At 45.1% G+C, this 272,884-nt stretch overlaps 3 protein-coding genes across 8 annotated transcripts in view; 2 read left to right on the plus strand and 1 right to left on the minus strand.

Annotated features, from left to right (window-relative positions):
* The window catches only part of HSCB (HscB mitochondrial iron-sulfur cluster cochaperone), an 11,509-nt gene extending 1,432 nt beyond the window's left edge, over positions 1–10,077 (plus strand). The window contains exons 3-5 of the mRNA XM_073676173.1: positions 1–48; positions 3,230–3,277; positions 9,598–10,077. The exon at positions 1–48 is cut by the window's left edge and continues 88 nt beyond it. Of these exons, the coding sequence (XP_073532274.1) occupies positions 1–48; positions 3,230–3,277; positions 9,598–9,686 (185 nt within the window). The 3' untranslated portion in view covers positions 9,687–10,077. The remainder of the gene's footprint in view (positions 49–3,229; positions 3,278–9,597) is intronic.
* A 14,966-nt stretch (positions 10,078–25,043) lies between these two features.
* Positions 25,044–162,237, plus strand: LRRC74B (leucine rich repeat containing 74B). 6 transcript variants are annotated; one of them, XM_073673247.1, is made up of 14 exons: positions 25,044–25,433; positions 27,082–27,262; positions 38,487–38,629; positions 38,753–38,885; positions 91,513–91,719; positions 97,469–97,578; positions 97,823–97,938; positions 113,134–113,212; positions 113,628–113,723; positions 117,514–117,630; positions 122,382–122,510; positions 125,206–125,291; positions 159,775–159,863; positions 161,414–162,237. In XM_073673247.1, exons 1-14 carry the CDS (start codon positions 25,266–25,268, stop codon positions 161,485–161,487), a joined length of 1,728 nt encoding a protein of 575 aa, XP_073529348.1. In that variant the 5' UTR covers positions 25,044–25,265; the 3' UTR covers positions 161,488–162,237. The 6 variants fall into 6 exon arrangements, with proteins under 6 accessions (XP_073529348.1, XP_073529361.1, XP_073529368.1 ...); XM_073673260.1 differs by lacking the exon at positions 159,775–159,863 and adding an exon at positions 160,701–160,758; XM_073673267.1 differs by lacking the exon at positions 159,775–159,863.
* SLC7A4 (solute carrier family 7 member 4) lies at positions 155,594–195,143 on the minus strand. Its single transcript, XM_073673239.1, has 5 exons — positions 194,923–195,143; positions 180,382–181,428; positions 167,086–167,780; positions 160,885–160,993; positions 155,594–157,366 (listed from the first exon to the last, which is right to left on the minus strand). The coding sequence occupies exons 2-5, from the start codon at positions 181,361–181,363 to the stop codon at positions 157,170–157,172; spliced, it is 1,983 nt and encodes a 660-aa protein (XP_073529340.1). The 5' UTR covers positions 181,364–181,428; positions 194,923–195,143; the 3' UTR covers positions 155,594–157,169.
* Positions 195,144–272,884: the final 77,741 nt, after the last annotated feature.

Below are 272,884 nucleotides of genomic sequence, written 5' to 3' on the forward strand. Positions count from 1 at the left end.
ACATCAAAAATGAAGCAGAAATTGAAGAAATTGGGACTTTTGTACAAGGTATTCCGTGTAGGTTTTAGGCTGTGGCAACACGACGACTTTGGCAGATAATTGAGCTCTGTTGCTGCTACATCGCAGTGTAATGTCACATTCCGATCAACACAAACACATTGGTCCTATGATATACTGCATTGTAGCCACGTTGGTGCAATCTCTGGCTGCCTGAGACCTGTTGTGCCCAAACGTGCTGTGAAGTTAGACTTCTAGTTGTAGATTACATCCGTTGTCTACTTTTCCATGTATCAGTCCTGCTGTGGGTGCTTGGTCGTTTGATATACAGTCCCACAATAAAGGTTCCATATACCAATCAGATTCCTCCTCTCCCAGAGACCCTATGAAATCTCCAAACTTAAATCTGATTGGTTGCACTTTTTCTTTAAGCCACCCCAATGTGCTTTTTTTTTGTTTGTTTGTTTTTTTCACACTTTTGGTGCATTTTGGTTTTGTTTGTTTTTTTAGCTTTTTTGTTTGTTTGGTTTTTTTACTCAAACGCATAGATCTAGGTTTGACTTTTATCATGTGCTTCTCTATAGAGTAAAAAATGTGTGGGGAAAAAACAAAGCACATCTGAATAAAAATCTAAAAGGCTACAAAGTGTGTGTGAAGGAAGCCCTAAGGAGCATATTTATAATGGAGATGGAAGAAATGTCTGTCAGCTGAGTAAGCAATCAGCTTTATGATTTATGTCTCCAGCCCATCATATGCTTTGGAACATTCTAGGATTAGAAGCTGTCATGTTATGAGTTAACCCTCCATTAGTCCCCTGCTGTCACCATCGTGGATCCAGCGCTGGCTGTGCCGTGGTCTTTTACCACATCGCAGGTCGCAGTTTTTACTGGACTGCTGCAGCCTGTCATTGGTGGTCAGATAACTTGAACAGTGCGTCATCAGAGAAACTTCCAATGAAGCGCTGTTGAAGTCGCGTGACTCCTGCAGTCTATAATGGCCCACTGCAATCCAGTGACAGGTAAATGGTGATGGCATCACTGGGTGCATGGAGGCGACAGCATGTGAGTGTGCCTCTGTTTGATACTTCAGGTAATCCAAGACCTCAGGCTACATTGTACTTACCGCTGACAACCCTTTTTTTACTTTTTGGCCACGTTCACGCATTCGGTATTTGGTCACTATTTTTAAGACATAACCAGTAGTGGGTTATAAATCCAGAAGTGGTGACGTGTTTCTATTATACTTTCCCTCTGATTGTCCCATTCCTGATTTTGACTTACAAATACTGATGTACAATACTGAACCTGTAAACATGGCCTTAGGGTTCGCTCACACTAGCGTAGAACACTGCTTAGTGCTATCTGATGTTTTATTGGATAGCACTTGGACCAACGTTATACTATGGAGTAGTGCAGATTAACATTTTTTTTTTTTTTTCTCATGCTGATTCGGCATTAGAAAAAAATGCAGTATGCGGAGAGTGGCTCCGGAAATCAAACCACACTTAACCATTCAAGTCTATGCATGCAAAAGGTCGGCTGCATTCGGACGTCATCAGAGTGCAGTCCAACATCAGCGGAATCCGACAATGGAGAAATTAAGTGTTCCGTCTCCGCACCTGTGCTCCGGTTCTGAGTTGTGAGAGAATTGGATCACCGTAAACTGACACTCTGATCAAACTCGGTTCAGAATTTGAGTCGTGTGTACTTGGCATAATCGGATCTGATTCTCTCGCATAGATAATATACACTCGTGGGACCCCGGCCTCATGCCAATTCTCCCACCCCCCCAATGAGAAAGTCGTATACTAAACAAATTAGATAAAATTGTAGTCTCATATAGGCCTTTTTGCATACAACAATCTTAAAGGGAACCTGTCACGTCCTAGCTACCCTCTACACTGCCCCCATAGCGTAGTTAGTGATGCAATGTGCATCACTCGCAAGCTTTTTCCATTAAAATTGGTGCAGCTATAATGATTTTATGATCTTTAATATACTTCGATCCTACCTGCGTTTTCAGTCATAGGGGTGTGCTTGTCATACTCAGTCATGGCCGGGCGCAGCATTCACTCACTGCTGGCGCCGTCCATGTATTTGAATCCTGCTCCTGGCACACGCTGATATTGTGGGGTGCAGGCTCACTTGTAGATGTCCGGCCGCCTGCGCAGTGAGGCTGTATGATTACCAGCTTCACTGCACATGCGCTATAACGCGCTATATTCCCTGCATGTGCGCAGTGAAGCTGGTAATCACACAGTCTCACTGCGCAGGCAGCCGGACATATACAAGTGCGCCTGCACCCCACAATATCAGCGTGTGCCGGGAGCAGGATTCAAATACATGGACGGCGCCAGCAGTGAGTGAATGCTGCGCCCGGCCATGACTGAGTATGACAAGCACACCCCTATGACTGAAAACGCAGGTAGGATCGAAGTATATTAAAGATCATAAAATCATTATAGCTGCACCAATTTTAATGGAAAAAGCTTGTTAGTGATGCACATTGCATCACTAACAATGCTATCGGGGCAGTGAAGAGGGCAGCTAGGACATGACAGGTTCCCTTTAAGGCTTTAGCTGGACAAAGTCTCTGAGAATAACTTAGAATTAGGTTGCTGTATGGCCATTGTAGTACCGTAGAGTAGAATTATGATATAATCAGAGTTTTTTTTAATGTAGATTTTGGAGCAGATTCTGCTCTAAAATTCCCATAACAAAGCCTTTCAATACTCTGAATTAAGGTATGTCCACATGGAGTTTTTCATGCATTCAAAAACCAGAAATTGCTTCAGAAAACACTCCTTTGGGGAGTTTTTCATTTCCTGAAGCAGTTTTGGAATAGTTGTGTTTTGCATTTTTCAAAACAAAGTTTTGAAAAATGTGTGGAGTTTTGCATGAAGGATAAGTGGTGTGAATTTTAACAAATGTTTTTCAGTCCCGTCTGCCGTACTTTTTTTTTTTTTTTGTGGCACTTGGCAGATAAAAGATGCACCAATTTTATAAATTTTCTTTTTAATTTAGCATGTTACTCCAGTGCACCCTTCATCAAGACTTTATCAGCTTCAACAAAGTTTCTATAACACAAATAAAAAATGAGCTAGTTCTTTTCACATTTTTGCATGTACCATTTTTTTTTTTAAGCTTTCTGGCTAAATAACTTCACTTTCATATAGTGTGTGTATATACATTATTGCGGTTTTGCTCTTAACTTCTGATTGCTGTTTTCACAGATAAATGCCAGTCATTGATTGAAAATGTTAGAAATGCCTTTGAGAAAGGTACATCTTTTCTCTTTAGGATTGTTTTTCCTGTTTCTACTATTGTAATTTTTACCAAGGGTATGAGAATATTGTAATATATACTGTACTATATGTTCAGTTGACTAGTGACATCAAGTGGCCAATTGTAAAAGTGCAACGTTTTCTGCTGTACATTGCAATTTTACTTTACCCAATAGTTTACAATCATGCTGAATGGTGTACCATATGGTGAACATGCTTATTTATGGGAATGTTTTTAATAATGTATGCATATTCTACCTTTTGAGAACTAGCCCTAATTTCGCCTTAACATCCATTTGAAAAAACGCACCGCAAGTGAGTATATGCAGTATTAAAAGGAAGCACAGTGGGCATGAGATCTCTATTAGTCCCATCCACTTTGCTAGAACTGTAAGACACTACTTTTTTTCAAGTGTCAAAAAGTGCACCAAAAGCTCATCAACTAAGGTACTAATAAGGGCTTTATTTTTGCATAACAATATGTAATTTTCATTGGTTCCATTTTTTGGGATAAATATGACTTCTTAACCGGTTCCCGACCGCCCACTGTACATAAACGTCGGCGCTGCCTGGGCTCTGTGCAGCGCCGACGTTTAAAAACGGTGGGTGGTCCTGCAGTGCTCAGGACCCCCAGGGTCCTGCAAGCACTGCGATTCCGGTGCAGAGCGTTAGCTCTGACAGGGGACATCATCGGGACCGGATTGGATCAGGTCCCAATGATGTTAACCCTTTGCTATATTCTATATGCCGCGATCTATAGTGATTGCGGCATATAGAAGATAGACAGAGGAGAGGGGGTCGTCTTGCTTACCTTTCCGGCGACCCCTGATACCTTCCAGGACCTGCCGTTGCTATGGCAGCTGGAGGTCACATGACCGCCTCCAGATCTGCCATATATGGTGTCCTGCCAGGCTCAGCCTGCAGCTGAAGCCTGGCAGGACACACTGACTGTGAAACAGTCAGCAAAGATCTCATGTAATGTAATACATGTCTATTACATTACATGAGATCAGTGATCAGAAAAATAAAAATTAATGTCCCATACAGGGACTAAGTAAAAATGTAAAAAAAAAAAAAAAAAAAAAATGTTTTTAAACTGTTAAAAAAAAATAAAAATAAATAAATAAAATATTAAACCAATAAATCCGTATATTTATGCAAAACCAAAAAAAAGTACACACATTTGGTATCGCCGCGTCCTAAACAACCCGATCTATAAAACTGTCACACTAATTAACTCCTTCTGTGCACACCGTAATAAAAATAAATAAAAAACGGAGCAAAAAAAATGCTTTTTCATCATATCGCCAAACAAAAAGTGGAAAAAAAATGCGATCAAAAAGCAAAATGGAAATAAAAATGGTACCGCTGAAAACGTCATCTTGTTCCGCAAAAAAAAAGGCCGCCATACAGCTCCATCAGCCGAAAAATAAAAAAGTTATAGTGCTCAGAATAAAGCAATGCAAAAAAAAACCATTTTTTCTATAAAATTGTTTTATTGTGTAAAAGCGCCAAAACATAAAAAAATATACAGTAAGTGTAGTATCGCTGTAAATGTACTGACCCGAAGAATAACGCTGCCTGATCACTTTTACCACACGCAGAACGGCATAAAAAAAAACCTCAAACAATTCCTGAATTGTTGGTTTTTGTTAATTTTACCTCCCAAAAAAAAGGAATAGAAAGCGATCAAAAAATGTCACGTACCCAAAAATGGTACCAATAAAAATGTCAACTCGTCCCGCATAAAACAAGCCGTCACATGACTGTCGGCCGAAATATGGAAAAATTATAGCTCTCAAAATATGGCGATGCAAAAACTAGATTTTGCAAAAAAAAAAGCATCTTAGTGTGTGACAGCTGTCAATCATAAAAACCCAATATAAATCTGGTATCTCTGTAATCGCACCGACCCGAAGAATAAAGTAATCTAATCAGTTATATCACACGAGGAACGGCGTAAAAAAATAAATAAAACCAATTCTTCACCTGCTACTCATTTGTTTATTATGTCTCCCAAAGATATCAGTAAGGCTCTGCCCACATTTATCCTGCGCTGAGCACTTACCCCAGAGTTTCCGTGTAAATCTCTGAAATACGTGATTCAGACGGAACCCATGACGGAAGATTCCCTGTAATGAGGCAGATATAGGCCACTGTGGACGCCGTCTGGCCTGTGATCCCACGGTGTCAGTTTTTTTAGGCGTGCATAAAAGTGCGGTTGGCCACAGTTTTGTGCACTTCTGGAAAAAAAGGACACCGCTAAACAGAGGCCAGACGGAGTCCAGAGTAACTCTGCTGCCTCATTACAGTGAATGGATCCCGCAGGGGTTTCATCTGAATTACATCACTTGGAAATTTAGATGGAAACCCCGATGTAAGTGCTCAGCCTAGAGCGCCGGATAAATGTTACGTAAAATGTTGCCAATAAAAGCTTCAACTCGGTCCTCAAAAAAAGCTAGTCCCCCTCAGGTCCGTTATCTGTTAAAAATATAAGGGACTTCCAAGTTACTGGTAGCAGAAAGGCTCTGGAAAAGCGAAATGGCCCTTGCCCCCCAAAAGAAATTCAGAAAATGTTGTGCTCCCAAATCCAAATGCCTATTCTACAATAATTTGTTCTCCAATTGTCAAATAGCGCTCCGTCCCCCCCAGATCTTGCCGTATGGCTGAGCGGCACGATACAGCCACATATGGGGTATTGCCACTTTTAGAAGAAATTGTGTGACACATTTCGGCACCATTTTTACCCATTGCCCTGTGTGAAAATGTAAAATCTGAGGGTAAAACATTTTTTTTTTTGTGGTAAAAATATAATTATGCTTTTTTCACTGCCCGATAGTATAAATTAAATTAAAAAATACTCACTACTTCCCTAGATGAATTCCTTGAGAGGTGTAGTTTACAAAATGGGGTCACTTGTGGGGGCTTCTGCTGTTTCGGCATGTCAGCGACTCTTCAAATGTGACATGGTGTCTGCAACCTATCCCAGCCAACATAGCGCTCCTTTCTCTTCCGAACCCTGCCGTACACCAAAGCAGTGGTTTTCCCCCACATATGGGGTATCTGCGTACTCAGGAGAAATTGCACAACAAATTTCATGGTGCAATTTCTCCTGTTATCCTTATGATAATGCAAAATTAGGGGATGAAAACATTTTTTGTGGGAAAAATGTGAAAATTTTATTTTTATGGCTCAATATTATAAACTTCTGTGAAGCAGCTGGGGGTGCAAGGTGCTCACCACACATCTAGATAAGTTCCCTAAGGGGTCTAGTTTCCAAAATGGTGTCACTTGTGGGGGGTTTCCACTGTTTAGGCACATCAGGGGCTCCCCAAATGCGACATGGCGTCCGCTAATTATTCAAACAAATTTTTCATTCAAAAAGTCTAATGGCTCCTTCCCTTCCAAACCCTGCAGTGCGCCCAAGCAGTGGTTTTCCCTCACATATGGGGTATCAGCGCGCTCAAGAGAAATTGCACAAAAAATTTTGGGGTCCATTTTTTTCCTGTTACCCCTGTGAAAATAAAAATAATTGGGTCTAAAGTAACATTTTTGTGAAAAAAGTTAATGTTAATTTTTTTCTTCCACATTCCAAAAATTCCTATGAAGCACCTGAAGGGTTAATAAAGTTATTGAATGCGGTTTTGAGCACCTTGAGGGGTGCAGTTTTTAGAATGGTGTTACTTTTGGGTATTTTCTGTCATAAAAGACCCCTCAAAGTGACTTCAAATATGATGTGGTCCCTAAAAAAAAATGGTTTTTGTAAATTTTGTTGGAAAAATTAGAAATCTCTGGTCAACTTTTAACCCTTATAGCTCCCTAACAAAAAAAAAATTTGGTTCCAAAATTGTGCTGATGTAAAGTAGACACGTGGGAAATGTTATTTATTAACTATTTTGTGTGACATATCTCTCTGATTTAAGGGCATGAAAATTCAAAGTTTGAAAATTGCAAAATTTTCGCCAAATTTCCAATTTTTTTCGCAAATAAACGCAAGTGATATCGAAGAAATTTTACCACTATCATGAAGTACAATATGTCCCGAAAAAAAACATCTCAGATTCAGGGGCATCCGTTGAAGCGTTCCAGAGTAATTACTTCATAAAGTGACAGTGGTCAGAATTGTAAAAATTGGCCCAGTCACGAAGGCAAAAACAGGCTCTGGTGCAAAGTGGTTAATAAACTTTTTGGGAGGTGGAATGAACAAAAAAAAAACAGTAATTCTGGGTTTATTTATTTTCCTAATCACTATTCAGCATAATTGCCATGCTAATTTTTTTTATACAAGTTGATAATAAAGGCAGTACCAAATTTATTTAGCCTTTTTGTGTTTTTTAAAACTTTTGTTAAAAAAAAAATCACTAAATAAGGGCTTTTTTTTTTTCTATAACAAGCTGTAGTATTGACTGGCTTTGTAGTTCATTACTTTTATTTTGCCTACACTGTGCAGGATTAATAAAGGTATAGTTTTGAAGTACAGGTCGGTACAATTTCAATGCATAGCTTTTCTTTTCATTTAATCCCAGACTGACTCGCTGATAGTGAGATTTCGGCATTGTGGAGGCCATATCATCACTTCTTGGACTCCATGTTCTTTTTTATGCTGAAGATAGCTCTTAATGAAATTGGCTGTATGTTTAGAGCTGTTGTCTTGTTGCAGAATACATTTGGAGCCCATCAGACTCCTCCCTGATGGGTATTACATGATGGATAAGTATCTGCCTGTATTTCTCAGCATTGAGGACACCATTAATCCTCACCAAATCCCCAAATGAGATGCAGCCCCAAACGTGGAAGGAATCTCCAGCATGCTTTACTGTTGTCTGCAGACCCTCATTGTACTTCTCTCCAACCACTCGATGACAAACTGCCTTTTATTCCGGCCAAATTTTTCACATTTTGACTCATTAGTCCAGAAGCTGCTGTCATTTTTTTTGCACCCCAGTTCCTATGTTTTTATATATAGTTGAGTCCCTTGGCCTTGTGCCTGTTGAATTTATGGTGTATGGCCCCAGTTCTTCCATGAAGACCTCTTCTGGCCAGACTTCTCTGAAGAGTAGATGGGTGTAGCTGGGTCTCACTGGTTGCTGCCAGTTCTGAGCTGATGACACAGCAAGATATCTTCCAATTTTGAAGAGAAGTAAGCATGATGTGACTTTCATCTGCTGTACTAAGTTTCCTTGGCTAACCACCGCGTCTATGGTCCTCAACATTGCCCATTTCTTGGTGCTCTAATGCAAAGAAATACATGTTTTACATGTTGTTTTCCTAAAGGAGTCAGATGGACTCTGAAACACGTTGACAAACCAATTTATCCTGAGATCTTGATTTTTTGATTGCATTGAAAATCAGCAGTGCAGAGGAAAAAAAATCCACCTTCCCTAGTATTCTGTCAAGAAATACAAGTAGATACTTGCCCATGATGCAATACCATCAGGGAGGTGTCTGACTCCAAATTTATTATATAGCAGGACCATGACCCCAAAACATACAGCTAATGTCACTAAAGAGTTTTCCTATGAACACAGTGCATTTTAATGAATAGATCTTCATATAAAAAGAAGTTCTACAATTGCATATGTTTTACAAAGTAAAAAAAAAAGTTCCTGTGCTGAGTTATTCTTATAAATGTGCTCCTGCTGTGTCTGACCGTGTAGGGAACATGGTCTGATCATACCACAGCTCCTGGACAGGGGAGGACGCAAAAGAGTATACAGACATTACAGTAGGGGATCACAGCTGATTCTTTCTGTCTGGGTAAAACATTTCCCTGTCTGTTTTTACACATTGTGAAACTTAATTTTATTCCAAGATCTATTGATTTTAAAATGTACTTGTTTTTTTCCATGAACAATCTTCAGAGTAAAGAAGGACAAGGAGTCCTTGAAGTGATGATATGGCATGATTTCAACATCATTGAGTCTGTCTGTAAGTGCACGAAGTGACAGAAGGATTTGCACAATCCTACATCCACAGAAGATCTGTGGTTAGTTCTACAAGATGTTTGGAACAACCTCTGTGCTTAGTTCATTCAAAAACTGTACCTAGAAGAATTTATGCTGTTTTGAAGGCCACTGGTGGTCCTACCAAGCATCTGCCCCACACCTGCCTAAAACTTTTGTACAGTACTGTATATCTATTAGCCTTCCATCATATATGTAAATGTGTTTTAGGTCCATTTTAGACTACTCTCTAGCAGTGAGTTCTATGTACATACATGTATGTCTTCTGACCTAAGACTGGGAGGAGAGAAGGTACTGTTTTGTGTGCCAAGGCTGATATTCCAAGAATGCTCATTGTGACTGCTCTTTCTCTAGGTGATCTTGAGGATGCTAAAATGCTGTTAACCAAGATGAAGTACTATTCAAACATACTGGATCAAGTGAAGAAGAAAATGGTTCCATGATCTCTGCACTCCTGCTTTTATACAGTGCCTTTGTGTAGTAAGATGTCATGCTGTGAGCGATCTCTATGGTAGGATCCCCACAGTTCACCATCAAGACAGCCTCTCCGCTTTCAAGCACCCTTACACTTGCACTCCTCCTCAATAATTGAAGGCTTTGTATGGAAGGACTGTTGCTCCCTTATTTAATACAACTTTCCAGAACCAAGTCTTTGTTTGCTGCTCAAGGCTAGATGACTTTATTTGATTGATTCAAGTGTTGATAAACTGTTTTTGCCTAGTTTTAGTTTACTTTTAATATATTGATGTAGTTTTTTCTGCTACATAACTGGTTCCATTAGTGTTTGGGTTTGACAACTTATATAGTGCATTATAATAAAGCTATATAATGTCAGTATACTAGTAATATCTGTTTAATTTCCAAAAACTTATACATCCTTGTGATAGTATTCACCCCTTTGGTGGACTTCCTTTTTTTTGCTGAATTACAAATTAATTTTTGTGGGTTTGTAGCATTTGATTTACTGTGACACACAGAATATTTTAGAGAAAAAAACAGATGCCTTTAATGAGCAGGGAATTTTGCATTTTAGATTTTACCTCCGAGTCATAACTTTTTATTAACTTTTTTTTGTCAACATAGACGTACAAGGATTTGTTCTTTGTGAGACAAGCTGTGAAATTTTGCATGACCCCATTCATTTTGCCATACAATGTACTCGAAAGATGGGGGGGGGGGGGATTCCAAGTGGCATGTGAAATGGTGAAGAAAATGTAATTTTACCAATGTTTTTTAGGTTTAGCTTTTACATTTATTGTGCTGTAAAAATTACCTGAAAACCTGATTTGCCAGGTCATTGTGATTACGGCAATACCAAACTTACATCGTGGCGTTTTTTGTTTTTTTTTTGTTTGGACATTTGTAACAAACTAAAAATGTTGCTTTGACATTTTTGGAGAGTATTTTTATTTTTCCAGTGATAGAGCAGAGTGAGGGCTTGTTTTTTGTTTTGTTTTTTAACTTGATGACCTTTTTAGTAATACCAATTTGAGGTACATACAATGATTTGATCACTTTTCATTACATATTTGTTTTTGGTTTTTTTTAGGGAGGTGACCAAAGATGCACACTTCTGGCTTTTCGTGAGACTGTCCAATGTCCCTTTTTGTATGCCAATTTGTGTAATGCCAGCTGATAACAAATTGCATCAGCCCCTTGCGGTATACTAGTCTGCATCATTTGGAGGACAATTATGCAGTTTATTTGAGCTGGCTAACAATGAAGGATCAACGTCCTGTAGGGCTCAATGTTCTGAAATGGGAGCTGTGGGATACAAATGGGGCCTGCTCCTGTCATTTGTTTGATTCTACAGGATGTGAGCCTAGGGACTATGGTTCCAGCTGGTGGAATACAGATCTGCTCCACTGCCCAACACTGAACCCACAAATTTGTTTGCACCAATCTGGGTTATCCAATCAGGTCACCTGGCCACATGCCTCGCTGTGCTCGGTCAGCTTCCTAAGCTTGTCGCCATCTCCTCAGTAGGTGCCCGCCAAAAGTGAGGTGTTGGGGTAGTTGGCCCTGCATGCCCCAAAGTCACGGAGGTTTTAATCCCTGGTGAGCCAGTGGAAGGGTGAGACTTTGTTACTTGCATCATCTTCCTGGGAATGTACTATATGCTGATGACTGTTGGTGATCCAATAAAGTCTTACCATAGTGTGGTACCCTCACCCTGTGTTGTCCGAGTAGTGATCTGCTCACGGAGAAGGAGTATGGGCGTTCAGTGGGATGAGCCCTGGCCCATGCAGTCTTTGTAAAGACAGGCCAGTGGACGAGAGCACCCACTGACCCTCGTGTCTCCACGCTGCTGTCAGAAATTGACATCTAAATAGTTAACTCAACTCCAGCCATGGCTATTAGACACAGATGTTGGCTATATAATTAAACCAGGAAATTTAAAGATACTGTTGAAAAAACACCTGTAGGCACGGTCACCTCTTCATATGGAAATCATCTATCTTCAAGATTTCCATATGAAAAGGTGAGTGCGCACAATGGGGGTATTTTAGCTGTATACTCACCATAGGCTAAAAAGGGATGTATTCTATTTGCAAAAAATAAAAATAGAACTGGTCTGTGAATTGTCCGCTTAGGTGGGGCCTAAAGCTGTGTCAGTCAGTCCTGTAGCATTTCAGTGGAGCAGGAGGGCACAAGACATCTGTTGTCCATAGTACAACTAATACATTAGGAGGGCACCATCAGATAACTGGGATCTACCTGCTACATGTCCTAAACAAACTATGCAAATTCAAAAGAGGAGAAGACATGCACTGAAGCAGTGATCACCTAAACCAGTGTTTCCCAAACCCCATCCTCACGGCCCCCCACAGGTCATGTTTTCAGGATCTCCTTAGTATTACACAGGTGAGAGAATTCCTGATGCTTTGATGATACTTCAGTCACCTGTGTAATACTAAGGAGATCCTGAAAACATGACCTGTGGGGGGCTGTGAGGATGGGGTTTGGGAAACACTGACCTAAACAAATGATGAAGAACATATAAGAAGATGAATACAAAATACATCAATTTATTTCAATATCTCTAGACACATGTACAAAATAATAGACATACCAAAACAGTAGATTAAAACACCATTAAAAATCCAGTGGATAAATCCACTGCTTGAGGACCCCACTACTTTAGAAACCTTTCATTATTGTAATGACAGTAAATGCATAGGTATACGAACAAACCCACACAAGTCATATGGAATGTCTATGGTGGTCAATATTGCACAAACCAAAATGTTCTGAATCAATAGATGCAAAAATACATACCGTATAATACAGCAGCAGTTGCCTATATAGATCTATGTCCTGTAGAAAAGATGTGTGTCTGTCTGTATCCATCCAGTTTGGGCAAGCACTGCTGTCCCAACAAAATAAAGACCAAACTTGCAATAAGACCAGTAAATCCTAAATCAAATCAGCCTGTTGGTAGAAAGGTGTAAATGGGACCTCAGTGCCCAACGCGTGTCGCCACACACGGTGGCTTCATCGGGGGCATTTAACCGCTTCCCGACCGCCCACTGTACTGTACATAAACGTCGGCGCTGCCTGGGCTCTGCAGCGCCGACGTTTATAGACGGTCGGTGGTCCCGCAGCCCTCAGGACCCCCAGGGTCCTGCAAGTGCTGCGGTTGTGGTTCAGAGCGACATCATTGGGACCTGATTGGATCAGGTCCCAATGATGTTAACCCCTTGCTATCTTCTATATGCCGCTATCTATAGTGATCGCGGCATATAGAAGATGGTGAGAGGAGAGGGGGTCGTCCACTTACCTCTCCTACGGCCCCCTGATGTCTTCCAGGACCTGCCGTTGTTATGGCAGCTGGAGGTCACATGACTGCCTCCAGATCTGCCATATATGGTGTCCTGCTGAGCTCAGCCTGCAGCTGAGTCCAGCAGGAGACAGTGTGAAACTGTCAGCAAAGTTCTCATTCAATGCAATACATGTGTATTGCATTGCATGAGAACAGTGATTAGAAAAGTAAAAATGAATGTCCCATACAGGACTAAGTAAAAATGTAAAAAAAGTCTAAAAAATGTTTTCAAACTGCTAAAAAAAAAAATCACAAAATAAATAAAATATGAAACCAATAAATCCGTATATTTATGCAAAAACAAAAAAAGTACACACATTTGGTATCGCCGCGTCTGAAACAACCCGATCTATAAAACTGTCACACTAACTCCTTCTGTGCACACCGTAATAAAAATAAATAAAAAACATAGCAAAAAACGATGGTTTTTTTTCATCATGTCTCCAAACAAAAAGTGGAAAAAAATGCGATCAAAAAGCAAAATGGAAATAAAAATGGTACTGCTGGAAATGTCATCTTGTTCTGCAAAAAAAAACCGCCATACAGCTCCATCAGCAGAAAAATAAAAGTTATAGCTCTCAGAATAAAGCGATGCAAAAAAAATATTTTTTCTATAAAATTGTTTTATTGTGTAAAAGCGCTAAAATATACAGTAAGTGTAGTCTCGCTGTAAACGTACTGACCCGAAGAATAATTCTGCCTTATCACTTTTACCACACGCAGAACGGCATAAAAAAAAACCTCAAACAATTCCTGAATTGTTGGTTTTTGTTAATTTTACCTCCCAAAAAACGGAATAGAAAGCGATCAAAAAATGTCACGTACCCAAAAATGGTACCAATAAAAATGTCAACTCGTCCAGCAAAAAACAAGTCGTCACATGATTGTCGGCCGAAATATGGAAAAATTATAGCTCTCAAAATATGGCGATGCAAAAACTAGATTTTGCAAAAAAAGTGTGTCCTAGTGTGTGACAACTGTCAGTCTTAAAAACCCGATATAAATCTGGTATCTCTGTAGTTGCACCGACCCGAAGAATAAAGTAATCTCATCACTTATACCGCACGAGGAACGGCGTAAAAAATAAATAAAACCAATTCTTCACCTGCTACTGATTTGTTTATTATGTCTCCCAAAGATCGCAGTAAGGCTCTGCTCATATTTATCCTGCGCTCTGCGCTGAGCACTTACACCAGAGTTTCCGTGTAAGGCTGCGTGCCCACGATGCGTTTTTCATGCGTTTCCGCTGCGGAATTTCCGCAGCGGAAACGCATCAAAAACGCTTGGTAATCCGCACCCCATGGTCCCCAATGGCATTCCGCAATGTCAATGTACATGCTGCGGATTTTTCCGCAGCGTTTCTGCAGCGCTCATAAATCCGCAGCATGTTCATTAACTTTGCGGAAGCGCAGCGGAATTGCCGCCATTGACTTGCATTGAGACGCATCTAATCCGTGTCTGTACATTTGTACACGCGGATTATATGCGTTTCAATGTGCGGATGGTACCCAGTTGTGGAGGAGAGAAGACTCTCATCCAGACCTGGGTACCATTGTACCTGTAAAAAAAAGAATAAAATAATAAAGTTCATATTCACCTGTCCGGCGGCTTCTCTCTGCTTGCCGGCAGCGCTTATCTTCCAGGACCTGAGAAGACGTTGCAGTCATGTGACCGCAGGCTGTCTTGCGAGAGCCCGGCAACCAGGAAGAAGCCAGGACGAGCGCGACAGCACACGCGGCGGGGCATCGGAGGTAAGTATAGCTTTATTTTTTTTATTTTTACGGTCACACTATATAAATCCATGCTGTTTGCATGGATTTATACAGTGTGACCTAGTTGTCAAGCACTTTCCAAGTGATGCTATCGCCTGGAAAGTGCTTGTCAGTCCGTATGCGGAAACACATGCGTTAACGCATGTGGATACGCATGTGAATCCGCATGTATTCTGCAGGAAAAACGCATGCACAATCTGCATGCGTTTTTTCTGCCAGGGAGATGCAGAAATGCTGCAGAAATTTTCTGCATCGTAGGCACATAGCCTAAATCTCTGAAATATGTGATTCAGACGGAAACCATGATGGAAGATTCCCTGTAATGAGGCAGATATAGGCCACTGTGGACGCCGTCTGGCCTGTGATCCCACGGTGTCATTTCTTTTAGGCGTGCATAAAAGTGCGGTTGGCCACAGTTTTGTGCACTTCTGGAAAAAAAAGGACACCACTAAACAGAGGCCAGATGGAGTCCAGAGTAACTCTGTTGCCTCATTATAGTGAATGGATCCTGCAGGGGTTTCATCTGAATTACATCACTTGAAAATTTAGATGGAAACCCCGATGTAAGTGCTCAGCCTCGAGCGCCGGATAAATGTTGGAAAAGCGAAATGGCCCTTGCCCCCCAAAAGAAATTCAGAAAATTTTGTGCTCCCAAATCCAAATGCCTAATCTACAATAATTTTTTCTCCAATTGTCAAATAGCGCTCCGTCCCTCCCAGATCTCGCCGTACAGCCACATATGGGGTATTGCCACTTTTAGAAGAAATTGTGACACATTTCGGCATTATTTTTACCCGTTGCCCTGTGTGAAAATGTAAAATCTGAGGGTAAAACATTTTTTTTTGTGGTAAAAATATAATTGTTTTCTTCACTGCCCAATGGTATAAATTTAAAAATACTCACTACTTCCCTAGATGAATTCCTTGAGAGGTGTAGTTTACAAAATGGGGTCACTTGTGGGGGTTTCTGCTGTTTCGGCATGTCAGCGACTTCAAATGTGACATGGTGTCTGCAACCTATCCCAGCCAACATAGCGCTCATTTCTCTTCCGAACCCTGCCGTACACCAAAGTGGTGGTTTTCCCCCACATATGGGGTATCGGCGTACTCAGGAGAAATTGCACAACAAATTTCATGGTGCAATTTCTCCTGTTACCCTTATGACAATGCAAAATTAGGGGATGAAAACATTTTTTGTGGGAAAAATGTGAAAATTTTATTTTTATGGCTCAAATAAACTTCTGTGAAGCACCTGGGGGTGCAAGGTGCTCACCACACATCTAGATAAGTTCCCTAAGGGGTCTAGTTTTCAAAATGGTGTCACTTGTGGGGGGTTTCCACTGTTTAGGCACATCAGGGGCTCCCCAAATGCAACATGGCGTCTGCTAATTATTCAAACAAATTTTTCATTCAAAAAGTCTAATGGCGCTCCTTCCCTTCCGAACCCTGCAGTGCGCCCAAACAGTGGTTTTCCCTCACATATGGGGTATCAGCGCGCTAATGAGAAATTGCACTACAAATTGTGTATTCCATTTTTTCCTGTTACCCTTGTGAAAATAAAAAAATTGGGTCTAAAGTAACATTTTTGTGAAAAAAAGTTAAATGTTCATTGTTTTCTTCCACATTCCAAAAATTCCTGTGAAACACCTGAAGGGTTAATAAACTTCTTGAATGTGGTTTTGAGCACCTTGAGGGGTGCAGTTTTTAGAATGGTGTCACTTTTGGGTATTTTCTGTCACAAAGGCCCCTCAAAGTCACTTCAAATAAGATAAGATGTGGTCCCTAAAAAAATATTTTTGTAAATTTTGTTGGAAAAATTAGAAATTGCTGGTCAACTTTTAACCCTTATAGCTTCCTAACAAAAAAAAATTTTGGTTACAAAATTGTGCTGATGTAAAGTAGACATGTGGGAAATGTTATTTATTAACTATTTTGTGTGACCTATCTCTCTGATTTAAGGGCATGAAAATTCAAAGTTTGAAAATTGCTAAATTTTCGCCACATTTCCGATTTTTTCACAAATACACGCGTGATATCGAAGAAATTTTACCACTGTCATGAAGTACAATATGTCACGAAAAAACAGTCTCAGAATCAGGGGAATCCTTTGAAGCGTTCCAGAGTAATTACTTCATAAAGTAACAGTGGTCAGAATTGAAAAAAATTGGCCTAGTCACGAAGGCAAAAACAGGTTCTGGCGCGAAGTGGTTAAGGTACATATCCCCGTGTCACTAATAGATAGATATATATATATCTATCTATCTCAAAAAAAATAAAGGGTAACACTTAAACAATAGAATATAACTCCAAGTAAATCAAACTTCTGTGAAATCAAACTGTCCAATTAGGAAGCAACACTGATTGACAATCAATTTCACACGCTGTTGTGCAAATGGAATAGACAATAGATGGAAATTATTGGCAATTATCAAGACACACTCAATAAAGGAGTGTTTCTGCAGGTGGGGACCACAGACCACATCTCAGTACCAATGCTTTCTGGCTGATGTTTTGGTCACGTTTTAATGTTGGTTGTGCTTTCACACTCGTGGTAGCATGAGACGGACTCTACAACCCACAGAAGTTGCTCAGGTAGGCACATCAATGCGAGCTGGGGTAAGAAGGTTTGCTGTGTTTGTCAGCGTAGTGTCCAGAGGCTTTACCAGGAGACGTGGAGGGGACCGTAGGAGGGCAACAGCCCAGCAGCAGGACCCCTACCTCCGCCTTTGTGCAAGGAGGAACAGGAGAAGCACTGCCAGAGCCCTGCAAAATGATCTCCAGCAGGCCATAAATGTGCATGTGCCTGCACAAACGGTTAGAAACTTACTCCATGAGGGTGGTATGAGGGCCCGATGTCCACAGATGGGGATTGTGCTTACAGCCCAACACCGTGCAGGACGCTTAGCATTTGCCACAGAACACCAGGATTGGCAAAGTCACCACTGGCGCCCTGTGCTCTCCACAGATGAAAGCAGGTTCACACTGAGCACATGTGACAGACGTGACAGAGTATGGAGACGCCGTGGAGAGCGATCTGCTGCCTGCAACACCCTTCAGCATGACCAGTTTGGCAGTGGGTCAGTAATGGTGTGGGGTAGCCCTCCATGTGCTCGCCAGAGGTAGTCTGATTGCCATTAGGTACCGAGGTGAGATGCTCAGACCCCTTGTGAGACCATATGCTGGTGCGGTTGGCCCTGGGTTCCTCCTAATGCAGGACAATGCCAGACCTCATGTGGTTGGAGTGTGTCAGCAGTTCCTGCAAGATAAAGGCATTGAAGCTATGGACTGGCCCGCCTGTTCCCCAGACCTGAATCCGAGTGAGCACATCTGGGACATCATGTCTCGCTCCATACACCAACGTCAAGTTGCACCCCAGACTGTCCAGGAGTTGGCGGATGCTTTAGTCCAGGTCTGGGAGGAGATCCCACAGGAGACCATCCGCAACCTCATCAAGAGCATGCCCAGGCATTGTAGGGAGGTCATACAGGCACATGGAGGCCACACACAATACTGAGCCTCATTTTGACTTGTTTTAAGGACATTACATCAAAGTTGGATCAGCCTGTAGTGTGTTTTTCCACTTTAATTTTGGGGGCGACTCCAAATCCAGGTCTCCCTTGGTTAATAAATTTGATTTCCATTGATGATTTTTGTGTGATTTTGTTGTCAGCACATTCAACTTTGTACAGAACAAAGTATTCAATGAGAATATTTCATTCATTCAGATCTAGGATGTGTTATTTGAGTGTTCCCTTTATTTTTTTGAGCCGTGTATATAGTGACACGGGGATATGTACCTTAAATGCCTCTGATGAAGCCACCGAGTGTGGCGACACGCGTTGGGCACTGAGGTCCCATCTACACCTTTCTACCAACAGGCTGATTTTATTTAGGATTTGCTGGTCTTATTGCAAGTTTGGTCTTTATTTTGTTGGGGCAGCAGTGTTTGCCCAAACTGGATGAATTCAATGGAGTTGTCATCTCTTGTTTGAGGTGAAAGCGTTCATTTTAAATAATTAAGGTCATATGAGTTGGGAATACCATATCGATAAATTGACCTATCACCTTGTATATATACAACCCCTGGCAAAAATTATGGAATCACCGGGCTCGGAGGATGTTCATTCAGTTGTTTAATGTTGTTGAAAAAAAGCAGATCATAGACATGGCACAAAACTAAAGTAATTTCAAATGGCAACTTTATGGCTTTAAGAAACACTAAAAGAAATCAAGATAAAAAATGTGGTACTTAGTAAGGGTAATTTTTTTCAGACCACGCAGACGGAAAAAATTATGGAATCACTCAATTCTGAGGAAAAAATTACGGAATCTTGAAAAACAAACACACAAAAGAACACTCCAATACATCACTAGTATTTTGTTGCACCACCTCTGGCTTTAATAACAGCTTGCAGTCTCTGTGTCATGGACTTAATGAGTGACAAACAGTACTCTTCATCAATCTGGCTCCAACTTTCTCTGATTGCTGTTGCCACATCAGCTTTGCAGGTTGGAGCTTTGTCATGGACCATTTTCTTCAACTTCCACCAAAGATTTTCAATTAGATTGAGATCCGGACTATTTGCAGGCCATGACATTGACCTTATGTGTCTTCTTTCAAGGAATGTTTTCACAGTTTTTGCTCTATGGCAGGATGTATTATCATCTTGAAAAATGATGTCATCATCCCCAAATATCCTTTCAATTGATGGGATAAGAAAACTGTCCAAAATATCAATGTAAACTTGGGCATTTATTGAAGATGTAATGACAGCCGTCTCCCCAGTGCCTTTACCTGACATGCAGCCCCATATCATCAATGACTGTGGAAATTTGCATGTTCTCTTCATGCAGTCATCTTTATAAATCTCATTGGAACGGCACCAAACAAAAGTTCCAGCATCATCACCTTGCCCAATGCAGATTCGCGATTCATCACTGAATATGACTTTCATCCAGTCATCCACAGTCCACGATTGCTTTGTAACCTTGTTTTTTTCTGTTCAGGTGTTAATGATAGCTTTTGTTTAGCTTTTCTGTATGTAAATCCCATTTCCTTTAGGGGGTTTCTTACAGTTCGGTCACAGACATTGACTCCAGTTTCCTTCCATTTGTTCCTCATTAGTTTTGTTGTGCATTTCCTGTTTTGGAGATATATTGCTTTAAGTTTCCGGTCTTGACGCTTTGATGTCTTCCTTGGTCTACCAGTATGTTTGCCTTTAACAACCTTCCCATGTTGTTTGTATTTGGTCCAGATTTTAGACACAGCTGACTGTGAACAACCAACATCTTTTCCAACATTGTGTGATGATTTACCTTCTTTTAAGAGTTTGATAATCCTCTCCTTTGTTTCAATTGACATCTCTCCTGTTGGAGCCATGATTCATGTCAGTCAACTTGGTGCAACAGCTCTCCAAGGTGTGATCACTCCTTTTTAGATGCAGACTAACGAGCAGATCTAATTTGATGCAGGTGTTAGTTTTGGAAATGAAAATTTACAGGGTGATTCCATAATTTTTTTCTCAGAATTGAGTGATTCCATATTTTTTTTCCCCCTGCTTGGTCTGAAAAAAATTACCCTTACTGAGTACCACACTTTTAATCTTGATTTATTTTAGTGTTTCTTAAAGCCCCAAAGTTGCAGTAGCATCGGCGTCCCTGCCCTCTGCCAGGCAGGGACGCCGTCCCTCTCACCTCCGTGCTCCTCACGTGGGCCCCTCCAGCGCTCCTGTCTCTGTCGGCGCAGTGGCGTCCCTGCCCCAAGTCAGACAGGGACACCGTCTCTCTCGCCCCCCGGCTCCTGGCGCGGCTTCTCCCTGCGCTCCGTTCCCTGCTGTGGCCGGCGCGCGTTCTTCCTCCAGCAGAGTGCTTAGGGCGCGCGCGCTCCCCCCCCCTCTTAAAGGGACAGCGCGCGTCTTCCTAAAGAGTCCCCGGCCAATGGCCAGAGGACTTCCCACATTGAAGGCACCTCCTCCAAAATGGAGGTGCCCGAGCAAAGTTGTTTGCACTGTGTCTGATCTGTGCTTCAGCCCTCAGGTCCCGCTGCTAGCCTGACTTCTCGTCCTGCCTGCCAGCCTGTTATCTGCCCGTTACCCGCCGAGCCTGCCAGCCTGCTCACCTGGTGCGCTCACCTGTTACCTGCCTGTTACCGGCCTTGGCTATCCGTCCGCTCACCTGGGAGCATCCGCCTGCCCTGGCTGCCAGACCGCTCACCTGGGAGCGTCCACCAGTTACTTGCCTGTTACCTGTCTCGTCTGTCTACCTGCTCACCTGGGAGCGTCCACCAGTTACCTGCCTGTTACCTGCTGTGTCCGTCAGCCCGCTCACCTGGGAGCGCCCACCAGTTACCTGTCAGTTACCCACCTCGTCTGTCAGACCGCTCACCTGGGAGCGTCCACCAGTTACCTGCTTGTTACCTGCCTCGTCTGTCAGACCGCTCACCTGGGAGCGTCCACCAGTTACCTGCATGTTACCTGTCTCGTCTGTCTGCCTGCTCACCTGGGAGCGTCCACCAGTTACCTGCCTGTTACCTGCTGTGTCCGTCAGCCCGCTCACCTGGGAGCGCCCACAAGTTACCTGTCAGTTACCCGCCTCGTCTGTCTGCCCGCTCACCTGGGAGCACCTGCCTGTTTCCTGCCAGCCTGCCTGGAGACCCTGCCGTCACTTGCTGTGACCACCTTCCTGGTAAACCTAAAGACTGCTACTTGCCCTGCTTTCTCGAACTGTGACCACCTGTCGGCTACCAGAGACTTCCGCCTGCTTGCCGTGTCCATCCGCCATACCGGTCAGTCCCAGCCATCTGACCCGTGGGAGCCACCTGCTCTCTTACAAGGTCGTCCCCAGAGTAGCACCTGGTCCCTCAGCCCGGATCCTCCCTGGTCACGGTGTCGTTAGCTGCTGTACGACCAGGGTCGGTTCGGGTGGATACTTAGTCACCCCCCTCTGGGTCCCTCCTTGCACCTTGGCTCAGTGGTTCCACCACCCGGACCCGTAACAGTTGCCATTTGAAATTACTTTAGTTTTGTGCCATGTCTGTGATCTGCTTTTTTTCAACAACATTAAACAACTGAATGAACATCCTCCGAGCCCGGTGATTCCATAATTTTTGCTAGGGGTTGTATATACATATTTTCTACAGGACATAGATCTATATAGGCAACTGCTGCTGTATTATATGTATTTTTGCATCTATTGATTCAGAACATTTTGGTTTGTGCAATATTGACCACCATAGACATTCCATATGACCTGTGTGGGATTATTTATTCGTATACCTATGCATTTACTGTCATTACAATAATGAAAGGTTTCTAAAGTAGTGGGGTCCTCAAGCAGTGGATTTATCCACTGGATTTTTAATGGTGTTTTAATCTACTTTTTTGGTATGTCCATTATTTTGTACATGTGTCTAGAGATATTGAAATAAATTGATGTATTTTGTATTCATCTTCTTATATGTTCTCGTTGATTTGTTTAGGTGATCACTGCTTAGGTGCATGTCTTCTCCTCTTTTGAATTTGCATCTGTTGTCCATAGTGGGCAAGGTCGTTAGAAGAGGAAATGGCAGGGGCAGCCACCCATAAAACACAATTGGCGTATGTACACTTTTGTAGCTAATCAGTATTTTGCTTTTATTTTTTAAGACAAAAAGTAGAAATGATTCCATTGTACTTTGTGTTTATGATGTCTACTTTTAGACTGCTTAAATACTAAAGTGTTTAAAGAGGCTTTAGGTTATCTGCCATGGAGAGCGCTTTATGGCCATGGCTGTCAGCTGGGGTATAACTATAGTGAGTGCAGGTTTTGCAGTCACACCTGGACCTTAGGGGGCCCAAAAGATCTCTTTGACCCACATGAGAAGACAAATACTATTAAAGACCCATGATGGTTTGATGAAGACAAACTGACATTGGATAGCAATATGTTTCATTGTTTCATAGGTTTAAGGTACATATGTCAATCAAGTACAACCTATAACCTAACATGTTGAACCAGAAGAAGGCAAAAACCTCATGAGGTAGATAATTGCCCCATATTAGAGGAAAATTCCTTCCCAATGCAATATATTGCAATCCGACTAGTTCCCTGGATCAATGTCTAAACACATAATCTAGTGCTCATAGCCTGTAATATTATATGCACTTTTGTAGTGAATCAACCACTACAACATCATATGGCTTTGAGTTCTATAATCTCACTGCTATTACAGTAAAGAATCTGCATTTATGATTATCATTATTAAACCATGCATGTCAAACTCTGTCCCGTGGGCCAAATCTGGCCTGCAGCATGATTATATTTGGCCTATGACACCAAAACCGCCACCCCTATGTGGGGCCCATTATTCTGTATGGAGGACTATGTCGGGACTATTATACTGTATACTGGTTGGCCCGCAGCTTTGTCCATATTTTTCATTTTGACCCTCTTTGTTTGAGTTTGACATCCCTGCTCTAGATGTAGAGGATGCCCCCTTGTTACCATTGCCAGGCCTAGGTGTTTAGTTACAAGAATAAGAGGGGATGCTATTATGGAAATGCAGTGAAAAATTTTCCTAAATTCCCTTGACAAATTGGTTCTGATCCAGTTACTTTTGGGCTGCACACACAATATCTGCTATATATCTATAGATTTATTATAAAGTGGATTTCACCACTTCTAATGGCGCAAGTGAAATCATTGTCAGGGTGGAGTATTAGATTTAAAGGATTTGTCCTATGCTCAGGAGTACTCGGCTTCCTGCTTTCCAGCACACGGTGCGCTCCTGATGATTGACAGTTTGGTCTAGTGCATACATGTCAAACTGTGGCCCGAAGGGTGGTAACGGTATATTTGGTCCGCGACACGAGAACTATCAACCCTATGTGGGTCACATTATTCTGTTTGGAGGACTGTGTGGGTCACATTATTCTGTTTGGAGGACTGTGTGGGGCCCATTATACTGTATGGAGGACTGTGTGGGGCCCATTTTACTGTATGGAGGACTGTGCGGGGCCAATTATACTGTATGGAGGACTGTGTGGGGCCAATTATACTGTATGGAGGACTGTGTGGGGCCAATTATACTGTATGGAGGACTGTGTGGGGCCCATTATACTGTATGGAGGACTGTGTGGGGGCCATTATACTGTATGAAGGACTGTGTGGGGGGCCCATTATACTGTATGGAGGACTGTGGGGGGCCCATTATACTGTATGGGGGACCCATTATACTGTATGGAGGACTGTGTGGGGCCAATTTTACTGTATGGAGGACTGTGTGGGGCCAATTATACTGTATGGAGGACTGTGTTGGGCCCATTATACTGTATGAAGGACTGTGTGGGCCCATTATACTGTATGGAGGACTGTGTGGGGCCCATTATACTGTATGGAGGACTATGTGGGGCCCATTATACTGTATGGAGGACTGTGGGGGGCCCATTATACTGTATGGAGGACTAGGGGGGCCCATTATACTGTATACTGGTTGGCCCACGACTTTATCCAAGTTTTTCATTTTGGCCCACTGTTTGAGTTTGACATTCCCTGCTCTAGTGGCATCATCGTGCTGCTGGTCTGAACTGTGTGATATCCTATGGTGTAAGCCGCAGCATCATCACGTACCTTTAGTGCATGGGGCACTAAAGGTAGCCAGGTCAGCATTCTGGCCTGTTTCAGAACGATGATTATAAGCTGTACAGCAAAGTGCTTTTAAGTGCAAGCTCCTGACCACTGCTTATAAATTTGCAGAGGTGGCTGGTACCTGGGCAATGAGCAGTAAACTATAAAATTAAAAATCGCTCCCTTTTTGAGAACAAAGAAGATTTTTAATAAAAAGTAAATCAGTTGCATGTTTTTATAATCACTCTGCAATTTTACTGATTTAAGACTTTCACCTCCTCAGCGATAGCAGTTTTCTATATTACATTTTCAAGCATAGGATGAGGATTTTGAAGCTGATTTTCAGTGTGGATAAATCTGCAAACAAATATGCCGCATATGATCATGACTTATAGTGATTATTTATGTTTTCTGTATATTGTGCTGTTGTGGATGAGGAAAGCAGAGAGAAGCTGTTCAGTGTGAGAAGCTGTGGATCAAGCACTGCTCAGCAATCACCATCTCTATGGTAACAGTACAACAAAGCCAGAGTCTAGCAGTCCCGCCTGTAACCTCTGATTGGCTGAGTCCTCTATTCTCCTGCTCTAATTGGTCATCGGGATTGTCAGCCTGAAAAAAAGTAACCTAGCAAGTTTATGTATAGTGACAGTCAACAGAAATCTGAGCAGACCCTGCCTGCCAGACGTTTTATTCAGCATTTAGCTGCACATTCTTATTTTTGGGGAAATATGTCAAGGAGTCAAGATTTAATCCTTTTTGGATAAACATTTAAAGGCATAATAATAAGACTAATATTGTGACTTATAAACCAGTGCTTGTAGTAACATGGTGCTAGGCAAGAGGTTTTCTAAGGACATGAGTCCAATGCTTCCTTCTGTGGAAGAAGCAAAGGATGCCGAAGAGGAAGAAGTCAGCCATTCTTTAGGAGGAATTCCCAGCAGACCACCCAGCAGACCTCTGTCACACCTGAGCCGAGGAAGCGTCAGCAATAAAGTAAGTTATTTATATGTGTATAGAAGACGGTATATAGAGCTGAAGATCTGTCATAATACACGATGAAACCTCGCCATATGTATGTTTGTATGTTCAATGGGTTGCCATGGTAAGGCCCTTAATGCTGCCATATTGGTGCTCCTAGTCCATGGCTGGATTTCATGGGAGATCGGTAATTTATTATATAGTACAAGCGATCAAAAAGAAAAAGTTTATAAAAAATAAAAGGGTAAATCACCCTCCCTTTTTCCAGTTTAAAAATTGAAGTAAAGAATAAGCATATTTGGTATCAGAGTCCGTAAAAAGTCCAATCTATGAAAATCAGGAAAAAGCAAGGAGAGATCCAGCATATACAATGATTAAGGACCATAAGGTCTGAAACGCGTCGGTATATCATATCCCATCATGGGGTTTGTGACTTTTTGTGCATATGTTTTTTTTAAAAATATTTTTTCAATAAAGGATTATTGATTTTAAAGAAGACTTCTGGATGCTGGATCTCTCCTTGCTTTTTCCTGACTATTTCCCGGAGCACTGCCGGCTGTTCCGTGCACCTGATGTCTGAGTACAACGGAAAAAAAATGTGCTAAAACGATTGCTAGCTATGTGAAAAACAAGTCCTTACCCAGGTCAATGAGCAGGCACATGAAAGTAAAATTCTGAAAATTGTAAAGTTTTTCAGAGAAAGTTCTCGGGGATTTTTTGTTTGTTTTTTGTTTTTTTGCATTGCTGTGTTCGTACTGACTTGGACAGTAATGTTGCCAGTCCATTTTTGCGGCAAACTGAACACCATAAAACAAAAACAAATAACAAACTGCTGAGATGATCTTTCACCATATTATTGCATGATATTAATGGGAACCTGTCACCAGGAAAACACTATTAACCTGTAGGTATGGGGCTAATCTGCAGGTTAATGGCGTTACTAACCTGCCCAGCACCTGCACTTACCTGAACACTGCGAGGAGAAAATGAACTTTATTCCCCCCGACAGTGTTCGGATTTCAGTCAGCGCTTTGTGTATAGAGAGCAGCAGCACTGGCTCAGCTTTGGGGCCGGCTGGCAGTCAGTGCTGGGGGGTGCAGTTACAGCAGTCGTTCTGTATACTCAGAGCGGTGACTCAACCCGCGCCGCCCCCGTGACTGAAACCGGAACGCTGCAAGGGTAATAAAGTCCCCCCCCCCCCCCCCCCCCAGCAGTGCTAAGATAAGTGTGGGCGCCAGGCAGGTTAATCACGCCATTAACCTGCAGATTAACCCCACATACACAGGTTAATGTTGTTTTTTCTGGTGACGGGTTCTCTTTAAAGATTATATAGCCTCCTTGTGCCGCAGCGTAGGCTCTGTGCACATAGTTATCCAATAAAAGGTATCATTTTAATATCATAGCTAAGTTAGGAGTGAAAAGATTCAAAAGCTACTAGGTTTCTGGCAGGCTTGTTACAAACCAGGTTTATATAAAAGTAAAAAGTCCCTGCTTTCCCATATCTAGGTAAGGATGAGTGCCATGCACATGAGATGTTCCATTAACCTGTTTGGTAGCAGCACTGTCCTATCCGCTGGGATTGAGCAGGGCTCATCAGCCGTGGCCATTGCTGTACTATACACTCCTTTCATGTTATAAACCAGAACTATTGGGTCTTTTTTAGATTGTACCAAGATCAGAGAGAGCAAGGTTCATGACTGAAGAAGATGTGAAGCAGGAAACTAATAAGGATATACCCACAGAAGAAGACCAAGAACAGACAGTACCAGCTAAACTCCAAGAAGACACTAGCAAAGCTGAAGATACTAGACCTGAAGACTGGGACACAGATTTAGAAATTAAAGGTTTGTTCCTAGACCTGGATATCTGAATTAAAATAGTAATCACATTCCAGCACACGTTATCTGTAAGAGCTGGGTGGCACATGAAACATCTGACCTTTTGTTAGATCTGGTCAAAGCTTCAAAAGAGATGGGAGATTCCAAAGAATTCTGGCTCAGTTTTTGTTGTAAACTGATATTTACTGTATACCTTGCATCAGATATTTTTAGGTTTTTCAGACTACTTTTGCACCTCACTAGACAGTTTTAAAAAAAATCTCTAGAAAATGAACATTACTAAAACCACACCAACCCGAAGATTTGAGTCAGACTGGTTGCTAGGGATAAGTTGCCTGATAATTTATTTCAATAGCCTGTGGTTGTTGGGCAGTTTATAGAGGATAAAAAGTCTACACACCCCTGTTAAATTGCCAGGTTTTATGTAAAAAAAATAATAATTTCAAGACTTGTTTTACCTTTAATGTCACCCATAATTTGTACAAATCCATTGAGAAATAAACTGAAATAATTTTAAGAGTTAAAATAAAAATAACAATACTAAAATAATGTGGTTGCATAAGTGTGAGCACCCTCTTATAATTGGGGATGTGATTGTGTTCAGAATTAGCCAATCACATTTAAGTTTATTATGAATAGCAGTCAGTACAAAACTGCCATCATTTACAGTACTACTAATTAACCCCTTTTCCTGACATTTTCTTAGATGCATTTACAGCAAAGGCCATGGTCCGTAAACTGCTTACAACACAGCAAAGGGATCTCATTGTTGAAAGTAATCAGTCAGGAGAAGGGTAACATTTTTTCCAATGCATTAGATATACCATGTAACACTGTGAAGATGGTCATCAAGAAGTGGCTTAACTTTGGCACAATAGTGACATTACCTAGAACTGGACGGACAAAAAATTGATGAAAAGACTAGAAGAAAATTGGTCCAGGAGGCTGCGAAGAGGCCTACAGCAACATTAAACTTTTTTTTTTTTTTTTACAAAAATCTGGCATTTTAACACGGGCATGTAGACTTTTATATCACCTGTATACCTAAAAACTATATTGTCAGACATGAGTCAATCAGATCAAAACTGGATTGTCAATGTGTTGATAGCAGAGATGGAAATAAGTAGCTTGTCAGCCATTACACTGTTCCATTATAGATCTCAGTTTGCAGTAATTACCCTTTCCCAATGTAGGACGTAAGTACATCCTCAATTAGGGTCTCTCATGGTTCTAATACCCTGATTGCTCCCATAAAGTAATAATGCCCTTTAATTGCCCACTTAAAAATTACATTATTCCTCAAGTTCTCCTGAAAAGTAATAATGTTCCCTGAATGTTCTCTTAACAATAGTTCCCTACATAGATTAAATATCCTATTATGCAGTACCTCAGTCATTTCCGCTATACAGAACCCCATCCTGAGCTGGGGCTTAATGATCGCATTTGCAGGGGATGCGATTGGTCATGGCGTGCTGAAGGGCTCAATGGTGGCCAACTCTGTTTTCAGCTGGATGTGCATTTGACAAAAACACTTCCAGTTGAAAACTATTCCAGAGCAGAGTGTCACTGGCTTCCCACGCCACAATACCTGTTCATTCCAGTGGCCTGTTAGAGGCCAGCAGCAGCAGATGATGTCAGGCCATCGCAAGCGGTGCAATGATGCCACAGCATTGCGCCACTTGCATCGGACGATGGAGAAGGTAGAAGCAGCTGCTCATTGTCGGAGAAGGGACAGGTGAGATAAATCTTTTTACTATTCAACCCCGGTAGATAATGGCTGTGACTCACAGCCAGCACCTGCCTCTAACAGCTGCGGCATTAACAGTGCACCAGCATTGGGGAGCGTCGTTGCATACACCCATCAGCACCCCCATGACGCGATCGTAGGGCGCTTATGGCTTACTATGACACCTGAGGGTGTGTCGAAGAACTAGGTGCCTGTCATCGCAGAGCGGCTTTGAAACCCAGCCTGTGAATGGGCTTCAAAGGAGACCTTGATTTTAATATATGCAGCAATACTGTGGAATTGCTGTATATAGCACACGCAATCAGTCGATCGCAGGTTCAAGTCCACAAAGGGGAATAATAAATAGAGCAAATAGTAAAAAAAAAAAAAAAAAAAAAAAAAAAAATTAAAGATAAAAAATACACATGTGGTATTTTCTCATCCAGAAAATTCCGATCTAGCAAAATATAAAAATAATTAACCCAACTGGTAACCACATTAACCCCTTTACCACCGTGGGTTTTTGGGCTTTCATTTTTTGCTCCCCTTCTTCCCAGAGCCATAACTTTTTTACTTTTCCGTCAATATGGCCATGTGAGGGCTTCTTTTTTGCAGGACGAGTTGTACTTTTAACCGTCACCATTGGTTTTACCCTATTGTGTACTGTAAAACGGGAAAAAAATTCCAAGTGCGGTGAAATTGCAAAAAAGTGCAATTCCACAATTTTTTTTTTTTTACCATGTTCACTAAATGCAAAAACTGACCTGCCATTATGATTCTCCATATCCTTATGATTTCGTAGATACCAAACATGTAAAGGTTCTTTTTTATTTAAGTGGTAAAAAAAAAAAGAATTGCGCCATTTTTCGTGATCTGGGGCTGGGTGAGGGCTTATTTTTTGCGCGATGGCTGACGTTTTTATTGATACCATTTTGGTGTAGATACGATGTTTTGATCGCCCGTTATTGCATTTTTATGCCAAAAAAAGTAATTCTCTGGCGTTCTGTTTTTTTTCTCGTTACGCTGTTTACCAGATTAACTATTTTTTTATATTGATCCTGCAATTCTGAATTCGGCGATACCAAGCGTGTATTTTTGATTGGTTTTTAATTTTTTTATTTTGAATGGGGCGAAAGAAGGGTGATTTGAACTTTTTTTTTTGTAAAATTTTTTAAAAACACTGTTTTTTTACTTTTCACATTCTCCATGGGAGACTAGACGCTGCGATCTTCTGATCGCTGTTGTTACACATAGCAGGGCTTCAGCCTTGCTATGTGTAGCAGAAATGCTCACCTGCTATGAACGTCGGCCACTGGACGGCGCTCATAGCAGATCGACTATAACAACCACAGGGGTCTCCTGCAGACCCTGGCATGCCAACTCATCGGCGACCCGCGATCATGTCACGGGCACGCTGATGGGCGGGTCTTATGATGCGCGTCATGCGTTGCCATGTCGATTGCCGCTGTTGGAGTTTGACAGTGGCATTCAACATGTTAACAGCCGCGAGTGGATCGCGATTCCAACAATGGCTGTTAGGAGCACATGTCAGCTGATCAGATCAGCTGTCATGTGCCCGAAAAGGTGCTGGCTCATAGCCAGAGCCCGCATCAAACAGGGGTAGGCAACCTTGGACGTACCTATACGTCCAAAGTCATAAAAGGGTTAAACAGAAAAAAATTAAAAATGCCAATATTGCATTATTTTTGGTCACAGCAATACCGCAAAAAAAATGCAGTAAGAAGCGATCAAAATGGCATATCCCAAAATGGTAGCAATAAAAACGTCTCACCCCCCAAAAAATTAAGACTTCACGCACTTCCAGGGACCGAAAGATGGCAACACAATCAAAATAATTTTTTTATTTTACACATTTCTGATTTTTTATTTCAACAAAAAAATAATATAAATAACAAGTCAAGTTTGGTATCGCCATAATCGTACTGATCCAGGTCATTCTTACCACATAAGGTAGGCTGTAAAAGCAGTTTCCAAAAAATAATGTCAGAATTGCAAGTTTTTTTTCTCAATTTCACCGCGCTTTGAATTTTTTTCCCATTTTCCAGTACACAATGTGGTAAAATGAATTGAAATTCAAAAGTACAAGTCGTCCTGCAAAAAACATGACCTCATGTGGAGAGAAAAATAAAAAAGTTACAGCTCTTGGACAAAGTGGAGAAAAAAAAACAAAGCCCAAAGATGGAAACTGGTCTTGTCGGGAAGAGGTTGATCGGCATGTAAAGAGCACCAGAAAGGGGAATGTTATGCTATAAAGGGGAAACTGGGGGGAGGGGGGAAGGGGGCATTAGATTGTATGGTAACCAGAATGTTGGACATTAGTACTGTACGCGGACCAAAGTGGGGGACATTATACTGTATGGGAGCCACAGAGGGAGACATTATACTTTATGGTAGACATTACACTTTATGGGAGTCATTATACTGTATAGGGGCCACAGAGGGGAACATTACACTGTATCGGGACCAAGATGGGATATCCTACTTTATGGGGGCCATCGAGGTAGAAAGTATAGTGTATCGGGGACATTATTATTATTATATTAGGGCCAGAATGGGGGACATTATACTGTGTAGGAACCAGAATGCGGGATATAATTACTATATTTGGGCAGGAATGGGCGATATATTATTATATTAGGGTTAGAATGAGGAACATTATACTATATGGTGGTCAATATTACTGTATGGGGTGAAAAAAGGGTGATATTACTGCATGGGGACACAAGGTGGAATTTATTTAATATTCCTCATTGTGATTCCATAAACTGACAATACCCCCTCGAGGCCTAATACATTATTAATTTTTGGGGCCAAAATTGTTGACATTTCCACTGTATCGAAACCGAAAAGGTGGACGTTATAACTTTTAAGGGGTCAGAAAAGGTGTACATGACTACTTAATGGGTGCAATTGAGTATGGGCACATAACTAATGTATTTCTGTATTTCAGCACAAAGACATTACTACTGTATGTGGGTACAATGGGGTACTTTACTATTTTACGGAGGTCACAAAAGAAAACATGTGCATTAATATTGTATGAGGACCATAGAGAGAGACATTTCTCTATTGTAATATATTTATTTTTGGGAAATATTGTGTGGAAAACAAAAGGGAGGTATTGTTACTGTGCAGGGCACCACGATGGCACTATAGAACTTTTCTTCTTCCTCTGCAGTGCATAAGTGGGGGAGGAGGTGGGAGTGGTGGGATGCTGTAGAACCATTAGCCATAGATGTCATGTATTACATTCTGCTGACACAAGTCCTTACTTGAAAAAGCCATAGCGATCTGTGCTGTCTAAAGACGAAAAGCGAAAATAAATTACTTCAATTGGAGACATCACTGGTAAGTCATTGAATTTACCTATACTCTGCCACTACACTATATATTATCTACAGATCTCCTGTGTAGAACTGTCACTGGTGATAATATTATTAGTACTATGGTTTTTGTTAATATTCAGTATAGTGCCATTACTATCTGGTGCTAATATGTGATCTGGTCATGGGGTGGCACTAGTTGTCTCCTGTATGTATTACTGGTATATTGGTCGTGCTATAATGAATTGTGCCGGGTATAGTGATAATTTGTTCTCTCTGCTGTCAATAACATTATTTACATTAAAGATTAAATACTTGAAAGTTTAAGCCCTCTCTGTCCTGTGACATACCATTATGGCAGAGATATAGTAAAGATGGTTCTCCAGTGAAATAAAGTTATCACCTATCTACAAGATAGATGCTAACTTATTGATTGGCGAGGGTCCTACTATTGGGACTTATATCGATTCACAGAGCAATGAACTTTCATCCCCCTTAGATTGCTCGACTGCTGCTCCATTCATTCCTTGTGTGACTGCCAAGTGCTGCTCTTCATCCTGGATAAAAGTTTCCCGTTCTTCCAATCCAGTGGAGTGGTAATAACTTGTTTTTACCATTGAACCACTTTAATGCAATCCACCGTACTTGTACATCCCAGTGTGGGCACAGTAGATGTGCAGGAGCCATCTTATAGTCAACACTCCACTCTAACAAGGATAACGCCTATCAGGTGTAGCTGTAGATTGAACCCTTAGAGTCAATTCTACCTATATGCCCCAGGCACCCCAGTCTGACACTGTCTTCGTGTACAGCTTATCCACAGTCTCTCACCTGTCCTCGTCTCATTGGTCTCTGCACAAGCTTTTCTTCCCACAGTAATAATCCCTGTTCTGCACTTCAGCAACCCCACTCTTCTGCATCATCAACAAGGTACATGTCACAATTCCACCTCTCATGGTGTCCATGGATGCTGTGAGTGACAGCTCAGTTGCCCTATAGAATTAGGGGCATGCTAGGCTGTCATTATTGGGAGTGACGGCTCAGCTGCCCAATATGGCCGGGCCTGTGGAATTTCCTCCAAGTGTCACCCGTTCATGGTGATTACTTGGCTATTTAGCTGGCTGGCAATGGACAGACCATTGTCAGGCGTAACCTTGCTCAGTCGTGTGTTGCTCTGTGCTCTGATATTCTGATCTTTGTTGCCAGACCGCAGATTTGCCTTTTTGACTACTCTCTCGTATCACCTCTTTTGTCTTTGATGTACTCTGACCTTCGTTGCCTGACCCCGGACTTTGCGTTTGACTATTTGTCTTTGACGTACTTTCCTGGCATTCGACCTCAGACACCTTGACTTCCCCACCTCACAGCTTGTCCTTGAGAAGTGACTCAGCGTCACATTACAACTGGCTATTACATTTTTTCTTTTTTGCCAGTATGGATCCAGTTCACATGTTTTGTGATCAGTTGACGAATCTGACACAAATGATTCAGGATCTGGCTAAAGAATACTGGAATCTTGAATCGTTGCAGTTGCAGAGTCCGGTATCTAGTTTGAAAACTTCCTTTACCTCTCCGCTGCCGGCTGTGACTGTGATGTACAGTATGTACCCTCAGACGTGCAGTTGGTCTCTCCCAAACCTTTTTGTGGCCCTTCCTGAAAAAAATTCTTGAAAGAAAAAACAGTTTAGGGTTTTCAGGGGGATCTTTAAGTTATTTTTACTCTGTGACCTCAGTCTTCAGGGGATGAGTCCCAGTAGATAGGAATAATTATGTCCCTCTTGCAAAAAGCCCCTCAGACTTGGGTGTTTTCTTCTCTCCCCCCAAGCCCACGAACGGGTTTCTTTCAACGCCTTCTTTGACATTTTAGGTGTAATTTATGATGAACCTGACAGAATCCAGGTCACGGAGGCTAAGGTCATGAATTTGACACAGGCTCTTCATGCTCCCTCTTGTTCTTTGGTGGAGGCCATGACCCATGCCATATCAATGGACTGCAGAATTTGTGAGAAGCAGGGTGCTTTTTATATTCCCCCCCCCCAGCATGTCCATTTACCTGAGGTGAAGCCGATGGAGGGTGGAGCCACCAGTTCTGCTGTGGAAAGGAAATGTTGGCACCATCTAGGACTCTCTCTACTGTGGTGTCGCTGCACATTTGCTAAAGAACTGCCCAGCTCGTCCTCAAGCAAGCAAATCGTCGGGAAATGCATAGGTATGGGTGATTGATGAGGAGGTCACCCAGACTTCCAGGTACCTTTTTATCTCCTCTGAAAAAGTACTGCTATCCTTCAAGAATCAGATGTTATCAGCATTTGCTTTCATTGACTGACTGAGGGTCTGCCGCTAATTTTATTGATTCTGGGCTGGTTTTGGAATTAGGATTAGGGACAGTTAGTTTGGACAGACCCATTCAAATTTTTGCCATTGACAAGACACCGTTACTTCAGAATTGGGACAAAGGGGGAACTCTTTCACGTACCAAGTGGGAGCACTTTACTCTAAATCCATCTTCTGTTTTATTTTGGATAATTTGAATGCTGGGTTGGTACTGGGACTTCCATGGCTCCTTATTCACAATCCTGTTATTGATTGGTGTCAGAAGAAAATTAAGTGAAGCCCTAATTTTCATAAGAAATGTTTAAGTTGGTACAAATATGCTCTGCTCGTCTGGAGGGTCTGCCGGGGTACCTGAAAGACTTTGGAGATGTGTTTTAGGAAAAAGAGGCAGACATGGTACCTACTGTATGTGCGATAAATCTGGTCCCTAATGCCAAATTACCTAAAGCTCGCCTTTACCATTTGTCTGGGCCTGAACATACCACCATGAAAAACTATGTGAACGAAACAAACTATGATATTGGGAACCGTGAGTTACTCGCCGTTAAGTTAGCTATTGAGGAATGGAGATGTTTTTTGTAGGGAGCAGTTCATCAAGTCACTGTGGTCACTGATCATAAGAATTTAGCTTACATTGAATCAGCTAACCGGTTCAATTTCTCTATCACGTTCCGGCCGGGGTCCAAGATTGTGAAGACTGATACATTATCATGCAGTCTTGATTCAGTTTCTCCTCCAGAACCTCTATCCTCTATTGTTCCTCAGGGTATTGTAGTTTCTATGATATTCTCAGAGTTGGAAACGGAGATTTGTAAAGTCCAGTCATTGGCTCCTTCTGCTACTCCAGGGTCCAAATTATTTGTACCTGTGTACCTAAGATTGCGTCTGTTGCAGGAGTTTCATAATTCCGTCTTGAGTGGTCATCCTGGGATCACATACATGGTGGCCATGTATAAGATTTTGTTTCCACTTGGGAAGTTTTTGCACCTGCTAATGTGTGGCCGGGGAATTGGCTCTATTGCAATTCCAGAAAGACTGTGGACTCATCTGTCCATGGATTTCATCATGGATTTGCCTCTCTCTGGTGGGAAAACTGTTATTTGGGGGGTGGTTGACTGATTCAGTAAACGGGCTCATTTTGTTCCTTTGTCAGGGTTACGTAATGCTGAGACACTCTCCAGGTTGATTATTTTTCATGTTGTGAGATTGCATGGAATTCCTCTTAACGTGTCTGATAGGGGAGTGCAATTTATCTCCAAATTCTGGAGTGCCTTTTGTAGTAAACTGGGGATTGACTTCTCATTTTTCTCTGCCTACCACCCTGAAACCAACGGTCAAGCAGAAAAGACAAATCAATAATCATATATAGTCCTGGCAGACTGCTTAGGTCATGTAATCTCCCACCGAAACGGAGTGAATGATTTCTAAAGGCCACATAGACATTTATTAATTTATTTTACTTGATTATATAGCGCCATTCCACAGCATTTTACATATGTCATCACTGTCACCATTGAGGTTCACAATCTAAATTCCCTATCAGTATGTCTTTGAGGTGTGGGAGGAAACCGGAGAACCCCAAGGAAACTTGTGCAGACACGGGGAGAACATACAAACTATTCGCAGCTGAGTGGGATTTGAAAGGCGTATGCTGCCATTAGGCCAACGTTGGGTGAAACTGCCAATATTCTCAGGCTCAACCAACAGTCTCATGTGTGGGGGACCCCCGACTTTCTCTTGATAGATGATTTCAGGGAGATAATGATGCTGCATGTCCAATTTCAGACTGCCAATTCTTTTGTTCTCTAAGATATCTGGCAGCTGCTTTCTCACAGAGAACACAGGAGTTCTTGTGTATTGAGAAGTCAGGAGAGATAGCTGTCAGCCAACAGCTATTTAATGTGTGTGGGGGGCTTAACTGTGCAACAGCTTAGGGGCTCTCTGCATGAAAATAAAGCAGGTGCAGGTGTGTGCTCCAAATCCAGTCGGGACACAATAAGGAACATCAAAGCTACAAACCTATGCATTCATTTCATATTGGAATGAAATGATAGGTACTTTTTATTTCAGGTACGTATCTCATGTACATTCATAGACAAAACACAAGTTATTAATAGCAGTGATGATAAGACCGCATCAAGCTTACTTACCACGTGGATGCACAAATGCCAAAACGTGGGATGATCTCTTTTCCCAAGCAAATCCAAGTAAAAGCAGGTGGTGTTAGCATCCAATAATAACAAGTGTTTCAGTCCAATTCTACATCTGGGTCAGTAATCATTGTCTGATCTGTAGTAAGGGATGGAATTATAATGGAGACTATAGGAAATTAGAGCATGCATCCTATTGTTTAGTTGTGCCATGTATAATTATGTAGTTCCATGAACTTCGCGACTCAAATTTACTGAATTATTGACACAGCGTTTTAAAAGATTAAAGTAATGCATTTTTGGGGTTAGATCTGCAATTGGGTCATCAAAGTAACGAAAGCATCTGCATTTTGTGAAGTAAAATACTATTATGTACTACACCTCATCATTCATGTACAAGAGAAGGAACATTAAGGGGCCCATTCATTACAGTGTTTAAACCAGAATTTTGACATAAAACACCATAATAAGTCTCAATATTTTTGCTCAACTCAGAACTTTTGATGTTTTCTCACCAGTTCCAGACAGCTATGCCAATATGGCGAAGCATGAGAGGGTAGGGGGTACGCTCGCCCATCAAAAACTTGAAAATTTACACCACCTTTGTGGTGTAACTTTCATCAGAAATATACTCCAGTCCCTGACTCAAGTACATCTCCAAAGGAGGCACATGGCACTTGTAAGATGCACCTAATTCATTAAGTGGTGTGCTCATCTTAATGTATTATGCACATCTCACTAATTCAGCCCCATTCATTAGGACTTGCGTGTAGAATGCCAGTCATAATGAATCAGGACCTATGTTCCCAGACTGAAAACCACAGAGACCTGTTGTATTCTCACTTTAAGGGTACGCTCACACTGCTCTATATTCTCTTATGCGAGAGAATCAGGCCGATTATGCTAATGACACTCAGCTCAAACTCTGTCAGAGTTTGAGCTGAGTGTCCTCTTACTGTTATCCGATTCTCTCATGCGAGCACAGGTGCAGAGAAGATGGAGCACAAGATTTCTCCATCTTCTCCATTGTGTGCGTTTACATTGGAGTGCATTCGGTTATCATCCGAGTGCAGTCTGATGTTTCACACGCACCTATAGACTTGTATGGATGCGTGTGATCTGATTATGGCATGAGAAAAAAATTGCAGATTTGCACTTACCCATAGTAAAACATTGGGCCGAGTGCGATCTGATAAAACATCGCATAGCACTTGGCCATGTTATACACAAGTGTGAGTGAGCCCTAAGCATCTTTTATTTTTGTTACAAATTTTTTTAGAATGATAGATTTATCTTGTTTCATTTGTGTATTTACATTTAAGATCCTCAAAAACTGCAGACAGAATAACTGCAGACAAGTGCACAGCACAGCAGACAGGAGCGCTAGGCTCAGCAGACAGGAGCGCACAGCGTACAGACAGATTGGAGTTTGGATTCAATAGAAAGCGTTGGCTTTGTAGCCTATTGAAACTCCACTGCACTCTGCGTTTGTGCTCAGACAGGAGTTGTGTACTTTTCAGGGGTCTTCTCAGAGATTTGTGGGGTTCTCAGGATCTGGATCTCCATTGATTTGCAGTTCCTGCCAAATATGAAAAATCATAATCAGAGTTTAGTTACTCTTTAATAATGAATCATCATTATATACCCATTTAAATTAACATAATTTACATCTGCAGAAGTCAAACATTCGTATGATCCCTCTGGTAAAGCAAGATATCTATCAGCCTGCCAGCTATTTGGTGTAGTTCCAGTTTCATTCTTCATACGTCATATGGGGGACTCAGAGCTGATAATGAGACATCACGGGCTCGGTGCACAGGTATGAACTATTAATGAAAATGCTAAGTTGTAAGGCTAGTGCGCGGGCATCAAATACTATTGTTTTAGTTTGTTAGTTTAATGTGAAAAGATAACAATAAAATAATCTGCTGTGTTATTCCAGGGTTCTAAAGCAATTGCCCTTTCTTTGGTGACCAACACTTCAATTGTGAATTTAAACCTCAGTGATAACTGTCTCGAAGGAGAAGGGGGAGCTGCAATTGCAGATATGTTAAAGGAAAACTGTTATATTTCAGGTTTGTATGAAAGTATTATCATTTAATATAGTCATTTCATATAATGAAGGTTATATGTGTGTATTTACATATATACACATTGAGGAAAAAACAGGCTTATACAGTATGTTTGAATGATATTGATATATATATACAGTACAGACCAAAAGTTTGGACACACCTTCTCATTTAAAGATTTTTCTGTATTTTCATGACTATGAAAATTGTACATTCACACTGAAGGCATCAAAACTATGAATTAACACATGTGGAATTATATACTTAACAAAAAAGTGTGAAACAACTGAAAATAGGTCTTATATTCTAGGTTCTTCAAAGTAGCCACCTTTTACTTTGATGACTGCTGTGCACACTCTTGGCATTCTCTTGATGAGCTTCAAGAGGTAGTCACCGGAAATGGACTTCCAACAATCTTGAAGGAGTTCCCAGAGATGCTTAGTACTTGTTGGCCCTTTTGCCTTCACTCTGCGGTCCAGCTCACCCCAAACCATCTTGATTGGGTTCAGGTCTGGTGACTGTGGAGGCCAGGTCATCTGGCGTAGCACCCCATCACTCTCCTCCTGGAGGTGTGTTTGGAGTCATTGTCCTGTTGAAAAATAAATGATGGTCCAACTAAACACAAACCGGATGGAATAGCATGCCGCTGCAAGATGCTGTGGTAGCCATGCTGGTTCAGTATGCCTTAAATTTTGAATAAATCCCCAACAGTGTCACCAGCAAAGCACCCCCACACCATCACACCTCCTCCTCCATGCTTCACGGTGGGAACCAGGCATGTAGAGTCCATCCGTTCACCTTTTCTGCGTCGCACAAAGACACGGTGGTTGGAACCAAAGATCTCAAATTTCTACTCATCAGACCAAAGCACAGATTTCCACTGATGTAATGTCCATTCCTTGTGTTCTTTAGCCCAAACAAGTCTCTTCTGCTTGTTGCCTGTCCTTAGCAGTGGTTTCCTAGCAGCTATTTTACCATGAAGGCCTGCTGCACAAAGTCTCCTCTTAACAGTTGTTGAAGAGATGTGTCTGCTGCTAGAACTCTGTGTGGCATTGACCTGGTCTCTAATCTGAGCTGCTGTTAACCTGAGATTTCTGAGGCTGGTGACTCGGATAAACTTATCCTCAGAAGCAGAGGTGACTCTTGGTCTTCCTTTCCTAGGGCGGTCCTCATGTGAGCCAGTTTCTTTGTAGCGCTTGATGGTTTTTGCAACTGTACATGGGGACACTTTCAAAGTTTGCCCAATTTTTCGGACTGACTGACCTTCATTTCTTAAAGTAATGATGGCCACTCGTTTTTCTTTGCTTAGCTGCTTTTTTCTTGCCATAATGCAAATTCTAAGTCTATTCAGTAGGACTATCAGCTGTGTATCCACCTGACTTCTGCACAACACAACTGATGGTCCCAACCCCATTTATAAGGCAAGAAATCCCACTTATTAAACCTGACAGGGCACACCTGTGAAGTGAAAACCATTTCCGGTGACTAGAGATGAGCGTTGTTCTACTCGAACTGTTCGCCAATCTCAAATTCGAGCTGTTTTGGGCGGTGTTCGAGCCGGTCGGCGAACACGAACAATTTGAGAAAAATTCGGCTGTTCGAGGTTATGTTCGATAACTGTTCGTGCACCAAAATCATAACTGGATTTTTTCTCAGTAATGATGAAAATTAATGTTAATACGCAGTTTGAGTGTACAGCGGGGCGGGGGGAGGGGCAGGGGATGGATCTCTGCAGGAACAATGAAGATCTCCATTTTTTTTTCTCTTTCCCGCATTTGCAGTGGGGAGGTGCAATCTGTCAGCCTATCAGCAGCGCACACACGGAGCGAAGTGCTTTTTTTCACACAAGCAAGGGCATGTGTGATTGGCAGTGTATGTCACATGTCCTTGCTCTATAAGACCAAGCCATTTTCCCCGTCGCCACCATTTTCTCACTGCTGCAGCTGCGTGTTAGACGGCACCGCTGTTGCTGTGTGCGCTATACCTTGTTAATTTCAAGCCAATTTTCGCACAAATATACAGATAGCTTGGGAGTAGGGAATAGTTGTGATTGCAGTCCTTTTAAGGACTAGGTTACAGCATTTCCTACGACTTTTATCAGGCGGGTCTGTGCTCTTAAATAGATAGATTGTGGGAGTAAAGACTAATTGTAATTGGAGTCCTTTTCAGGACTAGGTTACATCAGTTCCTATCAGTTTTTGCCAGGCAGGTCTGTGCCAGTGCTGTGCAAGTTTTTTTCACAGCATTTGGCTGAATCTAGCAAAGCTAATCCTTTTTGGCCTATTGCAGAGTGTGTTAGTCAGTGGAGTAGCCTATCTGTGTTGCAAGATATACCACCTGTGTATAGAATACCAATTTTTTTACTGCACCTAGTGAAGTAAAATCTTTTGGGCATAGCATCATTCTATTAGTCCATCTATACTGACCTCCATCAGGTTGCAAACTGAATATAATTTTTTTCTGCATCTAGCTCTGAAAAAATATTTGGGCTTCTAGCAGTGTGTGGGACTTGGTCTATTAGTCCATCTATACTGACCTCCATCAGGTTGCAAATTAAAAATAATTTTTTTCTTCATTTAGCTCTGAAAAAATATTTGGGCTTCTAGCAGTGTGTGGGACTTGTTCTATTAGTCCTTCTATACTGACCTCCAGCAGGTTGCAAATTGAATATAATTTTTTTCTGCATCTAGCTCTGAAAAAATATTTGGGCTTCTAGCGGTGTGTGGGACTTGGTCTATTAGTCCATCTATACTGACCTCCATCAGGTTGCAAATTAAAAATAATTTTTTTCTGCATCTAGCTCTGAAAAAATATTTGGGCTTCTAGCGGTGTGTGGGACTTGGTCTATTAGTCCATCTATACTGACCTCCATCAGGTTGCAAATTAAAAATAATTTTTTTCTGCATCTAGCTCTGAAAAAATATTTGGGCTTCTAGCAGTGTGTGGGACTTGGTCTATTAGTCCATCTATACTGACCTCCATCAGGTTGCAAATTAAAAATAATTTTTTTCTTCATTTAGCTCTGAAAAAATATTTGGGCTTCTAGCAGTGTGTGGGACTTGTTCTATTAGTCCTTCTATACTGACCTCCAGCAGGTTGCAAATTGAATATAATTTTTTTCTGCATCTAGCTCTGAAAAAATATTTGGGCTTCTAGCGGTGTGTGGGACTTGGTCTATTAGTCCATCTATACTGACCTCCATCAGGTTGCAAATTAAAAATAATTTTTTTCTGCATCTAGCTCTGAAAAAATATTTGGGCTTCTAGCGGTGTGTGGGACTTGGTCTATTAGTCCATCTATACTGACCTCCATCAGGTTGCAAATTAAAAATAATTTTTTTCTGCATCTAGCTCTGAAAAAATATTTGGGCTTCTAGCAGTGTGTGGGACTTGGTCTATTAGTCCATCTATACTGACCTCCATCAGGTTGCAAATTGAATAAAAAAAATTTCTGCATCTAGCTCTGAAAAAATATTTGGGCTTCTAGCGGTGTGTGGGACTTGGTCTATTAGTCCATCTATACTGACCTCCATCAGGTTGCAAATTAAAAATAATTTTTTTCTGCATCTAACCCAGCCAATAGTTTTGGCCTAATACCACAGTTTGGCCACTCAGCTCTGCTCGGTTACCATCCATTGTTTTTTTGTGCAAACAACTCCAGAGTTGTGAATTAGTTAACCACCAAAATTAGTGGAAAAAGGCCTGCTGCTGGTGGAAAGGGGAATAGGCGTGTTGGGAAGGGGAAAAAAGGTTGTGTCCGTGGGGTAGGTGCAGAAGAAAGACCATCTTCCAGCCAAACTAAAATGTCTACTTCTTTTAGCGGACAATGTGATAAGATCCCTTTCTTACGGCCACGCCAATCGCTACAAATTCCAGATGAGGCACAAAAACAGCAGGTGCTTCAACGGATATCAAGTGCTCCTTTAAGTGGGCTCTCCTCCACATCAACTTCAACATCACAAATACTCCAGTCCTCAAAGGTGTCACCCAAATCGCACTTGCTTCCTCACAGCTCCCAAATCTCCAGCTGCCCGTCTGAGTATGAGGTAGAACAGATGGTTGAGTCTGCAGAGCTGTTTACTCATACTATAGCCTGGGAATCAGAGGTCGACTCCAGCGCTTCTGTGAATCCAGACGAGGAAATGATCTGCACTGATGCCCAGAATCTTTATGAGTCGGATCCAGGACCAGACGCAGAAGGTTCTGACCATAATGTAGACCCTCATTCCCAAACTGTAACCCCTGTTGGTGGAGACAATGAGGAAGACGATGATAAGACTCAAATACCTGATTGGAGCGACAACTTTAGTTTTTTGTCAGGGCAGGAACAGGTTGGCTCTGAGGACGACGGGTGTGATAATGCACAGGGTGATGATGATGAGGTCGGAGATCCCACTTACTGTCAACCCACAGTCAGCCAAGAGATGAGGTCAGCAGAGGAGGTGGAGGAAGATGCTAGTGACGACGAGGTCAGGTTGCGCCTTCCTGGACAGAGACGTAGTACTGGAAGCACGTCAACAACTGCATCCTCAAACACAACTCTGCCTCTCACCACAAGTCGTGGTGGCTCTTCAGGTCGCATGGGTGCTAAGCCTTGCATAGCCTGGGCATTTTTTCAGATCGATAAAGATGACCCAACTCGTGTTATCTGTAACATTTGTCAGCAAAAGCTAAGTAGAGGCCAAAAAATACATAGTTTGAGTACTTCATGCATGAACCGGCACATGGACATGAAGCATAAGTTGCAGTGGGAAGCTCAGTGTGCTACAATGCGGTCTAGCCGGCCGGGCCAACCACTGTCTGCCATATCTTGTGCATCCGCGGCCTCTTCATCCTCTGTGACTGGGGGGACAGCAGTCACACCTGTTTTGGGGCGCAGACCTGCTACCTCTTTACCCGCAACAGCCAGCGTGATTGGCAGGTCATCATTTTCTTTGGAGGTGGTAACACCAGCTGGTCTTGAGCGCTGTCCGACATCGATAGCACCACCTTTGGATCAAGGCAACCTAACATGTCCGCCTGCATCTTCCTCACAGACCGGCAGTTTGCCGGGGACACCCTTATCAACCCCGTCTAAGCACAATAGCCAGCCCTCGGTCCCTCAGATGTGGACAAGTAAAAGACCATTTCCTCCTAGCCATGAGAAAGCTAAGAGGTTGAATTTCACCATCTGCAAGCTCTTGGCTACAGAAATGCTGCCTTTCCGCCTGGTGGACACAGAGGATTTTCGAGACCTTATGTCCGTCGCAGTGCCCCAGTACCAGATGCCCAGTCGGCACTACTTCTCAAAGAAAGGTGTGCCTGCGCTCCACCAGCATGTCGCACACAACATCACCGCTTCTTTGAGAAACTCTGTGTGTGACGGTGCATTTCACCACAGACACTTGGACGAGTAGGCATGGACAGGGGCGTTACATGTCGCTGACTGGGCACTGGGTAACTATGGTGACAGCAGGACAAGGGGCTGCTGTCCAAGTCTTGCCGTCCCCACGAGTTGTGCGTCAATCCTCTTTGTCATTTTTCCTCCACTGCTTCTGCCTCCTCAACCTCCTCTCGGTCTTCCACCTGCACCCAAAGCCTGTCTGGTCATGCCACAAGCTTTCTAACTGCGCAGAAGGGATCCTGCACACCTCCTTACTATGCTGGCAGTAGGGCTCAACGTCATCAGGCGGTTTTTACATTGAAATGTCTGGGAAATGTGAGTCACACAGCTGAGGAGTTGTGGTCAGCTCTGGAGAACCAATTTCATGAATGGTTGTCTCCACTGGACCTGAAACCAGGGAAGGCCGTGTGCGACAATGCTGCAAACCTGGGTGCGGCCCTTCGCCGGGGCAATGTCACACACGTGCCTTGTATGGCTCACGTGTTGAACCTGGTTGTCCAGCAATTTTTAGCCCACTATCCCAGACTAGATGGCCTTCTGCAGAGGGCACGGTCGCTGTGTGCTCACTTCCGCCGTTCGCATCCCGCAGCTCAGCGACTTACATCTCTACAGAAGTCGTTGGGCCTGCCACTTCACCGGCTAAAATGCGATGTGCCTACCCGGTGGAATTCAACTCTGCACATGTTGCAGCGACTGTGGCAGCACCGACAAGCCCTGGTGCAATACGTTCTGACGTATAGCCTGGGCCAACGAGATTCAGAGGTGGGGCAAATCACGCTGGAGGAGTGGTCTCAGATCAGGGACCTGTGCACCCTTCTGCACAGTTTTGAAATGGCGACGAAGATGTTTAGTGCTGACGATGCCATTATCAGCATGACTATTCCGGTGATTTACATGCTGGAGCACATGTTAAACAGAATTCGGAGTCAGGTGGTGGCACAAGAGGAGGTGGAGGAAGTAGAGGAGGAGGAGTTGTATGCGGAAGGGCTAACATCTGCAAGGTCCAGACGGTCGGCAGCACCAGGGCGGCAGGCATGTGAGGGTGGGGGAGATGATTTTACCAGGGCGCATGGTAGCAGCCAAACTAGTGAGGAAGGTGCAGGAGCCCAGGAAGAAGTGGAGGACGAACTGATGGAAGACTCATCAGATGAGGGAGACCTTGATCACATTTCTGTTGTGCGAGGTTGGGGGGAGAGGACAGAGGAAGGAAGCATGATTGTTACCTCGCCACCAACACAACAGGGACTTGGTGCTCCTGGATGCGCAACACACATGAGTGCCTTCTTGCTGCACTACCTGCAACATGACCCTCGAATTGTGAGAATTAGAAATAATCCTGACTACTGGGTTGCCACACTGTTAGATCCCCGGTACAAAAGTAAATTTGCAGAAATTATTCCTGCCATAGAAAGGGATGCACGCATGCAGGAGTATCAGCAGAGACTGTTGCAGAATCTTACATGTGCTTTTCCACAAAATACCAGTGGTGCACGTAGTGAATCTCACAGTTCCAACTTGCCAACCGTGGTCTGTATGGAATTGTTCAATAAAGGGCCCAAAATTAAGATAACATAGATGGGAGAGGTCTCTATGAATAGTAATTCCTAAGTATTTGATACCCTGTGAGGGCCAGGCAAAGGGAAAGTTGGACTGGATGGAATCCTATATGGATTTAGGGAGGGAGACATCGAGGGCCTCAGACTTCGCTGCATTGATTTTAAAATTTTACCATGTAACAAAGTGATCTATTTCAGCCATAACAGCAGGGATGGATATATGTGATTGAGTGATATATACTAGGACATCATCAGCAAATAGAGAGCACTTGTACTCGGTGCCTCCCACCTCAATCCACCTAATATTGGGGTTATGGCGAATTGATGAGAGCAGGTGCTCCGTCACTAGGATGTATAAGAGAGGGGACAGAGGACATCCCTGCCTTGTCCCATTGGTGATTGTGAAAGGTGATGAAAATGTTCTGACGCACCCCCTGGGCCTTGGGACACCCGGAGCCGGACCCTTTTTGGTGGATGCTGGTGGTTGTAGTCTTCGTGGCGGCGATCCGGTTCCGTGGCTCAGGGCGGTCAAACCAGTGGCGGAACTATTTATGTGGTTTTGATGTTTAAATGTCCGACTACGCCACCCGTGGATTGCGGTCAGAGTGAACCGCCGCTACAGGGCAGACCGCTAAGGCTGGTGTTGTGGGTGCAGCAGAGCGTAGCATAACTCCCCACGGGAGGAGTATAGCCTCAGGGCAGTGTATGCGGAGGATGGGGGTGATGGTGCAGGGCAGCAGCAGTAACGACACGGAGTCAGTGATGCAGTTCAGGGCCTTTACTCACAGTTCTTATTATCCAGACCACGTCTGCAGGTAACGGCTGCCCACGTCGTACTGTGCTCACCAGGTGAGGGGCTCAGACAACTCCCAGATAACTTTGGAGCGCTTCACAGGACCCCCTTTGTGTGTCCTTTGTCTGGCCTTTCTTACCAACACTTCTGTCCGGCTGCCTCGGGCCTCCTCTTGGTAAACTTGGCGCCAGTTTCCCTGACCCTATGTGGTGCCTTCCTAGCGGGTGGAGCAAGGGGCTGCGCCACATAAAATGTCAGAGCCTCCGGTTTCTAGCTGAGGGTCGTTTCCTGCCTCCACTAGTTCGGGGACCGGTCTCCCCCTTTGGCCTGACCCCTCCACGCAGGTGGATTCGGGCGTGCGGTGGCGACTCGCCCGTCCGCACCCCTGGGATCCCTTCATTCCTCGTTCCTGGAGCCTTCTCCGCTCCTCTTCCTTCCTTCTCCCTCTTGCAGGCCTGGGCCTCTGTTACTAGGCCCGCCTCCGGAGCAGAGCTCATGCAGAGCCCCTGCTCCCTGCCACTTCTGCTCAGACTTCTCTGCACTGAACTAAGATGGTGCCCACCTTTTATACTCCCTTCTCAATGCACCCAGGAACTGCTTCCTCCCTGCTCCTGCACTGCAGGGTTCCCCTTCCTCAGTGTTCCCTCCCCCCACTCCAGCCAGGGACAGGGACTGTCGTGCCCATCTCAGGGGCATATTGGTCGCCCTGCCCCACGGCAATGTGGTGTAATGCATGCAGGTGTCGGGTCCTGATCCACACTCCATCCTTATCTGAGAGTGAGATATCACACCTCTGGGTGAGGTGCAATACGTCTGTAGCAACCGAGCCCTCGGTGCTACAGTTCCATTTATCTTCAGCCTAGGTGACGTATTGTGATACAGGGCCGTGATTTTGGCTATAAAAGGGTCCCCTAGACCCCTACCCCAAGCTTTTTAAGAGAATCATATATGGCGTGCCAGGAGACTCTATGGAATGCTTTCTCAGCATCCAACGAGAGTATCTACTTACAAATTTTTAACTGCATCTAGCCCAGGAAATACTTTGTGCCTAGTAGCAGTGTCTGCTAGTCAGCGGATTATCCCGGCTGTTAAGCAAGCTACACCACCTGTAGTTTGGACACTTAATTTTTTCAAAGGAAATGCTTCGGGACCACGGGATACTTAGTGAAGAGCATCAGGAGGCACCCCAAGGCATAGGGGCTGGGACTGGCACTAGGATGCCTTGCGGTGGACAGCCGAGCTCGATCCTTATAAAAGCTTTTTAACTGCAGCAGCTTTAGTGGACGCTACTGGAGCTGGAATTACGCGGCTGCTGGCATGAGACTTGCCCTCCAATAGATCCTTGTAAATGGATTTAAAGTGTATTCATTCAAATTAGAGGGACAATTTAAATTAAAAAGCTTAGAGCTGCCTCCACCACAGGGGGGCTCTCTCGACCCACCAGCGGACAGGCACCAGTATTGGGAGAGGGGGGCTGGCCGTCAGGGTTCACTGCGGCTCTGGCACAAACCCGGCGACACGGAGGTGGCACGGGCAGGAGCGGACTGGCCGTCTCGGCTTCTCACTTTTTGGATTTTAGAAGGGCATGACATGCCTATATCTGTGTCTCCCCCTCCTTTTACTCCTCCACCTCTTTTCTTTTCGCATGACTATATGTACTTGTCACTTTTCCATGTGTTAGTTGTGTCTTCTGAGCAGTTTGTCAGCTTTTGGACACCTTTGAAGGTGTTTTCTATGTGTTTCTGTTTGCCTGCCATTGGTTTTAACGGTGTTCGAAGGTGTTCGACGAACAGTTCGACGAACAGTTCGGCGAACACACGGGTGTTCGACGAACCGAACCGAACTCGAACACTACGGGGGTGGCTCAACACTACCGGTGACTACCTCTTGAAGCTCATCAAGAGAATGCCAAGAGTGTGCAAAGCAGTCATCAAAGCAAAAGGTGGCTACTTTGAAGAACCTAGAATATAAGACATATTTTCAGTTGTTTCACACTTTTCTGTTAAGTATATAATTCCACATGTGTTAATTCATAGTTTTGATGCCTTCAGTGTGAATGTACAATTTTCAAAGTCATGAAAATACAGAAAAATCTTTAAATGAGAAGGTGTGCCCAAACTTTTGGTTTGTACTGTATATACACTGCTCAAAAAAATAAAGGGAACACTTAAACAACAGAATATAACTCCAAGTAAATCAAACTAATGTGAAATCAAACTGTCCACTTAGGAAGCAACACTGATTGACAATCAATTTTGCATGCTGTTGTGCAAATGGAATAGACAATAGATGGAAATTATTGGCAATTATCAAGACACCCTCAATAAAGGAGTGGTTCTGCAGGTGGGGACCACAGACCACATCTCAGTACCAATGCTTTCTGGCTGATGTTTTGGTCACTTTTGAATGTTGGTTGTGCTTTCACACTCGTGGTAGCATGAGACGGACTCTACAACCCACAGAAGTTGCTCAGGTAGCTCATCAAGGATGGCACATCAATGCGAGCTGTGGCAAGAAGGGTTGCTGTGTCTGTCAGCGTAGTGTCCATAGGCTGGAGGCGCTACCAGGAGACAGGCCAGTACACCAGGAGACGTAGCAGGGGCCGTAGGAGGGTAACAACCCAGCAGCAGGACTGCTACCTCCGCCTTTGTGCAAGGAGGAACAGGAGGAGCACTGCCAGAGCCCTGCAAAATGACCTCCAGCAGGCCACAAATGTGCATGTGGCTGCACAAATGGTTAGAAACCGACTCCATGAGGGTGGTATGAGGGTACGACGTCGACAGATGGGGGTTGTGCTCACAGCCCAATACTGTGCAAGACGCTTGGCATTTGCCACAGAACACCAGGATTGGCAAAGTCGCCACTGGTGCCCTGTGCTCTTCACAGATGAAAGCAGGTTCACACTGAGCACATGTGACAGACGTGACAGAGTCTGGAGACGCCGTGGAAAGCGATCTGCTGCCTGCAACATCGTTCAGCATGACCGGTTTGGCAGTGGGTCAGTAATGGTGTGGAGTGGCATTTCTTTGGAGGGCCGCACAGCCCTCCATGTGCTCGCCAGAGGTAGCTTGACTGCCATTAGGTACCGAGATGAGATCCTCAGACCCCTTGTGAGACCATATGCTGGTGCGGTTGGCCCTGGGTTCCTCCTAATGCAGGACAATGCCAGACCTCATGTGGCTGGAGTGTGTCAGCAGTTCCTGCAAGATGAAGGCATTGAAGCTATGGACTGGCCCGCCCGTTCCCCAGACCTGAATCCGATTGAGCACATCTGGGACATCATGTCTCGCTCCATCCACCAACGTCACGTTGCACCACAGACTGTCCAGGAGTTGGCGGATGCTTTAGTCTGGGTCTGGGAGGAGATCCCACACGAGACCATCCGCAACCCCATCAGGAGCATGCCAAGGCGTTGTAGGGAGGTCATACAGGCACGTGGAGGCCACACACAATACTGAGCCTCATTTTGACTTGTTTTAAGGACATTACATCAAAGTTGGATCAGCCTGTAGTGTGTTTTTCCACTTTAATTTTGGGGGTGACTCCAAATCCAGGCCTCCATTGGTTAATAAATTTGATTTCCATTGATGATTTTTGTGTGATTTTGTTGTCAGCACATTCAACTTTATACAGAACAAAGTTTTCAATGAGAATATTTCATTCATTCAGATCTAGGAAGTGTTATTTGAGTGTTCCCTTTATTTTTTTGAGCAGTGTATATATATAATCTCTCAATGAGTAAAATAAGTATTGCACAACAATAACAACAAGTTATTGACATGAAATTCTCACCGGATGTCGATAAGAACCCATTCAATCTACACAGGCAAACAAATCAAACCATATGTGTCCATAAATTATGTGTAATAATGAGAAATGACACAGGAAAAAAGTATTGCACACCTGAGGAAAGAGAGGTTCAAAAAGCCATGGAAAGTCATGACACCAGCTGAAATCAGTAATTAGAAAGCAGTCCTGCCACTTAGTGAAAAATATCAGCTAGTTCAACTGATGGCCTATAAAAGGTGCCACACAAGAAATAGCTCACTGGTTTTATCCATCATGAGATATCTCAAGACCTTCGCAACCTTATTGTTGCAAAACATTCTGATGGCATTTGATGGAAAGTCATGACACCAGCTGAAATCAGTAATTAGAAAGCAGTCCTGCCACTTAGTGAAAAATATCAGCTAGTTCAACTGATGGCCTATAAAAGGTGCCACACAAGAAATAGCTCACTGGTTTTATCCATCATGATATATCTCAAGACCTTCGCAACCTTATTGTTGCAAAACATTCTGATGGCATTTGTTACAGAAGAATTTCTAAACTACTGGAGGCTCTAGTGAGCACTGTTGGAGCCTTAGGCTGTGTGCCCACGATGCGTTTTTGGTGTGGATTTGCAGCATGGAAACGCTCCACAAACGCATTGCATACCTTATCCCATGACTTCCTATGACATTCTGCAAGTTCTGTGCACATGGTCAGGATTTTTTCTGCACGGATTTTACTCGCAGGAAAACCAGGACATGACCAAATCTTGTGCGTTTCTGCATGCATATTTGCCTATACAATGCATTGGAAAAACATATAGCAAATACACATAAAAAACGCATCAAAAACGCATGTAAAAACCGCATGCGTTTTTCTGCCAAGGAGATGCAGAAATGCTCAGGAAAATTTCTGCTTCATTTCTGCATCGTGGGCACTAAGCCTAAATCCGGAAGTGGAAAGAACATAGTTTCACCATAAACTTGCCATGACCAGGTGCCCTTCACAAGATTTCAGACAGAGGAGTGAAAAGTACTATCAGAAGAGTTGTCCAAGATCCCAGGACCACATGTGGAGAGCTACAAAAAGACCTGGAATCAACAGGTGCAGTTGTTTCGAAGAAAACAATGAGTAATGCACTCAACTTCTTTGGCTGGTATGCACACTCACTACACAAGACTTCATTGCTGATCAAAAAACATGATCAAGCATGTTTAAAGTTTGCTCAACAACATTTAGACAAGCCTATGAAATACTGGAAGAATATAGACTGGTCAGGTGATACCAAAATTTAACTCTTTGGATGCCATAATACACACCATGTTTGGAGGCCAAAAGGCACCGCATATCACCCCAAAACATCATACCAACAATGAAGTTTGGAGGTAGGAACATCATCATGGTGTGGGGCTGTTTTTCAGCATACAGCACTGGCAAACTTGAAGGATTAAAGGATGAATTGAAGGATGAATGGACAAATGTACCAAGACATTCTTTTAAACTTCTTCTTTTTATTAAGGTATGTGCCCATGATGAGGAGCCGCTGCAGCCCCAACACTACAGAATATCCGCACCACTTGCACCCTCTTTATGCAAATGAGCGACCGCAATTTTTTATTTATTTTTTTCACGTGTGGACATTCCTCATTGATGGGAAAAGTCCACATGCGGACCCGCAAGAGAAATTGACAGCCCGCGGTCCTGAAAGACACGCCACATGTCAGTTTCTGCGGGTGATCCGCAGCCTCAGATGTATGCATAGTGGACATGGCATTTCTAGAAATCCCATCCACTATGCTGTAACGTCTGGACGCTGCGGGTTTGCCACTGCATAAACACTCAGCTTCAAAGCTGCAGCATTTCCTGATCGTGGGCACATATGCTTAAGAGTTTTGTAAAGGATGCAACAGAAGTTCTAAACAGGTGAATGCAGGTTATTAGGCATCAAGACAATAGAACGTGCCAATAAGTAAGTTAAGAACTGAAAACCTGAAGACATCACCGGACAGGGTGAGAGAGGCACATGAAAGGATGGAAAAGGAAGGAAGTAATTCAGGGAGGAGGGGGGCAATTATATTGAGAATCAGGTACAAGGTATACAGAATAAGATCTGGAGAACAAAAGGATATCCAGTGTAGTTCTTTATCATTAGTCCAATACTAGAAATGTCAAAAGGTTAGGTTTGTGCAAGCCGCCAGGGGGAAGAAATTTCTGTGAAGCGCAGATGTTTCCTCAACTCCCAGCTTGAAAGTTCTTCAAGCCTAGAAATTTGTTCCACCTTTAACTTCCAGAGAGAGATAGTAGTGGGGTTTTGGATTTCCACAGAGTAGGAATCGAGATTCTGGCAGAGGCTAAAAGGTGTCTAGGAAGAATTAGCCTATTTTTTTTATAATTTGGTTTGGAAAAAGATATAAAAAGGCAAATTTCTGGAGTCGCGGTTAATTGTATTTTAAAGATTTGGTTTATGATGCGTATTACCTCCAGTATGGCTTGATGTTTTGGCAAGTCCACCACATATAATAGATATCAACATTTGAGGAACATCTCCAGCAATCAGAGCTGAATTCTTTGTTAAAGTTATGAAGTCTAACAGGCGTAACATGCCACCTTGAAAGAATCTTATAACCATTTTCTTCCATTCGTATACATTTTGAGGAAAATTTCAGGGCAAGGAGGATTTTGTCTATTTGAGAGGGTGAGAAAGAGTTATTTAGGTCTAACTCCCATCTGGACTGGAAAGGCAGTTTATTTGGCATGTGTAAAAAATATATATATATATATTTATATAATGTTGCCACAATTTTCTTCTGTGGCTTTCTCAGGACTAATCGGGTTTCAAAATGTGTTAAATGTATTTTTGAGTCAGGGTCGTTAGCTAAGGATTTGAAAAGAAAAGTGAATTTATGAATATGAAGTGAATTTAGTGAAGTAATATTTAGCAATTTTCTCAACTCTTCCTTGGAGGGAATGAAACCTTTTTCCAATAAATCATGTAGCAGTACTGTAGAGTTACTTAAAGAGCTATGGTGGGTGGCATTTTGTATGTGTAAAGGGGAGAGGGAAAAGGGAAGCAGCATCCCCTAATATGAGGTTGAGACCAGATTTTGTAAGTGGTAGTGGTAAACGGATTTTTAATGTGCGATGGGTTATTGCTAGAGATGAGCGTTGTTCTACTCGAACTGTTCGCCAATCTCAAATTCGAGCTGTTTTGGGCGGTGTTCGAGCCGGTCGGCGAACACGAACAATTTGAGAAAAATTCGGCTGTTCGAGGTTATGTTCGATAACTGTTCGTGCACCAAAATCATAACTGGATTTTTTCTCAGTAATGATGAAAATTAATGTTAATACGCAGTTTGAGTGTACAGCGGGGTGGGGGGAGGGGCAGGGGATGGATCTCTGCAGGAACAATGAAGATCTCCATTTTTTTTTCTCTTTCCCGCATTTGCAGTGGGGAGGTGCAATCTGTCAGCCTATCAGCAGTGCACACACGGAGCGAAGTGCTTTTTTTCACACAAGCAAGGGCATGTGTCATTGGCAGTGTATGTCACATGTCCTTGCCCTATAAGACCCAGCCATTTTCCCTGTCGCCACCATTTTCTCACTGCTGCAGCTGCGTGTTAGACGGCACCGCTGTTGCTGTGTGCGCTATACCTTGTTAATTTCAAGCCAATTTTCGCACAAATATACAGATAGCTTGGGAGTAGGGAATAGTTGTGATTGCAGTCCTTTTAAGGACTAGGTTACAGCATTTCCTACGACTTTTATCAGGCAGGTCTGTGCTCTTAAATAGATAGATTGTGGGAGTAAAGACTAATTGTAATTGGAGTCCTTTTCAGGACTAGTTTACATCAGTTCCTATCAGTTTTTGCCAGGCAGGTCTGTGCCAGTGCTGTGCAAGTTTTTTTCACAGCATTTGGCTGAATCTAGCAAAGCTAATCCTTTTTGGCCTATTGCAGAGTGTGTTAGTCAGTGGAGTAGCCTATCTGTGTTGCAAGATATACCACCTGTGTATAGAATACCAATTTTTTTACTGCACCTAGTGAAGTAAAATCTTTTGGGCATAGCATCATTCTATTAGTCCATCTATACTGACCTCCATCAGGTTGCAAACTGAATATAATTTTTTTCTGCATCTAGCTCTGAAAAAATATTTGGGCTTCTAGCAGTGTGTGGGACTTGGTCTATTAGTCCATCTATACTGACCTCCATCAGGTTGCAAATTAAAAATAATTTTTTTCTTCATTTAGCTCTGAAAAATATTTGGGCTTCTAGCAGTGTGTGGGACTTGTTCTATTAGTCCTTCTATACTGACCTCCAGCAGGTTGCAAATTGAATATAATTTTTTTCTGCATCTAGCTCTGAAAAAATATTTGGGCTTCTAGCAGTGTGTGGGACTTGGTCTATTAGTCCATCTATACTGACCTCCATCAGGTTGCAAATTAAAAATAATTTTTTTCTGCATCTAGCTCTGAAAAAATATTTGGGCTTCTAGCAGTGTGTGGGACTTGGTCTATTAGTCCATCTATACTGACCTCCATCAGGTTGCAAATTAAAAATAATTTTTTTCTTCATTTATCTCTGAAAAAATATTTGGGCTTCTAGCAGCGTGTGGGACTTGTTCTATTAGTCCATCTATACTGACCTCCATCAGGTTGCAAATTAAAAATAATTTTTTTCTGCATCTAGCTCTGAAAAAATATTTGGGCTTCTAGCAGTGTGTGGGACTTGGTCTATTAGTCCATCTATACTGACCTCCATCAGGTTGCAAATTAAAAATATTTTTTTTCTGCATCTAGCTCTGAAAAAATATTTGGGCTTCTAGCAGTGTGTGGGACTTGGTCTATTAGTCCATCTATACTGACCTCCATCAGGTTGCAAATTGAATAAAAAAAATTTCTGCATCTAGCTCTGAAAAAATATTTGGGCTTCTAGCGGTGTGTGGGACTTGGTCTATTAGTCCATCTATACTGACCTCCATCAGGTTGCAAATTAAAAATAATTTTTTTCTGCATCTAGCTCTGAAAAAATATTTGGGCTTCTAGCAGTGTGTGGGACTTGGTCTATTAGTCCATCTATACTGACCTCCATCAGGTTGCAAATTAAAAATAATTTTTTTCTTCATTTAGCTCTGAAAAAATATTTGGGCTTCTAGCAGTGTGTGGGACTTGTTCTATTAGTCCTTCTATACTGACCTCCAGCAGGTTGCAAATTGAATATAATTTTTTTCTGCATCTAGCTCTGAAAAAATATTTGGGCTTCTAGCGGTGTGTGGGACTTGGTCTATTAGTCCATCTATACTGACCTCCATCAGGTTGCAAATTAAAAATAATTTTTTTCTGCATCTAGCTCTGAAAAAATATTTGGGCTTCTAGCGGTGTGTGGGACTTGGTCTATTAGTCCATCTATACTGACCTCCATCAGGTTGCAAATTAAAAATAATTTTTTTCTGCATCTAGCTCTGAAAAAATATTTGGGCTTCTAGCAGTGTGTGGGACTTGGTCTATTAGTCCATCTATACTGACCTCCATCAGGTTGCAAATTAAAAATAATTTTTTTCTTCATTTAGCTCTGAAAAAATATTTGGGCTTCTAGCAGTGTGTGGGACTTGTTCTATTAGTCCTTCTATACTGACCTCCAGCAGGTTGCAAATTGAATATAATTTTTTTCTGCATCTAGCTCTGAAAAAATATTTGGGCTTCTAGCGGTGTGTGGGACTTGGTCTATTAGTCCATCTATACTGACCTCCATCAGGTTGCAAATTAAAAATAATTTTTTTCTGCATCTAGCTCTGAAAAAATATTTGGGCTTCTAGCGGTGTGTGGGACTTGGTCTATTAGTCCATCTATACTGACCTCCATCAGGTTGCAAATTAAAAATAATTTTTTTCTGCATCTAGCTCTGAAAAAATATTTGGGCTTCTAGCAGTGTGTGGGACTTGGTCTATTAGTCCATCTATACTGACCTCCATCAGGTTGCAAATTAAAAATAATTTTTTTCTTCATTTAGCTCTGAAAAAATATTTGGGCTTCTAGCAGTGTGTGGGACTTGTTCTATTAGTCCTTCTATACTGACCTCCAGCAGGTTGCAAATTGAATATAATTTTTTTCTGCATCTAGCTCTGAAAAAATATTTGGGCTTCTAGCGGTGTGTGGGACTTGGTCTATTAGTCCATCTATACTGACCTCCATCAGGTTGCAAATTAAAAATAATTTTTTTCTGCATCTAGCTCTGAAAAAATATTTGGGCTTCTAGCGGTGTGTGGGACTTGGTCTATTAGTCCATCTATACTGACCTCCATCAGGTTGCAAATTCAAAATAATTTTTTTCTGCATCTAGCTCTGAAAAAATATTTGGGCTTCTAGCAGTCTGTGGGACTTGGTCTATTAGTCCATCTATACTGACCTACATCAGGTTGCAAATTGAATAAAAAAATTTTCTGCATCTAGCTCTGAAAAAATATTTGGGCTTCTAGCGGTGTGTGGGACTTGGTCTATTAGTCCATCTATACTGACCTCCATCAGGTTGCAAATTAAAAATAATTTTTTTCTGCATCTAACCCAGCCAATAGTTTTGGCCTAATACCACAGTTTGGCCACTCAGCTCTGCTCGGTTACCATCCATTGTTTTTTTGTGCAAACAACTCCAGAGTTGTGAATTAGTTAACCACCAAAATGAGTGGAAAAAGGCCTGCTGCTGGCGGAAAGGGGAATAGGCGTGTTGGGAAGGGGAAAAAAGGTTGTGTCCGTGGGGTAGGTGCAGAAGAAAGACCATCTTCCAGCCAAACTAAAATGTCTACTTCTTTTAGCGGACAATGTGATAAGATCCCTTTCTTACGGCCACGCCAATCGCTACAAATTCCAGATGAGGCACAAAAACAGCAGGTGCTTCAACGGATATCAAGTGCTCCTTTAAGTGGGCTCTCCTCCACATCAACTTCAACATCACAAATACTCCAGTCCTCAAAGGTGTCACCCAAATCGCACTTGCTTCCTCACAGCTCCCAAATCTCCAGCTGCCCGTCTGAGTATGAGGTAGAACAGATGGTTGAGTCTGCAGAGCTGTTTACTCATACTATAGCCTGGGAATCAGAGGTCGACTCCAGCGCTTCTGTGAATCCAGACGAGGAAATGATCTGCACTGATGCCCAGAATCTTTATGAGTCGGATCCAGGACCAGACGCAGAAGGTTCTGACCATAATGTAGACCCTCATTCCCAAACTGTAACTCCTGTTGGTGGAGACAATGAGGAAGACGATGATAAGACTCAAATACCTGATTGGAGCGACAACTTTAGTTTTTTGTCAGGGCAGGAACAGGTTGGCTCTGAGGACGACGGGTGTGATAACGCACAGGGTGATGATGATGAGGTCGGAGATCCCACTTACTGTCAACCCACAGTCAGCCAAGAGATGAGGTCAGCAGAGGAGGTGGAGGAAGATGCTAGTGACGACGAGGTCAGGTTGCGCCTTCCTGGACAGAGACGTAGTACTGGAAGCACGTCAACAACTGCATCCTCAAACACAACTCTGCCTCTCACCACAAGTCGTGGTGGCTCTTCAGGTCGCATGGGTGCTAAGCCTTGCATAGTCTGGGCATTTTTTCAGATCGATAAAGATGACCCAACTCGTGTTATCTGTAACATTTGTCAGCAAAAGCTAAGTAGAGGCCAAAAAATACATAGTTTGAGTACTTCATGCATGAACCGGCACATGGACATGAAGCATAAGTTGCAGTGGGAAGCTCAGTGTGCTACAATGCGGTCTAGCCGGCCGGGCCAACCACCGTCTGCCATATCTTGTGCATCCGCGGCCTCTTCATCCTCTGTGACTGGGGGGACAGCAGTCACACCTGTTTTGGGGCGCAGACCTGCCACCTCTTTACCCGCAACAGCCAGCGTGATTGGCAGGTCATCATTTTCTTTGGAGGTGGTAACACCAGCTGGTCTTGAGCGCTGTCCGACATCGATAGCACCACCTTTGGATCAAGGCAACCTAACATGTCCGCCTGCATCTTCCTCACAGACCGGCAGTTTGCCGGGGACACCCTTATCAACCCCGTCTAAGCACAATAGCCAGCCCTCGGTCCCTCAGATGTGGACAAGTAAAAGACCATTTCCTCCTAGCCATGAGAAAGCTAAGAGGTTGAATTTCACCATCTGCAAGCTCTTGGCTACAGAAATGCTGCCTTTCCGCCTGGTGGACACAGAGGATTTTCGAGACCTTATGTCCGTCGCAGTGCCCCAGTACCAGATGCCCAGTCGGCACTACTTCTCAAAGAAAGGTGTGCCTGCGCTCCACCAGCATGTCGCACACAACATCACCGCTTCTTTGAGAAACTCTGTGTGTGACAGGGTGCATTTCACCACAGACACTTGGACGAGTAGGCATGGACAGGGGCGTTACATGTCGCTGACTGGGCACTGGGTAACTATGGTGACAGCAGGACAAGGGGCTGCTGTCCAAGTCTTGCCGTCCCCACGAGTTGTGCGTCAATCCTCTTTATGTCATTTTTCCTCCACTGCTTCTGCCTCCTCAACCTCCTCTCGGTCTTCCACCTGCACCCAAAGCCTGTCTGGTCATGCCACAAGCTTTCTAACTGCGCAGAAGGGATCCTGCACACCTCCTTACTATGCTGGCAGTAGGGCTCAACGTCATCAGGCGGTTTTTACATTGAAATGTCTGGGAAATGTGAGTCACACAGCTGAGGAGTTGTGGTCAGCTCTGGAGAACCAATTTCATGAATGGTTGTCTCCACTGGACCTGAAACCAGGGAAGGCCGTGTGCGACAATGCTGCAAACCTGGGTGCGGCCCTTCGCCGGGGCAATGTCACACACGTGCCTTGTATGGCTCACGTGTTGAACCTGGTTGTCCAGCAATTTTTAGCCCACTATCCCAGACTAGATGGCCTTCTGCAGAGGGCACGGTCGCTGTGTGCTCACTTCCGCCGTTCGCATCCCGCAGCTCAGCGACTTACATCTCTACAGAAGTCGTTGGGCCTGCCACTTCACCGGCTAAAATGCGATGTGCCTACCCGGTGGAATTCAACTCTGCACATGTTGCAGCGACTGTGGCAGCACCGACAAGCCCTGGTGCAATACGTTCTGACGTATAGCCTGGGCCAACGAGATTCAGAGGTGGGGCAAATCACGCTGGAGGAGTGGTCTCAGATCAGGGACCTATGCACCCTTCTGCACAGTTTTGAAATGGCGACGAAGATGTTTAGTGCTGACGATGCCATTATCAGCATGACTATTCCGGTGATTTACATGCTGGAGCACATGTTAAACAGAATTCGGAGTCAGGTGGTGGCACAAGAGGAGGTGGAGGAAGTAGAGGAGGAGGAGTTGTATGCGGAAGGGCTAACATCTGCAAGGTCCAGACGGTCGGCAGCACCAGGGCGGCAGGCATGTGAGGGTGGGGGAGATGATTTTACCAGGGCGCATGGTAGCAGCCAAACTAGTGAGGAAGGTGCAGGAGCCCAGGAAGAAGTGGAGGACGAACTGATGGAAGACTCATCAGATGAGGGAGACCTTGATCACATTTCTGTTGTGCGAGGTTGGGGGGAGAGGACAGAGGAAGGAAGCATGATTGTTACCTCGCCACCAACACAACAGGGACTTGGTGCTCCTGGATGCGCAACACACATGAGTGCCTTCTTGCTGCACTACCTGCAACATGACCCTCGAATTGTGAGAATTAGAAATAATCCTGACTACTGGGTTGCCACACTGTTAGATCCCCGGTACAAAAGTAAATTTGCAGAAATTATTCCTGCCATAGAAAGGGATGCACGCATGCAGGAGTATCAGCAGAGACTGTTGCAGAATCTTACATGTGCTTTTCCACAAAATACCAGTGGTGCACGTAGTGAATCTCACAGTTCCAACTTGCCAACCGTGGTCTGTATGGAATTGTTCAATAAAGGGCCCAAAATTAAGATAACATAGATGGGAGAGGTCTCTATGAATAGGAATTCCTAAGTATTTGATACCCTGTGAGGGCCAGGCAAAGGGAAAGTTGGACTGGATGGAATCCTATATGGATTTAGGGAGGGAGACATCGAGGGCCTCAGACTTCGCTGCATTGATTTTAAAATTTTACCATGTAACAAAGTGATCTATTTCAGCCATAACAGCAGGGATGGATATATGTGATTGAGTGATATATACTAGGACATCATCAGCAAATAGAGAGCACTTGTACTCGGTGCCTCCCACCTCAATCCACCTAATATTGGGGTTATGGCGAATTGATGAGAGCAGGTGCTCCGTCACTAGGATGTATAAGAGAGGGGACAGAGGACATCCCTGCCTTGTCCCATTGGTGATTGTGAAAGGTGATGAAAATGTTCTGACGCACCCCCTGGGCCTTGGGACACCCGGAGCCGGACCCTTTTTGGTGGATGCTGGTGGTTGTAGTCTTCGTGGCGGCGATCCGGTTCCGTGGCTCAGGGCGGTCAAACCAGTGGCGGAACTATTTATGTGGTTTTGATGTTTAAATGTCCGACTACGCCACCCGTGGATTGCGGTCAGAGTGAACCGCCGCTACAGGGCAGACCGCTAAGGCTGGTGTTGTGGGTGCAGCAGAGCGTAGCATAACTCCCCACGGGAGGAGTATAGCCTCAGGGCAGTGTATGCGGAGGATGGGGGTGATGGTGCAGGGCAGCAGCAGTAACGACACGGAGTCAGTGATGCAGTTCAGGGCCTTTACTCACAGTTCTTATTATCCAGACCACGTCTGCAGGTAACGGCTGCCCACGTCGTACTGTGCTCACCAGGTGAGGGGCTCAGACAACTCCCAGATAACTTTGGAGCGCTTCACAGGACCCCCTTTGTGTGTCCTTTGTCTGGCCTTTCTTACCAACACTTCTGTCCGGCTGCCTCGGGCCTCCTCTTGGTAAACTTGGCGCCAGTTTCCCTGACCCTATGTGGTGCCTTCCTAGCGGGTGGAGCAAGGGGCTGCGCCACATAAAATGTCAGAGCCTCCGGTTTCTAGCTGAGGGTCGTTTCCTGCCTCCACTAGTTCGGGGACCGGTCTCCCCCTTTGGCCTGACCCCTCCACGCAGGTGGATTCGGGCGTGCGGTGGCGACTCGCCCGTCCGCACCCCTGGGATCCCTTCATTCCTCGTTCCTGGAGCCTTCTCCGCTCCTCTTCCTTCCTTCTCCCTCTTGCAGGCCTGGGCCTCTGTTACTAGGCCCGCCTCCGGAGCAGAGCTCATGCAGAGCCCCTGCTCCCTGCCACTTCTGCTCAGACTTCTCTGCACTGAACTAAGATGGTGCCCACCTTTTATACTCCCTTCTCAATGCACCCAGGAACTGCTTCCTCCCTGCTCCTGCACTGCAGGGTTCCCCTTCCTCAGTGTTCCCTCCCCCCACTCCAGCCAGGGACAGGGACTGTCGTGCCCATCTCAGGGGCATATTGGTCGCCCTGCCCCACGGCAATGTGGTGTAATGCATGCAGGTGTCGGGTCCTGATCCACACTCCATCCTTATCTGAGAGTGAGATATCACACCTCTGGGTGAGGTGCAATACGTCTGTAGCAACCGAGCCCTCGGTGTTACAGTTCCATTTATCTTCAGCCTAGGTGACGTATTGTGATACAGGGCCGTGATTTTGGCTATAAAAGGGTCCCCTAGACCCCTACCCCAAGCTTTTTAAGAGAATCATATATGGCGTGCCAGGAGACTCTATGGAATGCTTTCTCAGCATCCAACGAGAGTATCTACTTACAAATTTTTAACTGCATCTAGCCCAGGAAATACTTTGTGCCTAGTAGCAGTGTCTGCTAGTCAGCGGATTATCCCGGCTGTTAAGCAAGCTACACCACCTGTAGTTTGGACACTTAATTTTTTCAAAGGAAATGCTTCGGGACCACGGGATACTTAGTGAAGAGCATCAGGAGGCACCCCAAGGCATAGGGGCTGGGACTGGCACTAGGATGCCTTGCGGTGGACAGCCGAGCTCGATCCTTATAAAAGCTTTTTAACTGCAGCAGCTTTAGTGGACGCTACTGGAGCTGGAATTACGCGGCTGCTGGCATGAGACTTGCCCTCCAATAGATCCTTGTAAATGGATTTAAAGTGTATTCATTCAAATTAGAGGGACAATTTAAATTAAAAAGCTTAGAGCTGCCTCCACCACAGGGGGGCTCTCTCGACCCACCAGCGGACAGGCACCAGTATTGGGAGAGGGGGGCTGGCCGTCAGGGTTCACCGCGGCTCTGGCACAAACCCGGCGACACGGAGGTGGCACGGGCAGGAGCGGACTGGCCGTCTCGGCTTCTCACTTTTTGGATTTTAGAAGGGCATGACATGCCTATATCTGTGTCTCCCCCTCCTTTTACTCCTCCACCTCTTTTCTTTTCGCATGACTATATGTACTTGTCACTTTTCCATGTGTTAGTTGTGTCTTCTGAGCAGTTTGTCAGCTTTTGGACACCTTTGAAGGTGTTTTCTATGTGTTTCTATGTGTTTTTGTTTGCCTGCCATTGGTTTTAACGGTGTTCGAAGGTGTTCGACGAACAGTTCGACGAACAGTTCGGCGAACACACGGGTGTTCGACGAACCGAACCGAACTCGAACACTACGGGGGTGGCTCAACACTAGTTATTGCCATTGGCAGGAGGGAAAATGAGCTGACTGAAAGGGAATTTTAGGTTCTCTTCTTTAATTTAAGTCCAAGTTTTATGTGAGGGGCATTTAATCCAATCTAACATTCTCTGTGGGTGTACGACTTGCTGAAATATGCGTGAGGCAAAAAGATCAATTGCCACCTTTGCTGTGAGGGAGAATTAGGATATGTTGAGCGATTCTAGGTTTCTTATTGACCTGAAGAAATTGTGCGAACAGTTTGCGTATCAATAAAAAGGGTTTTAGGGAAATGGACGGTGAGTGCCTGCAAGAGAAGTTATTTTGGACCAGACAATACTTTTCAATAAATGTTTCCGAGCCATGAGACATACAGTGGTGGCCAAAAGTATTGGCACCCCTGCAATTCTGTCAGATAATACTCAGTTTCTTCCTGAAAATGATTGCAATCACAAATTCTTTGGTATTATTATTTTCATTTAATTTGCTTGCAAGGAAAAAACACAAAAGAGAATGAAGCAAAAATCAAATCATTGATCATTTCACACAAAACTCCAAAAATGGGCCAGACAAAAGTATTGGCACCCTCAGCCAAATACTTGGTTGCACAACCTTTAGCCAAAATAACTGCAAACAACCGCTTCCGGTAACCATCAATGAGTTTCTTACAATGCTCTGCTGGAATTGTAGACCATTCTTCTTTGGCAAACTGCTCCAGGTCCCTGATATTTGAAGGGTGCCTTCTCCAAACTGCCATTTTGAGATCTCTCCACAGGTGTTCTATGGGATTCAGGTCTGGACTCATTGCTGGCCACCTTAGAAGTCTCCAGTGCTTTCTCTCAAACCATTTTATAGTGCTTTTGGAAGTGTGTTTTGGGTCATTGTCCTGCTGGAAGACCCATGACCTCTGAGGGAAACCCAGCTTTCTCACACTGGGCCCTACTTTATGCTGCAAAATTTGGTGGTAGTCTTCAGACTTCATAATGCCATGCACACGGTCAAGCAGTCCAGTGCCAGAGGCAGCAAAGCAACCCCAAAACATCAGGGAACCTCCGCCATGTTTGACTGTAGGGACCGTGTTCTTTTCTTTGAATGCCTCTTTTTTTTTCCTGTACACTCTATGTTGATGCTTTTTCCCAAAAAGCTCTACTTTTGTCTCATCTGACCAGAGAACATTCTTCCAAAACGTTTTAGGCTTTCTCAGGTAAGTTTTGGCAAACTCCAGCCTGGCTTTTTTATGTCTCGGGGTAAGAAGTGAGGTCTTCCTGGGTATCCTACCATACAGTCCCTTTTCATTCAGACGCCGATGGATAGTACGGGTTGACACTTGTAGCATCGGCATCTCTGTCCCCTGCCAGGCAGAGACGCGTCCCTCTCACCTCCCCGCTCCCCGCGCGGCGTCCTCCCGCGCTCCTCTTTCTGCTGCTGTCGGCGCGCGCAGCTTCCCGGGCACTGTGCTTAGGGCGCGCGCTCCCTCTCTCTTAAAGGGGCCGTGCACGCCGTCCTAAGGAGTCCCCGGCCAATTGCCGGAGGACCTTCCATACATAAAGCACCTCCTCTAAAATGGAGGTGCCTGAGCAAAAGTTGTTGCACAAGTATACTTACCTCTGCTTCAGCCCTCAGGTCCCGTTGCCAGCCTGACTACCAGTCTACTCTCCAGCCCGACAGTCTGTCTCCGGTCATCCGCCAGTCTGTCTATGGGCAAGTCCACCTGCTTACCAGGAAGCACCTACCAGTCTCCTGCCTGCTACCTGCCGTGCTTGCTAACCCGCTCACCTGGGAGCGCTCGCCTGTTACCCGTCTGTTACCTGCTGGCCTACCTAGAGGCTCTGCCGTCACTTGCCGTGACCACCTGTGTGCTAGCCTAGAGACTTCACCCTGCTTGGCCGTCACTTGCCGTGACCACCTGATAGCCTACCTGGAGGCTCTTGCCGTCACTTGCCGTGACCACCCGCCTGGTAAACCTAGAGACTACTACTTACTCTGCTGTCACGTACCGTGACCACCTGTCAGCTAAACCAGAGACTTCTGCCTGCTTGCTGTGTCCATCCGTCATACCGGTCAGTCCCAGCCATCTGACCCGTGGGAGCCACCTGCTCTCTTACAAGGTCGTCCCCAGAGTAGCACCTGGTCCCTCTGCCCGGATCCTCCCTGGTCACGGAGTCGTTAGCCGCCGTCCGACCAGGGTCGGTTCAGGTTGATACTTAGTTACGCCCCTCTGGGTCCCTCCTTGCACCGCGGCACAGAGGTTACACCACCCGGACCCGTAACAGTTTGCTCGGGCCATGGAACCCGGTGGCCCCCAGATCTCCGATCTGCACCAAGAGGTCTTTTGTCAGAGAACTCAGCAGGAAGTGGTGCTGTCCTATCTACGGTCCGTTAACTCTCGTCTAGGCGCATTGTTTGACTCGTCTATGTCTATCTCTGGCCCAGCCGTGCCTGTTCCTGCGGCACCGCAATCCAGTCCCATTATGGCACCCAGCTATGGACCTCGGCTCCTGGCACCTCCACGCTTTGCCGGCGACCCCGCTTTAGCTCAGGGTTTCATAAACCAGTGCACCCTGCACTTGGAGCTCTTGGCATACCAGTTCATCTCCGACCGGGCCAAGGTGGCCTTCATCATGTCCCATCTCACTGGGGAGGCACTGGCATGGGTAAATCCCCAGTGGGAGAGAGGGGATCCCCTGGTGTCCGACCTGTCGTCTTTCCTCGCTGCTTTCCGGAAAGTCTTCGATGAACCTGGACGGAAAACCTCTTCTGCCTCCTCTCTGCTACGTCTCCGCCAAGAGAGTCTCACCGTGGGCCAATATGCCATATGGTTCCGTACCCTCGCTTCTGAGCTTGCCTGGGAAAATGAGGCTCTGGTGTCCGTCTTCTGGGAGGGTCTTTCCGGTCGGATTAAGGATGAGTTAGCTGGTCGGGACATTCCTACCACCCTGGATGACCTGGTGTCACTAGCTTCCCGGATTGACATCCGGTTCCAAGAACGTGCCAAAGAGACTACCCGGGAAAGAGAGACTTTTCTCGCCTTGCTCCTACTTTCCTGAGACCTGCCTCTCAACCAGTCACTCCCCAGGCGCACTCGCCTGAACCTATGCAAATCGACCAGACCAAGATGGTCAAATCTCGCCAAGAGTCACGCCGAGCCGAGGGAAGCTGTTTCTATTGTGGCAGAAAGGAGTACTTCATCCGTTCCTGCCCGGAGAAGCCGGGAAACGCCAGTGTCTAGGACCTCTCGGAGAGGTCGTCCTAGGCAAAAGTAAGCTCTCTCCATCCCTGACTCTGTCAGTCTCTACCTCCTGGGGAGAGAACCGTCACTTTGAACTCGCCCACCTGGATTCTGGAGCTGCTGGAAACCTCATTTCCCAGTCCCTGGTAGAGAAATACTGTATTCCCACCAAATCTCTGGCTGAACCATTGTCAGTCGCCTCCGTGGATGGAAGACTCCTTCCGGTGACCATCCTGCTCGTCACGGAACCCATAACCCTGCAGGTGGGAATGCTGGACTCTGAGAAAATCTCCTTCCATGTGCTACCCGGACTCTCTCACTCCCTATTGCTAGGCCTACCTTGGCTCCAGACACATGAACCCGTGTTGAACTGGCAATCCGGTGAAGTACTCCGGTGAGGGCCGGACTGCCATAAGACCTGCCTGGTTCCGGTTCGCCCGGTTCGTCCACCACCTACCCCAGCTAATTTACGCGGTCTTCCGGCTCCTTACTGGCCCTATGCAGACGTCTTCGGTAAAAAGGAAAAGAGACATTGCCACCTCATAGGCCATATGGTTGCCCGATCGACCTAGTACCTGGCGCCACTCCTCCCCTGGGCGTATTTACCCGTTGTCTGCGGCCGAAACCCGGGCCATGTCTGAGTACATTGAAGAGAATCTGGCTAGGGGATTCATCCGGAAGTCTACCTCCCCGGCTGGAGCCGGATTCTTCTTTGTCAAAAAAAGGACGGATCGCTATGCCCCTGTATTGACTATAGAGGACTCAATCAGATCACGTTAAAAAATAAATACCCCCTACCACTTATCTCCGAGTTGTTTGACCGTCTTAAAGGCGCCAGGATCTTTTCCAAGCTGGATCTACGTGGAGCATATAACCTGGTCCGTATCCATCAAGGAGACGAGTGGAAGACGGCATTCAATAACCGGGATGGTCACTATGAGTACCGTGTGATGCCCTTCGGTCTCTGCAATGCTCCCGCCGTCTTCCAGGAACTGGTCAACGACATCTTCCGTGATCTTCTTTACTCCTGCATGGTGGTATACCTGGAAGATATCTTGGTCTTCTCTCCGGATCTTCCCACACACCGGAGGGATGTTCGTCAGGTCCTGCTTAGGCTCAGGCAGAACCACCTCCATGCTAAATACGAGAAGTGCCTCTTCGAGCAGACCTCTCTTCCATTTCTGGGCTATGTTATCTCCCAGACAGGCTTGCGGATGGACCCCGAGAAACTCTCTGCTGTCCTAAAGTGGCCCCGTCCGGAGGGGTTGAAGGCAATACAGCGATTCCTGGGCTTCGCCAATTACTATCGTCTCTTCATTCCACACTTCTCGTCCCGGACTGCTCCCATATCTGCGCTCACCCGTAAGGGGGCATATCCCAAGGTATGGTCGCCCGAAGCCGAGGAGGCCTTCCTTTCCTTAATGCAAGCCTTCTCCTCTGCCCCAGTACTGCACCGTCCGGACCGCAATAAACAATTCTACCTGGAGGTTGATGCTTCCTCCTCCGGAGCCGGAGCGGTGCTCACCCAAAAATCTTCTTCTGGGACAATGGTAACCTGCAGCTTCTTCTCTAAAATCTTCTCCTCATCTGAGCGCAACTACTCCATAGGAGACCGAGAATTGCTAGCCGTCAAATTGGCACTGGAGGAGTGGCGTTACCTGCTTGAAGGGGCTCTATACCCGGTGATCATCTATACAGATCATAAAAATCTGGCATATCTCCAGAACGCCCAAAGACTCAATCCGCGTCAGGCCCGGTGGTCTTTGTTCTTTGCCCGCTTCGACTTCATCCTACATTTCCGGCCGGCGGACAAGAATGTCAAAGCCAATGCCTTGTCACGATCCTTCCTGTCCTCCGATCAAGAGGAGGAGCCTATGCACATCATCGACCCCTCCAAGGTGATGAATGTGGCCCCCTTGGATGTGACTCGTCTTCCACCCGGTAAGACGTTTGTAGTGGTGCCCGACCGTGAGAAGGTTCTTCGCTGGGGCCATTCTTCTAAACTAGCTGGTCATGCTGGCCAAAAGAAGACCTTCCAGCTCATTACCCGGCATTACTGGTGGCCTACCCTGCGTAAGGATGTGGTAGACTTCGTCTCAGCCTGTTCATCTTGTGCCCGCAACAAAGTTCCCAGACATTTACCAGCCGGTCATCTCCTGCCTCTTCCCGTACCTGCGGCCCCGTGGCAACACATTGCTATGGACTTTATTACCGATCTCCCTGTTTCTGCTGGTTGTATAGTCATTTGGGTGGTCGCAGACCTCTTTTCTAAAATGGCCCACTTCATTCCTCTGCCTGGTCTCCCGACTGCATCAGAGCTAGCTAAGGACTTCTTTCATCATATCTTTCGTCTCCATGGCCTACCCCTCCACATCGTGTCGGATCGAGGGGTTCAGTTCACCTCACGCTTCTGGAGATCTACCTGTAAACTGCTGAATGTTACCCTGGGTTTCTCCTCCGCTTACCATCCACAGTCCAATGGTCAAGTAGAGCTGATCAATCAGATCCTTACCAGCTACCTCCGGCACTTTGTCAATGCCCACCATACTGATTGGGTGGACCTCCTACCATGGGCCGAGTTCTCTTACAACAATCATGAGAGCGAATCCACTTCCAAGTCCCTGTTCTTTATAGTCTATGGCCAACACCCCCGGATTCCGTTTCCCGTCTCCGCTTCTGTGGACAACCCTGCTGCGGAGTCCCTGGTCAGTGATTTTTCCACCATTTGGGAGAATACTAGGTCCGCACTTCTTCAGTCTTCCGAGCGGATGAAGAGATTTGCTGACAAAAGACGTCTGGATCCGCCTCAATTTCGTCCGGGAGACAAGGTTTGGCTCTCCTCCAAACATGTGCGGCTCAAGATACCCTCCTACAAGCTGGGTCCTCGGTTCATCGGTCCATTTGAGGTCCTTAAACAGATCAATCCAGTAGCCTACAAGTTGAAGCTTCCACCCACCCTACGCATTCCCAACTCCTTCCACGTATCTCTCCTCAAACCTGCTGTCTTTAACTCTTTCTCCAATAATTCAGGTACTCATCCTGCTCTGGTTTCTGCTGAGGACGTTTTTGAGCTAGAGAATATTCTGGCCACCAAGAGGGTAAGAGGGAGAACCTTTTTTCTGGTGGATTGGAAGGGGTTTGGCCCAGAGGAGAGAACTTGGGAACCCAGGGAGAACATCCATGCCCCTCTTCTCCTAGAAAATTTTTTGTCTGGCCTAAAAAAGAGGGGGCGTAAAGGGGGGGTACTGTAGCATTGGCGTCTCTGCCCCCTGCCAGGCAGAGACGCCATCCCTCTTACCTCCCAGCTCCCCGCGCGGCGTCCTCCCGCGCTCCTCTTCCTGCTGCTGTCAGCGCGCGCAGCTTCCCGGGCACTGTGCTTAGGGCGCGCGCGCGCTCCCTCTCTCTTGAAGGGGCTGCGCGCGCCGTCCTAAGGAGTCCCCGGCCAATTGCCAGAGGACCTCCCATACATAAGGCACCTCCTCCAAAATGGAGGTGCCCGAGCAAAAGTTGTTGCACAAGTATACTTACCTCTGCTTCAGCCCTCTGGTCCAGTTGCCAGCCTGACTACCAGTCCTGTCTGCCAGCTTGTCTACTCTCCAGCCCGACAGTCTGTCTCCGGTCATCCGCCAGTCTGTCTATGGGCAAGTCCACCTGCTTACCAGGAAGCACCTGCCAGTCTCCTGCCTGCTACCTGCCGTGCTTGCTAACCCGCTCACCTGGGGAGCGCTCGCCTGTTACTCGTCTGTTACCTGCTAGCCTACCTGGAGGCTCTGCCGTCACTTGCCGTGACCACCTGCCTGCTAGCCTAGAGACTTCACCCTGCTTGGCCGTCACTTGCCGTGACCACCTGATAGCCTACCTGGAGGCTCTTGCCGTCACTTGCCGTGACCACCCGCCTTGTAAACCTAGAGACTGCTACCTGCTCTGCTGTCACGTACCGTGACCACCTGTCAGCTAAACCAGAGACTTCTGCCTGCTTGCTGTGTCCATCCGTCATACCGGTCAGTCCCAGCCATCTGACCCGTGGGAGCCACCTGCTCTCTTACAAGGTCGTCCCCAGAGTAGCACCTGGTCCCTCTGCCCGGATCCTCCCTGGTCACGGAGTCGTCAGCCGCCGTCCGACCAGGGTCGGTTCGGGTTGATACTTAGTTACGCCCCTCTGGGTCCCTCCTTGCACCGTGGCACAGAGGTTACACCACCTGGACCCGTAACAACACTGTTGAACCCTCGAACTGCAGGGCAGCTTGAACTTGTTTGGATGTTAGTCGAGGTTCTTTATCCACCATCCGCACAATCTTGCGTTAAAATCTCTCGTCAATTTTTCTTTTCCGTCCACATCTAGGGAGGTTAGCCACAGTGCCATGGGCTTTAAACTTCTTGATGACACTGCGCACGGAAAACACAGGAACATTCAGGTCTTTGGAGATGGACTTGTAGCCTTGAGATTGCTCATGCTTCCTCACAATTTGGTTTCTCAAGTCCTCAGACAGTTCTTTGGTCTTCTTTCTTTTCTCCATGCTCAATGTGGTACACACAAGGACACAGGACAGAGGTTGAGTCAACTTTAATCCATGTTAACTGGCTGCAAGTGTGATTTAGTTATTGCCAACACCTGTTAGGTGCCACAGGTAAGTTACAGGTGCTGTTAATTACACGAATTAGAGAAGCATCACATGATTTTTCAAACAGTGCCAATACTTTTGTCCACCCCCTTTTTTAGGTTTGGTGTGTAATTTTATCCAATTTGGCTTTAGGACAATTCTTTTTGTGTTTTTTCATTGAAGACAAATTAAATGAAGATAATAATACCAAAGAATTTGTGATTGCAATCATTTTCAGGAAGAAACTGAGTATTATCTGACAGAATTGCAGGGGTGCCAATACTTTTGGCCACCACTGTATGGGATAGTCCATGTGGATTTCAGCTTGGTAATATTGGAAAGTAGAGGGGGGAAGTTGAGTTTGTATAGTTCTCCTAAGTTAGGGTAAATGTTCACTCCTAAGAACCGGATAAAAGGCGGTGACCAATTGAAAGGGCAATTTTCTGTCAATTATGTGTTAAGGTTATTAGGAAGGTTAATGTTAATGTGATTTCTTCATGTTAAGTTTGAAGTTGGGCAGAGCCCTGAATTCCTCCAAAACCTCTAGAATTGCCGGAAAGGCACTCGAGGGGTTTGATATAAGGACCAGCAGATCATCAGCATATGCAGCAACTTTGTGCTCTCTTCCTCCGCATCTGATACCCTCTATCCTCCCATCCAATCTAAGTTTCTGTAAAAAGGTTTCCATTGTTAAAACAAAGAGGAGAGGAGAGAGGTGGCATCCTTGTCTTGTGCCGTTAGTGATGCTAAAGGAGGGAGATAAGTAGTCATTCACCAAAACACTTGCAGTAGGGTTGATGTACATGGAAAAGACCACAAATATGAATTTATTTGGGATGTGAAACACTTCCATTGTTTCCCTCATGTACAACCAGTCCACGCGGTTGAAGGCGTTCTCTGCGTCAGTTCCCAGCAACACTAGAGGCATGGAAGAACTCCAGGCGTGATGGATGATTTGTATGACTCTATATATGTTATCCCTTCCCTCTCTATATGGAATGAAACTGACTCCTCAGTCTAGTGGTGAGATTTTTAGCAAATAACTTAAGATCTGTATTAAGGAGCGAAATTTGTCCGTAACTACTACACAAGGTGTGATCCTTGCCTTCTTTAGGGATTATTGAGAATCTAGCAGACAGTGTCTGAGTGTTAGAACCTTCCTGTTTGTTTTTTCCATCTTGTGTTTTGCGGTCACGTGACCATCTGCCTTTATATTCCTGCTCCGCCCTTTTGGCTGTGCTTGACTTCAGTGTTTGACTGTTTCTCTAGCCGGTGCTTCTGTGCCTTTCTCTGTCAGTTCGCTTGGTCCTTCTGTGACCTCTAGTACCTTTTTGTCAGTTTGTCTTTTTGTGTTCTGCAACAACTTCTCTGTTTAGGAGGTGTCCCATTTTTGTCCCAGTCCTTTTAGGGACCCCTCCCTTTATGCTATAGGTCTTCGTTCAGACTAGTCGAGGACTAAGGCGAGTCTGTTCGTTAGGAACAGTCAGCCCGCTACATCATAGGGATTCAGCTTAGCCTTACTGTAGGGACAGCTTTCCCCTATCTTTCCTTAGTACTTGTTGCAGATCATAACAGTAAGTCCAGCCCAAAAAACTAAAAGGAAAGAAATTTGGGGATCAGTATGGTTTCCGTCCAGGATTTGGCTCAACGCTTGCAGGGATTGTCTCTGTAGGTGGCCGAGGTACAGCAACACGTGAGTAGCTGTTCTGGAGTGCATTTTGTGGAACCCAAGGTAGGACTGCCTGATGTTTTTTATGGTAAACAGCAAGATTTTTTTTTCTTTAAAAATGCTTGTTTGTTATATTTTCGTTTGAGACCAAGGTCCTCTGGGAATGAATCACAGTGCAATAGTTTGATTATGTCACTTTTGCAAAATGAACCACAGGGGTGGGCCTTTTCTCTCCAACCTAATGATCCGTGTTCAAGGTCTGTAGAAGAATTTTTTTCTGCTATGGGGCTATTATATGACGATCCTGATAGAATCTCATCTGCTGAGGCAGAACTCAGGCGTTTGAATCAGGGGTCAGGAGATGGGCTTCAGAAGTCAAATGGAATGATCCTGCGCTGAAATGTTTATTTCTTGCTGGTCTAAGTGAAAGGGTTAAGGATCTGCTAATTGCATTCCCCGCACCTGAGACTCTGCAGGATGCCATGCAGTTAGCTGTTCGTGTGGACAGGAGACTGAGGTCCAGGGTAAATGAGGTAAAGACTCCTGTAATGTCAGGTCATAGTCCCCAGAAAATCTGCTCTGACGGCAGAGAACCGATGGAGGTTGGGGCGATGTCACTCCGCTCTCAGGAAAGAGACCGGAGGTTTGCCGAGGGATTGTGTCTTTATTGTGGTAAAGCTGACCATTTGATTAAGTATTGTGAGCTTCGTTTAAGTAAAGAAAAAAAAAAGGTCAGGTACGCCCGTATAGCTTGTTTACGCTCTGCAGGAGTATTTCTTTCTGGGAGTACTACTTTGCAGGAAAATTTGATTGAATTTCAGGTATTTGTGGATTGTGGTTCAACACTTAATGTGATTGATAAAGGGTTTTTGGAAAACCTTAAATTGAAATCTAAACCTTTGTCATCACCTATTTCTGTGATTGCAATTGATAACACTCCCTTGAAATGTATTACTCACAAGGTTGCTGCATTTCACCTCACTATCAATGGAGTTCACCAAGAAATTTTGGACTTGGTTGTATTAGATAATTTACCCTCTCCGGTCGTTTTAGGTTTGCCTTGGTTAAAGCTGCACAATCCTTTGCTGGACTGGTCTACTAATGTGATTAAGTCTTGGAGTCTGAAGGGCTATGATAAATGTTGTAATGGTCACATTGTGGCTGTGAAAAAAGGAGAATTACCTGTACCTATTCAAGATTTTTGGAGGGTTTTTTCAGAGGAGGAGTCGCAAGTTTTACCTCCTGATAGGGATTATGATTGCGCCATTGAGTTTGTTCCTGGAGCTACTCTTCCCAAGAGTTGTTTGTTTAATCTGACTATTCCTGAAAGAAAGGCCTTGGAGGAGTACATACAGACTAGCCTGGCTGCTGGTCACATTAGACCTTCTAAGTCGCCTGTGGCAGTTGGATTTTTCTTTGTTAAAAAAAAAGGACGGGGGTTTACGTCCATGTCTGGATTTTCGTGAAATTAATAAGATTACCGTACGCAATTCCTACCTATTGCCATTAATTCCTGACTTGTTTAACCATTTGGTGGGGGCCAAGTGGTTCTCTAAAATTGATCTCCAGGGGGCATACAATTTGTTACGAGTGAAGGAGGGTGATGAATGGAAAACTGCTTTTAACACTGCGGTAGGTCATTTTGAGAATCTGGTGATGCCTTTTGGTCTTACCAATGCACCTGCATTTTTTCAGAACCTTATTAATGACATCCTGAGACCTTTGATTGGTAAGAATATGGTTGTGGATTGGGATGACATTTTGATTTATTCACCAGATTTAGAGTCCCAATGGCAGGGTGTACGTAAAGTTTTGCAGTTATTGAGTGATAATTCACTCTTTGCTAAGCTGGAGAAATGTGAGCTCACTGTGCAGAAAATTAGTTTTTTGGGCTACATTGTCTCCAGCGAGGGCTTTGAGATGGACCCGGTGAAGGTTCAGGCTGTGCAGGAATGGCCTAAGCCTATTGGTTTGATATCTATACAGAGATTTTTGGGTTTTGCCAATTATTACAGGAAATTCATTAAGAATTTTTCTATAATTGTTAAGCCTCTGACCGATCTCACCAGGAAAGGTGCGAATATGGTCCAGTGGACTACTGAGGCCATTGAAGCGTTTGAGTATCTCAAAGAGAGGTTCAGTTCTGCCCCTATCCTTATGCAGCCTGATGAGACCAAGCCTTTTTTGGTTGAGGTCGATGCTTCATCGGTGGGGGTCGGAGCAGTTTTGTCTCAGGAGAACAAGGATGGAGTACATCCTTGTGCCTTCTTTTCGAAAAAATTTTCGGAAACCGAACTGAATTATGATGTTGGAAATCGGGAGTTGCTGGCTATTAAACTCGCGTTTGAACATTGGCGTCATTTTTTGGAAGCCGCTAGATTTCCTATTCAGGTTTTCACAGATCATAAGAATTTGATCTATCTGGATGCTGCCAAGCGCTTGAATGCCCGTCAAGCTAGGTGGGCACTTTTTTTTTCTCAGTTTCATTTTTCGGTTACCTATATCCCTGGTACTAAGAATGTTAAAGCCGATGCTTTATCTTGCAGCTTCTCTCCTACGGTCGGTGCCGAGGAGGAGGAGAGCATTTTACAGAAAGAAGTTGTGGTGGCGGCATTGGACTCCGTTTTGGAGAATGGGATTCTGAAAGCTCAAGATGATGCTCCATCTAACACTCCCCATGGGAGGTTGTTTGTGCCTAGAGCCTTTAGGAGAGATTTGTTTGTGGAGTGTCATGAGTTGGTAGGTCATCCAGGAATTTCTGAGACTAAGAGACTTATCAGTCGCAGTTTTTGGTGGCCTGGATGGCAGAAGGAAGTCATCAAGTGGGTGCGTCAATGTACTGTGTGTGCTAGGTCAAAGGCTACATATACTCCTGCTGCGGGGTTGCTTTGCCCTCTGGAGGTTCCTAGTGCGCCTTGGACACATCTCACAATGGATTTTATTACTGATCTTCCTGTGTCCGAGGGTTTTACTGTCATCTGGGTGGTCGTGGACCGTTTTTGTAAGATGTGTAATTTGGTTCCATTCATTAAGTTGCCCTGCGCCAAGACACTCGCTAAGGCGTTTGTTAAGGAGATTGTCAAGCTCCATGGCATTCCCACGGATATTGTTTCTGATAGAGGACCTCGGTTTGTGGCTCGCTTTTGGCGTGCTTTTTGTGACAGGTTGGGAGTCCATTTGTCATTTTCGTCTGGTTATCATCCTCAGTCTAATGGACAGACTGAAAGAAAGAACCAGGATGTTGAACAGTTTTTGCTTTGTTTTGTGGCGGACAATCAAGAGGTGTGGTCTGAGTTTCTGCCTTTCGCAGAATTTGCTCTTAACAATCATACATCCTCCTCTGCTGGGTGTTCTCTTTTTTTTTGTTGTACTGGGAGACATCCGTCTTTTGGTTCGTTCTCCAAATTGGGGTCGGCGGTGCCGGAGGAGGAGAATTTTTCCGGTGATTTGGAGAGTTTGGACTAATGTATGTTGCAGCCTTCAAGAGGCTAACAAGAAGTCCAAGAAGTATTTTGACAGGAAACGTATGGAGGTTTTGTTTACTGTGGGTGACATGGTTTGGTTGTCCTCAAAGAACCTGCGGTTGAGGATTCCCTCTAAAAAACTGGGTCCTAAGTTTGTGGGTCCATTTAAAGTGCTTCAGGTTGTTAACCCGTCTACTGTTAGGTTGGATGTTCCTACTTCCTGGAAGATTAATCCTGTGTTTCATGTTTCCTTGTTGAAAAAGGCTGATGTATCTGATAGGGACGCCACTGTCACAGTTCCTCCTGTGGTGGAAGACGGCGAATATGAGATTTCTCGTATCTTCAATTGTAGATGGCATAGAGGGAGATTACAGTATCTCGTCTCCTGGAAGGGTTTCGGTCCCAAAGACAACTCCTGGGTAAGGACGGATGATGTCTCTGCTCCTAGGCTTGTTAAAGCTTTCCACAAGAGGTTTCCGGATAGAACTGGGCTTGGAGGATCCGGAGGATCCTCATAAAAGGGGGGGTACTGTTAGAACCCTCCTGTTTGTTTTTTCCATCTTGTGTTTTGCGGTCATGTGACCATCTGCCTTTATATTACAGCTCCGCCCTTTTGGCTGTGCTGGACTTCAGTGTTTGACTGTTTGTCTAGCCAGGTGCTTCTGTGCCTTTCTATGTCAGTTCTCTTGGTCCTTCTGTGACCTCTAGTACCTTTTTGTCAGTTTGTCTTTTTGTGTTCTGCAACAACTTCTCTGTTTAGGAGGTGTCCCATTTTAGTCCCAGTCCTTAGTTCTTTTAGGGACCCCTCCCCTTATGCTATAGGTCTTCGTTCAGACTAGTCGAGGACTAAGGCGGGTCTGTTCGCTAGGAACAGGCAGCCCGCTACATCGTAGGGATTCAGCTTAGTCTTACTGTAGGGACAGCTTTCCCCTATCTTTCCTTAGTACTTGTTGCAGATTATAACACTGAGTATATAAGGGCTTTCCATTTAGGGCATCATTAAAAAGTTTGGTTAGGTAAGGGAGAAGAGCAGAGCTACACACCTCATAATAGTAAATGAAAAACCCAACTGGCCCTGGGCATTTGTTTTTTGGGGAAGACAAGATTGCGTCTAACATCTCCTTCACTGAGATCGGCGAACATAGAAAAGATACCTGATCCTAATAAATCGTGAGCAGGGGGATATTCTTTAAAAAGGCCTTTATTTTGTCCTTTTTGTCTTTAAAAGTTTAGGAAAAGCTTAGCATCAAGATTATAGAGTTTTTCATAGAATTTTTTAAATTCTAATGCAATTTCTTCTGTTTTGAACATCGTGGTATCATTATCATTTTTGAGGCGGGAAATAAATGTTTATATTTAGAGAGGAGATAGCTTTTTGCTGATTGTAAATTTAGAAGGTTGTACCTTATTTGACCAGTTTAAAAATTAACTTTTCATGTGTATACTCTAAAATGCTATGATAAAACAACAAACCACATTATCAGTGCGCAAAAAAGAATTAAAACGAAGAGGAAGTGCCTCTCCCTGTTATGGCACTTGCTTACCCTACCTTGCTGCAAAGGTTGGCACCCTATATCCTGCGCAATGGCGCCCCTGCTCACCGACGACTCGCCCTCCTCACCCTATATCACCCTATAGTGAAACACAAATACAACAAATAGGGTTCATAAAAGTGCAATGTGCAAAAATATGAGGTAGCGATATAAAAATCAGTAGCAAACGGTAGGAAAAATATATCAACATCTCTGATCAATTCAATATAGCAGTAGATATAATATGACAGCAGCAAAAAGGGATTCAAGTTGGTCTATGCTAAGGGTCTCAGTATAGTCTCAAAGGGAGTACAGAGACATAATGATATAGTGTATATATGTATAGATTTCATAACATTAAATATGATCAAGATGATGTATTATCATAAGTAAGATCAAAATGATGTATTATATACACAAAAATTTCATAAATATAACTCCATCAAATATAATCAAATCAGCCCCCACATGAACTCATTAAATATAGCCTAATTAACCCAGAAAGCAACTCGATGCGTTTCTCCTTTTACAAGGTTCATCAGGAGTAGTTCATTAGGCATGGATTTCAATAGATTACATATATCAAAGGCTACTTATCTGGCTCAATAGATTTGTCCAGACAGACTTTCAAGAGGACCAAACCACACAATAGGACGTTTCAAAGATGGTCTGAGGAAAATTCCCCACATTCCCAGGGTTCGATGAGGGATTGTGTTCTTAGGCTTCCAAGCTTCTTTTTTTTCTCCAAAAGGTTCAATTTTAGTTTCATCAGACCACAGGACATGTCTCAAAAAATGAAGGTGTTTGTTCCTGTGTGCATTTGCAAACATTAATCTGGCTTTTTTATGTTTCTTTTGGAGTAATTTCTTCTTCCTGGCAGAGTGGCCTTTCAGCCCATGTTGATACAGTACTCGTTTCACGGTGGATATTGACAAAATCTTACCAGCTTCCGCCATCATCTTCACAAGGTCTTTTGCTTTTGTCCTTGGGATGATATGCACATGTCGGACCAAAGCACGTTTATCTCTGGGACACAGAATCCGTCTCCTTCCTGAGCGGTGTGATGGCTGGACATTCCCATCTTGTTTGTACTTGCGTATAATTGTTTGTACAGATGAACGAGGCACCTTCAGGTATCTTGAAATTGTACCCAAGGATGGGCCAGACTTGTGCAAGTCCACAATTCTCTTCCTGATATCTTGGCTGATTTCTTTAGACTTTCCCATGATGCTGCACAAAGAAGCAGTGTGTTTCAGGTGTGCATTAAAAAACATCCACAGGTGTGTCTGTAATTAACTCAGATGTTGCCAAAAAACCTATCAGAAGCTTCCAAACACATGACATATGGGCAGTTCAGAATTGTTTAAAGGCATAGTAATCTTATTGTATGTAAACTTTTGACTTTGCAGTAAGTAATAAAAATGCCTTAAAACATTCTCTCTCTCCCATTATTCTGGCATTTGGCAAATATTAAACATTATGGTATCCTAACTGACCTAAAATGGGAAAGGTTTACTCTCATTTCATGTCAGATATTGAGAAAAACATGCATATGTGTCTTTTTATATAGTGTATGTAAACTTCTCGTTTCAACTGTATGTCAATTCAAGCGATACGTTGAACATATCAGCATGTACTAGTTCACAAAGGCACAGGGACAGTTAATATCCCCAGAAAGTTGAAAACCAGTAATGTATAAGAACAAGACCATTAACAATGGCACTCTGCTTAATAACCGTAAAGTACAACAACAGCAAATAAATGAACTCTAGGACAGGACAAATGGACACAGGTAAGTATATAAGGACCTATGTAAAGGTTGCAGTCAGTGTCCTGGTCCTTTCAGTTTGTGGGAATGAATAACCAGAGAGGCAACGGTTGATAAACACAACTGAGAGCTCAAAAGTCAGTCTGGTATCAGGCATTTGGGTGTAAGTTTTCCCTTTTTTTTTGTTTGCCTGGACGACCAACAGGGGCAGTTTCCCACACTGAGGGTGGAAGAACTGGGAGGAGTGTTGAAAGGTCTTGGACTGTGCTCCAGTCGTCAATGTGGAGGTCGGAGAGGTCCATAAGAACTGCTTCATTAAGGTTTTCTTTGGAGAGTATGATCAGTCTTTTCATGTAATATGAAAAATCTCTCTACACAAAGGTCTCCGGTTCTCTGCACAGCAATACCAGTGGCAGCCGCCGGCCTATCAGAGGCCAGCAGCTGACATCTGCGCGTGTCGGTGACGTCATACGCTGCTGCGCTGGGACACAGATGTCAGCTGCTGGCCTCTGATAGGCTGGCGGCTGGCACTGGTATTGCTGTGCAGAGAACCGGTCTCTGCGCGGCAATACACTGAACTGAAGCGCAGCTGCTGGCAGCTCCTGGACCCGGCCGCGATCGGGGTCTATGGTGCCTGCGGGCCGCATGAAGCAGCCTGAAGGTCCGCATTCGGCCTGCGGGCTGCGTGTTTGAGACCCCTGTTCTAGGGTTTCAAACGCAGAGTTCAGGTATTGTTGACATGCCTGAAGCCCTTCCGTTGCTGGTACCGAGAAGCTGTAGAGGGATTCTTGGCTTGCTTCTGGAAATTCTACTCTTGTTCCTATTTGGTTGATTTTTTGTTTGACATCCCGAATTTCTTTAATGCGTCGGTCTAGTGCATTAGAAAGTGCTTTTTTAATTAAAGAGCGAGAGACTGGTAATTAATCTTGTGTGGTGTCGTCATTATAACTGTCTTGATCATTCGTTGAGGATCCCTTTAAATTAGTATTGATTTCTTTGGGGAGGGGCAGGTTTTTGTTAGACATCGAAGGGTGTAATAAGCTTGCTTTGTTGACGAATTTCTCCATCTCTCCTTTCGTGCTCTTTAAGTTTGTGTTAGCTTCTCTGGTAGGGCTACCCCCAATTTTAACCAGCATGAAGGGAAATCTATTTGTTGAAGTATCGCATTAGAGAGAGTTCTGTTTTGCTCACATGATGGTAACTAACTAACTTAGTTCAGAGAACTGAGAGTAGTAGGAGAGCAGTGTATAAAGTCCTGATAAACTACAGAATATTATTCCTCTCTTAGCCACTAGGTGTCTCTGAAATTACAGTAATTAGATTATGTGCATATTTTCCAGATTCTGAGAGGTGTTATTTCTTCATCATATACTCCCTTTATGTACTTTGATTAAAATGTCTTATTATGAGCGTATAGAGTACTGGCATCAGACAGGATTTGAACTTGTATATAAAGAAAGGTGGCTGTTGTGGCACAGGAGAAAGGGAGGAAAGGGGGGAGGGGAGCGCCCAATGCTGTACTTTCCCTTGATATTGATCCCTCTTTTGTTCTTATCTGGACCGGGGGATAGAAGTACTCTCTTGACTGAGAGAAGTTTGGAAGCAAGGGAGCAGTTGTCTGGGTGAGACCACTCGAGAACTCCTCTAAGCGCTTCACCGCCGGTCCAAGATGATGGTGAGCCAATCACGAATGGTGCAAAAACCGCCGTTTGCGACACTCACCAGGTGAGTATGTGGCACCCCAGGGGTCTGGTCTCCACAGTAATAGCAATGTTATGTCTGAGAGCAGGTGGGAGGTCTCTTGGTCAGGAATCCTATTCATGCCACACCTCCTGCCCGGTCCTGGGAGGGGAAGGACTTCCCCTATATAAAACTGGGGCTGAGGCAGGGTTAGGGAGAAGAAGAGGAGCAGCTTAGGAAAGAAAGATCAGGAGCTCAGTGGGAGCAGTGCTAAAAGGAATCAGGGGCTGGCAGCTGAAGAGCTCGCCCTGATTGAAGAGTTACCACCGGACCCGGAGTCCGAGGCTGTGGGGATTAACCCTGACCCAGCAGCAGAAACCGACCGGCAGGGGATTTCAGGTCCTCTGGCCAAGAAACCCGAAGGCACGGTCACACGCGTGGGTCCAGCACCGCCGTCGTGGAGCGGAAGCCACTAGAAGGCCCCGAGTCACCGGCCATACGGGTGAGCACCACACGGTACACTCAGGGACGTGGGCTACCTTTATCCGCCTCTAGAAAGGAAGCCAGAAGAGTACAATTAGTTGGGGAGGCCTACAACTCTGCCTGGTCAAGGGGGATCCCATCTGCTCAAGGACTGACCAGGCCCCGACCGCTAGCCAGTACTCCGGGAGGGTCTATCTTTGTCACCAGTAAAGACCCTGAACTACACCGCATCGTCTCTGAGTGGTTCCTGCTACCCCCATTATCCACGTCGGCTGCCCTGAGGCCATACCCCTCCCGTTGGGGGTTACACCATCCACGCTGCACCATCCTTCCACCGGCCTCAGCGGTCTGCCCTGCAGTGGCAGCTCCATAGCTGCATTCAACGGGTGGCGTAGTCGTCCTACATCTACTGCTAATATACCACCACTTAGTCTGACTCCCTGGGCACGGACCGGGTCACCGCCACGAGACTACTACCCCTATCAGATCCGGCTCCGGGTAGGCTCCCGCGTGCGCAACGCTGCGCGACTCAGGCCCAGGGGCGCGTCAGCTTTTGGCGTAGTCGGCAGGATTTCGTGCCCGCAACCACCGGGTACTGCGTGCCTGAAAAAAGAGACTTTTAAACTTACCTGTGGCGAAGATTCCCGCCATCCGGCGCCATCTTCAGCCTTCTTCCCGCCATCGGTGAAGATTCCCGCCATCCGGCGCCATTTTCAGCCTTCTTCCCGCCTTCCGTGGAGTTTTCCCGCCGTTAGACGCCATCTTGAAGACGCCGCGCGGGAAGAAGAGGGGCGTGGATTCCAAAAGCGCGCGAGAACTGAAGCCCCGCCTCACGTCCAGACGTCGCGTAAGGTCCTGGAAGGAGCCCAGCAGACGCCGACGTCACAGGAGCGCGACGGAAGGTCCTCGACCCTGACGATCCACTGCGGAGCCGCGGCCTACGGAAGAGGATCATCGCAAGGTAGGCCACGGTCCACTAGGGGGGAGGAAGATGTCGGATACGGAGGAGAGCTTCACTGCCTCAACCCCCGCCAGCGCCAGCGCTGCTGCAGTCATGCCTTTTACCATGCCCTATATCCCGGGAGCAGCCTGGCTACCCCAATACTCAGGGGAGTCACATACCCTGAATGACTTTAGAGAAAAGCTGGATAGCCTCTTCCAGGTGTACCCCCTCACAGAAGAGCAAAAAGTGAGCATCCTGGTGGCCCAACTAACCGGGGCAGCCCAAAGGGAGGTAAAGTCCTGGCCACCTGGGAGGAGGACTGTCGCGGGGATACTAACCCGGCTGAGGGACACCTTTGATACCCGCACCTCAGCCGAGATTAAGCTTAAATTCTATGGGTGCAAGCAGCGAGCACATGAGAGTATAAGGGACTATGCACTAAACCTACAAGAGGCCCTGAGAGCCATTAAGCAGACTGACCCCGACAGCGTGGGAAACGAGGACAGGCTGTTGACCGAACAATTTATAGAAGGACTATATTGCAATGTCCACCGAACCCAGTTGCGGGCCATAGCCTTACAGGATCCTCATCTGGACTTTGCACAGTTCAAGGACAGAGCCATCCGGGTGCTCCGAGAACCGGCACCGGGTGGCGTTGTGACCCACAGGCGCCCAGCTATCACTTACCACCAGGAGGCGGCGCCCTTGTCGGCAGGGCCTGTGGGGGCTGATGCGCAGGCTTTGAACAATGACCCGGCTCCAGACCTGCACCATCAGGTCCAAGATCTAGCTAAAAGCGTTGCTGCGCTAACCCGAACTGTGCAGTCTTTACAGGTTTCCACTCCAGGGAAGATCCAGCTGGCATCCGGACCGGAGGACATCCCGTGGCGTCGACCAAGGAGGACCCCACCGGCCAGAGGAAGACCCAGCGACCGATACAACGAGGACGGACAACCCATCTGCCGCCGCTGCAATCAACCCGGACATATGGCAAGGTACTGTCCTTTAAACTGGCACAACCTGGGGTAGAGGGCCAACCCCCAGGAAAAAGATCACCAGGCCCATCGAACTGGCGCGACAAATATGTGGGAGGACGTCCAGTCTTGCCTGTGGTACTGGATGGCATTCCCATGAGTGCCCTACTGGACACCGGGTCACAGGTCACCACCATCCCGTATGTGCTCTTCAAGCAGTACTGGAATGACTCGGATATAACCCGCTACCCTGACGACGACTTGAGTATCATTGCCAGCAATAGTCAACCCATGCCGCAGATCGGATTTAAAGAGATGACCATTAAAATCGGTAGAGTCGAACTGGCAGCACAGGGACTGATCATTGTGGACATTGACAAGCGCGAGAGTCACCCAAAGATAACTCTAGGAACTAATGTGATTGAAAATTGTCTTGCAGAGGTGATTTTCATTTTACAGCAGGTTGCCAAGAACGCCAGCTCCGGCCAGCAGCGAGTGCTCCAGAAAGAGATCCGGGCACTGATGCAACGGCAACAAGTGGAACTCTCCGGCGGTGAGATTGGTAGCGTAAGAATGTGTGACCCTTTCCCTATTGCCATACCCCCGAAAAGTGAAATGATGATTTGGTGCCGGGCAGCTATTGGTCTAAGAGGTAGAGACTACCAAGCAATGGTAGAACCCGTCTACTCAGACAGTAGGCCCACCATTTTGACAGCACGGGGGGTGGTTGATGTACGCCATGGGAGGGTGCCCGTTCGCATAATAAATATTGGGAAAAGGGAAGTATACCTGCCCCGGTATGCTACGCTAGCCAAATTATATACTATCAACCAAAATTCTATACAGTCTGTGGAACCCTTGCCTCCATCTCATCCGGAGGAAGGTAACGGCTCTGAGAAAATAATGGAGGATTGGTGTCAGCAACTACATTTGGGTACTGACTCCACTCCCTCCCACCAGAAACAGGGAGTCTACCGGGTGGTTCAAGAGTACGAGAGAGTGTTTAGTAAACACCCGTTAGACTTCGGGCGAGTCAAGGGGGTAGAACACCACATCCCCACGGGAGACCATCCTCCCATAAAAGAGAGGTATCGGCCCGTACCCCCTGCACACTACCAACACGCCAAGGGGATGCTTAGAGACATGAAGGAGGCTGGGGTAATCAGGGATAGCTGTAGCCCCTGGGCAGCTCCACTAGTCTTGGTCAAAAAGAAAGACAACACCATGAGAATGTGTGTAGATTACCGGAAAATTAACCGTATCACACACAAAGATGCATACCCCTTACCAAGAATAGAGGAGTCTTTGGCTGCTTTAAAATCTGCTAACTTCTTCTCCACCTTGGATCTCACTAGCGGGTACTGGCAGGTTCCTGTAGCAGAGGCGGATCGGGAGAAGACCGCATTCACCACCCCGATGGGACTTAGCGAGTTTACCTGCATGCCGTTTGGACTCTGCAACGCACCAGGAACCTTCCAGCGATTGATGGAGTGCTGTCTGGGACACCGGAACTTTGAGACGGTCCTGTTATACCTGGACGATGTCATCGTCTACTCCAAGACCTACGAGGACCACCTGAAGCACCTGGCGGAAGTGTTTGAAGCTCTGGCAAGTTACGGCCTAAAGGTGAAACCTTCTAAGTGTCACCTCCTGAAGCCAAAGGTGCAGTACCTGGGACACGTGGTGAGTGCTGACGGAGTGGCTCCCGACCCTGATAAGATCACCGCAATTAAGGAATGGCCAAACCCCTCCAGCGTAAAGGAAGTGAGGCAGTTCCTCGGGTTGGTAGGCTACTACCGAAGGTTCATTCCCGGTTTCACCAAAAAGGCAGCTCCTATGCAGGACCTCCTGATAGGCCAGTCCAGGAAGGCCAAGAACCAGAAGCCGCCCTTCAGATGGGAGAAGTTGGAAGAAGAGTCCTTCCGCCAGCTGAAGATGGCCCTCACGGGGGATGAAATCCTGGCGTACCCTGATTACAGCCAGCCCTTTATCCTCTACACCGACGCAAGTAACATCGGGCTAGGAGCCGTACTGTCCCAGATCCAGCAGGGGAAAGAACGGGTAATTGCTTACGCCAGCCGAAAACTGCGACCCACCGAAAGAAACCCTGAGAATTACAGCTCATTTAAGCTAGAGTTCCTGGCAGTGGTGTGGGCAGTCACCGAACGCTTTAAGCACTACCTCGCCTCTTCCCGGTTCACCGTGTACACGGATAACAACCCGTTGACACACCTGGACACTGCAAGACTCGGTGCCCTAGAGCAGAGATGGATGGCCCGCTTGTCCAACTATGAGTTTACAATCAAATACCGGGCAGGACGCTCCAATACCAACGCAGACGCCCTGTCCAGGAAGCCAAACCTACCGGACGTAGGGGAAGATTCAGAGGAGCTGGAAGAAGTTGAGCTCCCCGCGTTCCACCGTCATGGGACTATCCAGTATTCCCACCGTGTAAGAAGTAAGCAAACCGCTACGTTCAACCCCTTACCTCATTACAACTGGGTGGAGACGCAAGACAGTGACCCTGCCGTCCGTCTGGTAAAGGAGATGCTGACTCGGCCAGATGCACGCCTTGACCCAGACGCTCCGGAGGAAGCCAAGCAACTGTGGGCTGAGAAGAGTCGACTGTTCCTTTACAAGGGAAAGCTGTGCCGCAGAATGGTTAACTCCCGGACGCATGAACTAATCTGGCAAGTAGTGGTGCCAAGAAGAGACGCAGCTATGGTGATGGAGGCATACCACGACGGAGCTGGGCATTTCGGATGGAAGAAGCTGGAGTTCCTGCTGCGCGGGCGGTTCCATTGGGTAGGCATGAGAGGAACCATCGAGAGGTGGTGCAGAGACTGTGGCCCATGCAACTTAAGAAGGAGGGACCGTGCCAGCCAGAAGACTCCCCTGCGGTCCATCATCACCAGACAGCCGTTGGAACTGGTAGCCTTGGATCATGTAAAACTGACCCCAAGCAGAAGTGGCTACGTCTACGCGTTAACCATCGTGGATCACTACTCCCGGTTCTTGGTTGTCGTCCCCGTCAAGGACTTAACGGCTCACACAGCAGCTAGAGCCTTCCAGCAGCACTTCTGCCGTCCACATGGATACCCGGAGCAGGTGCTGACAGACCAGGGGCCTGCCTTTGAAGCGGAGGTCTTCCAGGAGTTCTGCACCCTGTATGGATGCCAGAAGATAAGAACAACACCCTATCACCCGCAAACTAATGGACTTTGTGAGAAAATGAACCAGGTGGTGATAGAGCTCCTGAAAACATTGCCCCTGGAGGAACGCAGTCTGTGGCCTGAGAAGCTGCCCGACCTGGTGGACCTATACAACCACATCCCTGTAGGTTCCACCAACTGTACCCCGGCTTACCTAATGAGGGCAAGACCTGGTAAGCTTCCTGTTGATCTGGAGATGGGAGTCCTAACACCCGAGGACACTTCACCAGAAGCCAACTGGGACACAGAGAGGCAGCAGCAATACCGAAAAGTACAGGAGAGCGTGGAGCGTAGTCTCTGTCAAGCTAGGGAAAGACTAGAGAAAACTTACAACCAGTATGCTCCCGCTGTTCCCCTGGTGCCTGGAGAGCAGGTCTTGAAGAGGAAAAGACGGCTCCACAAGTTGGACGACCAATGGGAGAAGGACCCGTACACCGTACTGCCCTCAAGCCACGACAACCCAAAGATCTGTACAATCAGTAAAGACGGAGGGGAAACCACAGCCATTGTATCCCGGGATCACCTAAAGAAGTGTCCCGAACAGCTACGGAACCCTGAAGAGGAACAAGAGGACCCTCGACCCGTAGAGGAAGGGGAAGATATGGTTAGTACTGTGCTCGGAGACTTCCCTCGGTCTTGGACTCAAGTCAATGGTGCTGTTGTGGTACCCGTCCTCACGTTCCTCCAACCAGCATCCCAAGTGCCTACGGAGACACAGGTAGAACTGGAAGAACAGCCGGTCCAGGAGGCAGAAGGCCCCACACAAGCAGACCAGGAAAATCAACCCTCTGCTTATAGTGAGCCTGCCATACCCCTAGTGAGCCAAAGAGTCCGTAGACGGCTGCCCAGTTTACCCTTGACAGCTCCTATACCCTGTAGCTCAGGACCAATCAACCAGCTCCGTAGGTCCACTAGGGTCACTAGAGGCCAGCTGCCCATACGGTGGAGGATCTAAATGTTCAAGCTATTTTATTAATGTTTACCTGTTTATTGTTGCTTGTGTATAACTATGTGTTTCTAGTTATTTATAGGAGTCTTTGGTGGATTTACCGGGAATCCTTTGTGCATATAGTTGGAGCGTAACCCAGGACGGACTGAAAGACTGTTAAGGACTCGGGGCAGGACAGACCCCTACCTGGTTACGTCTCCCTGTGTTGGTGAAATGGACACCCTTGTTTTCCTCAAAAGTTACACCCGGTTGCGGACACGCCGTGACCACCTTATGTGTTGTCTCTATCAGAATGTTATTGTTTGCACCTTGTTATGTTTACAAAAGTATGTTTAGTCCCGGAGTACTGACTTTCACTAGGGGGGAATGTGGCACCCCAGGGGTCTGGTCTCCACAGTAATAGCAATGTTATGTCTGAGAGCAGGTGGGAGGTCTCTTGGTCAGGAATCCTATTCATGCCACACCTCCTGCCCGGTCCTGGGAGGGGAAGGACTTCCCCTATATAAAACTGGGGCTGAGGCAGGGTTAGGGAGAAGAAGAGGAGCAGCTTAGGAAAGAAAGATCAGGAGCTCAGTGGGAGCAGTGCTAAAAGGAATCAGGGGCTGGCAGCTGAAGAGCTCGCCCTGATTGAAGAGTTACCACCGGACCCGGAGTCCGAGGCTGTGGGGATTAACCCTGACCCAGCAGCAGAAACCGACCGGCAGGGGATTTCAGGTCCTCTGGCCAAGAAACCCGAAGGCACGGTCACACGCGTGGGTCCAGCACCGCCGTCGTGGAGCGGAAGCCACTAGAAGGCCCCGAGTCACCGGCCATACGGGTGAGCACCACACGGTACACTCAGGGACGTGGGCTACCTTTATCCGCCTCTAGCAAGGAAGCCAGAAGAGTACAATTAGTTGGGGAGGCCTACAACTCCGCCTGGTCAAGGGGGATCCCATCTGCTCAAGGACTGACCAGGCCCCGACCGCTAGCCAGTACTCCGGGAGGGTCTATCTTTGTCACCAGTAAAGACCCTGAACTACACCGCATCGTCTCTGAGTGGTTCCTGCTACCCCCATCATCCACGTCGGCTGCCCTGAGGCCATACCCCTCCCGTTGGGGGTTACACCATCCACGCTGCACCATCCTTCCACCGGCCTCAGCGGTCTGCCCTGCAGTGGCAGCTCCATAGCTGCATTCAACGGGTGGCGTAGTCGTCCTACATCTACTGCTAATATACCGCCACTTAGTCTGACTCCCTGGGCACGGACCGGGTCACCGCCACGAGACTACTACCCCTATCAGATCCGGGTCCGGGTAGGCTCCCGCGTGCGCAACGCTGCGCGACTCAGGCCCAGGGGCGCGTCAAGTACACTCCCGGGCCGTGTGTCGGACTCCCCACACCTTCTTAGACCGTAGCGGTAATAGTCAGACAGGATCCACTGTAGCTCTGAACACGGGTCCATGCAGCAGGATATAAGGCAGGTGAGTACGCGATGTAGCGCTGAACTTGGCGCTTCAGACACACTATGTCTCTGTGTCTACTGACCTCGGGTCCGTGCTTTGGGGTATATAAGTTCCTTCAGCAAGTCCCGTGGCATTGGTTGCTGAGGTGTGTGGCGCCCCACAGGAAAGGCTGCGAATTCGGGCCCTCGTGTAGGCCTCAACCAGAATTGGTGGTGTGGCGTTGCTGGGTACGGTTCAAAAGAATCTCCCTCTTATATAAACACCAGCGGAGATGGTTTTGGAGATGGATGGCTTATAAAACCTCCTGGATTGAGAGGATTTAATTTCTTGGGCCCAGAGGTCTTTCAGACACATCCAGCTCCCCGACATATCCCTCCTGTGTCAAGACATTCTTGACAAATATCTGCTGCTATCTACCAGGATGATGGAGATGAAATGAAATTGGTTTCAGAGAAAGAAAATTGTCTGGGTCATTCTAGCAGCTCTATCACCTGACCTGAATCCAAGAGATAATTTATGGAAGAAACTAAAGCTCAGAGTTCATAGAAGGAACCTTAAAATTTGAAAAGTGTTTCTGTGGAAGAATTGGCCAAAATCACACCTGAGCAATGTGACTAGTTTCTCCATAAAGGAGAAGTTGCAGGAGCAATGAAACACGCGTTGAGGTGTCACACAGAAGGCTGCATTAACATATCACTGGGTAAGTGCAATAGATATGGATTGTGATGTAAATACACAATAGATATTGTTTGTATAGCTGCAGAACCTTAGGATATTATTATTTTCCCTTATGGCCATATGTTATTGAACTATTCAATTGACGATATTTTGGGCCTCGTGGGGGGGGGGGTATCTATGTCTCATTTTTTTTTATCATTTAAAGATACTATTCTTGATGATAATTCAATCCTAATATAGGATTTTTTTCTGCCATCTGCGCTATATAATGAAGCTCATACCTATATAATGTAACCTGCTGCATAGATTCCATTAGTGGTGGGGCATATTTTATGTCGGTGTTTTTTTTTTTTTTTTTCACCAAATCTTATATTACTGGCTTTGTATTATGTTTATTGTTGTAATTAATAAATTGTTATTTCCAGTGAACCTTTTTGCCTCTGGGATTATTTTATATAGATTTAAGATTTGAAGAGTGTTTGTGTGAAAGAACGGGCCAGAATCACACCTGAGCAATGCATGTGACTAGCTTCTCCATACAGGAGGCATCTTGAAGCTGTCATCACCAACCAAGGGTTTTGTACAAAGTATTAAAGAAAATCTGTCAGTAGGTTTTTGCTACCTCATCTGAGAGCAGCATAATGTAGGGAAAGAGACCCTGAATCCACCGATGTATCATTTAGTTTGAGTGCAGAAGTTCTGACACAATCAGAGCTTTTAGATTTAGAATTAAGCAGAGCTGAGAAAGCTAACCCCACCCACACCAGGCTCTCCATATGCATAAACAGTGAGGTGCTTATCACAGGAGGAGGAGTTGTCGGACTAGTCAACAATAAATCCTTCAGTTAGTAAACAGCACCACTTTAACAAGTGACACATCCCTGAATTCTGTGTTTCAGCCTCTATTTCCTGCTGTCTTCAGATTACATAGCAAAAATCTGCTGACAGATTCCCTTTAATTAAATTTCAGTAAGCGTGTTCAATACTTTTCCCCTGTGTCATTTCTTATTATTACATACAACTTAATCTATGGACATTTATGGATTGATTTCTTTGCCTGTGTGAGAAAATTGGTGACATCGCCACCTGCTATATACATATGATTTTTTTTCCCTTGATCACCGGGGGGCCTGATTGAATCAGAATTGTGCCTCATATAACCATCCTTATGCACCGTGATTTTTTGATCTCTATTGAGAGGTGCAGTGCAAACCTATTAGGTTTCCAATGAACATCTGTAATTAGTAACGATTACGTCTCACCTGATTTGTGGCATGTTTAATACTGGTGTCGTCTTATCTGACTGAAGGACCTTTGGGCCCCTTCAAGTGACAGGTGGGACTACTATCACTACTCCCCCTATAGCAACCTTTTCTGGGTCAAAGGCCACTTTTTCATGTTGAATCATTCCCATAGGCCACAGTAAAAGGGGTCTTACCATCTGAGACGTTTCTAGCATATCAAATCTGCCATAAATGACTGATAGATAGGTGCAAGTTCCACTTTCTTGTTTACTATGGAAAGAATGTGGGTTCTCTTCACTCTCAGCAATTAGGAGAGAAGAAGGCCACATGTACTTGTGGTTCTCCCCTTTGTAAACTTAAATGCCATTAACTACAATATAGAGAGCCACAGGCATAGATGGACACCTGTAACCCATACAAATCTTTTTGGAGTGACCCTTTTCTCCTGATACTTATGGAGGACACAGGGATTACTGTGTGCCGCCCTTCATTTCTTTGATATGGATACTAAATGCAAAAAGCCACACACAAGCAAGCATTTCTGTGAGCAGATGGTTGGGGGCCGCACACAACGGCATAGCGGTACGCAGGTTTTGCATCCCTACCCTACAGTTGTATCCGTAATTTCTGTCTAACAAATCTTTATTTCCGTCTTTTATGTGTTTTCAGAGCTGCACTTGTGTGATAATAAACTAGCACTAAAAGGTGCCAAAGCACTATCCCTGATGCTGACGGAGAACATAACCCTTCAGAGGGTGAACCTGTCAGGGAATGAGTTTGATGAACAGGCCGCTTCCTATTTTTCTGAAGCACTAATGAACAATCAGAAGTTGGAATTCATGGATCTCAGCCATAACATGTTTGGAGATAGATCAGGTACCGCATATATTTAAATGTTAGAGACTATATAACCTTTTTCTTCATTTGGTTCCATTTTCATAACTATGGAAAAACAAATTTACTAATAGGGGGCTGTGACAGGACAGAAAACTGAAGGCAGTTAATGTACACAGGACATCACAACTAAATCTGCAGCAAATTTCATTGCGGTTGTGATGCAGATAAGTCATACATTTCAGTCCATAAATTGTATCGTAAATTTACCTTTTATAGATTTCAAGTTACTATGGATATTTAATGCAATATATACACAAGATTTATTAAAGTCTCATATACTTTACTGCTATTATAATATACAGCAGGTTATCTATTTTCGGACTGAAAATCTGCTGCATATCTGTGCACATAACCTGAAGGAAAGCTTCTGTTTCAGTGTCTTGGTAATTTGTAGTATATGAATAAAATATAGATTTTTTTAAAGGGAATGTGTCATCAGAAAATGACCTACTATTTAAACAGGTTTTCGACTTTTAACAAAGTGAACCTTTAATGGCGTGATCCGAAGCTAGCAATGATTTAATTCTGTCTATTTAATGTAATAATCTAATTGCTTTTCTAATCAACATCGATTAAAAATTCACTACCTTTCCTTCTCTACTCTAGCTAACTGCTTTATTTTCTTTTACCAACTTCCTGTTTGATGACATTTTGTTTGAAAATCCCCAGTGAATACTGAGATATTGAAATGAGACATCATCAGGGGGCAGAGATTGCAGTCACTGGCACAGCTTCTGTCTCCACCCTGAAGCAAAGTGTCATCAGCTGGGGTAATTCCTGCTCTACTGAGCATGCATTGGTTGTCAATTCCAATGTATGCTCAGTGAGATCTTGTCACACTGCAATATTCTTTTTAATGCACAGTGACAGTGCGCTCCCTTGCCGACTATGATGAGAAGTGACGAGCTGGCAACAGAGCGCACTGTCAGTGCGAATTGTAAGGTGATAACCCGGCAAACAGGAAAAGCAGTGACCAGCCCCATCCCGGAAACAGACTTCTGTGTCTGGCCACACACAGCGATGTTGTGCTGACCAGCGGGAGGACAAAGACCAAAAAATGGTCCAGAACATTTTGCAGCGATCAGCGACCTCACAGCAGGGGCCTGATCGCTGAAAAGTGTCACACATAGCGATATCGCTGGTGAGGTCGCTGTTGCGTCACCAAAACCGTGACTCAGCAGCGATCTTGCTAGTGATCTCGCTATGTGAGACTAGGGCTTAAGGGTATGTGCACACACGTTGTGTTTTGCTGCGTATTTGCTGCAGATTTTTATGTAAATTTTCAGCTGTGTTTTGCAGTACCAGCAAAGTCTATGAGAAACCATAATTCATTGTTCTCACATGTTGCCTTTTGTTTGCTGCGTATTTTCAGTGATTAGAAAAACGCTGAAAGGAGTGACATGTCACCCATAGGAAGTAATGGGGGGATGAAAAAACGCTACAAATACGCAGCAAAAACGCACCTGCATATTTTGCTGCATATTTGCAGCGTTTTTGATAGCAAAATAGAATGGGAGTCTTTTTTTTTCCACAGAACTTTTTGTGCATTACTAAATAGAGACAGAAGGACAGTGAAAAAAACGCTGCAAATACGCAGCAAAAACGCAACAAAAAAAAACACAGCTAATCTCCTGCCAGAGAAAAGTTATCAGCAGATTTCATGCAGATTTTGGTGCAGAAAACGTGCAGAAAAAACACGTGTGTGCGCACATACCCTAAAATGGACCTAGTGACCAATGTGAAAACTGCAAAGATACATTTTTTTACTACAGATTGTGATATGAAAAAAATTGGCACAATTTTTTTTTAAAATACAGTTAACAAAAAAAGCCTGATTTAAACTATAGGTAACTTTCTCATGATACATTCCTTTTAATCCTTACTCTACTAATACATTAAAGCATGTTTTTTTTTTTAGACCAGTCACTACCATTCAAATGAAGTGGTAATAGTTTCCTACATATGTCACCAGGTTTTTGCTACCCTATCTGAGAGCAGCGTAATGTAGGGGCAGAGACCATGATTCCAACGATATGTCATTTACTTTACTGGTTGCTGCAGTTTTGAAAAAAATCACTGTTTTCTCTGACTGCTGAGTTCTGTATAGCTCCACCCACACCACTAATTGGCAGCTTTCTTTGTACACTGTGCGTAGGCAGAAAGCTGCTAGTCAGTGCTGGGGGCGTGGTCTTGCTTCTGGCAGCAGGCCAATTAGTCCTCTAGAAACATCACAGTAAAATTTTTGAAATGATGTCCAATGTTAGCCAATTAGTCCTCTAGAGATGATAATCTGCAGATAAAACATTGATTTTATAAAAACTAGATCAATCAGCCCAGTAAGTGATAAATCGCTGGAATCATGGTTTTTGTCTCTACATTATGCTACTATTAGATTTGGTACCCAATCTGAGGACAGATTCCCTTTAACCCGTTCACGACATTTGACGTACCTATACCTAATGGTCGGGTAGTGGCTCCCGACCAATGATGCATAGGTGTGTCATGGCGATCATGCAGGGCACAGGAGCTATGCTGGAGTGACCCGGCTGTCACAACCAGCACCGCCCTCGGCTGTTTAAAGCCCTAAAAGCTGCGATCAATATCGATCGCAACATTTAGAAGCCTAAGAGAGGGAGGTGTAATGCATTACAGTGCTGGTGCATTGCAATGCATTATACCAGCGATCAAAGTAATGAAAGTTAAAGTCCCATAGAGGGACTAAATAAAAAAAAAAAGTCAAACAAAATAATAAAAAAAAAGAATTTACAAAAATATTATTCCCATGAATATATATCTTTATGTAAAAACAAAAAAAGCATGCATATTTGGTATCGCCGTATCCAGAACTATAAATCTGTCAAACTAGTTAACCCCTTCAGTGACCACCGTAAAAAATAAAAATTAAAAACGTGGCAGGAAACTATGCTTTTTTATCATACTACCAAAAAATGAGGAATAAAATGTGATCAAAAAGTCAAATGCAAATAAAAATGTTATCACTAAAAACGTCATCTCGGCTCACATTTATCCTGTGCTCTACGATGAGCGCTTACACTGGGATTTCCGTGCAAAGCTCTGAAATACATGATTCAAATGGAACCCACAGCAGGAGATTCCCTATAATGAAGTAGATGAAGACATGGTGGACACCGTCTGGCCTGTGATCCGGCCTTATCTGTCTTTTTAGGTATGCATAAAAGCGTGGTCAACCACAGTTTTGTGCACTTCTGAAAAGAAGGACACCGCTGAACTGATGTCAGACAGAGTCCAGAGTAACGCTGCTTCCTCATTATAGTGAATGGACTTGTTGGGGGTTTCATCTGAATCACGTCATTGAGAGATTTAGATGGAAAGCCTGATGTAAGTGCTCAGCGTAGAGTGCAGGATAAATGTGATCCAAAATGTTATGTAAATTGTTCCCCAATAAAAGCTTTAACTCAACCCACAAAAAAAGCAAGTCTCCCACTCAGGTCCGTCATCTGTCAATTGAAATATAAGGGCTTCCACGTTACTGGTAGCACACAGGCTCTGGAAAAGCACTATGGCTCCTCACCCCCCAAAAGAAAATCCAAATGCCCCACTCCCTTCTGAGCCCCAGAGTGTGCCTAAACTCCATTTAGCGTGCATATGTTTGACATTTCTCCAGAAGCACGAGCTGGGCATAATGTACTGGGCAATGTACAGTCACTACAATGTACGGGCACTACAATGGCAGATATTCCAATTGTCTCTTAGCAACATCCATTGCTGCTCATTTCTGGAAAACACCCGTGGAGTCAAAATAATCACTTCACCTGAAGATAAATTCCCAGGGGTGTCATTTCCAAAATGCAGTCACTTGAGGGGGAATTCTGCTCTTCTGGCACTTAGGGGCTCCGTATATGGAGTCTCCAAGATATTCTAAGAAAATCTGTGCTCCAAGAGTCAAATAGCGCTCCGCCCCTCCCAAGTCTCTCTGTGTGGCTAAGCAGTACTGTACAGAGACATATGGGGTATTTTCCACGTTCAGCACAAATTGTGTGTCAAATTTTGGTGCCATTTTTACCCATTTCCCCTGTAAAAATGTAAAATCTGGAGCTAAAACAAAATGTTTGTGGTAAAAATGTAATTTATTTTTGTGTTCATTGCCCGATGGTATAAAATTCTGTGACACACTCGTGGTGTCAATATAATCACTGCACCCTTAGATGAATTCATTGAGAGATGTAGTTTGTAAAATAGGGTCATTTATGGGGAGGGTTCTGCGGCTCTGGCACCTCAGGGACTCTTCCAGTGGGTCATGGCACCTGCAAACCATAACAGCAAAATCTGCACTACAATATGGCGCTGCTTCCCTTCTGAGCTTTGCACTGTGCCTGAAAAGTATTTTCTGACTACATGTAGGGTATTGGCGTACACACGAGAAATTGCATAACAAACTGTAAGGTCCATTTTTTCCTATTAGCCTTTATAAAAATTAAAAATTTGGGACTAAAACAACATGTTGGTGGTAAAAATTTAATTATTCTTTCTTTTCCGCCCAATAGTATAAAATTCAGTGAGGCACATGTGGTGTCAACCTGCTCACTGCACCCCTACATGAATTCATTGAGAGGTGCAGTTTGTAAAATGACGTCACTTATGGGGGTTTCTGCTGTTCTGGCACCTCAGGGGCTCTGCCAATGTGACATGGCATCTTCAAATCATTCCAGCAAAATCTGAACTCCAATATGGTGCTTCTTCCCTTCTGAGCTTTGCACTGTGCCTCAAAAGTAGTTTTGACCACATATGGGGTATTGGCGTACTCAGGAGAAATTGCGTAACAAATTGTACCCTTCATTTTCTCCTAATATTCTATTTGAAAATTAAAAACTTGGGGCCAAACCAACATTTTAGTGGAAAAAGTGGTTGTTTACCATTGACTCGGCCCAATGTTACAATTCTGTGAATTGTTTGAGGGTTAAAAAGGATCACTACACCCCTAGTTAAATTCCTTAAGACGTGTAGTTTCCAAAATGGGGTCAGTTGTGGGGGTTTCTGCTGTTTTGGCATGTCGGGGGCTCTTCAAATGTGACATGTCATCCGCAATCTATCCCAGCCAAAATTGTGCTCCAGAATTCAATTGAAGCTCCTTCCCTTCCTAGCCCAGCCATGTGTCCAAACAGTAATTTTTCACCACATATGGTGTACCGGTGTACTCAAAAGAAATTTCACAACCAAGTCTACTGTCCATTTTCTTCTATTACCCTTGGGAAATTGAAAAATTTGTGGCTGAAGCAAAATTTTTGGCTGGAAAAATGTATTTCATTTTCATGGCTCAACGTTATAAAATTCTGTGAAGCACCTGTGGGTTCAAGATGCTTACCACACCTCTAGAAAAGTTCCTTGAGGGGTGTAGCTTCCAAAATGGGTTGACTTGGGGGGGGTGGGGTTTCCACTGTTTAGGCACATCAAAGGCTCTGCAAGCGCGATATAGTGTTGCTATCTATTCCAGTCAATTTTGCACTCCAAAAGTCAAAAGTGCTCCTTTCCTCCAGAGACCTACCGTGCGCCCAAACATTAGTTTTCCACCACATATGGGGCATCTTTTATAAATATACAAAACAATCAACATAGGAAAAATCTTCCCCTGCAATTTGCGTGGTCTTGTGCATATTTTTTCATTTCAGATTATTAAATATATGATTCAGTAGACAGAAATCTAAAATGGAAAAATCCAGTATATAAAGCAATATCATTTTCCTTTTAGGTGAAATTTTAGGGGCAGCCATTGCTGAAAACACAGGAATGCTGGAACTAAATCTCAGCTGGAACCATTTTCGGAAAAAAGGAGCTATAGCCATTGCTAAGGGATTAGGGGTAGGTATTTAATTTTCTGCTCTGAAAATCAGTAATGGCATTCATAAAATCCGGTAAATCATTATTCACATTATCTCATAGAGTGTGTAACACTAAAATAAATTGCACGTGCAATATGTTTATCTGTCTTTGTCCTGTCTATATACAGGGCTCACTATTACTAGTGGCTCAGTGACGTTTGTCGGGGGGAGTGCTTTGCTTTCGATATATGCTGTTACAAATGCTATTGTCATTCATCTTGTAGGCCAATATTTTTCTGAGAGTGCTAGACCTATCATACAATGGATTTGGAAATGAGGGAGCAGCCACATTAGGAGAGGCTCTGAAGGTTAATAATGTATTAGAAGAAATAAACATAAGGTAACGGCTTGTCTGTGATCAAATATAAATATTGTGCAGTTAAAATTAGTATCTGGTTGCTGTGAACCATGAGTAAAGTCATGGCGGTGTAGCAAGGAAGGGAGCTTTCCACAAAGGGCAATGTGTCCATGGCACATACAGTATCATCCATTAAAAGCCATGAAAACTGAAAGCATCACTTCCAGTCTATCAGATAACGATTTTATTACTTTTATGTAATATATTTTATTTTTTTATCCAATATATTATGTAATGTATGGAATAAATATTTTTACATACTGTATTTATAAATCTTAACATCTATAAGGTTAGATCTATAATTTTTTGCCAATAGATAGGCGCAAGTGAGTTTATGCACAGCATTTAGGTTTTAGGTCATTTTTTTCAACCAGATTATTTGACGCTATAAATGCAAAGGGCAGATTTTTGCTAGTAATCAGATATGAAGTTATGGCACTGATGTTTTTTTATTGTTTTTATTATTTAGCCCCTTTACCCTCCCCCCGGCCTGTTTTCACCTTCATGACCAGGCCAAATTTTACAATTCTGACCAGTGTCACTTTGAGTTAATAGCTCTGGAACGCTTCAATAGATCCCACTAATTCTGCGATTTTTTTTTGGGGACATATTGTACTTCATGATAGTGGTAAAATTTGTTAGATATGACTTACGTTTATTTGTGAAAAATGGAAATTTGGCGAAAGTTTTGAAAATTTTGCAATGTTCAAAATTTAATTTTGATGCCCTTAGATCAGAGTTATGTCACACAAAATAGTTAATAAATAACATTTCTCATATATCTACTTTACATCAGCACAATTTTTGAAACATAATTTGTTTTTGTTAGGAAGTTATAAGGGTTAAAAGTTGACCAGTGATTTCTCTTTTTTCCAACAAAATTTACAAAACGATTTTTTTAGGGACCACATCACATTTGAAGTAACTTTAGGGGCCTATATGACATAAAATACCCAAAAGTGACACCATTCTAAAAGCTGCACCCCTCAAGGTGCTCAAAACCACATTCAAGAAGTTTATTACCCCTTCAGGTGCTTCACAGGAATTAACAGAATGTGGAAGAAAAAAATAAACTTCACAAAAATTTTACTTTAGACCCAATTTTTATTTTCACAAGGGTAACAGGAGAAAATGGACCCCAAAATATGTTGAGCAATTCCTCCCGAGCACGCTGATACCCCATATGTGGGAGAAAACTACTGTTTGGGCACACGGCAGGGCTGGAAAGGGAAGGAGCGCCATTTAACTTTTTGAATACAAAATTTGCTGGAATAATTAGCGGATGCCATGTCATGTTTGGAGAGCCCCTGAAGTGCCTAAACAGTGCAAATACCCCACAAATGACACCATTCTGGAAAATAGACCCCTCAAGGAATGTATATAGATGTTGTGAAGACCTGGGGTCTTCTGTGGGCGTAACGCTACTCAGACAACACAGGGTGAGGGTAAAACAGCGTGGCAATGTTTTATTGAACCACAAAGTGGACAATAAACACATAGAATAGTCCCAGCAAATACCCAAGATGGTACAACATTACACAGTCTCACCCTTCCTTCTCCGCCCGCATGGGATAGAACAGCTGCGACTTTGGAGACTTCCAGGGCCGACTACCTCGATTAGTGGCCCCCCGCTTCTGGTGGGCCCCCACAGAGAGGAGGTAGCAGCAAACTTAGGAAGCTAGCAATCCATCGAGGTACAAGGTCAGGAGACCTGAGGGTCCCAACCTCGCCTCTCCGAGAATTTCCCTGGAGCCAGATGACGGCTTCTCCGAATGTCTCCGTGGGCTGCAGGGGACCCTCCTGGCAACCCCAAACAACATATCCATGGTTTCTCTGATGGTCAAATGGAGCAAATCCGTATCTTTCCAGTCAGGGCCGATACTCTTAGACTAGAATCATGTGGAATGCAAATCTGTGTCTCTTTGGGTAATGCCATGCAATCCATCTGCTTTCCTGAAGGATGTCGCTCATTCTCCTTGTAAAGTCTTTCTGACTCTCCTTGATTCTCCTTAAGTCTGACTGCTACAGAAGCACATGTCCTTTTTAAGTACACATCCACAGGTCAAGGGTCATTAGTCACATGTCAGAGGTAAAGGTGAAGGGCTCAGCCCCCTGGATGGCAGAACTGCTCTCACCCTTCCCACCCTCAAAGCTAAGTGTGCATTAGTGGAGGTATCTTTCTCAGGTCGACTGCATCACCTGGGTCTACATGTGAGACTCCCTGTGGTGAAGGCTCCTCCGGATCTTCTTTCAACACTTACACAATGGGCCTAGACGATTTTTGAACAATGGTTAGAGGCTGCTGAGATACTAATGAGATTAGTGTGGAATGCTGGACACTTTACAAGTTAAATTAGTGTACATACTGACGAGCAAGCAGAACATTAATAAAACACAGCCAGCGATCTCTAATAAAACACAATAATGTATTTCTCTTGGATTAACAAATCTAATCGTTTGGCTTATTAAGATTTTAAGCTGTATCGTCACAGATGTGTGGTGAGCACCTCCAACCCCCACGTGCTTTACAGAAGTTTATAGAGCCGTGAAAATAAAATAAAAAATCACATTTTTCCCACAAAAATGTTATTTTTGCCCCCAATTTTTCCTTTTCACAAAGGTAACAGGAGAAAATGGAACCCAAAATTTGTTGTACAAGGGTAACAGGAGAAATTGCACCATACAATTTGTTGTGCAATTTCTCCTGAGTACACAGATACTCCATATGTGGAAGAAAATTACTGTTTGGCTGCACGGCAGGGCTCAGAAAGGAAAGCGTGACGTTTTGGAACGCCGACTTTGATGGAATGATCTGCGGGTGTCATGTCGCGTTTGGAGAGCCCCTAATGTGCCTAAAGAGTGGAAACCGGCACAAGTGACCCCATTTTGGAAACTAGACCCCTCAAGGAATTTGTGTGGTGAGCACCTTGAACCTACAGGTGCTTCACAGAATTTTACAACATTGAATTGTACAAAATGAAAAAAAAATTCCCACAAAAAATGTTGTTTTAGCCCCCAATTTTTAAATTTTCACAAGGATAGCAGGAGAAAATTGACCCCAAAATTTGTTGCGCAAATTTTCCTGAGAACATCGATACCCCATATGTGGTCAAAAACTACTTTTGAGACACAGTGCAAAGCTCAGAAGGGAAGAAGCGCCATATTGGAGCTCAGATTTTGCTGGACTGGTTTGAGGGTGCCATGTCACATTCGCAGAGCCCCTGAAGTGCCAGAACAGCAGAACCCCCCCATAAGTGACCCCATTTTACAAACTAGATCTGTCAATGAATTCATCTAGGGGTACAATGATCATATTGACACCACAGGTGTGTCACAGAATTTTATACCATTGGACAGTGAAGAAAAAATTAAATTTTTACAACCAACATTTTGTTTTAGTCACAGATTTTACATTTTCACAAGGGGAAATGGGTAAAAATTGCACTAAAATTTGTCCCACAATTGCTGCTGAATGTAGACATACCCCATATATGTCTGTACAGTACTGTTTAGTCATATGTCGAGACTCCGGAGGGACGGAGCGCTATTTGCCTCCTGGAGCGCAGGAGTTTCCAAGAATAGTTTGCAGACTCCATTTACAGAGCCCGTAAGTGCTAGAAGAGCAGAATCCCCCCTCAACTGACCCCATTTTGGAAATTATACCCCTTTGGGAATTATCTACAAGTGTAGTGACGATTTTGACTCTATCGGTGTTTTCCAGAAACAAGCAGCAGTGGATGTTGCTGAGTGAAAATTGAAAACTGTCATTGTAGTGCCCAGCTCATGCTGCTTCTGGAGACATGCACCTGTAAATTAGGCGAGCTCTCATCGCTATAGAAATGCCAAACATGTGGACTCTAACTGCGGTTTAGGCACACTGGGGCTCAGAAGGAAGGGGGGCATTTGGATTTGGGATCGCAGAATTCACTGTTTTTCTTTTTGGGGTTGAGGAGCCATAGTGCTTTTCCAAAGCCTTTGTACTACCAGCCCCCTATAATTCCGTTAACAGATGACGAACCTGAGTAGGGACTTGATTTTCTTTTTGTAGATTGAGTTGAAGCTTTTATTGGGAACATGTTCCATAACGTTTGGGATCACAATTATCCGGCGCTCTACACTGAGCACTTACTTTGGGGTTTCCAGCTAAATCTCCAAGTGACGTGATTCAGATGAAACCCCCGATCCATTCACTATGAGGCAGCAGAGTTACTCTAGACTGTCTGGCCTCTGTTCAGGGGTGTCCTTCTTTTCAGAAGTGCACAAAACTGTGGCGGACCTAGCTTTTATGCATGCCTAAAAAGACGATCATATTCATGAAAATACAGAAAAATCTTTAAATGAGAAGGTGTGTCCAAACTTTTGGTCTGTACTGCATATACATATAATATATATGTGTGTGTATATACAGTATATGTATGTATGTGTGTGTGTGTATATGTATGTATGTGTGTGTGTGTATATATGTATGTATGTGTATATATATATGTATGTATGTATGTGTGCATATATATGTATGTATGTATGTGTGTGTGTGTGTATGTATATATATATATATACAGTACAGACCAAAAGTTTGGACACACCTTCTCATTTAAAGATTTTTCTGTATTTTCATGACTATGAAAATTGTACATTCACACTGAAGGCATCAAAACTATGAATTAACACATGTGGAATTATATACTTAACAAAAAAGTGTGAAACAACTGAAAATATGTCTTATATTCTAGGTTCTTCAAAGTAGCCACCTTTTGCTTTGATGACTGCTTTGCACACTCTTGGCATTCTCTTGATGAGCTTCAAGAGGTAGTCACCAGAAATGGTTTTCACTTCACAGGTGTGCCCTGTCTGTTTTAATAAGTGGGATTTCTTGCCTTATAAATGGGGTTGGGACCATCAGTTGTGTTGTGCAGAAGTCTAGTGGATATGACGCGCCCCCTGGGCCTGTGTTGCTGCTGCTGTGCAGGGGGAATACCCGGAGCCGGATCGCTGGGGGTTGTAGTTCTCCGTGGCGGTGACCCGGTCCGTGCCCAGGGTGGTTTAACCAGTGGCAGTCTATTTGTATGGTAATAAGTGTCCGACTACGCCACCCGTGGATTGCGGTCAGTGGGGACCGCCGCTCCGCTGAGGCTGATGTTGTTTGCGCAGCCGAGTATGGGATGACTCCCCACGGGAGAAGTATTGCCTCAGGGCAGCTAAGGTGGAAGATGATGGGAGTGATGGTGTGAGGGTCCCAGTACTAATGGTGCTGGTGCGGCAAGGAATCACAGAGACGTGTGGTGCAGTTCAGGGTCTTTACTGATGGTACAAGGCAGACCCTCCCGGGAGTACTGGCTAGTATAAGGGGCCTGGTCAGTCTGCGAGCAAGCAGGAGTTCCCCTGGCCAGGTGGAGTTGTAGGCCTCCCCGTTTATCTGCACTCTTCCTGGCTACCTTGCTGTCAGCGGTTACAAGTAGCCCATGTCCCTGAGTATACCGTGTGGTGCTCACCCGTATGGCTGGTGACTTGGAGCCTTCTGTTAGCCTCCGCTCCTGGATGGCGGCGCTGGTCCCTTCTTTGTGACTGAGCCTCCGGGCTTCTATGGCCAGGGGACCTGGAATCCCCTGCCGGCTGGTTTCTGCTGCTGGGTGTATATCAGTCCCCACAGCCTCGGACTCCTGTGTCCGGGTTTAGTATCTTCGTCCAGGGCGAACTCTGCTCAGCTCCAGCCCCTGGACTTCTGCTACTGCTCCTACAGAGCTCCTGTTCTTGCTTTCCCTGTGTCTGGAACTGAACTGTCTAATCCCGCCCCAGACCCAGTTTATAAGGGCAGATTCCTCCCCTCCCAGGTCTGGGTGGGCCGTGTTGCATGTTTAGGGATCCTGACCAGAGAAACCTCCCACTTGCTCTCAGACATAATATCTCTATTACTGTGGCAACCAGACCCCTGGGGTGTCACATTCCCCCCTAGTAAATTTTAGTACTCCGGGACTAAACACATTTTTAAAGAAACATAAATACAAGGTATAACAATAACAAGACAACATATTTACAAGAAGCTTTAGTCTGTAGAGGTCACGGCGTTTCCGTGACCGGGTGTCCATATCACCCAAGGTGAAGTCTTGGCACAGAATAGGGGACCTGTCCAAAGCAAACCCCTTGCGTTGTCCTTGGGCGTGGCTGCAAGGCTGGAGCTAGCTACTTTGGGCCGCAAGTAGGCCACGCCAGACAGGTTTTCTCTTCCGCGGCCGTCTTCACAAGAGGCACCAAGGTGCAACTATCTACAAAACTGTTCCGGTTATCCAGCGTCCATAACCTGTTAGTCCAAATAAATCTGCAGGGTAACTGAGAAACATAATTAGTAACAGGCAACAAACATAAACCATAAACATTTTTCAATAAACAGTCAACTTTACAGTGCACTGGTTTAGATTCTCCAGCGAGCGGGCATCTGACCTCTAGTGACTCTAGTGGACCTACGGAGCTCACTAACTGGTTCTGCACTACAGGGTGTAGGAGGTGTTATGGGCAAGCTGGGCAGCTTTCTGCGCACTCTTTGGCTCACTAGGGGCACAGCAGGCTCACTACTAGCAGAGGGTTGATCCTCCTGGACTGCTGGTGTGGACTCTTCTGCCTCTTGGGCCGGCTGCTCTTCCAGCTCTACCGGTTCCTCTGTAGGCACTTGCGGGGCTGGCTGGAGAAAGGTGAGGACGGGTACCACGACAGCGCCGTTTACTTGTGTCCAAGACCGGGGGAAGTCTCCGAGTACGGTACTGATCATTTCTTCCCTTTCCTCTGCGGGTTGAGGGTTTTCTTGATCTTCTTCAGGGCTTTGCAGCTGCTCGGGACACTTCTTCAGGTGGTCTCTGGAGATAATGGCTGTGGTTTCTCCTCCATCCTTACTGATTACGCAGATTTTTGGGTTCTCATGGCTTGATGGCAGTACGGTGTATGGGTCCTTCTCCCACTGGTCGTCCAACTTGTGGAGCCGCCTCTTCCTCTTCAAGACCTGCTCTCCAGGTACCAGGGGAACAGCGGGAGCATGCTGGTTATAAGCCTTCTCTTGCCTTTCTCTAGCTTGAGACAGACTTCGCTCGACGCTCTCCTGTACTTTCCGATACTGCTGCTGCCGTTCTGTATCCCAGTCTGTCTCTGGCGAGGTGTCCTCAGGTGTCAGGACTCCCATATCCAGGTCAATAGGCAGCTTACCAGGTCTTGCTCTCATTAGGTAAGCCGGGGTACAGTTGGTGGAACCTACAGGGATGTGGTTATACAGGTCCACCAGATCGGGCAGTTTCTCAGGCCACAGACTGCGTTCTTCCAGGGGCAGTGTTTTTAGCAGATCTATCACCACCTGGTTCATCTTCTCGCAGAGTCCATTGGTTTGAGGGTGATAGGGCGTTGTTCTTATCTTCTTGCAGCCATACAGGTTGCAGAACTGCTGGAAGACCTCCGCTTCAAAGGCTGGTCCTTGGTCTGTCAGCACTTGGTCCGGGTACCCGTGTGGACGGCAGAAGTGCTGCTGGAAGGCTCTAGCTGCTGTTTGAGCCGTTAAGTCCTTGACCGGGACCACCACCAGGAATCGGGAGTAATGATCTACGATTGTGAGGGCGTAGACATACCCAGATCTGCTTGGAGCCAGTTTCACATGGTCCAGTGCTACCAGTTCCAGTGGCTGTCTGGTGATGATGGGCTGCAAGGGAGTCTTCTGGCTGGCACGGTCCTTTCTTCTCAGGTGGCATTGGCCACAGTCTCTGCACCACCTCTCGATGGCTCCTCTCATGCCTACCCAGTAGAACCGTTCACGCAACAAGAACTCCAGCTTCTTCCATCCGAAATGCCCTGCTCCGTTGTGGTATGCCTCCAGAACCATAGCCGCGTCTCGTCTTGGGACCCCTACCTGCCAGGTCAACTCATGTGTTCGAGAGTTAACCATTCTCCGGCACAGCTTCTCCCTGTAGAGGAACAGCTTACTTTTCTCCTTCCACAGTTGCTTGGTCTCCTCCAGAGCATCTGGGTCAAGACGGGCATCGGCCTGGGTCAGCATTTCCTTCACCAAATGGACTGCGGGATCACTGTCTTGCGTCTCCGCCCAGTTGTAGTGGGGCAAGGGATTGAACGTCACGGAGCGCCTGTCCTTCACACGGTGGGAATACAGGGTAATCCCATGACGGTGGAACGCAGGGAGCTCAACTTCTTCCAGATCTTCTGGATCTTCCCCTACGTCCGGTAAGTTCGGCATTCTAGACAGGGCATCCGCGTTGGCATGTGATCGTCCTGCCCGGTATTTGATGGTGAATTCAAAGTTGGACAGGCGGGCCATCCATCTCTGTTCCAGGGCACCGAGCCTTGCAGTGTCCAGGTGTGTCAACGGGTTGTTATCCGTGTACACGGTGAATTTGGAGGAGGCAAGGTAATGCTTGAAACGTTCGGTCACTGCCCACACTACTGCCAGGAACTCCAGCTTGAATAATTCTCAGGGTTCCTCTCCGTGGGCCGTAGCTTTCGGCTGGCGTAAGCGATTACCCGTTCTTTCCCTTGCTGGATCTGGGACAGTACGGCTCCTAGCCCGATGTTGCTTGCGTCCGTGTGGAGGATAAAGGGCTGGCTGTAGTCTGGATATGCCAGGATTTCATCCCCCGTGAGGGCCATCTTCAGCTGGCAGAAGGACTCCTCTTCCAGCTTTTCCCACCTAAAGGGCGGCTTCTGGTTTTTGGCTTTCCGAGATTGACCTATCAGGAGGTCCTGCATAGGGGCTGCCATTTTGGTGAAACCGGGAATGAATCTTCGGTAGTAGCCTACCAACCCGAGGAACTGCCGCACTTCCTTTATGCTGGAGGGTCTTGGCCAGTCCTTAATCACGGTGATCTTATCAGGGTCAGGAGCCACTCCGTCAGCACTCACCACGTGTCCCAGGTATTGCACCTTTGGTTTCAGGAGGTGACACTTGGAGGGTTTTACCTTTAGGCCGTAGTTTGCCAGAGCTTCGAACACTTCTGCCAGGTGTTTCAGGTGGTTCTCGTAGGTCTTGGAATAGACGATTACATCGTCCAGGTATAACAGGACCGTCTCGAAGTTCCGGTGTCCCAGACAGCATTCCATCAACCGTTGGAAGGTTCCTGGTGCGTTGCAGAGCCCGAACGGCATGCAGTTAAATTCACTGAGACCCATCGGGGTGGTGAATGCGGTCTTATCCCAGTCCGCCTCTGCTACAGGAACCTGCCAGTACCCGCTAGTGAGATCCAAAGTAGAGAAGAAGTTAGCAGATTTTAATGCAGCTAAGGACTCTTCTATCCTTGGTAACAGGTACGCATCTTTGTGTGTGATACGGTTGACCTTCCTGTAGTCTACACACATTCTCATGGTGTTGTCTTTCTTTTTCACTAAGACTAGTGGAGCTGCCCAGGGGCTACAGCTGTCCCTGATTACCCCAGCCTCCTTCATGTCTCTAAGCATCCCCTTGGCGTGTTGGTAGTGTGCCGGGGGTACGGGTCGGTATCTCTCCTTTATGGGAGGATGGTCTCCCGTGGGGATGTGGTGTTCTACCCCCTTTACTCGCCCGAAGTCTAGCGGGTGTTTGCTAAACACTCTCTCGTACTCTCGAACCACCCGATAGACTCCCTGTTTCTGGTGTGAGGGAGTGGAGTCAGTACCCAAATGCAGTTGCTGACACCAGTCCTCCATTGGTTTCTTAGAGCCGTTACCTTCCTCTGGATGAGATGGAGGCAAGGGTTCCACGGCCTGTACAGAGTTCTGGTTGATGGTGAACAATTTGGCTAGTGTGGCATACCGGGGCAGGTGTACTTCTCTCTCCCCGATATTTATGATGCGAACGGGCACCCTCCCATGGCGTACATCGACCACCCCCCGTGCTGTCAAAATGGTGGACCTACTGTCTGAGTAGACAGGTTCTACCATTGCCTGGTAGTCTCTACCTCTTAGACCAATAGCTGCCCGGCACCAAATTATAATCTCACTTTTTGGGGGCATGGCAATAGGGAACGGGTCACACATTCTCACGCTACCTATCTCACCACCAGATAGTTCCACCTGTTGCCGCTTCATCAGTGCCCGGATCTCTTTTTGGAGCACACGCTGCTGGCCGGAACTGGCGTTCTTGGCAACCTGCTGTAAAATGAGAATCACCTCTGCAAGACAATTTTCAATCACATTAGTTCCCAAGGTTATTCTAGGGTGACTCTCATGACGGTCTATGTCCACTATAATCAGTCCTTGTGCCGCCAGTTCGACTTTACCGATCTTAATGGTCACCTCTTTGAATCCCACCTGCGGCACGGGCTGACCATTGCTGGCGATGATACTCAGGTCGTCATCTGGGTAGCGGGTTATGTCCGAGTCATTCCAGTACTGTTTAAAGAGCACGTACGGGATGGTGGTCACCTGTGACCCAGTGTCTAGTAGGGCACTCATAGGAATCCCATCCAGTACCACAGGCAAGATTGGACGTCCCCCTACGTATTTATCACGCCAGTTTGATGGGCCTGATGGTCTTATGCCTGGGGGTTGGCCCTCTACCCCAGGTTGTGCCCGTTTAAATGACCGTACCTTGCTACATGTCCGGGTTGATTGCAGCGGCGGCAGATGGGTCGTCCGTCCTCGTTATATCTGTCGCTGGGTCTTCCTCTGGCCGGTGGGGTCCTCCTCAGTTGGTGCCACGGGACGTCCTCCGGTCCGGATGCCAGCTGGATCTTTCCTGGAGAAGAGACCTGTAAAGACTGCACAGTTCTGGTTAGCGCGGCAACGCTCTTAGTCAGCTCTTGGACCTGATGGTGCAGGTCTGTAGCCGGGTCACTGTTTAAAGCCTGCGCATCGGCTCCCACAGGCCCTGCAGACAAGGGCGCCGTCTCCTAGTGGTAAGTGATAGCAGGGCGCCTGTGGGTCACAGCGCCACCTGGTGCCGGTTCTCGGAGCACCTGGATGGCTCTGTCCTTGAACTGTGCAAAGTCCAGGTCAGGGTCCTGTAAGGCCATTGCCCGCAACTGGGTTCGGTGGGCATTGCACAGTAGACCCTCAATAAATTGTTCAGTCAACAGCTTATCTTCATTTCCCACGCTGTCAGGGTCTGCCTGCTTAATGGCTCTCAGGGCCTCTTGTAGGTTTAGAGCATAGTCTCTTATACTTTCATGTGCCCGCTGTTTGCACCCATAAAATCTTAGTTTTATCTCAGCTGAGGTGCGGGTGTCAAACGTGTCTTTCAGCCGGGCTAGTATCTCTCTGACAGTCCTCTTCCTCCCAGGTGGCCAGGACTTTACCTCCCTTTGGGCTGCCCCGATTAATTGGGCCACCAGGATGCTCACTTTTTGCTCTTCTGTGAGGGGGTACACCTGGAAGAGGCTATCCAGTCTTTCTCTAAAGTCATTTAGAGTATGTGACTCCCCTGAGTACTGGGGTAGCCAGGTTGCCCCGGGGATATAGGGCATGGTGAATGGCATGACTGCTGCAGCGGTTGCGCTGGCGGTGGCTGTGGCAGTGGAGCTCCCCTCGGTATCCGGCATCCTCCTCCCCCCTAGTGGACCGTGGCCTACCTTGCGATGCTCTTCTTCCGTAGGCTGCGACTCCGCAGTCGATCGTCGGGGTTGAGGACCTGGTGTCGCGCTCCGATGACGTCAGCGTCGCTCTTCCTCCCTTCCAGGACCTTGCGCAGCGTCAGAGCGTGGGGCAGAGCGTGGGGCGGAGCTTCGGATCTCGCGCGCTTTCGGCGTCCACGCCCCTCTTCTTCCCGTGCGGCGTCCCGAAGATGGCGTCCGAAGGCGGGAAGCAGCTGCGGATGGCGGGAAGAAGGCAGAAGACGGCGGGAAACGGTCCAAGATGGCGTCTGATGGCGGGAATCGGCTCCGGATGGCGGGAAACGACTCCGGACGGCGGGAAACTTCACCACAGGTAAGTATAAAAGTCTCTTTTTCAGGCACCCAGTACCCGGTGGTTGCGGGCACGAAATCCTGCCGACTACGCCAAAGTTGACGCGCCCCCTGGGCCTGTGTTGCTGCTGCTGTGCAGGGGGAATACCCGGAGCCGGATCGCTGGGGGTTGTAGTTCTCCGTGGCGGTGACCGTGCGCAGCCGAGTATGGGATGACTCCCCACGGGAGAAGTATTGCCTCAGGGCAGCTAAGGTGGAAGATGATGGGAGTGATGGTGTGAGGGTCCCAGTACTAATGGTGCTGGTGCGGCAAGGAATCACAGAGACGTGTGGTGCAGTTCAGGGTCTTTACTGATGGTACAAGGCAGACCCTCCCGGGAGTACTGGCTAGTATAAGGGGCCTGGTCAGTCTGCGAGCAAGCAGGAGTTCCCCTGGCCAGGTGGAGTTGTAGGCCTCCCCGTTTATCTGCACTCTTCCTGGCTACCTTGCTGTCAGCGGTTACAAGTAGCCCACGTCCCTGAGTATACCGTGTGGTGCTCACCCATATGGCTGGTGACTTGGGACCTTCTGTTAGCCTCCGCTCCTGGATGGCGGCGCTGGTCCCTTCTTTGTGACTGAGCCTCCGGGCTTCTATGGCCAGAGGACCTGGAATCCCCTGCCGGCTGGTTTCTGCTGCTGGGTGTATATCAGTCCCCACAGCCTCGGACTCCTGTGTCCGGCTTTAGTATCTTCGTCCAGGGCGAACTCTGCTCAGCTCCAGCCCCTGGACTTCTGCTACTGCTCCTACAGAGCTCCTGTTCTTGCTTTCCCTGTGTCTGGAACTGAACTGTCTAATCCCGCCCCAGACCCAGTTTATAAGGGCAGATTCCTCCCCTCCCAGGTCTGGGTGGGCCATGTTGCATGTTTAGGGATCCTGACCAGAGAAACCTCCCACTTGCTCTCAGACATAATATCTCTATTACTGTGGCAACCAGACCCCTGGGGTGTCACATTGATACACAGCTGATAGTCCTACTGAATAGACTGTTAGAATTTGTATTATGGCAAGAAAAAAGCAGCTAAGTAAGGAAAAACGAGTGGCCATCATTACTTTGAGAAATGAAGGTCAGTCAGTGCAAAAAATTGGGAAAACTTTGAAAGTATCCCCAAGTGCAGTTGCAAAAACCATCAAGCGCTACAAAGAAAGTGGCTCACATGAGGACCGCCCCAGGAAAGGAAGACCAAGTGTCACCTCTGCTTCTGAGGATAAATTTATCCGAGTCACCAGCCTCAGAAATCACAGGTTAACAGCAGGTCAGATTAGAGACCAGGTCAATGTCACACAGAGTTCTAGCAGCAGACACATCTCTTCAACAACTTTTAAGAGGAGACTTTGTGCAGCAGGCCTTCATGGTAAAATAGCTGCTAGGAAACCACTGCTAAGGACAAGCAACAAGCAGAAGAGACTTGTTTGGGCTAAAGAACACAAGGAATGGACATTAGACCAGTGGAAATCTGTGCTTTGGTCTGATGAATCCAAATTTGAGATCTTTGGTTCCAACCACCGTGTCTTTGTGCGAAGCAGAAAAGGTGAACGGATGGACTCTACATGCCTGGTTCCCACTGTGAAGCATGGAGGAGGAGGTGTGCTGGTGTGGGGGTGCTTTGCTGGTGACACTGTTGGGGATTTATTCAAAATTGAAGGCATACTGAACCAGCATGGCTACCACAGCATCTTGCAGCGGCATGCTATTCCGTCCGGTTTGCGTTTAGTTGGCCTATCATTTATTTTTCAACAGGACAATGACCCCAAACACACCTCCAGGCTGTGTAAGGGCTATTTGACCAAGAGGGAGAGTGATGGGGTGCTACGCCAGATGACCTGGCCTCCACAGTCACTAGACCTGAACCCAATCGAGATGGTTTGGGGTGAGCTGGACCGCAGAGTGAAGGCAAAAGGGCCAACAAGTGCTAAGCATCTCTGGGAACTCCTTCAAGATTGTTGGAAGACCATTTCAGGTGACTACCTCTTGAAGCTCATCAAGAGAATGCCAAGAGTGTGCAAAGCAGTCATCAAAGCAAAAGGTGGCTACTTTGAAGAACCTAGAATATAAGACATATTTTCAGTTGTTTCACACTTTTTTGTTAAGTATATAATTCCACATGTGTTAATTCATAGTTTTGATGCATTCTGTGTGAATGTACAATTTTCATAGTCATGAAAATACAGAAAAATCTTTAAATGAGGTGTGTCCAAACTTTTGGTCTGTACTGTATATATATATATATGTATGCATGTGTGTATATATATATATATATATATATGTATGCATGCGTATATATATATATATATATATATATATATATACACATTTATTTATATATTTTTTTCATTATTTCGTGATTGTTTTTTTTTTTTTTAACAATTTTACAGCATTGCTTTGCTTTATAAACTGTCAGTGCTGCACTGACACACAAACTTGTTACACCATGCTCTGAGCATAGTCTAACAAGTTTGCTAGCTCTGGTGACCCGGATGTCGTCATGACGACATCAGGTCACCATGGCAACGATCGGGGTCCCGCAATGACGCATATCAGAAGGCAGAGGTGGCTCCCTCCCTCTGCCTGCCTTCTAAATGCTGAGATCGCTATTGATCACAGCATTTAGTGGGTTAAACTGCCGGGAGCGGTGCTGGCAGTGAGCGCTGTCATTTCACCTGAATACCCTGCAGGGATCACATGTGCACAGCCCTTGTGCATGTAAAATTGCCTGGGCATATCTATACGTCCAAGGTCGGTAAGTACTTACCAACCTGGATGTATAAATACGTCCAAGGTTGTGAAGGGGTTAATATGATCTAGGTATGGCATTTTTGGTGATATTTTACTTTAATAGACATTATTTGTAACAACAGCAACTGCATTTTTAAAGGGAATCTGTCAGTAAGATTAACGCTCCCAAGCCATCTAAACGTGCATGCAGGTCATAGGAAGTTAAATGAAATGGTATCTTGATATCTGCGATCCAATGTTTTATTCCAGAGAAATCCATATTTTTTTCATATGCAAATGAACTGTTAATATCTATGGGCGCTGCTCCCAGAGAATCTGCCTCCAGAGTTCATTATAAATAAAAGGGGGCGTTACCAGAGTGAGACATGTAGATCAGGAGAGCAGACTGTCAGTCATTACATGTCTCACACTGGTAATGCCCCCTTTCTTTTAAAATACGCTCTGGAGGTTTTTTTTCAATACTTTTTTTTTGTGCATTTTTCATTTGAAGGAGGTGTCAGAAAAAAAGTTTTAATAAAAACCTTTTGTATGTTTGATTTTTAAGCAATAACCGCATTGCCCTACAAGGAGCTGTACGTTTTGCATTGAGCCTTAAAGAAAATAAAACGCTGAGAGTGTTAAAGGTAAGTAATATTTATAGACAGATACTTTAGGAATCATTTTACTAAAAGTGCACCGGACGTGTTTAAATCCACCATAATGTAGATCTACAGCTGCCATGTAATTAGTATCTGGACTACATAATGGTACATAATGGGAGTTTTCACTTCCGGAGTATTTTGTATCGCAAGCATTGTGTTAGTGTTTGAGTCAATGGGTCTAATACAAAGCATTTTTATTGGAGGCAATATTTATTGGAGTAGCGACAGTCTATGCCATTGTGTAGTGAGAGATACCACGTAGCCTCATTTCTCATACAGTTTTTGGAATCCATATTCCATAAAAATATTGCACTTTTATACATAATTTTTCTGTTTACTTTATATGTTGTTATTCTTGTATTATAATTTATTGTGTTTTTTTTTCTATCATTTTTAGATGGCCAGAAATCCAATACAGAGCGATGGATGCTTAGCCATTTTAAAGTCAATTCAAGCAAACTCCGAGTCATCTATAGAATCACTTGATTTTTCTGTAAGCAGAATATATAAATAATCATTATCAATTAAAAGGAGGATTTCATTTGTATAACTTGTTCATAAAACAAGACATAGTGGATGCTATGGGAAATACATTTTTCTTTTTATCCTTTTTATATCAATTCTTATAGTATGCAAAATATCTTTAGGATAAAGTGCTTTATGACATTACTACATGATGTAGCAGTTGACTGTCCACTTTAAAAAAAAAATCTTGATTTGGTACTGCCCCTCGTAAGTGCAAAGTGTGAGTTCTGGTTTGTCTCTCTGAAGAGACAATTTGCATATTTCCCAGAGGAGCATTGTGGCTTTAAAAGTCTCCTCACCTTGACATGATTAACATGTCTCTCTCTGCAAGGAGAAATGTTACCCCTTAGATACCGGTCTGACGCCTCTCACCCAGCCAAACCAGAACTCACACTTTACACTGACGAGGGGTCTGTACCCCAAAACACAGTGTCTGCAAATTGAGTTTCTGGTTCTGGCTTATATCCTAAGTCATGTGATAAGGCTCATTAAAGGGTCACTATTGACTTTTAGGATTGCTACTTCCTGTAGGTGGCACTAGAGTTCTAGTCCTCTTCCTCTCTGAAGAGACAATTTGCATTTTTGTGAAGTAAAACATTTCCCTGCCTTTTTTTAAACAATGTTTTACTTCAAAGAAACAATCAGCTGTGATCCCGTGCTGTAATGTCTGTATACTCTTTTGCTTCCTCCCCTGCCCAGGAGATGTGGTATGATCAGACCATGTTCCTGTATGGTCAGACACAGCCATTACACAGTACACAGCAGGGGCACATGTATAAGATTATCTCAGCACAGGAACATTTTATTTAAATATATTTTGGAACTTATTATCATTCCAAGATCTATTGATTAAAATGAACTTTTGTTCGTGGGAAAACCCCTTTAATCTTAATATTTTTTTTCTTTTCTTGCTTAGACTTAGCGGTTGCTTCTAAGTCAGATAGCTTAGATAGATAGGATCCTGTGTGGCTGTGAAATCGACCTTCCAGCAGATCAATAGTTTTTGCTATTGGTGTTGTCCAGACAGACAGCAGGCCACATTTCAGCATAGAACTCTGATGTGCACTGCGGATATTGTGCTCCATGCAGGAGGTCACCTTTGAAACTCTATTTTTTTCTGTTCCTACCGTGATACATAAAGCAGGCCACCTCTCTGCTTGTAATTCTCTTGCGGTGAAATTCAGCTGTATCCATGGCTCCACAGTAAAAAATCTATTTTTTTTCTGTTACTACCGTGATACGACAGCAGGGCACATCTCAGCTTGTAATTTTTTGCGCTGAGATTCAGCTGTTTACGGGGCTCGTCCACAGTAAAAAAAAAATCGAATTTCTTCTGTTACTACCGTGATACATACAGCAGGTCACATCTCGGCTTGTAATTTTTTTGGTGCTGATATTCTTCTCCATACAGGGGTTCACGTGATAAAATATAAATTTGTTGTCTTACTACTGTGCTACAGAAACCATGACATATTTGATCTTTTAATTCTTTGGTGCTGATATTCTGCTCCATACAGGTGTTGACATGATAAAATATAAATTAGTTCTGTTACTGCCATGCTACAGAAACTAGGCCACATCTGAGCTTGTAATTGTTTTGCGCTGAGATTCTGCTGTATCTAAGGCTCCACAGTAAAAAAAAAAAAATTTCTGTTAATACCGTGATGCCACTTTGTTGGTGTCTGCCCCTAATTTTTGGAAATGTGGAGACTCCTGATTGGCTCTCCATCTGCTGGCTTGGCTCTAGTGGAAGGGGTGTGTGGGGTTTCTACTCACTTGAGTGCATCGGGAGGCAAAACAGGAAGCGTTTCCGTTTAAATGTCCACGTCGGTTTATTGCTCCTTAAACCGGCCACAAGCAAAAGGGAAAATAAACTTTCTTCCGTGCAGGCAAAACAAAGAAAACAGTTCTTTAGACAAAGTCTTTGGTTAGCCAGTCCTGTGGTCACACAGGTTGAAGAGCATCCAGTCCACTGGCTCAGTTTGGATATCACACAGGAGGCCTTTTCCTTCCACACACACAGCCCATGTGTCAAACACACTCCATTTTTAACCTCTTAACCACACCCAGAGGTGAGGTATGTGGGCAGCCAGGCCCACCCATCTCTCAGGCTGCCCGGTAAAACCTGGGCCCGGATGCACCAAACAATCCTCTTGGTGCTATGTGCACTACAGAAACTTTCCAGGATTACATCACAGATGACAAACCTCTCTGTGACACATACCTCCCATCAACTATATGTCCGGTAGCTGCCTCACGGGGTGTCAGTGCCCCATTATACTAATTTTTGCAAATGTGGAGACTTGTGATTGGGTCTCCATCTGCTGGGTTGGCTGTAGTGGAAGGGGTGTCAGTGTCCCATTATACTAGTTCTACTCTGGTGAAATTGATGACACTTTGCTGGTGTCTGCTCTTAATTTGTTTTAAATATGGAGACTCCTGGTTGGGTCTCCATCTGCTGGGTTTCCTGTAGCGGAAGGGGTGTCAGTCCCCATTATACTATTTCTACTCTGGTGAAATTGATACCACTTTGGTGGTGTCTGCCCCTAATTTTTTAAAATGTGGAGACTCGTGGTTGGGTCTCCTTCATGTGTGTTACCTGTAGCAATAGGGCTCCCAGACCGGCAGGCCTGCACTTACTTTCAGTCAACTACCTGTGTTACTATCTTAAATTTTTCTAGCAATAGTAGTCTACAAAGCAGATATTTGTGCCACCTGAGTGTGGCTGAGCAGAAAATCAGCTTGAGTTGTTGCATGTGCTATCAGGACTCCCAGCACAGCAGGCGTACACCGATCCCTCACCCACCTCATCTTAATGTGAAGTTAAATTCAAAACTGTAAATGCTGGCCCAGGCCCTGATACCTCATGCATGGCTCATGGCTGATTGCTGCTGTGCAGTATAACATTTGTTCTGTGGGTCAATTGATGCCACTTTTCCTGGTGTCTGCCCCTAATTTGAGCTGTTTGGGCAGCTTTTGAGACCCTTTGAAGGTGTTATCTATGCATTTGGTTTTGCCTCCCAATGAATGCAATGGGGTTCGGATATGTTCAACGAACTGTTCGACGATCTGAAATTAATCTAACCTTTAAAGGTTCGCTCATCTCTAGAGTTGATATTGCGTCGACATCACAGCAGCCAATTGGTGAGCTCATTGGCACTGCCTGTGTAGACGGAACACGCCGCTCAGAGCAGCTGAGCTCATTGATAGGCTGCCTCACTGTTGATGTTACGCCTGTGGCGCACCCAATACCGGACACTGGAATCAGTGGCAGAGACTCAGTGCTGGACCCGGGGAGAGTGAATAAAACCCAGATTGTTTATTTTTTCTATAACAAACTGTCTCCAGGGACCAAGATTTTCTAAAACGTGACATCCCCTTTTTTAGTTTTATGCTTTTTAAGCTTATTTTTAAACCAGACCAACAACTTCACATATAACGAATTACACATTTTAGCTAATTGTCACAATTGCTAAGCTGATCCATACGGCCTTATTGACTTGACATGCCAAGGGTGATTTTTTTTCTTTATGTCAGGGCAGTATGTGATGCTGTTATTTGTACAATAAGATTCTATGGGCAATGTCACTTTATGCAACTAAAGATTATGAAATACTCAAATGCAGTATACACACTGTCAGGATTCCCTTCTATGTAACTGTAAATGAGGAAGTGATATTGCATCCAGTTTTCAGCTGAATTAAATCAGGCATTTATGAATGTGTGTAACATTTTTTTATTTATTTTTATTATTTTAGGATATCGTTGTAAATAAACAGTTTGATGATCTGTGCGCTATAGTGAAGACAAATATGCCAAATTTATCTATCAAGCTTGGTGGAAATTCTCAGATGTTTAAAAGAACTACTATGAAGGTACGATCAGACACATATAGTATTATGGTAAGATTAGACACCGGGTTTAGTTATTAGTAAGATATATACTTTAAGTAATTTAATAAACGTTTTCTAAAGTAATTTATTGAATCTGCTCAGTATTATGTTGCAACAAATAAATATTTTTGGTACTCATCGAAAAATCAATTTCTCGCAGATTTCATTGGAGGACACAGGAGCCATGGGTTAAATATACTTCTGTAAGGGACCTCTTGTGGCGAGGTTTGCTTCGCAGTCCCAAAATATCCAGTTACGATACCACTGAGTGTGTGTGAGCGATCTGGGGGTTTGCTGTTGACCCTTATTTAGGCAACAAGTGGTTTAATGGTACTGGGACCTTGACAACATGCAACAAATCAGGGAGACTAGCGTCCAATGTAAAAAGATAAAAACATTTTTACTGGAATTCCTTAAATAGAACTGCAACAATCGACATGATATCAACACCAACTTCGTGTCCTGTCCTGGTCAGAATAGAAATTCCTATCTTCCAGGACCAGCTAACACGGTGCCCTTTTGTAGCCCACTCCTTCTAGCTACCTTGGGGAATGACACCTCCACAGCTCTGTTATACTACGGCTGTACTCACTGCAGGTGGAAAGAAACCTTCTTATTACTCTTTCCGCACTCTGGCCATATTATAGATGTTGCTGGTAGAAACTTATTCTCGAACTTGCTATTTTTAATTCGTCTGGACTAAACACACTCTCCAACTTATGGCCTTTTCCTTATCTGCAATACTTTTTACTCCTTCAGTAACTCTCTCCTAACTAACAGGAACTAGTTTCCCAAGTGCCCATTTAACTCCTACCACCATAGGCTGGCCTCAAATAGTTAACACTGTCCACAGCTGTACACTAACTAACTGTTCCAACACAGAATATATTAAACCATATATAAAAGAGGTCTAAGCAATACATTCAAACAAATGTTTTCAGAAGGGTTCCAGACTGGTCTTCCATTCCTTTAGACTGTCACCTGAAGGCTGACACTAAGAATACATCTTAGAAAAAAATCTAGAAATGGGGAAAAAGGGTTTTTCTCTGCGCAGCCAAGTGTGCCAATGATAATTACAGAGAAAGGTGCAGGAACCAGGGTAAAGGAATGCGGTTTATTGAAGACGCATTTCCAGGTAAAACAAACTTCTTCCTCAGGACAAGCCACAAGTTTGTCCTAAGGAAGAAGTTTGTTTTACTTTGAAACCCGTCAACAATAAACCGCATTCAATTACCCTGGTTTCTGCTCCTTTCTCTGAAATTATCATCTGTGCACTTGGCAGGGCAGAAAAAAACCCTTTTCCCCACTTCTTGATTCATTGACTATTTGCGAGTCTGCAGCCGCCTCATCCAGCACATTGTGTGTTGTGGTTCACAACCTGACCATCCAGGTGAGCAATTCCCTGTATTGTAGCCTTCTTGTCACTTGGATAAAACACTATTGCCATTTGTTTTCTCCAGCTCTTCTACATTATTAGAAAAAAGTCTGACTCCTCCCCACTAGGCTACACCGGGGCAGCTGACACCCAGTTATTCAGTTAGTGAAAACACAGTAGGAAGAACAAAACCAAGACCCCCTCACCCCAATGAAGGTAAAGAGAAAGATTTTACAGTGAGGTGGCACTAGAGTTCTAGTCCTCTTCCTCTCTGAAGAGACAATTTGCATATTTCCCAGAGGAGCATTGCAGCTTTAAAAGTCTCCTCACCTGACATGCTTAACACATCACTCTCCGCAAGGAGAAATATTACCCCTAGATACCTGACGCCTCTCATCCAGCCAAATCAGAACTCACAGTTTGCACTGACGAGGGGCAGTACCCCGAAACAGTGTCTGCAAATTGAGTTTCTGGTATTGGCTTTTATCCTAAGTCATGTGATAAGGCTTGTTAAAGGGTCACCATTGACTTTTAGGATTGCCACTGCCTGTAGGTGGCACTAGAGTTCTAGTCCTTTTCCTCTCTGAAGAGACAATTTGCACAGTGACTACCAAAAATCTTTATTTCTCTGTCGCTTTATTGGAGGACACAGGAACCATGGGCTTGTCGGCTGCCACATCTAAGCTGATACTAACAATACATCCTAACAAAAAAGTCGACTCCTCCCCAGCAGACTATATCCTCTTCATCAGGCTACACTAAGGCAGCCAACACCTGGTTATGCAGAAGAAGGTGGAGCAACACCAAGATCCCCCCTCAAACAAGGGAGGGTGCTGTGTCCCACAATGAAAACTGCGAGAAAGAGATTTAACAGTGAGTACGAAAAATCTTTATTTCTTGGTTGCTTTTTTGGGGGACACAGGAACCATGGCTTAGTCTGCTGCCACCTGGAGACTGACGCTAACAATACATCCTAACAAAAATGTTTACGCCTCCCCAGCAGACTATATCTCCTCAGTTTAGCTTAGTACTCACCATAAAATCTCTTTTTCGTAGCCTTCATTGGGGGACGTGGCACCCTCCTTTGATTGCCCATTAGCATTATTAATAGGCTATGAATTTATTTATTTCTATTTTGCATTTTCTAGTATGTAGGTGCATTATTAGGAATAATAAGGCTTAGCCTATGTTGAGCTGGGGCACCATTATGAAATTTTAGGTTGCAAACCTCTGTGGCTCAGATAGGTACGACTAATTATTATTTTCTTACTGGGATACTGTAGGTGTCTTGTCCCCTTCCTACCCTATTGTTTTTTGAGGAGACCCTTTTGATAGCCCTCTTTATACATATACTTTCGTGGTGTTATTTGGGTGTTTTTAATGAGTCTATCTAATGAAGATTTACTAATTTTTTATTCCAAAATTTTTCTGTTGCTATATATATATATATATATATATATATATATATATATATATATATGTATATATTTTGTTATATATAATTTATTTATTACAGATGCATCTCAAAAAATTTGAATATCATCAACAAGTTACTTTATTTCAGTTCTTCAATACAAAAAGTGAAACTCCTATATTATATAGAGTCATTACAAACAGAGTGATCTATTTCAAGTGTTTATTTCTGTTAATGTTGGTGATTATGGCTTACAGCCAGTGAAAACACAAAAGTCATTATCTCAGTAAATTAGAATACTTTATAACAACAGCTTGAAAAATGTTTTTAAAATCTGAAGTGTTGGCCTACTGAAATGTATGTTCAGTAAATGCCCTCAATACTTGGTCAGGGCTCCTTTTGCATCAATTACTGCATCAATGCGGCGTGGCATGGAGGCGATCAGCCTGTGGCACTGCTGAGGTGTTATGGAAGCCCAGGCTGCTTTGATAGCAGCCTTCAGCTCGTCTGCATTGTTGGGTCTGGTGTCTCTCATCTTCCTCTTGACAATATCCCATAGATTCTCTATGGGGTTAAGGTCAGGCGAGTTTGCTGGTCAATCAAGCACAGTGATACTGTTGTTTTTACACCAGGTATTGGTACTTTTGGCAGTGTGGACAGGTGCCAAGTCCTGCTGGAGAATTAAATTTCCATCTCCAAAAAGCTTGTCGGCAGAGGGAAGCATGAAGTGCTCTAAAATTTCCTGGTAGACGGCTGCGCTGACTTTGATAAAACACAGTGGACCTACACCAGCAGATGACATGGCTCCCCAAACCATCACTGATTTTGGAAACTTCACACTAGACCTCAAGCAGCTTGGATTGTGGCCTCTCCACTCTTCCTCCAGACTCTGGGACCTTGATTTCCAAATGAAAATTGGAACTCTGGGACCTTGTGGAGTGTGTCAATGACTGCCTTCTGGACATCTGTCAAGTCAGCAGTCTTCCCCATGATTGTGGAGCCTACTGAAACAGACTAATGGACCTTTTTAAATGCTTAGGAAGCCTTTGCGGGTTTTTTTGTTAATTATTCTACTTTACTGAGATAATGACTTTTGTGTTTTCATTGGCTGTAAGCCATAATCATCAACATTAAAAGAAATATACGAGTTTCACTTTTTGTATTGAAGAACTGAAATAAATTAACTTTTTGATGATATTCTAATTTAGTGAGATGCACCTGTATATATCTTCTGCAGGAAAGCAATATTTACAAAACTGAATATTAAGTTTGTAATTTTGAATAATTTTGTATAAGCCCTGATTTTTTTTTATTGCTTTTTTTTTAATATTGAAGCAGATTGCCAACCAAAATGTTACATTGTCTGTAGTAACAAATCAAGGGTTAGTGCCACAGACAAAGTTTGGTATTTATGTTTCTTGTACTTTCAAAAATGTTTATATTACTTTTATTTAGTTGTAGAAAAGTGACAATAGTGAACGTGGCCATATTGTCAGCTTGGAAATAGACTCTCTTCTAATTTTCTAAGGGCCCTTTTAGAGGCTGATCTTGACTCATGTACTTCTCACACGCTGATAAAAACATCATGGGGAATGATCATTAATACAATTGCTCTGTTACCATAAAGCCTTATGTTGTCAGCAGCTTTGGGCGATGGGCTGCAGACAAAGATGGACTTTTATGGATTTGATCAGCCAAAAAACAAGTGTTTTGCTTGTTCTTCGGGTGATAAGCAGTACTATTACACCATCCAGTATTCAGGAATGAGTATTGTGAACGCGCGACGGTCCGTTGATATGGACCTTAACATATAGTCATGATTATCTTTTGGGTAGAACTATGTGAAAAGATTTTAATATATGAAACATCTTTTGGTTAATGATCAGTAAAGCCATATGTTAAGTTTGAAACTATCTGTATTTGACAATTGGTTGTTTTGTTCAGGCAGATCCAATGATCAAAATGAAAGAATATATAAAGAAAAACAACCTGCAGGCAACTGAATTGTTTGGAAAAATAGATGAGGAAAAGAGCAGCCTGGTGACTTATGAAGACTTTGAACGCAACTTAATGGCAAGTTCCCTGTTCAGTGTCCCCAAGGCAGAAAATAATTGAAAGGCTCAAAGTGACAATAGAAGCAGGTCTGGCAGGTGACAGGCTGAGCCACAAACTGTATTATACTGTTACATCGCATAGACTACTGGGTAGTCATGCCCCATTGCCCCTATAAACCAATTAGCTAATCTTCTAAAGTATCATAAAAGTACTTGTGGGCTAGTTGTTATAGATTCCCCTGTAAGAAAAGCTGCTAGGCCCCTTTTACTTGTTTGTCTATGATATGAAAAAATACACTGAGGATTACAGATGGCAGATTTGTGGCAAACATTTCTGCAACTGAAAAACGTGTATCAGGAGCTTCTTGAAGTAGGTCTGCATGGTCTATGTGTATATCAAACTGGAAAGACAAAAAGCGCAAATAGTGTCTTATCTGATAACCAACTAGTGTAAAATGTTATAGGTCCGCTCACCTGATAGGGTTGTGACAGTCACAACTCCTAAAGAGGCATGTAAAGGCTGCTGCAGGACCACCAAGGAGATGCGTTGCAATAAATGATGAATACGGTGGTTCAGAGTCTGCGCTGCCCAATGGTTCAAAGATACGATCACACACGAAGGTGAAGCATGAATGCGGTTTATTTTGTCAACACGTTTCAGGGTTTTCAAACTTCTTCATCAGGACCAAACCACAATGATCTATGGATTGGTGTGAATAACTTGAATGGCCTGCGCAGGACCCTGAAATCACCCCCAAAGAAAACATTTGGGATGAATTAGAGCCCTGATTGCGAGCCAGACCCTCCTGTTCATCATCAATGCCTTTCCTCACGTATGCTTTTCTAGATGAGTGGGCAAAAATTCTCATAGACACACTCAAAAATCATCTACAAAGTCTTCCCAAAACAGTGGAGCAGCAAAAAGGGGCTAACTCTGAATCAAAACCCAAGCTTATATACAGCACTCTTTACTCCCCACTGCCCGCAACAGACAGCCTTCTGCATCCCTCGGCAGTAGTGCCACATTTCTGGCAACTGATGTGTGCTTGTGATGTTGCTACCAGCCATGAATGATAGCCATGCACCATTTGATCACAGCAAGCTGTTTTTCAGTCATGACCCTTCAGACCATTGCCTGGGTGCCAGCATAGCGCAGCCTTGTCATTCTTTCTCTGTTGTATGACCACAGCTTCCTGCTGCAGCAAATTAAGACCCAGACATTTATCCCACGCCTTGCCTGAGGGTCAGCACACAGATGGCACAACACAATCCGTTTCTTCAATCCACTGTTCTGTGGAACCTACTTCAATCCTTTCCTGGTTCTTTGTGCCTTAAAAAAACAAAACCAGAAAAAAGGCAGCAGTGTTTACCTGCCCAGATCTTCAAAACCAAATGCACTACCAGGGTGCAGCAAACCCACATAAAGATGGCTGCTACACAGGTGCAAAATACTGATGGGACAATCACTCACAACCTACCATTTCATGAAGGGGGTGACTGCTTAGTAATTGCACACAAAAAGGCTTCTATAGGGTGCTGTTCACACTAGGGTATTGCACAGTATCCGGCTTACAGCCTATTAGTTACGCCCATACTATTAAACTAGGCCGGCTGCCCGGTACCATCCAAGTGCACCCCATGGGAACAGACACCCCAGTTTACAATGTCCGTACTGAAAATTGCAAAAATACCTATATACAGTATATAATATATGAGGTATTAGTTGATATTTTGGCCAAAATACGTAAGCTCATAACCCATAAAAAGTGTCCTCATGCTTCCGAGTCCCTACTCTAAACACAAACAGCAAAGCCACACTAAGAAGAATTGAAATTTCCCCAAAAATTCAAGAAAAAACACAGCAAAAAAGGGCAAATGTGTATTTTCGCACTTTTTTATTCCTGGGTGCAGCCAGGCCCATTGTGTACATTCCGTACACAGACAATTTTTAAAACAAACTTTTGTTCATGGGAAAACCCATTTAAAGTACCGAACAATTAGCAAATGTGTATTCATAAGAATGCTCGCCTCTATTATAGCCGCTTGGAAACATGTCAGTGATCACCCTATATACAAGCAAAACACTTTTTCATCAGATAATTAGATTGTTTGTCAGGATAAAAATCATCATTGGCAGCACTTCAACCTGTGTAAAAGGGATATGTGATGCCAATAGCATGATGGGACAAAATAATCATGTTCTGTCCTCAGAAGAGCACCACATTCCTGCCTCCTGGCTTATTGCTTGTCAGAGTGCATTGTGCTCCTGATGACTGACATTGTGGGCCAGCGGCTTGGCTGATCCACTGGCCTAAACTGTGCCCACTGAGCTGGCTAGATCCAGCGATTCGTCCTGCTTCAAAGCAGAGCTTGCATGCTCTATAGCGAATAGCTTGCAAGTGTGCGCTCTTTGCCTAGGAAACCAGACACTCCTGATTTATTGCAGGGGTGGCTGGTAACCTGGGAAATGAGTAGTACACAATAGAATTAGAATTTCCTCTGTTCTTGAGAATAGAAAGAATTTTAATAGGAGGTAAATTGTAAATTTGCTTGTTTTTAAAAGCACTTTTATAGAGTCGATGGTCATTCTTTACCAGGCCAAAACTAAGCCGTCTAAAAGCACCCTAACATATATTTAGTAGATTGTCAAGAATAGGAGTCAGATGGATGAGTGCAGGATCAGGTCTATGTAGTAATGTTTTTATTTTCTACAGAACACAGGGATTGCTATGGCTAAAGATGAAATTCAGCAATTGATCAACTTCCTGGACAAAGACAAGAGCGGCATGATTGATATCAGGTGTCTATTAACTGGTGTATACCTGTTACAGTATAAAATATTCAACTGTCTTAGGATAGAAGTGCTATATCACAATATATATGTGGTGGTAATTTGACAAGTTGTATATGGGGAAAATATGTCAAACAAAACATTTTTTATTAGTGTCCAAATATATACAGTACAGACCAAAAGTTTGGACACACCTTCTCATTTAAAGATTTTTCTGTATTTTCATGACTATGAAAATTGTACATTCACACTGAAGGCATCAAAACTATGAATTAACACATGTGGAATTATATACTTAACAAAAAAGTGTGAAACAACTGAAAATATGTCTTATATTCTAGGTTCTTCAAAGTGGCCACCTTTTGCTTTGATGACTGCTTTGCACACTCTTGGCATTCTCTTGATGAGCTTCAAGAGGTAGTCATCGGAAATGGTTTTCACTTCACAGGTGTGCCCTGTCAGGTTTAATAAGTGGGATTTGTTGCCTTATAAATGGGGTTGGGACCATCAGTTGTATTGTGCAGAACTTTGGTGGATACACAGCTGATAGACCTACTGAATAGGCTGTTAAAATTTGTATTATGGCAAGAAAAAAGCAGCTAAGTAAAGAAAAACGAGTGGCTTTCATTACTTTAAAAAATGAAGGTCAGTCAGTTCGAAAAATTGGGAAAACTTTGAAAGTGTCCCCAAGTGCAGTTGCAAAAACCATCAATCGCTACAAAGAAACTGGCTCACATGAGGACTGCCCCAGGAAAGGAAGACCAAGAGTCACCTCTGCTTCTGAGGATAAGATTATCCGAGTCACCAGCCTCAGAAATCGCAGGTTAACAGCAGCTCAGATTAGAGACCAGGTCAATGCCACACAGAGTTCTAGCAGCAGACACATCTCTTCAACAACTGTTAAGAGGAGACTTTGTGCAGCAGGCCTTCATGGTAAAATAGCTGCTAGGAAACCACTGCTAAGGATAGGCAACAAGCAGAAGAGACTTGTTTGGGCTAAAGAACACAAGAAATGGACATTAGACCAGTGGAAATCTGTGCTTTGGTCTGATGAGTCCAAATTTGAGATCTTTGGTTCCAACCACCGTGTCTTTGTGCGACGCAGAAAAGGTGAACGGATGGACTCTACATGCCTGGTTCCCACCATGAAGCATGGAGGAGGAGGTGTGATGGTGTGGGGTGCTTTGCTGGTGACACTGTTGGGGATTTATTCAAAATTGAAGGCATACTGAACCAGCATGGCTACCACAGCATCTTGCAGCGGCATGCTATTCCATCTGGTTTGCGTTTAGTTGAACCATCATTTATTTTTCAAGAGGACAATGACCCCAAACATACCTCCAGGCTGTCTAAGGGCTATTTGACCAAGAGGGAGAGTGATGGGGTGCTACGCCAGATGACCTGGCCTCCACAGTCACCAGACCTGAATCCAATCGAGATGGTTTGGGGTGAGCTGGACTGCAGAGTGAAGGCAAAAGGGCCAACAAGTGCTAAGCATCTCTGGGAACTTCTTCAAGATTGTTGGAAGACCATTTCCGGTGATTACCTCTTGAAGCTCATCAAGAGAATGCCAAGAGTGTGCAAAGCAGTCATCAAAGCAAAAGGTAGCTACTTTGAAGAACCTAGAATATAAGACATATTTTCAGTTGCTTCACACTTTTTTGTTAAGTATATAATTCCACATGTGTTAATTCATAGTTTTGATGCCTTCAGTGTGAATGTACAATTTCCATAGTCAAGAAAATACAGAAAAATCTTTAAATGAGAAGGTGTGTCCAAACTTTTGGTCTGTACTGTATATATATATACAGTACAGACCAAAAGTTTGGACACACCTTCTCATTTAAAGAGGGCAGGGCTGGTCGTGCAGCGGTATAGTGGAGCGAGGTTTACTGCAGGTTATAGGCTTGTCAGAAGTGGTGGGTCTTCAGGTTCCTTTTGAAGGTTTCCACGGTAGGCGAGAGTCTGATATGTTGGGGTAGAGAGTTCCAGAGTAGGGGGGGTGCACGGGAGAAATCTTGTATGCGATTGTGGGAAGAGGAGATAAGAGGGGAGTAGAGCAGGAGATCTTGGCTGCAGGTAAGTACTGGGAGACCAGGTCATAGATTTATGGAGGAGACAGGTTGTGGATGGCTTTGTATGCCATGGTTAAGGTTTTGAACTTGAGTCTCTGGGCAATGGGGAGCCAGTGAAGGGATTGACAGAGAAGTGGTTGAATAATTCTGAGATTATTGCATTCATTAAAAAATTTATTTTGTGCTGAATTTAGAGAAACCACTTGTTACATTAGTCATGTCTAGTTATTTAAATTGTTCTTGTTTGATTGGTTTACTCCAAACAGCAGAAAGTTTGCACATTTTGGTAATGATGAACCTAATTTCCAATGAGGTTGGAATAATTTTGATTGCAACTGTATACTTCCTTTCTTTAGTAAATAGCTGAGATAGGCGAATCAATTCACGCGACCTTGGCTCACCGGCCAGATCAGTTTTCCATGGCTGCTGGATGGGAGCCCCGTAAAACACCTCCTAATTGCTGACATCTTTGGTGGTTCTTTTAATTATTCAGCTTAATTTGCAATGGGGGTTGAATAATTTTGATTCCAACTGTACCGGCAAAAAAATGTCACGCTAGTTACAGTATTTTGGAAATCTACCTGATAAGCAGAAGGAACCATGCTGAGGTCGCCATTACCTGTTTTTTTTTGTTCATCTTCATACTTCATTGAAGTAATATAGCTTCTTCTGTGATGTTCTGTAGATAATCCTAAGTGCTCGTCTCTGATAAATCAGCATATTATAGATATATTGATATTAGATTTGCCGAGTTACTTATTTCTGCTTTAACACGATGCAGAGATGGAAAACCAGCTGGCTTTTGTAGAGAAGGAGGGTAGAGAGGGAGATCCATGTCATGCTAGTTTCGTGAGTGGATATATGTCTAACAATTAGTAGATTCTTTTTCATATGGACAATCTATTATAGCTTTTTTTTTATTATGGTTTCTTGTATTGTTGTTATAAATTGTTTTTTGTTTCTTTACAGTGTTTTTTACAAAGCCCTGACTTCTGGATGCGTACAGCTATAAAGTTGATGTTTTCTTCAGCACTTTCATATTTATGACAGTTGTTATTCTGGCTTCAAAGTTTAAGAGCCCAGTTTATCAAGGCTTTTAGGCCAGTATTCTGTCGTAAAAGCTTTGAAAAGTTGCATAAATTTGTCGCAACTCGATGCTTCAATAAAACTTTGTGACTTTTGGCCTTCTCACTCCATTTTAGCCCAGCTCCATCAAAGTGGGACATTCAATGTTTGGTACGCCACAAATCTTACTCCAGATGTGACTGGAGTAGGATTTGTGGTGAAGTTCATGCCAACTTGCATGCCACTCATTCGATGCTCCCGATTCATGAAGAGGCATACACCTCTTTAAGAATCAGGAGCGTCTGACTCCAGCACACCACCTCCTCAAGAGTGGCGTGGAGAACGTTATTCTTGATGAATTGGACCCTTAGTTTCTATTCTGTGTTGTTTAGAACTTTAAAAGGGTTATCCACTTAAAATTCAGAAGTTATTGACATCAATATTGGATCGGCGGAGGTCTGATTCAAGCCGTTGTTTGAAGAAGACCACAGCCCTCAATGTCCCCTTCATTGCTTAGATGCCTCCATATTGCATATGCCATACCATTTAGGCTGCACTTGGTCATAGTACTGCCACTAAAAGTATTGTTTGTGCAGTTAGACTATGGCAATAATGACTGAAAACGGCTTACAAAAAACCCAAAACAGAAGATACAGAAGCAGTCAAACGTGTACTAGTCAATATGTCTAAAAAATCCCTTGTTGAAAGGCCCATATGAGTAGAACCATAAGGCCATGTTCCCACGCAGCTTAAAGGCTTTTTTCCGCTGTGTTTTTTTGGGCTCAAAATCTGTGGATGAGATTTCATGAAGACTCGTGCCCACCTTGTGTTTAAAGACACTGTTGAACTGTGTGCTTATTGGCTTTTATGGGTAGCTTTAAAAAAGACACATGTAAAAAGCTCCGTTCCATTTCTAAGTGAAAAATCAAAAGTTTTTCTGTACTAAAAAAAAAAAGCATTAAAAACACTGCTTCAAGTCTTCACCAAACGTACATCAAATAAAGGGTGAAAGGCATAAAAGAAATAACACAATAATTAGAGAAGACTATTATTGTGTTTGCATATTTTGTTGTGATCGCCTGCAAAAAATATGAAGACAAAAAGCAGCAGAAAAACAGCATGTGAACACAGCCTCAGGAAACGCAATGTTTGTCCTGTTTCTCATATGAGCAGTCGTTACACATATGATATAATACCGATAAAATATTTTGTCATGGGATATTCAGTGGTTTCTTTACCTCTTTCTGTGCTAATTTACACAAACAAGGTTCCATATTGTGACTTTGTTAAAGGCCATTAAAATCTATTTTATGTTACTCTTAGGAAGATTGTGGATTATTCCTTTTTATCCTAAAACTTGGTGTGTAACCAAGTTTTTCTTCTGTTCAGGTGATATGCTGTATATTGGAATGGATATGATGCAGGACAGTAGCTTGCAGTCTCAATCATATCAATAAATGCAGACACGTTTGTAGTTTATCAGGTTATAAAATATTTAATTTTATTATAAATGCCAGGGACTTAGGATCTATACATGTGAGCGAGAAAAATATAAAGTGTATGCTATATTTATTAAAGGTATAGTTTCCATGTAAAAGATGTGTTGGCATCAGATACTTAGCCATATTATATTATCGTTAACTCTACGCTGATCAGACAGTCCATGCTTATTACGAAGTGTGATTTCCGCAGCATGTGCTCCCTGCTTTGCAGTATTGGTTTAGTGTTAGACATGAGCAGCTTTTATCATTGATCTCATAGAATGAAGGGGCTTTAAGGTCCATCACCTCCTCGTATGTTTCCATGTCAACATCCAGCGTAGGAAGATGACTCATGGATGGAAAATTGAGTTTGTCTGCACAATTCTACAGGTCTGTTCATCCCAGTGTCTTTGTCCTAGGATATGACAATATTTCCTATAGAGAAGATCTATATTATTCCCAGAATGCCTCCAGGTTTTTGTACATTTCATATGGTATTTCATTAGACTGTAAGATAAAAAGGACCTGTCAGCTCTACTGTCAAGTCTATGTTATGAAATACTTGTATTGTCTAGAAAATGCCAGCTCTGGAGCATATTTTTTGCATGAAAAAACCTGTTTCAGTGTCTCGCTGACTGTTCAGACACAAATATATCAGTTTAAAAGATTCTGGTGTAGGCCAGAGAAATAGAACTGTGGTTTTCCTCTTCCACGGTTCAAATCTCCTTTTTATTACCCTTTTGCCATTGATAGTGCGAGTGTAAGCTATTTTACTTCATTTACAATGGGCAAGGCGCGTGGCAAGGGATGTGGAACTGGACGTTCGGGTGATGGTGCGTGCAGAGGACGGGGCCGTGGCCAAGGTGAAAATGTGCCACAACCAACAGCCACATCTTCTCGCTCCCAGTTCTTGACCGAATTACTAGGGAAGGACACAACAGCACCACTATTGCGAACTGATCAGTGTGAACAGGTTATTAATTGGATAGCAGATAATACTTCCAGTCACCTGGGCACCACCACCTCCGGTCTGTCTTCCACACGGTCAAGTGTTAGTAGCCGTGAGTCTCGATCGCATACTCCTCCTCACCCTGATGCTCCTTCCTCCCACCATGCCGAGTGTCGTCAGACAGCAACTGATCCCACAGTTGTACACTCTGAAGAGCTGTTCACTGGTCCATTTCCATATTTGGGCCCCTCGCCTGCTCCGCTTGAAGTGGTGGAAGAGGAGATCCCATGTAGCGATGGCCAAATATTTGAACAGCTACGGCCACAGGAAGGCGACGCTGGCAATGAGTCACAAGACGTGGATGATGACGAGACACAATTGCCACGAAGTGAGGAGGAGGACCGTGGTGCGGAAGTGGAAGAGGAGGAGGTGGTGGATGATCTAGTAACTGACCCAACGTGGCAGGAGGACACGCAGAGCGAGGCCAGCAGCACACAGGGGGAGGGAGGCAGAGTACCCCAACAGGCAGGAAGAAGCAGTGTGGTGGCCGCAGACAGAAGGCGGGCAACCGTTCCCTGTAACACCAACATGAGGGACGTTGCCAGTACAACCGGTAGGTCTTCCAAAGTCTGGAATTTTTTTTAAAGACTCTGCTGATAACCCCAAAAAGGCCATTTGTACCACTTGCCAGGCCAGCATCAGCAGGGGTGACAAAACTACCAGCCTGACCACCACCAGCATGATCAGGCACATGTCAGCAAAGCACCCGACTTTGTGGGGCGAACCCCAGGGTCCACGACCAGTGTCAGCGGGTGTCACCACTGCTTCTTCCGCTGTTGTGCGTGTAAGACAACCCCCTGTTGTGCGTGCAAGGCAATCCCCTGTCCATACTGCATGCAAAGATGCCCCCTCCTCTCAGTCTTCACTTGTTATGGCAGTTTCTCAAGAAACAGCATCAACATCCACGTCCACATCCCACCGCAGCGTTCAATTGTCCATATCCCAGACCTTTGAACGAAAGCGCAAATTCGCAGCCAACGCCCCACAGGCCCCAGTCCTAAATTCGCACATTTCACGACTGCTTGCGTTGGAAATGCTGCCTTTTAGGCTGGTGGAGATGGAATCCTTCCGCAACCTTATGGCGGTGGCCGTCCCTCGGTACTCAGTCCCCAGCCGACACTATTTTTTGCCATCCCCGCACTACACAAGCACGTGTCCCAAAACATCTGCCGTGCCCTCAACAACGAAGTTACTGGGAGAGTCCACCTGACAACGGACACGTGGACAAGTGCTTGTGGCCAGGGACGGTACATCTCCCTGACGGCACACTGGGTAAACATAGTGGAAGCCTGGACCCAGTCGGACCTTGGGACGGAACACATCCTCCCCACACCGAGGATTGTGGGCCCTATGTCAGTCAGAGTTGCCCCCACAGTGTACAGCTCCTGCGCATCATCCTCCTCCTCATGTTCAGCCTCCATCTCAGATATCACCACATCAGTTACAAGCTGGAAGCACTGCAGTACTGCCTCAGCCAAGCGGCAATAGGCTGAGCTGAAACTCATAAGCTTAGGTGATAAACCTCACACTGCTTGTGAGTTGTGGACAGCTGTGAAAGTGCAGGCAGATCTGTGGCTGACACCGCTGAACCTACATCCAGGCATGGTCGTGTGTGACAATGGCCGTAACCTGGTGGCGGCTCTGAGGCGAGGCGAGATCACACACGTACCATGCCTGTCTCATGTGCTTAACGTCGTGGTTCAGCGGTTTCTTAAATCGTACCACGAGTTGCCAGATCTGCTCGTCAAAGTACGCCGCCTGTCAGCTCATTTTCGGAAATCGGCTACAGCTTCCGCTGCCCTTGCTGTGTTGCAGAAGCGTTTGCAGCTTCCGGCACACCGACTGGTGTGTGATGTCCCCACACATTGGAACTCTACCCTCCACATGTTGCAAAGGATTTGTGAGCAGAAGAGAGCAGTTGTGGAGTACCAGCTGCAACAAGGCCGTTGATATTCAGGTCAGACTCCACACATAAGACCTCAGGAGTGGACCTGGATGTCTGACATATGTACTATCCTAACAAACTTTGAGGAGTCCACCAAGATGGTGAGTGGCGATGACGCCATCATTAGCGTCAGCATCCCACTTGTCTGTCTTTTGCAACGCTCTCTGCAGAGAATTAAAGAGGAGGCATTGCAGCCAGAGTATGATGAGATGGATCAAGAAGCCATAGCGGGCGATTACACACAGCCCAGCCTCATCTCATCCCAACGTGCATTGGGGGACAATCAGGGAGAGGATGAGGAGGAAGAACAGGAGCTGGTATCATGCGCTGTAGATGGTAGTACCTGTATAACTGTCATACCGTCGGTTCAGCGAGGGTGGCCTGAGGACAGGGGGGAGGAGGAGGAGGAGAGCATGGTCAGTCGTCATCTTGGTGAGGACGCGAAAGTCTTGCCCGTTACCAGTCTAGCACCCATGGCTGACTTTATGTTACGCTGCCTTAACCGTGACCCTCGCGTTGTCAAAATGTTGGGTGACAGTCATTACTGGTTGGTGACACTTTTAGACCCCCGCTACAAGGAGAACTTTCACTCTCTTATTCCTGAGGTGGAGAGGTCTACAAAAATGGGGCAGTACCAGAAGGCCCTTGCTGCAGAACTGTTAAAAAAATTCCCATCTGAACACGCAAGCGGCAGAGGTCACAGTTCGTTGCCCAACCAAGGCGTACAGGCGAGAGAGACGCAACTCCAATCCAGCAGAGGCAGAGGAACACTGTCAACGTTCTGGGACAGTTTTCTGAGACCCGCCCAGCTTACCGGCCCTGAGGCGCGGGTACTCTCACAAGGAGTGGAAAGTTTCAAAAGATGGTGAGGGAGTACCTTGCCGACCCTATCAGCATCCTCCGTGATTCCTCTGTGCCTTTTAATTATTGGGTATCAAAGCTGGACACTTGGAATGAACTCGCTCTGTACGCCTTGGAGGTCCTGGCCTGCCCTGCCGCTGGCGTGTTATCGGAGCGTGTTTTTAGTGCCGCTGGGGGAATTATAACTGATAAGCGCACTCGCCTGTCAACTGACAATGCTGACAAGCTGACCCTTATCAAAATGAACAAGGGCTGTATTGGGCCAGACTTCTCATCACCACCAAATGACAGCAGAGTAACATAAAGTCAAATCCATTGTGTTATTTCGGGAGGTGTATTCCCATGCACAGCTTCACACCCACACATGGGTATACGCTTCCTCATTTCGGCTGTTTTATGCTCTTCTCCTTATCCTCAGCCTCCACCACCACTATACCACCAGGGTGACCGTGGTCCGTGTAGCTGGCATTGCAAGTTCCTTCGTCCTAATTTTTGGCAGCTTTTGCTTGGAAGGCATAGGCAAAGACTATGGGAGACCCACTCCCCAATAATGGGAATAATGTTTTTAATATGCTGTACTGCATGGCTCTTCTAAGGGGCATAGCAAGTTCATCCGTCCTAATTTTTGGCAGCTTTTACTTGGAAGGCATAGGCAAAGACTATGGGAGACCCACTCCCCAATAATGGGAATAATGTTTTTAATATGATGTACTGCATGGCTTTTGTAAGGGGCATTAAAATCGTCTTGTTAAGCTACTGTGACCTCCACGTCTCTTCCAAGGGGCATTGATATTGTCTTTTTATTCCACTGTAACCTCCACCACTCTTCCAAGGGCATTGATATTGTCTTTTTATTCCACTGGGACCTCCACCACTCTTCCAAGGGGCATTGATATTGTCTTTTTATTCCACTGGGACCTCCACGTCTCTTCCAAGCGGCATTAAAACCGTCTTGTTAAACCACTCTGAACTCCACGTCTCTTCCAAGGGGCATTAAAACCGTCTTGTTAAGCTACTGTGACCTCCACGTCTCTTCCAAGGGGCATTAAAACCGTCTTGTTAAACCACTCTGAACTCCACGTCTCTTCCAAGGGGCATTAAAATCATCTTGTTAAGCTACTGTGACCTCCACGTCTCTTCCAAGGGGCATTAAAACCGTGTTGTTAAACCACTCTGAACTCCACGTCTCTTCCAAGGGGCATTAAAACCGTCTTGTTAAGCTACTGTGACCTCCACGTCTCTTCCAAGGGGCATTAAAACCGTCTTGTTAAACCACACTGAACTCCACGTCTCTTCCAAGGAGCATTAAAATCGTCTTGTTAAGCTACTGTGATCTCCACGTCTCTTCCAAGGGGCATTGATATTGTCTTTTTATTCCACTGGGACCTCCACGTCTCTTCCAAGGTGCATTAAAACCGTCTTGTTAAGCTACTGTGACCTCCACGTCTCTTCCAAGGGGCATTAAAACCGTCTTGTTACACCACACTGAACTCCACGTGTCTTCCAAGGGGCATTAAAACCATCTTATTAAGCTACTGTGACCTCCACGTCTCTTCCAAAGGGCATTAAAACCGTCTTGTTAAACCACTCTGAACTCCACGTCTCTTCCAAGGGGCATTAAAATCTGTAGCATCGGCATCTCTGCCTTCTTCCAGGCAGAGACGCTGCCCCTCTCACCTCCTTGCTCCCCGCTCTCCTTCCCAGCCTGCTGTCGGCGTGCGCAGCCCTGTAGCTTCGGCGTCTCTGCCTCCTGCCAGGCAGAGACGCCGTCCCTGCCTCCTGCCAGGCAGAGACGCCGTCCCTCTCACCACGCTCCCCGCTCTCCTTCTCAGCCTGCTGTCTGCGCGCGCAGTCCCCCGGGCACTGTGCTTAGGGCGCGGGCGCTCCCCCCCTCGTAAAGGGGCCGCGCGCGCCGTCCTAAGGAGTCCCCGGCCAATAGCCGAGGGTCCTCCCATATATAGGGCACCTCCTCCAAAATGGAGGTGCCCGAGCAAAGTTGTTGCGCAGTTTCTGATCTTTGCTTCAGCCCTCAGGTCCCGCTGCTAGCCTGACTCCTCGTGCCTGCCAGCCTGTTATCTCCCGTTACCTGCCGAGCCTGCCAGCCTGCTCACCTGGAGCGCTCACCTGTTACCTGCCTGTTACCTGCCCTGTCTGCCAGTCCGCTCACCTGGGAGCATCCGCCTGTTACCTGCAGAATCCGTCTGCCCGCTCACCTGGGAGCGCTCACCTGTTACCTGCTGTGTCTGTCATACCGCTCACCTGGGAGCACCCGCCTGTTACCTGCTGTGTCCGTCAGCCCGCTCACCTGGGAGCGCCCACCTGTTACCTGCCTGTTACCTGCCTTGTCGGTCTGCCCGCTCACCTGGGAGCGCCCGCCTGTTTCCTGCCAGCCTGCCTGGAGGCTCTGCCGTCACTTGCTGTGACCACCCGCCTGGTAAACCTAGAGACTACTACCTGCTCTGCTGTCACGTACCGTGACCACCTGTCAGCTACCAGAGACTTCTGCCTGCTTGCCGTGTCCACCCGTCATACCGGTCAGTCCCAGCCATCTGACCCGTGGGAGCCACCTGCTCTCTTACAAGGTCGTCCCCAGAGTAGCACCTGGTCCCTCAGCCCGGATCCTCCCTGGTCACGGTGTCGTTTGCTGCCGTTCGACCAGGGTCGGTTCGGGTTGATACTTAGTCACGCCCCTCTGGGTCCCTCCTTGCACCTCGGCACAGAGGTTCCACCATCCGGACCCGTAACAAAATCACCTTATTAAGCTACTGTGACCTCCACGTCTCTTCCAAGGGTCATTGATATTGTCTTTTTATTCCACTGGGACCTCCACGTCTCTTCCAAGGGGCATTAAAACCGTCTTGTTAAACCACTCTGAACTCCACGTCTCTTCCAAGGGGCATTAAAACCGTCTTGTTAAACCACTCTGAACTCCACATCTCTTCCAAGGGGCATTAAAACCGTCTTGTTAAGCTACTGTGACCTCCACGTCTCTTCCAAGGGTCATTGATATTGTCTTTTTATTCCACTGGGACCTCCACCACTCTTCCAAGGGGCATTGATATTGTCTTTTTATTCCACTGCGACCTCCACCACTCTTCCAAGGGTCATTGATATTGTCTTTTTATTCCACTGGGACCTCCACCACTCTTCCAAGGGGCATTGATATTGTCTTTTTATTCCACTGGGGACCTCCACGTCTCTTCCAAGGGGCATTAAAACCATCTTGTTAAACCACTCTGAACTCCACGTCTCTTCCAAGGGGCATTAAAACCGTCTTGTTAAACCACTCTGAACTCCACGTCTCTTCCAAGGGGCATTAAAACTGTCTTGTTAAGCTACTGTGACCTCCACGTCTCTTCCAAGGGGCATTGATATTGTCTTTTTATTCCACTGCGACCTCCACCACTCTTCCAAGGGGCATTGATATTGTCTTTTTATTCCACTGTAACCTCCACCACTCTTCCAAGGGGCTTTGATATTGTCTTTTTATTCCACTGGGACCTCCACCACTCTTCCAAGGGGCATTGATATTGTCTTTTTATTCCACTGGGACCTCCACGTCTCTTCCAAGGGGCAATAAAACCATTTTGTTAAGCTACTGTGACCTCCACGTCTCTTCCAAGGGGCATTAAAACCATCTTGTTAAGCTACTGTGACCTCCACGTCTCTTCCAAGGGGCATTAAAATCATCTTGTTAAGCTACTGTGACCTCCACGTCTCTCCCAAGGGTCATTGATTTTGTCTTTTTATTCCACTGCGACCTCCACCACTCTTCTAAGGGGCATTGATATTGTCTTTTTATTCCACTGCGACCTCCACCACTCTTCCAAGGGTCATTGATATTGTCTTTTTATTCCACTGGTACCTCCACCACTCTTCCAAGGGGCATTGATATTGTCTTTTTATTCCACTGGGACCTCCACGTCTCTTCCAAGGGGCATTAAAACCGTCTTGCTAAACCTCTCTGACCTCCACGTCTCTTCCAAGGGGCATTAAAACCGTCTTGTTAAGCTACTGTGACCTCCACGTCTCTTCAAAGGGGCATTGATATTATCTTTTTATTCCACTGCGACCTCCACCACTCTTTCAAGGGGCATTGATATTGTCTTTTTATTCCACTGTAACCTCCACCACTCTTCCAAGGGGCATTGATATTGTCTTTTTATTCCACTGGGATCTCCATGTCTCTTCCAAGGGGCTTTAAAACCGTTTTGTTAAGCTACTGTGACCTCCACGTCTCTTCCAAGGGGCATTAAAACCGTCTTGTTAAACCACTCTGAACTCCACAGCTCTTCCAAGGGGCATTGAAATGTTGTTTTTAATTACCTCTAACCTCCACGACTCTTCCAACGGGCATTGCATTTCCTCCTAATTTTAGTCAGCATTTGCTTTTCAATGCATAGGCGAACACTAAGGGAGACCCACTCCCCAATAATGGGTAGAAGGTTTTTAGTACGCTGTAATCCACGTCTGTTTCAAGGGGCATTGCAGTTCCTCATAATTTTTGGAAAGCCTTCCATTCACTGCTTAGGCCAACAGTGTACAGGAGACCCAGTTGCAATAAAATGGAAAAAACGGTTTAGTTAAGGCCCTCTGATCTCCATGTCACTTCCAAGGGGCATTGGAGTGCCTCGAAATTTTTGGTAGGCATTGCACTCACTGTATGCCCTCTGTGTAGCCGAACCGCTCCTTTTGGTACAGAAACATATCCTACAAGACATGTGTGGTTGACTGGCCTGATATTGATGTGAATGGTCCCTGTTCCTCCTGCTCTTTCTCCTTTGCCACCACCTCATCCATCATTCATCACCTGAAGCTTTGTTTTAATGGGAGTCATAGAACTGGGATAGTAGCAGGAAAACATCCAGCAATCCTCGGAGGAGGTAGGATATGCGCCAAAACGCTGACCACCTCAGGCCTAGCCACTACTACATACATGCGCTTGCATTCCAAGGAACAGAAAGCTAAGGAGATGGATGGCCTCATGATCATGAATAATTTACTCGTTGTGTAGGAGGCCGACCACTGCTGCTGTCTACCTTCTGAACTTTGTGTTGAAGCCTGATTGACCCAGGACCCGCAATCCTCTATGTCTGGAGGATGTGTTGCATCCCAGTGTCCAACTGTGTCCCGGCTTCCACGATATTAGCCCAGTGTGAAGGCGTCAGTGAGATGGACCATCCCTGGCCACATTCACTTGTCCACGTGTTTGTGGTTAGGTAATGTTTTGGTATGCGCGCTTGTGTATAAGGCGCACCGGGACAAATAGGGGCGGCTGGGGACCATTTATGGACACCCGGCCGCCCCCAGGCCGCTGGGGACCGTGTGTGGGCACCCGGCCGCGGGGCGGCTGGGGACCGAGTATGGACACCCGGCCTCCCCCTGGCGGCTGGGGACCAAGCGTGGACACCTGGCCGCCGGTTAGCTGGGGACTGAGTATGGATACCAGGCCGCCGACGCAGTCATGACGTGGTGGCCAGATTCCGCCTCCACATGCCTAAAAGGCCCAATTTCAAGTGCAAGCAAGCAAGCAGTATAGTATTGCAGCCTGGGGGTGGGTGGGTGGCAGGCTGCATACTTGCGCTTGCATTGCAAGGAATGGGGGAGGTACAATTGAACACTACCCTGGGACAAGGACTTGCACGGGGATAGTTGCAAGTCTGCATCTTCTGATGAGGCAAGGATCACTTCTGATGGGCACACTTTTAGGCAGTGACCTGGGTGTCAGAGATGCTTCCAGGGGTCTTCCCCATGCTGTTCCCATGTCTTTTCAGCACTGTATGCATGTGTCACACAGCACATGACCAGATAAGGTTGTAAAATGTTAAAATGACATTTCCCGGTGAATGCATTTGTCACGGTTGAAAGCAATGCAAAAGTGCAAAAACGCATAAAAAATGCTACTTGTGAACATAGCCCAAGGTGTGGAGGAGTATTTTTGTTTTTGGTTATTTATTTTACCTTATACACAAGTCTTTACCCTGGAAAGGATGTTCGTTAACATATTTCACAGGAAAACAGTTTCAGTTTCTTTTTTGTATGTTTTATTGTGGGCCCGTAAAAGTGGCTTAATACTTCTGACCACGTTGTTGACAGCAGTGACCTGGGGGTCAGAAATGCTTCCTGGGGCGATCTCCATGTCATTTGAGCACTGTCACTATAGTTTTGGGCACTTTTTAGGCTTTCTACAGACTGCTGGGGGTGCCGCCGCAAAAATGCTCGGGTCTCCCATAGACTAATATTGGGCTCGTTGCTCGGGTCGAGCACCCGAGTATCACGGTGAGCTCAGCCCGAGCTTCGAGCACCCGAGCATTTTAGTGCTCGATCAACACTAATACTTACCCTTGCCCTCACCTTACTTGCCACTCTCAAATCTGACTTCCAGCGCCAACTGTCAAGTGAGGCTTGTACTTGCCTCCTAGACCAGCTGCAGCCATCATGGGAATTTGTTTATGCCAGGAGACTGGCGGGGGACAGAGTAGCTAGTGCAGAGGATTAGAGGTGGTTCGGGAGGGGAGTAAAGGTCTTTGTTCTTCCATATTTTCCACCCTCGACCCATACACAATATTTTAAAGAAGGGGAAAATCCACCCTGAGCTGGAGGCTACAGTTTTCCTACCATATTACTGTTACTATCTTGTTAAACTTATTATATATATAATCAATATTAAAAGTTGATCGTACTTTCAAGTAACTTTTCAGAATAAATTGCCTGTGTGTATACATGAAGAATGACCCTATTCCTGGCATTTATATGATTGGTATTTTGCCTTTTCAACAGTTTTCCTCCCTGCAGCCTCTTTCCAATTTGCAATCCACTCCAAGCTAGTGGGAGGAGACAAGCTGCTGTGATCTCTCCCCCATACAGTACAGCACACATGGATAGATTCCTACTCTTCTTTCATTTTTTTTTATCACACAAACATCATGCTATATGTATGTGAATCAAGCTCTGATGGGAGGTAAAAACTTATTAAAGAGGTCAGTATGATCCTTCTGTGTGTCTCTGCCTGTTTCCTTACTTTGTTCTTGACGCCTCATTCCCCCTCCATAGAGTATGATGGGCTGTGTCATATGACTCCAATGAGCTGCCAGACGGAGTTGAACTGTTTTAAAGTGGATGGTCAGTTCAGGAGGCAGGGGTGAGAGGAAGAACTGTCTCATAAAAAATTTAGGAATATATCTTAGGGAAAATTGCTTCCTGCCCCACTTATGATCACTTGTACTATTGATTTATACAAAGTTTGTTGAATGTAGAGTTTTCTTTTAAGTATAAAATATGTGATCCAGATTTCTCTCATTCTACACGGGTGCGGTGCATTCTATTGATGTGGTAGATTTGCCTCTTGTGCAGTCATTTTATGTATCCTCCATTGACTGAAGTTTCCTGTGATTCTGCAGTTCTGTCTCTTTAAATCACAACAAGCTCTTAAGTTTAATGAAATGTGAAGGTTTCATCTTCCATTCCCAGAAATGTTTTCCTGTGGATTTCTTTGATTTGTATTACACTTGTGCATGTTGTTACCATGGTGCCATCTGTTCAGGTGACACAGGAGGCAGACGTGATGGTAGATTCATATAGATGGCATCTTACAATATGATCAGCTTTCATTTTCCAAACATCTCTCACCGCTCCATACAGGATCCCATATAATAAAGCAATGCTTATTGTATGCAGGCGTGTTATACTGGACTATAAGATAACCTTGTCTGTAGCAACACATTATTAGGAAACCTAAAAAGAAATTTATATTACCAGTTATAAAAAAAAAAAAAATTCTCATTCACTCTTAGGACGCATTCAGACGCCCGGGAGTCCCATATACGTCGTGTTTTTCACCAATAGAACATGTGTTCATTAGGATCTAGGGCTGCTTACAGGAATGGTTTTTTTTTAAAGGTATGATAAATATGAATGAGGCATTCACTCTTATATAATTTTTTTTTTAATTATTATTTACTTAAAACCAGGAGTGAATACTAAATCAATCAATGCATGAATTTGCCTAAAGGGACACGACATTTGGAGCTGCTTTCAGTTATATTAGGAATGGCATAACTAGTAAATTCCTTTATCAGTTTTTACAATGAAAAGTGATGCGATAAGGCTGCACACAATTTCTAACATTCCATTGTGTGTCAAAATACAAAGTTCAGAGAATGGAGTGAATGGGTTAAATCTGTGCTGCCGGTACACAGATGATGGACAAGGAAAGAGGAATCCAGGAATGCAGTTTTGTCTACGCGTTTAGAAGTTCCACAGTATGTGGTTTGTCCTCATGAAGACGTGTGGAACTTCAAAACGCATAGACAAAACGGCGTTCCTGGATTTCTCTTTCCTTGTCCATCATCCGTTTACCGGCAGCGCAGATTTAACCCATTTCACTCCATTCCAAGCTGGGGGTCTGCAGCAGCCTTGAGCTTTTACAGTGCTTGTGGTCACACAACCATACCAGGTGAGCACCACTGCACACAATCTCACCATTTTTACCCCGATAAGACCCTATTGCATTTATTGTCATTTCAGCTTTTTACCTTAAAATACAAAAAGGTCAACATCGATATTTAGCAGTCTGTATTCTGCCAGTGTATAACAGACGCAGTTTACTGCCATGTGCCAGTACTGCCCTAGATAAATAAAGGCACTTAGTGTCTGCTGAAACGTGAGGTATAGCTTGGAGCTTTTAGTCTTGCACTGTGACTTTGGCTGTGACTCAGGTAACGTGGTCAAAGATCATAGTATCTTGCTACTACCCAATATTAGTGAATGGGGCCGCACTGCAACCTGCAAGGTACAAACAAGTCCAAAAAAATAATAATTCCAACTGGTTTTGACCGCTTTGATTCTGGTCACAGTATTTTGCAGGTCATCATACTACTCCATTTACTTGAATTATGCTGCAATATAGCAGTAGTATACAACGATCATTGGCAACAAAACCTGTTTCACGGCCATTGCCACTGTATAGCAATACAGAACCCTAGATCTGGAGCAACCCGCAGCTGCGGTCTATACACCACGGTGCAGGTTTTAGCAACTAATACTACGTTTGTTCCCATATAGAGCCCTATAAGGGCACAGACATAATTCAGAATGAGATCGGAACACAGTATGGTCTGGTGTGAAAGCTGCATAGAAATACATGAAGCCGTCACGCTCGGGTCGGAAAGAGATGCTGGCCAGTCCGTGCTCTGTATTTTGATTTATATAGTCATCTGACTGCGCCCTTAAAAGGGGTTGTCCACTACTAGGCACTACTCTTGATCTAAATGTTTGATGCAGAAAAAATAAAAAAGCTTATACTCAGCTCCTGTGCCGGCGCCGTTCCAGCAGTATCGGCACTGGCGTTCCTGGGGCGCTTGTGTGCACATGAGCCCGGCCCTTAATCAGCGCTGGCGTCCCTGTCTCCGCCTTCGTAAGGTTAAGTAATTAACAGGATGTGAGAGAGCAACCGCAGCAACCCACTTCCTGTTAATTAGGGAGAGGAAGTGTGGCGCACTGCTGCGCACTGGTGCCACAGAACCCAGAAGGGTGCAGGGATGGACTTCTCCACAAGAGGCCCTCACACATTCACACACCTCCACCCTACCACCTCAGACCAGCAGAGGGAGCCCGTTAGGGATATATATAGGGAGGGTGGAGCCAGACAGCGGAGTTTAGTTTAGCAGTTCAGTGAGTCAGTCAGAGAGAGAGTGTGCTGGCACTTAGACCAGTGAAGAGGCAGCACGCTGGCTGCTGTGCTTAGGCGAGCCAAGGCCCACAGCACGAGTGAAAGCCTAGTGAGGACCCTGAGTGTGGCCGAAGGCGAGAGGAGAAGGAAGAAGTAGCAAAGGGAGCAGAGGAGCATACCAGGCTCACCCCAGATATATACCGGACACTGGGTCCGTGCCTACAGGGTCCCTTTATACCCAGTAGGGACCACCGGACACCTGGAGGACTACAGGTCCCAGGTTTACCAAACGCTGACTACAGTACCAGGGCTAGGAGGCACGGAGGCCCCAGCGACCAGGGAGAGTGATCTCCAAGAGAAGGCCCTACCACCAGGTCAGCAGGCGCAAGAGAGAGACCGTAATCAAGCTAGGCCTAGCTCCAGGCAGGTCAGAAGCTTAGCAAGAGGAAACAACGGATCAGGAGGCCCTACACCCGCTCACTGGGGAGAGTCCAAAAGTGCACCCTTCACCCGGAGTACCCTGGACCGTGCCTGTATCACCACCAGTAAAGGTACTGAAGTTTACCCCCGTGTGAGTGTCCGTCTTTCCTCCGGGACCGTCCTGCCGTCTCTCACCAGCATCCACCATCTACCCCTACACTGCCCTGGAGCTAGCTCTACCTGTGGAGAGCCACACCATCCCTGCTGCCGTAACACCAGCTCCAGAGGACTGCTCCGCAGCGGCGGCTCCCGTTAGCCGCATTCCACAGGTGGCGTCACTAACTTATTATAAATCCCCTATAAATAATCCCCTTTTTTTATTGACCGCCCCCTGGGCCACGGACCGGGCCAGCCACCGTGATATAACCCCCACCGGCATCCATAAGCTCTGGCTGCAAAGTAACCCCCACGGCCCAGGGGGCACGTGAGAAGGAGGATCAGGGAGCCAACACGAAGGTAGGTTAATTTCAACTGAGGTGAAGGAGATACCGCTAGAAGGTGCCGTACCGCTGGTGAGCCACAGCCGTAGTAGAAGGAAAGAGGGAGGATCCAAGCTCAGCACAACAACCAGGTAAAAAATCAAATTTTTATTTAGCCAGTTTAAAAACAGGGAAGCTAATAACAACCTAAATAGGTGGTTTTTAACTTCCCTGTTTTTAAACTTGCTAAATAATTTTTTTTTATTTTTACCTGGTTGTTGTGCCGAACTTGGATCCTCCCTCTTTCCTTCCTATTAATTGCTTAACCTTACGTTTGAAGGCGCAGACAGGGACGCCAGAGCTGATGTGGCATGTGAGCCCGGCGCCCAAACAATCGCACAATAGCCCAGAGAACGCCAGTGCTGACACCGCTGGAACAGCGCCGGCATGGGAGGAGAGTATAAGCTTTTTTATTTTATTGGGGCCAAGCGAGGGGTATGAGAAGGGGTTGTCCAAGTAGTGGACAACTTCTTTAAGGAAAACAGTTTCTAGGTTTAATTGGGGACATTTATCAGAACTAATTTAAGCAAAAAGTGCGGTAATGGCCCACAGCAACATATCAGATTCCTGCTTATTTTTGAGAAGCTAAATGAAACTATTCGTTGAGAAATTTTTTTTATTTTACTCACTGAGGCTATGTGCCCACGAAACAGAAATGCTCTGGATTTTTTCTGTATCTCCCTGGCAGGAAAAACGCATGCAGATTTTACATGCATTTTTCCTGCTAGGGTAGAAGCGGGTTATCAAGCGCTTTTCCAAGCGATTTTAGCATCACTTGGAAAGTGCTTGACAACTTCGTCACACTATATAAATCCATGCAACTGGCATGGATTTATATAGTGTGACCAAGTTAATAGTTAAAAAAAGAATAAAAATGGTAAAAAATAAATATTATACTCACCTTCTGATGGCCCCTGTCTCCTGTACGGTGCGTCCTGTGTTTTGGGCGGCTCGCAGTGGTGTAAAAGGACCTTCCATGACATCATTTAGTAATGTTATAGAATAACCTCGGCACTCGGATACATTCAAAGAAGTACAATTTTAATGCAGTCCATAAATTAACAAAACGTTTCGGTCAAACAGACCTTCATCAGTACACAGACTGCTTGAAAGAGATAAGGCATGAGTGCAGGGGTAGAGGATTCAGTGTCTTAGTGCAGCACCAGACTACCTTAAATGCAGGATATGTGGAGAGCCTAGCACAGAACGCGGTGTCCGCCGCTGGTTCCGGGTTCGGCCCCTACTCGAGCACCACTGTCCAGCTGTGCAGCAATTCTCTTTCTATCATTTAGTAATGTGACAGGTCACGCGACCGTCGACGTCAGCGGTCGCGTGACCTGTCACATGACTAAATGACGTCATGGAAGGTTCTTTTACACCACCGCGAGCCACCGGGGAGCCAGGACGCACCGGAGAGAAGACCGCGGGCCATCAGAAGGTGAGTATAATGTATATTTTTTATTTAAATTTTTTTTTTTTTTTTTTTTTTAACAGGTACTATGGTACCCGGGTCTGGAGGAGAGTCTCCTCTTCTCCAGACCTGGGTACCATCCGCACATTGAATCGCTTAATATCTGCATGTGCAGATGTAGTCACGCCATTAAGCGATTCAATGCAAGTCAATGACGGCAATTACGCCGCGTTTCCGCAAAAGTAATCGACATGCTGCGGATTTTTCCACAATGATAATCCGCAGCAGATATTTCCACAGCATGGGCACAGCACATGTGGATCATCATTGGGGACCATGGGGCACGTATTACCAAGCGTTTTCGCTGTGGAACTTCAGCGGCAAAAACGCTTGAATAACGCATAATGGGCACGCAGCCTTATATAACTTTATTAATTCCACAGCGCTTTATTGACATTATCTTCATTGTCCCCATTGTGGCTCACAATCTAAAATTCCCGATCAGGATGTCTTTGGAGTGTGAGAGGAAACCAACGCAAACACAGGGAGAACATACAAACTCCTTGCAGATGTTGTCCTTGGTGGGATTTGATCCCAGGACAAAAGCTACAATCTTAGCAACTGAGCAACCAAGCTGCCTTTTATTTCTGATATAGGCGCTCACATACATAAAGAATAGTGACACTAGATAAATGTGCAGGTAACAGGAGACATTACATCTCTAAACATTTATTAGCTAAATAAATACATCACTGTACAACAAAAAAGAACAAAAGTCAAAATTATTGGAAAAGTCATTTGGAGTGATCACTTTTCTTCCAAGAATGTTAAAATACATAGATACAAAAATACAAGATTTGTTTTGTAGTCGCCTTAAGCACTGAGAATACAATGAAGCAGTCTGATTATATGATTTCAACCCAAAATAGTTATCGGAGATCACAAGCTCATTTTGTCATGAGTTTTTATGGCAGCTAGAAGAGCACAAGATGAACTACTGTACTGTGATGTGTGTGGAATACAGGCAACCAGCAAATCTGTAAAGAGACGAGTAGGTGGGGTTTTCTTACCCTGTCTGGAGATGAAGTAGGTGAAGTGATGAAAAACCATGTGCTATATAAAAGCTGTACATTTTTGCCTTTGCTAAAATCCCAGAAAGCCATATGGGATGTTATGGTACACATATTTCTATAGACACTGTCTGAAAGAACCTTTCCTAAAAGCAGCTTTTTGATGAGCCCTCCGCCATGATTATGGTAGTACATGCAGTTTTTGTTTTTCTCTACTCCTACTTTAGTAATGACATGCGTCCCATCCACAACTTTTATTGTACTTTAGACATTCATTTTAAAAAGCGAAGCTTATATGTGCAAATCCTTTAATCTTTGCAATGGGTGTGTGCTTGTTTACACCTGACGCAGTTCCCCAGAAATCAGCTCTGGGAACAGATTACAGAGACATACATAATACGGGAGTCGCTTGGATTTAAAAGACGTGTTATAATGTCCAAATTCTGGAGACCCCCATAAACAGTGGAGGCAGTGCTTGGGAGGTTTCTTCTCGTACTCCTGCTTCTCCATTATACTAATCAGTCTGTAGATTAATGTGTTAAAGAAATATGTATTTAAGTGTCAAAAACGATGGGTCACTCTTCAATGAGGTTCAGATTCTGCTTCAAGTTCAGGTACTTTGGACCACAGTTCGGGTCGGGTACCAAAACCTGAACTTCCACAGGTCGGCTCAACCCTACTCCCAAATTGTTTTAACATAAACCGAGCAGAGGTCCATGCGTTTAGTGCCGGCACTGCCTTGCGGCTTCGGTCTCAGCATTTTGGCTGCAGCTGTGAGATCCACTTTACATTTTAGTTTAAAACTGATCAGAAATCAAAACAGTTGAGTAGACATGATGTCCAGAGCTAGAACTGTGGCACAGGAACATGGGGAAGGATTAGCTGGTGCACATCCTGGCATTGTAGCCAACCAGCTGTGTATTCAGTACTTCTGCCGAGAACTATTGCTTTGTGTATCTGACAGCTCACATCAGCACTGCAGCCAATCATTGAGCTCAGCAGAGGTAGATGGTCACGCTCAAGCCTCAAACCAAGTGTTTGGCAGCAGCTGTGATGCGTACAGTCGATGTTACCTCAGCGCTGTAGCCAAAGCACGGAGACTGGAGCAGTGCAAGAGAACCGGCAATGGACCCAGGGAGGCTGCATTGTTTGTTATGTCCCATATATAAAAGCCATCAGTATGGCATCAGAATTATTAAACCCGCATTGCAAATTTAGGATCCTTAGCAAGAATTTAATAACTCAATACAAGTGGTTTCTCCAAATGCAATATAAAATGACAACTGCAGTCTCGGACGTACTCACCCCTCTGAGTAGAATCCCTTGTAAGAGCAGACATTTACAAATCAGGAGTGGTCTTAGGCACATCTGATGCAAATATGCAACGATTTCATTAGATGCATAAGATAAAGCCCACCCTAAATACCTGGACTGGCTATGGGTTTATTGACTGTTTGAGCACATGTTAGGGTGCATTGACACTGCGAGGTTATTGTGTACGAGCATTCCTAACGCTCATTTCATGATGATCTTTCCTTGTAAACAGGCTGCAGATCACCCGATGAACGAGCAAAACGTCCATTCATTCATCGGGTTAAATGATCTTTTGCGCAACGGAAAAAAAAAATCGTTCTCCATGGTGCTTGGTCTTGTGTAAACAGGCTTTGCACTGCTGAGAACTATTGCAATCTACTGTATGTGCACTGAGTGATCTATTACAGATCACTCAGTGCACATCATTTACTCTGGTCTATTAAAGGTCTGCTGATCAGTAAACTTTTACCAATCAGTGGTCGTTTAGTGCAGCCGTTTGGCCATGGACCTTTAAATATTGCCAAGTCAAGAGAGTAGTTAAACTTAAAAAATATATAATAATAATAATAATAATAATAATAGAGAGAACTGCCTTGTGCACACAAGGGCAAGAATACAAGATAGCAAAGGCTTTGAATGTTCGTAGAGATATAGTTGGTAGTATATTTCACAAATTCAGTTAAGTTAAAGGGATTTTCTGGGCCAGGCATATATTGCTGAAGTCACTTTGACTTTATATAGCTGAATCTGAACGTGATCAGAAATACGCAAATCGCATAGAAACACTAGAAGTCAAAGAGAGCAGAATCCTGACTGTGTGACTGTTGCACACTTAGAATTTGACAAGATGCAATTAGACTCACCCAACTTGAACCTCATAAAAAAGGTGTGGTGGGATTTGAAGAAGGCGGTGCAAAGTGCAAACCTGTGGAAATTAGTGAACTGAAGGCCATTGCTCATGCGCAATGGGCTAAGATTCTACAGGAACGATAAGATAGGGCTTGTAAATGTAGCACATTTTCAGCAGGTCATTACAGTCATTGAGTATTCCACTAAGTAATAAAAGAGGCTTGCCGTGAAGGGGTTGAATAATTCTGAGACTGCAGTAGTCATTAATGCTCCATGACAGAGGTTGGGCGGGTGGACTTGAGCCTGCTCCATAGAGAAAATATCCGATGTGTTACAAAGCTTTAAACAGCAAATCACCACTAGTGCAAATTGCTGCCGTTAACCTTTTAAATGCTGCTATTAATTGTTAAATCACTGACTATGGCATTAAGTGCCACAATCTAGCCCAGGCGTTTGGGCATGCATTTGCCTTACCCCATAGAAGCCCCTCGTCACTGCCATGTTTGTTCTTCTGTGAAGTCCAGGCACAAACTGGGCTTCATAAGAGACCCGTGATTTTTACTACATATTGCAGTATATAAAATAAGTGATAGGGACTTGAACCTGTGATCATTCTATGGGAATGGAAAATAAATTTGATAACTATATGTATATACACTGCTCAAAAAAGTAAAGGGAACACTTAAACAAGAGAATATAACTCCAAGTAAATCAAACTTCTGTGAAATCAAACTGTCCACTTAGGAAGCAACACTGATTGACAATCAATTTCACATGCTGTTGTGCAAATGGAATAGACAATAGATGGAAATTATTGGCAATTATCAAGACACACTCAATAAAGGAGTGGTTCTGCAGGTGGGGACCACAGACCACATCTCAGTACCAATGCTTTCTGGCTGATGTTTTGGTCACTTTTGAATGTTGGTTGTGCTTTCACACTCATGGTAGCATGAGACGGACTCTAAAACCCACAGAAGTTGCTCAGGTAGTGCAGCTCATCCAGGATGGCACATCAATGCGAGCTGTGGCAAGAAGGTTTGCTGTGTCTGTCAGCGTAGTGTCCAGAGGCTGGAGGCACTACCAGGAGACAGGCTAGTACACCATGAGACGTGGAGGGGGCCGTAGGAGGGCAACAACCCAGCAGCAGAACCGCTACCTCCGACTTTGTGCAAGGAGGTACAGGAGGAGCACTGCCAGAGCCATGCAACATGACCTCCAGCAGGCCACAAATGTGCATGTGTCTGCACAAACGGTTAGAAACTTACTCCATGAGGGTGGTATGAGGGCCCGACGTCCACAGATGGGGGGGTTGTGCTCACAGCCCAACACCGTGCAGGACACTTGGCATTTGCCACAGAACACCAGGATTGGCAAAGTCGCCACTGGCACCCTGTGCTCTTCACAGATGAAAGCAGGTTCACACTGAGCACATGTGACAGATGTGACAGAGTCTGGAGACGCCGAGGAGAGCGATCTGCTGCCTGCAACATCCTTCAGCAAGACCGGTTTGGGAGTGGGTCAGTAATGGTGTTCTGTGGCATTTCTTTGGAGCCCTCCATGTGCTCGCCAGAGGTAGCCTGACTGCCATTAGGAACAGAGATGAGATCCTCAGACCCCTTGTCAGACCATATGCTGGTGCAGTTGGCCCTGGGTTCCTCTTAATGCAGGACCATGCCAGACCTCATGTGGCTGGAGTGTGTCAGCTGTTCCTGCAAGATGAAGGCATTGAAACTATGGCGTGGCCCGCCCGCTCCCCAGACCTGAATCCAATTGAGCACGTCTGGGACATCATGTCTCTCTCCATCCACCAACGTCACATTGCACCACAGACTGTCCAGGAGTTTGCGGATGCTTTAGTCCAGGTCTGGGAGGAGATCCCACAGGAGACCATCCACAACCTCATCAGGAGCATGCCCAGGCATTGTAGGGAGGTCATACAGGCACATGGAGGCTACACACAATACTGAGCCTCATTTTGACTTGTTTTAAGGACATTACAACAAAGTTGGATCAGCCTGTAGTGTGTTTTTCCACTTTAATTTTGGGGGTGACTCCAAATTCAGGCCTCCATTGGTTAATAAATTTGATTTCCATTGATGATTTTTGCGTGATTTTGTTGTCAGCACATTCAACTTTGTACAGAACAAAGTATTCAATGAGAATATTTCATTCATTCAGATCTAGGATGTGTTATTTGAGTGTTCCCTTTATTTTTTTGAGCAGTGTATTAAAAAAAAAAAAAAAAAAAAAAAAAAAAAAAGTATTGGTCTTGGAAACTGGCAACACAAACCTAATTTGCTGTTTTTCCAAAGTTCAGAATCTTGTTAAACCACTAAATGGTTAAAAAAAAAAAAATAATCAAGGGAGTTTTTGGTATAGCGGTATGGTATGGTTTCATGTCGTAATCATACTGACATGAAGAATCATGGTCCCAAGAAATTTTATCTGCATCTGGCGGAATGACGTTTTTTTTTTTTCACCATTTCTCTGTGCGCTTGTAGATTTGAAAGAAGCTATTTATTTTACATTCAGTCTTAAGGAAACAAAGGGAAAAATAATTCCAACTTGTCCCGAAAAAAAACAAAACAAAACAAAAAAAGCCTTTATACATCTATGGAAAGATAAAACAAGTTATGGTTCCTTGAAAAAAAAGGGGATTCAACGTTGTAGGGTTGAATAATTCGGAGTCTGCAGCAATCATTAAAAGTGTCATTTTCTGCTGAATTTGGAGAAACCACTTGGTAGATTAGTTGTGTAGTTACTTAAATTGTTCTTGTTCGATTCTGCTGTTTACAGTGAACCAAAGTTTCTAAATTTTGGTAATAAAACCAATTTGCAATGGGGGTGGAATAATTTGCATCTGTAGGTTATTTAGCCAAACCAGGGTGAGCATGACAATTCATGAAATGCCAGAGTAGATGCAAGTTGGACACTGAATGGGATACGACAGTACAAGAGGAAGACATGGAATGGTTCCAAAACTATGATGGAGCAGGCCATATACTAACCCCTCCTAGCTGAAATAAATATATATTAGTGTAAATTTAATGTGACCAAATCTGAGTCTTTTCCTTGACATAATCACACAATTTATTGTAAAGTGAAGGGAACTCCGAAATTAGCAGCACTTACGATATATACTAAACAAAGCATAATAGAAAGAACATTATATGCTCAAGGCTGTTGGAACAGCAACAATAGCACGTGCAATGACACTGGGAAAGCTGGGGATGTACACAATTAAAACAACCTTGTCAAGGGAAGCTGAAATGTAATAACCAGTTGTCACTAGAAAGCACCTGCAAGTAAAAGCGGCAAGTTATTGGCATGATCAGGAAAGTGCCAATGTTCACTTCTGGGAATCCACGCTAACGTGGTGATGACTTCATTATTTTTCTAACAGCATTTGATTTAATTTCTCTGCTGAAAAATAAAGCTATCATATTTATAGCAGTCTGGATTTCCTGGCAGACACCCAAGCTAAAGGCAGCTACACCCTAAGGGAACAGCCAATACGCCAGTTCCATAAAACGTTAATGTCCTGTTCCGCTCTCTAAAACTGTGACTAGAACAATGATTACTGCACACGCCACGTTATCCAAAACTTGTTAAACAGGTTCATGCTGCTTGTTCCAAGCACAGAAAGGGGAAATAGATGATATATAATGATATGCTGATGGAAAGGGCATTATTAGCTTTGCCGTTCTTATAAATTTACAGCATGAAAATTCTGGTGGCACCTAACATTAGATAATTTAAAAAGTAGTCTGTCAGGGCAAAATGACAATATGAAGTAAGCACATTTCCATGTAGAGCTGCCTTTCTCGAGAAGAACCAAACCCCAGCGCCTCCTCCCCAAATCATTGCTCCGAGCACCTAGTTAGCATACTACTTCAAAAATCAGTTTTCTTGGAGAGTCCCCCAAGGGCAGGGCCTTCTTCCCCTCTGTTCCAGTCTATCATTGTTAGTTTCTTCACTGTCATTTATATATGTATTTTGTATGCAACGCCTTCTCATGTACAGAACCATGGAATCAATGGTGCTCTAAAAATAAATATTATTATTACTAATAACTCATGCTCCTGAAATATTCAGAGTGCTGTGCATCCTATGATGACATTACTACCATACTCACTTGCCTGAGAGGTAAGTAGATTAGCAGGCCTCCCATTCAGCGGTCACAGATTACTATCCTGGTTGATGGACCAAAGTCTGAAGACTCAACTCTCCCATCTCTAGTCAGAATTCCAAAATAAATGAAAGAATTCTAACCACCTATCCACTTACAGTGGTGGGGATTAGGGCCCCATTCTCAAGATACATGCGGCTGGTAGAATCCTCATCTAATATTATATATTTAAGACATATCCCATAGATGTGCTCCTGAAATATCCAGAGTGCTGTGCATCCTATGATCACATTACTAACCTACCCACTTGCCAAGAGGCATGCATGATCAGCAGATATTGTGCAAGTGTCTTGTTCATTAGAATAGGACACGCACAAGCAACAGGTTTGCGGGGTTGTAATTAGGGATGAGCGGACCAGTGGAAGTTCGGGTTCTGGCACACGGGCTGAACTTTAGTCCAAAGTTTGGGTACCCGAACTCCCTCTCTCTCTCAAACAGACTTCTGGACGTGTCTGAGTGTTTGGTACGAACCCCGAATTTTTACGTTTGGTTTTGCTCATCTCTAGTCCTAATGTCATCGGCAGCACTCACTGCCAATGCAGAAATGAAAGGAGACAGATTAAAAAATGTTTTAAAGAGGATTATTCCCATCTCAGTTTTATATTACCTCCATAAAAATAGCGCATAAACATAAAGTAAGGCCTGTATCTATCAATAAAACCAGTTCAGAACTCCGGTCTAGTGGCTAGGTCAGTAATCTGTGACTGCTGGACAGGAGGCCTACAAATCTCACCTCCCGCCACTCCCAGTTCTCCTGTTGATTAGTCAGGCTGGCAACATTGTGTGATATTATTATATACACACATACACACAAAGTACAGACCAAAAGTTTGGACACACCTCATTTAAAGATTTTTCTGTATTTTCAGGACTATAAAATTGTACATTCACACTGAAGGCATCAAAACTATGAATTAACACATGTGGAATTATATACTTAACAAAAAAGTGTGAAACAACTGAAAATATGTCTTATATTCTAGGTTCTTCAAAGTAGCCACCTTTTGCTTTGATGACTGCTTTGCACACTCTTGATGAGCTTCAAGAGGTAGTCACTGGAAATGGTCTTCCAACAATCTTGAAGGAGTTCCCAGAGATGCTTAGCACTTGTTGGCCCTTTTGCCTTCACTCTGCGGTCCAGTTCACCCCAAACCATCTCGATTGGGTTCAGGTCTGGTGACTGTGGAGGCCAGGTCATCTGGCATAGCACCCAATCACTCTGCTTCTTGGTCAAATAGCCCTTACACAGCCTGGAGGTGTTTTTGGGGTTATTGTCCTGCTGAAAAATAAATGATGGTCCAAATAAACGCTAACCGGATGGAATAGCATGCCGCTGCAAGATGCTGTGGTAGCCATGCTGGTTCAGTATGCCTTCAATTTTGAATAAATCCCCAACAGTGTCACCAGCAAAGCACCCCCACACCATCACACCTCCTCCTCCATGCTTCACGGTAGGAACCAGGCATGTAGAGTCCATCCGTTCACCTTTTCTGCGTCGCACAAAGACACGGTGGTTGGAACCAAAGATCTCAAATTTGGACTCATCAGACCAAAGCACAGATTTCCACTGGTCTAATGTCCATTCCTTGTGTTCTTTAGCCCAAACAAGTCTCTGCTGCTTGTTGCCTGTCCTTAGCAGTGGATTCCTAGCAGCTATTTTACCATGAAGGCCTGCTGCACAAAGTCTCCTCTTAACAGTTGTTGAAGAGATGTGTCTGATGCTAGAACTCTGTGTGGCATTGTCCTGGTCTCTAATCTGAGCTGCTGTTAACCTGCGATTTCTGAGGCTGGTGACTCGGATAAACTTATCCTCAGAAGCAGAGGTGACTCTTGGTTTTCCTTTCCTGGAGCGGTCCTCATGTGAGCTAGTTTCTTTGTAGCGCTTGATGGTTTTTGCAACTGCACTTGGGGACACTTTCAAAGTTTGCCCAATTTTTCAGACTGACTGACCTTCATTTCTTAAAGTAACACTCGTTTTTCTTTACTTAGAATTTGTATTATGGCAAGAAAAAAGCAGCTAACAGTCTATTCAGTAGGACTATCAGCTGTGTATCCACCAGACTTCTGCACAACACAACTGATGGTCCCAACCCCATTTTTAAGGCAAGAAATCCCACTTATTAAACCTGACAGGGCACACCTGTGAAGTGAAAACCATTTCCAGTGACTACCTCTTGAAGCTCATCAAGAGAATGCCAAGAGTGTGCAAAGCAGTCATCAAAGCAAAAGGTGGCTACTTTGAAGAACCTAGAATAGAAGACATATTTTCAGCTGTTTCACACTTTTTTGTCATGAAAATACAGAAAAATCTTTAAATGAGAAGGTGTGTCCAAACTTTTGGTCTGTCATATATATATATATATATATATATATATATATATATATATATACATACATACATACATACATACACATATATACATACATACATACGGAATGCTGAGAGGTAAGGAGATTTGCAAGCCTTCCGTTCATTAGCCACAGATTACTATCCTGGTTGATGGACCAAAGTCCAGAGATTCAATTCTCCCATCTCTAGTCAGAATTCCAAAATAAAATAAAGAATTCTAACCACCTCTCTACTTGCAGTGGTGGGGATTAGGGCCCCGATCTCAAGATAGAGGAGGCTGGTAGGATCCTCATCTAAAAGACATATCCCATAGATATGCCATAAATGTGCGAGAGGGGAACACCCTTGTAAAGCACAGACACTAACCAATAAAACTAATGACAAACACCCAAGACTGACATGTACAAAATGTCAAATCTAGAGAGTAAACGCAAACTAAAGAAAGAAGTCAAGAAGCACCAGAATAAAAAGTCATAAATAAACTGAACAATTACATCATTGTACTCCAAGCCAAATTTCGAGGTACCACCGATTGAAGTTGAGACATTCCTGAGAATGCTAATGACACTTTCGAACCCTGTTCCCCCCAAAAGAGCATTGTAGGAATGAGGGGTAGGTGTATGATTTATCTAGGATATAAAAGTGGCACAAGTGCTGCACCAGTTCTTTTAACAATCTTGAGAACTCAAGACATTTATGAGGAGTTGAGACATTTCAGTTACATTTTCTACCCATGGCCAAAGCTTGACTGATAATTGTGCCCTTCCATTTGGTGACAGATACATCTTCTGTATTTTCGTTGTCACTCATGCTCTTTTCGTTAGGGAACAGTTTGATTTTCTCATATCATTGACCAGAGTTTGATAATGAATAAGATAAAAAAAACAGTTAGATAACACCAGAAACAGAAATGCTTTTATCTCAGCATTCTATAATGTTGTGCTTGTAATGACCACTTGCATTCCAATACTTAGAAAATATATATTTCTGTTGCACATATTCTGTATTTATAAACAGACCATATTCTTCAATTACCCCTTCAATGAGAACACAGGTGATGAATGTTTAGGCTGTCTGTTATGTAGAGCACTGGGTATATGAGTGATTTTTCATCTGATAATGATATTGTTACATCAGATATGACAAGGTAATGTACTATGGATTTTGTGCTGTCTACCAAGAGATAACCTGGCCTGCTTTCCCATTGTGATACTGGATAACTTTTTTTTTTTCATGGAACTTCCCAATAGTCCAATACAAATGGCAAAACCTTCTTGTGCAGGAAAAAGGTACAACATAAAGGCTTGCACACTGGTACTGCTCATCACTTCTGCCAATCTGCTGCCATACAAGCCCACTAATGAGAGAGTCTGACTCAATGGAGAAGGATACAGTATTGACCAAATGGACCCCTTGTTATGTAAAAAATAAATAAGAAATTACAGAATAGAGCACATGGTGCCAGGGTGTCAATATTTTCCAAAAATACACATAGTATTTTATAGTCTCCTCATCCCAATCTCATCCATTGCATTGTCTAACGAACCCTATAGAGATCACATCAGAGGGAAGAAAATATCAAATAATGCCAGAGTGCCCACAGTCTAATAGTGTTCTCGCTTACAAGCTTTAATTATCATCTCTTATGAATTTCTTCGTCCGTGATCTCTGCTCTTCCCATGGCGTCTTGCAGATTTGGTTGGACCTGCTGCACAGTTTCCTCCAGGCTGCTGTTGGGAAATACCACATAACGTGCAGTAACCCCATGACCTTTCGGACCACGTAAATTCTCTTTGCTGTGCCATATACCATAACCAAAATACACAATGAGACCTGGAAGAGAAGCACAATATATTATACACCAACACTGTACTTTCCCCCCATAGATTTGCACTAGGGGCTCATGCACACAACAGTTTATATTGGACCAGTTCTATCCAGGGTTTTGATGAAAGACTAATGTAAATAAAATTGGTATAGCTGAAAACGCCATCTTGTCCTGCAAAAAAAAAAAACAAGCTGCCATACAGCTCCTTTTATTGTGTAAAAGTGGCAAGAGAAAAAAAAATAAAAAATGATAAATGTGCCATTGATGTGATCGTACTGACCCAAAGAATAAAGCTGCCCATCACTTACCACATGGTGAAGAACATTAAAAAGGCAAAAAAACAATTCCTGAATTGCTGTTTTTTGTTCATTCTGCTTCCCAAAAATCGGAATAGAAAACGATCAAAAATGATTATGTGCCCAAAAATGGTAACAATAAAAAAAAAGTCAACTGTTCCTGCAAAAAACAAGCACTGACATGACTGTCGGCAGAAATATAGAAAGATTATAGTCCTCAAAAACTTGTTTTGTAAAAAAAAATAAATAATTTTTTAGTGTGCGAAACAGCCAAACATAAAACTATATAAATCTGGTATCGCTGTAAATCGCACCGACTCGAAGAATAGAACCGCCTTATTACTTATACCGCACGAGGAACGGCGTAAAAAGTAAATAAAACCAATTCTTGCCATGCTGTTTTGTTCATTCTGCCTCCCAAAGATCGTAGTAAGGCTCGGTTCACATTTATCCTGTGCTCTACGCTGAGCGCTTACACCGGGGTTTCCGTGTAAACCTCTGAAATAAGCGATTCAGACGTAACCCCCGGCGGAAGATTTCCTATAATGAGGCGCTGTGGACACTGTCTGGCCTATGATCCAGTGGTGTCCGTCTTTTTAGGCATGCATAAAAGAGCGGTTGGCCAGTTTCGTACACCTCTGAAAAGGAGTCCATTCATGACAAAAGTTTTTCGGAGCTTTAGGGGAGGGAGTGCTTGTCTATTTTTAAAGGAGACCAGTTGTGTATGGAGTTCTATTGACAAATGCTACATAGTATAAGTATGCAAATTAGCTATCTCTAGTGCCACCTAATAAAAGCAGATACCCTAAAAGTTAAAAGGGGACGTGTATATTGTGAAATTTTGACATCTCATTTAAAAAGTCTAGCTGATCATATGACCTGAAAGCTCCTTCAGCTGGTCAGAACCTAGATAATCTATGCAGTTTTAGTAATGTGCAGGCCCTGGTAGTTTTTTCCCCTGCCCTGCACCAATCAGACTGATCAGGGTCAGGCTGGAGAAGAGAGAACTGTGCTGCTTAGTTCTCACAGTGATCAAGAAATTTGCTGTGTCACCATTGTACTCCATCAAAGAAAGCTGCCTCCAGACTATAAAGACACACAATTAACAAGATTTTTTTCTTGCTAAAAAGTAATGTCTTACTGTCTAAAAGGATAAGACACGCACACGTAGAATAAGACTTGCCTGCAGTCCCATAGACCATGAAGAGGTGCACATTCTCGACCGCTGCTCTGTCCAGATGGGGTTCTACAGTGTCCTGTTGAGGATCACTGGGGGGGTCCCAGCAGTTGGACCTCCAGCATTGAGCGAGTTATCCCCTATTTTACACTATATTAGTTATGGAGTAGTGTAGGGCCTAAAGGGGCAGTGAATTACCCCCGGATATAAAACAGAATACCTGTGCCAAGCTCCACTTAGGCCCTGAAGTAGGAAATAAACAGTCTTGATGGAGTATTTGATAAAGGGATTTTTCCAAGATAGGGGATAACTTACTCGGCGGTGGTGGTCTAACTACTGACCTTCAGCAATCACAAGAACAGGGCTATACAGAGCCCCAAGTAAACAAGTAGAGGTTGAGCATGTGCTCCTCTGTTCTATTCATTGACTCAGGGACTCCCGGGAGGTAGCCAAGTTAAGTGCTCGGTTTTTCTTGACAGTCTCATAGACAATGAATGGAGCGGAAATGCGCTCCATTCAGACATGGCTGTACACAGCCCCGTTCTCGGGATTGATAGTGTGCCCAGTGGTTTGACCCGCAGAGATCAGAAAGTATTACCCCGTCCTTTGGATATCATGGGAAAACCAGTTTAAGCAGCTTAATCCTCTTCCTAGACTCTACATATTAATCAACCCTAATGATTAAACTCCATGCTACCCAACAGTGGCCTAATATTGTGCCACTAAAACAGCCAAGACCCCACAAGACTTCTGAAGGTTTTCTGTATTCTCGGCCACCAAGATGTTAGGAGCAGATCCTGTAGGCTGTGAGATGACGCGTCCATGGATCAGACTTGTTGGTCAGCAGATCTCACAAATACTCAATTGGCTTGAGATCTGAGGAACTTTGATGAAAAGTATTTATTTATTTTACTGACATTTAGTGCCATTGATTTCACAGCGCTTTACTTTGTTTGACTCAAACTCCTTCTGAACAATTTTTAAAGCATGGCATTATCCTACTGAAAGAGGTCACTGCCACAAAGGAGGGTAAGTGGTCTGCAACAATATTTACTTTGTCACATGCGTCATTGTGCCATACACATGAATGCCAGGACACAAGGTTTCCCAAAAGAACATAGCCAGAAGCAATACGCTGTCTCTGCTTGCTTGCCTTCTTCTCATTGTGTATCTTAGTGCTAACGCTTTCCCAGATAAGTGATCTACATGTAATTGACAACCCATGCAAAAAAAAAATACTAATTTGGATTTATCAGATTAGGTCACCTTTGCTCAGCTGTCAAGTTTTAATGCTCATGTGTGTATTGTACGCACTTTTGGCAGTGGCCAGAGGTCAGCGTATGGGCGCCCTGAGTCGTCTGCAGGTACACAGCCTCATACAACAAACTGAGATGCACCATGTGTTCTGACAGCTTTCTATAATAGCCACCATTAACTGTTTCACCAGTTTGTGCTACATTAGATCAAGCTTTGGTTCCCAGTTTGTATTAATAAGCCTTGAGTGCCCATGACGCGGTCACAGGATGCCATTACGTGGACTACTTCTGGGCGTGTACTAACAACTGCATATCGGGAACGCCCAACAAGATCTGCCATTTGGTCTGACCCAGTCATCTCGCTATTGCAACTTGGTCCAGTCAAGGTCATGGAGATCCTTACACATTTTTTCAATAATGTAGTGTTTACTTGCTGCCTATTAGTTTCTATCCATTGACAGGTGCCATTGTCACAATATCAATATATTCGCTTTATTTGTCGGTGGTTTAATTACTTTAGAATACAAAATGAACACACGTCTCCACATTCTATTGTGCCCTTTGTCTAGGCAATTGTGGGATAATAAATATTCTTTTGTTTTGCCTACAGGTCAATGAAACAAAACATAGAATAGACATATGTAAAAGGGAAGAAAAATACATAAAAAGTAAATATTCACAGCTTTTTCCCTTGCTCACCTTTTTAATAAAACCACTCCGCACAGTATTGTATATGGGTGGACATCACACATACGGTAAAATACATGTAAGAATACACATCTCATAGTGCTTACCTAAAGCTAGCCATAAAATGAACCGCACCCATGTCATGTAGTTGAGCTTTAACATGAGATATATGTTTAGCAGGATGCTAATAGCTGGGATAAGCGGCACCAATGGAACCTAGAGATTAAAAGTCACATTAAAATCAGTATTTGGGGTCACAATACATTAGGGTGTATTTACGTAGCTAAATATTAGGAAGGTTTGTAAAATGTGGCAAAGCAGGGTGTGAATTCAACCTAAATGTACTGTACAGAAATATAACCAGCAGCTTACTCGTTGTGGATATACTATTACACAATATGTCTAAGCGTGGGCATTTGGTTCAGATTCCATGAATTTACCACTAGATTAGGGCAACTGTATCTTTAAAATGAACTTTCGTTCGTGGGAAAACACCTTTAACGTTTTAATCAATAGATCTTGGAATAATAATAAGTTCCACATTTGGATGTGTTTAAATAAAATGTTCCTGTGCTGAGATAATCTTATAAATGTGCCCCGCTGTGTACTGTGTAATGTCTGTGTCTGCCCATACAGGAACACGGTCTGATCATACCACATCTCCTGGATGGGGCGCGGAAGAGAGTTGTGAGGAGCTGCCCACTTACTAAAGACTGATACTTTTCCAGCACGGACCACCATTTTTGTCAATATTATTGTGTGTTATTAGGGATTTACTTTTTATGGTTCTGCTTTCTTGTCGGTATGTAAGATTCACTTGTAAAATGTCCAGCATTCCACTAATCTCATCTTTATCTCAGGAGTCCATTGTTTCAACAGCCAATAATCTCATTAGGTGAGTGTAGATTGAGACACAGTGGAGCCATCACCACAGAGGGTCTTACAGTCTAAGGTGAAGGCTTCTAGAATATTCTTCATTGTTTTAGTGACCAGTGAATGTTTAAGGGGGAGGGTGTGATCACTTCTAACCTGGGAGGGGACTGATCCCAGTGGAAAAAAGGAGAGACATGTTTTAGGGAGTTGTGTGGAAGGATTGAAGGAAGAGGATGGAGACCGTGGACTTGGTAGGATAAATGGATAAACATGCTACCATTATGGATTATGTCGTTTGGATTTACACTTTTGTTAAAAGGACTGCTGCTACTGGATACCTGGGTTTTCATCGTTTTATCTGCCGTCTAGAGGATCATGGACTGTGGCTACAGACTATACTGGCTGGAGATACAAAATCTGTGGGCCAACCAAAAGTTGGGAGACAGTGAGCACGGCCTTATACCAAGCCAGTGGAACTACTCAACCCAGATTGGGAACTTGAGGACTGAGCGAACTGTATTTTGGCCATTTACCTGGAATTGCTTTATTACCATGGCTGTGATCAATAAAATATTGTTGCATCGTTAGCCTGCCTAGTTGATTACTTACAACCCACAACCTCAGATCTTTACAAGATTATACAGACATTACAGCAGGGGAACATTTATAAGATTATCTCAACACAGGAGCATTTTATTTAAACACTTTCAATTGTGGAAGTTATGGCAAGAACTTTTTTTTTTGTGGGAAAACCCCTTTAAGGCTAGGTTCACATTTGTACAGTGCATTCTGCTGGATGTATATGCTTGAATTGCAAAAAAAACGCTTCAGATGTATACGGTAGCTTATCCATATGCTGTATGACTTTGACAATCATTGTTAATATTGATATCTAATTATAACAAACAATGATTGCAAAAATTTATACAGTAATCATGCACTTGATTGGCAACCATATACAGTATTACTAAACGCCTTGACTTAATACTTGAGAAAGGTCCTGTTATAAGACCAAAATGATGCCACGTGGGCTAATAAAACTTATAAAAGTCCACTTTTTGCAAGATTCATGGACTGCTGCCTCCTTTTTATTACGCTCTATAAATTATATATAAGTTTTACATAGACACACGTGTGTCTACATACATACATGCATACAAAGTCACTGGCAAAGTACTAGAGGGGAGATATGCAGCATTGAGATTGTTAGCTCCAGTAATTAGACATAGGAAAAAAGGTTCCAGGACCCTAAGGAATGAGGGGTTAATCAGCCATCTTTAGCGCTAGGGTGAGACACATGTAGAGAGGGAGGAGGTCAGAGGATAAAATTCCCAGCCTTTTAGAGCATTTGGTGTGGGGTGGGTCTGGAGACAAGCTCTGGAGCTGTTTTGTCATGTGAAGACAAGATAAATATTGAGTTGTTTGTTCCTGAATCGGGCGGTTACACATAGCAACAACGACTATGCCATAAGTTAATGTTTTGTTTTTCCTGTTAGCAAAACGTACATGGCCTTCCCGGCCTAACATTGCCATGGTTTATGCAGTGCTCTTAATAAACCACAGAAGATTTAAAGAGACAGTGTTCCTGTGTCTACCTCTTTGTGCAACCAAGTGAGCCGATCTGTCAAAAAAATAAAAATTGTGCGCACACACCCACACCCACACGAAACCAGAAGTTTACATACACTACAGCAAGAGACACATATGCATGTTTTTCTCAATATCTGACATGAAATCAGAATAAACCTTTCCCATTTTAGGTCAATTAGGATTACTACAATTTTTAATATTTGCCAAATGCCAGAATAATGAGAGATAGTGGGAATGTTTTAAGGCATTTTTATTACTTATTGCAAAGTTAAAAGTTTACACACACTAAGATTACTATGCCTTTAAACAATTTTGGACTGCCGATATGATGAGGTCATGTGTTTGGAAGCTTCTGATAGGTTTTTTGGCAACATCTGAGTTAGAGACACACCTGTGGATGTATTTTAATCTACACCTGAAACACTGCTTCTTTCTATAGTATCATGGGAAAGTCTAAATAAATCAGCCAAGATATAAGGACGAGAATTGTGGACTTGCACATGTCTGGCTCATCCTTGGGTACAATGTCAAGATACCTGAAGGTGCCTCGTTCATCTGTACAAACAATTATATGCAAGTACATACAAAATGGGAATGTCCAGCCATCATACTGCTCAGGAAGTAGACAGGTTCTGACTCCCAGAGATGAATGTGCTTTGGTCCGACATGAGCATATCAACCTAAGGACAAAAGCAAGAGACCTTGTGAAGATGATGGCGAAAGCTGGTAAGATTGTGTCAATATCCACAGTGAAACAAGTACTGTATCAACATGGGCTGAAAAGGCCACTCTGCCAGGTAGAAGCCATTACTCCAAAATAAACATAAAAAGCCAGATTAATGTTTTCAAATGCACACAGGAACAAAGACCTTAATTTTTGGAGACATGTCCTGTGGTCTGATGAAACTAAAATTGAACTTTTTGGGCATAATGACAATCATTACGTTTGGAGGAAAAAGGGAGAAGCTTGAAAGCCTAAGAACACCATCCCAACTGTGAAACATGGGGGTGGCAGCAGCATGTTGTGGGGTTTTGCTGCAGGAGGGAATGGTGCACTTCACAAAATAGATGGCATTATGAGAAAAGAAGATTATGTGGCAATACTGAAGCAACATCTCAAGACATCAGCAAGGAAGTTAAAGCTTGGGCGGAAATGGGTATTCCAAAGGGACAATGGCCCGAAGCATACTGCCAAAATGGTAACAAAGTGGCTTAAGGATAACAAAGTCAATGTTTTGGAGTGGCCATCACAAAGCCCTGATCTCAATCCTATTGAAAATTTATGGGCAAAGCTGAAAAGACAGGTGCGAGCATGGCGACCTACAAACCTGGATCAGTTACACCAGTTTTGTCAGGAGGAATGGCCCAAATTCCGACCAACTATTATGAGAAGCTTGTGGAAGGATATCTGAAACGTTTGACCCAAGTCATTCAGTTTAAGGGCAACGGTACCAAATACTAATGAAATTTATGTAAACTTTTGATTTTGAAGTAGTAAAAAAAAAAAAAAAAAAAAAAAAAAGATATATATATATATATATATATTGTTTTTCATGATTTCATGTCAGATATTGATAAACATGCACGTTTGTCTTTTTATATAGTGTATGTAAACTTCTGGTTTCAACTGTAATAATAAATAATATACACGCACGCACCTGCTCACCATTATTGGCACCCCTTCATTTTTTTTTTTTCATAGGACTGTACAATATCTTCAGAAATAAATGGTAATGTGCCAATGTTATATCCTCAGGATTTTTCATTAGTGGTCCAAAGTAATACAACAATAAAAGCATTGTTTTTCAACTTCTCTGTTGCAATTTCAAAGAAAAAAAACAAAATAAAACAGCATGTGCAGCAATAAAGGCACCCCTAATTAATACTTGGTTGCACACCCTTTGGCATATCCGACAGCCTCCAAACGTTTCTTGTAGCCATCCATAAGCTTATTTTATTTCTCTGCTGCAATTTCCTCCCTCTCTGCCTTTACAGTTTGTTCAAGCTCTTGAATGTTTGCAGGGTTCTTTCCCAATGGCAGATTTCAGCTCACCCCAAAGATTTTCAATGGGATTGAGGTCAGGACTCATTGCTGGCCATTTTAACAGTCCATTTTTTCTTTCAACCATTCCTCTGTACTTTTGGATGTGTGCTTTGGGTCATTGTCTTGCTGAAGGACCCATGATCTCAAACCAAGTTTTCTTACACTGGGTAGAACATTTTCCTCTAAAAGGGCTTGATAATTCTCCGATTTCAGGATTCCTGGGATATGGTCAAGGCCTCCAGTACCAGATGCAGCAAAGCAACCCCACAGAATTATGGATCCTCCACCATGCTTAACTGTTGGCAAGGTGTTCTTTTCCTTATAAACTTCATTGCGCGGTCTGTAAACAAAAAATTGTTTTGCATTGCCAAAAAGATCTATTTTTGTTTCATCTGTTCACAGGACATTTTCCCAGAAAAATCGTGGTTTGTCAAGGTACTCTTTGGCAAAGATCAGTCATTCCTCTTTAGGTCTTTTCTTCAGCAATGGTTTCTTATTTGGCCTTTGCCCATAAAGCTCTGCTTGATTTAGTGTGCGTTGTATGGTACTTGTTGAAACCATGACCCCAGACTGTTCCAGGTTGGCCTTCAGATCTTTGGATGTTTGACGTGGTGTTTTTTTCCACCATTTGCACCAACCTTCGAAGACATCTCTTGTCAATTTTCCTCTTTCCCCAACGTCCAGGGAGGTGCTTGATGATTCCATGCTTGGCAAACTTCTTAATAACATTGCACACTGTTGAAACTTGGATACTAAGGTCTTTGGAGATGGCCTTATACCCTTTGGAAGTCTTGTGTTTGTTAATAGCAGTTCTGATGTCCTCAGTCAGCTCCTTTGTCTTCTCCATAGTAAGAGAGGAACAGGGCCTAACTATGTGCTTTCTAAAACACTGAAGTCATAATTCATTGGCCAATTCATGTCACATGGGCACCAACAATTGAATCACAGGTGAATCTCTTGCGATTTGCCACAGGCGAGTCAAAATGTGTTTCCATACTAAATTAATGTAAAGGGTGCCAATACCAGTGTTACAGTAAGCTTTAGGTTTTTCTACTTTTCCCTCCCATTGTTTTTTGTTTTAAAATTATTGTTTATCATTTGCATTTAACACGAGTGCCCTACAGAAAAAACTGTTTCACTGGATTCCTTTTTTTCAGGAGATATTATACATTATGTACTTAAACTTCATGGGTGCCAATAACGATGAGCAGGACTAAATATACATATACGCACACACACACACACACACACACACACACACAGAATCTTTGACGTGCATATCTGCAGATGTACAAATGTGAACCTAGCCTAAAGGAGTAATCCAAGATTAGAAAATAAACCATCAGCTTGTTTCCTTAAACAGGGACACAGTTATCGATGGGCAGTGCAGCTCAGCCCTATTGTTGTGAATAGAGCAGAGCTGCAATACCAGACACAATCCAGTGACAAGAGTTGTTTCTATAATGAAGCAGTTTCTTTCTAATTCTAGAGGATCCCTTTAAAAAGGAATCACCAGATAGGTACAAACAATACTATAGTTAATAAAAATTCTCTTTGACAGGAAAACCTAACGATCATCTCTTTTCTACCAATATGAGGCAAAATTGAGTGTACATTTACAACTAGTGCACGGAAATCATGACAAGGTTGAAGTAGTAGGCATAAAATCAGTTAAGATAACCCAATATTAAGCAAACTGAGCTGAGGGGAAAATCTGAAGCTGTCTTTAGGATTGTTGAAAATAACAAATTGAGAAGAGATCTTGGGAATCTACAAGTAGGGAAATAAAGGATTTACACACCTGGAAAGTTGTGGTTTTCTTCTGTTGCTCATGAACCCAAATTAAAAATAAACTGATTAAGAACCCAATCAAAAAGATCACAAGGAGTAAGTAAAAACTCCACTTGGGTAGATGAAGCTCATTACTTCCAAACACCAAGACCGAGCACAGGCAAATAGCACAGAACATCATCGTCACGACTGAAATGGTGACCACTTCTCCAGGGTAACAGTCACTCAGGAACTTTAGATATGGTTCAAAGGCGGCCTTCAAGTGTCCGGTTTCTCTTCGCTCATTGGCTTTTTTCTGAGTTTCCACTAGCTGGAGCTTATCTGAGAAAGACTCATATTCCTTCATTTCTTCTCCAGCAATCCTTTCTACACTGACACTCGGGACATGGTGCTGGGGACTTGGCTCTTGTTCAGCTTCATGTGAAGGTTCTGACTTTTCCTGTTGAAATCTTAAAACTATGATACTGGCTGCAACAAAGGTGTATGCCAGCAGTGTGCCGATAGATAAAAACTGGACTAGGGCTTCCAGATCAAAGATAAGGGCTAGGATGGCCGTCAGAATACCAAATACCACAATTCCAATGACGGGGACTTTGGTGGTTGGGTTTACTTTAGCAAAAAATTGAAAAAATAACCCGTCTTCAGCCATTGCATATACAATTCTTGGAAGGGAGAAGAGGTTACTGAGCAACACAGTATTCATGGCTACAATAGAAGATATAATCTAGATTATTTACAGAGTCACAATATCAAGACGTAATCTACATATAGTTCTATTTCACAATGTAATATACATATGTTCCCACTTCTAAACACCAAGGCTCCGTTCACATGTGGAGTGGTCAGCCAGTTTTCTTCGGTTTTAAAATATTGGAATTATTACAAATACGAACAGAGCAAAAATGGAAATCAAAATTTCAGTTTTTGAATGGCTCAGCCTTATATTTATATATTACACATACACACACACATACATATATACACACACACACACACACACACACAAATAATATATCTCCATTTAAGAAAATGGACATTTTTTGGTATCCAATTTTCATTTGTCTTTGATCCATTTTTAAACGTATCAGATTTTTACTAGAGACGTCCCTGAAAACCACTTGTGCTCTGGGCATGCGCAGCTCTAAAAAAAAAAAAAAAAATGGATCCGGAAACCGATGACTGCATTATGATCAATTTCCAATAGACTCCAATTTAAAAATATATAAATAATTAATTATTATTATTATTCATTCAATAGAAACTAAATCCGGTTCTGCAGAAGTGTAATTAGAGACTGGGATAGGACAACAGAACAGGCAGAGCCGAAGCAGGGAGTTTGATATTTTATCACATAAGGAATTTCCATATAATTAGACATGAAAAAACACATTTACAGGCGGTATCCTATGAGCAACATTTATCTCCCATCTAAAGAATAGGTGGTAAATCTAGAACTTAATCTGTTAAGGTTCATCTGATAGGACCCCCACTTATCCCAAAAGTTAAAACGGGGATCCCAATATCTTATGTGAATGAATTGGTAATGCACACACAAGAACACCGCTGCATTCACTTCTATGGGTGGCCTATGTTTGCCTGTTATTTTTTTGCTGTGTTTCTTTTTAACGATTATCATTGTGGGTTGGGTTTTTTGGTTTCCAAATGTTTTTGGTCGATTCACCAATTGCAAATTTTTAAAACATTGCAAAAATTTTGTGCAAATGTACTCCGTTCACTTCTGGTGATTTTATGTATGCCTGAATTTTTGCACTAAACATTTGCAAAAAGGTTAAAGTCAAAAAAAGATTTTTTTTTTTTTTTTTTTGGGGGGGGGGGGGGGGGGGTAAAACCAAAAATTAACACTACTACATCATCAATAAAGACTACAAGACAAAGAGAAACACTTTAAGGCTGCGTGCCCAAGATGCGGATTTAATGTGTTTCCGCAGCTGCATTTCCGCCACGAAAACGCTTGTTAAGTTGTCTGCCATGTTTCTCAATGATAATGCGCATGCGCATGTGCTGTGCACATGCTGCGGAAATTTCCGCTGCCAGTTGCATGGATTTATATTGTGTGACCAAGTGGTCAAGCACTTTCCAAGTGATGCTCAAAAATCGCTTGGAAAAGAGCTTGACAGAACGCATGCAGAAATGCATGTGAAGAACGCTTGACAAACGCTTCTACCTGGAAAATACACATGCGTTTTTTCTGCAAGGGAGATGCAGAAACGCTCAGGAAAAATCCTGAACATTTCTGCATCGTGGGCACAGATTCGCTTTAGGCTGTCACCCCCCTGAGCGATATCAGACCTCTATGGGCATACAGGGTATAGAAAAGTAAATCTATACTTACCTGTATGGCCCATAGCAGAGGTCTGATTGCAGAGAAAAGCACTTTAATCAATTCTTTTTTCCACAGGCTTGGCGTTCAGCCTATCTGCTTATTATTCCCCCCGCCCCTCTGTTTAATTATCATATCCCCCCTCCCCTGCAAGTTACAGGGCCCTGTGACGTGCACGGTGCTTCCTGACTTCCGGGCACGTGCAAAGCACTCTTCACATAGAGCGCGCTCAGCTTCATCCCGGCCCCGTCTACCTGTGCTCTGCGCCGCAGGTTGCTATTGCGCAGGCGCCAGAAAGTGACAGTGACTCCTCGGCACCTGCGCAATAGAACCCTGCGGCGCAGAGCACAGGCAGACGGGGGATATGATAATTAAACAGAGATGCAGGGATTTAGGGGAATAATAAGCAGAGATGCGGGGATTGCTTGGCGTCAAGCCTGTGGAAAAAAAAATTGATTAAAAGTGCTTTTCTCTGCAATCAGACCTCTGCTATGGGCCATACAGGTAAGTATAGATTTACTTTTCTATACCCTGTATGCTCATAGTAGAGGTTGGATATCGCCCAGGGGGGGGGTGACAGATTCCCTTTAAAACACCATGCAAACTATCAATTGGTCCCTTAATGCGTGTGTGTGTGTAACAATCACTTCTATAATCAGTGAATAAAAAAGACTTTACAATAGCCAATCATATATGAGGGGCAACAGCCACCAGTCTCATTAACTGTGGGATCCAAATGACCAGCCACCACTAATACATTTATCACAAATTGTGTGATTCCTCCAATCCGCACACAGAAAGACCATATAAAATGCTATAGGGATTTTTTTCAGGGTTCACCAGCTCCTCACAGTATCCAAAACTTCCAAACAATATATTTCAGCATTTAACCATCAAAACTGACACAAAATCATGATTTTGACTTTCAAAATAAAGATGATGAATTTTTGTCAGCCTTGATGGTTAAATGCTGGAATATATTGTTTAATTGTGTAATCCCACAAACATCCAAAGAGAAGCTGTCTGCACGATTTTGTAATATAAAGTAAAGACATGGCTGTAATACTGATTACATTGATACCTTTGGTTTCTGCTCATTTAATTTCGGTGCACAGGGGCCGGACTGTACACTGGGTCTCTTCCCTGTCTGTGATTTCACCGGCCCCTCCCCCTGCCTCTGGTCTTTGAATGACCTGCCTCTTCTGTGTGAGATCAGCAGTGACCTGTCATTCACAGACTGGAGGCAACAGAGGGGCCGGTGAGTCACAGCATCGAAATTAGCAGAAAACTTCAAATGGTGATTAACCCCTTTCTGACATAGGGCGTAATAAGTCTCTCTCTGAGGATTTTGTAAGCCTCATGGTGGGCCAAACTAATTTGTACGCTCAACAATTTTTGGCAGAAAACCGCTCTTCATCATTTTGTTACTGGTCTCCTGTAGACGCAGTAGAAATTATGAAGTTTTGGGACCTGGTCCTTCACATGGGGATCCTGAAGAAGCCAGAAGCTTGGCAATACTGGAGTGTTGACGTTTTGTATAACACTCCAGTGTTCCGAATGGTCATGACTTGAGGCCATCCACAAGTTCTTGCATTACAACGATAATGCGATGTCCTGCATGAGATGACCCCAACTTTCATAGTCCTTTTAAAGTTTGGCCAGTCATTGAGCACTTCAACAACAAGTTTGCTGAAGTGTACGTGCCCCAAAGGGACATCTGCGTGGAGGAGTCCCTAATTCATTTTAAAGAGGAGGCTTGGATTCCGGCAGTACCTGCCCAGTAAGAGGGCCAGGTACGGAATCAAGCTGTATAAACTGTGAGAGAGTACCTCAGGGTACACTAACAAGTTTAGAGTTTATGAAAGGAAGGACTCCTGGATTGAACCCCCTGAATGCCCCCCTGTCCTGGGAGTGAGTGGGAAAATGTGTGATTTGGTGCGCCCACTGCTGGATAAAGGTTATCACCTCTACGTCGATAACTTTTATACCAGCATCCAACTGCTGACATCCCTCTCTGCGCAAGGTACCGCAGTCTGCAGCACTGTCCGCAAAAATCAGAGAGGCCTCCAGAAGACGCTAATTGAGCATATGCTCAGAAGGGGTCAGAACAGAGCCCATTGTAGCGACAACCTGCTGGTGGTCAAGTACAAGAAGGATGTCCTTCTCTTGACCACCATACATGGTGATGGCAGCAACCCAAGCACTGTATGAGGTTCCTCTACACAGGTTGTCAAACCAGACTGTAGTGGGGTACAACAAGTACATGAAGGGAGTTGATCTCTCTGATCAAGTCCTCCATCCGTATAGTGCTTTGAGAAAGGCCAAGATGTGGTACAAGAAGCTGGCTGTGCACATCGTACAGTTGGCAATGCACAATGCTTTCCTTCTATAACAATGTGCAGGCCAGGCTTCTACATCGTACCTTCAGTTCTAGGAGGTAGTGATCAAGACCCAGATATTTGGCAGTGGTGGAGGAGAGTGCCAGAGTACTTCTGGAACTGAAGGACCTCGAATCGTACCAGGCCAGCATTTCCCAGGAGAGGTCCCTCAAAGCGGAAAAAAAGGCAAGTCACAAAAAAATAGAATTAGACTTACCGGTAATGCGGTTTCTAAGACCTTCCACGACAGCACACCTGGGAGGTAGCCTCCCCATCTTAATTAGGGACAGGAAAACAAGAGGTTAAATAGCCCCTCCCCGCTACCATCCCCAGTGTTTTCAAAGGACCACACAGAATGAATGCTCTAAATATTTTATTAACACTAAGGATTTTTCCATTAATAAGCAAAGGGCAGGAATTACCCGTGCTGTCGTGGAGGGTCTTAGAAACCGAATTACCAGTAAGTCTAATTCCATTTTCTCCAATCCCCTCCACGACAACACACCTGGAGTAATACCAAAGAATGAATCTTAGGGAGGAACAACAGCCTGAAGAACTTTCCTTCCAAATGCTAAATCTCTATTTGATATTACATCTAGTCTATAATGTTTAGCAATGGTATGGATAGACGACCACGTAGCTGCCCTGCAAATCTGCTCGATGATGCACTAGCCTTTTCAGCCCAAGAGACCGACATAGCTCTATAGAATGAGCTTTCAAGGATTTCGGAGGAGGGAAATCTTGAACTATGTATGTTTCACAAATTGCTTTCTTAATCCAATTTGCTAGCGGATGTTTTGCAATTTTCTTCCCTTTATTGGGGCCACCATATTGAACAAATAAGTTCTGATCCTTCCTCCAAGTTTCAGTCTCACTCAAGTAGCGGATTATAGTCCTTCTTACGTCTAAAGCGTGCAATTCTTCTTCTTCCTTGCCATTTGATGGATTTTGACAGAATGACGGAAGAATTATGGGCTGAGACATATGAAAATCAGGCGACACCTTAGGAAGAAAAGAAGGTTCCAACTGGAGGATGATCCGGTCCTGCAAAATACGACAATAAGGTTCTCTGATAGACAGGGCTTGGATTTCACCCACTCTCCTGGCTGTAGTCAGAGCTATAAGTAATGCCGCTTTCCAAGACAATTTGTCTATATGTGCCTCAGTTATTGGTTCGAAAGGATGCATAGTTAGGCCTCTAAGAACTATGTTGAGATCCCAAGGTGGAACTATTTTAGCTCTTGTAGGATTTATCCGAGAAGCAGCTATCATGAACCTCTTAATCCATCTGTTCTGGGCCAAATCAGTATCAAAATAAGAGCTTAAAGCCGAGACTTGGACCTTCAGTGTGCTTGGTCTCAATCCTTTAGACCAGTGGTTCTTAACCTTGTTTGAGGTACCGAACCCAGCAGTTTCAAATGCACATTCACCGAACCCTTCTTTAGTGATAAATCAAATATGATTTTTTTCCAAATTAAAGACATAGGTATATGTTTTTTTACTGGTACACAAAATGAACCATGCACGAACATCACCTTGATCAAAGAACAAAACCAACACCGTGCATGAGCTCACAACAAATTACATACCTGCAAATCAGTGTGACTTCTGCTGTTTTTGAGAGACCAGTTCAGATATGCGTGGCTTCACCTTGGCAAGTGCTACTCTCATGTCATTTTCACAGCAAAGTCTGTTCCTTTTCTTTGCTTTTATGTCCAGCATCCTCGAAAAGGATTGTTCGCAGAGATATGTTGTAACAAATGGTATAAAAAATTCCAGGGCTTTCTTAGCAATAATTGGGTACTTTTCCAACTGTCGACACCAAAACGTTGAGAGTGTTGTTGTTCTGAAGAGTTGCTGTTGAACCTGGCTCTGCTGAATTTCAATGATTTCATCGAGGTATTCATAATTGACATCTGCTGTCTCAACAGCAAACAAGAACGGCTGTCTCACCCATGTTGGATATGACTCTTGTAAGGAAATATCCGTCGAGATACTTTGCAAGCTCATCTAAGTGCGTGGCAATGGTTTGCTTCAGTTCCATGGATACAGAAATGTCTCCGATTCCAGACACATCTTCGATCTTACTTACACAGTCGTCCAGAAGGGGAAAGTTAGCGAAGTTATTGTTCTCTGTTCGTCGTTTCCATAATGGTAGTTTTTTTTTTTCTTTTAAAAGCCTTCAGGTTTTCTTCTGCTTCCATGATGTTGACTCCACCATCCTCCATCTGCGGATTGAGATGATTTAGAGCTGCAAATATATCAGCCATGTACGCTAATATGAGATTAGGATTTTTGAAGCAATCTGCATGACAATGTTGGTACTCTTGCAAAAACAGGGCTAATTCCACACGCATGGCAAAAACACGATTCAGCACCTGTCCCCAGGATAACCACCGAACATTAGAATGGTACAGGAGTACCTCGAATTCAGAGCCTATTTCTTTACACAGCTCACTGAAGATGCGGTGCCTCAGAGCACTATTTCGCATATAGTTCACACATTCCACTACAGTTTTTAATACTTCTGCCATTTTTGGAGGCAAGGTTTTTGTTGCCAACGCATGCCTGTGCAGAATACAATGCGTAACAATGATGTGTGGTGCATCGGCTTTTACTACCGCACCAAAACCAGACTTTCTTCCCAGCATGACTGGAGCTCCGTCCGTACAAACTGCAGAAACCATATCCCATGAAAGATTGTTGTCTCTGAGGAAGTCATCCACAAGCTTCTTCACATCGGCTGCCTTAGTTGTTGTTGTAAGAGGCTTACAAAATAAAAACTCTTCTTTTATCATGTGGTCTTTCACATAGCACACGAAAACAGCAAGCTGGCTTAGATTAGAAACGTGTGTGTTCTCGTCGAGTTGAAGGATGAATTTTGCCGGACTTGAAATTAGATCTGCGACTACTTGAGCCAAGAGGTCTTTACTCATGCACTCTATTCTGTCACTGATGGTGTCATTTGAAAGAGGAATTTGGGATAATTTACCTTCGGCCGCTGTTCCGAGTATCAGATTCGCCATCTTTAACGCTGCTGGTTTTAATGAGTGTTTCACCGATGGTGTGCAGCTTGCCCTGCTTTGCGATCAGGTAAGCAACTTCGTACGATGCGGTGAGGATCGGTTTGTTTACGGGTACAGAGTGGCCCTTTCATCGAATCTGGCTCTTTTCACCTTGAATTCAGCAAGCGTTGTGTTCTTGTATTCCCCATCTCCATGGAGCTTCAAGAAGTGTTCCTTCAGTTTTGCCGGTGCGAGACTAGAGTTGCTCAACTTGGCATTGCAAATCATGCAGATAGGACGCTGACTCCCATCACGTTCCGTGATACATGTGAATCCATGTTGTACATATTCGTCCGACCACTTTCTTTTTTTGCTCGACATAGGTTAGTATGGATTAAAATATTAAGAAAGAAACCACACAACGTACGACTACGACAGTCACACAGTAACTACTGAGCACACTAAATTCCCCGCAGCACTGATTGACCAATAAATGTAACGTGATCATCTGCAGCAAGTGATGGCCAAGCGGGGCGTGTCATCACGAATTTACTTAATGAGTCGGGTGTGTCTTGACCTCCATGGCGGAGGCTCCGCCGAACCCCTGAGACCGACTCACCGAACCCCGGTTAAGAACCACTGCTTTAGACAGACCGTTCTGTAGGAAATCAAGATTCTTGCCATGTCAGGCCGAAAGGGATCTAATGGACAAGATTCATACCACAGTTTGAAAGCTTTCCAAATTTTTTCATAGATGGAATTCGTGACCTGTTTTCTGCAGTGTATGGATCACCTGTACTGAGAAGCCTCTGGCTTTTAAGAGGGCGGTCTCAGAAGCCAAGCCGCTAGAGACAAATTTTGAGGGGCTGGATGGTAGATTGGGCCCTGATGCAGCAGATCGTGGATTTGATGAAGCATCAACAGATCCTCCATTTTTAGACTACTCAATATTCCGTACCATGCTTTTTGGCCACATTGGAGCCATTAGGATAGTCTTGACCCCTTCCGACCTTATTTTTTGTAAGGTCCTTGGTATTAAACGGAATCGGGGGAAAGGCATAAGTGAGCCTGACTTCCCAAGGGTGAGTGAATGCATCTATCCCTGTTGCTGAATCCTCGGGGGTCCAAGGAGAAAAAAAGCTCTTCCTTTTGCGTTTCTCTGGTTCGCAAACAGATCCACATCTGGGTATCCCCACTTTTGAACAATCATCTGAAATATCTTAGAGTTCAGACGCCACTCCCCTGGATGAATGTCTTTCCTGCTCAACAAGTCTGCCTGATAGTTGTCGGAGCCCCTCCGGTGCAGAGCCGACAAGGATAGTAGATGATGCTCTGCCCAGTGGAAGATCCTTTGCAATCTCCTGTTTCTTGTACTTCCCTGATGTCTCAAGTGGGCTACAGTTGTCATATTGTTTGAGTAGACTCTGACATGTGACCCCTGAAGCAGAGAATTGGCTGCCCATAGGGTTTCCTCCACCACTTTCAGTTCTCTTAGGTTCGAGGATTGCTCTGCTATTTCTTGTGACCAGACTCCTTGAAAGGCAACGTGGGAGACTACTGCTCCCCATCTCCTTTTGCTTGTGTCTGTCTTGACTGATAACAAGGGAAGTATCCTGTAAGAACCTGAAACCTTTAACAGAAACACCTGAGAATAATGACCTTCTCCTTGTTCCATGCGAGGCACTGGTGTAATAACTCCCGAGTTTCGAAGATTCTGAAGACCTGTCATTGAGAACTTGTGTAATCTTGTCGATGGTAAAGACGTTACTTTTACCCTTCTTGAAGGGTAGGTAGCAAAGTCCATTTCGGCTCCTACCGCCACCATGTCCAGGATCTTCCGTCTGAAGATATTAGCTGCCATTGGGGAATGAAGCTTGCAATCCTGCCTCCTACCTTCTTGGCGTCATTCTCTGTCTTGCCTAGAACCGTGAAAGATATTTCTTACTCTTCCCCCTTTTAGGTAACTCCAGCGACCGGTTTTACCCTTGCCTCTGTACTGAAATGCTTGCTGCTGTTGCTGCTGAGGGGGAAGAAATGGTCTCTTTCTGAAGTTTCTTGGATTCTTTGGCTCTGGCAGAGACTTCTTCTTGTCGGATGCTTTCTCCAACAACTCGTCCAAGACTGCTCCAAACATATACTCTTCTTTAAATGGGACGGAACAAAGCTTAGATTTTGATGCGTTATCCCCACTACACATCTTCAACCATAGAGCTCTTGTAGAATTAGATAAAGCCGCCGATCTTGCCAGACTCCGCTGAGGCATCAGCTTGGAACCCAGTGGCCTTTTGCAGCAAAGGAAGAGATGCCAGGAGGTTCTCCCGAGGAGTACCTTTCCAGAGATGTTCCTCTAGCTGTTGGAGCCAGAGAAACATGGAACGAGCTACACAAGTTGAAGCAATATTAGATATTAGTCTTTAGTGAAGCTGCCGATGTTTCCCATGTCTTTCTTAGCAGACTGTCAATCTTCCTATCCATAGGATCCTTGAGCTGGGACGGGTCTTCAAAGGGAAGGGTTGTTTTCTTCACTACCCTTGCCACTTGCACATCTACTTTCGGAACTTCCATCCATAGTTTAGCCGTATTTTCATCCAGAGGGAATCTATCCTTCATTTCTCCTGCAACACTAAGCCCTTTTTCAGGTGACTCCCATTCATCCAAAATTAGACTCCGAATGTTGTCATGCACCGGGAACACTAACTTCTTCTTGGATTTCAGACCCCCAAACATCTCGTCCTGAACTGTACGGGTTTTCTTCTCCTCTTCCATCTGCATAGTGTCTCTCACCTGAGACAACAATTCTTCCATATGCTCAGCAGAAAAGTAATATTTTCTATCCTTGTCAATCTTCACTTAGGACCCCTTCTTCAAGTTCCTCCATAGATCCCAATTCTTCTGAATCAGAGGTATCCCTAACCGTATACTTTCTCCCTTTTGGTGGAGATGGACCCTCAGCTCTGGCTTGCTAGAATGAGGCTAGGGAGGATTGTATTTCCTGCCGAACCATTCCCCTGACTTCTTCCATAAGAGAAGGCTGTTCTTCCTTCACAATGCTGTTAGTGCATTTCTGGCATAGGGGTTTCTTATGCCCTGAAGCAAGCTTTTTCCTAAAAATGGCACATTTGCGAACTGTAGTATTTTCTCCCACTCTCAGTGCAGGATCCTTGTCTCCCTAAAATTAAGAAAGGGGATATTTAAAATACATTTTGGGATCCTGCTCAAAAGAGAGTGGGGAACAACCTTGGACCTAGTACTTATTGGGGACCAGTTAGAGCTGGGCTCTGCAGACGCAGGCTTTGAAACAACACTCTCTAAAGCAGCAGAATATTCTGTCCTACCTTAATGGTGTCTTCTTATCTGGGTCTTTTATAGAGGAGACCGAGATCCAGCGCCAAATTTCCACCTATCCAGTGAAAGATCCTCCATTCCTGGGCAAAACCGTGGCTTTCTAGTTTGAATTTTCCACCGCGGCCCCATGCGTTCCACGGTGGAACGCAACCAGAAGTGACATCCCGTAGGCCGAATACCTAAGTTCTGGCGCATCCTGCATGCGCGCCGAAACACGCTGCCATGGAGGACAGAGGAGACTCTGGCTGGGGAGCTACAGGAGGCCCCCAGCCCCCAAACCCCACTCAGCTTTACCCGTAGGCGCAGGCGAGTGAGGGGGTCCTGCTCCAAGTGAAACGGGAGCATCCAGGGAAGGAAGGCCAGAGGCAATCGCTCCCTGCAGCCCGGTACAGGTAAATTTAATAGGGCCCTGCTCGCTGGCCGCAGGCACCCTAGGTAACCTCTTCATCCCAAAAGGGACAGGAAAACACTGGGGATGGTAGCGGGGAGGGGCTATTTAACCTCTTGTTTTCCTGTCCCTAATTAGGATGGGGAGGCTACCTCCCGGGTGTGCTGTCGTGGAGGGGATTGGAGAAAAAAGTGCTGACTGTTACCGAAGGGGGATACGCAAGGACACCACTTATCAATGTGACACCTGCCCTGTGCATGAAAGAATGCTTCAGAAGGTACCACACATCAATGGACTACTAAATTCATTTCTGACTTCCGACACTACATAATAAAATTCACACATCAGGATTCAGTAGATCAGTTCCACTGTTTAGGCACACCAGGGGCTCTCCAAATGAGACATGGCATCCGCGCTCAATTCCAGCGAGTTTTGTGTTGAAAAAGTCAAACGGTGCTCCTTCCCTTCGAGCCCTGCCATGCGCCCAAACAACGGCTTTCCCACACATATGGGATATCAGTGCACAACAACTTTTGGGATCCAATTTCTCCTGTTACCTATGTGAAAATAAAAAAATGGGGTCTAAAGTAAAAATTTAGACCCCATTTCCATTCACATTCTATTAATTGCTGTGAAGCACCTGAAGGGTTAGTAAACTTCTTGAATGCTTTGAGCACCTTGACAGGTGCAGTTTTTAGAATGGTGTCTCTTTTGGGTATTTTCTGTCATATAGACTCCTTCAAAGTGACTTAAAATGTAATGTGGTCCCTAAAAAAAAAAAATGGTTTTGTAAATTTTTTTGTAAAAATGACAAATCGCTGGTCAACTGTTAACCCTTATAACTTCCTAACAAAAAAAAAAAAATTTGGGTTCCAAAATTGTGCTAATGTAAAGTAGACATGTGGGAAATGTTATTTATTAACCATTCTGTGTGACATATCCCTCAGGTTTAAAGGCATAAAAATTCAAATTTACAAAACTGAAGTTCTTGCCAAATTTCTGATTCTTTCACAAATAAAAGCAAGTCATATCGAAGAAGTTTTACCACCATCATGAAGTACAATACGTCACAAAAAAAACACTCTCAGAATCAGGGGGATCCGCTGAAGCGTTCCAGAATAATTACCTCATAAAGTGACAGTGGTCAGAATTGTAAGAATTGGCCTGGTCATTAACGTGCAAACCACCCTCGGAGGTAAAGAAGAACAACAAAGCGGATTTCTCGATCAGAGGTATCAGTTTAATCTGTATTACAGTGCCATTACAGCCATGTCTTTACATTACAAGATCATGTTGAAAGTAGTATTCTGAAGTTTGGAAGTTATGCACTATGATATAGTGGAAAACTTCCTGATCGCTGGGGGTCTGACCACTGGGCCCTCCCAGTGATCCCCAAGAACCGGCTATGAATGGAGCAATGGTCAATCATGCGCACTGCTGTTCCATTCATTCTTAATTGGACCGCGAGAGATATCTAACACCTCCATACTTGAGAATACCCCTTTTAAAATAAAGATAATGTATGAATCATGCATGCATTTTTTTTGTGACAATTTGAGCCAATCACATGACTGGATACAAAAGTATCAGTCTTTCTTTTATTCTTTTGAATTCACTTCTGTGTTTAGCTCAGAAATTACAAATGTAACTCCAGACTTTTAAAGTCATAGGGTGCTATGTTATTACAACCATTGCATATCTACTAAAACTGGCCCAAAGTGGCACAACAGAGATCTTCTTTAGTATCAGGTAATACAATTTAGATCATATAAAAGCTAAAGAATGTAATGAGGAACACGCAGTTAGGTCAGAAAGCAAAGTGACGAAAATAAATACAAATTTCACTCACCGCAAATGGAGCCAGCAGCTACAAGAAATCCTGCCCATGAATAACCTCGCCTGAAAAATGCATCAGAAAGAGCAGAGTCGGGCATCAAAGTATTCCAAGGCACCATTAGAGTTAATACAACAGACACGAGGATATAGGCCACTGTGGCTACACCTAATGACACCGCTGTTGCTATGGGCACGGCTTTTTGAGGATTCTTTGCTTCTTCACTTGAGGCTGCGATCACATCAAAGCCTACAAAGGCATAAAAACATGTGGCAGTACCAGACATGATGCCGGAGATGCCAAAGGGAGCAAAACCACCATGTTCAGCAGACCAGTTTTTTGGGTTTGCAAGGATAAACCCAAATACAAGAATAAAAATTATTATTCCCATGCTGATTGCAGCAAAGATATGGTTCAGCCATGAAGATACTCTTACACCAAAAGAAATAAATGCTGTAGCAAACAGCAATATTCCGGCAGCTAAGAAATCGGGGTAGTGAGCCAAAAACTGGACATTCCAAGTTCCAATATGGCTTTCAGTATAATTTTTGATTTTGTGATCGAACATAGAGTCCAAGTATCCACTCCACGCTCGTGCAACTGCTGCACCACCAATCATATATTCCAGGATGACATTCCAGCCAATCAGGAAGGCCCACAGCTCACCAACTGAGACATAAGTAAACATATATGCAGATCCAGTCTTTGGCACCCTTGCACCAAACTCAGCATAGCAGAGAGCTGCAAGAAGAGAGGCAATACCGGCGATAAGGAATGAGATGACAACAGCTGGACCTGCAATCTCCTTGGCCACTGTGCCAGTCAGTACATACAGACCAGAACCCACCATTGCTCCCACACCCAAAAGGGTGAGGTCTAGGGTTGAAAGGCATCTTTTAAATGAGGTCTCCATCAGGTCATCCTCCAAAGTCTTCACCCTGTTCAGCTTCTGGCAAAATCGGACCACAGCACCGGAAGAAGGTAGTCTATTCCCCATTTTGTACAGTTGTATCCTTTAACTAGTTGACTATAGAGGAGTTTCTTTCATGTCTTGTAATAAATCTAGAAGATCAAAATAAAGAAACTATTGCAACATTATCTGTAATACATACACACATAGTACTGTGCAAAACTTTTAAGCAGGTGTGGAAATGAATGCTGCAAACTAGTAATGCCTTAAAAATAAATTAAGTCTTCTATTTTTTATCAATAAACAAAATGCAAAGTAAGTGAAGCAAAAAAAAAAAAAATATATATCTTAAAATCAATATTTGGTGTGACCAACTTTTACTTTCAATACAGCATCAATTCTTCTAGGTACACTTGCACACAGTTTTTGAAGGGACTCAGCTGGGAGGTTGTTCCAAACATCTTGGAGAACCAAAGACAGATCTGCTGTGGATTTAGGCTTGTGCAAATCCCTCTGTCTCTTCATGTAATCCCAGACAGACTCAATGAAGTTGACACCTCCAGGACTTCTGGTTCTCCTTTATGCTAAAGATAGGTCTTAATGACATTGGCTAGATGTTTGGGGTCTCTGTCCAGCCATAGAGTAAATTTGGAGCTAGACACCTCTTTGATTGTATTTCATGCTGAGAAGTGTCTCCAAGATGTTTGGAACAACCTCCCTGCTGAGTTCCTCCAAAAAGAGTGTACAAGAGTAGATAGAACAATTGATGCATTTTTGACAGCAAGGGATGATCACACCAAGCTGAGGTCCTGGGTTCCAATCCCACCAAGGACAACATCTGCAAGGAGTTTGTATGTTCTCCCAGTGTTTGCATGGGTTTGCTCTGGGTTCTCCAGTTTCCTCCCACACTCCAAAGACATACTGATAGGGAAGTTAGATTGTGAGCCCCAATGGGGACAGTGCCGATAATGTCTGTGAAGCGCTGTGGAATTAATGGCGCTAAATAAGTGAGTACAATAAATAAAGAAAACAAAAATAACATTTAAGACTTCTACTTTGTTCATTCACTTTGAATTTTAATAACTTGCTAAAAATAAAATATTAACAATTCTATTTTAACTATATCTAATATAATTTTATTAAATAAATATAAATGTGTCTATACCATGTTATATGTATTACTAGGAACTAACAATTACCTTCACAAGCATTGCTGGACCTACAATAATACAGGCCTTCAAATACAGCATATGTCAGAAGTTCCCTTGGTAAAATGTATTTTTATACTGGGCTGTCCCCTAGGAATAGGCTGCTAAGAATCAAGTGTAAATTCAGCATATGTGCTTGAGCAAAATAGATTAGTCAGACAGCGAAAATTCTGTCTAGGGTGAAAGTATTACCAACACCTATTGCCTTAACTCTGAAAGAAGGGTGCAACCTGGATTCACTTTATATGTGCAGAGAGTGGATTAATGGCGTAGATCTGATATTTTTTGTGATAATCAGACTCAGGGGTTCTAACATTTTGCATACAGCACAAAGTGATCTGCTAACAATATAATAGAGCAGGAGACTAGAGAATGGACCTATGCTAAATACCAGACTTCTTGGCTTTTAGGCTGTGTGCCCACTATGCGTTTTTCAAGCATTTTTGCTGCGGAATTTCCGCAGCGTAAACGCTTGCAAAACGCTTGGTAATCAGTGCCCCATGATCCCCAATGAAAATCTGCATGTTCTGTGCCCATGCTGCAGAATTTTCCGCAGCGGATTTTCCTTGCGGAAAAATCCGCAACATGTCCACTATTTGTGCGTTTCTGCATGCAGATTTGAGGTCCCAATGCATTTGAAAACCGCATGTAAAAACGCGTGTAAAATCCGCAAGCGTTTTTTTTACTGCCAAGAACATGCAGAAGCACTGCAGAAATTTTCTGCTTCAATTCTGCATCGTGGGCACATACCCTTAAGTTAGTATCTTGTGTTTGTGGAAAACTCCATTTAACGAGCCCATACATCAGCTACTCACAAGATAGGGGATTCCTGGAACCTGCTCTGATCACTAGAACAGGGATCCTGATCCCCTTTTCATCCCATCTGTGATCAGGACTGAACGGAGCACCATGGTAAATCTCTTCCTTTAGAGAAAGAGTGGAGTGCACACATGCCACCGTATTACGGTTCTCTCACAGTTTCGAGGTATACCGGTGGAAGTCTGAGGAGAGAGTGTACTAATGAATGCTTACAATTCGATAATGTGTCATATAGTGTTTTTTTCCCCCGATGGATTCATATGTACAGTGTCCATTTTAGGACATGATCAGATATCGAAGTCAAACATCAGAATCATGTCAGTTTGAGGCTAAATACCCTGTCTGACAAAAATATATTATAATATATATATTTCACTGTTTGCTGATGTGACTTGAACCCAAAACTCTATGTCAAGAAGCCAGTTCACTTACCATTGAGATATAAACGCCGTTGAAGAAATCTAGGCATTCTATTTGATTATGTGATGTTCAGTGCAAACCTGTCTGAAACGCCTTGGGACTTTCACAAATACCTCCTCCAAGCCAAATTCAAATGATGTGTGACTTTGAGATGAGAGTCTAATATGTGACTTTCTTCAAACATCAGAATCACAATGACTTTTAGTCACCCTGAGTACTTTCATGGTTGATCCCATAATACAAGAAACGCTACCAGTCACTATCACTTGACTTTGGCTGAATGGTAAAGTTTCAGGTTCAAATCCCAGGAGCAGAAGACTTTTTTTAATGTAAATTATGCTGTAAAAGTCACATATGTTTGACATCTGACTTTGATAAGTGACTTTTACAGCATAATTTACAAAAAAAAAAAATCTTCTGCTTCTGGGATTTACCATTTAGCCATAGTCAAGTGATAGTGACTGATAGCTTTTCTTGTCTTATGGGATCAACCATGAAAATAGGGTAACTAAAGTCACCGATTCGGATGTTTGAAGAAAGTCACATATCAGACTCGCATAATTTGAATTTGGCTTGGAGGAGGTATTTGTGAAAGTCCCAAGGAGTTTCAGACAGGTTTGCACTGAACATCACATAACCAAACAGAACGCCTATATTTCTTCAACTGAGTTTATAGCTCAATGGTAAGTGAACTGGCTTCTTGACATAGAGTTTTGGGTTCAAGTCCCATCAGAAACAGTGAATTTTTTCATGATCATCATCATCATCAGATGTCAAAGTCACTTGTCATACAGGGTATTTAGCCTCAAACGGACATCTTTCTGATGTTTGACTTTGATATCTGATCATGCCCTAAAATGGGCACTGTACATGTCATCATATAGCAGCACAGAGTGCTTACCGCTCCGTAATATGTAGCTGTTTGAAGCCCATGTGTTGCTTTATGGGTTCAGTACACAGTTCTGAAGTTATAACTGCTGAACCTTCGTAAAGAGAATCAGGAACGGAGGCACTAGATCCAGGAATCCTGATCCACCATGATTTGGAAGCTGGTGTTTGCCAAGAATATTAGCTTCCTTTTCCACTAGCACCACAACTAGATAACCATAAATGTTGGCAAAATGCCCAGAGCAAGCTAGTATTCACACGGAAGGATTCCTACTACCTGTACGACTGTGACCAATTATTTTCACAGAGCTACAAGACTTTCAGAGGATGTCCACATACATACAGGACACAAAGCAGTGAGATGCAGACACGTGACATTTCATAACTAGAACTATGGGCCTGGTCAGAAGTTACACTTTCTAGGTATGGGCCTCCAAAAATTAATTGAATAAAAGCATTGACATTACCAGGACTAATGGTAAAACACATGGTCCATTCACATGTACGGGTGCATCTCACTAAATTAGAATAGCATCAAAAAAAAATTTCAGTTCTTCAATACAAATCTATTTCAAGTGTTTATTTCTGTTAATGATTATGGATTACAACAAAAGAAAACACAAAAGTCATTAACTCAGTGAATCAGAATAATTAACAAAAAAAACACCTGCAAAGGCTTCCTAAGCGTTTAAAAGGGCCCCTTAGTCTGTTTCAGTAATCTCCACAATCATGGGGGGGAAGACTGCTGACTTGACAGATGTCCAGAAGGCAGTCAGTCATTGACACAATCCAAGGTCCCAGAGTTCCAATTTTCATTTGGAAATCAAGGTCCCAGAGTCTGGAGGAAGAGTGGAGAGGACACAATCCAAGCTGCTTGAGGTCTAGTGTGAAGTTTCCACAATCAGTGATGGTTTGAGGAGCCATGTCATCTGCTGGTGTAGGTCCACTGTGTTTTATCAACACCAAAGTCAGCGCAGCTGTCTACCAGGAAATTTTAGTGCACTTCATGCTTCCTTCTGCCGACAAGCTTTTTGGAGATGGAAATGTCATTCTCCAGCAGGACTTGGCACCTGTCCACACTGCCAAAAGTACCAATACCTGGTTTAAAAACAGTATCACTGTGCTTGATTGGCCAGCAAACTCGCCTGACCTTAACCCCATAGATTCTCTATGGGGTATTGTCAAGAGGAAGATGAGAGACACCAGACCCAACAATGCAGATGAGCTGAAGGCTGCTATCAAAGCAACCTGGGCTTCCATAACACCTCAGCAGTGCCACAGGCTGATCGCCTCCATGTCATGCCGCATTGATGCAGTAATTGATGCAAAAGGAGCCCCGACCAAGTATTGAGTGCATTTACTGAACATACATTTCAGTAGGCCAATATTTCGCATTTTAAAAACATTTTTCAAGGTGGAGTTATAAAGTATTCTAATTTACTGACATAATGACTTGTGTTTTCATTGGCTGTAAGCCATAATCATCAACATTAACAGTAATAAACACTTGAAATAGATCACTCTGTTTGTAATGACTCTATATAATATAGGAGTTTCACTTTTTGTATTTAAGAACTGAAATAAATTAATGATATTCTAATTTTTTGAGATGCACCTGTACATTGTATGGACTGATATTTATATATTACATTTATCGCAGCTTATTCTCAGTTTTTTCATCTTAGATTATCCCTGGATTTGTTTGCAATTTATAAACTCTCAGATGAAAGCCAGTCACAAGTAGCAGGACATAACTGCACAGCTCTATGCAATTCTGAGAATCCCTCTACTGCCCTACCAGTATCCGACCTCTTTTCAGGAAGATTAATATCTTTTTAAACCTTATCCTCATGGTACAATGTGCATGTTCAGTACTTAGCATCCTGGATGTAACAGAAAAATAAAATTATCAGGTGGCAAGAGTGAAATAACGTATTTTTCGGACTATGAGACGCACCTATGTTTTAAAGGAGGAAAATAGAAAAAAATAATTTAAAGCAAAAAATGTGGTCATGATGCACTGTTAAGGGGGAGTGGGGTCTGCCGCTGACATTACTCCTATAACAATGTCCCCTAACTCTGTTAATATCCCCCATCCTGGTATACATGGCCCCTCCTTCCTAGTATATGTGTCTCTCATCCCCATCCTGGTACGTATGGCCCCCGCCCCTCATCCCTGTTCCTGGTATGTACGGCCCCCCCTCATCCCATGGATGATAAATACATACCAGGAAGAGAGATGAAGGGTAAAAGGAAAAGGAGCGTGGGGAGATGTGAATATTAATTTTCTTTAGTAGCGGGCACAGTGTAGGCTGCAGCAGGTGGCTGCTGCCTCCTGTGCCTCGCTCCTCCGCCGCTGCCGCTCCCCCCCCCCCACCACCACCACCACCACCACACTGTGTATTTATATTATATACACAGTGGGTACGGAAAGTATTCAGACCCCTTTACATTTTTCACTCTTTGTTTCATTGCAGCCATTTTGTAAATTCTAAATATGAGTGTCAGATCAAAGGGTATTCAGACCCTTTGCTCAGACACTCATATTTAAGTCACATGCTGTCCATTTCCTTGTGATACTCCTTGAGATGGTTCTACTCCTTCATTGGAGTCCAGCTGTGTTTAATTAAACTGATAGGACTTGATTTGGAAAGGCACACACCTGTCTATATAAGACCTCACAGCTCACCGTGCATGTCAGACCAAATGAGAACCATGAGCTCAAAGGAACGGTCCAAGGAGATCAGAGACAGAATTGTGGCAAGGCACAGATCTGGCCAAGGTTACAAAAGAATTTCTGCATTACGCAAGGTTCCTAAGAGCACAGTGGCCTCCATAATCCTTAAATGGAAGAAGTTTGGGTCCACCAGAAGTCTTCCTAGACCTGGAAGTCCAGCCAAACTGAGCAATCGTGGGAGAAGAGCCTTGGCGAGGGAGGTAAAGAAGATCCCGAAGATCACTGAGGCTGAGCTCCAGAGATGCAGTAGGGAGATGGGAGAAAGTTTCACAAAGTCAACGGTCACTGCAGCCCTCCACCAGTCAGGCCTTTATGGCAGAGTGGCCTGACGGAAGCCTCTCCTCAGTGCAAGACATATGAAAGACCGCATAGAGTTTGCTCAAAAACACATGAAGGACTCCCAGATTAGGAGAAATAAGATTCTCTGGTCTGATGAGACGAAGATAGAACTTTTTGGTGATAATTCTAAGTGGTATGTGTGGAGAAAACCAGGCACTGCTCATCACCTGCCCAATACAATCCCAACAGTGAAACATGGTGGTGGCAGCATCATGCTATGGGGGTGTTTTTCAGCTGCAGGAACAGGACGACTGGTTGCAATTGAAGGAAACATGAATGCGGCCAAGTACAGAGATATCCTGGATGAAAACCTCTTCCAGAGTGCTCTGGACCTCAGACTTGGCCAAAGGTTCACCTTCCAACAAGAGAAGGACCCTAAGCACACAGCTAAAACAACAAAGGAGTGGCTTCAGAACAACTCTGTGACCATTCTTGACTGGCCCAGCCAGAGCCCTGGCCTAAACCCAATTGAGCATCTCTGGAGAGACCTGAAAATGGCTGTCCACCAACATTCACCATCCAACCTGACGGAACTGGAGAGGATCTGCAAGGAAGAATGGCAGAGGATCCCCAAATCCAGGTGTGAAAAACTTGTTGCATCATTCCCAAGAAGACTCATGGCTGTACTAGCTCAAAAGGGTGCTTCTACTCAATACTGAGCAAAGGGTCTGAATACTTATGACCATGTGATATTTCAGTTTTTCTTTTTTAAATAAATTTGCAAAAATTTCTACATTTCTGTTTTTTTTTCCAGTCAAGATGGGGTGCAGAGTGTACTTTAATGAGAAAAAATAAATAAAAAAAATGAACTTTTTAGAATTTACCAAATGGCTGCAATGAAACAGAGTGAAAAATGTAAAGGGATCTGAATACTTTCCGTACCCACTGTATATCGGACTATAAGACGCACCCCCAACTTTCCTCCAAAATTTGAAGATAAAAGTGCGTCTTATAGTCCAAACAATACGGTATCGGTGGAGATGGAGCTATACACCTGATGGGTGAAACTAAGGCTGGCCTTACACTAGATAACTCTCGGCCAATGGTTCTCTCTCCCGATCCCCCTATAAATAGGAGTGCACCAACTGCCGAGCTCCTGGGATCTGTCCCTTATCTTACTGTTAGTCTAAATGAAATTGAGTTAAACAGTCTAAGGCCACGTTCACACGTTCAGTATTTAGTCAGTATTTTACATCGGTATTTGTAATCCAAAACCAAGAGTGGGGGAAAAAAAAATCCAGAGATGGTGATGTGTTTAATTATACTTTTCCTCTGATTGTTCCATTCCTGATTTTGGCTTACAAATACGGAGGTAAAATATTGACCAAATATGGAAAGTGTAAACATGGCATAAATCAGGATTTTCCTGTCTGACATAAGACAAAGTGAACAAAACTCTGGGAGAATCATCTAGAAACTCATGTCCTCAATTGCTATAGCGATATGTGTGGGTTGCCAAGTATTCTCCAAGAGTAAGGGCTGTTTCAGATGTCCATGATAATCGGACCGATGTCGGATCGCAATGCACAGCTCGGCCATGAATCTCCTGACCCGAGCGCAATAGCTTTGTAGAGATATAGGAAGCCATCACGTTCGGGTCAGGAGATGCATGGCCAGCCTGTGCATTGCGATCCGACATCGGACCGATTATCATGTAAATCTGAAACCGCCCTATGGCTTTGCTCAGACGTCCAATTTTCCAGGTTCATGTTCATTCCATTGCACACAAAGACAGCATACGGACCAATTGCAGCCTATTGGCTAGAATCGTAGAATATTAAAGTTGGAAGGAACCTCCAGGGTCATAGTGTCCAACCCTCCGCTTAATGCAGGATTCACTAAACCACCTCAGACAGATGTCTGTCCAGCCTCTATTTGAAGATGATGATATTATATTAATAATAATAATAATAATAATAATAATAATAATATTATAATTATTATTATTCCATGGCTAGCGCACATAAGCCATTTTGCACACTGACCTCTGATCCATCGCAGCATGCACTATTCTGGGTGCAGACGGCAAAATAAAAAAATGTCCCAGTTAATTCCACAAATTGCACATGCTGGTATACAGAGTAGTTGGGTGCAGGGGCTACCCGCTATTTACATGCAATAGTCTGGCATGTAAATTACTTGTGTGCACTGGAACATAGGATGCACACATGGACAGCAGACAGACTGAAAATACGTCTGTGCAAGCACAGCCATATATGACAGCTAAACAAGTGTTTAATAATACATTTTATTCCTATAGCGCCAACATATTACACAGAACTTTCCAATTCAGGTGGGATTTGTACAGAATATACAGTAGCAGACATTACAGAATAACACAATTCAATAGATACCAAGAGGAGTGAGGTCCCAGCTAGCAACCTACAATCTATGAGAAGTGTATGGGCACATGTAGCCCGATTTACCATTAGAGGGCGTGAGCATTTAAAGAAACTTGTCCCATAAAAAAAAACAAACAAAAAAAATATTAACCTGCAGATATGGGGTTAATCTGCAGGCTAATAGTGTTCTGAACCTGCTCAGCGCCCGCACTTAGAGCCCCACTGCCAGTAGGAAATAAACTTTATTGTATGAGAATGCTATTTAGAAATATGGTAATCAAATGACCACTGGGACACTGAAATCAGTTTATGCTCTCAGGTGGGGTAGGAAAAACCTAAGGACAGATTTTTTTCTACTTGTGGGCAGGGTTTCCCCACGGGTCACACCCAGCATCCACTGCATGCATTCATTGGGAAAGCGAACAGTGGATGCTGGGTGTTACGTGCGGGAAAACCCCACCCACAGCCCATCAATCGGGGGGGGGGGGAGCGCGTCACTGGGTCACACCTGATTTGACATGACATCAGCGGAAGCCAGAGCCGGCTGCAGCCAGGGATTACGTGATGCCTGTGAGCGACCAGCGATAGCGCCTCTTCACAGGCAATAAAGACAACACAAGGTAATTACAAAAACACTTATCTGTACAGTTTAAATACATTGTGGGCATTATAAAAAGTAGTGGACAACTTCTTTAAAGACAATAACCGGATTGATAGACTTCCTAAAGAAGCCCATCCCATGAATTTTTTTTGTTCTTCATTAAAAGGAGTATTCCCATCTCCAAGATCCCATCTCATTATGTAGTAGATGTAATAATAATAATATTAGTAAATACCTCCAATTAGAAATGTAGTATAGTTTTTCTGATTCGCTGTGTCTCTTTCCTCATGTGCAGGCATTGATATAGTGACAGTTAGCTAGTGGTCGTAACCATGGATACCCAAGGTCCTCCAATGCCTGCACATGAGGAAAGAGACATAGTGAATCAGAAAAACTATACTACATTTCTAATTGGAGGTATTTGCTAATATTATTACATCTACTACATATTGGGACATTGGAGATGGGAATACTCCTTTAAATGTTTGTATATGTACGTACAATATAATGCGAGTGTGTTAATGTATTCACCTACCGCCGCTCTCTCCAGTGTCCAGCTCCTTTTCTCAGTGACGTCATCGCAATTCAGACTATGCGGGTCACTCTATGCATGAGCCGGAAGTCTCTTACAATGAGAGCCTATGGGGCCTCATTCTGATGCTCTATAGACTTTCATTGTAGAATTCACTACCAGCTCGTGCAGAGCGGTGAAGACACTGAGAAGAGGAGCAGAACGGTGCTGGACACCGGAGAGAGCAGAGGTAGGCGAGTATATTAGCACACTCGCACTACATGCACACACATTTATTGAAGAAAAATATTAATGGGAGGGCTTCTTTAATGATAAAAATAAAAAGGAAAACAATTTTGAAAACATCCTGCTTCAGTATGAGCACTATATGCAGAAATACGCATACTAACATGGTTTGGCTGCTATCAATGAGGTTATTAATGGCTGTCTGAGAAATGTTCTGCCATGCTACATGCACTTCGGCATGGAAATCATCCCTACCCGCAGCGGGAAGCTCCCTGTGCAATTTAATGACCAATGACGCCCCAGATGTGCTCGATGGAAGACCAGTCCGGAGACATTACAGGCCGTGGTAGCACATACATGGCGGTCATACTAGGTTTTGAGAATTTTGTTTCCAAATTTCTCATAATTTGCATTTCATTTAAATGTCAATCCTTGCTGTGGTTTCCATAATTTTTCCTTCTTGGTGTTGCAATTTCAAGTTTGAGGAATGTATCATTTTATATGTGCTATTATATATTTTATTAGTAAAGTGATTGTTTATAGTATTGTATGAACCTTTAATGTTGTGTGCAGTGTACTCACTACTATACTGTGTGATGAACGCTCCATGGTTAGTTACTGATCAGCATGTCCGACACTGTCACCAGGGAAAACCTCACTAAGTGGATGATAAAGAAGGTAAATAAAGAACACAGCAGATGAGTCAGACAGCGGAGGGAACTATGGGAGCGTGTGCACAGTTATAGGTCATTCATCAATCTTTTCACTATGGCAACATTATTGAATTTAAAAATGGCAGATGTGAATGACATCACCCGATAATAGCCATGGGCAAACGTGGCCCGTGGGCCTCATCCGGTCCTGTGGCTGTTACTGTCCAGCCCGTGGACTACGACGGTCAAAGGGCTGGAAATAAAACCCAATCACTGTGTACATCTGACCGGCATAGGCATGTAGGCCCTACCCTTACATGCAGGTCTCTCTCTCACACACACACACGTTGGAGAATCAAGGAAGAAGGCATGTGAAAGAGAAGACTAAAAGCAGAAGAAGAGGAAAGAAAAAGAGCAGGATTGTGAAAGACAAGAGACAAGGATAGGGATCGCAGTACATCTCTGCTTATTATATACATACGGCTGAATAACACCCGTAATAAATAATTAGCTGCTACTATAATAAGCCCTATCGTAACATGTATTAGCAATAACGGCCAGTCAAAATACTTAATTCTGTGATAAAATTAAAGGGTTTGTGCAGGAAAAACGAGTTGTCACCTGTCCACAGGATACGACTGCTGGGACCCGCTTCGATTGGCAGTAAAGGGCACTTTATCTTTGTCAGAATGGACCAGTGCGCATGCTGGACCGTGACTCCATTAAGTGGAGCTGCAATCGGGCATCCGACCTGCCACTCCATTTGTAAAGGAGATAATAGTGCCAAGTCAGGGACAAACGTTACCTGCTCTGCTGATCAGTGTGGATCACAGTGTGGTTCGGACCTCCACAACATTCATGATCTCTCATGTGACCACTCAAAAATTAAATGCAGACACCTGGTCTAAGGCAATTCTCATAGAACATACTGGTGCCTAGTCCTACAGGTCATATACTAGCATTAACTCCTTCCCAAAATACAATGTAGCCCCATATAGATGCCTTAGGCGAATTGATCCTGTCCTGTTGATCCATTCTAATGCCCCTATAAAAAAAAATAACAAAAAAAAGTGATCTGGTGAGGTTACCATTTCAATTCAGTAAATGTGTTACTTTTTATTGGCCTTTTATGAAGAAGGGTTGGAGTCAGAACATTTGGTCATTGACTCTACAGCCCTGGCATGGACCTCTCAGAAGGGTCTTCAACTTCTTGACTGCAATGAGCTCATCAGCACAATAGGCCTTAATTAGAAGTGTGTTGCATGCCTACAATTTGTCATGAATGTTAGCATTAACGTTACAGTCATTAAAAAATGTACAAAAGATAACGCAAATGCCTGTGAAAAATCCATGACAAACATTATGGGGTAGATCCCGTATGGGAAATGGGGCATAGCATGTCATGGAGGTCTCCTTCCTTAGGAGAGTTCTGATTTCAGCCCATATAATGGCCAAATCTTTACCACTATGGATACCTTACAGATATCCTGACGTATTGAAAATGGCATCTGATCTGCAGGCTGGATGTTAGAGCAGAAGTTGATCAGATTAATATACAGTTTTTGTAGGAAAATTCTCAATATATCTTGTATTTTATTCATCCAATTCCCTGATGTTTGTATGTAGGAGTCCAGTGGGCGGTCCCATTCAGTGACTGACAGTCTTCCCTGTATGGCAGAGCATGCAGAGATAGCTGTCAGTCACTAGTAGGCCCGCCCACTGGACTCTTATCCAAACCAACACCAGGGATTTCAGTGAATAGAATACAAGTTAGGCCTCATTCAGACGTGTTGCACGTATGTGTTCTATCCGGGGGTCACATGTCCATGTTTTTCATGGACTGTATCTGTGCAAAACATCTTGGAGGCATGTCCTTTTTTTCTTCGGTATCACAGACGACAAGGGCCAATATAAGTTTATGGGTCCGAACCGTACACTGATGGTAAATACGGACTGTACACCGACACAAAACACTGAAGACACTGGTACCATTTTCTCATACACTTGTTTAAACATGGACATGTGAATACACTCTTAGGCGCGTTCACACATTCAGTATTTGGTCAGTTATTTGTAAGCCAAAACCAGGTGTGGGTGATAAATACAGAAGTGGTGACGTATTTCTATTATACTTTCCCTCTGATTGTTCCTCCCCTGGTTTTGGCTGACACATACTGAGGTAAAATACTGAACGTGTGAACGTGGCCTTATACTGAATCCTTTCCTGCACCCCCATCTGGCGTTCTGCTCAGCGCCTCTCCATACCGCGCTGTCCCTGGATCGGACTGTGTACAACGTTACAGCCCAGTAAGTTAGTGAACCTTTCTTGCAGGTATAATATAGAATATAATATATATTCCCTGCTGTGCCGCCTTTCTCCTGTTGGGTCTTAGGTCACTGGAGGTTCTGTCATTTATTCTTACCCCGAATGTCTTAGATTTTTCTTGCTCCATCGACCTGCTCTATCTGCCTCCATTCACCACCATTTTCCTGGTTCTTCCTTACACACTGACGTTATGTAGACATCCTCTCACTTTCCACGTGTCACAGCATTACTAGGAGAAAGCTGAGCCAGAAGCCCCCAGCCCAGTATAGGAGTCCAGGGGTCTCCGGCCTCCAGAAGCAGAGGAGACCCTGTAGCTCCACTGCACATCAGCAGCCCCCATAATCCTGCTCCTCGGCAGCGCTGCCCCCACACCGGCTGAGCTCAGAGCAGATGCTCCGGGATCAGCAATCATTAATTATTTAGCCCTGCAGACATTGCCCCTGCACTCCTGTACAGGGCACCGGGATGGTGGTGGTGAGGGCGCACATCACCTCCCAGCCGGGGGTATGCTGGCAGCACAGACACAGCCGCTCCCCGCCATCACCGAGCCGCTCACCTGTTCCCTCTGTGCCATCACACTGCAGCCGCAATGCCCGGCGGTCACGGCTCCCTGCCAGTCCCGTGCATGGTGTCTGCCCCGGACAGGAGAACGGACAGATCCGGTCACTGCCTCCAAACTGCTATTTATTCGTGTTTCCCAGCACCGTGGAAGGGGCTCGGGGCGGAGCTGTGATGACGGATCCTGGAACCTCACAGTGACAGCGATTAGCTGAGCCTGCTATCACCAGTGACGTCAGGCAGGAGGTTTAACCCCTTCTGTCGGGAGCTGACGTACTGATCCCCCAAATATGTCTCACCCCTCCTCATTACATCATAATACCAGAAGTGTCTGAAGGTCCAGGGTTCCCGTTACGTATCTATGCGACTATATTAGAAAACTGCATGAATAGCACTCCCCTAATGAGCGAGTGAGAAAGCTGCCCCATCATTCCTGCATCCCTAGGACATGTGCACATGTTCAGTATTTGGTCAGTATTTTACCTCAGTATTTGTAAGCCAAAACCAGGAGTGGCACAATCAGAGGAAAAGTATAATAGAAACACATCACCACTTCTGTATTTATCACCCACTCCTGGTTTTGGCTTACAATACTGATGTAAAATACTGACCAAATACTGAATGTGTGAACGTGGCCTTAGGCTGTGTGCACACGAGTATTTTCCTGCACCAAAAACCAATGTCTGTGTAAAATGTTTTTACGTGTGTTTTTTCCCCCCACTCATTTGACGCCTTTTAAACACAGGTGAACTCAACGAGTCTTTCACGCAGAAGACTCTTCAGGAAACTCTGGAGTTTTTTTCTTTAAAGAAGTTGTCCACTACTTTTTATAATGCCCCCAATGTATTTAAACTGTGCAGATAAGTGTTTTTGTAATTACCTTGTGTTGTCTTTATTGCCTGTGAGAGGCGCTATCGCTGGTCGCTCACAGGCATCATGTGACCCCCGGCTGCAGCCGGTGCTGACATCCGCTGATGTCACGTTAAGTCAGGTGTGACTCAGTGACGCGCTCCCCGCGGTGGATGCTGGGCTGGTGGCGGGGTTTCCCTGTGCGTCACAGCCCAGCATCCCAGCATCCACCGCAGGGAGCGCGTCACTGAGTCACACCTGACTTAACGTGACATCAGCGGATGTCAGCACCGGCTGCAGCCGGGGGTCACATGATGCCTGTGAGCGACCAGCGATAGCGCCTCTCACAGGCGGTAAAGACAACACAAGGTAATTAGAAAAAATCTCTCCACACTTTAAATACATTGGAGGCATTACAAAAAGTAGTGAAAAAATTCTTTACCCCCGAAGGTGGTTTGCACGTTAATGACCAGGCCAATTTTTACAATTCTGACCACTGTCACTTTATGAGGTAATTACTCCGGAACGCTTCAACGGATCCCCCTGATTCTGAGATTGTTTTTCGTGACATATTGTACTTCATGATTGTGGTAAAATTTCTTCGATATCACTTGCGTTTATTTGTGAAAAAATCTGAAATTTAGCGAAAATTTTGAAAATTTCAAAATTTGAATTTTCATGCCCTTAAATCAGAGAGATGTGTCACACAAAATAGTTAATAAATAACATTTCCCACACGTCTACTTTACAAAAGATTCAGCACAATTTTGGAACCAACATTTTTTTGTTGTTGTTAGGAAGTCATAAGGGTTAAAAGTTGACCAGCGATTTCTCATTTTTCCAACAAAATTTACAAAACCATTTTTTAGGGACTACATCTTATTTGAAGTCACTTTGAGGGGTCTATATGACAGAATATACCCAAAAGTGACATCATTCTAACAACTGCACCCCTCAAGATGCTCAAAACCACATTCAAGAAGTTCATTAACCCTTCAGGTGCTTCACAGGAATTTTTGGAATGTGGAAAAAAAAATGAACATTTAACTTTTTTCACAAAAATGTTACTTTAGACCCCGATTTTTTTATTTTCCGCAAGGGTAACAGGAAAAAAATGGGCCCCAAAATTTGTTGTGCAATTTCTCCTGAGCACGCAGATACCCCATATGTGAGGGAAAACCACTATTTGGGTGCACGGCAGGGTTCAGAAGGGAAGGAGCGCCATTTGACTTTTTGAATGTAAAGTTTGCTTGAATAATTATCGGACGCCAGTTTGCGTTTGGAGAACCCCTGATGTGGCTAAACAGTGGAAACCCCCCACAAGTGACACCATTTTGGAAACTAGACCCCCCAGGGAACTTATTTAGATGTGTGGTGAGCACCTTAAACCCACAGGTGCTTCACAGAAGTTTATAATATTGAGCCATAAAAATAAAATTTTCACATTTTTCCCACAAAAATGTTTTTCAGCCCCAATTTTGCTTTTTCATAATTTTCATAAGGGTAACAGGGGAATTGCCCCTGGGAACTTATTTAGATGTGTGGTGAGCACCTTGAACCCCCAGGTGCTTCACAGACGTTTATAACATTTGAGCCGTAAAAATAATTGCACCATGCTATTTGTTGTGCAATTTCTCCTGAGTAAGCCGATACCCCATATGTGGGGGAAAACCACTGTTTGGGCGCACGGCAGGGTTCGGAAGGGAAGGAGCGCCATTTGACTTTTTGAATGTAAAATTTGCTTAAATAATTAGCAGATGCCATGTTGCGTTTGGGGAGCCCCTGATGTGCCTAAACAGTGGAAACCCCCCACAAGTGACACCATTTTGAAAGCTAGACCCCTCCAGGAACTTATCTAGGTGTGTGGTGAGCACCTTGAACCCCCAGGTGCTTCACAGAAGTTTATAACATTGAGCCGTGAAAATAAAGAAATCTAACTTTTTCCACAAAAATGATCTTTTAGCCCCAAATTTTTGATTTTCACAAGGGTAAAAAGAGAAAATGGACCCCAAAAACTGTTGTGCAATTTCTCCTGAGTACGCTGATACCCCATTTGTGGGGAAAATGCACTGTTTGGGTGCACAGCAGGGTTCAGAAGGGAAGGAGCACTGTGTGAGTTTTTGAATGCAAAATTGGCTGGAATCGAGAGCGGACGTCATGTCGCGTTTGGAGAGCCTCTGATGCGCCTACTGGAATTTGCATCGGGTACTCGGGTATGCACCATGTATTGCAGGTGCTCGAGTGACATGCTCGAGTCCCCGCCCCACATGTTTCACGGTTGTTAGACACCCAAAAAAAACATGCAGGGATCGCTCATGCATGGCAGGCAATCCACGCTAGGTTTTTTTGGCCGCAAAGCATATGGGGCGGAGACTCGAGTATGTTACTCGAGCACCCGCGATACTGGGTGCATACCTGAGTACTTGATGCAAACTCAACTAGCAAGCACTTGCGCTCAACACTAGTCACCATATCGTCACAACTTTTTTTTCTTTACTTTTGAAAAAATCCCAACCCCAACACTACCCTAACACTAACCCTAGCACAACTCTAACCCTAACCCTAGCACAACCCTAACCCTATTAATGAAGAGGAAGAGGGGAGCAAAAATAGGCACCAAGCATTATGAATAAAGAATATCAATGCAACACTATACAAAGAATATACATTTTATTTAGAACACCAAACAGATACCAATGATTAAAACATACTTAAAAACATGAAAAACGCGCACCCAACGGGACTGCGATGGGTGCGTGTTGCGCCCTCTCCTATGCCAATCTTTTTCTTGGTTGGTGGGAGGGGGAACACGTGTACCCATCGGGGGCTTTCCGGGGACATGTCTTCAAATGGTATAGGTACATTGACGATATTCTCATGCTGTGGACGGACCCCCAGGATTTGTGTTTGGAATTCATTTCCCATCTAAATTCCAACATGTGCAATATACATCTTACTTTCCAAATCTCATCACACACAGTCAATTTCCTTGATGTACAACTTACTCTTGAGAATCATAGTGTTCGGTCCAATTTATACTCCAAGACAACGTTGACAAATACCGTCCTGCACTATAGTAGTTTTCATCCTATGCACCTCAAATGCGGTATTCCTTATAGTCAACTCTTAAGGATAAAATTTAATTGCAGTAACGCTGTTGATTTTGTTTCACAGGCTGATGATTTAACCTGTCGTTTGAAAGCCCGATGTTACCCTAAAATAATTCTTAATACTGCATGGAATAGGGTTAAACATCTGGAAAGAATAGATCTTTTACAACCTAGGCTCAAGAAAGAGAATGCTTCAATTCGCCTAATAACTGATTATAACACAACCAGTGGAGAGATTTGCAAACTATGCTTCACAAGAACTGGTCCATCTTGTTGTACGAACCAAAACTTAAACATGTCATATTGACAAAACCATTACTTACGGCAAGGAGGGCAAGAAGTCTTAAGGACAATTTGGTCAGGAACCTCTTTGTGCGACCAACGACTAAGTTAAATAGAAGCACTTCGCTTAACCCTTTCGCAACCTTGGGTTTTGTCGTTTTTGCTTTTTTGTTTTTTGCTCCCCTTGTTCCCAGAGCCATAGCGTTTTTATTGTTTTTTTTGCAGGACGAGTTGTACTTTTCAACGCCATTACTAATTTTACCATATCATGTACGGGAAAACGGGAAAAAAATTCCAAGTGCGGTAAAATTGCAAAAAAAGTGCAATACCACAGTTGTTTTTTATTTATTTTTTTTACCACGTTCACTGAATACTAAAACTGACCTGCCATTCTTATTCTCCAGGTCATTACGAGTTCATAGACACCAAACATGTATAGGTTCTTTTATATTTAAGTGGTGAAAAAAAATTCCAAAATTTGGTGAAAAAAAAAAAAAAAAAAAAATAGCGCCATTTTCCGAGACCTGTAGCGTCTCTATTTTTCATGATCTGGGGCTGGGTGAGGGCTTATTTTTTGCGCGCCGGGCTGACATTTTTATTGATAACATTTTGGGGCAGATCCGGTGTTTTGATCGCCCGTTATTGCATTTTATTGCAATTTTGCGGAGACCAAAAAACGTAATTCTGGCGTTTAGAATTTTTTTCTCGTTACGCCGCTTACCGATCAGATTAATTATTTTTTTATATTGATAGATCGGGCGATTCTGAACGCGGTGATACCAAATATGTGTATGTGGGGTTTATTTTTTATTATTTTATTTTGAATGGGGCAAAAGGGGGGTGATTTAAACTTTTATATTTTTTTAATTTTTTTAATTTTTTTAAAAACTTTTTTTTTTCACTTACTGCATGTTTCAATAGTCTCCATAGGATACTAGAAGCAGCAGTTGTCTGATCAGCTCTGCTACATACAGGGGATCAGCAGATCCCCTGCATATAGCAAAATTGGTCCTGTGCTATGAGTGCCGACCACTAGGTGGCGCTCATAGCGACCAGATCATGACAACCACAGGCGTCTGCTGCAGACCCTGGGTTGTCATGCACACCCACCGGCGACCCGCGATCACGTGACGGGGTCGCCGGTGGGCGGGGCTTAGGACGCGCTTCCAGGAAGCGCACGTTAAATGCCGCTGTCGGAGATTGACAGCGGCATTTAACATGTTAACAGCCGCGGGTGGATCGCGATTCCACCCGCGGCTGTTGCGGGCACATGTCAGCTGTAAGAATCAGCTGACGTGCTCGGTTCAGTGAGGGCTCAGCGCAGCAGCCCTCACTGAACGGGCAGTACGCAAATGTACGTACTAAGACGTCATGGGCTCTAAAGGGGTTTTAAAGGGTCGCATGCATGTGGAAACTACAATGTATGCCCATTCATGCCGTCTACATATGTGTTTGTGAATCCAACGGACCAACGGGAATTTGTTTTGGGAAAATGCATCAATTGTCGGACTAAAAATGTCATTTACGCGTTGGTCTGTCCCTGTTTACTTGTATATATTGGTCAGACATCGCAAGAATCCCGCAAGAGAATACAACAACATCTGTTGAATATTGCCCTGGGGGAGATACATTTGAAAGCACAAAAACAAATCTCTACAGTGGCCATGCACTTCTACAGCATCATCATTGTAAAACTGCTGGGACTATGGTTTATGGTCTAGACCAGAGGTCCCCAACCGCCGGTCCGCGGACCAGGACCGGGCCGTTGGGGTTTTTCAGCCGGTCCGCGGCGCCGCTGACCAGGGCCGGCGTCAGCACCCGGGCAAATGAGCAGGCAGAGGGGCCCACTGGCGGTCGCGCACCCCGCTGGGCTATGGGCGGAGGAGAGTGGTGTCAGCGCCCGCCCTTCTCCGCCGTTTGCTCAGGGCCCCGGCAGCTGGATACTTACCTCTCCCCGTGCCTCCGCAGATCAGCTGTCTTCCTGCTCTGCGCTCCCTGTGACGTCTCAGGTCAGAGGGCGCGGTGACGTCTTTACACCGCGCCCTCCCCTGAGCCGTCACAGGGAGCGCTGAGCGGGAAGAAACGACAACTCTGGAGTTCGGAGCCGAGCAGCGAGCGGCGGGCAGCAGGTAGCAGGTGAGGAGAAGGGAGGTGAGTATTTGATTTTTTTTTTTTTTTTAATGTATGGAGGCATGGGGCAGTATAAAGAGGGGAGGGGGGGGGCATCCTGCTTGGGGCATTATAAAGAGGAGGGGTGACAGCCTGCATGGGGCATTATAAAGAGGGGGGGATTCCTGCTTGGGGCATTATAAAGAGGAGGGGTGACAGCCTGCATGGGGCATTATACGGTGGGGAACAACCTGCATGGGGCATTATAAAGAGGGGGGGATTCCTGCTTGGGGCATTATAATGAGGAGGGGTGACAGCCTGCATGGGGCATTATAAGGTGGGGACCAGCCTGCATGGGGCATTATAAAGAGGGGGGGATTCCTGCTTGGGGCATTATAATGAGGAGGGGTGACAGCCTGCATGGGGCATTATAAGGTGGGGACCAGCCTGCATGGGGCATTATAAGGTGGGGAACAGCCTGCACGGGGCATTATAAAGAGAGGGGGGGACATCCTGCATGGGGCATTATAAAGAGGAGGGGTGACAGCCTGCATGGGGCAGTATAAAGAGGAGGGGTGACAGCCTGCATGGGGCAGTATAAAGAGGAGGGGTGACAGCCTGCATGGAGCATTATAAAGAGGAGGGGTGACAGCCTGCATGGGGCATTATAAAGAGGGGGGGTGACAGCCTGCATGGGGCAGTATAAAGAGGAGGGGTGACAGCCTGCATGGGGCATTATAAAGAGGGGGGGCAGCCTGTATGGGGCATTATGTGGGGGGTAACAGCCTGCATGGAGCATTAAAAGGGGGGGGCCTGTATGGGGCATTATGTGGGGGGGAACAGCCTGCATGGAGCATTATAAGGGGGGGGGGCAGCCTGTATGGGGCATTATGTGGGGGTAACAGCCTGCATGGAGCATTAAAAGGGAGGGGCCTGTATGGGGCATTATGTGGGGGGTAACAGCCTGCATGGAGCATTATAAGGGGGGGACAGCCTGTATGGGGCATTATGTGGGGGGTAACAGCCTGCATGCAGCATTATATGGGGACCGGTATCCTGTATGGAGCGTTATATGGGGGCCAGTATCCTGTATGGAGCGTTATATGGGGGCCAGTATTCTGTATGGAGCCTTATATGGGGGCCAGTATTCCGTATGGGGTCTTATATGGGGGCCAGTATTCCGTATGGGGCCTTATATGGGGGCAAGTATTCCGTATGGGGCCTTATATGGGGGCAAGTATTCCGTATGAGGCCTTATATGGGGGCAAGTATTCCGTATGGGGCCTTATATGGGGGCCAGTATTCCGTATGAAGTGTTATATGGGGGCCAGTATTCCGTATGGGCGTTATATGGGGACCAGTATTCCGTATGGAGCCTTATATGGGGGCCACTATTCTGTGTGGAGCGATTCACCGGTTTCTGAGCTATTGTAGAATTTACAATAGATATCACTCATGAAGTGAAATCTTTGCATTGTACTATATATATATATATTTCTCCGCCGTATCTCTGCATCATGAATCGTGGTATGTGTTAAAGGGGCCCACTGAGACTCTTTCGCCCGGGGCCCAGAAAAACCTGGAGCCGGCCCTGCCGCTGACAGCTAGCTCCGCGGCCCTGCGCCTGGTCAGAACTCGCTCTGTGTGGATTTATAATGTTTTCTGCCATAGCCGTGACAGCTCGCAGCTCCCGGCAGAGAACATTATGCAGGACGGGGTGGGGCGTCGGGCGGGTCTTAGTGACGCAGCCCTCCACAGCACAGCATGGTACCTGTTGTACGTCACGGGGCGGGTCTTAGTGACGCGGCCCTCCTGCACAGCATGGTGTGTTCCTGACGGGGTGGGGCGGCAGGCTCTCCTCACTGACACGCCCCCGGCAGAACATGTTATGTGGGGCGTGCTGGGGCAGCAGACTGGCTTCAGTGACGCGGCTCCCGGTACCGGTGTTCAGTGTGTAGCGCTGCTAAGCAGCAGCGCTGTATACACTGACGCTCAATGTACAATGCTGCTACTTAGCAGCGCTGTACACCGAGGTCCCGCCAGCATCCTCCCCATACAGCTCCACCCCTCCATAACCCCACCCCCATATGACCAAAGCCCCGCCCCCACCCCCACCGGGCCATGGAAAACTGGTCTTGCTTAAAGCCGGTCCCTGGTGCAAAAAAAGTTGGGGACCTCTGGTCTAGACCGTATACCCTCCAACATTCGTGGGGGGATACAACAACAGCCCTATTACGCCTTGCATCTAGGTGTATATATAAAATGAACTGTGTGTCCCCCAGAGGCATTAATGAGGATTTACTGTTTTCTGTTTTTTATAAAAGATAGAGGTCTAAGGGGTAACGTTTCTCCTTGTGGAGAGTGACATACCGGCTCTGGCATGTCAAGGTAAGGAAGCTTATTCGCCGTGCAATGCTCCTCTGGGAACTTTAATATGCAAATTGCCTCTTCAGAGAAAAAGAGGAGTTGAACTCTATAGCGCCACCTTTTGGAAGCAGCAATCCTACAAGTCACAATCAACCCTTTAATGAGTCGTGCAGTATGGCATAGGATAAAAGCCAAATCAGAATCAGTCCAGAGCCTCTCATGCAGCCAAATCAGTTCTCATACTTTGCACTGACGAGGGCCAACAGCCCGAAACACTGTGTCTGCACACTGAGATTCTGATTTGGCTTTTATCCTAAGTCATATTGCAAAATTCGTTAAAGGGTCGATTGTGACTTGTAGGATTGCTGCTTCCAATAGGTGGCGCTATAGAGTTCAAGTCCTCTTTTTCTCTGAAGAGGCAATTTGCATATTAAATTTCCCAGAGGAGCATTGCATGGCGAATATGCCGATATGTGGTTTGAAGGAGAGATTACAGTCCAGGGTTACCCCAAGAGCTGTTCACTTTTCCATCGATAGATTCAGGCATCTCGGCCGGCCAGCTTCGAGCAAGGCAACAGAAGATCGCATGTAGCGATTTGAGCGGCCATGGTCACCCGAAGATGACAGTGGGAAAGTGCAAGTACTGTCGCAAGAGGTGGATAATGATGAGACACAATGTACAGACAGGAGGAGGACCAGGGTGCAGAAGTGGAAGACAAAGCAGTGGACGATGAAGTCACTGACCCAACCTGGCAAGGGGACATGCAGAGCGAGGACAGCAGCACACAGGGGGAGGGAGGCGTAGCACCACAACAGGCAGGAACAAGCAGTGTGGTGGCCAAAGACACAAAGCAGGCAACTGCTCCCGGAACACCAACAAGATGGAAGTTGCCAGTACAACTGTTTCCGAGTCTGTTTTTTTATTAGAGGCTGTTCAGATAACCCCAAAAAGGCCATTTGCAACATCTGCCAGGCCAGCATCTGCAAGAGCACCAAAACTAGCAGCCTGACCACCACCAGCATGCTCAGGCACATGACAGCAAAGCACCCGACTAGCTGGGCCGAACGCCAAGGTCCAGAAACAGTGTCTGCGGGTGACACCACTGCCTCTTCTGCTGTTGTGCGTGCATGCCAATCCCCTGTCCATGGCACATGCGAAGATGCCTCCCGCCCTGCACCTGTCGTTGCAGACTTGCAACCATCACCGTCCACATCCTTATCCCTTCGTAGCGTTCAGTTGTCCCAACCACAGTCATTGGAATGCAAGAGCAAATATGCAGCCAACCACCCACCCACCCACAGGCCGCAATACTAAACTGCCACATTTCTGGACTGCTTGCTTGCACTTGAAATGTTGCCTTTTAGGCTCGTGGAGGCGGAAGCTTTCCACAACCTCATGGCGGCAGCTGGTTGTCCATACTCGGTCCCCAGTCGCCACTATTTCTCCCGGTATTGTCTCCGCCTTCCACAAGCGTGGGTCCCAGAACATTACCCGTCCTCTCCCCAGTGCACTTAAGTAGGAAGGGCCGCCTAACCACAAACACGTGGACAAGTGAATGTGGCCAAGGACGGTACAAACACTGACGCATCACTGGGTTAATATTGTGCTTGATCTCCTAGACAACGACCAAATTATTCATGATGGTCGGATCATCCATCTCCTTAGCTTTGTGTTACTTAGAATGCAAGCGCAAGTATTCAGCCAACCACCCACCCACAGGCTGCAGTACTAAACTGCCACATTTCTGGACTGCTTGCTTGCACTTGAAATGTTGACTTTTAGGCTCGTGAAGGCGGAAGCTTTCCACAACCTTATGCCCGTGTCTTCCCCAGTGCACTTAAGTGGGAAGGACCGCCTGGGTTAATATTGTGGGAGACGGGACCCTGGGACGGAACACGTCCTCCCGACGCAGAGGACTGCGGGCCCTGGGTCAATCAGGGTTGCCCCTACATTCTGTTACGGATCCGGGTGGTGGAACCTCTGTGCTGCGGTGCAAGGAGGGACCAGAGGGGCGTAACTAGGTACCAACTCGGACTGACCAAGGTCGTACTTCGGCTCAATCGACTCTGTGACCAGGGACCAGGTACTACTCTGGGCCAGACCTTGTATGAGAGCAGGTGACTCCCACGGGTCAGAAGGCAGGGACTGACCGGTATAGCAGATGAGCACGGCAGGCAGGCTGACGGGTGATCCGGGTAGACGGACTGGCAGATACGGCAGGTAAGAAGGAGGAGCCTGCAGGTAGGCTGGCTGGTAGGCACGGCAGGTAACAGGCAGGCGCTTCCAGGTAAGCGGGCTGGCAGGCACGGCAGGTAACAGGCAGGTGCTTCCAGGTAAGCAGACGGGCAGGGCCCATAGACAGACTGGCGGACTGGACTGTAGACAAGACTGTTGGGCTGGAGAGTAGACAAGCTGGCGGACCTGACTGGTAGTCAGGCTGGCGGACTGGAGTGGTAGTCAGGCTGGCGGACTGGGCTGGTAGTCAGGCTGGCGGACAGGGCTGGTAGTCAGGCTGGCGGACTGGACTGGTAGTCAGGCTGGCAGACTGGACTTGTAGTCAGGCTGGTAGACTGGACTTGTAGTCAGGCTGAGGCTAGCAGCGGGACCTGAGGGCTGAAGCAGAGTTTAACACACAAAGCTACAACCTTGCATGGGCACCTCCATTTTGGAGGAGGTGCCTTTTATATGAGAGGTCCTACGGCCATTGGCCGGGGACTCCTTAGGACGGCGCGCACGGCCCCTCTAAGAGGGAGGGAGCGTGCGCGCGCCCTAAGCACAGTGCCCAGGAAGCTGCGCGCGCCGGCAGTAGCAGAAGCAGGAGTGCCGGAGGACGCCGGGGGGGAGCGTGGCGGTGAGAGGGACGGCGTCTCTGCCTGTCAGGGGGCAGAGACGCCGATACTACAGTACCCCCCCCTTTACGCCCCCTCTTTTTTAGGCCTGAAAGAAATCTTTTAAGGTGAAGTGGGGTGTGGATGTTCTCCCTGGGTTCCCAAGTTCTCTCTTCTGGGCCAAACCCCTTCCAATCCACCAGAAAAAAGGTTTTTCCTCTTACCCTCTTGGTGGCCAGAATGTTCTCTACCTCATAGATGTACTCAGCGGAGACCGGAGCTGCGGAGGTACCTGGATTGTCGGAAAAAGAATTAAGCTCAACTGGTTTGAGGAGAGATACGTGGAAGAAGGTTGGGAATCCGTAAGGTGGCCGGGAGTTTTAACTTGTAGGCTACTGGGTTGATTTGCTTGAGGACTTCAAATGGACCGATGAACCGTGGACCCAACTTATAGGAGGGTATTTTGAGACGAACATGTTTGGAGGAGAGCCAAACCTTGTCTCCCGGACAGAATCGAGGCGGATCCAGACGTCTCTTATCAGCATGTTTCTTCATCCGCTTGGAGGTTTTAAGAAGTGCGGATCTAGTGTCCTCCCAAATAGTGGAATATTCGCTGACCAGAGACTCCGCAGAAGGGTTGTCCACTGAAGCGGAACGGGAAACGGAATCCGGGGGTTGTTGACCGTAGACCACAAAGAACGGGGACTTGGAAGAAGATTCGCTCTCATGGTTGTTATAGGAGAACTCGGCCCATGGTAGGAGCTCCACCCAATCGGAATGGTGTTAGAACCTTGCTGTTAGGTTTTTTTTCCTTTGCTGGTCACATGACCTTGTTGGCCTATTTAATCCTGCTCCGCCCTTCTGGCTTTGCTGGACTTCATTGTATATCTACTTTCTAGCTAGCCTGTGCTCTGTATCTAACTCTGTTAGTTTGCTTGGTCTACGGACCTCTAGGTTCTATCTATTTTGTTTGTTCGTCTGTCTGCTGCTATTTCTGTTAGGAGGTGTCCCATATTCCTCCCAGTCCTTAGTACTTGTAGGGATTCCCTCCCCAAATCTATAGGTCTCCGTACAGACTAGATTAGGACTTTAGCAGGTCTGATCGCAGGATCAGGTTCCCTGTTACATCGTAGGGATTCAGCTGAGTCTTATAGTAGGGACAGATCTCCTCTCTTTCCTTAGCTTTGGTAGCAGAACATAACAGTAAGTCCAGCCAAGCCAGAAGGGCGGAGCAGGATTAAATAGGCCAACAAGGTCATGTGACCAGCAAAGGAAAAAAAACCTAACAGCAAGGTTCTAACAGTACCCCCCCTTCTAAGAGGATCCTCCGGATCCCCTAGGACCAGGCTTATCAGGAAATCTCCTGTGAAACGCTCTGATAAGTCTGGACGCGGAAACATCATCTGACCTCACCCAAGAGTTATCCTCGGGTCCGAAACCTTTCCAGGCCACAAGATACTGCAAACTACCTCTATACCGTCTAGAGTCAAGGATGCGAGAAATTTCATATTCCCCGTCCTCCACCACCGGAGGAACAGAGGCAGAGGCGTCACCATCCGACACAACAGCTTTTTTTAACAGAGAGACATGAAAGACCGGATTAATTCTCCAGGAGGTAGGAACCTCCAATCTGCTGTTAGGTTGGAGGTTCCTACCTCCTGGAGAATTAATCCGGTCTTTCATGTCTCTCTGTTAAAAAAAGCTGTTGTGTCGGATGGTGACGCCTCTGCCTCTGTTCCTCCGGTGGTGGAGGACGGGGAATATGAAATTTCTCGCATCCTTGACTCTAGACGGTATAGAGGTAGTTTGCAGTATCTTGTGGCCTGGAAAGGTTTCGGACCCGAGGATAACTCTTGGGTGAGGTCAGATGATGTTTCCGCGTCCAGACTTATCAGAGCGTTTCACAGGAGATTTCCTGATAAGCCTGGTCCTAGGGGATCCGGAGGATCCTCTTAGAAGGGGGGGTACTGTTAGAACCTTGCTGTTAGGTTTTTTTTCCTTTGCTGGTCACATGACCTTGTTGGCCTATTTAATCCTGCTCCGCCCTTCTGGCTTTGCTGGACTTCATTGTATATCTACTTTCTAGCTAGCCTGTGCTCTGTATCTAACTCTGTTAGTTTGCTTGGTCTACGGACCTCTAGGTTCTATCTATTTTGTTTGTTCGTCTGTCTGCTGCTATTTCTGTTAGGAGGTGTCCCATATTCCTCCCAGTCCTTAGTACTTGTAGGGATTCCCTCCCCAAATCTATAGGTCTCCGTACAGACTAGATTAGGACTTTAGCAGGTCTGATCGCAGGATCAGGTTCCCTGTTACATCGTAGGGATTCAGCTGAGTCTTATAGTAGGGACAGATCTCCTCTCTTTCCTTAGCTTTGGTAGCAGAACATAACAAATGGTGAGCGTTGAAGAAGTGCCGGAGGAAGCTGGTAAGGATCTGGTTGATACGTTCCACTTGCCCATTGGACTGCGGATTGGAAGCAGAAGAGAAATCCAGGGTGACATCCAGCAGCTTACACGTAGCTCTCCAGAAGCGCGAAGTTAACTGGACCCCCCAATCAGACACAATGTGGAGGGGTTGGCCGTGGAGACGAAAGATGTGATGGATGAAGTCCTTAGCCAGCACAGATGAAGACGGGAGACCAGACAGAGGGATGAAGTGGGCCATTTTAGAAAAGCAGTCAGCGACCACCCAAATGACCGGCAGAAACAGGGAGATCAGTAATAAAGTCCATAGCAATGTGTTGCCACGGGGCAGCAGGTACGGGAAGAGGCAGGAGACGGCCGGCTGGAAGATGTCTGGGAACCTTGTTGCGGGCACAAGACGAACAGGCCATGACGAACTCTACCACATACTGGCGCAGGGTAGGCCACCAGTAATGCTGGGTAATGAGTAGGAAGGTCTTCTTCTGGCCAGCATGGCCCGCTAGTTTGGATGAATGACCCCAGTGAAGAACCTTCACATGATCCGGAACCGCTACAAACGTCTTACCGGGTGGGAGACGAGACAGGTCCAAGGAAGCCACATTCATCACTTTGGAGGGATCGATGATATGCATAGGCTCCTCCTCTTGATCGGAAGACAGGAAGGATCGGGACAAGGCGTCGGCTTTAACGTTCTTGTCCGCCGGGCGGTAATGGAGGGTAAAGTTGAAGCGGGCGAAGAACAAAGACCACCGGGCCTGACGCGGATTGAGTCTTTGGGCATTTTGTAGATATGCCAGGTTTTTGTGGTCAGTATAGATGACCACCGGGTGCAGAGTCCCCTCGAGCAGGTAATGCCACTCCTCCAGCGCCTATTTGATGGCTAGCAGTTCTCGGTCTCCTATGGAGTAGTTGCGCTCAGACGAGAAGAAGAGCTTGGAGAAGAAGCCACAGGTTACCATTCTCCCGGATGGAGATTTCTGGGTGAGCACCACTCCGGCTCCGGAAGAGGAAGCATCAATCTCCAGAAAGAACTGTTTGTTGCTATCCGGACGGTGCAGCACAGGGGCAGAAGAGAAGGCTTGTTTTAAGGAGAGGAAGGCCTCCTCCGCTTCAGACGGCCATTCCTTAGGATTTGCTCCCTTTCGGGTGAGCGCAGAGATGGGAGCAGTCCGGGAAGAGAAATGTGGGATGAAGAGATGGTAATAGTTGGCGAAGCCCAGGAATCGCTGAATCGCCTTCAACCCCTCCGGACGGGGCCACTTTAAGACGGCAGAGACCTTCTCGGGGTCCATCCGTAGACCTGTCTTAGAGATAATATAGCCCAGGAATGGAAAAGAGGTCTCCTCGAAGAAGCATTTCTCAAATTTTGCATATAGGTGATTCTACCTGAGCCTAAGCAGGACCTGACGAACATCCCTCCGGTCAGTAGGAAGATCCGGAGAGAAGACCAAGATGTCGTCTAGGTACACCACCACGCAAGAATATAAGAGGTCACGGAAGATGTCGTTAACTAATTCTTTGAAGACGGGTGGAGCATTACAGAGACCGAAGGGCATCACACGGTATTCATAGTGACCGTCCCGGGTATTGAATGCCGTCTTCCACTCGTCTCCTTGGCGGATTCGGACCAAGTTATACGCCCCACAAAGATCGAGCTTGGTGAAGATCTTCGCGGCTTTAAGGTGGTGGAACAGCTCAGAGATGAGCGGCAGGGGGTATTTGTTTTTGATAGTAATTTGGTTGAGTCCTCTATAATCAATACAGGGGCGTAGTGAACCGTCTTTCCTTTTTACGAAGAAGAATCTGGCTCCAGCCGGGGAGGAAGATTTCCGGATGAATCTCCTAGCCAGATTTTCGGCCAACGACAACGGGTAAATACGCCCACGGGGTGGAGTGGCACCGGGTACCAGGTCGATAGGGCAATCATATGGTCTATGAGGTGGCAGTGTCTCTGCCTCCTTCTTGTCGAAGCCATCAGCATAGGACCAGTAAGGTGCCGGTAGACCAGGTAAATTAGCAGGAGTAGATGGAGGTCGAGCCGGGCGAACCGCAACCAGGCAGATCTCATGGCAATCCTGCCCCCAACAGAGCACCTTACCGGATTGCCAATTCAGAACGGGTTCATGTCTCTGTAGCCAGGGCAGACCTAGCAAAAGGGGGTGAGAGAGTCCGGAAAGCACATGGAAGGAGATCCTCTCTGAGTGCAGCATTCCCACCTGCAGGGTTACTGGCTCTGTGACGAGCAAGATCGTCACCGGAAGGAGTCTTCCATCCATGGAAGTGACTGCCAATGGTTCAGCCAGAGGTTTGGTAGGAATCTGATACTTCTCTACAAGGGACTGGGAAATGAGATTCCCAGCAGCTCCGGAATCCAGATGTGCGGTTTAAACGAAGCTGTTCTCTCCACAGGAGATAGAGACGGACAAAGTCAAGAATGGAGAGGATTTACTCTTGCCTAGGACGACCTCTCCGAGCGGTCCTAGACACTGGAGTTTCCTGGCTTCACCGGACAGGAACGGATCAGGTGCTCCTTACTACCACAGTAGAAAGAGCTCCCCTCGGCTCGGCGTGTTTCTTGGCGAGACTTGACCATCTTGGTCTGGTCGATCTGCATAGGTTCGGGCGAGCGAAACAGGAGCAAGACGAGGAAATCTTCTCTCCCGGGTAGTCTCCTTAGCACGTTCTAGGAAACAGATGTCAATCCGGGTAGCTAGTGACACCAGGTCATCCAGGGTGGTAGGAATGTCCCGGCCGGCTAACTTGTCCTTAATCCGACCGGAAAGACCCTCCCAGAAGGTGGACACCAGGGCCTCATTGTCCAAGGCAAGCTCAGAAGCGAGGGTACAGAACCGTATGACATACTGGCCCACAGTGAGACTCCCTTCCCGGAGACGGAGCAATGAGGAGGCAGTAGAAATCCTTCGTCCGGGTTCATCGAAGACCCTCCGGAAGTCAGTGAGGAAAGCCAGAAGATCGGACACCAGTGAATCCCCTCTCTCCCATAGAGGGTTTAGCCATGCCAATTCTTCCCTGGTGAGGTGAGACATGATGAACTCCACCTTGGCCTGGTCGGAAGGAAACTGATGTGCCAGAAGTTCAAAGTGCAGCGTGCACTGGTTCAGAAAGCCCCGACATAAGACGGGGTCACCTCCAAAACGAGGAGGCGCAGAAAGCCGTGGTCCTAGGCTGGATGCCGTGGTATTGGTAGGCAGTGGCGCTGCCGGAGCGGGTGTTGCTCGACTCGTGGCGGGCACAGGTGGGACAGACAGCGTGTCCAGACGAGAGTTGACAGACCGCAGGTAGGTCAGGATGGTTTCCTGTTGGCTTCTCTGACGAGAAACCTCCTGGTACAGGACAGCAAGCGAAGGGGCCAGGGGGCCACCGGGTTCCATGGCCCATGCAAACTGTTACGGATCCAGGTGGTGGAACCTCTGTGCTGCGGTGCAATGAGGGACCAGAGGGGCGTAACTAGGTATCAACTCGGACTGACCAAGGTCGTACGGCGGCTCAATCGACTCCGTGACCAGGGAAGGACCGAGCAGAGGGACCAGGTGCTACTCTGGGCCAGACCTTGTATGAGAGCAGGTGACTCCCACGGGTCAGAAGGCAGGGACTGACCGGTAAAGCAGATGAGCACGGCAGGCAGGCTGACGGGTGATCTGGGTAGACGGACTGGCAGATACGGCAGGTAACAAGCAGGAGCCTCCAGGTAGGCTGGCTGGTAGGCACTGCAGGTAACAGGCAGGCGCTTCCAGGTAAGCGGGCTGGCAGGCACGGTAGGTAACAGGCAGGTTCCTCCAGGTAAGCAGGCGGGCAGGGCCCATAGACAGACTGGCGGACTGGACTGTAGACAGACTGGTGGGCTGGAGAGTAGACAAGCTGGCGGACCTGACTGGTAGTCAGGCTGGAGGACTCGACTGGTAGTCAGGCTGGCAGACTGGGCTGGTAGTCAGGCTGGCGGACTGGACTTGTAGTCAGGCTGAGGCTAGCAGCGGGACCTGAGGGCTGAAGCAGAGTTTAACACACAAAGCTACAACTTTGCACGGGCACCTCCATTTTGGAGGAGGTGCCTTTTATATGAGATGTCCTCCGGCCATTGGCCGGGGACTCCTTAGGACGGCGCACGCGGCCCCTTTAAGAAGGAGGTGCCCTAAGCACAGTGCCCAGGAAGCTTTGCGCACTGGCAGCAGCAGAAGCAGGAGCGCCGGAGGACGCCGGGCGGGGAGCACGGCGGTAAGAGGGACGGCGTCTCTGCCTGTCAGGGGGCAGAGACGCCGATACTACTCATTCTACAGTTCCTGCACCACCTCCTCCTCCTCTTCTGCCTCCTTCTCCATCAGTTGATTCATTTTTTCAGGAGATATTCCAGATCATTTACTTAAACTTCGTGCATGCCAATAACAATATGCAGGACTGTATGCTTAGGCGACAAACCGCACACCGTTGCAGAGTTGTTGAAAGCTATAACAGAGAACCTGGTGGCGGCTTTGAAGCTAGGCAAGCTCGCACACGTACCATGCCTGGCCCATGTGCTCAACTTAGTGGTTCTGCGGTTTCTCAAAACCTACCCGGATCTGCCAGAGCTGCTTGTGAAAGTACGCCGCGTATGTGCCCATTTCAGAAAGTCAGCTACAGCTTCCGCTGCCCTGGCAGGACTTCAGCAGCGTCTGCGGCTTCCAACTCACCGACTGATGTGCGATGTCACTACATGTTGGAAATCAACGTTGCAGATGTTTGGAATGATTTTGAGCAGCAGAGAGCAGTTGTTGAGTACCAGCTTCAACACGTCCGTCGGCATTCAGGTCAGCCTCCGCACATAAGAGCTGATGAGAGGGCATGGATGTCTGACATCTGTGCCGTCCTCTAAAACTTTGAGGACTCCACCAAGATGGTGAGCGGCGATGGTGCCATAATTAGCGCCACCATCCCGCTTCTTTGTCTATAGAAATGCTCGCTGCTCACAATTAAAGAGGAGGCATTGCAGGCGGAGCAAGGAACTACAGTATATGTAGGTTAGTAGAGGGAGGAAACCGAAAGATTTCATTTTTTTAGATATTAATTTCAGGCTCTTATGGAAGAATTATAACAACAAAAAAATTCCCATCTGACAAAGCTGGTGGCAGAGGTCACAGTCAGACAGTTCATTGGACAACCAAGGAATACAAGCGAGGGAGACACAAACCAGATGCGTCAGAGGGAGGAGAACACTGTCAAAGGTCTGGGACCGTTTTCTCAGACCCTCCCAGTGCCCAGGCCCTGATACATGGGGTACTCTGACAAGGAGGAAAAAGTTTTGGAAGATGCTGAAGGACTACAATACCAGCGTCCTCCATGATTTCTCTCTGTCTCTGTGCCTTACAACTGTTGGGTATCCAAGCTGGACACGTGGTATGAGACGATATTTGTTTTGGATTACTATTGCCGTTTTTGCAATATTCGCCAATGTAATTGTCGAATATTCGCCGAACATTGCCAAACGCCATTGGATTCAAAACCAAACGCATGCACAACACCTTCAAATGGGATCAAAAGCTGCCAAAACACATCAATTTAGGGCAGTCACCAGGAAAGTGCCATCAATTGACCCAGAGTACAAGTAGTATAATTATTATTATTATTTATTATTACAGCGGCATTTATTCCATTGCGCTTTACATGTAAAATGAGGTCACTGACTGGTACAAGAGTAGAGAGGACCCTGCCCATGAGGGCGCACAAACAGTCTATAAGGGATGGGTGAGGATACAGTAGGTGAGGGTACAGCTGATCGTGCAGCGGTATGGCGGAGCGAGGGTTACTGCAGGTTGAAGGCTTGTCGGAAGAGGTGGGTTTTCAGCTTCCTTTTAAAGGTTTCAACAGTAGGCGAGAGTCTGATATGTTGGGGTACAGAGTTCAAGAGTAGAAGGGATGCACAGGAAAAATCTTGTATGCGATTGTTGGAAAAAGAAATAAGACGGGAGTAGAGAAGGAGATCTTGTGAGGATCAGAAGTTGCATGCAAGTATGTATCGGGAGACTAGGTCACAGATATATGGAGGAGACAGGTTGTGGATGACTTTGCATCTCATAGTTACGGTTTTGAACTGAAGTCTCTGGCCAATGGGGAACCAGTGAAGGGATCTTATAGATTGCAATCTTATAGATTGCTGGAGCCAGTCCACAGTAAAAAAGCAGTCATACAGTGTCCGGGAACCTTCCCACAGGCTTTTCTTAGCCAGGGCTGCTTATCGGCGCAGGGATGGACGGGCCCACCAGAGAACCAGAGACTCCTCTGGTGGGCCCAATGTTCTTCAGTCTGACACTGCTTTTTGGGTAGAGTTGTATTTCACCACAGCCATATTCTTTAGCTCGGTGAAAGGACTGGCATAGAGGGAAACCGTATCTACTCCGGTTGTCATTTCTCCGCCACCAGGTTCCGGCCATTGTCACACACGACCATGCCTGGCTGTATGTTCAGTAGTGAGAACCACAGATCAGGCTGCTGTGTTACAGCTTTCAACAACTCTGGGCTGTTTGTCACCTAAGCATTAAGCATATTATCTTCAGCACAGCCTGTTGCCGCTTGGCCAAGGCAGTGCTGCAGTGCTTCCAGCTTATGACTGATGTGGTCATTTCGGAGATGAAGGCCGAACAAGAGGAGGAGGAGGAGGTCCAGGAGCTGAACAATGTGATTACATTGAGGTTACATTGGTAAATCTGGTTTTTATACTAAAGAAAGATTCTACTGTGTTTTTTTTTTCTTTTATTTTTTGTTTTTACGTCTCTTCAAATGTGTATTGGAGTTCGTCCTAATTTTTGGGAGCCCTTGAAATTGCTGCATATGCAATAACAGTATAGGAGACACACTCCTTAATAATGGGAAGGACAATTCAAATAGATTCTATATTCTAGAATATTAAATGTCTTATCTGAAATTATTTTACGGGTGAGGTATCGCAGTATGGATAGCGTATTACACCGATCCAGCCAGGTATTATTGCCTTCCACTGCGTGCTGCTGGTGCTGCCCAAAAAAATGTAAAATCGATTCTATTCCCTATCGATAACGCTGTTAGATGCATTTACAATAGGGACAGGTGCTGCTAGGTGGTATCATCACCAGCTACAGATGAGTGTTCATTTTGATCGCATAAATGTCTTCCACAGTCCATAACTTTATTTTGTTTTCTTTGGCCTTATATACAGTATAAGTCATTACTCTGGAAAGATTGTTTCTTAACTTTTTTTTTCCATTTTAGCTTGTTTTTTGTATGTTTTTTTTTTGTCAGTCCGTAAAAGTGGCGTAATACTCTGACCACATTGTTCACAGATATGCTATTTGTCAGTGGCCAACTGTGAATAGGTTTGAACCCACAACTGCAATACTTTAAATGGAGTGTAATAGTTGACACCCTCACAAAAATTGCTGGATTATTTGGGCAGTCATATGGGATCACGTCTGATGGCCATGGTTTTAGGCAGTCGCCTAATAGTATGGTATTTGTCAGCGACCAAGTGTCAATTGGTTCAACAAAACACAGCTGTCTGACTTTAAATGGAGTTAAATATTTGGCACGTTCCACAAAATTTCTGTTTTATTACGGCAGTCATATGGATCACGTGCGTTTGATCATAGAAAAAAGTTCTTCTGCTTCCACAGTACAGTAATATGAACAAAACTAAAAAAATCTGTCTGTATTCTGCGAACAAGCAAATGGAGCTGTAAAATGGTGTACACTGACACACTGCTACAGACTATAAATGGAGGACAATATTTTCCACGTTCACTAAAAATGGCTGATTTTGGAACGCAGTTATATGTGATACGTCTGACGGACAACCACGGTTTTAAATAGCGGGCCTGTAGTTTACTAATACTATTCTTCACAGCTTCACCGACACACTGCAATGAAAAGGAAACGTAGGCCAATATTTTCCACGCTCAGTTTAAATTTCTGGATTTTTATCGCTGTAATATGGAAAAGATCTGGCTGTATTCTGCAGTGTTAACAAGCAAATGGAGCAGAAAAACGGTGTACTCTGTAATGCTTTTCAAGCAAATAATCAGGATTAAGATAAAAAAAAATTAGCCCTGGCCCCTGATATCTGGGGCTATGTCTACAAATATCTGTAATAGCAGGATCAGTCAGAACGTGCAATGGACCCTCTTGTGCAGTATGCACTTCAGTCTGTCACATACCCTGCCTGCCCTGCTTTTCAAGCAAATAATCAGGATTAAGATAAAAAAACCCTTAACCCTGGCCCCTGATATCTGGGGCTAAGTCTACAAATCTCTGTAACAACAGCAGCAGCAGACAGAACGTGCAATGAACCCCCTTGTGCTATATGCACTGCAGTATGCCACAAACCCTGCCTGCCTGCGTGACTCCTGCTATCACCGCTGAATAAATGCAGCTGGATTAGTCCTCAGAAGGACTGTTAGTTCAGATGGATATATAGATATGCTGTGGAATACCTATACTAACTACAGTACAGACCAAAAGTTTGGACACACCTTCTCATTTAAAGATTTTTCTGTATTTTCAACACTATGAAAATTGTGCATTCACACTGAAGGCATCAAAACTATGAATTAACACATGTGGAATTATATACTTAACAAAAAAGTGTGAAACTACTGAAAATATGTCTTATATTCTAGGTTCTTCAAAGTAGCCACCTTTTGCTTTGATGACTGCTTTGCACACTCTTGGCATTCTCTTGATGAGCTTCAAGAGGTAGTCACCGGAAATGGTCTTCCAACAATTTTGAAGGAGTTCCCAGAGATGCTTAGCACTTGTTGGCCCTTTTGCCTTCACTCTGCGGTCCAGCTCACCCCAAACCATCTCGATTGGGTTCAGGTCTAGTGACTGTGGAGGCCAGGTAATCTGGGGCAGCACCCCATCACTCTTCTTCTTGGTCAAATAGCCCTTACACAGCCTGGAGGTGTGTTTGGGGTCATTGTCCTGTTGAAAAATAAATGATGGTCCAACTAAACGCAAACTGGATGGAATAGCATGCCGCTGCAAGATGCTGTGGTAGCCATGCTGGTTCAGTATGCCTTCAATTTTGAATAAAACCCCAACAGTGTCAGCAGCAAAGCACCCCCACACCATCATACTTCCTCCTCCATGCTTGAAGGTGGGAACCAGGCATGTAGAGTCCATCCGTTCACCTTTTCTGCGCCGCACAAAGACACGGTGGTTGGAACCAAAGATCTCAAATTTGGACTCATCAGACCAAAGCACAGATTTCCACTGGTCTAATGTCCATTCCTTGTGTCCTTTAGCCCAAACAAGTCTCTTCTGCTTGTTGCTTGTCCTTACCAGTGGTTTCCTAGCAGCTATTTTACCATGAAGGCCTGCTGCACAAAGTCTCCTCTTAACCGTTGTTGTAGAGATGTGTCTGCTGCTAGAACTCTGTGTGGCATTGACCTGGTCTCTAATCTGAGCTGCTGTTAACCTGCGATTTCTGAGGCTGGTGACTCGGATAAACTTATCCTCAGACTCTTGGTCTTCCTTTCATGGGGCGGTCCTCAGGTGAGCCAGTTTCTTTGTAGCGCTTGATGGTTTTTGCAACTGCACTTGGGGACACTTTCAAAGTTTGCCCAACTTTTCGGACTGACTGACCTTCATTTCTTAAAGTAATGATGGCCACTCGTTTTTCTTTACTTAGCTGCTTTTTTCTTGCCATAATACAAATTCTAACAGTCTATTCAGTAGGACTATCAGCTGTGTATCCACCAGACTTCTGCACAACAGAACTGATGGTCCCAACCCCATTTATAAGGCAAGAAATCCCACTTATTAAACCTGACAGGGCACACCTGTGAAGTGAAAACCATTTCCGGTGACTACCTCTTGAAGCTCATCAAGAGAATGCCAAGAGTGTGCAAAGCAGTCATCAAAGCAAAAGGTGGCTACTTTGAAGAACCTAGAATATAAGACATATTTTCAGTTGTTTCACACTTTTTTGTTAAGTATATAATTCCACATGTGTTAATTCATAGTTTTGATGCCTTCAGTGTGAATGTACAATTTTGATGAAAATACATAAAAAAATTTAAATGAGTAGGTGTGTCCAAACTTTTGGTCTGTACTGTATGTAGAAGCAAATCTCTCCTTGACGCAGCAGCAGCTCTCCCTACTCTGCCTGTTTCCGGGTTAGACTGTGACGAGCATGGTGGCGCCCGATCTTATATAGACCCGATGACGCTATGCAGCCAGCCAATCACTGCAATGCCCACAACCAACACGGCTACGGCTTTACAGTATGTGGCAGGCAATCCCTGCATGTTCATTGGCTCTCTAAAGAGCGCCAAGCATGCAGGGCGGGGACCCGAGCTCCCGCCCGAGCAACCCGGAAATACTCACCGAGCTTGTCGAGCCCTGTGATGCTCGGGCGAGTACTGAGTAGTGTCGAGCACGTTCGCTCATCACTAGTGCTAAGGCCCTAAGGTACAGGCTGATACCATTCACTATGTACATGTACACTGTATGTTGACTTCTCTTTTGGGTGGGTGGTTGTTAAGTCCTTCCCCCTTGAATTACAGGTTATTATGATGCATATCTGTGCCCTTTTTTGGCGGGGATGGTACTTTCAGCTTCCATTATTTGTTATTACTTTTCGTGAGACTGTTATGTGGCCCCTTTTTGATAAGACCAATAGTACTGCTGTGCTATTCTCTTCTTTTGAGACCAACTCACCTTTCTCATATATGGATTTGCAGCTTAGTGTGTAATGTATTTTAGATTTGTGTATTACTGCACCTCCCTTCACATTTGTTCGAGCACTACCTTTAAGTTATTTATAAACTCACTCTTATAGGTGTCTGGTAAAAAAAAAGAAAAAGAAAAGGGGGTAAATAAGCATGTTATTGTTAAGTTTGAATGTTGTTGTTGTATTAACCTTGTGGTCCTCTTGATAAGGTGGTCCGGTATCAGGACCCTCGATTGCCCGCTCCTGACCTAATAGTTTAAATCAAGTGCATGCGCAGAAGAAATAACACCGGACACAGTCAGGTGCAGCTCCTCTCTTGACAGCATAGGCGCGTGAAATCTTTATTGCGACACAAGCAAGGGGCATTTTATATCATCGCATACTAAGGGGTGGCTAGCTAAATGTCATGTCCTTTTCCATTGGATAGTCCATATATGGTCTTTGCATTGCGTAGACTTCCAGCACGAGATATCTTGCATTCCAGGGCTTGGTCCTGAGTGCAGGCGCCATCTTGTCTCACAGCATTTTCTAGCATCTCTACTGACTCATATAAGGGCAATAATTGATTTCATAAGCTTAATTTATTCACCTTAACAGTCCCCCCCTAAATCCAATTATTGACCTTAAACTGTCCCTATTGGGGTCCTATCGTATCTGTCCAACATGTTTCTCAAACTCTTTTGGCGTGCTGCCCGCTAAACGAACAATGCTAGTCCTTTGTCCCCCTTGGTGCAGACTTTACACATTGATTTTCAGATACATATGTCCCTACTTGAAGGTGTGATGTTGGATTGTATATCTCATCCATTCTAACCAGGTATTAACATCTGTGTATCCTATTTCTATGACAAGGGTATTTTCATAAGTGGGATCAGCAATGGCTGTCATCTTTTGGACATTGGGCATTAATGGGTTAGTTAATAGTCATTCAGATTGCCAAGAAGATGGGACAGAGAGCAGAGAACAGTGGGGCTGGGGAAGTCACCCCCTTGCAGTCTGCCTTCCGGAGCCTTGTGCGGAGCAGCATAGTGAGTTGATGCCACCCTGCGGTGCCCCCCTTTGATGTCCGGCGGCTGGCGCCCTGTGCGACCGTACTGGTCGCACATAGGTAAGGTTGACCATGGCTGTCTGAATAACATTTATGTCCTACATTACAGTAGTAATAGAGCTTGGAGGGGTGTGACTAGGCAAACACCTTACTCTTCGCTAGAGCCCCTGATGGTGGGGTTAGACTTGGCTCCAGATGGATGCCAGGTGCTACTCCTGGACAGACCACAGACACACGGCAGCTGACCCCCAAAGCGGCAGGGAGCTGGACCGGCCTGGAAAGGGAAAGCTTGGCTGGTAAAGGCAGGCACGGAAGGAATACAGGAATGGCAGGTGCTGGCAGGAACGGCTGGTATACAGGCAGGCACGACTGGTACAGGTAGGTAAGGCTGGAATACCGACGGGCACGGCAGGTGCAGGCAGGAACGGCTGGTATACAGGTAGGCACGGCAGGTGCTGACAGGTATGGTTGGTATGTAGGCAGGCACGGCATGTGCAGGCAGGTATGACTAGTATACAGATGGGCACAGCAGGTGCTGGCAAGTACGGCTGGTATACAGGTGGGCTGGTACTGGAAGATAAACTAGGACAGGGGAGCTGAGAACTAGCAAGCATGCAAAAAACAGAGTGAACACGTTGCTCAGGCACCTCCCAACAGGTGGAGTTGCCTTAAATAATAAGGGTCTCCCAGCCATTCGCTGGGAACAATTTAGGAAGGCGCACGCTATCTCTTTAAAAGACCGGTAACGCATGCGCGAGCCCTAAGAGCATTGCCCGGGGATCTGCTAGGCATGTGCAGACCCCGGGAGGCAGCATCAGGAAGTGGACGCTGTAGTATCGGCGTCTCTGCCCCCTGACAGGCAGAGACGCCGTCCCTCTTACCGCCGCGCTCCCGGCCCGGCGTCTTCCGGCTCTCCTGCTGCTGCTGCCGGCTCACGCAGCTTCCCGGGCATTGTGCTTAGGGCGCGCGCGCGCTCCCTCCCTCTTAAAGGGGCCGCGCGGGCCGTCCTAAGGAGTCAGGACCTCTCATATAAAAGGCACCTCCTCCAAAATGGAGGTGCCCGTGGAAGGTTGTAGCTTTGTGTCCTAAACTGTGCTTCAGCCCTCAGGTCCCGCTGCTAGTCTGACTACCAGTCCAGTCTGCCAGCCTGACTACCAGTCCAGTACGCCAGCCTGACTACCAGTCCAGTCCGCCAGCCTGACTACCAGTTCAGTCCGCCAGTCTGACTACCAGTCCAGTCCACCAGCCTGACTACCGGTCCTGTCCATCAGCCTGACTACCAGTCCAGTCCGCCAGCCTGACTACCTGTCTCCGCCAGCCAAGTGTACTTGTACTCTTCAGCACGATGGTCTGCCTACGATCCCAACCCGCCAGTCTGTCTATGGGCCTGGCTTCTCTGCCTACCCGGAGAACGTACCAGTTACCTGCCGTGCCTATCAATCAGCCTACCCGGAGGCTCCTCCCAGTTACCCGTGGGAGTCACCTGCTCTCATACAAGGACAGGCCCAGAGTAGCACCTGGTCCCTCTGCTCGGTCCTTCCCTGGTTCACGGAGTCGATTGAGCCTCCGTGCGACCTTGGTCAGTCCGAGTTGATACCTAGTTACGCCCCTCTGGTCCCTCCTTGCACCGCAGCACAGAGGTTCCAACACCCGGATACGTAACAGTTTTCACTGGCCATGAAACCCGGTGGCCCCCAGGCTCCTTCGCTTCCTGACCTGTACCAGGAGGTTTCTCGTCAGAGATCCCAACAGGAAACCATCCTGACCTACCTGTGGTCTGTCAACTCTCGCCTGGACACACTGTCTGTCCTACCTGTGCCCGCCTCAAGCCAAGCGACACCCGCTCTGGCGGCGCCGCTGCCTACCAATACCACGGCATCCAGCCTAGGACCCCGGCTTTCTGCGCCTCCTCATTTTGGGGGTGACCCCGTCTTATGTCGGGGTTTTCTGAACCAGTGCACGCTGCACTTTGAACTTCTGGCACATCAGTTTCCCTCCGACCGGGCCAAGATGTCATCCATCATGTCTCACCTCACTGGGGAAGCATTGGCATTGCTAAACCCTCTATGGGAGAGAGGGGAGCCACTGGTGTCCGATCTTCCGGCTTTCCTCAATGCCTTCTGGAGGGTCTTCGATGAGCCCGGACGAAGGATTTCTACTGCCTCCTCATTGCTCCGTCTCCGCCAAGGGAGTCTCAACGTGGGCCAGTATGCCATACAGTTCTCTACCCTCACTTCTGAGCTTTCCTGGCACAAAGAGGTCCTGGTGTCCACCTTCTGGGAAGGTCTTTCCGGTCGGGACATTCCTACCACCCTGGATGACCTGGTATCACTAGCTACCCGGATTGACATCCGTTTCCTAGAATGTGCTACGGAGACTACCCGGGAGAGAAGATTTCCTCGTCTTGCTCCTGTTTTCCAGAAACCTGCCTCCCAACCAGAAACTCCCCGGGCACGCTAACCCGAACCTATGCAGATTGACCAGACCAAGATGGTCAAGTCTCGCCAAGAAACACGCCGAGCCGAGGGGAGCTATTTCTACTGTGGTAGTAAGGAGCACCTGATCCGTTACTGCCCAGGGAAGCCGGGAAACTCCAGTGTCTAGAACCCACTCGGAGAGGTCGTCCTAGGCAAGAGTAAATCCTCTCCGTTCTTGACTTTATCCGTCTTTATTTCCTGTGGAGAGAACAGCTTCTTTGAAACCGCCCATCGGGATTCCGGAGCCGCTGGGAATCTCATTTCCCAGTCCCTTGTAGAGAAGTATCAGATTCCTACCAAACCTCTGGCTGAACCATTGGCAGTCGCTTCCGTGGATGGAAGACTCCTTCCGGTGACGATCTTGCTCGTCACAGAGCCCGTAACCCTTCAGGTGGGAATGCTACACTCAGAGAGGATCTCCTTCCATGTGCTTTCTGGACTCTCTCACTCTCTTTTGCTAGGTCTACCCTGGCTACAGAGACATGAACGCGTTCTGAATTGGCAATCCGGTGAGGTGCTCTGTTGGGGGCAGGATTGCCATGAGACCTGCCTGGTCCCGATTCGCCCGGCTCGACCTCCGTCTACTCCAGCTAATTTACCTGGTCTACCGGCACCTTACTGGTCCTATGCAGATGTCTTCGACAAGAAGGAAGCAGAGACACTGCCACCTCATAGGCCATATGATTGCCCTATCAACCTGGTACCCGGTACTACTCCACCCCGTGGGCGTATTTACCCGTTGTCGTTGGCCAAAACCCGGGCCATGTCGGAGTACATCGAAGAAAATCTGGCTAGAGGATTCATCCGGAAATCTACCTTCCCGGCTGGAGCTGGATTCTTCTTCGTCAAAAAGAAAGACGGTTCACTACGCCCCTGTATCGATTATAGAGGACTCAACCAGATTACTATCAAAAACAAATACCTCCTGCCGCTCATCTCTGAGCTGTTCGACCACCTTAAAGCCGCGAAGATCTTCACCAAGCTCGATCTTCGTGGGATGTATAACTTGGTCCGGATCCACCAAGGAGACGAGTGGAAGACGGCATTCAATACCCGAGACGGCCACTATGAATACCGTGTGATGCCCTTCAGTCTCTGTAATGCTCCAGCCATCTTCAAAGAATTAGTTAACGACATCTTCCGTGACCTCTTATATTCTTGCGTGGTGGAGTACCTGGACGACATCTTAGTCTTCTCTCCGGATCTTCCCACACACCGGAGGGATGTAAGTCAGGTCCTGCTTAGGCTCAGGCAGAATCACCTATACGCAAAATTTGAGAAATGCCTCTTTGAGCAGACCTCTCTTCCGTTCCTGGGCTATATTATCTCTAAGACAGGTCTACGGATGGACCCCGAGAAGGTCTCTGCCGTCTTAAAGTGGCCCTGTCCGGAGGGATTGAAGGCGATTCAGCGATTCTTGGGCTTCGCCAACTATTACCGTCTCTTCATCCCACATTTCTCTTCCCGGACTGCTCCCATCTCTACGCTCACCTGTAAGGGAGCAAATCCTAAGGAATGGCCGTCCGAAGCGGAGGAGGCCTTCCTCTCCTTAAAACAAGCCTTCTCTTCTGCCCCAGTGCTGCACCGTCCGGATAGCAACAAACTGTTCTTTCTGGAGGTTGACGCTAACTCTGACGGAGCCGGAGCGGTGCTTACTCAGAAATCTCCGTCCGGGAGAATGGTAACCTGCGGCTTCTTCTCCAAGCTCTTCATGTCGTCCGAACGCAACTACTCCATAGAAGACCAAGAACTGTGTAAGGCAGCGCTACTTATTATCCTGGGGGATACTCGGTTTGCTGCGTCAATCACTGCACACCAGCAACTACTTTGCCGTTTTTCACAATCCACAGTTTATTACACTTCATAAACCGTATTTCACATACAAAATGTCCACGAGCCCAAGTGGCAGACCGGCCCACTTGGCTCTAATTACAGCCTCCCGCAAGGTAATAAAACAATGTCCATGAAAATGTCCATAACATAAAGAGTATTACCTTTATCGGCTTTCAGCTGCTTTTAGTCCGCCACCACTGTGACTCTAAGGCTTGACCACACGTGGTCTCCAGCCCTCCACCCTTTAAGGCTTACTGGCGTATTTCACATACCCAGGCTTCACCCTCCAGGACGCTTGTGTGGCACTCCGAGGCTTACTGGGATCCCCCACACTTTCACACAGGGATCCAGGCTTCACCTCCACCGGAGTCCACCAGGCCTCACCAGGCCTCACAGGAGCGGTGTTCCCCACACACACAGGGAACAGCCTCGTGCCTGACACACGGTGCCCACACAGGAGCTCCCAACACATAGGAACTCCTACACACCGGAACACGCCCACACAGGAACACACAGGGTTTTTATATCTTGCTGCACACATGCACACATCCACAGATAGGACCTTAACTGATGTCAGAGTCATGTGTCCACACCCTCTGTGTGCATAAGGACCTGTGTGATGTCACGGTCATGTGACCAGTCAATTAAAGGGGAAGGTACATGGTCATTCAAACACACTGAACCATTAAAGGGATGTCTGCTACATCACAACTGCTAGCGATCAAATTGGCGCTGGAGGAGTGGCGTTACCTGCTTGAGGGGGCTCTGCACCCGGTGGTCATCTACACTGACCACAAAAACCTGGCATATCTACAGAATGCCCAAAGACTCAATCCGCGTCAGGCCCGGTGGTCTTTGTTCTTTGCCCGCTTCAACTTTACCCTACATTACCGCCCGGCGGACAAGAATGTTAAAGCCGACGCCTTGTCCCGATCCTTCCTGTCTTCCAATCAAGAGGAGGAGCCTATGCATATCATCGATCCCTCCAAAGTGATGAATGTGGCCTCCTTGGACCTGTCTCGTCTCCCACCCGGTAAGACGTTCGTAGCGGTTCTGGATCGTAAGAAGGTTCTTCACTGGGGTCATTCATCTAAACTAGCCAGCCATGCTGGCCAGAAGAAGACCTTCCTGTTCATTACCCGGCATTACTGGTGGCCTACCCTGCGCAAGGATGAGGTAGACTTCGTCACGGCCTGTTCGTCCTGTGCCCGCAACAAGGTTCCCAGACATCTTCCAGCCGGCCGCCTCCTGCCTCTTTCTGTACCTGCTGCCCCGTGGCAACACATTGCTATGGACTTTATTACTGATCTCCCTGTTTCTGCTGGTTGTACGGTCGCTGACAGCTTTTCTAAAATGGCCCACTTCATCCCTCTGCCTGGTTTCCCGTCTGCATCTGTGCTGGCTAAGGACTTCATCCATCACATCTTTCGTCTCCACGGCCTACCCCTCCACATTGTGTCTGATCGCGGGGTCCAGTTTACTTCGCGTTTCTGGAGAGCTACGTGTAAGCTGCTGGATGTCACCCTGGATTTCTCCTCTGCTTACCATCCGCAGTCCAATGGGCAAGTGGAACGTATCAACCAGATCCTTACCAGCTTCCTCGGGCACTTCGTCAACGCTCACCATACCGATTGGGTAGAGCTCCTACCATGGGCCGAGTTCTCCTATAACAACCATGAGAGCGAATCTTCTTCCAAGTCCTCGTTCTTTGTGGTCTACGGTCAACATCCCCGGATTCCGTTTCCCGTCTCCGTTTCAGTGGACAATCCTGCCGCGAAGTCTCTGGTCAGTGAATTTTCCACCATTTGGGAGGGCACTAGGTCCGCACTTCTTCAATCCTTCGAGCGGTTGATGAGACATGCTGATAAGAGACGTCTGGATCCGCCTCAATTTCGTCCGAGAGACAAGGTTTGGCTCTCCTCCAAACATGTTCGTCTCAAAATACCCTCCTATAAGTTGGGTCCACGGTTCATCGGTCCATTTGAAGTTCTCAAGCAAATCAACCCAGTAGCCTACAAATTAAAACTCCCAGCCACATTACGGATTCCCAACCTTCTTCCACGTATCTCTCCTCAAACCAGTTGTGCTTAATTCTTTTTCCGACAATCCAGGTACCTCCTCAGCACCGGTCTCCGCTGAGGACGTCTATGAGGTAGAGAACATTCTGGCCACCAAGAGGGTAAGAGGAAAAACCTTTTTTTCTGGTGGATTGGAAGGGGTTTAGCCCAGAGGAGAGAACTTGGGAACCCAGGGAGAACATCCACGCCCCGCTTCTCCTTAAAAAATTTCTTTCCGGCCTAAAAAAGAGGGGGCCTAAAGGGGGGGTGCTGTAGTATCGGGGTCTCTGCCCCCTGACAGGCAGAGACGCCGTCCCCCTTACCGCTGCGCTCCCATCCCGGCTGCTTCCGGCTCTCCTGCTGCTGCTGCTGGCGCGCGCAGCTTCCCGGGCACTGTGCTTAGGGTACGCGCGCACGCGCTCCCTCCCTCTTAAAGGGGCCGCGCGCGCCGTCCTAAGGAGTCCCGGAGGACCTCTCATATAAAAGGCTCCTCCTCCAAAATGGAGGTGCCCGTGCAAGGTTGTAGCTTTGTGTCCTAAACTTTGCTTCAGCCCTCAGGTCCCGCTGCTAGTCTGACTACCAGTCCAGTCCGCCAGCCTGACTACCAGTCCAGTCCGCCAGCCTGACTACCAGTCCAGTCCGCCAGTCTGACTACCAGTCCAGTCCGCCAGCCTGACTACCCGTCCTGTCCGTCAGCCTGACTACCAGTCCAGTCCGCCAGCCTGACTACCTGTCTCCGCCAACCAAGTGTACTCTCCAGCCCAATGGTCTGCCTACGATCCCAACCCGCCAGTCTGTCTATGGGCCTGGCTTGCCTGCCTACCCGGAGAACGTACCAGTTACCTGCCGTGCCTATCAGTCAGCCTACTTGGAGGCTCCTGCAAGTTACCCGTGAGAGTCACCTGCTCTCATACAAGGACAGGCCCAGAGTAGCACCTGGTCCCTCTGCTCGGTCCTTCCCTGGTTCACGGAGTCGATTGAGCCGCCGTGCGACCTTGGTCAGTCCGAGTTACGCCCCTCTGGTCCCTCCTTGCACCGCAGCACAGAGGTTCCACCACCCGGATCCGTAACAGACGCGCAGGATGAGGGCCCGGCGGTGAGTGAGTCTGCATCCCTGCCGGGGGAGAGGAGGATGGAAAGTGTGCAGGGACGCCGACACTACAGTACTCCCCCTTTACGCCCTCTCTTCTTCAAACCCACAAGAAATCTCTCCAGGAAGAAAGGTTCATGGATATTCTCCTTGGGCTCCCACGACCTCTCCTCAGGACCGAACCCCTTCCAGTCTACTAGAAAAAAGTTTTCTCCTCTCACCCTTTTAGTAACCAGAATATTCTTTGCCTCAAAGACATCTTCAGAGCTGACAGGAGCAGGAGTGGTACCCGGGTCCGTGAAGAAGGAGCTCAAGATGACAGTCTTGAGGAGAGACAAGTGGAATGAGTTGGGGATACGTAAAGAGGCTGGGAGCTTGAGCTTGAAGGATACAGCATTAATATGTTTGAGAACCTCAAAAGGACCGATAAAATGAGGACACAACTTATACGAAAGTAGCTTGAGTCGGACAAACTTCTAAGAAAGCCAAACCTTGTCCCCAGGATAAAACTGAGGCGGGTCTAAACGCCACTTGTCTGCATGTCTCTTTATCCATTCTGAAGACTTCACTAATGAGGTGTGACATGCAGAAGTAGTGCTGTTGCAGAGTGTGACATGCAGAAGTAGTGCTGTTGGTTTAAAAGCATTCAGCAACTATTAGAACTAAAACTAGCACATGAGACAGTAAGTGTTGTGCTCCAGAAGCATCCAGCAACTAGAGGTGTTAACACAGTCACAGGAGAAGGGGAGTGTTTTAGCAGAGCCCCAGGGGGACTGTGGGGAAGTTGTTTACTGTCTGGCCAGAGCCGAAGAGAAAGGTGGCTTATGATCTGTATCTCACAGAAGGCAAGGGAACAGAATTCAGGTCAGGAGGGAAGCTAAACAAAGGTCAGATAGGGTCCCTGAGCTAACAGTGTGGAGTATTATCGGCCAGGAAGCCTGTCATAGAGATCATCTCCCTCATCACACCCCCCCCCTTCCACCATGCACATGCAGGATAAAGAATGCTTTGTACTATTGAGTCCTTGTGAAGGAAAAGCCTGTGGTTGTGTATGCATCAAAACTGTGCTGTACTGTGCTACCGGATAATAGACTGTGTACTGCTGTGCTGCAAAGGAGACTGTACTGTTATTACTGGAGCCCGTTGCTCAAAGAGACATTTGCATTGCACTGGCCGTGCCTCATTAAATGTTACTGTTCTACCGTTTATGAAGACTCTTGTCAGATGTGTCTGGTCAGCAACTGAATCTATCGTGTGCCAGAGAGAAGATGCAGCCTATGGTCGCCCTGAGTAATGGTTCCCCCAGGATTCCAACGAATTCATGCAACCGGTCTCGCCCCTATCTTAACAAAGGCGGCGTGCGTGCAACATTGGTGGCCCATACGGGGAATCCTGAGCGGGAATTAGCGTGTAGAGGGAGAAGAGGAAAAGTGTCTGGAAAAACATAGCAGCAAAGCACCTCAACTCTGCTTCACCAGTTAAAGGGGACAAGCCCTAAAGAAAACTCACTAGCAGTAATGGATGTGGAAATACAAATGGACAGAATTAGTGAGCTGCTTCTTCAGTTAACCTGTGAAGAATTGAGAACAGTAGCAGAACATATAAAGATGTCAGTAGAACAGTTTTCCCAAGCACACAACCGCAGGCAACTGCTAGCTGCTATTAATGCAAAAATGGATGAGCTGGGGGAGAAAGAAGCTGAAGACGTCATGGGGACATTCCTCCAGGAACTAACACAGTTTCTAACCAGGTTGAAGTTGGAGGATGGAGCGGCGGCACCATTTACCAAAAGTGGGAATCTCCGTCCACAGACTGAACTACAGGAATTGAAAGAACAATTCAAAGCCCTAACAACAGCCCTGCAGGAATCGACCAAAACCTCTGAACGGGTGACAGACTCAGACAGGACCTTTAACCTGCTCAGGTCAGATAAATCAGGGAGACAGTCCTCTCTAACACCACAAATCACCGTAAGGAAAGAATTCAAGATCCTGGGACAGATTGGAGAGTGTGGACAGAAAGAGAAACTGTCTTATAGGAACTTGTTGCACCAGATCGATGCAGGCTTACAGAAAGGCTACCGGCAAGATGAGATCGTTGAGGGGGTGTTGAAAGCGAGCAGCCCAGGACTGAACCTCCGTAGTATGGCTACCTGCCACACATTTGCCTTTGGTCACTAAAAGAACTCTTGGGACCAGTGGAACTCCACGGCAAAGCCATCAACCAGACCAAAATCCCTTTCATAGGCTGGGTGGAAGTGACTTTCCAACTCAGGGCCACGAAGAACAGCAACACCATCGAGCTTTTGGTACCTTTTCTCATGACCAGTGACCAGAACTAGTGATGAGCGAGTGTATTCGTTACTATTCGCTATATGCACGGATAGTACGGTATTCGAGTTACTCGTTATATTGAGAGTATTTGTGTACTCGGCTCGCTATATTTGGATGTCCCGCCCTGCACTTTTGGCGCCTCCTTTGCAGCTACTGAACATGCTGGACTTCTTAACCAATCACAGTAATGCCACAGACATCTTGGTTGTGGCATTACTGTGATTGGCTGGCCGCCCAGCGTCATAGGGTCTATTTAAGCCCTGCCGCCGCCATTTTGTCACTGATCCGACCTGGAACGTTGGAATGCATAGCCATTACAGCAACACAGAGGAAGATGGATATGTAGCACCAACACAGGCACCAAGGGGTCGTGGTTTGCCCAGAGAGAGAACTGGGTCAACTGTTCCCAAGAGCATCCTCGCTGTGCACCAAGTCAGGGCAAGGGGGCGTTCAGCTGCTGTGTGGAATTTTTTTTCTGAAAGTCCTTCAGAGAAAAACATTGTAGTCTGTAGCATCTGCCATACCAAGTTGAGCAGAGGCCAGGGCTAAGGCAACCTGAGCACCACCAGTATGCAAAACCACATAGCAGCCAAGCACCCCAGTAGGTGGGCGGAACACCATGGTACCAAATCTGCATCTGCGGGTCAATCCAATGCCATGTCGCCTGGGCTATGTCCTTCAGAATCTGCTGTTCAGGAAGCAGGCGCTCATACCTCCTACCCACAAGCTGCGGTTGCTCACACATAACAAACATCAGCCACATCCACTTCCTTGTCCCAGCGAAGCGTCCAATTGTCCGTGCCTGAGAGCTTGGAAAGAAAACGTAAATACCCACCCATGCACCCACAGGCACAAATACTAAACTCGCACATTGCCAAATTGCTAGCTATGGAGATGTTGCCGTTTAGGCTTGTGGGAACACAGTCTTTCCGTGATCTCTTGGCTGTGGCTGCCCCACAATACAGTATTCCCAGCCGCCACTATTTTGCCCGATGTGCCGTCCCTGCGTTACACAAGCACGTGTTAAACAATCTGAACCGTGCTCTCACCAACGCCATAACCGGGAAGGTCCACCTAACAACAGACACCTGGACAAGTTGTTGTGGACAGGGACGATACATTTTTGTCACGGCACATTGGGTGAACCTGGTGGAGGGTGGGACAAAGGCGCAAACTGGAACATCACACATCCTACCCACGCCAAGAATAACGGGTTCAACTTCTGTCAGGATTTCCGCCTCTTCAAATTCCACTTCCTCTCTCCCCTCCTCCTGATCCTGTGCTGAATTACCCTCCCCATCACTGCCAAGCTGGGACCTGTGCAGCAGCGCATTGGCAAAGCAGCAACACGCTATGCTGAAGCTGATCTGTTTAGGTCAGAAAGCACACACTGCAGTAGAGCTGTGGCAAGCTTTAAGACAACAGATCAATCAGTAGCTCTCCTCGCTGCACCTCCAACCCGGTCTGGTCGTCTGCGATAATGGGCGTAACCTGGTGGCAGCTTTAAAAGTCGGCAAGCTGGTACACGTGCTATGCATGGCTCACGTGCTGAACCTAGTTGTTCAGAAATTTCTGAAAACTTACCGTGACTTGCTGTACCTACTTGAGAACGTGCGCCGTATTAGCGCCATTTCCGCCATTCCCCTACCGCTTTTGCCGCTCTTACAGCGCTGCAAAAGCACTTGAATTTGCCAAGTCACCGACTCATTTGCGACCTGCCCACACGGTGGAACTCAACATATCATATGTTGGCGAGCATTAGTGAACAGCAGAGGGCAGTAGCTGAATACCAGCTTCAACATGCCTTTCAGACTGTGAGTCAGCCACTACATATAACAACTGTCGAGTGGGTGTGGATCGCTGACATTTGTGAGGTCCTTGAGAACTTTGAGTACTGCACCAACCTCATGAGCGGTGATCAGGCTATTATCAGCGTAACCATCCTGCTGCTGTGTCTCTTGATACAATCACTGCATAATCTCAAAGAGGAAGCTTTGAGTGCCCAGCATGTTGGTATGGAGCCAGATTTCCCAATGGGTGATACTACCCAGCCCAGCCAATATTCTGAGGCAACATTGGGTGATGAGGAGGAAGATGAGGAGGATGTTTTTCTGTGCTACCGAGGGGACTCGTAATGGTACAGAGGGGTCACCCAACCCAAGCTTCATGTCTGTCCAGCCTGGAAGGGCTGGAGAGGAGGAGGTGGAGGAGGAGGAGGCGAGTCAGCGTGAGGAAAGGATGGGTACTGTTTTTACTGTTGGGGACACAGAACATTTGCCTTTTTGCAGCTTGTCCCACATGGCACAGTTCATGTGTAAGTGTCTGTGGCAAGACCCTCGCGTGATACACATTTTATCTAACAACCTATACTGGTTGGCCACCTTTCTCGATCCACGGCACAAAGAGAAATTTCCTTCTCTCCTTTTGGAGTCACTAAAGAGTTTTACAATGGAATCGTTCAAGAGGGCCGTTGTAGATCAGTTGCTGAAAACATCACCCTCAGACAATGTTGGTGGCAGAGGTACCAGCTCTTTTAAACACCAAGGGATAATGGGGAGAGACACGAACACCAGCTCCAACAGAGGTGGGGGGAAAATGTGCACAAATTGGGCAATTTTAAATAAACCAGTACAACAGCAAGGGCTATCTGTGCCTGTAACAATGCCAAGGAGGGGTAAGTTGCAGAACATGGTCAAGGGGTACTTACGTGACCATACGTGCGTCCTTTCTGACGCTTCAGTTCCCTTTAATTATTGGGTTTCTAAGCTGAACACTTGGCCCGACCTCTCCTTATATGCCTTGGAGGTGCTGGCCTGCCCTGCTGCTAGTGTGGTGTCTGAGTGTGTTTTCAGTTCCGCTCTGGCAATCATCACTGATAGGCGCACACGCCTCTCCACGGAAAATGCAGACAGACTTACTCTGATTAAATTCAAGAAGGACTGGATATCTCCACAGTTTGTAATCCCTCCAGATGACAGCAGGCCAACCTAAATTCACCAAAAATGCAGATTCATGCTACTGCTGTTAACGTCAGCCCTTTCCCATAAAAACCCGTTTCCTTCCTTCGTCAACCATGACTCAGCCCATAAGGCTAATTTTTACAATCCCTATGCACATTGTGCAGTGGACAAACCAGGACAGTATTCCTACTCCAGCCTAACAACTATTTGTTATTGGAGGCCCTAGAGATGGTGGCTTCCTGCGTCAACCATGACGCAGCCCATAGTGCTAATTTTTGCAATATATATTTTATACAATTTTGGAAAATATATGTTTGCTGTTTTGGGCGTCTCTTTCCCTTTAATATGTCGGACTCTATACAAGACCGTATGCGCAAGACTGCACAGGTCTTTTCCATTGATGAACCAGGTTGTTCCTCAGCTGTGGAAATTCCTCCAGCTGAGTTTCACATGTTATAAAAACTTCTCATTAATGAGACTAAAACTTGGTGGGATCATAAAACTTTGGAGAATTATGTTGCCAAAAATATGATCCCAAGGGGATTGAGAATAAAAAAAGTGCCTACTTTGTCTATTCCCCAATGTTTGTTACCAAATGGAACCAAATATTAACTAACTGTTCGCTGGAACTTATGAAGCTTATTATAGCTGAGGAAGACCTGAAACTTTCCAAATTGAACACTGAAACTGAAAATCTAAAAAGCTCACTTAAAGATCTACATGATCAGAGCACTTTTGACAACATGTTTTCACAAATTAATATCACGATCTCAAAATTGGAGAATATTATTGTCTCTAGAAAGAAAAACAAATTTACTTGTGATAATAAAGACTATCAACTCATTCAAGTATATGAGTGGGGCAGATGGGAGAAAACGGTTCACACACCGAGATCCATCTTAAAACGGACTCCTATGCATAACAGACCCCTCATAATCTACATGTTAATTTCAGTTCACCAGATTTCGATACATCCGACACTAATACTAATGATACAGATTCTAGCCATGTCCAATCGGATTTTTCTTACTTTCAAAAAACAAAAAAACGCAGAAGAAACGTACCAAACGTGGTGGAAGAAAGCACACCATTCAAAAAAAATTTTCTCGTCGCAAGAAATAAATGTGAAGGCATCTGATACTTCCAATGTATTGAATCTATCACAACAGACTTTAACATCACAACAATTACAGGTTCTAGCATATGGTCTGAACTTTGTACCAGATAAAAAGTTTGATTTATTTGACACCCTTATGGACATCAACAAGTTTGTCAGAAATTTAACTGTTAAAAGACATTTTTTAATGAAGATCAGGAAGAACCAACTACCAATATTCCGGATCCAAAAGAAAATGAATATCGCAGCTTTAATTTCCAGGAGCAACAGATTATAATGAATATGGAAGATCTGCAAGATAATTTTGCCTCCCAACAGAACTCTATAAATTCATCACTTTGCTTCAGAACTCGTAACCCATATTTTTATCCTGTTCAATCTAGAACTGATTCCATGGATAAATTTCAGGAAGTAATCCAGCGTGAACTGAAGGCTTTGCACTCATGCACTGAAGTGAGATCAATCACAAATAACTTTAATAACAGTCAGAATAGAGCTCTCTATGAGCTTATGCATAACAATGAAATCATAATAAAAATGTCGGATGAGGCTGAGTTCACACGATGCGTATTTAATGTGTTTCCGCGGCGTTTTTGCAGTTGCGTAAACGCTGCGGAAACGCATTAAAAACGCATGGTAGAAGGGCAGCAATGATCCCCAATTGAAATCCGCATGTGCTGTGCCCATGATGCGGATTTTTCCGCAGCGTAAACGCTGCGCTCAAAAATCCGCAGCATGTCAATTAATTTTGTGTAAACGCGGCGCCATTGACTTGCATTAGAACGCGCCAATTTCGCAAGACTGCATTTGTACTTGCGTTATTGGCGCGTTCTAATATGCGGATGGTACCCGGGTGTAGATGAGAGGAGAGTCTCATCCACACCCAGGTACCATTAAAAAAGCTGTAAAACAAGAATAAAATAAAAAATATATATATACTTACCATCTGTCGGCCCGCGCTGCGCTCCTGCTTGGTTCCCGGCACTTGCAGTGAGTTGTATGACCTGCGCTGACGTCAGAGTCATGTGACGGGTCATGTGACGCTGACGTCGGCAGGTCTTTCAATTCAAAGTTGCCGGCGAGGGAGAATGGATTGAGCAGGACAGCGCGGGCCATCGGAGGTAAGTATATACACTCTCTCGGGTCACACTATATAAATCCATGCTGTTTGCATGGATTTATATAGTGTGACCGAGTTGTCAAGCACTTTCCAGGTGATGCTAAAATCGCCTGGAAAGCGCTTGTCAATCCACATGCGGAAACGCATGTGGAAACGCATGTGAATCCGCATGTATTCCGCAGGAAAAACGCATGAACAATCTGCATGCGTTTTTTCTGCCAGGGAGATGCAGAAATGATGCAGAAATTTTCTGCTTCATTTCTGCATCATGTGCACATACCCTGAAGGTGGTCGGGTGGTTGTTGACACAACAATCTATACAAAGCTTTCTTCAAATCCCCTGGAATCATACAAAATTGCTACACATGACATCATTGTAGAAGGATTTAATCTTGGAGTTATTTCAGAAAAACAGAGGGATTTTATGCTGGTGGATCACCCGATGTTACCCTGTCTTTATGGGTTACCAAAGATTCCCAAAGGAATTATACCTCCCCCTATGAGACCCATTGTCTCCAGTATTCAATCTGTGTCTGAACACCTGGGTGACTGGCTTGATACATTGTTACAGCCTTTAGTACAGAGGTCTGCTGGATTTTTGAAGGATTCTAAGGATGTTTTGGATCAATTAGCAAAATTACATTGGAAAGAAGAATTTAGCTGGTTAAGCTGCGATGTAGTTGCATTATATACTAGCATACCCTATCATATTGCACTACAAGCACTGGATTTTCATTTGAAGAAGTACAGCTATTATACTTCTGAATTATCTGAATACTTGCTAAATGTCACGGAGTTTTTAATGACCCATAATTTTTTCATGTATGAGCAACAATTTTTTCTCCAGGCGAGAGGGGTTTCCATGGGGGCTAAGTATTCCCCTTCAATCGCTAATTTGGTGATGTCTTTTTGGGAATATAGAGAATTGTATTCTCTTTCCAATCCCTGGTCCCACTGCATTTTCTGGTATGGCAGATACATAGATGACCTGATTTCTGTCTGGTGTGGCGATGTATCTGCCATACCAGAGTTTGTAACACATCTTAATACGAATGTATTTAATTTGTCTTTCACGTTATCATTCTCATCCAATGTGTATTTCTTTTTTAGATCTTAATTTGAAAAGCATTGAAGGTAAAATTGTTACATCCACTTTTGTGAAACCCATGGCAGGTAACAGTATCTTGCATGCTGCTAGTGGACATCCTCTTTCTACCATTAGGCTATGTGCCCACGATGCAGAAAATTTCTGCAGCATCTCTGCATCTCCCTGGCAGAAAAAACGCATGCAGATTGTGCATGCGTTTTTCCTGCAGAATACATGCGGATTCACATGCGTATCCACATGCGTTAACACATGTGTTTCCGCATGCGGACTGACAAGCACTTTCCAGGCGATAGCATCACTTGGAAAGTGCTTGACAACTAGGTCACACTGTATAAATCCATGCAACCGGCATGGATTTATACAGTGTGACCGTAAAAATAAAAAAAATAAAGCTATACTCACCCCCGATGCCCCGGCGTGTGCTGCAGCGCTCGTCCTGGCTTCTTCCGGGTTGCCGGCACATCGCGAGACAGCCTGCGGTCACATGACCGCGACGTCATCTCAGGTCCTGGAAGGAGAAGCGCTGCCGGTAAGCAGAGAGAAGCCGCCGGACAGGTGAATATAACTTTATTTTTTATTTTATTCTTTTTTCACAGGTACAATGGTACCCAGGTCTGGATGAGAGTCTTCTCTCCTCCAGAACTGGGTACCATCCGCACATAGAGACGCATAAAATCCGCTTGTACAAAGTGTACAGACGCGGATTCTATGCGTCTCAATGCAAGTCAATGGCGGCGCTTCCGCAAAATTAATGAACATGCTGCGGATTTATTTGCGCTGCAGAAACGCTGCGGAAAAATAAGCAGCATGTGCATTGACATTGCGGAATGCCATTGGGGACCATGGGGTGCGGATTACCATGCGTTTTTGATGCGTTTCCGCTGCGGAAATTCCGCAGCATAAATGCATGAAAAACGCATCGTGTGCACACAGCCTTAAGGCTATTCCAGTAGGTGAATTTACTCGTATAAAAAGAAATTGCGGTGATGTTGCTAAACTTCAAAATGAATTTGATACATGCAAAAAAATATTAATTAAAATGGGTCATCCAGCTTGGACACTCAAAAGAGCTGAGAGTATTGTCCACAATAAATCTAGGGATAATCTCATTCAAACATCAAACAGGAAAATTGCATCCAATTCTGGTATTATTAACCATCAAAATAATAAATTAACCATCTCTCTGAAATTCAGTCCCCAATTTTTTCAGATTAAACAAATCATTTTGAAACATCTACCCATTTTATATGATGGCAGTACATTAGCCAACATATTAAAAACAGGATGCAGAGTAGTGGCTAAACGGGCTCAAACCTTAGGTAATATATTATCTCCTAGTTTTCAGACCCCAAAAAAACAGCATCATACATGGCTAAATTGCAAGGGTTTTTTTAGGTGTGGTCAGAATCGTTGTGGCATGTGCCGCTATGCAAAAACCACAAAGGAATTTTTTAATACAGATAAAACTCAGCAACATGATATAAAACAATTTATTAATTGTAATAGTGATCATCTGGTATATATAATAGAATGCACAAGTTGTAATAAATTATATGTTGGATCTACAGTGCGCAAACTAAAAAAACGCATTGCAGAACACACCAAAGATATTATCAATGTCACTAATCGCAATATATCTCATGCTTCTAGGCATTTTATACAAGTTCACAACAGGAATACTTCCTCTTTACGGGCATATGGAATTGAATCTTTAATTTTGAACCCAAGAGGTGGCGACAATAGAAGACACCTTTTAAACCGAGAAGCTTTCTGGATGTATTTTCTCAATATTTGCCACCCAGATGGACTCAATATGCGACGAGAACTTCTTTTTCATTATTTTTAAATAATTGTACGTTTTCTTATTTACTTATTCAAGTGGTGTTTTTTTTTTGTTTTTTTTTGTCATGTGATCCGATTGCTGTGTTTTTATTGGTCTATCTATGTATCTATACTGGGTCTTTGTCATTTGTATGTAGCTTGGAAAAAGAACACACCATTTTTGTTCGAAACGTTGCTTTTATGGACATGGCTTTGATATCTGTATCTTAACTCAATAAAGACAACTATTTTTTGGGATTTATCTGTGGCTGGAGCTTTTCTCCTTTATTTTTTTTTTTCCTACATGGACTCCGAAGTGGTTCCTCGTGCTCCGTGCCTCAGAACGTCTATACTCAGGTGAGCTGGTGAACCTTTTTTAATTTTTACAATCCCTATGCACATTGTGCAGTGGACAAACCAGGACAGTATTCCTACTCCAGCCTAACAACTATTTGTGATTGGAGGCCCTTGGGATGGTGGCTTCCTGCATCAACCATGACGCAGCCCATAGGGCTCATTTTTACAATCCCTATGCACATTGTGCAGTGGACAAACCAGGACAGTATTCCTACTCCAGCCTAACAACTATTTGTGATTGGAGGCCCTTGGGATGGTGGCTTCCTGCATCAACCATGACGCAGCCCATAGGGCTCATTTTTACAATCCCTATGCACATTGTGCAGTGGACAAACCAGGACAGTATTCCTACTCCAGCCTAACAACTATTTGTGATTGGAGGCCCTTGGGATGGTGGCTTCCTGCATCAACCATGACACAGTCCATAGGGCTAATTTTTACAAACCATATGCATATTGTGCAGTGGACAAATCTGGAATGTACAGTGGTCCTACCAAACTAATATTTGTCATTGGAGGCCCTTGTCACAGGTTGTGCCACATTGTGACTGAGATAGGGGATACATATTCAATAGAAATGTACTGTCAGTCACCCTATTTGGCAAAAAAACATGTCTGGCTTGTGCCACATTGTGACTGAGATATCGGATACATATTCAATAGAAATTTACACTGACTGATGGCCCTCTGAAAACTTGAATTGAGGGCCACAACTACTACAGTACTCCATAGTAGATAATATTTGTCAAGGGAGGCCCTTGTCATGGAATCTTCCTGCACCTATGACACAGCCCCCAGGAGTAATTTTTGGAAATACGATGCACATTTTGCCAGGGGCGGACACAGACTGTAGTGGGCCCCTGTGCAAGAAATTTTGGGGGGCCCCCCCTGCCCTTCATAAGGCAACAAAGTTATGTAAACATAACCCCCCATGTGCATCTCTCACCCCCCCATGTGCAGCTCTCATCCCACCCATGTGCAGCTCTCACCCCCCGTGCATCTCTCATCCCCCCCATGTGCATCTCTCATCCCCCCATGTGCATCTCTCATCCCCCCATGTGCATCTCTCACCCCCCCATGTGCATCTCTCACCCCCCCATGTGCATCTCTCACCCCCCCATGTGCATCTCTCACCCCCCCATGTGCATCTCTCACCCCCCCCATGTGCATCTCTCATCCCCCCGTGCATCTCTGATTCCCCCCACTCATAGTTAATTAATTGTATTTAAAAAAAATAAAACTTGTTATACTTACCCCCATGCAATCCCTGCAGAATCCTGGCGCTCGTCCACGTCGCTGCCACCAGGTTCTCCTGACGTTCGGCCATGTGACGGCGCCACATACATAGCCATCAGCTTTTGTTTTGGCCAAAAGATTTTTAAAGCCGCCACCACGATAAGGTAGACTCTTCTGGGCGGGCCCTACTCTAACCTATTATAATTTTCTTAAAATATCCAATACTCTTTTTAGATATATTTTTATTTAGTTTTCTTTAAGGGAATGTGTCATATACATTTTTTTTTTAAATGACCAATAATACCACATACAGGGAATACCGCCACACCATGACCAGACCACATATTACCACAACATAGTGACCGAATAATACCACACAGAAGGGAGAAAAACTGCCACACCATGACCAGACCACATATTACCACTACATTACTAATATTACCACCACATTACTAATATTATCATAAGTGTCATTATACACGGGAGCTCTATACATGGTATGTATAACGTAAGTGTCCAGGTAATCTAGTGATCACCAGTGAAATTATACACAGGAGCTCTGTATATAGTGTCAGTGTACAGGTAATACAGTGATCACCAGTGACATTATACACAGGAGCTCTGTATATAGTGTACAGGTAATACAGTGATCATCAGTGACATTATACACAGGAGCTCTGTATATAGTGTCAGTGTACAGGTAATACAGGGATCACCAGTGACATTATACACAAGAGCTCTGTATATAGTGTCAGTGTACAGGTAATACAGTGATCACCAGTGAAATTATACACAGGAGCTCTGTATATAGTGTCAGTGTACAGGTAATACAGTGATCATCAGTGACATTATACACAGGAGCTCTGTATATAGTGTCAGTGTACAGGTAATACAGTGATCGCCAGTGACATTATACACAGTGTACATGTAATAGACTGACTCACCGGTGACGTCTCTAGGTGAAGTCCTTCATCTTCGCTTTTCTCCTTCATCCAGCACAGACCGCCATCACGTCTTCCAGCCAGGACTCGTCTCTGCATAAAATAACACAGTTATCTAGAGCACATTCCCCAACTTCTACATTACGCAGCTGAATACAGACGTGCATCCACCATCAATATATGGTTAGTTATTATGCAACCTACCATTCCAAATATAAATTGTAATCCACCACTGTGCCCCCATTAACTGTAAATAGGCACTTAATATATAATTTAATTAGAACCTCTACTCTTTCCGCCAATTTGTTACCAGTCACACTCCTGCATCCGCAACGCCCCCTACTCTATACTTCCTGCTCCCCGCATTCAATATTTACATGCACCCCCTGCCCCAATTCATTATATCATGTCCGTGCTCTCCCCACCCCATCATCATTTATCATTTACTCTCCCCCACCCCACATTCGTTATGTGCAGCTCATTATCCCCCTACTCCCAATTCCCCCATGTGCAGCTCTCAAACCCCCCCATGTGCAGCTCTCATCCCCCCCATGTGCACATCTCTCACCCCCTCCCCCACATGTGCCCCTCTCTCATCCCCCTCCCCCACATGTGCCCCTCTCTCATCCCCCTCCACCACATGTGCACCTCTCTCACCCCCCCCCCACATGTGCATCTCCCATCTCCCCCCCCACACATGTGCATCTCCCATCTCCCCCCCACACATGTGCATCTCCCATCTCCCCCCCACACATGTGCATCTCCCATCTCCCCCCCCCACACATGTGCATCTCCCATCTCCCCCCCACACACATGTGCATCTCCCATCTCCCCCCCACACACATGTGCATCTCCCATCTCCCCCCCCACACACATGTGCATCTCCCATCCCCCCACACACATGTGCATCTCCCATCTCCCCCCCCACACACATGTGCATCTCCCATCTCCCCCCCCACACACACACACATGTGCATCTCCCATCTCCCCCCCACACACACACACATGTGCATCTCCCATCTCTCCACTCCTAGTTAATTGTATTTTAAAGAAAATAAAACTTGTTATATTTACCCCCATGCGATCCCTGCAGAATCCTGGCGCTCGTCCAAATCGCTGACAGCAGGTTCTCCTGACTTCCGGCCATGTGACGGCACCGTCACATGACCGGAAGTCAGGGGAATCATGAAGGCGCTGCTGCAACAGCGCAGCTCAGCGCTGAAAAGTCCCGGACCCGGCGCATAGCATGGGGCCGGGGGCCCCATGAGGAGAGAGACGCACAAGAGGGGGGCCCCTACCGGCCGGGCCCCATACTGGAGTCAGGGCAGTCATGCCCTGATGGCGGCCCTGCTGGAGGCTGGAGGGGCCCCCTCTCCCTCGGGGCCCCCGTTCAATGAACCGGCTGCACGGGCGGTAGTTCCGCCCCTGCATTTTGCCCTGGACCAAGTAGTACAGTATCAAGAAGTCTTCTCTTCCTATATAATCTGGGGAATATTGACAATCAAAATCTCTGAGCCATTTGGAGAAGCTTCTCCAACTCATCCTTTAGGGGGGCACCACATATCCTTTGTCCATTGACTTGCACAAGTGATATATTTGAGCTTGTCATCTAGTTGACTAGTGCAGCTTTATTTTTCCGGTTCACAGAGTTCAGCCATACCTGAGGATTGCAGGCCGCACTCATTGCTACCTTCTAGTACTCAATGTCTCTTGGCTTTTTTCTCTGTAGTCTCTGCCCTTAAATGAGTTAAATAATAGAGTGAGGGCCCTAGAATATGAATAAGTGAGGGCACTCTCAAATGTACACAAGAGGGACCTCCAAAATTTCTAGAGGAGGGCACTTCAAAATGTATGTTACAAGGCCACACGAGGACTCTCACAAAACTCAGCTTTCCTGCCTAATGCAGGCCCTCTGAACATTTGAATTTAGGGCCGAAGTATCGCATGGTGGTGGAGGAGGAGGAGGGTCAAGCCCAACGCTACAATGGGCGCATTGTAAACTGCTATGGAATATGTATTTCACTATCTGAGTGTGAATGATGGAGGGACCGACCAAATGTCTAAGTAACAGCTGTCCCTCCAAAACGCATGTTACAGAGCCACCTGAGGGCTCTCAGGTCAAAGATCAACATAGCTACTGGTACGTTCTAGCTGTGCTTGTAAAGTGCTGGGCAATAGCGAACTAAAAATGATGTATGACAGAGGGTCCTACAAAATGTAGTCAGGGCCCTCCCAATTGTAAAAGGCAAAAAAAAGCCACAACGGTATGTGTGAACAAACGCTAAAAGGGATATTTTTTTGGTTTCTCTGGTTTATTCAGCCTTATATACAAGTGATTATGCAGAAAAAGCTGTTTCTTAACCTTTTTGGCCTGTTAAATGCAACTTAGGTTAGGTTCGGTAGTTGTTCTTGTGTGTCTGTAAAAGTGGCGTAATACTGCGACAAACTTATTCCCAGAAACCATATGTGAGTCAGAAATGCATGCAGGCATATTCTCCAGGCTCTTCCCATTCTGTTTCATCACTTTCCCATCCATTTCAGCCTTTTCCTCTGGCACCCAGACCCCTTTGTAGGGTCCAGCAGAAAATTACTCGCATTTCCCATTGACTTACATTGTACTCGCTATTCGGAACGAATACGCGATTATTACAAAGTACTCGTTACGAGTATCGCGATTACGAATATTACAGTACTCGCTCATCACTAATCAGAATGTGGCAGAGGATCCTATCCTGGGTTATAATGTAATCAGTGAGGTCATCACGAAACACAAGGCAGGGGCGTTGGTGGTAGATGCAATCGCCACATAGCTCGCCATACCCAACGCCGTGGCGGAAAACGTGATTCATAGAGTAATAAAAGCATAGAATACAAGGGACCTAAAAGAAGTCAAGGTATGCTTGCGCCCAACCATCATCCCTGCAAACCAAATGGTGGGGGTGAGGTGTGGAGTCCGGGTAGAACTGGAAAGAAAAGTCAAGAAAAAACTGTTCATGCCAAAAGACTCCTCAGAACTTCTGGAAGGCCTAGTTCAAGGTGAGATTGTGCTTACGATTCCTACTGGTGGGTCTGCTCGAGTGACAGTACCGGTGATGAATACTACAAAACACAAAATTAGACTGGATCCAAAGACTGTTAGGTCACATTGAAACCGTTAAAATGATATATCCAGCCAGTGTGAGACCCGCCCAGGGGTCTACAGTGAATTCAGTCTCCCCACCAAGGAACAGGAGTTGCCCGGGGGAGGAAATTGCGCAACCCACCTTGGGGTCCTGGGATCCCCCAGTACCCCTGGAACACTTGTGTGCTGAAGATCTAGCGGTAGCAAAACAGATGCTGTGAGAAGAGTGTCATGCGTTCTCCAAAGATGACTCTGATATAGGCTGTATCCCGTCGCTGAATTTGAAAATCAATTTAAAAGACACGATTCCAGTAACCAGAAGCTACATGTCTGTGCCAAAACCATTACATCGTGAAGTGAAAGAATATTTATAAGATCTCATCAACAGAGGTTGGGTGCAAAAGTCGAAGTCGTCTTATTCCTCTCCTATTGTCTGTGTTAGGAAGAAGGATGGTATGTCGAGACTCTGTTGTGATTACCGGGAACTAAACTGAAAGTCAGTATCTGATCGACACCTGATACCAAAGATCCAAGATATGCTGGATAGCCTATCAGGAAGTACCTGGTTCTCTGTCCTCGATCAGGGCAGAGGCATACAACATAGTGTCCAAAGTGGTTACGCAAGGACAGAGCAAGAGTAAGGAGTACTATGATCGAAAATGTTATGGAGCAGAATTGGCACCGGCTGGGTGCTAGTCAAGAACGTACGTGAGAAAGGCGTTCCAGGAAAGCTTCATTCGTACTGAGAAGACAAGGTGTATGTGGTCGTAAGGAGGAAAGCTGATGACAGCCCAGTGTATGAAATCCGATTGGAAACGGGAGACAGGAAAACCAGAATAGTCCATCGGAATTTACTACTACCCTGTAATTATCTCCCACCACAACAAGACTTCCCAGAAGTAGACCGACATCGTCCGAGATCGACTAAGGGACCACCACATACTGAAGCTCCGGAGGTGGATAGTGACCTTGAACGTCCTGATGGAGAAGAACACACACACCGTTGTATTTCTCGGACCGGCAAGGAGAGGGATGTACCATCCTCAGGGGAGTGAACTAAGTCCTGAGGCTCCAGAGTTCGTACCAAGGAGTACAGAAGTCCAATTCAGATCTGATGAGCGAACACCGGCCCCCGAAGAGACTGATCGACACTCAGGAGGAGCAGAATTACCAGATCGTGTGGAAACAAGCGACTCAGGAGAATTACAGTAACTTACAGAGGCAGCTCCAAGAGCATCTGAGGAAGCACGGGAAATGAGTGCAGCAGAGGAAACTTCTGTGACTGAAGAACCCGTGGTCTCTGAGGAACAACCCACCAGGAGGATATCGATTCGAGAAGTGAGGAGGCCTGTGATGCTGGCGTATCAGACACTTGGTGAACCGAGTCAAGTGCAAAGGACTGTCGACTGGAAACAGGTATCTCTGCCTGCGGACCAGGTAAGCCCACTTGAGTGGTATTCACCACCAAGAGGCAGTATGGAAGATGTTGCCTGGTGGAAAGACTTGTTTTCATGCTTTGATTTTTCTTAAAAGACTTTGTAGAAACAAAGAACTGTTAAAGCATAGAGAGAGAGCTGGTTGAAGACGTACGAAAAGCTTCAGCTGAAGAGATGCTGATTGTTTTAATTGTGTTAATTGTTTATTTCTTATTGGCATCCCACAAGAAAAAGGTTGTGCGATTAGGTTGTTATCAATGTTTATGAACGTTATACCAATTTGTCAATGCCAATTTGTATATAAAGTTATCCAACTTTCACCACTGTCTCAGAATTGGTCAGATTGACCAATTAAGACGAATGTCGAGGACGACATTCAAAAAGGAGGGATAAAACTGAGGCGGGTTTAAACGCCACTTGTCTGCATGTCTCTTTATCCATTCTGAAGACTTCACTAATGAGGTGTGACATGCAGAAGTAGTGCTGTTGCAGAGTGTGACATGCAGAAGTAGTGTTGTTAGTTTAAAAACATTCAGCAACTATAAGAAGTAACACAAGCACATGAGACAGGAAGTGTTGTGCTCCAGAAGCATCCAGCAACTTGAGGGGTTAACACAGTCACAGGAGAAGGGGAGTGTTTTAGCAGAGTCCCAGGGGAATTGTGGGGAAGTTGTTTTCTATCTGGCAGGAGCTGAAGAGAAAGGTGGCTTATGATCTGTATCTCACAGAAGGTAAGGGAACAGAATTCAGGTTAGGAGGGAAGCTAAACAAAGGTCAGATAAACTCCCTGAGCTAACAGTGTGGAGTATTATTGGCCAGGAAGATAAGGACTTGAAGGAAGCCTGTCATAGAGATCATCTCCCTCATCACACACTTCCTCCCCTCCATCTCGATGCAAGATAAAGAATGCTTTGTATTATTGAGTTCTTGTGATGGAAAAGCCTGTGATTGTGTATGCATCAAAACTGTGCTGTACTGTGCTACCGGATAATAGACTGTGTACTGCTGTGCTGCAAAGGAGACTGTACTGTTATTACTGGAGCCTGTTGCTCAAATAGACATTTGTATTGCACTGGCCATGCCTCAATAAATGTTACTGTTCAACCATTTATGAAGACTCTTGTCAGATGTGTCTGGTCAGCAACTGAATCTATCGTGTGCCTGAAAGAAGCTGCAGCCTATGGTCGCCCGGAGTAATGGTTCCCCCAGGATTCCAACGAATTCATGTAACCGGTCTCGCCCCTATCTGAAGTTAGGTGGCGTGCGTGTAACAGAGGCTTTGGTGTCCTCCCAAATTCTAGAGAAGCGCTTGCTGAGAGCTTCGTCCGCAGGGATGTCAGAGGTAGTAGCTTCAGGGTATAGAATATTGAGGTGTTGACAAAACACAATAAATAACAGAGATTTAGCATAGGACTCACTCACATGGTTATTGTAGGAGTATTCGGCCCAAGGCAGGAGGTCGGTCCCATCACTGTGGTGAGCATTGACGAAGTGCAGCAAGAAGTTGGTCAGGATCTGGTTGATTCGCTCTACCTGGCCACTGGATTGGGAATGGTAGGCTGAAGAGAAGTCCAAGGTTACATTTAGCATCTTGCTGGTAGCTCTCCAGAAGCGAGATGTAAACTGGATGCCTCTATCAGAAACTATATGGAGAGGTAACCCATGAAGATGTAAGATATGCTGGATGAACTTCTCAGCAAGCATAGGAGTAGAAGGGAGACAAGGTAACGGAGTAAAGTGGGCCATCTTTGAGAAGCGGTCCACAATTACCCAAATGAGGGTTCTTCTGGCTGAGACAGGAAGATCGATGTTGAAGTCCATCTCTATGTGGTGCCAGGGAGCTGACGGTACGGGTAGAGGAAGTAACTGAACAGATGGATAAGCCGAGTCTTATTCTGAGCTTACTCTGTTTCAGAGTCTTATTCTGAGCACAGGACAAACAGGCCAAGACAAATTCTGCAATATCTATGCGCAGGTATGGCCACCAATAATGCCGAGAAATGAGAAGAGTTATTTTCTTCTGTCCGGCATGACCGGCTAAATTTGGATGCGTGACCCCAGTGAAGAACCCACTTCCTGTCTGCTTCAGCGACGAAGGTCTTTCCGGATGGGACCCGAAACAAGTCCAACGGAGCGACAGTAAGCATCTTAGAGGACTCAATGATGCGATGAGGCTCCTCCTCCTGGTCGGAAGACAGAAAGGACCTGGAAAGCGCATCCACCTTAATGTTCTTGTCTGCTGGCCTTAAATGGAGAGCAAAATCTAAGCGGGCGAAGAACAGAGACCATCTGGCTTGACGCAGATTTAGCCATTGAGCGGAATGCAGATAGGCTAAGTTCTTGTTTTCAGTATAGATAATTACAGGATGAACAGCTCCTTCAAATAGAAAGCGCCATTCCTCCAAAGCCAATTTGATTGCCAACAGTTCTTGATCGCCTATTGAGTAGTTGCGTAATGGAGCCGAGAAGACTTTGGAAAAGAAACCGCAAGTCATCATATGTCCAGTAGGAAACTTCTGAGAAACAACAGCACTGGCACCAGAGGAAGAAGCATCCACCTCCAAAAAGAATTGCTTATTACTGTCATGTCTATGCCGCATTGGGCAGAAGAGAAGGCCTGTTTTAAGGAAAAAATGGCCGGAGTCCATACCTTGGGGTTGGCACCCTTATGGGTTAAGGCATAAATTGGAGGAGTCCGAGAGGAAAAATGTGGGATGAACTGGCAGTAATAATTTGCGAATCCCGGAAACCACTGGATAGCTTTCTGGCCATCAGGAGGAGGCCACTTCACAACGGCTGACACTTTCTCAGGATCCATCCTCAGTCCAGTTTCAGAGATGATGTATCCTTGGAATAGAAGAGAGGTTTGCTCAAACACGCTCTTCTCAAACTTGGCGTATAAACGGTTCTTCCTCAACCTCCGCAAGACCTGGTGGACATCCCTCCTGTGAGTGCACAGATCAGGGGAGAACACCAGTATGTTGTCCAGGTAAACCACCACACAAGAGTAGAGAAGATCCCAGAAGATATCGTTTACTAGTTCTTGGAAGAATGCTGAGGCATTGCAGAGCCTAAACGACATTACGCGATACTCATAATGGCCATCCCAGGTGTTAAAGGCAGTCTTCCAGTCGTTCCTCTGGTGTATTCAGATTAGGTTACATGCTTCCTGCAGATCAAGTTTAGTAAAGACTCTGGAACCTCTGAGAGGATCAAATAACTCTGAGATGAGGGGCAGAGAATACTTATTCTTGATCATTATATGGTTGAGGCCCCTATAGTCAATACAGGGATGGAGAGAGCCGTCTTTCTTCTTAACAAAGAAGAATCCTGTTCCAGCCAGAGAGGATGACGTCCGGATAAATCCCCTGGCTAGATTCTCCTATATTCGGACATGGCTCAGGTCTCTGTCTGGGACAGAGGGTAGATACGGCCCGGAGGAGGACAAGAACCATGAAGAAGATCTACAGTCATGGACGAAAGTGTTGGCACCCTTGAAATTGTTCCAGAAAATGAAGTATTTCTCCCAGAAAATTATTGCAATTATACATGTTTTGTTGTAAACATGTTTATTTCTTTTGTGTGTATTGGAACAATACAAAAAACAGGAAAAAAGGCAAATTGGACATAATTTCACTCAAAACCCCCAAAATCATCCGGACAAAATTGTTGGCATCTTTCCAAAATTGTGGATAAGCAACTTTGTTTTAAGAATGTGATGTCCATTCAAACTCACCTGTGGCAAGTAACAGGTGTGGGTAATATGAAAATCACTCCTACAACTAGATAAAAAAAGGGAGAAGTCGACTCAATCTTTGCATTGTGTGTCTGTGTGTGCCACACTAAGCATGGAAAACAGAAAGAGGAGAAGAGAACGGTCTGAGAACTTGAGAACCAAAATTGTTAAAAAATATCAACAATCTCACAGTTACAAGTCCATCTCCAGCGATCTTGATGTTCCATGGTGTCCATTGTCCATGGTATACAACATAATCAAGAAGTTTACAACCCATACCACTGTAGATAATCTCGCTGGGCGTGGACGGCAGAGAAAAATTGATGAAAGGTTGCAACGCAGGATAGTCTGGATGTGAATAAGCAGCCGGAATTAAGTTCTAAAGAAATTCAGGCTGCCCTGTAGGCTCAGGGTACATCGGTGTCAGCACAAACTATCCGTCGGCATTTGAATGAAATGAAACGCTATGGCAGGAGACCCAGGAGGACCCCACTGCTGACACAGAGACATTAAAAATCTAGACTGCAATTTTCCAAAATGTAAGTAAGTAAGCCAAAATCCTTCTGAGAAAGCATCTTGTGGACAGATGAAGCCAAGATAGAGCTTTTTGGTAAACCACATCATTCTACTGTTTACCGATAACAGAATGAGGCCTACAAAGAAAAGCATACAGTACCTATAGTCAGATATGATCAAAGATGTTTTGGGGTTGTTTTGCTGCCTCTGGCACTGGGTGCCTTGACTGCGTGCAAAGCATCATGAAATCTGAAGATTACCAAAGGATTTTGGGTCACAATGTAGTGCCTAGTGTCAGAAAGCTGGGTTTTCGTCCTAGGTCATGGGTCTTCCAGCAGGACAACGACCCCAAACATACTTCAAGAAACACAGCGAAATGGATGGAAGCAAAACGCTGGAAAGTTCTGAAGTGGCCAGCAATGCGTGCGGATCTAAATCCCATTGAACACCTATGGAGAGATCTCAAAATTGTTTTGGGGGAAGGCACCCTTCAAACATGAGAGACCTGGAGCAGTTTGCAAAAGATGGGTGCTCCAAAATTCCAGGTGAGAGATGTAAGAAGTATGTTGATGGTTATAAGAAGCGACTGATTGCAGTTATTTATTCCAAAGGGTGTGCAACTAAATATTAAGCTGAGGGTGCCAATGATTTTGTCTGGTCCATTTTTTTTTTTAGGGGGGGGTGGAAATTATGTCCAATTTGCCTCATGTCCTCTGTTTTTTCTTGTGTTGTTCCAATACATACCAAGGAAATAAACATGTGTATAACAAAACACGTGTAATTGCAATCATTTTTCTGAGAGAAATTCTTTCATTTTCTGGAAAAATTTAAAGGGTGCCAACACTTTCGGCCATGACTGTATAGGACAGTCATATGGCCTGTGTGGTGGTAGCGTCTAAGCCTCCTTCTTATCGAAAACGTCCGCATAGGTCCAATAAGCAGGAGACAAGCCAGGTACGTTTGATGGAGGAGCCGGAGGATGAGTGGGACAATTGGGAACAAGACATTTCTCGTGACAAGTCTGACCCCAACGAAGTACCTGTCCAGAACTCCAATCTAAGACAAGCTCGTGGGCTCATAGCCAGGGCATGCCCAGGAGCAGGGAATGGGACAGACCTGGTAGCACATAAAAAAAGAACTTTTCCAAGTGCAACATTATCACCCGAAGTTCTACCGGCCCACAAACTAAACGAATTGCTTCAGATAGAGGTCTCCCATCTATGGATGATACCACCAAAAGACTGTGTAGACGTCGGATGGGAATCTGGTATCGATCCAAAGTCAGCAGTAGAGAGAAGTAGTTCTCACCCAGGGTCGCCTCTCCTACTAGCTTTAGGCTTCAAAGTTTCCCGGCTTCTCGGGACAGGGGCTAATTAAATGTTCGGGACTGCCGCAGTAGAAGCACCTCCCCTCTGCACGATGGACCTCCTGACGATGCTCGGCCAGTTTCACCCAGTTGACTTGCATGGGTTCAGAGGAGAGTGTCGAAGCTGAGGTCTGCGGCTTGATCGGCCTTTGGAAGGTATTAGCCAAGCGCATAGGTTTTCTCTCTCAGATCACCTCCTTGGAACGCTCCTGAAAGCTAAAGTGGATCCGGGTAGCCAGGGATACCAGGTCATCTAGAGAGGTGGGGACATCTCGACCGGCTAGCTCATCCTTAATTCTCCCCGACAGACCCTCCCAGAAGGCGGCTACCAGCGCCTCGTTATTCCAAGCGAGCTCAGAGGACAGCATATGAAAACGGACGGCATACTGTTCCACAGTGAGATTTCTCTGGCACAATCTGAAGAGGGAGGATGCTGCAGAGAAAAGACAACTTGGCATATCAAAGACCTTACGGAAGGTTTCTAGGAAAGTCTGGAGGTTGGAGACTAGAGGATCCCCTCTCTCCCATAGGGGATTGAGCCATGCCAGAGCTTCGCCAGTAAGATGGAACATGATGAATGCCACTTTGGCCTGGTCTGAAGAGAACTGATGTGCCAAGAGACCAAAGTGCAGAGTGCATTGATTGATGAATTTGCAGCTTAGAGTACGATCACTGTCATAACTTGGTGGGGCTGACAGACGGGGTCCGGAACCAAGAGTATAACTGGTAGACTGGAGAGTCATGGCTGAGGTTGCTTGGACAGGAGCGGATGCGGCCGCAGATGTCAGCGTGTCCAAGCGGGTGGTCACAGTACGCAGATAGGACAAGATTTTGTCCTGTTGGTCCTTCTGGTGGGAGACCTCCTGATAAAGGTCAGCGACTGGAGAGCTTGGAGGTCCAGCAGGTTCCATGGCCTGCGCAATCTGTAACAGGAATGATGGTAGAACCACTGTGCCGTGGACCGAGGAGAGCCTGGAGGGGCGTGACTAGGCAAACACCTGACTCTTCGCTACAACCCCTGATGGTGGGGTTAGACTTGGCTTCAGATGGATGCCAGGTGCTACTCCAGGACGGATCACGTACACACGGTAGCTGATCCTCAAAGGGCAGGGAGCTGGAATGGCCTGGAAAGGGAAAGCTCATCTGGTACAGGCAGGCACGGCAGGAATACTGGAATGGCAGGTGCTGGCAGGAAGGTATGGTATACAGGCAGGCACGACTGATGCAGACAGGTATGGCTGGTATACAGGCAGGCATAGCAGGTGCAGGCAGGTACAGCTAGCATACAGATAGGCAAAGCTGGTGCTGACAGGTACGGCTGGTATACAGGCAGGCACGGCAGGTGGGCAAATCAGGTGCAGGCAGGTATGGCTGGCATACAGGCAGGCATGGCAGGTGCAGGCAGGTATGGCTGGTATACAGCTGGGCACGGCGGGTGCAGGCAGGTATGGCTGGAAAATATAGGCGAGTACGGCAGGTACTGGAAGATAAACTAGGCCAGGGGACCTGAGAACTAGCAAGCATGAAAACAAGCAGAGTGAACACATTTCTCAGGCACCTCCCAACTTGTGGAGGTGCCTTAAATAATAAGGGTCTCCCAGCCATTGGCTGGGGACACTTTAGGATGGCACGCGCTGTCTCTTTAACAGACCGGGAGCATGCACGTCCTAAGCGAAATGTCTGGGGATCTGCCAGGCATGCGCAGACCCCAGGAGGCAGCAGCAGGAAGAGGATGCGCAGGACGAGGGTCGGTGAGTGTCACTGCCCTGTTAGAGGAGGATGGGATGTGTGCAGTGATGCCGACGCTACACGTTACAGGCAGATGCAAGCTGTATTACTATTATGTCCTACGTTCCATACAGATGCTGACAGTCTAACTATTACGTTCTTTGTCCTATATTACAGGCAGATGCTGGCTGTATGATTATTACGTTCTGTATTACAGGCAGATGCTGACTGTATAACATTTATGTACTGAGTTCAACACTGTAGCATCGGCGTCTCTGCCCCCTGCCAGGCAGAGACGCCGTCCCTCTCACCTCCTCGCTCCCCGCGCGGCGTCCTCCAGCGCTCCTCTTCCTGCTGCTGCTGTCGGCGCGAGCTGCTTCCCGGGCACTGTGCTTAGGGCGCGCGCACGCGCCCCCCTCTCTCTTAAAGGGGCCGCGCGCGCCGTCCTAAGGAGTCCCCGGCCAATAGCCGGAGGACCTCCCATATATAGGGCACCTCCTCCAAAATGGAGGTGCCCGAGCAATAGTTGTGGCACAGTATACTTACCTCTGCTTCAGCCCTCAGGTCCAGTTGCCAGCCTGACTACTGTTCCAGTCCACCAGCCTGACTACTCTCCAGCCTGACAGTCTGTCTTCCGTTCAACCCGCCAGTCTGTCTATGGGCAAGTCCGCCTGCTTACCAGGAAGCACCTGCCAGTTACCTGCCTGCTACCTGCCGTGCCTGCTAGCCTGCTCACCTGGGAGCACTCGCCTGTTACCTGCTTGTTACCTGCTAGCCTACCTGGAGGCTCGGCCGTCACTTGCCGTGACCACCTGATAGCCTACCTGGAGGCTCCTGCTGTCACTTGCCGTGACCACCTGTCTGCTAACCTAGAGACTTCAGCATGCTCTGCCGTTACGTGCCGTGACCACCTGTTAGCTAACCCAGAGACTTCTGCCTGCTTGTTGTGCCCATCCGCTATACCGGTCAGTCCCAGTCATCTGACCCGTGGGAGCCACCTGCTCTCTTACATGGTCGTCCCCAGAGTAGCACCTGGTCCCTCTGCTTGGTCCCTCCCTGGTCACGGAGTTGTTAGCCGCCGTACGACCAGGGTCGGTCTGAGTTGATACTTAGTTACGCCCCTCTGGGTCCCTCCTTGCACAGCGGCAGAGAGGTTCCACCCCCCGGACCCGTAACAAACACTATAGGTAGATGACGGCTGTATAACTATTGCGTCCTACGTTACAGGCAGATGCTGGCTGTATAAATATTATGTCCAAAGTCAGGGCAGGGTTAAATAGCTAATGGCCTAAGGTCTGTTCCAGTGACAGCTATTGCTGCCAAACATCAACATGCTTAATCCTTCTTTCCATCAAACGTCTGCCTTCAGGGAAGGGTCGGGGGAAAAAAGTGTTGCCTTGTACCATGTTTATCTCTTCTTGTGCCTCTTATGACATGACAATTATTCTAATTTTATTGCAATTTTAAAAATTTGCCATTATGTGAAGAGGTATAGTAGAGTAGCGTTGCAAGAAAACACAATTTCAAGAAGACTTCACTGCATTCAAAACAGCAACTTTCACATTCAAATCGGCCCTCACCTCTGCAAAAAGGTCTATTTCACAACCCTTGTATCTTCTTTATCCCACAACTCCAAACAGTTATTCAACACTTTTAACTCCCTCCTCCACCCTCCACTGCCCCCTCCGACCTTCCTCATCTCTGCAGAAGACTTCACTGCACATTTTAAAAATAAGGTCGACCAAACAAGGCAAGTCTTTACTGCCCATCCACCACAACCCCTACGTATAACAGACTACTGCCCCTCTCCCATAATCTTCCTCCCATCACTGAAGGAGAGCTCACTTATCTCCTCTCCAAATCGCACCTCACCACTTGTGCACTTGACCCCATCCGACCTCCTCCCCAATGCCACTATCATACCTATCCTAAAGAAGCCATCCTTTGACCCAACCTCTATGTCCAGCTATTGCCCCATATCGCTGCTCCCTTTCGCCTCCAAACTCCTCAAACAGCATGTCCATGCTTAACTTTCCTCCCACCTTTTATCTAACTCACTCTTTGACCACCCACAATCCTGCTTCTGTCCCCACCACTCCACTGAAAGTGCCCTGACCAAAATTACCAATGACTTACTTACTGCCAAAGCGAACAGACAGTTCTCTATACTCCTCCTTCTAGACCTGTCCTCTGCCTTCGACACAGTCAACCGCTCCCTCCTACTACAAATCCTCTTTTCCCTTGTTCCCTTGGCGTCAAAGACCTTGCCTTCTCCTGGATCTCCTCATACCTCTCTCATCGCACATTTAGCATCTTCCACTCCCACACTACCTCCTCATCCCACCCTCGCTCTGTTGGTATCCCTCAAAGCTCTGTTCTGGAACCCTTAGGTTCATGATGCGGAAATTTCCACTCAGGATTGTGTTTTAAAACGCAGCATGTCCTTTCTGTGCAGCGTTTCCCGCCCATTGACTTTAATTGAACCGCAGCAAATCCACAGGTATAATACTTGTACCTGCGGATTTGCTGCTGTTCAATTAAAGTCAATGGGCCACGGAAAAGCTGCATAAACGCTGCGAGTGGTACCCGGGTCGGCTGGGGAGGACTACTACTCCCCTCATCCGACCGCCGCTCCCACTGATAACAGTGAGAGCGGCGCAGCTGAGGGGAGTAGTAGTCTCCTCAGCCGAGCCGGGACTGCGACCGGGGGTAAAAAAAAAATATTTTTTTAAATACACCAATCCTCACCTGTCTAGCGCACCCCGGTGTCCTCCCGATGTCCCTCGGTGATGTCATCCTCCCGGCGGCAGGCGATACACTGCCGAGAGCGTGCTCGCTCCCAGCAGTGTACATCACTGCGTTGCCGTAACCTGCGGTCACGTGAGCTCTCAGCTGAAGATCAACTGAGAGCTCACGTGACTTCACTTTACGGCACCAGTGCTGTGTGGGAACATTCTCAAGAATGTTCCCACCGGTACTAGTGCTGAGGTCACCAGGGCTGATCAGTTAATCTTCAGATGATGAACCCCAATGACCTCACTCCTGCAGCAGCATGTACACTGACAGAAGTAATTTTACACCACTGTCAGTGTACATTTCTATCTTCTACAGCAGTGACATCAGTGATTGATGATGTCACTGCTGTAGAAGTGACCCGGATCGCCGAGGGACAATCCAATGGCTACGTTGTGACGGCGGACAGGTGAGGGATATGGTTGTTTTTTATTTAAATTTTTTTTTTTCAGGAGATGAAGGCTTCGGGGACTGAGCGTATATTAAAAAACTATTAAAACTGTGTGTATTTTTATTTCATTAAAATACTTTATTCTAATCATGTCTTTTATTGAAAAAGCGTCGTAAACTTTACTACGTGGTTAGTAATGGGGGTGTCTTATAGACACCCTCCATTACTAATCTGGGCTTCACGTCAGCCGCCAATACAAGGCTGACGTGAACCCCAACCCCATTACCCCACTCGCCACCCCTACAGGGCAGTGGGAAGAGCGGAGGCTAAGCGCCAGATTTGGCGCATCTTATGGATGCGCCATTTCTGGGACTGCTGAGGGGTGATATTATTAGCCTGGGGCTAGTATCCATGGAAAGGCTAAACAAACAGCTTTTGGCTTATATTAATAGCCAGGGAACATTGTTGGCTAATGGCCCCTTCCCCTGCTACTAATATCAGCCCCCAGCAGTCAGCTTTCCCTCTGCTGGTTATAAAAATGACACAGGAGCCCATGCCATTTTTTTTTTAAATTTTAGGCTCTGTGCCCACGATCCGGGCTTAGCAGCGCTTTGGACGCATATTTTTGCTGCATCCAAAATGTTGCATTCTATTGAACACAAGTAAATCCACGTGTGTTCACTGAACCACGCGGATTTATCGCATTCAATATTTTCTAGTGGTCAAATTTCTGTTGCATAGACTAGTGACTCTGCAAGAGAATTTGACATGCTGCGGTCCTGAAAAATGTGTCACATGTCAGTGTCCACGAGTGATTCGCAGTCTCTGATGCATGCATAGTGGACATGGGATTTCTAGAACTCCCATCCACTATGCTGTAACATCTGGACGCTGCGGGTTTGAAGCTGCATAAACACGCATCGTCAAACCTGCAGCGGCTCCTGATCGTGGCCACGTACCCAAACTCACCCGCAGCTTGTAAATTTCTGCAGCTGACACGCTAGTCTCCACTGCATATTTTTACCAATTGAAGTGTCATTATATGCGGTGGATTCACATATACCGACAACAAAAGTGCCGCATTAGAACACCGCATTTTGGACGCAGCAAAAATACGCTGCGTCCAAAGCGCTGCTTGTTGGACATAACGGCTAACGAAACAGCTGTGAGCTGTTATTAGAGCCAGGGACCATGTTTGCCTAATGCCACCTTCCTAGGATAAAAATAGCAGCTCACAGCTGGCCCAGAAATTACATGAATGGGAATGCTAATGAAGATTGGGTGAATGGGATTAGCTGACACCTAGCTCTTTTATTTGGTGATGACAAGGTGTCAATCAGACCCTTTCATTACCAAACCTAATTAAAGTAAAGTAAAGAATTAAATAAACACACAGACACAGAGTAAACACTTTATTTGAAATACAACAGACACATTCTTAAATTAACCAATATACTCACCCCAGTTCTGATGGTAATCCAAGGGTTAAAGCAATGTCCCACGTTCCTTTTCAAATAACTTTATTTAGCTCCAAAAAGCATTAATTGATGTACAAAAACGCATTAAAAAACACATCAAAATCGCGTTTTTCTGCAGCGTTTTTCCTGCCAAGGAGATGCCGAAATTTCTGCTTCAAATCCTGAATGCGCGCACATGCCCTTATTCTTCTCAATCTATGCCTTTGGTCTGGGACAACTCATGAAGTCCCATTGCTTCCAGTACCATCTATACACTGATGAATCTCAGATCTACTTCTTTGGCTTAGACGTCACCTCTCTGCTGTCCAAAATCCCTCAGTGTCTATCAGCCATTTCCATCTTCTTCTCATCACGCTTCCTAGAGGTCCAAGTGTACAAAACTGAGCTCATCATCTTTCCTCCATCTCACCTAAGTCCCTTAATTGTTCTATCACAATAAATAATATCACGCTTTTCCCTGTATCCCACGTCCGCTGCCTCAAAGTAACCCTCGACTCTGCCGTCCTTCAAACCCCACATCCAAGCTCTCGCCACCTCCAACTCAAAATATTTCCAGAATCTGTCCTTTCCTCAACCCTGAATGTACTAAAATGTTAGTACATGCCCTCAACTACTGCAATATCCTCCCCTGTGACCTTCCTGCCAACACTCTCGCACCTCTCCAGTCCGTCCTTAACTCTGCTGCATGACTAATCCATCACTCTCCTCGCTATTCTTCCGCTTCTCCCCTCCCTTCATTGGCTCCCAATTCCCAATGTATCCTGCTCAAACTATTAACATTGACCTACAAAGCTGTCCATAATCTGTCTCCTCCATATATCTCCGAACTAATCTCCCATTAACTTCCAACACGTAATCTCCAGTCATCTCAAGACCTTCTTCTATCCTCCACACTTATACGTTTCTCACCCAATAGCCTCCAAAACTTTTCTCCAGCATACTCTGTGCCCAAACACGTCCGATTATCCGCCAGTTTTGGAACTTTCAGACGGAATTTGAAAATGCATCTCTTCAAGCAAGCTTACAGCCTGCAATAACCCTGAACACTTCACTACCAGAGCTGCTGCAACCCCCGCCCAACCAACCGTCTCCTTTCCCATTATCTGGTAGACTGTAAGTCTTTCATTGTTAGTTTGTTCACTGTAATTTACAATTGTATTTTGTATGCTTCTTATCAAACTATGTGAATTAGAGATGTTTTCCCATTCTAAGTAAATGTGTGCCTTAGGTATGTCCATTGTGACCAGTTACTTCACTAATTATGCATATATACTGTACATAAGGACATTGTTTTGTATGCTGTGAGTAGGGCTCTTCCTGCTTTATCACTACTGAGTTTGGTTATGTGACCCATTTTTTTGTGTCACCACGTCATTCTTTATGCTATATTGGCTGTTGATGGGTGAATTTTGTGTACGGTTTTAGAGACAGTGAGGGAAAATCTACGTTGAGCATGGCCGCCACAACTTGCGTTGCTTCTAGGGTGCCAACCTCCATGGCAAGGCAGTACCAGACAATAGAACTGCTTAGTGATAAATTATTTTCCTCCCGTCAGACCTACAGTGACAAGCAAAAGGGTAACGATCTTTTGACTTTCAGGCTCCATATCTCACCATCCACTACTGCTTTGAATGTGAGACTACCATCATTTTATAGACAATCATCTTGGCTATTTCATAAATAAATATGACTGGCAACTATTTAGCATATGATTAATTATGCAGATTCTTGTCATGTCACTGCATTGTTACTGTTTTGCTCCTAAAAATCTAAGCGTATTTTTTTATTATTTTGTTAGTATTTTGTAGATCCAGCTTTGGCTTTCAACACTGCCTGAATAATTCTGGGCATGATCTCCATCAGATTCAAACATATCTCGACCGACATCTGATCCCAGGTGTCTTTTACTGTACACGTTCCCAAAGTTGTTGCATACTGGTCGAATCACTTGGGTCTGTATACAGTTTTTTCTTCAACTCTACCCTCAAGAGTTCAATTGGGTTGAGGTCTGAGGATTGTGGGGGCCAATCCAGCACCTCTACTTCATTGTCATCGAACCATTTCTTCGCCAGTCTCGACGTATGCTTTGGGTCGTTGCCCTGCTGGAACACTATGTTGTCTTTTTCATACCCATAGTACTCGAATGTACAAAGTAATTAGTCTTGTAGAATGCTCAAATATAGCTCAGCATTCAGACCACCGTCGATTCAGGTCAAGTATCCAATGCCTTTGGCTGTGAAACAACCCCATATCATCAGGCTTCCTCCACTGAACTTGACAGTTTCTTCAATTTCTCCATTTGTTAGCCCCGTTTTCCTTTGTTTCTTCCAGACCTATTTGCACTCATCAGAGCCTAGTCTATTGACTTTTGTCTCATCACTCAAAATCACCTGTTTCCAATCTTCTACTGTTTGCGTTTCGTACTTTTTTTCAAACTCGCGCCAACTCTTTTTATGATGATATTGAAGTCATGGCTTCTTCACCTTTTTTTTAGCCACCATTCAAGTCTTGTGTTGCACGGTGCTTGCATGGATGTCTGTGCTCTCACTATTACCAAGCATACGAGTCATCTCCACTGCTGTGTTTGTCGCACCAGAACTAATAGACGTTGTGATGAGCAAACTTGTTGACTCTGAGATTTTGCCTGGACGTCCACCTCTTGGCTTTTGGATAGATGGACTTCATTTTGTATTCTTCCAACTGTCATTGTTAGAACCCTCCTGTTAGTTTTTTCTATCTTGTGTTTTGCGGTCACGTGACCATCTTCCTATATATTCCAGCTCCGCCCTTCTGGCTTTGCTGGACTTCAGTGTTGTTTGACCGTTTTGCTAGCCTGGTGCTTCGGTGCCTATCTCTGTCAGTTTGCTTGGTCCTCTGGGACCTCTAGTACTTTTTGTCAGTTTATCTTTTTGTGTTCTACAACAATTTCTGTTTAGGAGGTGTCTCATTTTTGTCCCAGTCCTTAGTTCTTTTAGAGACCCCTCCCTTAATTCTATAGGTCTTTGTTCAGACTAGCCAAGGACTAAGGCAGGTCTGTTCACTAGGAACACGCAGCCCGCTACATCGTAGGGATTCAGCTTAGTCTTACTGCAGGGACAGCTTTCCCCTATCTTTCCTTAGTTCTTGTTGCAGATCATAACAGTCATGACTTTCACATGATGCAGTTTGCCAATTTTCTTGGCCGAGAGACAGCTATTGATGAGCTGTATGATGCTGTTTCTCTTTTCTTGGGAAATCTTCTTCATGGGTGCTCTTAACCTTCAAACAAGTGACCTTTCCCTTGGGAATCAACCTAATAACTCACTGAGCTATTAGAAAATGTGAGAACAGGTTGTATTTTGTAGTATATAGGAAGAAAAATTTTTTTCCACCACCAGGAGAAAAACAGTAACAATGCAGTGACATGACAAGAATCTGCATAACTAATCATATGCTAAATAGTTGCAAGTCAAACTTATGTATGAGATAGCCAAGAAGAAGGTCTATAAAATCATGGTGCTCTCACGGAGCAAAAAACAATAATAAAATTATCATAGGAGTCTGTTATAAACCACCAAATATAGCAGAAGCAACGGAAAGTCTATTAATGAGACAAATAGACGAAGTAGCAAAAAATAACGAGGTGATTATTATGGGGGACTTCAACTACCCCGATATAGACTGGGAAACCGAAAGCTGTAGATCTCAGAAAGGAAACAGGTTTCTGTCAATTATCAAAGACAATTATTTGTCACAACTTGTGCAGGAACCAACTAGAGGGACGGCCCTTTTAGACTTAATATTAACTAACAGGCCAGACAGAATAACTGAGGTGCAGGTCGGGGGGCACCTGGGAAATAGTGACCACAACATTATACAATTCCACATGTGCTTCAGTAGGGTGCCCAGCAAGGGAGTCACAAAAACACTGAACTTCAGGAGGGCAAAGTTTGATCAGCTAAGAGAAGCCCTTCACCTTATAGACTGGGATAGTATCTTTAGTAATAGGAGCACGGATAGAAAATGGGAAATTTTCAAAACAGTCTTACATAGTCACTGTAGAAGGTACATACCTTATGGGAATAAAAGGGCTAGGAATAGGAGGAAGCCAATGTGGCTAAATAAGGAAGTCAAGAGGGCAATGAAAAACAAAAAAAGGGCTTTCGGTAAACTTAAACAAGAAGGCAGCGAGGAAGCGCTAATATCTTATAGGGAAAAAAACAAAATCTGTAAGAAACAAATAAGAATAGCAAAAGAGGAGACAGAGAGACTAATTGCCAAGGAAAGTAAAACGAATCCCAAACTGTTCTTTAACTATATAAACAGTAAAAGGATTAAAACTGATGGAGTTGGCCCACTGAAAAATAACCTGGGTAAAATCATAGAGGGCGATGAGGGTAAAGCAAACCTACTCAATAGCTTCTTCTCCACTGTTTTCACAAAAGAAAACAATTTATCGGAGGAAATGCAGAGTGATAAAGTAAACCCTCCGACAAATATCACCCACCTAACCCAGGAGGAAATTCAGAAACGCCTAAATAATATCAAAATAGACAAGTCACCAGGCCCAGATGACATACACCCCCGGGTACTAAAATAATTAAGTAATATGATAGACAGGCCGCTGTATCTTATTTTCAAGCACTCTTTATGGACAGGGACTGTTCCACTAGACTGGCGCCAAGCAAATGTGGTACCAATATTCAAAAAGGGGTCTAAAAGTGACCCTGGGAACTATAGACCAGTCAGCTTAACGTCTGTTGTGGGTAAATTGTTTGAAGGATTTCTTAGAGATGCTATTGTAGAACATCTTAATGATAATAACTGTCTAACTCCATATCAACATGGATTCATGAGGGATCGCTCCTGCCAAACAAACCTGATCGCCTTCTACGAGGAGGTGAGCTCACAGCTGGACCGGGGAGAGTCAGTGGATGTTGTATACCTTGACTTCTCCAAAGCGTTTGATACCGTGCCACACAAAAGGTTGGTATATAAAATGAGAATGCTTGGTCTGGGGGATAATATGTGCAAGCGGGTAAATAGCTGGCTGAGTGATAGAAAGCAGAGGGTGGTTATCAATGGAGTAAGCTCAGGGTGTGTCAGGGTTACTAGTGGGGTGCCTCAAGGGTCTGTCTTGGGCCCTATATTATTTAATATATTTATTAATGATCTAGTGGAAGGGTTGCATAGTAAAATAGCAATATTTGCAGATGATACTAAACTTTGTAAAGTAGTTAATACAGATGAGAATAGGGCACAGCTACAGGAGGATTTAGATAAATTGGGGAGTTGGGCCAAAAAATGGCAAATGGGGTTCAATGCCGATAAATGTAAGGTCATGCACATGGGAAAGAAAAACAGCAGTCACCCATACATATTAAATGGGAAACCGTTGGGGAAATCTGAGATGGAGAAGGACCTGGGCGTCTTGGTTAATAGCAAATTAAATAGGAGTGCCCAGTGTCAGGCAGCAGCTGCGAAGGCAAATAGAGTCATGGCATGCATCAGAAGGGGAATAGGGGCATATGATGAGAACATTGTTCTTCCTCTGTATAAAGCGCTGGTAAGGCCGCACTTAGAATATTTTGCACAGTTCTGGGCTCCGGTGCTCAGGAAAGACATATTGGAGCTAGAGAGGGTACAAAGGAGGGCGACTAAGGTAATAAAGGGAATGGAGGGACTAGAATACCCAGAGAGGTTGTCAAAATTAGGCCTATTTACGTTGGAAAAGAGAAGGCTTAGGGGAGACCTCATAAACATGTATAAATACATCAGGGGGCAGTACAGAGTTCTCTCCCATGACCTGTTTATACCAAGGATGGTGACAAAGACGAGGGGGCACACTATGCGTCTGGAGGAAAGGAGGTTCCTGCACCAGCACAGAAGGGGATTCTTTACGGTCAGAGCCGTGAGACTCTGGAACTCTCTGGGAGAGGAAGTGGTGATGTCCAACTCACTTAAAGAGTTCAAGAGAGGCCTGGACGCCTTTCTTGAGAACAATAAAATTACATTTTATGCTTAGTTAATTAATCCAGGGATTTAATCTGACTGCCAGATTGGTGTCGGGAAGTGAATTTTTCCTCAATGATGTAAATTGGCCTATACCGCATGTTTTTTTTGTTGCCTTCCCCTGGATCAACGCTGCGGAATAGCTGCAGTGCACAAGAAATAGGCTGAACTGGATGGACGCTTGTCTTTTTTCGGCCTTATAAACTATGTAACTATAAACTATGTATGTAAAAACCAGTAGTGGATGATGAGATATGGAGCCTGAAAGTCTAAAGTTCAAAACATTGTTACCCTTTTGCTCTTCACTGCATATCCCTCAATAAGTTGTTTATATCTGGATGTGTACCTCATTTTTTAAAATACACCACGGTCTGTGTGTATATGTTGTTCATTTAACTTTTTAATTCACATTTAATAAAATTAGTGTTTTATCCTTAATGAAAGGAAAAAAATGTTTGCTCTAAAAATAAATAATAGTACACGTACTTGTACTTCACAAGCATTAGCTATACTCATACAAGCGGTTGAATCGTACACATTAATGAACTAGGTAACGCTACTGTAAGGCAAGGAGGACCGCATAGGAGTATCTAGGATTAAATCTATTACCTGCCAATTTGCCAATATAGTTGCATCTCTCTCTTCCTCACTCCATATTATCCAACAATATAAAACAACTCCACCTTCCACACAACATAATTCAGAATTGATATGTTTAATCACAATCTTTATTGGTATATTTGTGTAACTATTGAGGAACATGAGTGGCAGACTGAAAAAACTAATGTCTAAATACAACCTTATTTCCCCTTAAAAATGTTACCAGACTTGGAATCTTCACCATACTACTGGCTTATTGGAACAGTTAGGAGTTCTATGAAAATTCCTGGGAAACGTTCCTGGTTACAAAGTGTCAAAATATAGTGAAATACCTATACTAGACAACCATTGAAATCTGAATTAAAAAGTGGTCTTCAGCAGGTGTGGTCTTTTCAAAGATGATGGGTAGTATTCATAATTTATGGCATGGTACCATATATCTCGCACAGGAAATCTGGTCTGGATAAGGTGGTGGTCTTCTCAACGAGGTTGCATTTTGCATGGGGTTTTACTAAAATCCTACGGTTTTCATTTATGTTTTCATCTCTCTTCTTTAGGAGCATACAGCTTCTCAGCCTCTTGACTTCTTGCTTGACGGGGGATGGTGTGTTCCTGAAGATGGACAGGTCAGCCCAGCGGTATGGTTGCAATGAAACTGATCACCCTGTGACCACATAGGTGGCTGTTAACTTGGTCAACAAGCAGTAAACTAAAAAATTAAAAATTCCTCCATTCTTGAGGACAGAGTGAATTGCAAAGTATAATGTTCTTCAAGCACTTTGCAATTATAACCATTTAATAAGATGAGACAAGCCCTTTAATTACACATTCATCTGTTCAGTAGCAATTTTATGCACTGAAAACACAGTCCTGCATTTCAGGATTCAGATTATGTGTGAAAGATCTGCTTTTCCATAATCATACACTACATGTCCCGAAGCATTTTTCAGTCACACGTTATTACAACAAAAAAACAGAATTAGCAGCATGTAAGAAGTAGAGCACATACAATCTTCACAAGATAAACTGTGATATAATACAAATCACTTATTAAGGCAGCCGAAAGGAGCAGGTGGGACATTTGGCTTCTTAAACTTGCATACTATGAATTTCTTACTTGCAATGATTCACATGGGGCAGTTTTATTTTGCCATAGTCAGTATAAATTTATACATCTCAATTTCAATTGTAGATTAAATTCCCACGATGAGTTCCCACTTAAGTACCTCTTTTAATTTAATTCTTTCTGGATACCCCATAGACTCTTTGGACTTCTTGGAGTCCCTCAAATTACAAATACACTCTCCTGATGAGGTGTCGATATTGAGTCAGAGACGCATTGGGAGGGCTTTTTTTGTAACCCTTTTGGGGTTTATACATATACTCAGGTACTGCCTGTCAGGATTCAAACCCAGTAGTTGTAGTCCACCAGGTGGCAGCTCTTCCCTGTGAGCTAATCAGCTCACTGGGCAGTTCCTAGTTAACCCAGATTCTAGTACCTGTGTTGTTCCTGAGTGGCTCCACCTTGTGTTGCTCCTGATTGGCTTCATCCTGTGATTTCTTGATTGAACAACCTATGTAAACCTGGACTGGCACCTCCTTCCTTGCGAGATTATTGAGCTCCCGGCCTTCAGTAAAGCGCTCCCTTCACTTGCTGCCTCATACAAGATTATACTGTTGTTCCTGTGTACCGACTTCTGGCTTTTTCCTGACTACACTACCTGCCGATGCTGCCCCTAATGGTAGCAATACCATTACTCCAACTCAGGTCAGTTCCTAACACTGCCCTTGTAAGGGTGGGAAACATACATGGCACAACAGGGAAACTAGGAACATGATCATTATCCTGTCTCCTATAGTTAGGTCCATATCTATTTGGACAGAGACAATATTTTTCTAATTTTGGTTCTAGACATTACCACAATGAATTTTAAACAAAACAATTTAGATGCAGTTGAAGTTCAGACTTTCAGCTTTCATTTGAGGGGGTATCCACATTAAAATTGGATGAAGGGTTTAGGAGTTTCAGCTCCTTAACATGTGCCACCCTGTTTTTAAAGGGACCAAAAGTAATTGGACAGATTAAATAATTGTAAATAAAATGTTCATTTCTAGTACTTGGTTGAAAACCCTTTGTTGGCAATGACTGCCTGAAGTCTTGAACTCATGGACATCACCAGACGCTGTGTTTCCTCCTTTTTGATGCTCTGCCAGGCCTTCACTGCGGTGGTTTTCAGTTGCTGTTTGTTTGTGGGCCTTTCTGTCTGAAGTTTAGTCTTTAACAAGTGAAATGCATGCTCAATTGGGTTGAAATCAGGTGACTGACTTGGCCAATCAAGAATATTTCACTTCTTTGCTTTAATAAACTCCTGGGTTGCTTTGGCTTTATCTTTTGGGTCATTGTCCATCTGTAGTATGAAACGACGACCAATCAGTTTGGCTGCATTTGGCTGGATCTGAGCACACAGTATGGCTCTGAATACATCAGAATTCATTCGGCTGCTTCTGTCCTGTGTCACATCATTAATAAACACTAGTGACCCAGTGCCACTGGGAGCCATGCATGCCCAAGCCATCACACTGCCTCCGCTGTGTTTTACAGATGATGTGGTATGCTTTGGATCATGAGCTGTACCACGCCTTCGCCATACTTTTCTCTTTCCATCATTCTGGTAGAGGTTGGTCTTGGTTTCATCTGTCTAAAGAATGTTCTTCCAGAACTGTGCTGGCTTTTTTTGATGTTTTTTAGCAAAGTCCAGTCTAGCCTTTTTATTCTTGATGCTTATGAGTGGCTTGCACCGTGCAGTGAACCCTCTGTATTTACTTTCATGCAGTCTTCTCTTTATGATAGATTTAGATATTGATACGCCTACCTCCTGGAGAGTGTTGTTCACTTGGTTGGCTGTTGTGAAGGGGTTTTTCTTCACCATGGAGATTATTCTGCGATTATCCACCACTGTTGTCTTCCGTGGGTGCCCAGGTCTTTTTGCATTGATGAGTTCACCAGTGCTTTCTTTCTTTCTCAGGATGTACCAAACTGTAGATTTTGCCACTCCTAATATTGTAGCAATTTCTCAGATTTTTTTTCTGTTTTTGCAGCTTAAGGATGGCTTGTTTCACCTGCATGGAGAGCTCCTTTTACCGCATGTTTACTTCACAGCAAAACCTTCCAAATGCAAGCACCACACCTCTAATCAACTCCAGGCCTTTTATCTGCTTAATTGAGAATGACATAACGAAGGGATTGCCCACACTTGTCCATGAAATAGCCTTGGAGTCAAATGTCCAATTACTTTTGGTCCCTTTAAAAACAGGGTGGCACATGTTAAGGAGCTGAAACTCCTAAACCCTTCATCCAATTTTAATGTGGATACCCTCAAATGAAAGCTGAAAGTCTGAACTTCAACTACATCTGAATTGTTTTGTTTAAAATTCATTGTGGTAGTGTCTAGAACCAAAATTAGAAAAATGTTGTCTCTGTCCAAATATATATGGACCTAACTGTACTTATTGTCTCCGTGCAAAGGACCTTATTGGAATGGAACCATTACAATTGAATTTTGGTGAGATTACAATATTTTTTTATTTATATAGGGGCAACATATTCAGCAGCACTTTACAATTAAGCGGGGACATTTACAGACAATAAATTCAATATAATTTAAAACAGTTTAAACAGTTACATTAGGAGTGAGGTCCCTGCTCGCAAGCTTACAATCTACAAGGAAATGGGGGGGGACACAATAGATGAAAGTGCTTGTTATTTCAGGTCTGGCAATTATGATAAGTAGAGATTTTCATATAAAGTTGCATGATCCGGTCATCAGCCAGTATGTTTAAGTACAATACTCAAGTATCGAGTGCAGTTATCATGTGCATGGAGGATGTGGAGACAGATGAAGAGTAGGGAGCAGGTTCTGAATAATATTTAGAAGGAGGGGACAGGGGAAAGTTAGTATACTGAGTAGTTGAGGTGGTAGGCTTGTTTAAAGAGATGGGTTTTTAAAGCGCGCTTAAAGACATGGGGGCTAGGCATCAGTCGGATCGTCTGGGGTAGTGCATTCCAGAGAACTGGCACAGCACAAGAGAAGTCTTGGAGATGGAGGTGCGAGGTTCGGATTATGGGGGATGTTAGTCTTAGGTCATTTGTAGAACGAAGGGCACGTGTAGGGCGATAGACAGAGATTGTAACTGTTTTATACTAACTGGCACCAAGAGCATTTATTGTTATGGTAAGGTATATATCTTGTTTTTGTGTGTATTATTGAGTTAGTTGAGTTACTCATTTTAACTATACCTATGAAAAGTTAGGTATTATCCTCCTTTGCTGTATATCTCGGTAATATTTGATGAATATTATTTGACCATCCTGACTGGATGTTGTGTTTGCTGGCTATTTACAAATACTGATGTAAAATACTGAACGTGTGAGTCAGTATGATGAAAAAGTGTCATTTGTGGCGTGTTTTTTTATTTTTTACGGCATTTTCTAAATGGACTAAATAATGCAACAGCTTTGTAGATACCAATTATGTGTACTTTTTTTATTTTTGTTTTATCACAAGCACTGCGTTTTGAGCGGCGAAACAGATTTTAGTGATGTGTGAACTTTTTGTGTTTTTTTATTTTATTTACTTTTTTTAATTTTTTATTTAACTTTTTCACTAAGCTCCACTGTGGGACATGTGTGATTTTCACTTTTATTGCTGATCTCATACTCTGCAGTACCTCTGTACTGCAGTGCATGAGATCTGTCAGTGAGTCATGTCTGACTCACTGACTGTGCTTATTGCTGGCTCTCACAGGCCACCGTACCCTGGGATCATTCACATGATCTCAGGGTACCACGGTAACCATTGGGACCCGCGATTCTCATCGCGGGTGTCCGATGGTCACTAACCCTTGTAACAACTTAAATAGCGCTGTCACAATTGACAGCGGTATTTAAGGGGTTAATTGGCCCCGATCGGCATCGTGACCGGCCGGGGCCGATGCTGCAGGGTGTCAGCTGTCATATACAGCTGACACCCGCAGGAATCACCGCCGCCGGGCAGCACTATACACTTATTCCGCAGCGTTGCATTTTCACAGCGCTGTGGAATAAGTACCCTTAATGACCGTCGTAAAAATGCGTTACAGCGGTCGTAAGGGGTTAAGGGCATAAAAATTCAAAGTTTGAGGGCTGCAAAATTTAAATTTTTTTTGTCAAAGTTTCGATATTTTCATAATAAACGCAAATCATATTGATCTAAATTTATTTTGAATATAAAGTACAATATGTCACTAAAAAAAAAAAATCTGTTGAAGCGTTCCAGAGTTACCACTACATAAAGTGACACTGGTCAGAATTGAAAAAAATGGACTGGTGAGGAAGAGGGTGAAAGGCTCAGGGGTGAAGGGGTTTAGGGTGTCAGAATTGCTGAGGAAAATGTTCTCAATTCCTCAGAACTGCATCTGTTTTGGTGCAGATTTAATTGTGGATTTGCTGCTATAACTAAGGCAATATGAAAAAAAAAAACCCTGCTAGAGGGTCCCTGGTGGTGATTGCTTGGTCCTAGTGGTCGCTGCCATCACTAAAGGCAAGGTTACAAAGACAAAGTGTCACGAGTGTGTCAGGTGTAATAGACAGTCGCTCTGGATCTGGCTGTAGAAGGTCACTGCGCTTGGCAGTACAGACGCCTTCTTAATCCTTCTTCCTTTTGGACCCAGCGATGACCTCCATCCTGCTGATGATTGAAACACCCTTGCCTAGGAGTTAAACACTCAGTTTTCTCCAGGGAATCGCCGGTGATACTTCTATGTACAGGCTTGGAGCAGTAGCAGTCGGCTAGCTTCTTCTCTGGAGCCCTTGGAGGACAGCTGGTGTTTCTCCTCTGGTGTCTGCTCAAGCTAAGTTTATGCCCTTTGTTTGTCTACTTTGTTGTCTTTAGTTTGTAGTGGTGCCTGACCAGTGCTCACCAATTCCCCCTCCCTATCTAGGGCCAAGCTCTAGGGACATCCAGGGCTTCGGGTCCTGCTCGGCGATAGGTGTGGAACCTATATAGGGACGGTAGGATAGGCAGGGTGATATTAGATCTGCCTAGGGGTCTCCACTCCCCCTTTCCCTAGGGTTTGGGCTTCCTCCCCCTCTTCCCTTCGTGTTGCACTTAGTTTTTTCCACACCTTGCGTGACACAAAGACAGGGGCAAAGGAGCGACAGAAGCTCCAAGTAAGGGAGTATATTGTTTTCTGCTCCCCAGAGTTGCAGATTTTACATCTCCAGCACTAACCACATCTTAATTTTAGCAATAGGATATAGACATTAATCTGAGTAAAGAGTTGGGACCAAAGAATGGAAGTCCCGTCACATCTATAGGACGTATCTACTGCATAAGAGAAATGTATCTATTACTGGTGACTTGTACGAGAGTCACCATGAAAGCACATAGTACATCTATATAGATTTATGGAAAAACTCTGGCAGCGAAATGACTCTTAGGCCATGTTCACACATGCGTTTTTTCAGCAGCAGAAGGGAAGGAAGGGAGACACAGATCCATTACTAGCGGGTAGGCGGAGCCCCACAGGGATAGTTCACCTCAGATTAGAAAAAGTGACGACCGGCCCCTCCAGTTTAGGCTACTCCTACTCCCATGTTCCTCAGTCTAAAATTTGAGGTCGCAGAGGATAGTCGCTGCCTTTGCAGCTCCTCAGAAGAATTTTTTATTTTTACCAGGAGACCTGGACCCCCCGTGGTCTAGAGGTCTCAGCGCTGCTGGGACCCCTGGCCCTCCCCTGGCGGATCTGCGTACACCCTAAGGAGGTCCCCGCAGAACCCTGCTGTCCCCGGGGGATACAGGGCGCTCCCTGGCGGAGATGCACACCGCTCATGTGGGGTCCCTGCGCGCTCCGCCGTGGGGGGTAGCGAAGGGCCGTGGCGCCACACATCCCTGGGGGTCCCTGTGGCGCTCAGCTAGGTAAGTGCCCTCTGTGTGTGTGGAGTGCTTCAGCGGCTGCAGCTGTTACTGACAGAATGGTGACTGCCTTTTTGTCCTTGCAGGCAGAGGGGTACGGCACCCCGGTGTAAGGCCCTGACTGCTGAGGAGACGGGTGCTTCCTTCCTGCCGCACCCCGAGCCGGAATCACAAGACCCTCAGAGACCCACATGCAGGCAGATTCCATGACTGGCTGAGCACAGGGAACAGTAGCTGGTGATGCACAGCCCTCTCCTCTTCCCCGGGTGGCAGGGGAGCAGGGACAGAGGAACGCGGGCTCCGTTAGTGTCGGGGGGCGTGGCTTCGCACTCTTGGCTGCCTGCCATCATAGCCTCAAGCAGGAAGCCCCGAAAAGAGCGCGCTGAAGCTGTCCCCGCCCCCCCGCTTCTTCACGGGCCCTCTGCATTACCTCCTTCTCCCTGCTCCCCCCTCACACACACACAGGCTCCAGGAACAACGCGGCCAGCTGGTGAGTCACTTCTGGCCTTATCGGAACAGTTAACCCTTTCTGTAATAGGTTAACCTTTGTTCTGCAGAGCTGGGGTAGTTTTTTTCTCCCTCTAAGGAGAAGCTTTAACCCTTCAGTGCTTGGTGAATTTTTTGTGGGGGAACAGGCTGTGATAACGGAATCACACATTCCCGGTTACTGTACCCATTGTAAAGAGTTATTACCGCCTTATCCGCGACGCTCGCAGCTGCGTGGGGGGCATGTCGGATCAGGGTCCAGGGGGCGTGGACCTCTCTCCCGGCCCGCTTCAGGATCGGTCACGAGTATCTGATGCGCCGGAGTCTTCGACGGCGTCAGGTTCGACACTTGTCGGGGGTCCCAGTGATGTTAAAGTGGAGGCGCTCACTCGCTCCATAGACAGGCTGTCTAACCTCCTGGGTCATTGGGTATCAGCTAAGTCCCATCCGGCGTCACGAGGCAGGAAGCACCACAGGCCTGTGGTGGCGCTGTCTCCTCCGCGCAGCGCATCGGAGGCTTCGGAATCACCGACAAGCTATGCTGGTGAGATCTCCGATTCTGATGAAGAGGATCGGCAGGGTCGCTCTGCTTCGCTTTCGGGCCGCGTGGATGCTCTTATTGGAGCCATGCGGGAAGCGTTACAGCTGTCTGAAGAGGGACGAGGCCTGGCAAGTCGGCCCGTCTGTATCAGGAGTCGCGTCGGGCTCGTTCGACACTGCCGGCGCATGATGAACTTAACGAGGCGGTGGAGAAAGAACGCCTGTGTCCGGATAAACGCTTCCAGGGGTTGCGGTTCTTTGATGCCCTGTATCCCTGCTCCACGGAGACGATCGCTAATTGGGTCCCCTCTCCTGTAGCGGACGTGCCATTGTCTCAGCTGAGCAAATCCTCCTTGCTTCCTGTTAAAGGGAAGGCGAGTCTGCAGGAACCACTAGCCAGAAGGACAGAGTTAGCGGCGAGTTCCATCTACGAGGCCGCGGGTCATGGACTCCGTGCGGCCTCGGGGGCCATGTGGGCTGGTGAGGCTTCTCTGCGGTGGTTGGATCCGCCGTCTGAAGTGGAAAGACTCTTCCAGCTTTTGGAAGAGGCGGCCCGATATGGCAGGGACGCAGTGCTGGATACTACTTCGGTTCTGTCCAGGGCTCAATCCTCGGCCGTCACAGTCAGGAGAGGACTGTGGCTTAAACAGTGGACTGGAGACG

Source organism: Phyllobates terribilis, unplaced genomic scaffold (genome assembly GCF_046119375.1).
Source record: "Phyllobates terribilis strain yellow unplaced genomic scaffold, ASM4611937v1 Scaffold_1__5_contigs__length_1240528914, whole genome shotgun sequence".
Taxonomy (NCBI): Eukaryota; Metazoa; Chordata; class Amphibia; order Anura; family Dendrobatidae; genus Phyllobates; species Phyllobates terribilis.

Excerpts from the sequence above, each read along its gene's own strand:
- SLC7A4 (XM_073673239.1), bottom strand. The coding sequence starts at position 181,363 with ATGGGGAATAGACTACCTTCTTCCGGTGCTGTGGTCCGATTTTGCCAG. Across the intron at positions 167,781-180,381 it reads AGCTGCTGGCTCCATTTGCG|CCATGAATACTGTGTTGCTC; the intron begins GTGAGTGAAATT and ends CTTCTATTGTAG. Across the intron at positions 160,994-167,085 it reads AGAAAACCACAACTTTCCAG|GTTCCATTGGTGCCGCTTAT; the intron begins GTGTGTAAATCC and ends TTTAATCTCTAG.
- LRRC74B (XM_073673247.1), top strand. The coding sequence starts at position 25,266 with ATGGTGCTAGGCAAGAGGTTTTCTAAGGACATGAGTCCAATGCTTCCT. Across the intron at positions 113,213-113,627 it reads AAACGCTGAGAGTGTTAAAG|ATGGCCAGAAATCCAATACA; the intron begins GTAAGTAATATT and ends TATCATTTTTAG. Across the intron at positions 117,631-122,381 it reads TTAAAAGAACTACTATGAAG|GCAGATCCAATGATCAAAAT; the intron begins GTACGATCAGAC and ends TGTTTTGTTCAG.